This window comes from Nomascus leucogenys, chromosome 2 (genome assembly GCF_006542625.1).
Source record: "Nomascus leucogenys isolate Asia chromosome 2, Asia_NLE_v1, whole genome shotgun sequence".
In the NCBI taxonomy this organism is placed as follows: Eukaryota; Metazoa; Chordata; class Mammalia; order Primates; family Hylobatidae; genus Nomascus; species Nomascus leucogenys.
In genome coordinates this window covers 124047944-124336301 of record NC_044382.1, presented here as the reverse complement: position 1 = coordinate 124336301, position 288358 = coordinate 124047944, and the positions used below count along the sequence as shown (strand labels likewise).

Genomic DNA, 288358 nt, shown 5'->3' with positions numbered 1-288358 from the left:
ACACTTTCTTGTTACTTATCTACCACTTTCTTAGCTTCATTTTTTCTTTTGTTAGAAATTCTCGAGTCTATCTGCTTAGAAAGGGTCTGTGGTTGGTAATCTTTCCAGTCCTTGCATGTCAGTGATTTTATTTTGCCCTTCAACTTTAACGCTAGTTTGCCTCAGCATACAATAGTTTTCTTGAAACTGTTTTCTTTTCAGCAGTTGAAAACCAGTGAATTCCCCTAAATTGCTGTCATTTTTGTTCTGATGCTGCTTTTCCTTAGATTTCAGTTTAACAAATATTTGTTGAGCTCCCACTATAAGTTGCACACCTTCCTAGGTGCTGGGGATACAGGGATGAGTAAGACACTTGTCTGCGCTCTGTGTGCTGGGTTCACTCCCCACTTCTGCCCCAGTCTTGCTGTGCTTCTCTCAGATCCCTTTCTCCCCAAGGAGCCACCTTCCTCAAAGCAAGCCAATGGTTGGCTGTGCAGCAGCAAATGATGTGATCTTAAAATAAACAAACAAAAAAATCCCTGCACTGTGCTGACTTAATTCTCATTCTTATGCATTTGCATGGGGGAAATGCCCAAAGAATGAAGCTGTAAACATATTGCTACTTGTCCTTTGGCCATCCACCCACTGAGGCAAGACCTCAGGCCATCTGGTCTCTTCTGATAAATGCTCTGACCCAGCTGTGATGGACAAACTATGTCCTTCTCACTATCATTTTCTGAGTGACGACATTGGGAGTGAAAAGACTAGCTTCTTGGCAAGCAGTTTCCTGAAGGAAAAAAAAAGTGGGCTGAGGGTGGAGGGAGCATTTATTAAATTACCTGAAAAAGTTTTTTGAAATGTACTTTCTGGGTCCTTACTCCCAGAAAATGAAATTTGACCTATCGGGGGACCCCAAATACACATGTTTTGAAAAAGTGCTTTAGGAAATTATCATATATATTTGACACATGACCACCCTGCCACCTCCTACTGGACAATCACTGATGTTATCGAACTCTTTCCTTTTATACATGGCCCACAGAAGAAAGGTCATTGATTTGCCTAAGGCTACACAGCTAGTTAATAGTAGAGCCAGGAAGAGACTTGAGAACATTTTGATTCCCAAATGAGTGCTTCTTCTGACATTACCAATGCTTCCCCTTTAACTCTTGTTCTTCTGGCAATCATCATCATCTTCAGCAGACATTCTACTGGCCACATGACATAAAATTACCTCCCGTATTTGCAATAGTTCTATAAGGCAAGTATTATCTCCATTTCTCACTCCTTGTCAATGTTGCCAACCTTCACATACTATGCATTCTGAGACTCAGGATCTGCCATCACCAAGTTCCCCTACATCTTTTGTTCCTTTTCATAAAGTCTCTTTATGTCTTGCCTTAATGGAAATTTGGCTATCCTCTTCATCTGCAGCCTCTCAAATGAAGACAATTCCTGTCCCACCTTATTCTCCTTATATCAGACTGAAAGTGGAATAAATGTCACATTGTACTTTAAATTCAGTTATCTTCTCCCCTCCTTCAAAGCCCCTAGATCCTCTGAAATTCACGTCACCAAACGACCATCTGCCGTCCATACCTGCTAAACTGTCATCTACCAACTCACTCCCTTCATTCATTGATAACTTTAACACCTGTTCCTATCCCCTATTTCTATCACCATTCTTGGTGACTTTAACAACCTTGTAGAATAGTGACTCATGGAATATCTCGCCCTCTGAGTTCCCTGAACTCCTCACCTCCAGCAATCATTAATTTCTATTTCACCTCAGCCACACTCTTATGATTGTGTCCCTAACCCTGTCACCACCAGTTAAGGCACCACTTCCAAAATCTGTATTTCAGTACTCCCCATGCTCTGAAATCAATTCATTGACCCTACCATTTTTATGTCTCTATAAATATACAAAAAATACATTATATATATTCTTCTTTTAATCCTCACTTACCTTCTTGTTCTGCTTAATTCCTTGGTTCACCATTATAATTACTGCTTTGTGCATTCTGCTGTTTTTCTAACCTTTCCCTTTCTGTCAAACTCATCTGGTAAATGTGCATTCAAGATTAAGTCCATATCCACATATCTTGTGACTACACCTGAGGTGCTCAAAGTTCTGGCAGAAAACACAAAGATGCTAACAAGTTTCTCTTCATCACATTACTGCACACCCCAAATAGGCACTCAGCACACCTGGCAGTTTTATGACACTTCTTTAACGTGCCTACTTTGTGAAAATATTTTCTTCGCTTCTTCCCTTTGGTCCTTAAACTTTATAAATGGCTAGCTCAGCCTGGGTTCCCCTAAAAGCCATGCCTGAAACAAAGACTTACCTGAAGGTAGTTTTTATAAAAAGTGATCCTAGGGGTCCAGAGACAGGATCCGAGGAGTGAAACAGGGGAAAGGCAAAGATGCGTAAGTGAGCGGGGCTCCTCCTAGGACAACAGATGGTCAATTCCATGGGACCTTCTGAAGACCCTGATAGGATGCAGCTTGTATTTATCTGCTTGGGGAGTAAAATGGTTCAGCATTTATCCATAGGATCCTGCCTTCCATTGGTCAAAGGTGGCTCTCGACACTAACTTCCTCACATCTCCAGGCTGTCCATGGCTGAGTGCCCGCTGGATTCTACAGACATTCTACACAGCAGCTTCAGAGGGGTCCTGGGGCAGACATTGCCACACTGCTGCAGAGCAAAGCTGTGTTGACACCTGTGCAGAAATGGCCACTGTAATGGTCAGAAGAGTACGGAGTGACACTGGGAGGATTTGAAATAGGGCACAAGAGATATCCCTTATACTTCGCATATCTGTCATGGACCCTCTAAACCTAATCTGAGTCTTTTTCAAGGCTGCAGCCTTTACCAGGACTTAGTGCAAGAGTATGAGTGACACAAGCTCTGATTCCCCTGCCTCAGCTGATGTCAAGACCATACTTGGTATACACCACTTATTTCTACCACGCGTTCTCCACTTCCCTCATCCTTGGTCAGCATTTAGTTAGTGTAAGTTGCTTGTTTTGTGTAGTGACAGAGACCCTTATCCCCAACAGGTCGGATCCCTTACATACCCTTCCCATGCCATGGTTGTTGAATTGTGGGTCTGCCATAGTTATGGGGCAAGAGAACACTGAAAGTCACTCCTGTAGATATCCTGAGGTTCAGACAAAGACCCCCTGCCCTCACTGGCTAGCTAGCAGCAATCCAACCCCTCAAGCCAATGGAGTCTAGCACAGTGTGAGGACCATTTCGGTGCTGGCCTTGGGGAGAAGGTAAGAGAGACAGATGGAGCAAAAGTTATGCATAGGAGTAGTATGGGGGCCAGAGACCTTAACAAAGAAGGGCCTATCATTTCTTGAGGACCTACTATGTGCCAGGTAGTTTGGCTGACTTGTCATTTCCACACGAGAGCGCCACTGTTATCCTCATTTTCATAAGAGGAAAACAAGGTCAGAGCAGAGAACTAACTTGTTGAGCCAGAGTTCACACCCAGACTGCCCAAGGGGGTGAAGCCTACCAGGCAGGGCTCCTTTCAAGGCCCAACCTGACTAGATTTGCATGCAAAATACATAAGGAATCGTGTACCAAGACACTGCCAAGGAGTCAGATCATGACATGGCCAGCCACAGGGCACCTGCAGCCTCTCCCTCTGTCCTTCCTCCAGAACACCTCTTTGCTTCTTTTGGGTCTGAGGTGTCTTGAGCAGACCAGTAAAGTGTGATTCTTTCAAATCCATCCTGTAAACGCACCTTTCTCCTTTTTAAAGTCTCCCTGTGCATCTTCAGGAACAACACCCAAGCAGGGTGCCTGTCTGCAAGGGGTAGATCCAGTCCGCGAGGTGGCGGCGGCGTAGCGGGCCTGGGTCTGCCCCGGGCCAGCGAGAGCTGCAGCCGCCTGCTTTCTGTGGGAGCAGCGGCAGCGCCGTAATGACAGCGCGGGCAGGGTGCGGGGAGGACCCGAATTAGAAGCGCGGGCTCTCATCAGGAGATGCAGGGACCGTGGCCAAGTCCCGGGTGCGTGTCGGGCCCACTTGAAAGCACCAGGCGGCTGGGGAAGAGCAGTCAGACGGAGGAGCCCTAAATCTGGAGCTGTTTAGGGAAGACAGCAGCCGCCGCAAGGGCACGCAGGCAGGCAAGGCGCCGCCCGGGCTGGCTGCAGTCGCGCAAGGGCCACTTGGAAGCTGACGATGGATTTCAGGAGCGCCACCCGGAGGGGCCCCAGGACCTGCGGAGGGAGGGAGGGCGGCCTAGGCAGGCCTGGGCGCCGACCTCATTTCCCGCGTGCCCTTCTCCACCTCCTTGGGCTGCCCCCGCTGCCCTTACTTTTGTGAGAGCCTCAGCGCCTGCTGCGGCCTCCTCTCCTTGAGTCACTCTTGTTCTCTAGGGCTTGCTGGCCCCCAGGGCCATTGTTCTTCCAGACGGCGGCTGGAATAGGCTGCAGCTTCGGCATCCCTGGGGTGGTAAGTCAGGGCTGCTGTTGAGTGGGTGCCTCCTCTGTCCAGGCCCAGCGCTGGGAGCACCCAAGCTTTACAAAGGCAGCAGAGCAGGCTTTCCTGAGTGGGCTCTGGGCCAGACTCCCTGCCTGGACTCTGGCCACTTCTGCCACTTACTGGTTGTGAGACCACGGACAAGTCACTTAACATCTTTGTGCCTCAGTTTCCTCCTCCATAAAACAGAGATGCTGACGGTGATGACACTACTTTCCTTTTAGGGTTGAGTAGAGAGTCCTTAGAGAGGTGCAGAGCTGACTTGTGTTTTGAATCATGTCATTTACTCCTTGGAACAATGTGCGAATTGTCACATTTTATAGGGGGAAACTGAGGCTCCAAAGTGAATACGCACTTGCCGGATGACACATCTAGCAGGAGCTGAGATCTGAAACGTACACTTTGTGACTCAAGGGTCCATGCTCTTTTTGGTCTTTCAAAATCAGAGCAGAGAAGGAGACAGACCGATAGGTAGACAGGCAGAGAGAGCCCATGCAGTGCCTGGGCTGGCCCTGGACCCTTGCCAGAAGCAGGGATTCCAAGTGGTGCTGCTTCACTTTTACTTCTACTCAGTATCCTGGGAACCAGACCAAGATCTGGAGCCAAAATTCCCACTGCAGAATGAGAGGCTCCAAATTAGATGGGTACAGAAATAGACACAGACAGGTGATCTTTCCCACCTCTTTCTTTCTCCCCTTCCACAAACAGGGCTTAGTGATACCCTAGCCACCTACTGAGAAGCCATGGGCCCTGTGGGAGAAAGATGGGGCACTGCGGGGTTTATACTGAAACAGGAGTTGCAATCTAGTTTCAGAATCTGATCAAAGTCCTTCTCTTGCCCTTTTTGAGGTTCTGTTTCTAAACAGAAACCAAGTGGAGGAACAGAGATTGTAGAGTTTCAGGACTTTGCAAAGGCTCCAAGCATCAGAGCATTCTCTAAGCTCTCCCAGTTCTTGCCTTTCTTCTCAGTTTTCTTCTTGCAGCCCTGTGCCAAGCATTCAATTAACCACCCTGCTCCTGCCCCCACCTCAGCCAAATGGGTACCAGATGTACCATGTAGACATCGGACAAAGTGGGATAGAAAAACTTTACTCAGACAAATTGGCAGAGAAAACACAATTAGTCAAAGCAAACAGAGCTGAAGCAGTAGGCAAGCCAAGTGTCCAGGAGCTCACCTGCAACACATTTCCAGGAGCCCCTCAAAAACCATCCATTTCAAATGGGGGCCACATGAAAGCCCCTACCCAGCAATGACAGGCTCTGAGCATAGCAAATCAAGAGTCGCCATGCCAGGGGGTGGGGAAGTGAAAAGAGATGAATTTGCTTGTGTTCCACCCTGGGGTCTCCAGGAAGGATGTAGGGCCTGTGGCTGCTGTGAAAACACAAGAGCTTATTGCCAAGAAGCAACCAGAAAATTGGCCCAGCTCCTTCCTGATCTTGCAATCTAGACCTCCAGCTGGGGCCCAGAATTGCAATCACTGGAAGAGGAAGGAACAAAGGCCCAGTTTGAAATAACTCTTTCTTTGGGGGTTCTGCTTGGATCCCTCAGCTGAAAATAACAGCCATCACCTTGGGGGGCTCCCTAATGGCCTGCCTACTTGGAGCATCAGGCAGCCCAGGAGGAGCTTCTGCCAACAGCAAACACCCAGAGCCCTGGGTGGTTTGGTCCTGCCACTACCTGTGAGCAGCAGCTGAGAGGCAATACTCATTCACCCTCCACCAACATTACAGACTAAAGTGAGAATTGCAAGAATTGCCTCTTACCTCACAGAACAGCACAGTGCCAGGACGCAGGGCTGCAAGCTTGGCCTTATATCAGACAGATATAACCTCAAATTCCAGTTCCACCTCTTATGAGCTGTGCAAACTTGAGCAAGTTAGTGAACCTCTCTGGGCTTATTTCCTCATTTGTAAACTGGAGATAATACACATAGTACACTTAAAGTTGCAAGGAAGATTAAGAGAAATAGGCATATGTATGGTGTTGAACACATATCTGGCACACAGTCAGCACTCAACAAATTGCAGCAGCTTTGTGCTGAGCTCTTTGAAAGGACATAAACACCTATAGAAATAGGGAGGTAGGACAGAGAAGAGTGAATATGAGGGATAAATCTGTAGCTGAAAGGTGTGAGAAGATAAAAGAGCTACAGTTGGAAAAAAACATAGCAAAGTGTCAATAGAACTACGTCATCCACACCCACTTATAAAAAGAGGAACTGAGCTCTCTAGCTTATTAGCAGGGGAAATGTTCTATTTAAAAAACCAAACCAGCACAAAGTACACATCAACTATACTGCATCCACATAGTGGCAATGATCATCCATCTCTGCTCTTTTCCTCTTGCATAGCCTTGCATGATACCTGAGCTTGGCTCCCCTTGCATTTCACCAACAAGGCCCATCTTTGCTCTTTCCTACCTACCCTCTTTTTGTTACAGAAATGATTCCAGATGAAAAGTGGTGGGTGGATTCCAACTAGAAAGGAAGGTATCCCAGTGTTCTTTTGGAGGCTCAGTCCCTAGAGCTGGTCTTGGCCACCACCTCTGTCCATAGATCTGATATCACCACAACCCACCAGTGTGGCCCAGCATCTGCTGTGTTCTCTTCCCCAGAGCAAAGCAGGGGACCTCAGCACTCACAAGGAGAGCAGGAGGAGGAGCCACATGGCTGAAACCTGGGAAAACCAGGCCAACTACAATCAGTCCATGGCTTGTATTCGGGGATTTCGTTTAACAGAGCAACAGTGAATCTCAGTCTGGAAAATTTAGCTTTATTTTCTTCAAACTTAAAAGTCCAACTCTAAGCTGTCAGTTCAAGTGTCTGGTGAGAGATTCAGTCCAGTTGCTGTTGGGGCCCCTCCCTTCCTAGGCTGCACAGGAATCTGGAGAGGCTTATCTTGCTCAGAAGATAGTGAGCAAGAGTCTCCAATTGCCTGGATGTCAAGGTTGCCTCTCATCTCTTATGGCCAAACCCACAGCAATCCCCTGAAGTCTGATGGCTCTTCGCTGAGTGACAGATTCGCTGTCAGGCTGGGGGTTGAGGAGGCAGGGCCCTGGGCTCAGCCTGCTTATGTGTAGGTGTACCATGCTGCCTTTCCCTCCAAATTTCATCTCCTCCTTGGGATATGGCTACAAAATGGTAATGTGGTTTCACTCTCTCCCTCCCCATAGCTCCAAAATCATTTAGTCAAGAGAAAAATCTCTCCTTCTCACTCATCGACCACTTAGGCTCTATAGTGGTTCAATGGTATTCCCCTAAAAGTTGTGTCCACTTGGACCCTCAAAATGTGACTTTATTTGGAATAACATTTTTTTTCAGATGGAACTAAAGTATGGATCTCAATATGAGATCGTCTGGGATCAGGGTGGATCCCAAATCCAATGACAAGTGTCCTTATCAAAGAAAACACAGAGACACAGTGTGGAAGGCCATGTGAAGACAGAGCCAAGGAATGCCTAAAGTTGCCAACAGCCACCAGGAGCTGGGAGAGAGGCATGAAACAGATGCTTTCCCAGAGGCTCCAGAAGAAATCAATCCTGCTGATACTTAATTTTGGACTTCTGCACTCCAGAGCTATGAAAGAATAAATTTATGTTGTTTTAAGCCACCAAGTTTATGGGCAATTTCTTAGAGCAGCCCTTGGAAATGAACACAGGCCCTTAGTATTCTTTCTTTAATTACCTTAGGCTTTTTCAAAGGACAGCCTTTTATCTTCCATAGCTTTTGCTTTCTGCCTTGCAAAAACTTCTATGGCACAGAAATAACAAGACTCTAGATCCCTGCTAACAAGGACAAGGAAAAGATAAGCACAAAGGAACACATGCAAACTAAATTCTCAATAAATTATACTGACCCCAAACACTTATGGAACCTTTACTTGAAAAAAAGAACTGTGATGAGTTGTGTGAGAGAGGACACAGAGATTAAGCCATGGAGGACCCGGATTAAGTCTGGGCTTCCAAAGAGGTATATGGAGGTTGGAGGTTTGCAGGTTTGATCTAGTGACATGGTTAATGGTTCATTTCCCCAGGAAGTAAGTCTAACGCATCAAGCCAGGAAAATACACCTGCTTCTGAATTTGCTCATCATTCTCATAATATGCTGCTGTGAGGAAGTTGGATCTATCTGGAACCACTGGCCCTGGTGGGAGCTTTTGACCCAGGCAGATAGAGTAGATGTGAGGTACGAGAATAAAGGAGAACATAGCTAATCCCTGTCTCTCCTTCCTTTGGCTCCATTCCTGGGTATTGATGCCTGGGATTGATATTGCTCCCAAGTAGTGCAAAATTTTCAAAACATACCTAACTCTTTGTAACCACTATAGCATAAATTAGTACTAATTTTAATCCCTAAGCAGTGAGTTAACATGGCTATCTAGCAAAATTTAAAAACTAATAATTAATAGGTACAAATAAATGTTTCTGACTAATGTAAACTGTTTTTAACTTGTTTATGTTTATCCATGTATCATCTCAAAACCCTTCTATTTTTAAATCCAGGTCTCTTGGTTCTCCATAACTGTCCACAGATAACCTGTGACTTTAGTATCAAGAGTTCTAATCTGTGCACCAAACCCCTGTGACATGAATTTACCTATATAACAAATCTGCAAATATCCACTGAACCTAAAATAAAAGTTTTTAAAAGAGTTCTGTGCAACATCCAAAGGCTTCTTCAGTGTGTTTCTTCTGTCCCCATAAAATGCAGATAGCAAAAAAAGACACAAAAAACTCAGAAATGGGCCTCTAGCCAATTCTAAGCAGTTGTTTAATTGCTTTGATCCATCCCAATTAAGTGAGTCATCTGCCTCCATTCTCCTGGTCTCTGATCTGTTTCTGTGGTTTAGTTTTAATACCTTAAACTTATCCTCAAGCATGGTCATCAGCAATGCTCACCTCGCTTTGCGTTTCACAGAACAATTATGACTTGAACTGGCTTCGGTAAAAAGGTAAATATTTCGTAAGAGAAGGAACTATCCCCCAGAGCTAATGGAACAAAGGAGTTGAATGCTACCAAGTTTCTCTTCTTACGATTCCCTCTTTACTCCTCTCTGTTGTCCAGTTCAATTTCTAAGATCAACTTCCTTCACTTGGTTGGAAATTGACTATCAGCCACTCCCCTGACTCACATGCTTTCATCAGGGGGGGATTTATGTCATTTTATAGCACCAATTGAAAAAAAAAATCCTAGGGAAAAATGCTGATTGACTTGGCTTAGACTATATGCCCGCCCCCATGACTACTGGGATTTATGATTGACAGTATCAATAAAAACACAGGAATGGGGAACAAGTTTCCCCAAGGACAAGGAAGGTGTTATTCCAAGATTAAAGGAAGGTGATTACAGGAAAAACAAAACAAAACACCCCTTGATGTCCACTATCCTTTCCTTGACCACAATACGGTATTTCTCTCCAAATATGTAACTGCTTAAGACTGCTGTGGCTCAAGGAGTCTTTCAGACAACTTTCCTGTGCTTATTCTTCTTACACTGATAGGTGGCATTCTTACCAAATTCACCTAAGACTCAAGAGAAGAATGCTGTTAAATCTCCAGTTATTCATTATATATGTGTGTATGTGTATATACACACAATTTGTATTGTAAACACTTTATAAGATACTCTTATTTTTTATACAATCATAGCTCATTTAGGTTTACCTACATATTTTTCACTGTGTTTGTTCTTTATTCCTTCTTACATGTTAGACTTCCCATCTGGGATTACTATCTTTCTGTCTAAATTATATCCTTTAGAATTTTTTTTCGTGTAAGTCTGCCAGTGATAAACATCTCTCCACTTTTTTGCTTTGGTTTTAAATTTCATGTTTGTTCTCATTTCTTCTGTATTCTTGAAGAATATCTTAGTTTGGTATAGAATTCTAGGTCAGTAGATTTTTTTTTAACACTTTGACTCCATGTTCTTCTACTGCTCACTAATCATCCATGTGGCTGTTGAAAAGTCAACTGCCTGTGTAATTGTAGTGCCTTTCATGATAATTTGCATCTTCCTCTCTACATGTTTTAAAATATTTGCTCTTTGATTTTTTTTTTTTGTAGCTTCATTTTGATGGGGTGGATTTTTAAAAAATATACCATTTGACATGTGATACACTCCTTAAATCTGCAGGTTTCATTACAGAAAATTGTTAGCAATTATTTCTTTAAATTTGCATCTGCCCCATTTTTACTTGCCTCTCCTTCTGAGATTCATCTTAAATCTATTTTAGGTTTTCTTATTCTACCACATGTGTCTCTTATCCTCTCTTTTTTTTCTTTTTTATATTTTTTCATTTTTCTGTGCTGTTTTAGATAATTTCTTTGGATCTATTTTCCAATATACTAATCCTCTCCTCAGCTGGGTCTACTGTACTAGTTAACCCATTATTTAATTCTTAATTTAAGTTATATCATTTTTAGTTGTAGACATTCTGTTTCTTTTAAATATCTGCTATATCACTTTTTTATTACCTCCTGTTTTCTGCAGATCGGGTTGATTTTATGGCTTAGAAGTTTTATAGTCTGTGTTTGACAATTCCAATATTTTAAATTTATTTATATTATCATGTCTTTGAGCTGGTTATTGCTCAAGGTGTCTTATTTCCTTGTCTATCTGGTTATCTGTTGCATGCTGGTCATTGTGTCTGAACATATATGTGTGTGTGTATATACATATATGCAAGCTGGAGACCCAGGGAAGCCAGCAGTGTTGTTAAAAAGCCTCAGAATCAATAGTATAGATTCCCATCTAGGTCTGAAGGCCTGAGAACCAGGAGCACCAAGGACAGGAAAAGATCCATTTCCCAGCTCAGTCAATCAGGCAGAATTAATTCAACCTTCTTCTACCTTTCTGTTTTATTTAGGCCCTTTTGGATTGTTTGATGGCCACCCACATTGGAAAGGTCATCTGGTTTACTCAGTCTGCCAATTCAAATGCTAATTTCTTCCAGAAACACCCTCACAGACACACTCAGAAATGATGTTTAGCCAGCTACTTGGCATCTTATGGCCATCAAGTTGACACATAAAATTAACCATCACAAGTCCATCCATTGTCAACTTGGCACTTATACATGTCTCCTGAAGCCATACTTAATCTTCAAATAAAGACAATAATAAGGTCAAAATTCCACCTAATGTGATACAACTATCCTGCATACAATCAAAAATGCACTAGCCTCTGCCATAGAAGAAAAGGTAAAGTTCTTGAGTGATACTTACTTTTCTCCTTGATACTCATAACTTAAATACTCTCATATAAAATTAGCAATACTAAATACTATGATATAAAGTCAATATATCTTATGTTACATGATAAGGGAATGACAGAAGAAAGAAAACAAAGAGATACACACACATATTCTAACAAAATGAGAAAATATGTTTGACAATTATAGTCTTCATTTCTGTAACTGGTCGTGTAATTATAGCTGATATTTATAATTACTTTCTGCCACCCACTCTGTATTCCCTTTGCTTTCAGCAAGTGCCTTGGCTGGCTGTGGTTCTTTATCCAGTGGGGTGACCCAAACTTTTATTCTTGAAAGGTCTGGGCTATTAGTGGTCCTGCTTAGATTGGGTTGTAGTTTTCCACTGACTTTAATCACAGGGCATGGTAATATTAAGATGCCCTAAGGGATCGGCCATATTCCACATATATTTTTCCTTATCTGCATGGTAGAATAGCAGTCCAATTTCCCCTTTGTAGTCAGGATTAATCACCTCAGGCAGCACAGTAATTGACACCTTTTCTGTTCATTCAGAGGCACGAGGAGTCTAAAGTGTCTGAGTGGCAGTCTTCACTTCCAGTTCAGTGGAATTATTGCTGTATTTCCTTGTGGAAGTATTTCCTCCTTTGGAACTAAGACCTCTAAGCCTGGAGAGCATAAAGTCATGGGAACAGAAAGAACAATTTTTGCAAGTAGATCTTACTGGGCATAAGAGTAAGTGGTGCCACTCTCATTTTCACCCTTTGATTCAGCAATCCTGACTGTGGGAGAAACAACACCTTGTATTGCCGGATTCAGAACACATACAGCTTTCTAGAAAACCTTGCCTCAACCCTGCAAGGCACTGCCACCTAGCTGGTGCTGTAGTCTTCAAAAGGCCATTTCACCATTCCGTCAGACCACCTGCTTTAGGATGGTGGGGCACACACACTATCTAGTTGCCTCTTTAGTGCTTTAAGATTGTTATTTTTATATTGCATTAGAATTTTAGTTTTCCTCAGCAGAAAACTTGTTCTAAATGTCCTAGCTTGCCATTTTAGCAGTTATTATATGTCAGTAAAAAATATTATACTAGAAAATAAGAAAAAAAGAAAAATCTTCCAAAATCCCATCATCATCAGAGATATCCAGTATTAACATTTTAGTAAAACTATTTTCAGAACACTTTCTACACAAGCAATCACACATAAATTTTTCTATATAAATGGAAACCTGTATTATTAGCTCGCCTGTAACTTTTGCTCAACATGTTTATTTTCCATGTTAACTTAGATATTGTAACTTATAACGTTTGCATAATAATGCAGTTGATCCTCGATCAACATGAGTTTGAACTGCAGGGGTCCACTTACAGATGGATTTTTTTCAAAAGCTGTATTAGAAAATTTGTGGAAGATCTGCAACAATCTGAAAACTCACAGATGAACTGTGTAGCCTATAGATACTGAAAAAATTAAGAAAAAGGTATGTCATGAATTCATAAAATATATGTATATAATACTCTATCATTTATTTACTACCATAAGATATATACAAATCTATTACAAAAAGTTAACATTAATCAAAATCTACAAACACAGACCATGCATAGTGCCATTCACAGTCCAGGAAAATGTGAACAAACATAAAGATGCGGTATTAAATTATAACAACATAAAATTAACTGTGGTACCATACTCTACTATTGTAATAATTTTGTAGCTACCTCCTGTTGCTATTGTGGTAAGGTCAAGCATTGCAAGTATCCTTTTAAAATGCCATACAGTGCTAATCATCCTTGCCTGAGCACTTTGTCTCTCCAATAAATTGGGTATTGCCGTAAAAAGTGATCTCTCAAACAAGCCACTGTTGCAGCTATGCCAGCAGGCATGAAGACCTTGCACTTTTTGTAAAATACATTTTTATCTCATATTGAAAATGCAGCTTTTAGTGGCACCAGGATTGCTCTAAGAAAGGCATGCCCTGTAGTCCCAGCTGCTTGGGAGACTGAGGTGGAAGCATTGCTTGAATTCAGGTTGAGGCTGCAGTGAGCCATGATCACGCCACTGCACTCCAGCCTGGGTCCCTAAAAAAAGAGAAAGAAAACACAAAGACATGCCTATAGGCTGTAATATGATTCGAGAAAAAGCAAAGTCATCATATTAAAACTTTACACAAAAGGTGAAGAATCTAAAGCTGGAGAACTCAATGTCAGCAAAGGATGGTTTAATAATTTTAGAAAAAGGTTTGGATTTAAAAATGTCAGGATAACAGGAGAAGCAGTTTTTGCTGATCAAGAAGCAGCACATGAGTTCCCACACATCATTAAGAAAATCATTGAGGAGAAAAGATACTGCCCAAAAAGGTTTTTAATAGATTATTTTAGTAGACGAAAGTGCCCTATCCTGGAAAAAAATGCCACAAAGAAAATGTATTATTATAGTAAGGAAGAGAAGTGAGCACTAGGATTTAAGGCAGGAAGGGATAGGCTAACTCTATTACCGTGTGAAAACGTAGCCAGGTTTATGATCAGGATTGTCCTCACCTACAAATCTGCTAATTCCTTGCCTTGATGGAAAAGATAAACACAAGCTTCCAGTTTTAAGGTTGTACAATAAGAAGGCCTGAACAATAAGAACTATTTTTTTCTGAACTGGTTCCATCAGTGCTTTGTCTCTGAAGTCAGGAAGTACCTTGCCAGTAAAAGACTGCCTTTTATTAGACATGCCCCTGCCCACCCAGAATACCATGAGGTCAACACTTAAGGCATCAAAGTGGTCTACCTACCTCCAAACACGACATCTCTAATGCAGTCTCAAGATCAGAAGGTCATAAGGACTTTTAAGGCTCACTAAACACAGTACTCTATGAAAAAGATTATCAACACTATGGAAGAGAACCCGGATAGAAATAACATCATGAAAATTTAAAGGAATTATCTTCAATGGCATAATTCAATTGATGATGCCGTCATTATAGAAAAAGCCATGAATACCATTGAGCGAAATAAAAAATTCCTGCTGGAGAAAACTGTGTCTAGATATTGTACATGACTTCACATAATTTACAACAGAGCCAGTCAAGGAAATTATAAAAGAGACTATGGATATGGCAACAAAAAAATGTGGGAGGTGAAGGATTTCAAGATAAGAATCTTGGAGAAATTTAAGAGCCAACAGATACCATACCAGAGGAATTAACAGAAGACAACTTGATGGACAGGAGTGTTTCCAAATCAATGACAAATCGTGAGGAAGAAGACATAGAGGATGCAATGCCAGATAACAAACTGATGTTAGACAATCATGCAGAATGGTTCTGATTATTCAATACTGCGTTTGACATTAATGACATGGAATCTTTTATGATATGAAACTAAAGCAAACAGTGGTAGAAGGATTGGTACTATATAGAAACATTTTTTAGAGAAAAAATAGGAAAAAAAGTCAGATGTGTTTTCGTACAGTTATGCCAAGTGTGCCTGCCTCCCTTGCCTCCCCTTCCACCTTCCACATCTGCCACTCCTGAGACTGCAAGACCAATCCCTCCTCCTCTTCCTCCTCCTTAGCCTACTTGATGTGAAGATGAAGAATATGAAGACTTTTATGACAATCCACTTCCACTCAATGAATAGTAAATATATTTTCTCTTTCTTATGATTTTCCTAATAACATTTTCTTTTCTCTAGCACACTTTATTCTAAGAATACAGTATATAACACCAATAGCTTACAAAGTATGCGTTAATCGAATGTTTATGTTATTGTTAAGGCTTCTAGTCAACAGTAGGCTATTGGAAGTTAAGTTTTGGGAGAGTCTAAATTTATACAAGGATTTTTGACTGCACTGGGGTCAGCTCCCCAACCCCCATGTTGTTCAACTGTATTCATATCTAACACATATTGAGTACTTACCATGTACATGAATTTTCAATGTATTACCTCATCTAATCTTTGTAATAACTCTGTGAAGTAGATTTTATAGATTATGAAGTTACTTTATAGATTTTATAAAGTGTTTTATAGACTAGGAAATTTAAGCAAAGATAAATAACGTGACCAAAATCATACAAGTAGTAAGAGGTAGGACTAGATTTAAACTCAGACAGACTGACTCCAAAATCTATGCTTATAAGAGCTATGTCAGACAGTATGCCACTATCTAGATATATTTAATTTATTAAACTAAGCCCTCTACTGATAGTCAGTTTTATTATATATAAAATAACTTTTAAAAATTCTTGATACACATCTTTATGTACTTGTTTATTTACTTCCTCTGAGAAAATTCTTACAAAGAGAACTGCCATGTATATGCATTTAAAATTATAGATTTTGGTACAATTGCTAATCTGTCCTCCAAAAAAGTTTACCAATTCACAACCCCTCCATTATTTTATAAAAGTGCCTATTGACATCCTTTTTAGCACTGAGTTTTGTCAACATTTTCCTTTTCTAATACTTGAGCATTGAAAAATAGGATTCTCATTTTTTTTGCATTTGTTTTCAAATGGTGCTTATTGAGCTGTTAGTGTCTAATAAGCTGTCTGATTCCCAATTGCTGCATTTCCTCTGTTAAGCCTTGGCTTTGACCCTGCTTTTTCCTTTTCATCAGTTTGTCCCAAGGAGACAAGTTTTTCAGTTACACTTCCTTTCAGAACAGAAAGCATTCTTCAGGATACAGGATCACTCAGAATCTCTCCTAAACCACATGTTCTGATTAGGATGTGCTTACCTGAGTGACTAAGATACTAATTTCAGAGCTGTTATTCTTTCCCCTTTTTACACTCCAATATCTGCTTACTTCTTCTCTCCTTTCTAATCAATGAATTTTCTAATAAAGACACTGCATGACTGGCAGTAACCTACCATTTTTCCCAAGCCTACATAATCTTCTACTTAGAATGTGTGAGCTTCTAAGCTTGTTACACTATTAAAAGTGACTTGCATGGTCCATTTAAAAGCTGTGGGATGGTCAAAGAACTTCAGTCTAGAAACCACAACACAATTTTTAAGATAATACTGTCTTCCTTTCTTTTTTCTTTCCTACCTTCTCCTACCTTCCTTATTTCCTTCCCTTCTTCTATTCTCTTCTTCTTTCATTTTGAGACAGCCAGGTGGCAGGGGGGTCCCTGGAGAAACCCCAACCAGGTTGCCCACTGAGGTGGAGCCTCGGGAAGTTCATGACATTTGCAGCAGGAAGGAGCCTGTGTGGAACCTGGGATATGGGCGGGAAGCACCCTAGCAGGGACTCTGGCCTAGTCCCTGTTTTCCCCTTTTCTTCTTTTTCACCCAGTAAAACCCTACTTCGCACACCCTTCAAACCGTCTGTGATCCTAAATGTTCATGGCCGTGGGATGCAAAAGGACCCCATCTTTAGCTGAACTAAGGAAAAGCCTTGAAACATTTTTGGCACCCAATGTGGGGCTCAAAAAGTGGTGAGTCAAATGGGGACTCAAAACTTCTCACTGTTGCTTCTAAGCCTTTTCATACTCAGACTTCTGAGGGTGGGGGAAACCATGTCCCCACCCACCCTGTCACTCCCAGGATTTTTCATGACCTTTTCCTTCCTTTTTCAGGAGGGACCTGTAAGCAGCAGCAGCTCCCTACCACTCCCCACTCCCTGCTGGGGCTGGGACAAATGGCCCAAGGGTTCTGCACAGCCTGCAGGCTGGTTCCCAGCCAGGCGGAGACAGCCTTCCCCTTTACCAGCCAAGGTGTTTCAACTCTGTTGGACAGTAATTTAGCTTCATCTTTTCTCCTTGGTGGAGGAACCAGTTGCATAAGAATAAGAGGTTCTTCCCCAGGAATTAAAATTTTTTTTTCTTTCCTCTTCTCCACCCTGGCAGCAGTTAACTTTTAAAGTTTTTTTTCCCCCTTTACTAGACCAGGTCCCCCAACTATCACTGTTCATATTTTCCATAAAGTTTTAATTATGAAAAAGGATTTGTGGAGCTAGTCTTGGACTGTGGCCACTCTGGTGTGCTTTGCATGTCTGCATGGCTTGTACTGCAAGCCTCCATCTTGCTTTACATCCTTGGCGCATGGCCAGTAACCCCTTGGCAAGGCTTTGTTTAGCAATACTGCCTTAGAGGATGAGTCCCCTGTGGTTCATATCTGCATGTTTTCCTAGCTCTGTCTACTAGAGGACCCCACCCAGTGACTGGGTTTTCTTCTGCCTGTCTGTGTATGTACTGTGTGTGATGCCTGCAAAAACAGCTCTAATTAATTTGGCCTAAAGAAAGACAAGTGCTTGGATCTAACGTTTTTTAAAGGGAAGTTAAGAGCTGTGGAATCTTTCAGTTCATGTGGCTTTAATCTTTGAGAAATAAAAGCACCCTTAAAGATTATTGGTAAAATGTAGCTGTCATTAAAATGTAAACAGGTAAACTAAACTATGTAGGTCAGATGCAAGGTTTGCTGAATGTTTTAAGGTTACAAACTGCTTTTTGGGTTTTGAGAACTGTCTGTCTTGCCTGCTTTACAACTGTTTGGGCCTGGGGACAAATGGAACTAAACATGCCCTTAACTAAGAAGGCAAACCTTGGATGCACTTAGCACACAATTAAAGCAACTTACCGAATTTTATCTTAAAGTTAAAAGTTGATAGGAGTTATCATTATAACATGTAATTGAGACTACTGAAAATAGATTTATGTGCAAGGTGTGTAAGAACAGCAAAAAGTGTTTTTAAGTAAAAGGTTATAAGAAGGCATGGAAATGTAAACTTTTGCCTAGGGTTAAAGGATTGTTTTGAGTTAAATTAGGAAACAGCTGAAAGTTCAAAAAGTGGTGGCTAAATTGTGGAAATTAATCTTGCAGAAGAGGTTCTCTATGCGAACATACTGACTAAATTCAAAAGGGTTATAAAAAGTTTTTGCTTCTTTAAAATTTCTGAGTCATCATTTTAGCAAAATAAATAACTTATGGTGATCTGGAATACTATTTCACAACATTAAGTGCTTTAAACATATTTTAAAGCCTTCCCCCAATCAAACTTCAGTTTGAAAATTATCTTCCCTGACACCTGGCTTTTCAGATAGTCCAGAGAACCCCTGGAATGTTCAGAAAAGAGAGGTAAACAGGATTATTTGACATATTAGGTATATGAAATTGCCAAAATGATGTTCAATCTTCTTTAGGTTATATACTGGTGAATAATGCTAATATATGTTCCAAAATTGTATGGGATTTCTAGAATTTTAATGTCTGACTATATGCAAACAATCATAATTAAGGTTGTTATGTTATGTTATTGTAAACTACAGAGATAACCAAACGTATTTGTCAATTGTGTTTTTAAATGTGACTACCCAGGACATTTTGCTATTCACAGACAATTGTTTTGTTTTAATCCTTTTCAAAAGATGGTTTATAATAAGCTATAGAACTTTAACAGGTGCTTTCAAATACAGGCTTCTGATAACTTTGGAGACTGTGACATTGGAACAAAGGAAAATGTACAGGTCTCACGAAGAGCTGAAATTGCTCATGAATATCAAGCAAAACAAGAGTTCACGAATGAACTGAACTCAAAAAGCTGAAGCAACATTTTTGACTTTTACTTGGAATATTGCTGATCCATGTTTTGTTTTTCAGAGTCAAGGAAACTTATTTTGAACTATTTATGGCCTTTAATAATTAAGTAAGGTGTACACTCCTGTGATCAAAATTTAGAGCACGTTTGTTTCTCTTTGCCTGGCTCCCCTAGAATTTGGAAACTATCTGTGATTTTTCTTATGGCAATATAAATAGTTGCATCAGTGCAATGAGAATCCATTTTTCTCTTGCAACAGAACACAACTGGAGAAAACGGTTATTTTACCAAGGCTTTGACTGGAAGGATATGCTTCCCTTTAAGGAGTCAATCTCGACCTGCAGAGCCAGTAAAAGCCCACTGGAGAAACTGGCCTCATACCCTCATCTACACAGTCCATGTACATGACCTGTGGTTAGTAAAGAGTGTCACTTTCTAACAGGTCCAGGAGCTCCAAGTTTATTTTGCGACCTTAAGAGGAGAGGATCACCCAGGTCACAGGTATCTGAGGATACAAATCCATGGTTGGGCTCAGCTTTAAAATATTTTATCTGAGATTCCTTATGGAATAGAATTCCATCAAGGCCAATCCAAAAGGCCTATGTAGAAATAATTATTCTTGCTGCAATTTATGCAAATAATCAGGCCAATTATAAAACTTAAGTCTATTTTGCAAACCATTCAGTACTACAATGATTTGTTTTTTAACAAACATGAGGACTAGACAGAGATAAATCATGGTTCAAAACTTATCATACATTTGTCATTAAATTATAAACTCATTATTAGTTTTTAAGTTTTTGCCTACATTTTAGACTAACCCTGCTTGCTCCTGTGAATCAACCAGCAATCGCTGGCTGCAGTTCGGAAAGAACAAAAGGGATGGGTAATGTAGAAATCCAGATCAATATTCTAGTTCTGAGCAATTATCCTGCAAATACTGCCAGGTGACTGGAATAAACAGGATGCCGGTCACTCAGAGGTTTCCTTTTGGGAAAGTAAAACCAAAGGAGCTAACCAAAGCTAAGTACCATGCACCCGAATCCTAGCAAGCATAACTATAGCTACCAGTTACGAAAGGTATGTCACAAGACATCCTTTCCTCTCCCGTGGAGGAGGACTCAGTCCACAGTTTCACCTTAGCATTTGGCTTATGATAAGGAGTCCATGCAACCCCCCTCCCTCCAACCCCTGAGATACATTTTTGTCCCAGATGCAATTCCAAGCTTCGGGTCAAGGCCCTAGGAAGGAAAATTGGATCTGAGGGATCCAGAGGCAAACAACAACAGAGGTTAAAATGCATAGGACAGGTGAGCGTGGCTGATTCCTGCCAAATAAGCCAACACTAAGCTTCCTGTTTCATGGATAAAGGCCACGTTAATATGCATGGCATAAATGAGGTCTAGGGAATTCAAAGGCTAGTGACAGTAGGCAGGAAACAGACACAGGTGAGAATGGATAATTCCTATTCTCTAGGGCCCCGTTTCATGGATGCAAGTTGCTTTGACACCCATGGCGGCACCTGCCAAGGTCACCAGAACTTGGGGATGCAAGGATGGAAGAGGGAAATTAGACACTCTTCTCTCTCTCTCCCTCACTTACCGCTGGGTATCTGCTAGGAAGAGAAGGGAACCAGGGACGCCTGCTTCCGTCTTTCTAAATGGGTAGCCATTCATCTTCAGTCTGTACCCCTTTCGAATGCATCCTGAATCCTTGGGACACCTTTTAAAAATGCCTTCTTTTTCCTTTCTTCTTCTTGATTTTCTCTTCACTAATAGGTAATTGTGTCTCCTTACTATGGGACACTCCCCTCAGATACATCCTCCAAACTGGAAAGAGTTAATTTCCCAAACCTTAAACTGCTTGGGTTAGGACAGGGCCCAGTGGAAGGGAACCCAGAAGCCCAACACGCTGGCAAAAGGATAAGGTTTTTTTGCCAGTCGGGATTTTGGCTTCCCTCTCCTTGTGCAAACTGGTAAAAAACCTTGGAATTTTTCAGCTGTCCTTCCCCCAACCTTGTTTCATTTTGATACATGTTTTCTAATAACCTGGTTTGTCTGTTCTTGCCTTCAGGCCATCAAACTCCAAACGGTCATGCAACCAGAACCTCTGACGATGGGCCCTTCTTCTGGGGACCCTTAAATAGGCCTCTGAGGGAGCTCTGCCATTTCCCCAAAACAGCAGTGCCCCCTTTCAGCAGGAAGCAGTTAAGATTGGTGTTTGTCGTTAGCCTGAATCTAAGGGCAGCTAGATGTATTTCTTTGGAGGAGAGAATGAGACAGCCAGGTGGGAGGGCATCCCTGGAGAAACTCCAACCAGCCTGCCCAGTGAGGTGGAGCTTAGTGAAGTTCACGACGTTTGCAGCAGGAAGAAGCCTGGATCCTCCCCTTCCTGTGTGTAACCTGGGATTTGAAGAACTGCTGGGTAGAAGTACTCTAGCAGGGACTCTGGCCTAGCGAGAGTCCCTGTTTCCCCACTTTCTTCCTTTTCACCCAATAAAACCCTGTTCACTCACCTTCAAACCATCCACGAGCCTAAATTTTTGTGGCCATGGGACAGACAAGGACCCCGTCTTTAGCTGAACTAAGGAAAAGTCCTGCAACACTTCCTTCCACATTTCTTTCTGTATTATTTTTTAAACACTACAAGGACAATACGTGATCCACAGCAACAATTCTTAAAACTCCACTTTCTTCTACTGCTCTCAACTGTTTCCCCTTCTAGTTCTCTTCCGGTATTTTTCCTTGCAGCTTGCCTACCTCTACTTTTTCCCATTCTCCCAAATCTGCATTGTTAAAGCTCAAAGAATAAATGGAAGAGACTTCCTTGGAGGGCAAGGGAGAGAAAAAACTGAGCACAGGAAATTAAAAACCTGACCTGTCTTCTAAAGAAAGTGGAAATGGTGGAGATTCTCTTACACTAATAATTTTGGTCCCATCAGAAACACAGTTGCACAGTGTTTTAGTATATGTTCAAGTTTTTCTGATATGCTGATAGGTAGAAGTGATATTGTGCAGGTAAACCCTACTGGGGAAGGGAGAGTGGACATGGACAATAAAGGGATCAGGTGTGATATCTTGTCTTGGGGAAATCAGGAGAGAGTTAGGATAACCCTCACACTATGGTTGTCACTGAGGTTGCAGGGAGCCAGTGCCATAGAACCAGAAACAGAGATTAAACAGAGGGGTCTTAAAAGTTCCCAAGCTCATCATCTTCTTAACTATGTTCTTTGGAATATTAGGTATATTTAGATATTCAGAGAAGGGGAGAGAGAAAGAGAGAGAAACTTTAGGTTAAATGGTTAAACAATTTTCCTTAATGCAGGATCTGTCAAAAGCATTAATATGATAATATTAATTCATTATCTCTAAGAGGAGGAGGCTATGAAATGTAGCTTAATGTTTCTTTAACTTATTTGACCACAGAACTCTTCTCTTTCTGGAACCCCTACTTTTCATAACATGATTTGCTAAGAGTAAATATAATTTTATTTTTGTCTTTACTTTTATAAGTGATATGTTTTGTAACTCAAGATGTTTTATTTGTTAACAATGTACAGAATTATTGGGAGGAGAATGTACAATATGACCCAAGGTATTTCTTTATGTTTAAAATGTTGTAAAGCATTAAATATTTCAACCTTTTCTAAATATCCTTTAAGCTAACAAAAATAATACATTTTCATCATAGAAAACTTATAAAATATCAGTAATTTTCAAGATGATACTGAAAATCATATCTAGGAGATACTGAAATTCAGTGATATTGAATTAGCATCTGGAGATAATTATCTTAATATGTTGTGGGGTTTCTTTCCTATGTTTGTATGTGTATATAAGAGAAGAAGTATAGGAGAAAACTGATTTTTTTTGTTCTTTCATTGATGGATTCATGGTGAGATCCTTGTAACAAAAGACACATTTACAAGAGAAAAACACACAAATCTCTTTAAGTTTTACAGGACACAGCGGACTTCAGAAATGAAGACCCAGAGAAACAGTAAAAACTGTATTGTTATGCTTAGGTTTGATGAAGAGTTGTCAGTTGTGCAAAGGTCTGATTGGACAAAAGAGGATATGATCTAATGGTATTAAACTTGGGAAACCATTCAGATTGTTCTTTGTGTCTCTGTGTCTTGGAGGATAAGGATGTTCCTTTCCTCCGGATATATGGAGGACATCTCTGGAATGAAGGTTTTATGACTAATTCATAGGAAAGACAGAATCCTTGTATGTCCTGCCTCAGGTGAAAATAGGTGAAAGAGGTAAGAGTGAATGTCTTGTTCCTGCTGTTTCCTCTAAGCCAAGGTGTTATATTTTGGGGTAGCATATCCTGACCCACATCATAAACATGTGAGTATGTATATACATAACTTTTGGGGAAAATTAGGGTCATGCCATGTGTGAAACCTTGCACCTTACTTTTCTATTCACAATATTTTGAGCATGTTGTTAAATATTCATTCAAAATGGTTTTAAATAGCTGTATATTATTCTGTTTTATGACTACATCAAATTTATTTGTTCCAATTTCATTGGACATTTAGGTCATTTCTAATTTTTCATACTTATAACACCATGATAAACATTTTATCTCTGCATATTTTCTGAGGATAGATACCAGAAAGTATATTTCCTATGTTAAAAAGTGAAAGTACTTAAAGATTCTTCTTTCGTGTTATTAAATTGCTTTCAAAAAAGATTATTCCAACTCAGAATATCACCAGTGGTGTATCAAACAGCCTACCTCACAACATATTGGTGTTAGGACATTTAAATTTAAATTGCATTTACCTGTTGCATAAATAATACTGTATATAGTGCAAATTGTTTTAAAAATTCAAAAGCAGTGAAACTTTCCCTTCCACTTTGGTCCTTCAGGCATCACTCTCCGCAGAGGCAACTGATACTTCTCGTGAATACTTTCAAAGACATTTTGTGCATATATTAGCAAATATATGTAAATATATTCTCTTCTCCCCTTACAATCTTGCTTATTTAAATTAATAATATTGAATGGATCTCGTGCAGCATTAGAACATAACATTGTTTCTATATATTTTTGTTTTGTTTTAAAATACTGTATGTACCTTTGTTCATTTTTATTGACACATTGTAATTGTACATATTTATGGGGTAAAATTTGATGTTTGATACATATATATGTTGTATAATTATAAAATCAAGGCATTTAGCATATCTATCATTTCATATATTTATCATTTCTTTGTGGGGATAACACTCAAAGCTATTTTGTAATACAAAATATCTTACTATTAACCATAGTCACTGTACAGTGCAACAGAGCACCAGAACTTATTCCTTCTAATTGTAACTTTGTGCCTGTTGAGCAATCTTTCTCTGTCCTCCTCTTCCCCCTCCTTTCCAGTCTTTGGTAAACCCTGTTCTACTTTCTGCTTCTATAATAACAACTTTGTTTTTTTCACTTCCACATGTAACTGAGATCATGTGGTATTGATCTTTCTGTACCTGGTTTATTGCACTTAACATGATGTCCTCCAGGTCCCTCAATGTTTCAGATGACAAAATTTTATTCTTTTTTATGGATAAATAGTATTCCATTGTACATATACCACATTTTCTTTATCCATTCATTCGTTGTTGGACATGTAGGTTGATTCTATAGTTTAGCTATTGTAAATAGTGTTACAATAAACATAGAGTGCAGATATCTCTTCAACATTCTGATTTCATTTCCTTTGGAAATATACCAGGAATGACATTGCTGGATCACGTGGTAGTTCTATTTTTAGTTTTTTCAGGAATTGCCACACTGTTTTCTATAGTGGCAGTACTAATTTACAATTATGACCTTCTTTGTGTGTGTGTGTGTTTTTTTTTTTTAACAATTTTTGACTTAATTCCACCAACAGTGTATGAGTGCTCACTTTTCTTTAGATTCTCACTGGCACTTGTTTTCTGTTGTGTTTTTGATAATAGCCACTCTAATTGGAGTGAAGTGTTATCTCACTGTGTTTTTAATTTGTGTTTCTCTGGTGATTTGTGATGTGGAGCATTTTCTTTTTTCATGTACCTCCTGGCCATTTGTATGTCTTCACTGAGAAATGTTAATTAAGGTCTTTTTTTTTTTGCCCATTTTTAAATTGGGTTATTTTTTGTTGTTTGCTGTTAAGTTTCTTATATATTCTGGATATTAACTCCTTGTTAGATCATAGTATGCAGATATTTTCTCCTATTCTGTAGGTTGTCTCCTCACTCTGTTACTTGTTGGCTGTGCAAAAGCTTTTTAGTTTGATGTAATCACATTTGTCTATTTTTGCTTTTGTTGCCTGGGTTTTCAAGTCTTATTTTAAAAATCCTTGCATAGCCCAGTGTTATAAAGCATTTCCCGTATGTTTTCTTCTAGTAGTTTCATAGTTTCAGGTTTTACACTGAAGTCTTTAATCCATTTTGAATTGATTTTTGTATATGGTGAGAAGTGGGGGTCTAGTCTTATCCTTCTGCATGTGGATATCCAATTTTCCCAGCACCATTTATTGAAAAGACTGCCTTTTCTCCAAGGTGTGTTCTTGGCACTGTTGAAAATCAGTTGGCTATATGTGTGTCAATTCATTTCTGGGTTCTCTATTCTATTTCACTATTCTACAAGTCTGCCTTTATGCCAGTACCATGCTGTTTTTGTTACAATAGCTTTGCAATATATTGTGAAATCAGATAGTGTGACGCCTCCAGTTTTGTTCTTTTGCTTATGAATATTTTGGCTATTCAGGGCCTTTTCTGCTTTCATAATTTGAGGGTTGTTTTTCTATTTATGTGAAGAATGTCACTGATATTTTTATAGAGATTACATTAAATCTATAGATCACTTTGGGTAGTATGGCCATTTTAAAAATACGAGTTCTTCCAATCTGTGAGCATGGATTAGCTTTCCATTTATTTGTGTCTTCTTCAATTTATTTCATTAATGTTTTATAGTTTCAATGTCAACATCTTTCACCTTGTTAAGTTTATTCTTAGGTATCTTATTTGTTTGGTAGCTATAGTAAGTAAAATTGTTTTCTTGATTTCTTTTTCTGATAGTTTGCTATTAGCATGTAGAAATGCTAATTTTTACATGTTGATTTTTTTATCCTGTGACTTTACTGAATTTATTACTTCTAGAATTTTTTTTTTTTTTTTGGTGGAGTTAAAATGTAAGATTATGTTATCTGCAAGCACGAACAATTTGACTTCCTCCTTTCCAAATTAGATGGCATTTATTTCTTTCTTTTGGCTAATTGTACTGGCTAGGACTTTCAGTACTATGTTGAATAGGACTGGTGAAAGTGAGCATTCTAGTCTTTTTCCCTTGTTCAGTATGACGTTAGTGGTGGGTTTGTTATATATGGCCTTTATTAATAAGATGAAGTACCCAATTTGTTGAGAGTCTTCTATACCTAAATTGTTAAGAGGTTTTTTTTTTTTAATCACGAAAAGATGTTGAATTTTGTCAAATGTTTTTCTTCATCTATTGAAATGATCACATGGTTTTTCTCTTTCGGTGTTTCACATTTATTGATTTGCATATGTTGAGTCATCCTTGCATCTCTGGGATGAATCCTACTTGATTATAGTGAATTATCTTTTTAATCTACTGTTGAATTCAGTTTGCTAGTATCTTGCTGAGAATTTCTGCATCTATGTTCATCAGGAATATTGGCCTGTAGTTTTCTTTGTTGTTGTTGTTGTGTCCTTGTCTGGTTTTGAAATCAAAGTAATGCTGGCTTTATAAAATGAGTTTGTAAGTATTCCCTCCTTAATTTTCTGGAATAGTTTAAGGAGAATTGGTACTAGTGTTTAAATATTTAGGTGAATTCAGCAGTGAAACCATCAGGTCCTGGGCTGGTTTTTTGTTTGTTTGTTTTTTAATGGAAGATGACTCCTTACTACCGATTCAATATCCTCACTGCTTATTGGTCTTTTCAGAATTGATACATTTTCTATTTCTTCATAATTTAATCTTGGTAGGTTGTATGTATCCAGGAATTTATTCATTTCTCCTATATTCTCAAGTGTATTGGTGTACAGTTGTTGATAATGGTCTTTTACAATCTTTTGTATTACTGTGACATCATTTGTAATATCTCCTTTTTCATCTCTGATTTTACTGATTTGGATCTTTTTTCTTCTTAGTCTAGGTAAAGTTTTCTTATTTTGCTTATCTTTTCAAAAAAGCAACTCTTCCTTTTGTTGATCTTTTGAATTGTTTCTTTAGCTTCTGTTTGATCATTTCTGCTTTGAGCTTTACTATTGTTTTCCTTCTACCAATTTTGGTTTTACTTTGTTCTTGTCTTTTAGTTTCTTGAGGTGCGTGGTTAGGTTGTTCATTAGAAATTCTTTTTCTTTTCCATGTAGGCATTTACTGTTATAAACTGCCCTCTCTGAACAGCTTTTCTTTGTCTTATAGGGTTTGATATGATGTATTTCCATGTACATTTGTCTCAAAGAAAGGTTTAATTTTCCTTTTAATTTCTTCTTTGGCCTCTTGGTTATTTGGGAGCATCTTGTTTAATTTCCCATGTATTAGTAAGGTTACTGAAGTTTTTGTTTTTGTTATGATTGATTTCCAGTTCTATACCATTTTGGCCTAAAAAAAATACTTAAATTATCTCTGTCTTCTTCAATTTGTTAGGACTTATTTTGTGGCCTGAAATACAATTTATCCTGAAAAATGTTTCATGTGCAGTTGAGGAGAATGTGTATTCCATAGCTGTTGGGTGGAATCTTCTGTATATTTCTGCTAGGTTCATTTGGTGTATGTCATTGGAAGTCCAATATTTCTTTGTTGGTTTTCTATCTAGTTGATCTGTTCATTGTTGAAAGTGGGGTGTTAAAGTCCTCTACTCTTATTGCAGGATGTCTCTCCTTTTAGTTCTAATAATATATGCTTTATATTTTTGTGTACTCTGGTGTTGGGTGTATATATTTTTAGAATTGTTATATCCTCTAGTTGAATTGATTTATCATTATAAAATGACCTTCTTTGTCTTTTTTTTTTTTAAGAATTGTTGACTTAAAGTCCAATTTATCTGATATAAGTATGGCAACTCCTGCTTGCTTTTGGTTTCCATTTGCATGCGATATATTTCTCCATTTTTTCATTTTCAATCTATATTTGTCTTTAATAGTAAGGTGGTTCTCTTCTGGGCAACATATAGCTGGGTTTCATAATTGTTTAGTTTTTTTAGAGACAAGGCCTCACTGTGTTGCCCAGGCTGGAATGTAGTAGTTATCTGAAGGTCTCATCATAGTACCCTAAAACACCCTTGTACTCCTGGCCTCCAGTGATCCTCCCACCACAGCCTCATGAGTATTTGGACTACAGGTACATACTTACACATCTGGCCATGTTATCACTTGTGTACCTGCTCTTTTTCTTTGTCGCTACCCTGGGGCTAAAATAGTCTTGTAGGTAGAATATTTTAGGCTGATAACTTAACTTTGGCTGCATAAAAATACTCCAGACTTTTTCGTTTCCTCATCCCACAGTTTGTATTTTGGTTGTCTTAATTTTCTAAAGATATAAATTAAGGCAACCAAAATACAAACTGTGGGATGGGGAGAGAAAAAAGTCTAGGGTATTTTTAGCCACTCATTGTAGCAGCTGAGGTTTTTCACCTTTTTGACTTTAGACACTGATATAGGAGGACTGAAAGACTTACATAGCACCATTACTGCACTGGGATATTCTAATTATGGATTTACCTAGATGAGTATATTTTATACTTCCACATGCTTCCATGGTAGTAATTATCATCTTTTTATTCCCAGTGAGCAACCCCTGAAGCATTTCTTGTAAAGTCAGTTTAGCCTTGAGGAATTTACTCAGTTTTTGCTTGTCCGTAAAGGTCTGTATTTCTCCGTCATTTCTGAAGGGTAGCTTAAACGAATATAGTATTATTGGCTGACAGTTTTTTTATTTCAATGATTTGAATGTATTTTTGCACTCTCTCCTGGTCTGCAAGGTTTTTGCTGAGAAATTTATTGACAGTCTAATGGAGATTCCCTCAAATGTGACTCAATGTTTTTCTCTTGTAGCTTTTAGAATTCTCCATTTGTCAGTGACTTTTGACAGTCCTATTATAATGTGCCTCAGAGACAATTTGGGGGGTATTGAATCACACTAAGAATCTTTGAGCTTTCTGGATCTGAATGTCCACAGCTTTCTTCAGACTTCGGACGTTTTCGGCTATTATTTCATTAAATAGGTTTTCTGTGCCTTTCTCTATTCTTTTCCCTCTGACACTTCTATAATGCAAATATTTTTTTCACTAATGGTGTCCTGTAAGTCATGTAACCTTTCTTCATTCTTTTTATTCTTATTTTCTCTTTATCTCCGACTGGGTTATCTTAAAAAACCTATCTTCACTTTCAGGAAATTTTTTCTTCTTTATTCAGTCTGTTGTTGAAGTTCTCAATTGATTTTTAAATTTTATTCATTTCGTTCTTCAGCTTCAAGATTTCTGTTTGGTTCTTTGTGACATCTATCTCTTTGTTGAATTTCTAATTAAGATCATGGGTTATTTTATTAATTTCACTGAATTGTGTTCTTGTGTATTGCACTGAGTTTCTTTAAGATCATTATGTTGAATTCTTTTTCAGTCATTTTATAAATATCCTTTTTTGAGGGTCTGTTATGGGAGTCTTATTTAGTTCTTTGGAGATGTCATGTTTCCTTGCTTTTTCATATTTCTTGGGTTTCTACATTGACATCTGAACCTCTACTGGAATGGTCACCTTTTCCAATTTTACAAAGTAGCTTTTGAAACAAGTGGCTTTTTTTTTTTTTTTTTTTTTGGTAGATGGTTCTTAGAGTGTCTGTTGAGAATCATGCATTGGCTCTGGTTCTGGCTGGACTCAGTATTGTGGTCTTTGCAGATTCATTATCTGTAATTTGTCATCTGCAATACCTGCAATTATCTCAGTGGCCTAGGCTGTGGGAGTTTGTGACAGTGGTAGTGCAGTTTTGATGGTACAGGGGTGATGGGTTTGCTGTCATGCTGGGTGCATGTTGGGTGCCAGCAGGCTGTGTGGCAGGCTGTCTGGGAGGCCAGGGCTACCAATGAGCTGGCTGTCAGGCTAAGCATGGGTGCATGTGGACCAGGCAGCTACATGCACAGGACTCTCTCTGGTGGGGTGAAGCTGTCTCTGGGACAGCTGTATGGCTGGGGACAGGTGCATGTGGACTGGGCAGCTGCACAGGGATCACTCTAGGAGGGCAGGGTCAACTCTGGCTTGGTTGTTGGGTGGGGAGTGGGCCAACGGCTGCACAGGATCCTCTCCAGTGGGGCAAAGCTGCCTTCTGGCTGCCTATGATGATGACGGTGGGTACACATGTGCTTGACAGTTGCATGAGGCTTTCACACTGTGTAGGTCATCTTGTTTTCCTGGAGGTGGGGCACAAACCGAGCACCAGGTAAGTCTAGTTGCCATCTTGACGATGTCCCTTTGTTCTCATATACTTTAACAGCTGATTGGCATTCCTTGTGTAAAATGTTCTACAATTTTTCAAACCAATCTTCTATTGACAAACATTTGTGCTATTGCAAAACAAATGTATTATTATACATATATGCAAAAATATTAAGGCCACATTCCTAGAAGTAGATTTGTTACTACAAAAGATGTGTGTAGTCAGTAACTTTGTTAGGTATTAACAAAATGCTGTGCGGAGATTATGCTGCTTTATATTAAAAATAACAACAGAATGAGAGTGCCTATATTTCCACACTTTCATCCGCTGATGTATTGGTAAATAATTGACAACTGGCTTTCTGGGAGAGAGAAAGGGGGACTTGATTTGTAGCATTTGTCAATTTCCATGATATAAATACATTTACAATGGCTGATTTTTTTTTTTTTGAGACAAGAGTCTCACTCTGTTGCCCAGGCTGGAGTGCAGTGGCATGATCTCGGCTCACTGCAACCTCCACCTCCCAGGTTCAAGCAATTCTCCTGCCTCAGCCTCCCAAGTAGCTGGGACTACAGGTGAGCATCACTACGCCTGGTTAATTTCTGTATTTTTAGCAGAGACGGGGTTTTACCATGTTGACCAGGCTGGTCTCCAACTCCTGACCTCGTGATCCACCCGCCTCGGCCTCCTAAAGTGCTGGGATTACAGGCGTGAGCCACTGCATCTGGCCACCATGGCTGATTTTAAGATATCAACATGAAGCCATTGTATGGGGAGTTGGTAAGAGACATCCACAATCAGGTTTTACAATATCCTTATCTGTGCAGAATATTAGCAAACATTTTAATTGTCAGCAATCTGATTGGCAAAAATGATCTTGTGTATGAGACTGAGTATTCTTTCATATATTTAAAAACATTTCTTTTCTAGGAGCTATTTCTTTTGTTATTATTATTGTTCTTATACTTTAAGTTTTGGGGTACATGTGCACAACGTGCAGGTTTGTTATATATGTATACATGTGCCATGTTGGTGTGCTGCACCCATTAACTCGTCATTTAGCATTAGGTATATCTCCTAATGCTATCCCTCCCCCTTCCCCCAACCCCACAACAGTCCCCGGAGTGTGATGTTCCCCTTCCTGTGTCCATGTTTTCTCGTTGTTCAATTCCCACCTACGAGTGAGAACATGCACCGTTTGGTTTTTTGTCCTTGCAATAGTTTGCTGAGAATGATGGTTTCCAGCTTCATCTATGTCCCTACAAAGGACATGGACTCATCATTTTTTATGGCTGCATAGTATCCCATGGTGTATATGTGCCACATTTTCTTAATCCAGTCTATCATTGTTGGACATTTGGGTGGGTTCCAGGTCTTTGCTATTGTGAATAGTGCCACAATAAACATATGTGTGCCTGTGTCTTTATAGCAGCATGATTTATAATCCTTTGGGTATACACCCAGTAATGGGATGGCTGGGTCAAATGGTATTTCTACTTCTAGATCCCTGAGGAATCGCCACACTGACTTCCACAATGGCTAAACTAGTTTACAGTCCCACCAACAGTGTAAAAGTGTTCCTATTTCTCCACATCCTCTCCAGCACCTGTTGTTTCCTGACTTTTTAATGATGGCCATTCTAACTGGTGTGAGATGGTATCTCATTGTGGTTTTGATTTGCATTTCTCTGATGGCCAGTGATGATGGGCATTTTTTCATGTGTTTTTTGGCTGATGTGAAGGACCTCTTCACGGAGAACTACAAACCACTGCTCAATGAAATAAAACAGGATACAAACAAATGGAAGAACTTTCCATGCTCATGGGTAGGAAGAGTCAATATCGTGAAAATGGCCATACTGCCCAAGGTAATTTATAGATTCAATGCCATCCCCATCAAACTACCAATGACTTTCTTCACAGAAGTGGAAAAAACTACTTTAAAGTTCATATGGAACCAAAAAAGAGCCCACATTGCCAAGTCAATCCTGAGCCAAGAACAAAGCTGGAGGCCTCATGCTACCTGACTTCAAACTATACTACAAGGCTACAGTAACCAAAACAGCATGGTACTGGTACCAAAACAGAGATATAGACCAATGGAACAGAACAGAGCCCTCAGAAATAATGCCACATATCTACAACTATCTGATCTTTGACAAACCTGACAAAAACAAGCAATGGGGAAAGGATTCTCTATTTAATAAATGGTGCTGGGAAAACTGGCTAGCCATATGTAGAAAGCTGTAACTGGATCCCTTCCTTACACCTTATACAAAAATTAATTCAAGATGGATTAAAGACTTAAATGTGAGACCTAAAACCATAAAAACCCTAGAAGAAAACCTAGGCAATACCATTCAGGACATAGGCATGGGCAAGGATTTCATGTCTAAATCACCAAAAGCAATGGCGACAAAAGCCAAAATTGACAAATGGGATCTAATTAAACTAAAGAGCTTCTGCACAGCAAAAGAAACCACAATCAGAGTCAACAGGCAACCTACAGAATGGGAGAAAATTTTTCCAGGAGCTATTTCTTTATACCCCTGGTTTATTTCTCTTTTGAGCTAGAAGGCCATTTATTTATTTGTTGAATCACTTTATGTAATAAGATTATCTGTTTCATATATGATTGCAGTAGCAAACACTTCCCTTTTTAACTTATCTTTTGACTTTATGATTTTTGCTCTGAAGGAATTTTTAACTTCATATGGTTATATTTACATTATTTTATTATGTTCCTTAAGTTATGCAGTACAGTTAGATTTTCTCTAGTCTAAAATTTTAAAAATATAATTATTTTCACATGATTTCTTCTTGTAACTTTATAATTTTATTTTTTACACATAAAATATTGGAAACTTTTTTCTCCATGTTTCTAATTTTTGGTGGCACATTCTTTAAGGCAAATATATCAAGTTGGTTGACAATGTTGCTTGAATCTCCTATATACTGACAATTTTTTTTGGTATACTGGTTCTACTAAGTGAAATCTTCAACTCTATCTGCAGATTTGTCTTTTTTCTTTTCCATTCTATCAGTTTTTGCTTCATGTGTTTTGAAAGTCTGTATTAGGTGCATACATATGTAACAATGTTATTCTTTGTTAATATTTTGACTTCTTTATGATTATGTAGCTGCCTTCTTTATTCCTGTAAACATTTCTTGATCTGAAACTTATTTTGTATTACGTTAATATAGCCACCTGATATGGTTTGGCTGTGTCCCCACCCAAATCTCATCTTGAATTTTAGCTCCCATAATTACCATGTGTTGTGGGAGGAACCCAGTGGGAGGTAATTGAATCATGAGAGCAGGTCTTTCCCATGCTATTCTAGGGATAGTGACTAAGTCTCACAAGATCTGATTGTTTCATAAGGGGGAGTTCCCCTGCACACGTTTTTTTGCCTGTGCTGCCACCATGTAAGACATGATTTTGCTTCTCCTTCACTTTCTGCCATGATTATGAGGCCTCCCCAGCCATGTGGAACTGTGAGCCAATTAAACTGCTTTCCTTTATAAATTACCCAGTCTCAGGTATGTCTTTATTAGCAGTGTGAAAACAGACTAATATAGTAAATTGGTACCAGTAGAGTGGGGTGCTGCTATAAAGATAACTGAAAATGTGGAAGCTACTTTAGAACTGGGTAACAGGCAGAGGTTGGAACAGTTTGGAGGGCTCAGAAAAAGACAGGAAGATGTGGGAAAGTTTGAAACTTCCTAGAGACTTGGAGGACTCAGAAGAGAGGAAGATGTGGGAAAGTTTGGAACTTCCTAGAGACTTGTTGAACGGCTTTGACCAAAATGCTGATAGTGACATGGACAATAAAGTCCAGGCTGACGTGTTCTCAGACGGAGATGAGGAACTTGTTGGCAACTGAAGCAAAGGTGACTCTTGCTGTGCTTTAGCAAGGAGACTGGCAGCTTTTTGCCCTTGCCCTAGAGATATGTGGAACTCTGAACTTGAGAGAGACGATTTGACGTATCCGCCAGAAGAAATTTCTAATCAGCAAAGTATTCAAGAGGAAGCAGAGCATAAAAGTTTGGAAAATTTGCAGCCTGATGATGCTATAGAAAAGGAAACCCCATTTTCTGGGGATAAATTCAAGCTGTTACAGAAATTTGTATAAGTAACAAGGAGCCCACTGTTAATCACCAAGACAACGGGGAAAATGTCTCCAGGGCATGTTAGAGACCTTCATAGCAGCCCCTCCCATCACAGGCCTGGAGGTCTACGAGGAAAAAATGGTTTTGTGGTCTGGGCCCAGGATCCCCCTTCCCTATGCAGCCTTCAAACATTACCCTGCATCCCAGCTGTTTCAGCTGTAGCCACGGCTAGAAGGGGCCAACATACAGCTCAGGCTGTTGTTTCAGAGGGTGCAAGCCCCATGCCTTGGCAGCTTACACATGGTGTTAGACCTATGGGTACATAGAAGTCAATAAATAAGGTTTGGGAACCTCTACCTAGATTTCAGGGGATGTATGGAAATGCCTGTATGTCCAAGCAGAAGTTTACTGCAGGGGTGGGGTCCTCATGGAGAAACGCTGCTAGGACAGTGTGGAAGGGAAATGTGGGGTTGGCGTTCCCACACAAAGTCCCCACTCAGGCAATGCCTAGTGGAGCTGTGAGAAGAGGGCTACTGTCCTCCAGACTCCAGAATGGTAGATCCACTGAAAGCCTGCATCATGCACCTGGAAAAGCCACAGACACTCAATGCCAGCCCATGAAAGCAGCCAGGAGGGGGGCTTTACCCTGCAAAGTCACAGAGGTAGGACTGCCCAAGGCCATGGGTGCCCACCTCTTTCATCAGCATGACCTGGATGTGAGACATGGAGTCAAAGGAGATCATTTTGAAAATTTAAGGTTTAATGATGGCTCTATTGGATTTCAGACTTGCATGGGGACTATAGCCCCTTTGTTTTGGTCAATTTCTCCCATTTGGAATGGGTGTATTTACCCAATGCCTGTACCCCCACTGTATCTGGGAAGTAACTAATTTGCTTTTGATCTTACATGCTCACAGGCGGAAAGGACTTGCCTTGTCTCAGATGAGACTTTGAATAAGTTCAGACTTTAGGGGACTGCTGGAAAGACATGATTGGATTTGAAATGTGAGGACATGAGATTTGGGAGGGGATGGGGCAGAATATGGTATGGCTGTGTCCTCACCCAAATCTCATCTTGAATTGTAGTTCCCATAATTCCCATGTGTCATGAAGGGGAAACTGGTGGGAGGTAATTGAATCATGGGGGCGGGTCTTTCCCTTGACGTTCTCATGACAGTGACCAAGTCTCACAAGATGTGATGGTTTTATAAAGGGCAGTTACCCTGCACATGCTCTCCTGCCTGCTGCCATGTGAAACATGTCTTTACTCCTCCCTTACCTTCCACCATGACTGTGAGGCCTCCCCAGCCATGTGGAACTGTGAGTCAAGTAAGCGTCTTTCCTTTATAAATTACCCAGTCTTGGGTACGTCTTTATTAGTAGCATGAGAACAGACTAATACACCACGCTAAATTTCTCTTGGTTAGTGTTTATATGGTAAATATTTTCTCTTCCCTTGTTTTTAACCTATCTCTGCCTTTATACTGGAAAAGGGGTTTTTGTAAACTGTTACAGAGTTGGTTATTATTTTTATTTTATAAACTCCTTTTTAAAGAAAAGAAAATAGAGACAGTCTCACTCTGTCACCCAGGATGGGGTACAGTGGTGAGATTATGGCTCACTGCAGCCTCAAATTCTTGGACTCAAGTTATCCTCCCACCTTAGCCTCCCAATAGCTAGGACTATAGGCATGCCCTACCATGCCCAGCTTACAATCTCTGTTAATTGGCATGCTCAGACAACTTATATTTAATTATTATGAATGGGTTTATATATACCACATCTTTGTTTTCTACTTGTCATGTTTACTCTTTGCTTCTTCATCTACTTTCCTGCCTTTTTTGGTATTAATTGAATGTTTTTAGTATTCCATTTTATCTCTATTATTAGTTTATTAGCAATATCTCTTCTTATATTTATTTTTAATGGTTATGCCAAGGTTTAACATATATAGCTACAACTTATCACAGCCTACTGTCATATTATATTGTAAAGATTTATAAAAGTAGTATACTTCCATTTCCCTCCTCCCATTGTTTGTGCTATTATTTCCACACATTTACTATAACCTATACTGTAAGCTCCACAAAACACTATTATTTTGTTTAAAGTAGTTATATTTCCACGACAGTAAAAATTAGAGTATTTTAAAAATATTTACCCACACATTTTGCTATTTCCAGTTCTTTTCATTATTTTGGTGGAGGGAGGGAGAGAGAGAGAGAGAGAGAGAGAGAGTGTGTGTGTGTGTGTGTGTGTGTGTGTGTGTGTAGTGTGTGGTTTCAAATTTCCATCAGAAACCATTTCACTTCAGCCAAAAGAGCTCCCTTTAACACTGCTTCCTAGCATAGACCTGGTACCGATGAATTTTCTTCGAGTTTCCCTTCCCCCAGGTTACTTAGGCTCTAACTAAACTGTTCCCCATCTCACACTTGTACACATAGAGCTTCCGGCAATTTGTCAATTATAGCTTAGGTTTTCCTACCCTGGTACTGGTTCCAGCAGAGAGTTCTGCTTGCAGGTTTCTGCTCTGGTGAGTGGTGATTCTCTGTATTTGTTTGTCTGAAAGTCTTTATTGCCTTCATCTTGTGATGATGTTTTCATTAGGTTTAGAACTCTAGGTTGACAGATCTTTCAATCACCCCCCTCCATACACTCTGTAAAGATGTCATTTTTAAACGTGTTCTCAAAAAGTCTACTGTCATATTTATATGTATTTCTCCGTATATAATGTGTATTTTTACTCTGGATGCTTTTATTTTTACTGATTTCTTTTCTAATGCTCTTTCTTTCCTTATATACATCCAAGTTTCTGACAGGTATCACTTTCCTTCTTGCTGTAAAACTTCTAACATTTCTTGCAAAACAGGTCTACTGATAACAAATTCCCTCAATTTTTATTTGTCTGATAAAGCCTTTATTTCCTCTTCACTTTTTGTTGTGGACTGAATGTTTGGGTCCTCCCGAAATTCTTATGTTGAAATTCTAGCCTCAATGTAATAGTTTACAGAGATGGTGCTTTTGGGAGTTAATTAGGTCATGAGGGTGGAGCATTCATGGACAGGATTAGTGCCCTTATAAGAAAGGCCAGAGAGCTAGTTAACTCTCTTACTTCCCTGTGTAGATAAAAGAAGATAACCATCTACAACCTGGAAAAGGGCCCCTCACCAAAACATGACTATTCTGGCAACCTGATGTTGGACTTCCAGTCTCCAGAACTGTGAAAAATAAATTTCTGTTGTTTATAAACCAACTAGTCTATAATAATTTGTTTTAGCAGCCCAAACTGACTAAGGCACCTTTGAATGATAAAATCAGAAAATACAAAACTCCAGGTTGGTGGGTTTTCTTCTCATAGCAGTTTACATATTGCACTCTCTTCTCTTCTTGGTTGCAAGGCTTCTGAGGCAAAAGATGTAATTCTTATCTTTGCCCATCTATAGATAAGATGTTTTTATCCTCTTGCTTCTTCCAAGAATTCTTTTTTATTTTCAGTACTTTAAATATGATATGCCTAGGTGTCATTCCTTTGCTTGTTTGATTTTTGCATTTATCTTTGGCGTTCTCTGAGCTTTCTAGATCTGTGGTTTGGTATCTGACATTAATTTGTGGAAAGTTTCAGCCATTATTGCTTCAAATATTTCTTCTGTTCTTTCTCTTTCCTCCTTCTGGTATTTCCATTATACATATGCTACAGCTTTTGTAATTGTCCCAAAGTTCTTTGATACTCTGTTTCAAATTTGTTAGTCTTTTTCAGTTTTGGAAGTTTCTACTGATATAACCTCAAGCTCAGAGATTCTTCCCTCAGCTGTATCCAGTCTACTAATGAGCACACCAAAGACATGCTTCATTTCTATTAGTGTTTTTTATTTTTAGCATTTCTACTTTTTACATTAGAGTCCTCAGCATATTATAATTGTTTTAAATTCCAATAATTCCGACATCCTTGCCATACTTAAGTCTGGTTATGATGCTTGTTCTGTCTCCTTGAACTGTTTTTGCCTTTTAGTATGTCTCAAAATTTTTTGTTGAATGCCAAACATGCCATACTGGGTAGAAGAAATTCTCATAAATAGGCCTTTTATTATGTGACAATAAGGCATGAGAAAAGGGGAAGCATTCTACAGTTCTAGGATTAGGTCTCAGTCTCTTAGTGAGCCTTTGGGCTGTGAACTTGACAGGAGCGTCTCAGTTTTATCTCCAAGCTCAGGTGGGATAGAACATCTACAATATGCTGAAGTCGGTTTCCCTTCCCCCAGTTTACTTAGGCTCTGACTAAACTGTTACCCATCTCAGACTTGTGCACACCGAGCTTCCACCAATTTGTTAATTATAGCTTAGGTTTTCCTACCCTGGTACTGGTTCCAGCAGAGGGTTCTGCTTGCAGGATTCTGCTATGGTGAGTTGTGATTCTCCGCATTTGTCCTCTGTCTCTCCAGCTTTGGAGGCAGTGGTTTTCCCAGGATGTCATTCCTCTTGTTCAGCTTTGTACTTGTTAAGATGGAGTGATGACTTTCAAGCTGTTTACATGCTGAACCAGAAACTAGAAGTCTGAAGGCTTTTAAAGATGTTTCTCTTTATCACTAGTTGTCAGCAATTTGATTATGATGAACAAACCTGGTTTGTTTTTTTGTTATGTTTCTTTTTTTTTTCTTTAGACAGAGTTTCCCTCGTGATGTGATGGGACCATAGCTCATTGCAGCCTTGGCTTCCTAGGCTCAAGCAATCCTTTCACCTCAGCCTCCTAAGTAGCTAAGACTACAGGAACGAACTACCATGCACAGCTAATTAAAAAAAAAAATGAGGGCCAGGTGAGGTGGCTCACACCTGTAATTCTACCACTTTGGGAAGCCACCACAGAATTGCCTGAGCTCAGGAGCTTGAGACCCACCTGGGAAACATGGTGAAACCCCATCTCTACTAAAAATCCAAAAAGAAAAAAAATTAGCTGGGTGTGGTAGTGAATACCTGTAATCCAAGCTACTCAGGAGGCTGAGGCACAAGAATTGCTTGAATCCGGGAGGCAGGTGTTGCAGTGAGCTGAGATTGTGCTGCACACTCCAGCCTGGGTGCTGGGCAATAGAGTTAGACTTGGTGTCCGGGGGAAAAAAAAAATTATAGAGACAGAGTCTCCTTATTTTGCCCAAGACGGTCATGAACTCCGGGGCTCAAGAGATCCTACTCCTATGTTGGCCTCTCAAAGTGCTAGAATTACAGGCATGAGCCATTGTAACCCAGCCTTGTTATGTTTCTTTTGCTTGGGGTTTGCTGAATTTCTTGGATCTGTGGGTTTAAAGATTTTGTCAAGGAATAAAATGTTTTGGCTATTACTTCTTCAAATATCTTTTCTGATGCCCCTCACTTCCTCTCCTTCTAGTTGCAATTGCACATATGTTTGACTGTTTAATATTGTCCCATAACTCACTGATACTGTTACGTTTTCAAGTCTGTTTTTTTTTCTGTTTCATTTGGGGTCATTTACATTTGTATAACTTCAAGTTCACTGATCTTTCTTTTTTCAGTGTTTCATCTGCTCTTGAATTCAGTATATTTTTCATTTCAGCTACTGTATTTTTCATTGCTTGAAAAATTCATTCTTTATTTCTTCAATTTCTCCCCTCATTGTGTCCATATTTGAAAAATCATTTGAACAAATGTAGCATATTTATAATAGCTTTTTAAATACACTTTTCTGATAATTACATCATCTCTGTCATTTCCAGATTTATTTGTACTAATGGATTTTTCTCCCAGGTATGGATTGCATTTTTCAGATTTTTATTCTGTATAATTTTTTTGTATAAAAGAAAATTTTATATAAGTAAATAAAATTTCTGTATAAATTTTATTTTCTGTATAAAATATAAACTATTCTGTATAATAATTTTTATTCATACTCAGACATGGTGAATTTCACATTGTAGAGTGCTCAATTTTGTTGTATCCCTTTAGTGGTAAGCACTTTCTAGGAGGTAGTTATGTTACTTTCACATAAATTTATCCATTTTGAGGATTTTTTTTTTTTTATTACACTTTAGGTTTTAGGGTACATGTGCACAATGTGCAGGTTTGTTACATATGTATCCATGTGCCATGTTGATTTCCTGCTTTTTTTAAATTTTTAATCTATCTATTTATTTATTCTGAGACTGGGTTATGAGACTGGCTAATTTTTGTATTTTTGGTAGAGACAGGGTTTTACCATGTTGCCTAGGCTGGTTTCAAACTCCTAGGCTCAAGTAATCTGCCCACCTCAGCCTCCCAAAGTGCTGATCACAGGTGTGAGCCACTGTACCCAGCCACTTGAGGTGTTTTTTTAAAAGCTCTACTTAAGCGAAGGACATGAACAGACACTTCTCAAAAGAAGACATTTATGCAGCCAAAAAACACATGAAAAAATGCTCATCATCACTGGCCATCAGAGAAATGCAAATCAAAACCACAGTGAGATACCATCTCACACCAGTTAGAATGGCCATCATTAAAAAGTCAGGAAACAACAGGTGATGGAGAGGATGTGGAGAAATAGCAACACTTTTACACTGTTGGTGGGACTGTAAACTAGTTCAACCATTGTGGAAGTCAGTGTGGTGATTCCTCAGGGATCTAGAACTAGAAATACCATTTGACCCATCCATCCCATTACTGAGTATATACCCAAAGGACTATAAATCATGCTGCTATAAAGACACATGCACACGTATGTTTATTGCGGCACTATTCACAATAGCAAAGACTTGGAACCAACCCAAATGTCCAACAACGATAGACTGGATTAAGAAAATGTGGCACATATACACCATGGAATACTATGCAGCCATAAAATATGATGAGTTCATGTCCTGTGTAGGGACATGGATGAAACTGGAAATCATCATTCTCAGCAAACTATCGCAAGGACAAAAAACCAAACACCACATGTTCTCACTCATAGGTGGGAATTGAACAATGAGAACACATGGACAAAGGAACGGGAACATCACACTCCGGGGACTGTTGTGCAGTGGGGAGAGGTGGGAGGGACAGCATTAGGAGATATACCTAATGCTAAATGATGAGTTAATGGGTGCAGCACACCAACATGGCACATGGATACATATGTAACAAACCTGCACGTTGTGCACATGTACCCTAAAACTTAAAATATAACAATAAAAAAAAGATCACATAGAGAAGCCCTTGTTTTAGGGTGATTTTGCCCCATTTCTAAGGCTTGACCCTTCTCAAGTCTCTATTGAATGTCCTTGAATTAATTAATGTCTCTTCACTGTGACTGGGCAACATTAGTCAAACAATCCCAGTCCTGTGTGAGCTCTGGGAATTGTTTACTTTATGGTTTCCTTATAATTATTTTACTTTAGAAGTTGTTATTGCCGAACTTGGTGGTGTATCTTCCATTGCTCTCCTCATTATGTTTATCTTTTCCTTTAATTCCTTTAACAGAGTATGCACAGATTGATAATCAACCAAAGTTGCAAGGGACTCCATGAACACTTCTATAGCAGTTAATCCTATGTAAGCGGAAGGATAAGTCACTATATCTATGTTTAATGGAGATGGAAAGAGATGCAGAAATGTTGCATGATGTTTTTGCCCTCAAGTTTTCAAATCCCAAACTTAAATTACCTGCAGTTATTTTTAAGAAATATATTTGAAAATATTTATGTATTAAGCATTTTAATGTGGTTTGAATGTTTTTGTTCCCTCCAAAACTCATGTTGAAGTTTAATCCCCTAAAAAAAGTGTTGGAAGGTGGGGCACAGTGGGAGGTGTTTAGATCATAAGGTCTTTGCCTTCGTGAATAAACTAATGAAATCATAAAATGGGCTCACAGGAGTGGGTTTGCTCTTTTGAGCCCTTTCCCTTCTACCTCTTGCCATGTAATGATGCAGCAAGAAGGCCCTCACCAAATGCAGGTGCCTTGATCTTGGAGTTCCCAGCCTCTAGAACTATAAGCCAATAAATTTTTGGTCATTATAAATTACCCAGTCTTAGGTATTCTGTTACAGCAGCATAAAATTTACTAAGGCTAAAATATATTCTATTCTTAGAAATAAGCCATTCAGGATTATATCTAAGTTTTTTACAGCCAACAAAATTTCTGCTTGCTGGATCCTGTTCAACATAAAGCAAGAAATGCAAGATGAAAGGGGTTAGTACCTGAGTATAATAAATGGTCCAGCTTTATAAAGGTTAGGTAAAAATCTATTGTGCACTCTGTCCCTTGTGAATAGGGCTTAAAATTTAACTTCTATAACTTAATTGAGCCAATTCCCACTACCTCATGTTATTGAAAAAAATGTGGGATAACAAAACTATACTGTTCATTCTCTCTCCTTGTCTCCTAACACTCTGAACAGAGATGCACAGAGAAGCTATATTATTACAAAGACCCCTGACTATATCTACAAATATTCCCTAGGCTATCCAAGCTTTCTTATGTCAATAACCTAACACCCTACTTTTCTCTGACCTGTGAACAGCTCTGGCAGGAGTATAGCAGGATTTTGGGAAGAGAATACACTGATGGAGGGAGCTCAGCAGCAATTTTTGTGGTTATTTTTTCCAATAAATGGCACAGAGTTGAATCCTGATAGCATACCCAGTCCTGATCTCTTTTCCACTGAAGATAAATTGTGAAAACCATTATTTCCTAAGGAACTAGTGGAATGGAAACAGTCTATTCCTAATCACCTTAAATGTTGATATCAGCATAGCTGGAAAAATCCCCTGCCAAATCCCATGGTAAATATTCACTAATTTTGCAGGTATTAAATCAACTGAATAATTGTGGATGGGCAGATAATGGAAGTAGCCATTCTGACAGCTAAAATACTATAGGGAAGGAAACTTAATTTTTAAGTCTCTGAAAATAATTGCAACTAGAATTCTGTATTTTTAAAGCTATACAATTAGGATTGTTTATCAAGATAAAATGTACATTTCTGTAATCTCTGCATGCCAGTAATGTTAACCTTTTATTTAGATACAAATACACAGTTTAACTACCACTGTCTGAAAATCATTAGGGAGTAATCTCTCCATTTACCCTAACAAAAAGGACCCAGGTCTGATTGGATCAGGTTGATATAATAAACACAGTAAAAGGTTTTCTTTCCCATTTTCAACACAGTCTTAAAAGCTCTGAGAATATATTAATATACTGGGCAGAGTATAACAGCCTGTGGGGTTAGTTTCAGATGATGAGAAGCACAAAACTTTCACAATTCTCTTGCTTACAACTTTCTGCCTCGTCAGCTCTAAATGAAGAACTATAAAGTTGGCAGAAGGTACAGGAAGGAAGAAGAAAACAAAGAACATCTCATTGAGCATATTACTAAAATTCTTCCCTATTAGGTTCTCAATAATGTAGAAAAGAGCTGTGATAAAGAGTTGGGAACTTCTCTGGGGCAGAGATTTGTATTTTACTTCTGTGCCTTCAGTGCCTAGTATATTTCTGGACACAGTGCAGAGGAGTATTACACATATCTCTTCCTTCTATTGCTGCGGCTGTGGTGAAGACAAGGAAATTAACCCAGATGGGGCTCAGTCCTCCTCTTATCAAAGATATGCCTTCTCTGATGGACTCACACTTCACCTTTATAGCCAAAATGTGAGGTCTTACTGCCTGTCGTGTCTCAGGCTTGTGTGAGAATTTGTATATTTCCAGCAGAGGGAACAGCATGTGATAAGGTTGGGAGGCATAAGATTGTAGAGCATGTTTGTGAAGTCTCTGTCTCTGTTTTTTCTTTCCTATTTTGGCTGTGTAGAGCAAGTGCAGAGATTACAATGAGTCATACTCCTTCGTTCATGAAATGGTATCACAATTGATCTGCTCAGGTTCTATTTATATATCTATTACTTTTTCTTGTAGACAGGCTTCTGACTTGTGACAAATTAAGGCTCCCATTGATTATGTTTATAACAAAAAGTCATATGCATTTTTAATTGCTTTGTAAATTATTTGTAAAAAGACATCTGAGGGTCAAGATTCTGGAGAGAAACTGAAGGAAGAGAAGGAAACTGATTCCCTGTAGCTGCTTTTTCTCTGGAGGCATTTGTTGATTTGGGCCAAAGGCCAAGGGCCTGAGAATCAAGCTTTGACTGCGCAGAGGCAGAGAAACCAGCAGAACTTTTTGGAAGTATTGCAGAGCTGGAGACCAAAGGGCTCTCAACATACTTCCAGTTTTTCCCTAAAAACATTTGCCAAATTCTGAAGCTACATTAGTTGGGGGCCTAAAAAGCTTAAGCAGAATGCCTTATAAAAGCAGAATTGACACTGGGGAAGTCTCACTGTGTTAAGGAAACAAAGAAAGAGTTCACGATTTACCAAAATGGGGCTCACCATGGCCATACCAGGCTCTCAATGGAAAAATTTGAAGGGCTATACCCTAAGAGCAGGAATAAACAGTAGGTAGACTGAGACTTCTAAAAATTGCAACCAAACATTTTCTTAGCTCAGCTCCTGATCAGATTAAATAATCAGTTCTCACTTTATATGTCTAATAAAGGATGAGTCAACTCTGGTGAAAGATATGCATCATTTGAAGCCTCTAAAATTTTTTAAATGCACAATGTCCAGCATACAATACAATTAAACTAGAGTTAAGAAGCAGGAAAGTGACTGATAATAAAGAGATTAAACAGATAATGGAAGTAGACTGAGAAATGAACCAAATACCAGGCTTGCAAACAAAGACTTCAAAATAAGTAAGGTTAATAAACAAATAAAAATAGAAAAAAAAGATAGAACACAGGTATGGAAATATGAAATTTTGTTATAGGGAATCTATAATTTAAAAGAATTAAACTGACATTTTAGAACTATAAAATACAGTATCTGGGAGGCTCTGCTTCTAGTATAGAAGGGATGAGCTTCTCATACAACCAATCCTCTTTCAAACGGCAGCTATAAACCCTGTAAAACTACAAAACAAAGAGAAAAAATTATCTAAAGGCTCTGGAAATAGAAAAACACAGGCTGATTATGAAGGAGAGTTGAACTTTGAAAAGTGATCAGCAGAGTGAATCTCCCATTTTTATACTGCTTTGCCCTGAAGGCAGCAATAGACATACTGTCAACAGTGCTAGGTCTCCAAAATGCCAATAGAAAAACCTCCTTAAACTTATTTTCCAGAGGAAGCAGGGAAAAGATCCAGAGACAACCACAGCCACCGAAGAATGAAAGGAGAGCCTTGGAAAATAGAGGGCCAGCAGTGGAAAGAGCTCATGTCTATGGCTAGTCAATGAATATGCATGAATGGGAGAAACCAGAAGCAGCGTGCAGTTAAACTTTAGAGTACCAAGCCACCACACAACACAGACATGACAGTGTGCAATTTGAGTCTAACTCTTATTAAGTATGATCCTCCATGTTCCAGCTCTTCAGGTCAGAATGGGTTCAAAATGATGCCTCAAGTGGGGCTACCAGGAATATCACAGGAACAGATTAATTAGTAGGTGTCTGTTGGGACTGACTCTTACGGCATAGCTGCTACCAGTTATGGAAAGAGGGTTCAGGAGTATCATTTTTAGTCATTAATCCAACTATTATTTACCAGACTCCTACTGTGTTTCATGACAATCTGGCTCTCTGGACTCACCAACATGCCAGTCTCTTAGCTTAGTGATATATTAATATAAATCCGTAAGAGAGAACTAGCCTGGGATCCCAGAGAAATTTATTTTCATTTAAATTCCTAGACTATGGGAGGGAGATATTTCACTGAGTCTTGGATAGGTACCACGTTTTATGTGCTTCCATATCCCAAATACATAACACAGTGCCTGGCCCAGGGTAAATGCTTGCTCAATGAGTGTTTCTTGAACTGAATTGAACTTTGGAGAAAAATTTAGCTACTTTACCCCAACTATCCAAGGACATATTTTTCATTCTGTCTGTCACTATAACAGGAAAAACTTGTAAAACTTGGCTTGGAATCACTTAGGCTGATGTATGTAGATGGACAGGCACTGTGTGGTTGCCAGGGCCTTTATGTACTTCACACATTTAACTGTGAAAGTTCTAACTGATTTCAATCTTTGTGCAAGATTCAAATGCCTCTGGAATTAGCACAGACTGTGTTCCTGGGCTTAGGCCATCTCCACTTCCCAGCAAATGAACAACAATATGTATAGATCAAAGTTCTGACTACTGGGAAGATATTACCACTCTACTGTCCTTCTAGACACCTTGAGTGGGACCATAATACTATAGCTGACCATTTCCAGCATTTGCAGCTGCCAACATATGCAACATCTTCTGTAATCATCTAATCTAAGATTTCTACCCCTTGCTCTTGCTCACTTCATCTGAAACAGCAATAATTCATAGATTTGGGGGTTTTTTGTGGTAATTTCTGTTATTTTCCAGGTGGCTTTCATTTCTTTCTGTTCTTTTTTTTTTTTTTTTTTCTCATCTGTGTATTTTCAAATAGCCAATAGAAAAACCCACCAAAAACCCAGTCTTCGAGCTTACCAATTCTTTCCTCTGCCGGGTCCATTCTATTGTTGAGAGCCTCTAATGAATTCTTCGGTTCAGCAAATGTGTTTCTCATTTTCAAGATTTGTTTGATTTTTAAAATATTATTTCAGTTAAAAATTATGTTTATTTTATAACTTACTGTACAACTACAGTTATCAAGTAGTATGTGCATTTGGTATAGGAATAAACATATACAGTATATGGAACCAAAGAGACCTACATAATCAATGGCCAAATGATTTTGACAAAGGTGTTAAGATAACTCAGAGGGGAAAAAATGATCTGTTTAACAAATGATGCTGGAAAAATGGGATATCCGTTTAGAAAGAAGTGAACCTTGGCTCTCTCACATCATTTATCAAAATTATCTTAAAACAAATTACAGACTTTTGGTTCCAAAATGGTAACACAGAAGCAAGCTGGCTTCACTCCCCCTAATAGAAAACCACAAACAAATATACAGCACCAACGTTTTTACCAGCAACAATCCAGAACTCAAATACGAGGATAAGACAGCTCCCAGGGCCACAGAAGAGTGAAAGACTCTGAGCAAATGGTTAGAGAACTGGACTTTCACATATGTGATGTGTCCTCCACCTCTACCCAGCACTAAATGCATGGAAAATCTGCCCCAAACTCAGAATTTCCACTAGAAAAAGTAAGACTGAAGTTATCAATTAGCTTACCCACCATCTTGGGTGCCTTGGCAGGAGACCTGTCTTTGCCTTGACCCATGGGAAGCACTGTGACTCCTTGAAGGAAGAAATATCCCTGAGGACAGGCAGAGACAAAAGAGGGAGGCAAGACTGTCATCCACAGCCTGGAAACTCTGCTCTGTTACATGGCCAAAGGAGACACCATATGAAAGAGGTTGTTCAACAGCATCATGCTGTAGGAGGTATGTTCCACAGGTCTCCCGGGCACAAACCCCCTAGCCAGTCAGCCTTGACACATTGCTAGGATAATCCCTTTGGAGCCGCCCCTGTTCATGACAGGCAGAGCTCTGATCATTTATCAACGCAAGGTGAACCTGGGCTTAAGGTACCACTTAAAGCCAAAAAAGAGGCAGCAACTTAGCACTAAATATTTGCTAGCCAATATATCCAATAAAAAACAAAATAAGCTGAACAGAATAAAATGGAACAAATAACTAATCTTTCAATGCAAAGACATAAATCTGTATCCACAAGAAACAACAGCAAGCAAGGAACCATGACCTCCCCAAAAGGACAAAGCAATAATAAGCAGAATCTCTTTGCATATTGCAAAGACATTATGTACCCATGATGAACAAAATATTACTGAGGTTTTCATTTGCCTCAGGTTCCAATATGGCTCAGAATGGCACTGTTCCTGACCCAGTCTTTGTTTACAATTTTGATATTTTCTTCATTATTATTTTTTTGTTAATTTTTGTTTTTAAAAATATTACCTTAAAATATTATTTATATTGATTGCTGAACCTCCTTTAAATTTTGTGTCTGAGGTAAGTGCCTTACTTGCCTACCCTACTTCAGGTCTCCTGCTATGTCTTGAAGGTGAAAACATTGAAATTTTAATACAATTCAATTTAAATAAGTAACTCTATTAACAATTCAGAGGGAAGTTAGGATTAAAAACCTTCTACAAATTTCTGTTTTAGACAAAAGGCAGCAAAGCATATACTCCACCTGAGCACTGAGATTGAGGAAATGTATGTCTCACTGATTTCTCACAGAAAAGGCTTATGTGACTACACTCGTGACCTCACAAAGTTTTATTCCACTGTGTAATACTAAAGGGTCTCCCAGAATCTGTAAGTGAAGGCTCAGCTAAGTGCAGCTTAATGGTTTTAAAGATTAGCTATTAGCTCTCATTTGAATGCAGCAAAAAGTATCCTGGGGACTGTTCCCCATAGGAAAGAATACCTAGGACTTATGAGGCTCTACTGTTGGGGAGTAAGCAAACAAAAGAGCCGTACCCTGTGCCTACTTAATGGTGTCTGGGTCTGGAAAAAGTACCACTTCTGGAAAAAGTGCCGAGGGTAACCTTCACAGCTCCCCGCATTGAGAGGATCCAGGAAGAAGAGATGAGACTGAGGATGGCTCTTTGATGTTTCCCTGCTCTGAGCCTCACAAGGTAGCCCACCCCTACCTGTGGAAATCATGTCGAGTGGAGGAGGGGCCTGTGACTTTCCTAACACCTCAGGAGATCATGTTTTAAACCGGAACACGTGCGGCCACTTGTTATTTGTCTTTTTTGCTTTATCACTGGGAATCTCTCTGTGATCTTTCCTCCCTGTAATTCTTTAAATTAAAAAAGGCTCAAGGAGAAAAAAAAAAAAAAAACTTTTTATGTGTCAATGCTGGTGAGATTAACTGGAAAGATGAAACTGAAATCTCAACCACCTCCTTAGAGACCCAGGAGTCACCAGGACAAAAAAATATATATCTTTTTTGTGATCTGATCATGGATTCCACAAACCATTGTGGTTCCAGGCATCATTTTGGCAGTTAAGAGATAAAAGGACTCTTTCCACCCTCTGGCCATAGTCAAGTGAGTGATAAGATGTACCAGTCCAAAATACAGAGCAGGATAACCACAAGTATACAGTAGTATAGTTTTGGTAATATAGTTAAGATTTCCTTTCTCCTTAAGTGACATTCTCCATAATCGAAAGCTTTGAATTAGAGAACAAACTTTATAGAGCCTGAGGAACTGTTCCTATGCTCAAGAACTGAATTTAGGTGACTGTCTTCAGCTGCATGATGATCCCTGTGGTGGACAAATAGGCACAGGCCTTAGGTTTTCCTTAGGAATGAATTAGCTAATAGTAAGGCTTTTTAAAAACAAAGCTATAACTACTAAAGAAGAATGCATTTTTAGAAATATTTAATTTTCTCTGAGAATAGAATACCATACAGTTTAGAGAAAAATTCACCAGAGCCTCTAAGGAAATATTAAGAACTTTTTTTTACTAAATGTCAACATTATCTCATATTACTTACTTCAGTGCCTCCCAAACTTTTTCTCACATCATCCTACACACAAGAAATATTTCTCTATCATATTGGAGTAAACCTTGGAGGATTTCTGAGCCCTCAGCTAGGCTGCTTACGGCTTAAACAATTGAAAAGATATATGTGTCAACAGGAAAAAGCTATCGATACAGGAGTTAAAAAGAAACTACTTAGGCAGATAGTGAGGGCACAGGAGTCCTTGGTAAGGTTTTCCTTTTAACCTGAAAAGCAGCCCCCCTAATTATTTTCTTTTCTAACAAAGAGCAGCCTGTAAAATCGAGCTGCAAACATAGACAAACAAGCTAGAAGCTTGCACAGGTGAATGCCAGCGGTTGTGCCAATAGAAAGAAGCTACCTGGGAAAAGACACGTTCAAAACGGCAGCTCCATCTTCTCTTTGCCAGCCATGTGTACAGTATGGAATAGGCAAGATGTCCCCGGCCAAGTAGAAAGCCCGTTTGCATAAGATTAGGGTGGGGTGACCAGCCTCCCTTGTGCACCATGTAAACATCACACCTGATGGAACCAATCTGTGGGCCCTAGGTAAATCAGACACCACCTCCTCAAGCCTACCTATAAAATCTGGTGCAATCCGCTGCAGGCAGCCTTCCTCTTTCAGATGCCTCTCTCTCACAAGAGAGAGAGAACTGCTCTCCTCTCTTCTTTATTTTGCCTATTAAACTTTCCATTCCTTAACCCACTCTGTGTGTGTGTCCGTGACATTAATCTTCTTGGTGCATGACAACAAATCTCAGGTATTTCCCCAGACAAGGATGCTACTTCACTATATCCATGAAAATACAGGGAGCTTTCACCTCAGTTAAATACATGAGAACCTGACCAATGGTCACGTATATGCCAGACAAGTTGCTGAATCTTGTGCCCATTCCAAGATAGAAGAGGCATAATGCTTGGTGGACTTGTTTCGTTTCTGGAGGTAATACAGTTTTCAATGAGTGGCTGCTTTGGCTTATTCACCAAATATCTGATTAAGACCTTTTGCTGACGTTTAAGTACTGAAATGATTTTCTGCCCTACTATGTGATCCAAAATAAAATTTTAACTTATGAAAAGGCACAATATATGCGTTTGTTAAAATTAAACAATTTTCTTCTAGATTTCAAAAATCTAGATACATTCATAAAGATAAACTAGTCACTATCGCTCTGTCTGTCTTTCTTCTACTAAGCACGTACTTTTTCTACTTAGCCTTCATTTGACACATGCTTTTTAAAAAAAGCTGTAAGATTTGGGATTTCAGTAGGTCTTAAGGCAAGAAAAGGCTCTATTGGGCCTAGGCATCAGTGCTAGTGACCCAGTGAATTCCAAAAGAGCTTGTGGTATCTGCAGAAGCTGGGAGTATCATCTCAAGCCTGTGGTGAGGCCTTTAAGGTTTTGAAGCAAGGCCTTCTCCTTTGAGTCCTTACTGGGATCTGATGGATTTTGAACAGGGGGCACTGGGTGACCACATGATCCAAACTATTCACCATGAGTGCTCTCTGCTCTCCCTATCTATAAAGGTGAGCAGGCCAAGAAGCAATCCATTATTGGATGGAAGTGATGTTTATGAGACCAAGGCCTGCCACATCTATCAGGCCATATGGAAAGTTCTCTATGACTAGCTACCTGAGAGGGAAAAAAATTAAAATTTGGGATAAAGAAGTCTCAACTATATGCTGCCTTCAAGAAATGCATCTCAACTATAAAAGACCCACACAAACTGAAAGTGAAAGTGTAGAAAAAGCTATTTCTTGCAACTGGAAACCAAAGAATAGCAGGCGTAGCTATACTTAGATAAAATAGACTATGAACCTAAGATTGTAAAAAGAGATAAAGAAGGTCACTACATAGTGATAAAGGAATCAATTCAGCAAGAGGATATAGCAATTATAAATAGCAATGCAGCCAACATCAGAGCTGAGTGTATAAAGCAAACATTAATAGACTTAAAAGGAGAGATAGACTGCACCACAATAATAGTAGGGGACTTTAACGGCCCACTCTCAGTAATGGACATACTATCCGGACAGAAAATCAACAATGAACCAGCAGAGTTAAAGTGCACACCAAATCTAATAGGCCTCTCTGACATTTATAGAAATTTCACCCAAATTTCTATACAGGCAGAATACATGTTATTTTCATTAAAACACTGGACATTCTTCAAAATAGATGATATCTTAGGTCATAAAACAAGTCTGAGCACATTTTTAAAACAACAGTGGTCATGTCAGTAATCTTTTCTGAACATAATGAAATCAAACTAGAAATCAATAACAAAAGGAACCTCAGAGAATACATGCATACATGGAAATTAAACAAAATGCCCCCAAATTACCAACGGATCAATAAAGAAATTAAGAAGAATATCAAAAGTTTCCTAAAACACATGAAAATGGAAATACAAAACACCAAAATCTGTGAGATCCAGCAAAAGCAGTCCTAAGAGGGAAGTTTACAGTGATAAATGGCTGTATCATAAAAGCAGAAAGAGGCCGAGCACGGTGGCTCACACCTATAAATTCCAGTGCTTTGGGAGGACAAGGCAGGTGGATTGCCTGAGCCCAAAAATTTGAGACCAGCCTGGGCAATATGGCGAAACCCCAAATCTACAAAAAATACAAAAAATCAGCTGGGCATGGTAGGGCACACGTGTAGTCCCAGCTACTCAGGAGGCTGGGATGGGAGAATCATTTGAGCCTGGGAAGTTGAGGATGCAGTGAGATGTGATCATGACACTGCACTCCAGTCTGGGCAAAAAAAACAAAAACAAAAACAAGGCAGAAATACTTCAATAAACATTATAACAATGAATCTTCAGAAACTAGAAAAGCAAGAACAAACCACATTAAAAATCAGTAGAAGAAAAGAAATAATGAAGATCAGAGCAGAAATAAATGAAATAGAAATTTAAAAATACAGAAGATCAAAAAAAAAAGATGGGTTTTTAAAAAGAAACAAAACAGACAAACTTTACCCAGACTAAGAAAAAATGAGAGAAGATACAAATAAATAAAATCAGAAACTAAAAAGGAGACCTAACAATTGAGGCCTCAGAAACAGAAAGAAGGCTGGGCATGGTGGCTCATGCCTATAATCTCAGCACTTTGGGAGGTCGAGGTGGGTGGATCACCTGAGGTCAGGAGTTCAAGACAAGCCTGGTCAACATGTTGAAATCCCATCCCTAATAAAAAAAAAAAAATTAGCTGGGCATGGTGGCAGGCACCTGCAGGCCCAGGTACTTGGGAGGCTGAGGCAGGAGAATCACTTGAACCCAGGAGGCGGAGGCTGCAGTGAGCTGAGATCAAGCCACTGCACTCCAGCCTGGGTGGAGAGTAAGACTCCATCTCAAAAAAAAAAAAAAAAAGAAATAGAATCAGTAGAAACAATTATGAACAACTACATGCCAACAAATTGGAAAATCTACAAGATGGATAAACTACTCAACATATACAAACTACCAAGACTGAACCATTAAGGAATGTAAAATCTCAGCAAACCAATAATGAGTAATAAGATCAAAGCCATAGTAAAAAGTCTTTATTAAAGAAAGGCCCAGGACTTAACAGCTTCATTGTTGAATTTTACCAAACATTTAAAGAAGAACCAATACTAATTCTATTAAAGCCTTAAAAAAAAAAAAAAACTGAAGAGAAGGGAATACTTGCAAACTCATTCTATGAAAACCAGACAAGGACACAATGATAAAAGAACACTACATGCTCATGTAACTGAAAAACACAGATGTAAAAATTCTCAATGAAATACTGCATGTCCAAATTCAGCAACACATTAAAAAGATTATTCGCCATGATCAAGTGTGATGAATATTAGGGATGCAAGCATGGTTCAGCATACACAAATGCAGAAACATGATATATCACATTAACAGAATCAAGAATAAAAATCCAAATATTGGTATGGAGCCACAAAAGACCTCAAATAGCCAAAACAATCCTGAACAAGAGAACAAAGCTGGAAGGAGACATCATACTACTTGATATCAAAATGTACCACAAAGCTATAGTAACCAAAACAGCATGGTATTGGCATAAACACAGACACATAGACCAATGGAACAGAATAGAGAGCCCAGATATATGTCCATTCACCTACAGCCAACTCATCTCTGACAAAGGTGCCAAGAACATACAATAGGAAAAGGACGTCTCTTCAGTAAATGATGCTGAGAAAACTGAATAACTATGCGCAGAAGAATCAAACTAGACCCTATCTCTCACTATACATAAAAATAAAATCAAAACGGATAAAGGTATAAATCTAAGACCTGAAATTATAAAACTACTATAAGAAAACATAGGGGAAGTGCTCCAGGACATTGAGCTGAGTCAAAGATTTTTTTGTATAAGACCTCAAAAGCACAGACAACCAAAGTAAAAATAGATAAACGGCATTTCATTAAGCTAAAAAGTTTCTGCAAAGAAAACAATTAGCAAAGTGAAGAGACAACCCACAAAACGGGAGAAAACATTTTCAAACTCTCCCTTTGACAAGGGATTAATAACTGGAATATATAAAGAGCTCAAGAAACTCCAATAGCAAACAAAACAAAACAAAACCAACCAAACAAAAAAACCCAAAAAACAGTTAAAATGGGCAAAAGATCTGAACAGACATTTCTCAAGAAATACAAATGGCCAACCAGTATATGAAAAAATGCTGAAAATCACTAACATCAGAGAAATGCAAATCAAAACCACAATGAGATATCATTTCACCTGCTAAAATGCCTTGTATCAAAAAGACAGGCAGTAACAGATGTTGCCAAGGCTATGGAGAAATGGGGACCCTCTTACACGCTGTTGGTGGGAATGTAAATTAGTATAGTACAGCCACTATGGGGAACAGTATGAAGGTCCCTCAAAAAAACTAAAATAGAACTACTATGATCCAGCATTCCATAATGAACGAATGAATAAAAGAAGTGGCACACATTCACAATGGAATATCATTCATCCATAAAAAAGAATGAAATTCTGGCCAGATGAGGTGGGTCGTGCATGTAATCCCAGCAATTTGGGAGGCCAAGGCTGGAGAATCACTTAAGTCCAGGAATTTGACAGCAGCCTGGGCAACATAATGAGACACTGTCTCTACAAGAAATTTAAAAAAATTAGCCAGGCATAGTGGCTCATGCCTGTAGTCTCAGGTACTTGGGAGGCTAAGGTGGGAAAATTGCTTGAGCCTGAGAGGTCAAGGGTGCAGTGAGTCACGATTATGCCACTGCACTCTAGCTTGGGCAACAGAGTAAGACCCTGTCTCAGAAAAAGAATGAAATCCTATCATTTACAGTGACATGAATGGAACTGGAGGCCATTATGTTAACTGAAATAACCCAACCACAGAAAGACAAATACTGCATGTTCTCACTCACATGTGGGAGCTAAAAAAGTTTATATCATGAAAATAGAGAGTGGGATGGTAGTTTTCAGAGACTAGGAAGGGTAGCAGGGCTGGGAAGATAAAGGGAAATCAAAAGAATATGAATGTGTTTATTAGCACTGAACTGTACACTTAAATGTGGTAAAGATGGTAAATCTTATATGTATGTTTTACCTCAATAAAAAGGATAAAAAAGAATTTAAAAATCCAATTAGATTTAAACATAAAAGCTAAAACTATAACACTTAAACATTTGTGACATCAGAAAATGTAAATATATCTTAGAACACATAAAGCACAAGTCATAAAAGAAAAAATCAATAAGAGCATGCCTTTTAAAAAATAAAGCACTCTGTCTTTTGAAGGCAAGGCACTGATATAGAGAAAATATTGCAATAAATATATCTCACAAAGGAGTTATTTCCATATAATATAAATAATTCTTATAGAGCAACAATAGTTTTTAAAATGAGCAAAATATTTGAAAAGACAATTCTTAAAAGACATATGAATGAACAATAAGCATATGAAAAATTGTTAAATCATTAGTCATCATGGAAATGCAAATTAAAACACACATCTTCTAGAAAAGCTAAATTAGAAAGACTCACAATACCAAGTGTTGGTGAGGATATGGATCACTAAGAACCCTCATAAAAGCATGGCAGGAATGTGACATGGTACAATTATTTTGGAAAACAGTTTAGCAGTTTCTTATAGAGTTAAACACTTTCCATACGACTCACTCTACTCCTAGGCATTTCCATAACAGAAATGAAAATGTGTCTTCCAAAAGACAGAAATGAATTTTCATAGAAGCTTTATTCATAACAGCCCCAAACTGGAACGAATCCAAAAATCCACCAATAGATAAGACAGACAAATATTTTGTAGTATATTAATATAGCAGAACATTATTTGGCAATGAAAAAGAACACTCTTTGGATACGCACAACAATGTGGATATATTTCAAAAATACACTGAAGAAGCCAAACACAAAACAGTACATACTGGATGCTTCCCGTTAACATGAAGTTCTAGGACAGGCAAAGCTAATGTATGTGTACAATGACAGAAAGCACATCAGCTGTTGTCTGGGGATGGGGTAGAAGAGACTTACTACAAAGGAACACAGAGAATCTTTTGAGATGGTGGAAGTGTACTTTCTCAGTTTTGGTGGATGTTACATGAATCTGTATTTTTCAAAACTTAGTGAACTGCACAGTTAAAATTTTATTATATGTAAATTTTCAAAACTTACTGAACTGCACAGTTAAAATTTTATTATATGTAAATTAAATCTCAGCAAAGTTGACTAAATCTCAGTCTTTCATATTTAGTTTTCAGAGAGAGAGCTAGATTTTAACATCCAGGATGATGCATTGCAATGGAGCATGCTAAGCCATTCTAAGGACTGAGCCTTACTCAGCTGCTAGACCAGGGTCCTGGGACTGCCTTTCTCTTAAACTCAATGACATCCAAGGTCCGGAAGTCTACTATTCTGAATCTCTCTGTAACAGAATCCTATATTGGTTATTAAGAGAGGATGGCAAGATTTTGGCTAAAATAGAAGTCTCAGAAACGCTCATTCTATTTTATGGAATTAGGTGTTGCCCAATTTAAAAACAAACAAAAAGAAGTTGCATGGAGGGCTGCTGTATTCCCAAAGTTTAGCAGTGTCTCTTAAATGAATAAGACAAAAGTAAAAGAAGAGTATTCCTGGAGAAAACCTTAGATCTCTAGAACAGTATATGTGCAAGGAATGAGACACAGGGAAGAAGAGAGAAAGAAAAATAGTGGCTTTGTTGAAAACCATCAGGCCAGAAAGCATCTCAGGACTGGCTCTTAGAGCAAGCCCAGCCTATAAAGTGTATAGCCTAAGCAAGTATTTCCAAGTCCTGGAAGTTTGCTTCCTCACTGATTTAATAGAGCCATCCTCACTGTAGCAAATTCCCCAGTGAGGGAAATTTTATTTCCCATGCACCTGCAACTCCCAATTAGATATATTTAGCTAGAGGTGGTCTGAAAAGTATAGCTCTCATTTCACTGGAACTCCTTGCAGAGCATCTGGCCCCTGCTAACACACTCACAGGCTGGTCCATTTTCTCTGGACCCACGTGTCTCTTGCTTCCCAGCACAGAGGCGTACGCACATCTCAAATCAGTTAATCAGCATGCACTCCTTCCCAATGACAGCCAACAAAGACATTCTAAACATGGTTTGGCTTAGTTCACACAGACCTTGCTACATCTACATTCAGCTTTGGCTCATATGTGACCCATCTGTTGATGAAAAATTACAGTGTGTCACATATGCCCATACATTCACTGTAGGATTCAGGCTAGAAGTCATGCTTTTGGGGATGTGTCAGAGGAATATGTGGAACAAATTCTGTTGGTTCTTCCCCCACTTAATAAAGGATTCCATGCCTTGGCTGCCTGGAAAAACATCTGACCAGAAATAGGAAAACGTCCTCATAAGTAAACCAACATGATAAATGAAGATCATTAGCATAATTAAGGTACAGATTTTGGAAAGGAGTGCTAGAGAGGCTTTACATATGGGTGTGAGACTACATCAGAGAAATGATGGATACTTTGAGGGGGCGTAGGACAGGTAACATTTTGCTTTGCCTACAAGGCCTGGGATACTGTGGTTTAACAGGTCACTGATTACCTTGAGGGGCGTCAAACCCCAAATCTAGCATATTTGACAGACCGCTGGTTGTTTTCCAAAAGGTAATAGCATTGGCCGGGGAATTTCTTGGATCCCCAACATGGACTCCTTTAGAACTACTAGGTAAAGGATAACCACATTTTAAGGTATTTTTTTTAACCACTTCCCAAAATGGCAGTTTGCATTACCACCCGTTCCCGCCCCACTTGGAGAAGCAATGCAGTATGTAATGTCAAGAGTTTAGACTGAGGATTACAGAATCTGCTCTCTACTCTTGGCTCTGCCAAGAAGAGGGCTACCTGACATGGGACAAGTCATTTGTCCCCTCTGAGCCTCAGAAGTGGTTAGAGCACGTCATATTTCCCTAGTTCTTTCTGGGTCTTTCTGTGTTGTTTTCATTCTTTCCTTCTGAATGTTCCCTTCACTTGTCCTCTAACAGCAATCATTCACTCTGCCTCCCAGTTGGGGCCAATTCTGCTGCTTGACCTGCGATTGGAGCCAGTGCTGCTTATCCCAGTCAACATTATTGATCAACATTATTGAACAAATAAATGATCACATACATGAACAAATTTTTGACTCTTTCCTCTCAGCATGCTGGACCTCTCAGTAGGCTGTTATTACATCTTAACAAATAAGGGTGTTAAAATTAACTTAAATTGTGCTCAATTAATCAGAACTTATTCAAGACTTTCTATGCGTCAGGCATCAAAATAGGCAGGTGCTTGTAGTGATCTGAGATATATGATAGTCCCTGCCCATAGGAAATTTTACCTTGTCTGTGACTTCACACCAACATTTAGTGAGTGCATCAACTGGGGTCCAATCAGGAGACAGGAACCAAACAGTGATTTAAATAAGGGAAGCTTAATATAAAGAATGATTAAGCTGGCTATGCACGGTGGCTCACACCTGTAATCCCAGTGCTTTGGGAGGCCAAGTCAGACAGATCACCTGAGGTCAGGAGTTCAAAACCAGGCTAGCCAACATGGTGGCTATTAAAAATACAAAAATTAGCTGGGCACAGTGGCGCACACCTGTAATCCCAACTACTTGGGAGGCTGAGGCAGGAGAATCACTTGAACCTGGGAGGCAGAGGCTGCATTGAGCCAAGATCACGCCACTGCACTCCAGCCTGGGCAACAGAGTGACAACCTGTCTCAAAAAAAAAAAAAAAAAAGATTAAGCTATAATAAAACTAACTATAAGATGTAAGAGAACTTTATAATGTTCCATAGGGCTGAGGGAGAGTGCTCAAGGAAGGATGGAAGGGGATCTTTCCTCAAGGCTCAGGTTGTTATCTGGTTGCGGAAGGTCTAGTTGCAGTTCAGTGGATGGAAGAAAGGTTTGCTGGCTTGTTCATGCCAGAGCTGGTTCACAGTCACTGAGCAAGAAGAAAGCTACTCTCTAGGAAGTACATGAGCCACAGCCAGATTGGGTAAGCACAGATACATTGGGAATATCACTGTTGGGTAGAAGGCTTGGCACTCCTAGTGTCCATGTCAGGAGGGCAAATCTGAGGGGCAGGGTACAAGTGTGTCACAATTGGTGAGGCAGGTGAGTGGGCATACAGAGGGGCTGGAGGCACCGCTCTGGGCAAGAGGGCTAGAATTTCTAGTGTCTGTGTTGGGAGGGCTATGAGAAGGTGATCACTAGGATAGGTGAGGGCTGCAAGCTTACCAAGGGACTGTGTGCTCTGGCTGGGGCACAGTACCACCAGATGAACTCACACTCATACCAGTGACCAAGAGTGCAGGTGCTGGAGCCTACAAGAGAAGTCCCCTCCTCCTGCATTGTCCTTCCAGCACCCTCTACTTAGAAAGCTTAATATGGTGCTCACATAAAGGAGGAGAGCTTAAAGGGATTCCAAATATTAACGGCAGAGCAAGTACTCAAGGGAAAATTTGGAGGGACAAAAATTGATAATTGGCACAATGAAGTATCAAAAGAGCCTTAAACTAGGGGTTAGACATTCTGAGTTCTAGTCTGAGTTCAGCTGTGTAATCTTAGGCAAGTGACTACGGTGTCTTCGTTTTAGTTTGTTCATTTAGGAAATGGAAATAACACTTGTTCAATTAACTAAAGAATAATGCAAGGATCAAACGAGAACAAGCATATAAAAGGATTTTTATAAACTGTAAAGTGCTACACATTTCCAGTGGGTCATTGCTGTAGTAGTTGTATTCAGTATTACACTTACCATCAAGCTGAGTAATGTTTAGCCTAGAATTAAGGCCAAAGAGATGGGCCCCTATCTTATTTCGAATCCCTGGCACCTAGCACACTTACTTAAACAAAATAAATAGGTTTGTCTTTGTTACCAGAACTACAGTTTAAAAAACTTATTTCTTGATGGATAGTCTCATGAAGGTATTGCTGTGTCTACTCAATTATGACCAACCATAGTCACTCAAGGGTGGCCCACGCTAATCTTTCCCCATTTTTCATCTTACCAGAATGCTGCTGGCGGAGTCAGTAGGAAGAGCCTTTCTGCCCCCGATCAACCTCTACCTGAGGACCTAAGGCAATGCTTTTATTGTAGATCCTGATATGCAAGCAGAACTAGGGCACTCCAGAAGTAACCTCATTTGACTGGCCTATTAGTTAATGGGTAAATACATGTGTAAATGAATGAATGACTAAGCAAATAGAGTTAACCGACTAAGGCCGTGCTCAGCATCCTATTAGAATACAATAATTATAAGGCTATCAAAAACCATTGTTCTTTAAATATAATGCCTTTTCACACATACACACATGCATGCACGAACACACACACACCCCCACACACTCCCTCTGTCCATTTTTCTTCATTCCTTCCTCCTTCCTTTCAAATAAATGAAGAAACCCGAGTATACATACAAAATAACTGTTGATTTGTGTATCTGCAGCATGAAACTCACAGTAGAAAATACCAGAGTTCTGTCTTGGCATCTTGGGCACTGCTCTCTGAGATCTGGAGTCTCTCTCTGTGTGAAGGGTAAGTTCCTGATGGTCTCTGCCTGTCCTGGGCCTGCTGTTGATTGATGCAGGGACAGAGCTGAGAACAAGCTGTGGCTGAAGAGAGCAAAATATGAGGACATGCTAATTGGTTCGGGAAAGGAACCTCCTGCCATCTGGCTCTCTGCCCCCACACCAGTGGTCAGGAAGGAGAAGCAGAAAGAGGCAAATGAGCTTAATGGCTCTGCAACATATCATGGGACATTTCAGAGCCCCTTGCAGGGAACTGAAATGTTGCATGTTCTTTAAGGCTAACTATCACGAATTTAATTTAAATAAATTTTTTTGTACTGCCTATAACACATCTTGTGGATGAAGTTCAGCAAAAAAAAAAAAAAAAAACAAAAAAACAGACACATACAGATTCAGGTATGGTAAATTGTCCAAGGCAGAAACAACTTGGCATTGCAGAATCACTTTCTTCTGCTTTTGATACACAATGGGATAGGTTAAGTACTTCAGGGTGAAAATAACATACGGAAAAAGCCTTTAATTCATTCATTCCCCTGCCTCAAGCACATCTCATGGGTTTCATATGATGTAAATCAGTCCAACCTGCAGATGATCAAATACATTTAAAAAAGGAGGCACAAAGGTAGCCCTGAAGCCACTTGGACATCTGTTACTGGAGCACACAAGAGTAACTTGATCCATCAGTTAACATCTCATCCTCTCTTTTTCTTGGTTTCCTACTTAGCTATGTTGCACTGTAAATGCTTAGTCTCGAAAGAGAGAAGCAATGTTTTCTGTTGTTCTTTTCCTTCTACAAATGCAGCAAACAGCCAAAAGATAGAATCAAGCCAGGCTACTAAGGGCATATTCCATACCTCTTCACTTTCCTAGAGAGCTAGAGGGGGATGCTGAAGTTCAAGTGCCCACTCAGAAGTATATAGAGGAAGGTGAGTGTAAGGTCAATTTCCACCATGTCAGGAACTGGGAGCAGAGACTCTCAATGGTCTATTGTGGCAGGAAGGTAACCAACGAGCCTTTGAAACTGACCCAGCAATATCTTCCCTCTGCTTTCAGGGAGATGAAATTTTTGCTCATTTAGAATGGAGGGTTACAAGTGTCAAGCAGGTCTTCTTTGGGAGTCAGAGTAACTGATTTCAAAGCCTTCTCTTACTCGAGGCCTACTTGAGAATTGAAAGATATGAATGATACCTTTGATATTTTTGCCCGTAGCTCTCTCTGTTTATCACTGAAAAATAAGACAGATCTGCTAAGAAGACCTATAAAGGACAGAGGCTGAAATTGTGATTGCATTAATGGAACCTGACTAGAGAACTTCACAAATGCCCAAATCTTATCCTGCCATTCACTCCTGATGCTGACATTTCCAAAAGAGCTACACGTAGGAAGACTGATACCAACTGGGAACCAAAATGACAATTATCTTTCAGAGCTTGGTAAGGTTGGGTAAGAGCATATGGTTCATTCTTAAGGCCTAACAAAGACACTCCCTCCCTACCTGCCCCTCTTCCTCACACACCTCAGCTTCTCCTCAAAATCTGGACTATCTCTATTCCAACGAATGGAGTGGAAGCAAGAAATGCAAGAGGAGCACCATCCATGGGCATGGTCTTTTTACGGTTGATCTGGCCATCGATACACATGGCCAACCAATACTTTAACTGACCAAACAGAATGGCAAGCCATTCTTCCCTAAAGGATGTGGGAGACCCAGAGAGAGGACCAATAGGGAAGTAGGCAGAGAGGCAGAAGCATTTCTTCCTCTATAACATATTCACCCTATTTCCATAAAAATGTTCTATTTGAAATCCTATACAGAGAAATTTATGAAATTGATTTGGCTTCCTTTAGTAAACCCTGAAGTAAAAACCCTTAGAAAAATGATGAAATAAGGTTTAAATATTTAATTATAGGAGAGTTTTTAACATTTCAAAAAATACAGTCCTATGGAAAGAAAATTTGATCTGTTGTGGCTCTGTTTTTTCAAACAGACTCTTGTAAACCTGGATCTCCTTACATAGACTATAGAGCTAAATATAAACATTAATTAAAAGAATTTCCAAAGATTATCCTGGTTACAGATTTAACTGAAAGTGTAAACTAAAGAAAAGGGATCAAAGAGTAGAAATGCATTTACAGGAATGGCATTAACTTAAGGAAAATGATCCTGGAAAATCAGAGATGGGAAGGGTGCTTCATGGGAACCAGTACAGAACCACAGCACTGTAAAATCAGTGTATTTGGGTAAATGCTTATTGAGGGCCCGAAGAAATAACCTCACAGATGGTGGCCACACTCTACTGGTCCATCAGTTTAGGGCACCTATCAACACGTATGAGCCTGCCAAGCAGAACTTTACAAGATCACTGACCCAACCATATGAAGGAGGTTAATACCATATCTAGCAAAGGTGGCCACCCCCAGAGTCCTCCAAGCCTGCTGTGTGAGATATGCCTGCACTGGATAATTTGCAAGTCCAGAAAGCCGATGCATCCAAACTCACTGACTTTCTTTTTACTACTCTAGTTACTTTGTTTGGATGACATAAGGAAAGAACATACTTTGCAGTAAGAACCAAAACTCTGACAAAGAGGGCCTTGAGTTTCAAGGATTCACAGGGCATTCTGCCATAAGGTAGAAAAGTTAGATGTTATAAATATTACTCTATCATAAGAAACTGATCCCTCACATTGGGCTCTACATCTAAGGGCACAGTCTTAGTTGCATAAAATTAAACTAAACTGTTACTGAACAGCTTTCTGTGTGGCTCTGTTTATCTTGCCTGCTTTCTGTACTATCTATGTCAACTTTTTCTGATTTTTGTCCAGCTGGTACATTTGTGATAAGTTGGAACAATCTGTGCCATGTAAAGGGAGACTTAAAAAAACTTTGTCAGAACTGTCCCACATCAGTGAGGAAAGCCTGTTTGTAGGCAGTGTGTACAGGAGTGTGTGTGTTTGTGTGTGTGTGTGTGTGTGTGTGTATGTGTGTCTTTAATCAAGATACTCTTTTCAGCAGGAAATTAAAATCTTCTGGGTAAAGAGCTCAGAAAATCTATACACACTGAACATATATTTCAGTATAAGAATGTTGTTGATGTCTCTCTGGAGCACTTCATTTTGACCCTATCACATAAATCAACTCTGAAATTGCTAGGAATGTAACTGTTTTCAGTCTTTGCAGCATCAGTACCCAAAAGCATGTGTAGGTCAACTTCATGACTATCATAAATCTCTTCACAGCAATGGGAGAACTTGCTCTAGCCTTCTGGAGGGCAGAAATCTGGGTCTCTGGCTGGTTATAAGGCTTTTATTCTCATGTTTATCTCCTGGATGATGAACAAAAGGATCAGTGACCTCAGGAGATACTCCCTAGAAGGGATGTGGCTATTCCCTAATGGAATTACCAAATACCAGCATATTTGGCTAAATCAGTTTGAAAACTACTTTTGCACAACTTTAAGTTTACAATTATTTTAAGAATTTACATGCTACTGTGCAAATAAATGGAGAGGGCCAAAGGCAGAAAAAAACTATTTACGTACTCTATTAATTCATTCAGTCAGTATTTCTAAAGCACCCCAATGTTCATAGAACTACTTGCATCAGCATGAAAGAGAGTGAGAAGCTGGACTGCAAAGTAGAACACATGGTCTGGAATACACAAGTCACCTTTTCTCTGATCAGCTGGAAATTACTCTGCTCCTCTGTCAAACCATAAACACACTCTTGGGATGGAGAGGAATGCTGGAGCTTCCAAGGCTGATGTGTTAAAGCAGCCTTATCCAGGGGACAAAGCTTTTTCCTTTGTCCCCTTATGTAGTCTGACTGAAACTGCAGGAGAATTTGAAATGTGGACTAGAAATAGTGCACAAAGGAAAGTTAGAAATCTCAGAAGGAAGGAGAGATGAGGAAAAGCCTTGAGAAATCACTGCACTCCTTGCCTTACAGCAAGTCTATACTTATCATAGATTTAAAAAACTTTATTATTAACTTTTCCTTTAAAGTTTTGGGTAGATTGTACAGTGTTTTTAATTTTTATTTGCCAATTAAAAAATACAAACATAAGTCAGAAAAAAATAAATGCAGCTATTAAATTTACTATTAACTGCTTTCCTTTACCTAGATTTTTTGAAGGAAAAAAAATCTTTAAAAATCATTAAAAAATCAGGTTCTCATTAAAAGATGCTAAAAATGACTGAACTCTGGTTTCACTTAAAGAAGATTATTATATATTCATTATTTTTCCTGCCTCGGAGATTAAAACAGTCTCTCTAAGCCTGTAGCACCTTCTTCCTTACAGATTTATCGACTGGACTGGCTTCACCTTTCTTGTCTTTGCAGACTATTTCTTTTGAAATAAAAAACAGTAACTTTCCATTTCAAATAAAACAAAGTAGGCTATGAAAACTGCCATCACTTAGATTTGGATTGTAGGTCTCCATAACAGCTAGTACAACTTTATAATTCAGAGAAAAGCAAAAGAGCTTCAAAAATACTTCAAGAGTGTGCATATGGGGAGATGGGAGCAATGGTTAAAAATCCATAAAATTCTCCAAAATTAAAAATGCCATTAAGCTTTACTATAAAATACCTCGAATTAATGTGTTCCTAAATTTAGCATTAAATGAGGCTGGTCTATTGAGTAGGACTATTTGCATAATGGTGGCAAAAAAAATCAAAGTTTTAGGGAAGCAAAATTGATCAGAAATTTATATTATAATTCCTGAGTAGCTTCTGACTAATGCGTCTGAATAAATCAGAACCATCCCAGTCCTCTTACTCAACAGTAGAAAAAGAATTATGGAAAGACTCTGGGGGAAATTTACAATATACCCTTATGGTTTTTCAAAACTTTTATCTCAAAATAACCACATTGAAGGAGGGAAGTGAATATAGGTTCCCAGTAGCACTGAGAATTTAGCCTGAATTTGCAGGCTGCAAGCACAAAGGTTTTGTTCTGCTTTTTAAAGTTTCCCATTTCCTCTTTAAAATTTATATGCATTTTGCCATAAAATGTTAATCCCCATTTTAAAATATGTTTTTCATTACTGGCCAATTATAATAAAATTATGTTGCCACCATATTAGTTAGGCTACAGGCAAACCTGCTGTGTATAGCCGAAACTAACCCCAAATTTAACAACTCAAACAAGGTATTTTATTTCTGTCAAGGGCATGGAGACAGTTGTGTTCTGTAAGGATATTCAGGGACCCAGGTTCCTTCCATCTTGTTGCTCCCTACCTCTTAAAGCATTAGCATTCTTGTCTGCTCAAAGCTGACTCAGCTCCAAATCTGGGTTTCAATCACAGAAAGGGGAAGACAACTGGAGATGAATGCTCACTTCCATTCACAATTCATTAGCAACACTTAGTTCCATGGCTGCAGTAGCTGCAAAAAAGGATAGAAAATATAATTTCTTCTACCTCTGACAAAAAGTAGAAGTGATGCTATTGAAATATATACAACGTCCATCTTACGACTTTTTGTGTTCCCTACCAACTACTTTATTCCTCTAGGGATGATCCAGTTTAGAAAGCACAGTATAAAGCAGGGTTCTACATCCTTCTTTCCATAAAAGGCCAGGTTTTAGGCTTTGTGGGCCATATGGTCTCTGCTGCAACTACTCAACTCTGTTGTTGTGCAAAAGCAGCTACAGACTACATGTAAACAATTGAGGATGGCTGTTGTTTTAGTTATCTATTGCAGCATAACAGATTACTACAAAGTAAGAGGTTTAAAACAACAGAGTTATCATCTCACAATTACCATGGGTAGAGTTCAAGCACAGTTTAGTTGGGTCCTTTGTTTAAAATCTCACAAGGCTGCAGTAAGAGTCAGTTGGACTGTGTTCTCATCTACAAGCTTAACAGGGAAAAAAACAAAACAAAGCAAAACAAAACAACAACAACAAAAAAACCATTTCCAGGCTAATTCAAGGTTGTTTGCAGAATTTAGTTCCTTGAGGCTGTAAGGCTATGGGCCTCAATTTCTTGCTGGCTGTTCTCCCTCAGCCCCTAGAGGTCACCCTCAGTTCCTTGTCATGTAGCCCTATCCACAGCCTCTCTTATAACATGGTATTCAAAGCAAAGAAGGGAGAAAGTCTCAAGAGTGAGTTTAGTAGCAAGACAGCTGTGTTCCAATAAAACTTTATTTACAAAGACAAGTGGTAGGTCATGTCCATCATTTGCTGATCCTTGGTATAATGAATAAAGTGTACAAGACATTATTTAAGGTAAGAAGAAATCAAAGTTCATTGAGTAGAGAAAAAGTTAGATTTCTCAGAGCCAGAAGGGCCATGTGGGAAGGTGCTCAGAAAAAAATATTTTTTTCATTCTGGTCCCATAATACATGTATTACTTCATTTTTTAATAAAAAATAAAAGCAGAATTAGCATTGTGTTAGAATCTGTGATTATAAAATGGAGTTGTTATTAGAATGCCAAGTAAGTTTAAAGTGAAAGTGCTTCATAGCAAGCTTTCTACAATTTTGACTCTAATTTAAACTTCACCTGGAAAAATTTCAACAAAAAGCCGGCTTATTTTCTTAATGATTATAAAAATGTCAGCTAATGCTTATTATATGATTGAGATTCAAGGATTATGCTAAATGTTTAACATGAATTTCACTTAATCTTCAAAACACTCATGTTAGATTATTATTACAAAGATAAGAAAAGTGAACTTTCACAAATTAACTTGCTTAACGCACACAAAGTAGAAGAACTAGGAAATAACCTTTGCACTGTCCTGAGAAACCAGATCATTAAATTTTACTTAATGTGTAATAGGATCCTTTGAAGGGTTTTAGGCAGGGATATGGTATAATTAATAGGATCAATATCTTTTAAAAATTAGCTCTGTACAACAACTTGACTGGAGGAGGGCTAGAATGGAAGAAAGGTGGTCCAGGGCAAAGTTGATGGCAGCATGGATAGGGTAGTGCCCTGGAGATACATTTGCAATACATTTTGGTGGTAAAAAATGATAAAACTTAGTAAGAAAATGGCTCCCTGTCTACCTAATTGTAGTGCACTCCACTATGCCATTTGTTCACTACACTCTAGCCATACTGACCTTTTGGTTCCTGAAACGAGCTAAGCCTTTCCCATCCTCTGAGATTTTGCATGGGCCATTCTCTCTAGAGTGCCTGTCACTCTATTCTACTATTGGGCCATCTTAACTCATCATATTGGACTCAGCTCAAACCTCACTCCTCAAAGAATCCTTCCTTGATGCCCCAATCTAAGTTTGGTCCCATCATTAATTTTCTCTGAATAGAATCCAATTATATTATGTCCCATATTTGTTCATTTATTCCATATTTGTTTACTTTTGACTAACACGTTACATTTCAAGAGGCCAAGAACTAGGTTTGTCTATCACTGTTAACGTGGTACATAGCATACACAGTTCCTGCCACCATATCACCATACTCAGCAGTGATTACTTGTTGAATAAATAAATGCCTGACTTTGAAGCCCCTACACTTAAATACTGAGTTATTGGCTCTCATATTTGCTGATTTTTTAAGAGATTTCCTTTTCAATCCTTCTATGGTTATCAACATGACATATCTCAATACGTCCCATCACTCTTCCTAAACACTGATCTCAGGTTATAAATAATGTTGAGGGTGAAATGTATAGAAGGAAGAAGGGGCTGCTGAAGATGGCTTGAGGCAAGTGAGTTCTCATTCATTGTTTGTGGGAGTACAAATTAATATAATCCTTTGGAGAAACAATTCTGCAATATATATCAAAGGCCTTGAAATAAATATAAATGTATTTTTGAAAATACACAAGAGGTGTGCATATTTGTATTATAAGATGTCTGGTTTTTTGTGTGTTGAGATGGGGTTTTGCTCTGTTGCCCATGCTAAAGGGCAGTGGCATGATCACAGCTCACTACAGCCTCAACTGCCTGGGCTCAAGCAGTTCTCCCACCTCAGCCTCCCAAGTAGCTGGGACCACAGGTGTGTGCCACCACACCTGGCTAATTTATTATTATTATTACTATTTTTGTAGAGACAGGACTCACTATGTTGACTATGCTGGTCTCAATCTCCTGGGCTCATGCAATCTGCCCACCTCAGCCTCCCAGTGCTAGGATTACAGACATGAGCTACTGCACCCACCAAATGTTTGCAGTATTAGGTAGGTACTTCCAGGAAGTGAGATGGCAAAATGGTGCAACTTTGTTTTAATGGGCAACTATACACATATGTATGAGAAAAGGTCTCATTCTGTCACCTAGGCTGAAGTGCAGTGGGGTGATAGAATGACTCTGCAGCCTCAACCTCCTGGGCTCAGGTGATCCTCCCACCTCAGCCTCCTGAGTAGATGAAACTATAGGCATGCACCACCAAGCCTGGATAATTTTTCTATTTTTTTATAGAAATAAGGCTTTGCCATGTCGCATGGGCTGTTCTCAAACTCCTGGGCTCAGGTGATTCTCCTGCCTCGGCCTCCCAAAGTGTTGGGATTACACGCATGAGCCACCACACCTAGCCTTGTTTTTTATAATGAAAATCCTATTAAAATAAAAATAGAAAATAAATCTTCCTACTTTTGACATAGCAACTCTACTTCTAGAAATCTATACTAATAATATCACGAGAGATGTGGTCTAGGGTCTATGTATAATTATATTTATCATGAGTTCCTTATGTTCAAAAATTAGAACAATCTAAATGTGCCAAAATTTGGGTAATTTAATTATTTTGAGAAATATAAAGTATATAAAGTATAGATCATTCAAATGATGAACTATTTAATATACACTAAAATTATGTTTGGGCAATAAAGATATGAAAAATGCTCATGCTGTAAGGGTACATAAAGCAAAGTATGAAAGAGAATTTATGGCATTACTTCAATTTGTTAGGAAAGAAGAAAAAATGAACAAGAAAGATAAATGGATACAAAAAAACTGCAATAAATCTATCAAACTGTCATTAATGGCCATTTTTGGATGATAGGATTCTGTAAGTTTAGATTAGTTATGATTTTTTGGTATTTCCTAAATAAAAATAATCATGATAATTTATAATTAGGGAAGAATTACAAATATAATTTGTAATAGATATAAAAACTAGTTCCTCTTTCTAACAAGCAATCCTATGTCTATTCAATCCTCATGTCACACACTTGTGAAAGACATACAGTAACTTTATTTACCAAGATTGCAGTTCCAAGCCCCATTAATCTCCTCATTTATCTTATTTTTATAAAAAAGTAACATGCATTTAATACTCTTTGGAAATGCCACATTCTTTGACTTGCGCATCATAACAACAGTAATGTCTTAAGAAAGAAAGTTATCTTCAACTAAATATTTCAGAAATAATTATCTTTTTAGTTGGCATTAGATCTTCTACTTGCCCTTTCTTTAGTGTCTCTGAGTCAGACTTTGTTGAACTAGACCAATGGAAAGAATACTATTTGCCATATTTTTGCATAGGTTTAAAGATATTCTTAAGATAATATAAAGCTAATTCTTTTAGGCAGCATGTAACGAACTACTTTCAGAAAACTTCATTTCTAACCATCATATTTAACTTGGATACCTACATTGAGAATTCAGTTTGGCCACTAAACCAATGAAAACTTCTATTTATCTATACGGCTGCTGTCAGGAAGGCCTATCAAATTTAACTTGGGATGATGCATATTTATATGTATATGAGAAAAAGTCTCAAAGCATGTTTACCAAAATGTTTATAGTTCCTCTAGGACTTCAGGTATTTACCTTTGAGAACTGGCAAAACAGAGCATAAAAAAGTAGGAGAGATCCTACAAGCCACATTATATTGCAAACATGCCTTCCAGATATTCTACCAATGAAAGTTTGAGTTTAAAAACTTTTAAAATCAATCAACTATGGAAAACTGTAATAGTTGTATTCTGAAATAATCCAAACTCTCAATTCTTCTAAGCAACAGCTTGCAAACAGATATACAAACAAATGTGGGTATAAATTCCACATACTAAATATTTGAGAGATACTTAACAGTTGTATTTCCCAGATGCTTCAAATAAGAAATGTGCTTCAATTTCGATGGCTTTGCTTATTTAAATACAGGGCATTTCCGAAATCAAATTTCTTCATGTGAACAAAATCATGTTTGAATCTTTTTGGAAACAATACAGAAATTTCATTCACAAAAAAATTCAAGTTTTTTTTAAACAAATATATGTAAATGTATTCATTTACATACATTCATGGCATAAAATATACTATAAATATATAAAATAAAAAATGTACACTTCAACCAATCCTAAGACACAAAATTTTTATTGACAGAAATCAACATATTTATAGAAAGAGAATATAAAAGGTATCTGATTTGAATAATGGTGCGCATTTAGCACTCATTACGATTATTTTATTCAAGACCTGATTCTGTCTCCCAGACTATAAAGTGAATCATTATTAATTTGCAGTATGAAGAAAAACACACAAAAACCTGGACTATTATTAAATCATTAAACTCAGAGAGAAACTGAAGTTGACAGAGAAGCTCAGACTGGAATTAACTGCTACCATACTACTCACTATTTTATATTTCTTTCCTATATTATTTCCAAAGCAAAATATACTCATCATATTCAAATAAAAATGCCATAGTGTATTTGATTGTATATGGCTATTTTCTTAATTTTATTCATGTAATTACCAAAGCTCTGTATTCTTCCAAGGTACACATCTTAGCTTGTATCCATGGACCCTCCTTGATACATCATGGTATCATCAAGCAAGTAAAAACTAAGCAGCACAGGCAAGAAAGCAACACTATGACAGTAAAAACAATATGGTATTCACTTTTGTTTCCTTTAAAGAGAAAGTGTTCTTAATAATTACTGTTGGCTCACAGAACTAAAGAAAGTATATTAGAACTTCAGTACTCTTAACAATGATCTCTCTTGATCATTATTTGTCTAAGAAGTGATAAGCCATACAATTTACAGACAGCAAGCCACTGAATCCTTTAGAAAACACAACCTGGCAATGGATCTTCAATGCAAAATAATGAGGTGGCAGGAGGGTGATGAAAAAAACAGTCTTCGAAAACATCATGTAAGGGAATCCAGCTGTGCTTGTATAGTCTCTAGCTATTCACAAAGACAAAAAAAAGAAAAAAAAGACGTTAGTGAAGGGAACGAAACTCATATCAAGTGTTATTCAGACACATGCAAATAGAAGGGAAAAAATGGCATTGGTCACTATGAATATTAAATCCATTCACATAGCAATAAAATTACCACATAGAATATTTTTCTTTTTAGGTGAAGATATTAGAATTTGTGCTTGAAAATTTAAGTTTTCAAATTTTCAAAGAAAGAAGATTTTTTAATACTGTTGTTTTAAGTGTCTTCAGCTGTTTCATTTTAAATTATCACTACATAATTTTTTTTTAATGAGACATGGGGTTTTAGTGGAGGCTTACATACAAGGGAGTGGGTACAATGGTGATGGGCTGAACAGGATAACCACATGCATGGTCCAGTGGCAGTGGACTGGACAGAAGAATTACCTACTTGATAATATTTTAAAGTTGGGGGGTGGAGGGAGTATATTTTCCTGGATTACAAAATCAGTCTTCAGAAAGAAACATGAAATACACTCATAGATAAATCTCTAAAGGCATGTTTCCCTTTACCCTTGGGCCCAGAAATTAAAGTATTTCACATTATATATATTTAAAGTGTCAGTGTGGCTAGGAATCACAAAGTTCATTACTTAATGTTTTATATTAAAGCAACAATCCTATTGCTTTAATTAAAACTATTTTCCTTTTCTTCCTGATTTAGTTTTTCAGATTCTCTTCATTTCTGCTATACTTCCTCCTGTGAAACATAAGGTCTTTTATAAAGGAAGTTTAAACAACTTAGTTCCATAATAGGACATTTAAAAATAAGAATTCATAAAATGAAAACAAAATATTATGAAAAAAATCCTATATATTAGAAAATTATTTAAAAAATATAGACCTTGTTATAGAAATCAAACAACTCCTTGTGACTGAATTCCACAAGAACTTTCTCCAGGCTCTGTAAGGAAGAAAAAAAAAACAAAAAGAATGTAGTTGCACACAATTTACATCACATGTTTTCTCTCCAGCTAACCTTCGAATATGACATAAGATTGTCCTCTGAGTGGTTTTAAAAAATGCGACCTGCTCTACTCAACCCCATGATTCCTAGAACTCAAAAATGCACTTAATAACACTCTAGCAAAAGGCTTCAATTCTACAGAGACATCTGTCCTTTAAGTTGACTCTACGAAGGTTAATAAAACATATGCCAGTAAGAGAACAACTTCATTACCTAATTTTTTTCAAGAGAGATAATACATGAGATTATATTTCATCTTTCTCAGCAGTCTGTTTGAAATCTAGTAAATACCATTACACAAAGACACTGGAGGCAGGATATCTGATTGAACTCATCCAGCCATTAATGTCTCACATCAGCACAGCTACTGCCTCCAAGCACTAATCTAGCAGTTGTGATCTCAACATGCTGAGTGTTACCTTCTTTAATGTACAGACTCAGCAAAAGTTCACAATTAACACAACAGTTTCAAAACCAGGACTTAAACACTCTCTTTCCTTTTACTTCACATGCATTAGAGAATCCTTTATGGGTGCCACAGATGCTAAGTAATATTGTATATACATGTATGATGCTGTAGTAAAGTATGATATTAAACTAAACCCAACTCAACTCAATCCAACCTACTTTTGGTTGATTCTGTACACTGAGGAAACAATTCAAACAATTTGCTTAAGACTGCTCAAATGTGTTTATTTTACTCAAGGTCCTTCTGAAGAAGTGAAAGTTAATGAGGAGACAATGCCAAGAATATGCTAACTGCTCTGACGACACTGCTGTAATCAAATGACATAAAATGGGCATCATGAACTAAAGAAGTAGAAAACTGATGCAAAATTGAGCCACATAATTAATTGTTTATGGTCATTTCCAACATGCTATTTATTCTAGTTCCCAGTTTCTATGTTCACTTTTACCTGTTTTAATGATTTCCATTTCTATTTACAAAGCTGACATTTCAAACCAAATTATTTCCAACTAATTCCAGAAGAGTCAATGGGGCTATGTTCAGAAAATGCATCTCACTCTTCATGAAGCTAAGTGTACAGGATCAAATTTCCATACTTCTTCATTTTCTCTCATACATCTATCTAAGTACTTAAGCTTTAAAATGAATAAAGAAGTACATCTGCTTTAAAGCTTCTTCCTTTAAAAATGATATAAAATCATGAAGTTTTTATACTATATTAGAAAAATTTATTGGCTGTCACATATCATTAAAGCTCCAAAGATTTAATCAGCATCATCTATACATACTATATGTCCTCCTAGCAGTTAAGGAAGGATGATAAGCCTAGGTTTACCCTAAAGTTCTGAGAAAAGCAAGACAAGTTCATTACTCTCACCTCCATCCAAAAAGATAGGAGAGAATGAAGGCTGAATCAGTGTGTAAACAACTGATCTGATGTACCCCTAAAGGTAGCAGTCAAGCCAGGTTCTTGTTTTCTATATTTTGCTTTGTTTGTTTTAAGATGGTGTTTCCTAAAATGTTACACTGAGGAAAAAGAAGAAATGTAACTTCGAAAACATACTTCTTAAAAGAACAATAGCTATAGTAGTACACTAGGAAGCTAGAGGCCCTCTTTCCACCACTAAGATACCAAGTTAACAATATATGGATCAGAATACGCTTGTGAGAACTTGACAGACCAGTTGAGATGATACAGCACCCACGCCATTATAAAACCAAGAAGGAATTCCAATGAAAGTGATAGGAAATTAATTTCACAGTGTTCAGTGTATCCATGCATGCCCCTCTCCCATGTGGAATAGTGGAACAACCAAGAACCCACCACCCCCCATGCCAGAGCTCCTCCCTCAGGACAGAAACAAAAGAATGAACCATACATCCAACATTCTGGCTTTCTGGGGGATTCCCAAGAACTGGTTTCTGTATCACTTAAAGAAGGGCACTCACAGGCCCAGCACCAGCGTTTGGAAGGCACTGAAAACAGAGGTGAGAGGCATACTAGAGCTGCAGTTCCACCAGCAGGTGCCAGAGGGAGCAAGATACCAGAAAACATTTGAGAGGCCTTAGAACTCCGAGCTGGGGTATTAGTGAAGGTCTTCCCCTGCACAAAGCCAGTATGCAAAGACTAGGGGAGGTAGTTGTCTTTCAAAATGCCCAGCAAAAATCACAAAGCATAAAAAGCAATAGGGAAATATGGCCTAATCAAAGGAACAAAATAAAACTCCTGAAACTTACCCTGAAGAAACAAAGGTCTATCAGCTACCTGACTGGGAATTTAAAATAACTATTATAGGGATGTTTAATGAGCTAAAAGAGGGCTGGGAGCAGTAGCTCACATCTGTAATCCCAGTACTTTGGGAGGCTGAGGTGGGTAAATCACCTGAGGTCAGAAGTTCGAGACCAGCCTGGCCAACATGGTGAAACCCCATCTCTACTAAAAATATAAAAATTAGCCAGGCATGGTGGCATGCACCTTTAATCCCAGCTACTCAGGAGGCTGAGGCAGGAGAATTACTTGAACCAGGAGGCAGATGTTGCAGTGAGCCAAGATTGCACCACTGCACTCCAGCCTGGGTGGTAAAGTGAGACTGTCTCAAAAAAAAAAGAGAGAGACACAGACAATTGAAAACAATCAGGAAAATGATACATGAACAAAATGAGAACATCAAGAAAAACACAGCAACTATAAAAAAGAACCAAACAGAAATCCTGGAACTGAAAAATACAGTAACGGAACGGAAAAACTTATTAGAGGTATTCAACAACAGTTTTAGGCAGAATGAAGAATCAGTGAACTTGCAGACAAGTTATCTGAAATCACTGAGCAGAGGAGAAAAAAGAAAGAAGAAATGTGAAGAGATGCTAAGGGATTTAGGACAATATCAAGCAGGTCCATATATGCATGATGGGTATTCTAGAATGCAAAGAAAGACAGAAAAAAATAACACAGCTTATCTGAAGAAAAAACGGCTGAAAACTTCCCCAATCTGTGGACAGAAATGTACATACAGATCAAGAAATTCAAAGAACTCCAACTAGGAAAATCCAAAGATAACCATACTAAGAAATATTATAGTCAAATTGTGTAAAGTCAAAGACAGAAACTTAAGAGCGGCAAGAGAAAAGTAATTTATCACATATGAGGGAGCTTCCATAATATTATCAGCAAATTTCTCAGCAGAAACTTTGAAGGCCAGAAAGGAGTAGGATGATACATTCAAAGTGCTGAAAGGAAACAAAAACAAAAAAACTATTAATCAGGAATACTGTATCTGGCAAAACAGTTCTTCAAAAGTGAAGAAGAAATTAATATTTTCCCAGATAAAGAAAAGCCATGGGAGTTCATTACCTAGAGCTAATCTATACAAAATGCTAAAGGAAGTTCTTTAAGTTGCAATGAAAGGACAGCAGGCAAAAACACAAAGCTGTATAAAAATATAAGGTTCTCTAATAAAGGTAAATACATGGAAAAATATAGTAATAGGTACTACCATAAATTTAGTATGTGAAATTTAAATGAAAAACCCCCAAAACAAAACAAAACCCATAAATCTATGTTAATGCATATGTAATATATAGAATTTGTAATTTGTAACATCAGCAACAAATGGAGAAGTGGAGCAGTAAATGAGAAAGTTTTTATATGTGATTAGAGTTAGATTGTTACCAGTTTGAAATAGAATGCTATAACTTTGAGATGTTTTATGGATTTACAACGGTAACCACAAAGAAAATATCTGTAGAATACACACAAAAGGAAGTGAGAAGGGAATGAAAGCATACCACTAGAAAAAAAATCAATGAAACACAAAGAAAGGCAATGAGAGGGGAAAGGAACAAGACATAGACAGCAACTAACAAAATGGCAATAAGTCCTTGCCTATCAGTAATTACCTTAAATGTAAACAGATTAAACTCCCCAATCAAAAGACACAAGCTGGTTAACTGGATAAAATAACAGAATCCAACTATACCCTGTCTATAAGAGACATACTTTAGATTTAACAATACACATAGGCTGAAAGTGAAAGGATGGAAAAAGATATTCCATGTAAATGGTAACAAAAGAGAGCAGAAGTGGCTACACTAAAGTCAGACAAAATATACTTTAAATAAAAAACCATTACAAGACACAAAGAAAGACATTATATAATGATAAAAGGGTCAATTTACCAGGAAAATAAAACAATTATAAACATTTATGCACCAAACTTCATAGCTTTGGTGCATACATAGAGTAAGTTCTCAATGTTGTCACGGGTTTTTGAAAACTGCAGCTTTAAGTAAAAGGACAAACAACAAAACCATTTTTTCCCTCAGCATTATGATAAAAGGACACTGAACAAAATGACATTATTTAAAAGCCTGCTGTACACTGTTTTGCTTAAAGATGCAGTTTCCAAGAACCTATCACAATGTTATATGAGGACTTACTCTATTTATATGAATCTAAATATATGGAACAAACTTTGGCAGGATTGAAGAAATTTGACAACAACACAATAATAGTAGGAGACTTCAATATTCCACTTTCAACAATGAACAGAATTATACAGAAAATCAACAAGGAAACAAGATTTGAATAACCCTATAGACCAGTTAGACCTAACAGATATATACAGAACATTTCAATCAAAAATAGCAGAATATATTGTTGAGTACCCATGGAACACTCTCTGGGATAAGACCATGCATTGAACCACAAAACAAATCTTAAATTCCAGAAGACTGAAATCATACAAAGTATCTTTTCTGATTACAATGGAATAAAATTAGAAACCAGTAGCACAAGGAAAACTGGGAAATCTACAAATATGTGGAAATTAAACACATTCTCATACAGTCAATGGGCCAAATAAGTAATAAGGAGAACTAGAACTGGGAAATATCTTAAGACAAAAGAAAGTGAAAACACAACATGCCAAAATTTTGGGATGGAGTGAAACTCGTGTTAAAGGGTTAAGTTTATAGCTGCTAAGTGTATAATGTAAAATACATACATATCTCAAGTTAAGAACCTAACTTTAGATCCAAGGAACTAGGAAAAAAAAAAAAACCTAAGGTCAAAGTAAGCAGGAAGAAGAAAATAATATAGATTACAACAGAGATAAATGACATAGAAAATCAAAAAACAATACAAAAATTCAAAGACATTAATAGTTTTTTAAAAAGATCAACAAAATTGACAAATCCTTAGCTAGACTAATGAAGAAAAAAAGAGGGAAGACCCAAATAACTAACATTAAAGAGAGGACATTATAACAGATGCCATAGAAATAAAAGTGTTATAAAAGAATACTATGAACAACTGTTTGCTAACAAGTTGAATAACCTAAGACAAGATGGATAAATTCCTAGAAACAACCAAGACTAAATGATGAATAAATAGAAAATATGAACAGATGAATAATGAAAAAGGAGATTGAATCAGTAGTTAAAAACCCCTCAACAAAGAAATGCCCAGGACCAGATGGTTTCACTGGAGAATTCTACAAAACATTTAAAGAATTAACATCCACTGTCCTGAAACTCTTCCAAAAACTTGAAAAAGAGGAGATACGTCTAAGCTTATTCTAATGAGGCCAGTATTATCCTGGTTCCAAAGTCAGACAAAGACACTACAAGACAACTACAGAACAATATCCATAAGTATTGATGCAAAAATGCTCAACAAAACACTAGCAAACTAAAGTCAAGAGTACATTAAAAGGTTTATATACCATGGTATAATAAATATCATTACACAAGTAGTATTTATTTCTACAATGCAAGCATGGTTCAGCATATGAAAATTGATTAGTGTATTACACTGCATTAACAGAATAAAGGTGGAAAGACACATAATCATCTGAATTGATACAGAAAAGCATCTGACTTATGTCTATCATAATCACTGCCATTTCTCTTTCAATCCATAATGACTTAGAGAAGACCATGGGGAATACAGCAGTGGTAAGTGTTTCATGTCTATATGTAGACAGCATATACTCCACAGTCTTCCAAGGGGTGGCCCAGGGCAGTTGTTTTGTGGGGAAATAAGAAGGGAGCTTAGATGTGAAGGATAAAAAGGAAAGGGTGGCAGCCCAAGGGCCAACTCCCCACATTATCATGTTCTGACATGGAATCCCAAGGAGTCCAAAAATTTTAAATTTAAATCTGTCTTTCCAAGATATCATGAAGATATCTTAGCAAGTAAGGAGTATAGAGCACATTTAAGTAAAGAGTTCGGTAGCTTTTTAAATGACTTTTACATTTACATGTATGATATGGGTCTCCATTTTTACTCTTGCTTCAGGTCTTACAAATATTAGGGGTGGGTCTGATCAAAAGCTACCCAGGAGCCACTGCATTTTTAGGAGGAAAACACATTCAGTTTTCCTTAGGACTATAACTAGGAAGTCACAAGTTTGCTTATAAAACCAGAATCAACTAACTTCACTTTTTACCTGTCATAAAATGTATGGAAGGTTTTATCCATCAATTAAGTGTATTTTCAAACAATTTATCTTCAGTTTGAACACAAATCAGTGGCAGCCCCCACCCAACAAAGATATATGAAATGCATTAAGTTCAATGAAAGTTCAATTACTAGTATTAAAGGGTGCTTCTCTTTGGATTGTCTAGGCTCTACATATTTCATCCTTAATTTTATACACTTCTGGCCTTTGAGTCAACTCATAGTTCATTAGTATCTTTGTTAAGGGAGGAAGAAGAGAAAATAAAATGAAATTCAGACCTATCATCTTAGTCATCAGCAGCAACTCTAACAAACAGACTTCATGGTGGAAAATGGAGAAACTCCTGGTTAAAGTAGTTTTATAGGCTGAATCTGACAATGTATATAATTATCCCTGTGCTTCCTGCCTATCACTGTCATTAGATAATGGAACTTGACTATTTGGCCCTATTTTTTTCCTCAGAGTCAGAAAGATAGTCTGGATAATAAAATGTAGCATATTATGTCATACTGAATAAGAAGAAAAATACCCTAATGGCATAAACTACAGCTGTGAGTTATGAAAATGCATCCACGTCTTGTCATCCATAAACCAAATCTATCTTGAATTAAACCAAAGAAAGTATAACTATCTAAATACATATACACACACATACATACACACACACATACACCCCTTTAGATGATACTGTGCCTAGTTTTTAAAAATAGCTGTCTTTAGCATAAGAGTTAATGACATTACATATCCATTCTTCCAGAAACCAGACACAAGGATATTTTCATATAATGCAAAATTGGATTTTAGGTTAAAAGATTTTAAACAAATTAAATTTGCTGACTTTTTTTTTTTTTTTTTTTTGAGATGGGGTCTTGCTCTGTTGCTCAGGCTGGAGTCCAATGGTATAATCACAGCTCACTGCAGTCTCGAACTAACTCCTGGGTGTAAACGAACCTCCTGCCTCAGCCTGTGAGTAGCTGGGATTAGAAGTGCAATACCACACCCGGTAAGTTATTTTTATTGTTTGTAGAGGCAAGGTCTCACTATATTGCCCAAGCTGGTTTCAAACCCCTGAGCTCAAGTGATCCTCCCACCTTAGCCTCCCAAAGTGTTGGGATTACAGGCATGAGCCACTGCACCTGGCCTTTGCTGATAATTGTAACAGGAAGACTTTCAAAGGAATATAATAACTGGATATGTAATACAAATTATTTCTGGAAGAACTTTTTATTGGTTGTTTAACAGCAATATCAATGGATACTGCCATTATGCAGTAAGACTAATATGAAACATTTATCAGATTTGGTTAAAAAGTTGTTATTTTGAGGCCCGGCGCAGTGGTTTACGCCTGTAATACCAGCACTTTGGGAGGCCAAGACGGGAGGATCACCTGAGGTCAGGAGTTCGAGACCAGCCTGGACAACATGGTGAAACCCTGTCTCTACTAAAAATAAAAAATTAGCCGGGTGTGGTGGTGGGTGCCTGTAATCCCAGCTACTCGGGAGGATGAGGCAGGAGAATTGCTTGAACCCGGGAGGTGGAGGTTGCAGTGAGCCAAGACTGTGCCTCTGCACTCCAGCCTGGGTGAGAGAGGAAGACTCTGTCTTAAAAAATAAAAAAAAAAAAAAGTTATTTTGTGATAGCTAGATAGGCCAAGATATTGATATACATACAGACCCTTCCATACAAATGAACAAGTTTTAAAACATAAAGATGAAGTCAGTAAATAAGGTACAGTTTTTGTTTTATTTCTGTCATTGTTTTTGTTGTAGGTAGAATGGTTGTTTTTGTAGGAGAGGTGATGGATTTGTACTGAGTCATCTGCAGTATTGCATGATTCCTCTTGAGATAAAAGTATTTATATGTAAGATGTTTTGGAGGCCACTGCAAATGATACCTGCTCAAGGGAGAATAAAGCAGGATAACATTTTTCTTAGTCTTTCATTCTTGGTTCTACAGAATCTTCTCTAATCTAACTTGCTTAGTTCCCACAAAACCCACCAGAAGTCTCTGCTCCTATGTGTACATATTTATTCCTCGTCTATCAACTATGAGTTTAGGCTCTGCTATGGTATGAATTGTGTGTCCTCAAAATTTTTAAGTTGAAGTCCTAACTCCTAGTACCACAGGAGGTGACTTTACTTGGAGATAGAGCTTGGAGGTAATTAAGGTAAAATGTAGTCATGACGGTGGCCCCTAATCCAAATGAATGGTTTGCTTATTAAGAGACAAGGATACAGAAACACACAAAGGGAAGAACATGCAAAGACACCAAAGAAAGACAACCATTTACAAGCCAAGGAGAGAGGCTTTAGAAGAAACCAAATTGATTTTAGACTTCTAGCCGACAGAATTGTGATAAAATAATTTTCCGTTGTTTAAGCTACCTCGTTTGTGTTACTTTGTTATGGTCGCCCTAGGAAGCTAAAATAAAACCAATCACCTCTACTGGGATAGATAAAAGAGATCTTTATTATAAGAGCAATGTAAAAGCATTATAGAGTTTTAGACATGAGTGATATAATTATGTTTACATATTTAAGAACTTACTTTGGCTTTTATTTGGAAATGAATTAGAACTGGCCGAACTGTATGTGGAGAAACCACTTTGGAGGCTACTATATTAGCCCAGGCAAGACACAGTGGCTTGATCAAATGTGATGGCAGCAATGACAGAGAAAAGTGAAAAATTTTGAGGTAATGTTTAGAGGTAGATGAGACAGCACTTGATGACAGATTTGAATTGGGATGAAGGGTAGTCAAAAAAATAAAAGGAGTCAAAAATGACTCTCAGGTTTCTGGCAGAAGCTGGAAGGATGGAACTGAGATTAGAAACTCTTAGAGCTGCAGATCTGAAGAAGGGCAGAATCCAAAGTACAGTTTCAGACACAATTAGCTTGATATACCTGCAAGATTTCCTTGAAAATATATGTCTGGAGAGCCAAAAAAGAGATTCAAGTAAGGGATACACATTTGGGAGTCACTGATATATTGATGATATTTAAAACCACGAAAGTATATGAAAATTGCCCAGGAAAAGAATATATTTTCCAGATCATATGGGACCAAAAAAAAAAAAAAAATAGTAGTATGAAAACAGAGGTAGCCTGAGGCTGAGCCATAAGGAAATTCCAATATCCAGGGTATGTAGGTGTTCAACAAATGTTGAATATCATCAGCTTCATTAACAGTATTTTGAAATGTACAGTGGACAAGCATTACATGAATCAAAATAAATCAGTAAATGAGTATACAGGCAATACAACTGGATGGCTTACTTTTAAATCTTCCATTTTCCTGTAAAACCCATTGAAGTCACTAATATTGCTAACTAAATATAGAGAAACTGGAAGACTTACTCTCTCTCTTCTGCTTCTACATATAAGATTACAACTAAGAACTTAATAAATCCATTACTTATATTGTCTATGCTGATCTCATGCATTAGTACCAAACTTGGACTTTCTGCACCTAATCTAAAAACAATGCAAAGTGAAATGGAAGTGAAAATGAAAGTGCAAAGATTAATATTCTGTCAATTTCTTAAAAGAGAAGAAAGATGTGTTTGTTCACCCATTTCTTTTTATTTTTAATTTGTAATCCTATCTATGAGTACCTAGATAATGTTGCACATACCCATTAGCAAAATTCCCATGGAAATAGAATTCAGTAAGGTCTTCAGAAAGGTCTGACTTGATGAAAGCTGACACTAAAAATACCCTCTGTTTTCCCATTAGTTAGGAATTAGGAACACATATACATTTTTCAAGACAGAAATGCATTAACCTCTTCACAAATTACCCAAGCAGAAATATCCTCTAAATAATACAGATATAAACTAGATAAGAATTAAACCAAATTTACATTGCTTAGCTTTAAACCTTAAATTGGATATCAGAATTAGAAATGATACAATTACCTTTTCACCTAGAAAATCAAGATATAGAATATTTCAGTAAAAGAAATAGTACTAAACTCTTGTCCAAGTTGAATGTAAAAATACTTTCGTAGGTACTTAAAGACGAAGTTTTCTTTTTAGTTATAGAAATAAAAGGCACAGATAAAATGTAAGTAATATTTCAAGTCTTACTCAATGAGTTTATAAAACAAAACTCATTAGGCACCATTTATTAAGTATGTCTACAGATATATTCTCTATAACTATATAATTATAGATGACTGTAAACATATTCCAATATCTCTATTATTATTTGTTGACAATCTTTACTAAGCATCATTGTTCAAAAACCTAGAGATATAATTTCAGCTCCACCATAGGCTAAATAAACCATGAAACTCTACTTATATTTACAACTGTGAGTCATTTCTGTCATCCACTATATTCAGTCATTCAGTAAACATTTAAAGAGTAACATGTGCTGTCCGAGAAAAGTGCTCATGATACAAAGATGAATGTGCCATGGCAAGGAATAGACTCTTAACCAAAGAAAGATCCTTTTCTAGTTTGCAGGTTGCCCTTTATAACTAAGCTCCCAAATATGGGAAGAACTGTACATGGGGCAATGAGGGAGAACAGGATTCTCTTCCCATCTCTCCAATCCATGAAATCAATCTTGGCAACCAAAGGGGCAATAATTGATGTCACAACCAGCTCTGGCTCAAAGGGCACCAGCCTGAGAAGGTACAAGCAAAGCATCCTAGGCAGAGTGAATGAACAAATTTCCACTTTTCTGTGAGGCAGCCTGACTACCCAAGATTCTTTCCAATTCTATGATTCGAGAATGTTGAAAAGTACACCTATGTACGCAAGTTAAACTGTTGAATGGAAGTAGGTAGAACCACAAAATGTCAGTAAGAAAACACTTAAGCAGTATCCTTGCCCAATCCTCTTATTTAATAGATGAGGAAAATGGTGCCCATAAAGGTGAAATAACTCATAAAATACATAAAAGTGAAACATGTCATTGTTCTTTCCATTGCATTACTGTGGTAACTTGAGATTGTTATAGCACTTTCACCTGCATATCAAGATAATACATAGAACCTATGTCCTAATCAGTTTGCACAATTACTTCCATTCAGTAACTCATTCTACACAGAAATATTTAAAAGCTTTGCTGAGGGTAAGTATTTTGATAAATATAGCTGATGGGGTGTCACACTGTCTTAATAATAAGAGGTAATGCAAGGTTAAAGTCTTCAATTTCTCAAAAATGGTCTGAAAAAATATAATCAAATCTCTTTGTATCGGTTACACCAAATAGACCAAAAAAATTTTCACAGCCACTGTATTTTACAAACATCAATGCAATACCATTGCCAAGTTTAAAAAGTTAGGTTTCGTTAAGGTTAAAATTCTAATATCAAACAAATAAAAAAAGTTAGTCCAGTGAATATACTACATAATTATTATTTTCACCTGAATTTCAGCTGATCTCTGTTGCTACCTCAAGCCCTGTGATTCCAAAGACTTCATTAAAATATCATGCAGTCCAGCAGTTTCCAAAACCTCACAGGAATGTCCCCATTCTTTAAGAAGGGCACTGGGCAAACGGAAACTCCTGAGCTTACATCAAAGTTTGATAAAAGTTACAAAAGGACAACTGCAACAAATACATGGAATACACCACAAAAGGCATTTTCCCAGTTTTAAATCAATCAAATAACTTTTAATTTTTGAAAAGTACAGTTTAACAAAATGATTACCTATTTAAGAATGTAAGCAGCAAAAATTCTAAACTTGTTAGCATAGCGTTCGAGACCTCCAAACTCTGGCCCATGATTCCTACCGACTCATCTCTCAATATCCTCTTAATGCACTGCATGTCCAGGCAGTATGGAAGTACCAGTAGGGTTTTACATACTTCTCTCTGGGTCTTTTTTCATATTGTCTCTTGTGTTCTCCCAACAGTGCTTCCAATTGCATGCATGCACATCCTGGTGCACACATGCATACACCAGTGATTTCATTTAGCTAGATCTTTTAGTATAGTTCACTTGACATCACGTCATTTTTCCCCTGAAGGAAAAAAATATTGGATCAGAAAAAGCGGATTTTGTCTAAATGATTTCAGTATTTTCTAAATATATTGCAGTATTTGACCCCAATGATAGTAGACTTTCAGGTCTTATAAGTCTTGTTTACTCAAAAAATATATGGGCTAAATAGTACAGTAATTAAACTCTAAGTATTTATTCTGTAGTTAGCTTAAAAAGGTAGCACCTCACACTTGAAGGTCCCCACCTCAAGCTGGTTAAGGCAAATATTTCTGTGTTTTATACATGTTTAGCTAAAAAATACAACAGTTTTAGTTGTCAACATAACAAACTATCTTTGACCAGAAACCTTTATTCACTATAAAAATTGTATAAGAGTGTGCATGAAATATTTTCATGAAATGTTTAATTAGATATATTCATTTTGGTTATTAGGTCACTTGACTTGTTGTCTATATATTATATTTTGAAACTGGCTAAAATACTACTTTGCTCCAGTGTAAAGCAATATGCTTGGCAGTCATATCATCACCATATTTTCCTTCCTCTTAAAAATATAATGTGCTATGCATGAGCAGATCACAAACTTGGAGCCAATCAAAACACACCTTGTATAGTATTCCTTAACCATAATTTATTATGTGTGTGCTGATATGCCATTATGATTTTCAGCTTTGGCATTGCAATATTTAGCTATGGTTGCTGAATATAATCAGCAAGATAAGAGGTTTTGAATATGATTATTTGAAGCTTTTTAAACAGTGAGAAACTAGGTTGAAAACAGCATTGACAGCTAAAAACAATGCAGCTTTTTCTGTACTAAATACTATAGGTAATGATATATTTTTCTAAGTATTTATAATTTATTCTAAGGATAAGTACATATCTGATTACTGAAACATCATTTGTAATAGGTACATTATTTAACTTTTCAAGACATGTGTTAATATCTTGGCTGAGGGATTCTGGGTAAATTATAAATAATAAATTGAAATTCTATTGTTTCTAGTGTGCAGTTTTAAAGATTATGATCTCAACATTCAAATTTAGGTTTCTCTTTTCTTTATAAAATGACTGCATTAGATTCATAGACAGAAATTTAAATGATGCATGTGTACTTTCAAGAGCTACTATGTATTTGGCATCCTAAATTAAATAACCTAATGTAATTCACAGAGTAAGAAAAAGGTAATTGAAAACATGTGCAGGATTAATTTTTCTCTATCTTGTGCTGTCACATAAGTCTTCAAGGAAAAGAGAACCAATGTGCGCACCTAAATGAGTATTAATTTGACAATTTAGTTAAATTTACACTTCTTATCAGTGAATGGAAGCTCTGTTTCAACAAATTAAAAAGGGCAAGTTCAGCATTTACTTCAAGTTATGAAGAGGACTGAGTTTATCATACAACAGGCAACTGAAAATCCATTGTAAACTGTAGCATAATAATAGGAAACATCCTATTTTACCTCCAACACTTGTGGAACCAAATTCCTAAAGACAGGCAGGTACAATAACTAATTTGATAGGATATGTGGTTAATTTAAGGCAGTAACTATCCAGAAGAAAATTTAAACCTCTAATGATGCTCTTCCAAATACATATGACTGATAAAAACTGGAGTTCATTTTTCCATGCACATTAGTTCTCTGCTAACCTAATTACCTGATTATGATTCACAAAATCTTCTTGGAATCAAGTGAACAAATGATGCATATTCTAAAAAGTACATGGTTTAAATGAGTTGATATATTTCTATAATCCTTAGTATATCTGGAGCTAATAAATAAGGTTTTCATTTTATGTTTGAAATATGTCTATTGTGTACTACTGTGAATTCAATGCAGCAACAGCTGATAGTTCAGTTTATACAATGATACCTGAATAAAGGATGGAACATGGGTTTTATTTGTAACTTAGTGAAAATAACAACACTGGAGAATTTAACTTATATTTTTTGGTAACAGCTTTATGGAAATATTCATGTCCCACACAGTTCACCTACTTAAAGTGTGTAATCCAATGGTTTTTAGAATGTTCATACAGTTGTGCAACTATCACCACAATTAATTTTAGAACATTTTCCTCATCCCAAAAAGATACCCTATGCCCTTTAGTTATTATCCACCAACTCTCCTGTCTTACCCCCTGCTCCCCCTCTCCAGGTCCTAGGCAACCAGTAATCTACTTTGTTTTACCAGATTTGCTTACTCTGGAAACCCTATCAATTTTAAATGGGATCATATATGTGGTCTTTTGTGACCAGTTTCATTCATTTAGTATAGTATTTTCGAGATGTATCCATGTTGTAGCATGTATCAGTATAAATTCTGTTTAGCAAGTTTTTATCTTAATTTAAATAACTGAATTAAGGTTAGATTTTAAAATTTAGAATTAAAAAAATCATGTATGACACAAAAACATGCTTACACATAATATATGATAATGCTACTAACACACTTTGATTTTCCTTTCACAATTAAGAAGGCGGGGCATGGTGGCTCAGCCTGTAATCTCAGCACTGTGGGAGGCTAAGGTGGGTGGATCACCTGAAGTCAGGAGTTTGAGACCAACCTGGCAAAATGGTAAAACCCTGTCTCTACTAAAAATACAAAAATTAGCCAGGTGTAATCCCAACTACTTGGGAGGCTGGGGCAGGAGAATTTTGCTTGAACCCGGGAGGTGGAAGTTGCAGTAAGTTGAGATAGTGCCATTGCACTACAGCCTGGGTGACAAAAGCAAAAGTCAATCTCAAAAAAGAAAAAAGAAAAAAGAAGATATTTCTGAATCATGCTTCACATGCTTATATATATTTTATTTGAAATTAATTTTTATTTTTCTAACAATGTCTTACTCATAGTTTAAGATTCTTCTGAAGTGTTACCTCCTCTGCAAAACCTCGCCCGATTTCCTCTCCCCCTCCTATCCACCTGCTGCTTGCTTTGGTGCTGTACAGCACAGTAAGAATACCTGTGTTAGTACTTATGATCATTTTACAATGAAGGCTTCCAAAACATAGTGTGTTCCTTAAGGTCAAAGGTAGTACTATAAATATATATATATATATTTTTTTCAGTTTATTTCTTTACTTTCCCTCTAAAAGGAGCCAGGATTAAATAAGAATAGGGGACACATATTAGTTATAAGCACAGTGATTACTTGTATGCTCATTAACATATGGCAGAGCAAATCTGGCCATTAGCAGTTTATGCCTTATAATTTAGGATTTGATGTTCTACATAAAACAAAACAACTTTGTGAAGTATGACATCTTTATTTCATTAATTTATTCAACTTTCTAATTATATACTTACTTGGACTGCAAATTAAGCCATCAGATATGTTCTAGTGCTTTGATTTATACAGAACATGGTGTATTTTACGGATATTGAGACTAATTTCACTTGTTTTCAACATAGATTTATGAGCAACACGCTAGAGTGTTGGGGTTACAGCAATGATGAAGACAATGCATACAATCTTTGCTTTCCCTGAGCTTATGAGTCCAATAGAGACAAATAAACTGAGGTTACAAAATAATATACTTTGCCATAACAGGCAAAGTATAGGGCACAGAGAACAAACACTACACCTACATTCTGGAGTCAATAAAGGATTCCTAGTAGAACTGATATCTAATCTGATACCTGAAAGATAAATTATTGGGAATAAAGCAGGGTGGGGGATATTCCTACCAGCAAAAGAGAACATGAAAGGGAAAAGCAGACCAGTCTACTAGTAATTTAAATTTGTGATGATGGTGGCTTGAACTAGCATAGAAGCAACAGAATATAACAAATATATAGATTTAAGAGCTATTTTGGAGGTACATCCACAAATCTCTGATTCTTTCAAAGAAAAAAATGGGTGAGATGAAGAGTTAGAAATCAAAGATGAAGCACAAGTATCTGCCTTGGGCAACTGAAATGGTAGGGCCATTCACTGAGATAGAATGGGGGTTGAAGGAAGCAATCTTGGGGATGAGACAGAGGTTGGGAATTTTGAGTTCAGTTTAAGACATGTACTTCAAAGTATCTTTGGATAAGCATGTAGAAAATACCAGTAGGCCATTAGATATACAAACTCAGTATGTAAATTAGGAATCTGGGCTACAGATTAATACTTAAGAGTGTTCAGGAGGGAGAAAAACAGTCAGAAATTAGAGCTATAGTAACACAAAGTACTGCCTAAGGCAAATGTGTCAAGAACATCAATAATAAATCCTTAAGGCACACCAATAATTAAGAGACTGCCTTGAGAGGTGGGTTAAAAACTAGAGGTAGGTCAGGGACACTAAAGAAAGAAAAAAATTTTAAGGACAGACTGATTAGAATGTCAAATGCTCCCAAGAATCCAAATAAGACAAGGACTGGTAAGTTTTCATTTTAATTCAATGATGAGAACGTTACTGATATTGGCAAAAGAATTTTGGTGTAGTGATGGGGAAAAGCCAAGCCCAGCTGAATAGAGGAATGAGTATACAGTAAGGAAATCAAGCAAATGTAGCTCAGGGACTGATAGTCTGCAGGCCAAGTATGACCTGCTTTCAGCTTTTGGGAAAAATCTGACCTTTCAGTTTTTGTAAATAAAGGTTTATTGGAACACAGCTACACTCATTCTTTTATATACTGTCTAAGACTACTTTTGTGTTGTAACAGCAGAGCTGTATAGTCTGCAAATTTAAAGTATTTACTATTTGGTGCTTTACAGAAGAAAGTTTGCCAACCTCTATTGTAGACAAATGTCTCAAATTATTAGTTCTATTTACCAAAAGTGACCTAATAAGCATCCATATTTCTAATGTTTATCATGAGACTTGCCAGTCAGAAAGACCTGTTGTTGATAGAAAAGTGGAACTAAGTAAAAATCTGCTGTACTGAATACAGCGTAACTACTCATCTCAAGGCTGAAATTTCAGACCCTCTTCACTATCATCTAATATATTGCTGTTTTATAGGAAAGGTTGGTGACAGCTGCAGAGGCTGTTAGATCATATCTTTGGGTAAATAAAATACATCACTTAGCTCATATTTACATACATTTTATGACATTAGTAATGACTGATATCATCTGAAGTTCTCTAAGAGAAAATAAATCCAATTTTAAGATTGATACTTTAAAAAAAGTAAATTGTACCCTCAACTTTTCTCTCTTTTCTATAGTTTATTAATAATAAATGCCTTTTTTGAACGATGACTTTAATTCCAAGTATTTTATTTTAATGAATCATTTATTCATATGAAGTCAATAAAAAATTTGAGCGTCAGTTTTAAAACTCCAGTTCATCTACAAACAGAAGTCAAAGGCTTAGATCAGAAACATTTCAACTGGACTGTTCAGCTTTTGCTTGCTATTGGTCTTTGCCTGGAATGACTCATAGCATAACGAAGCTTCACAATTTGGTTTAATGTTTTGTATCTGTTAATGATTAGACAGGCTACATGCCTCTGTAGTCTAGTCATTAATATTAATGAGTTTTGTGACCTAGGCCAAGTTAATAAAACAAACTTTTAAATATCCTGTTTAAAAGTTCTCAATAAATAATTTTGAACTTGAAATTGTTTTATAGAATTCTTTTATAGGGCTGGAAAATATACAAAGGTTTCAAAGACATCTTCTATCTTGGATGAGGAAAAATGACAGAATGGTGAGAGCCTCTATCAAACATCACTTTTTGATTACAGGTCACATATGGCTGGTTCAAAATCTTAGATTTAATGGAATAGGGAATTAAGATAGATTACAAGGAGGGTTCTTCAAAAAGCTCATAGAAAACACATATTATGAAAAAACTACGCATGCATTTCAAAATTCTTTTGCACCAAAATATACTAACTTTTCACAGTATGTCTGAACAGGATCTAGTTTGAGGCACTAAGGATAGGACATCCATTTAAAAATAGCCCCTATCAGAGCAAAATGAATTCTTCTAAAAGTGAAGCAAGAACAAACATCACATTTATGATGAATCGTGGGTGAAATGTGGTGAAATCATTGATGTTTTATAAAGACTTGATGGAGACAACGCCCAAAAGAAATCGGCAGTTTCCAAATGGATAACTTGTTTTAAGAAGGGATGAGACAATGTTGAAGATGAAGCCCACAATGACAGACCATCCACAACCATTTGAGAGGAAAAAAATAATCTTGTTCCTGCCCTAAGAGAACCGAAATTAAGAGCAGAAACCAGTGCCAACACCACAGACATCTCAATTGGTTCAGCTTACACAATTGTGATTGAAAAATAAGTTCAGCAAACTGTCCACTAGATGGATGCCAAAACTCTTACAACACCCAGATCAACTGCAGACAAGAACAGATCTTTCAATGAAAATTTAAATGAGTAGGATAATGACTCTGAAGCATTTCTTCCAAGAATGGTAACAGGATATGTAATATGGCATTACCGGTATGATCCTGAAGACAAAGCACAGTCAGAACAATGGCTACCAAGAGATGAAAGTGGTCCAGTCACAAGCAAAGGTTATGGCAACAGTGTCCTGGGATGTTCAAGTCACTTTGCCTACTGACTTTCTGGGAGGCCAAAGAATGATAACATCTGCTTATTATGAAAGCGTTTTGAGAGCATTAGCCAAAACTTTGGCAGAAAAACACCTAAGAAAGCTTCACTAGAGTCCTCCTCCACTACAACACAGTTCCTGCTCATTCCTCTAATCACACAGAGCAATTTTACAAGAGTTTCAGTAGGAAGTCATTAAGCATCCACCTTACAGACCTGATTTGCCTCCTCTGACTTTTTATTTCCTGATCTTAAAAATATCCATAAAGAACACCCATTTTTCTTCAGTTAGTAATGTACAAAAAGACTGCACTGACATGGCTAAATTCCTCAATTCCAAAAGAACTGAGGGATGGACTAAATGGCTGGTATTATCGCTTACAAAAGTGTCTTGACCTTAATGGTGCCTATGTTGAGAAATAAAATTTGTATCTTTTATTTTTATATTTTAATTCAATTTTTCCTTGACCTTTTTGAAGTACCCTCATATTTCATAGATGACTGAATACAACATGGGAACAGGTTAAATCTGTGTAATCCCAAAGTGGTTATAAGTAATTTTTACTTTCTTTTTATTTTATTTTATTATTAATTTTTTTTTGCACACAAAACAATAAACATTTTCTAAAAGTACATACAAACAAAAAGATGTATATCAAACATATTAGGAAGGTTGCACATGGGAAGACGGGGAATAGAAATGGGGAGTGGGAATTAAAGAAAATAAATGAGAGAGGGACTTTGTATGGATCAATGATAATAACTCAATCCTTTATTTGACAAAGAAGAAGGAGAAGGAAGAGGAAGAAAAAGAAAGTGGGATAAAGGATCAGAAAGGGAGGAAAATAGAAAAAATTAGAGTATGACTCCAGGGTAGACCTGTTTTGTTGTCACTTGGTTGGTTAGTTGGTTTGTCTGTTGTATTTTTCGTATGTTTCACCATGTTGGCCAGGCTGGTCTCGAACTCCTAGCCTCAAGTGATCAACCCGCCTCCGCCTCCCAGAGTACTGGGACTACAGACGTGAGCCACCACGTCCAGCCCCCACATTGCTTCTGGCCTCTGTGGTAGACCTCCCAGACCCGGCGGCCGGGCAGAGGCGCTCCCCACATTCGAGACGGGGCAGCCAGGTAGAGGTGCTCCTCACTTCCCAGAAGGGGCGGCCACGCAGAGGCGCTCCTCACTTCCCAGACGGGGCGGCCGGCGAGGCGCTCCTCACTTCCCAGACGGGGCGGCCGGGCGGAGGCGCTCCTCACTTCCCAGACGGGGCGGCCGGGCGGAGGCGCTCCTCACTTCCCAGACGGGGCGGCCACGCAGAGGTGCTCCTCACTTCCCAGACGGGGCGGCCGGGCAGAGGCGCTCCTCACTTCTTCCAGATGGGCGGCCGGGCAGAGGCTCCTCACTTCCCAGATGGGCGGCCGGGCACAGGGGCTCCTCACTTCCCGGACGGGGCAGCCGGGCAGAGGCACTCCTCACATCCGAGACGATGGGTGGCCGGGCAGAGGCGCCCCTCACCTCCCAGACGCGGCGGCCAGGCGGAGGCGCTCCTCACTTCCCAGACGGGGTGGCCGGGCGGAGGCGCTCCTCACTTCCCAGATGGGGCAGCCGGGTAGAGGCGCTCCTCACTTGTTCCCAGATGGGGCAGCCGGGCAGAGACGCTCCTCACTTCCTAGACTGGGTGGCGGCCGGGCAGAGGGGCTCCTCACTTCCCGGACGGGGCGGCCGGGCAGAGGCGCTCCTCACATCCCAGACCATGGGTGGCCGGCAGAGGCGCTCCTCACTTCCCAGTCGGGCGGCCGGCAGAGGCGCTCCTCAATCCAGAAGGGGCCGGGCAGAGGCGCTCCTCACTTCCCAGACGGGGCGGCCGGGCGGAGGCGCTCCTCACTTCCCAGACGGGGCGGCCGGGCGGAGGCGCTGCTCACTTCCCAGACGGGGCGGCCGGGCGGAGGCACTCCTCACTTCTTCCCAGACAAAGCAGCAGCATCCCTTTTCTTTCTAGTCCCCATGCCACAACCTAATCTAAGCACTCATTTTTCAGAAACCAGAATGCTGAATTTGCTAAAATTCCTTTTCATCAGTATCTCCATTCTCTAGACCATTCTAAATACAGATGCCAAATTCAGTTTTTCGAAATGCCACTCTCTACAAAAGACAATCAGTATCTTCTCCCTAACCAACTGTAAAGTTCTACCTTTTTGCCTAGAAGTTAAAGCTTTCTATAAACTGGTCCCACTCTAATTCTTTCTTTTTCAGTTATGAAATATTTAAAGTGTTCAAATAACAGGAACTAATAAATGAATATACCAAATACCCCGTAACCCAACACCCAGAAATAACAATGTATAAACTTTTTTGCTTTTGAAAAGCCTAAATAAAGCATCCAGTTAAAGTCTGCCATTCATCCCATCTCCTTCCCTTTAGTAAAAGGATAAAACCTTGCTGTAAATAAAAATGTAAAGTAGGAAATAAGAAACAATGGACAAAATAATGAAAAACATAAAAACATAATTCATTACGTCAAGATAAGAATAATAATTTTTAAAAATGCTATCCATTTACTAACCTTAGATTAGAAGGCTTGAAAGTCAGAAAATAACAATAAAAATGGCAATTAATACATCTTTTCCCTTCCTTTCAAATTTGTGACAGAGGTGAAATTAACCTGGTTTCTGGAGATCGGATTAAAATACGCAGAATGGGGTAAAAAATATATATTAATTCTCTCATCCTCATCTCTTATTCCTCTAACAAAAGGTAGAGAACTAAGACTAGCAAGTCAGACTAGGAAGGGTGTTTTAATAACCTATATGTATGCAAACCAAGATGGCTTACAACCTCAGCAACCAAAATAATTGGCAAAATCAATGCTTTCTTTTGTGCACTTATGGAAAAGTTGGGGGGAAAGGGAAACTTAAGAAGAGGCTAAAATATTTCAGATGAATCAGTATGGTATTTTTTTAAAAAGATAAGGGAAAACCATACAATTTAAAACATATAATTATACAAATGTAATAAAAAGTAACATTAAAATGCCTGAAAAAAAAACACCAGGTAAAAATATGGCTTGGACTAATCCAATTTTTCTAACTTGAACTGCTTAAGATTTTTTTATATTAATACCTGAAATCTAAAAGTCAATAAAACCTATAAAGTAAAATGTGAAAGTCAAAAGGAGAAATCACACCATTTAACGATCTCATTATGACTTGGTTCATAAATTGGGGCAGGAAATCACAGGTTCGGTGGGTGGCCCAAAATTTCTCCAAGTGGATTAGCTTTCCCCTTAAAGGCTTGGGAGGGGGGGGGGGGGGGGGACAGCATTAGGAGATACATCTAATGCTAAATGACGAGTTAATGGGTGCAGGAAATTAACATGGCACATGGATACATATGTAACAAACCTGCACATTGTGCACATGTACCCTAAAACCCTAAAGTATAACAAAAAATAAATAAATAAATAAATAAATAAATTAAAAAAAAAAAAGGCTTGGGAGAAAATCTTCCCTCTAGAAATACTATGATCATAAAACACTATTTCAGTACTTTGAAATAAAATGTATAATAAAGACTACTTTTTGTACAGGTTTTATGTCAGTTTTTAATAGACAAACATGGGAAAAATTCACATGATAGTAAAAAAATTTTTTTTTCTGTTTAAGCATTTTTATCGTTTTAAATTTTTATTATTATACTTTAAGCTCTAGGGTACATGTGCACAACATGCAGGTTTGTTACATATGTATACATGTGCCATGTTGCTGTGCTGCACCCATTAACTCATCATTTACATTAGGTATATTCCCTAATGCTATCCCTCCCCCTTCCCCCCACCCCACAACAGGCCCCAGTTTGTGATGTTCCCCTCTCTGTGTTCAAGTGTTCTCATTGTTCAATTCCCACCTATGAGTGAGAATATGCAGTGTTTGGTTTTCTGTCCTTGTGATAGTTTCCTGAGAATGATGGATTCCAACTTCATCCATGTCCCTACAAAGAACATGAACTCATCCTTTTTTACGGCTGCACAGTATTCCATGGTGTATGTGTGCTACATTTTCTTAATCCAGTCTATCACTGACAGACATTTGAGTTGGTTCAAAGTCTTTGCTATTGTGAATAGTGCCGCAATAAACATACGTGTGCATGTGTCTTTATAGTAGCATGATTTATATTCCTTTGGGTATATACCCAGTAATGGGATGGCTGGGTCAAATGGTATTTCTAGTTCTAGATCCCTGAGGAATCGCCACACTGTCTTCCACAATGGTTGAACTAGTTTACAGTCTCACCAACAGTGTAAAAGTGTTCCTATTTCTCCACATCCTCTCCAGCACCTGTTGTTTCCTGACTTTTTAATGATGGCCATTCTAACTGGTGTGAGGTGGTATCTCATTGTGGTTTTGATTTGCAGTTCTCTGATGGCCAGTGATGATGAGCATTTTTTCATGTGTCTGTTGGCTACAAAAATGTCTTCTTTTGAGACGTCTCTGTTCATATCCTTCACCCACTTTTTGATGGGGTTGTTTGATTTTTTCTTGTAAATTTGTTTAAGTTCTTTGTAGATTCTGGATATTAGCCCTTTGTCAGATGGGTAGATTGCAAACATTTTCTCCCACTCTGTAGGCTGCCTGTTCACTCTAATGGTAGTTTCTTTTGCTGTGCAGAAGCTCTTTAGTTTAATTAGATCCCATTTGTCAATTTTGGCTTTTGTTGCCATTGCTTTTGGTGTTTCAAACATGAAGCCCTTGCCCATGCCTATGTCCTGAATGGTATTGCCTAGGTTTTCTTCTAGGGTTTTTATGGTTTTAGGTCTAACATTTAAGTCTTTAATCCATGTTGAATTAATTTTTGTATAAGGTGTAAGGAAGGGATCCAGTTTCAACTTTCTACATATGGCTAGCCAGTCTTCCCAGCACCATTTATAGAATAGGGAATCCTTTCCCCATTTCTTGTTTTTGTCAGGTTTGTCAAAGATCAGATGGTTGTAGATGTGTGGTATTATTTCTGAGGACTCTGTTCCATTCCATTGGTCTGCATCTCTGTTTTGGTACCAGTACCATGCTGTTTTGGTTACTGTAGCCTTGTAGTATAGTTTGAAGTCAGGTAACATGATACCTCTAGCTTTGTTCTTTTGGCTTAGGATTGTCTTCGCGATGCAGGCTCTTTTGTGGTTCCATATGAACTTTAAAGTAGTTTTTTCCAATTCTGTGAAGAAAGTCATTAGTAGCTTGATGGGGATAGCATTGAATCTATAAATTACCTTGGGCAGTATGGCCATTTTCATGATATTGATTCTTCCTATCCACGAACACGGAATGTTCTTCCATTTCTTTGTTTCCTCTTTCATTCCATTGAGCAGTGGTTTGTAGTTCTCCTTGAAGAGGTCCTTCACATCCCTTATAAGTTGGATTCCTAGGTATTTTATTCTCTTTGAAGCAATTGTGAATGGGAGTTCACTCATGATTTGGCTCTCTGTTTGTCTGTTATTGGCGTATAGGAATGCTTGTGATTTCTGCACATTGATTTTGTATCCTGAGACTTTGCTGAAGTTGCTTATCAGCTTAAGGAGATTTTGGGCTGAGACGATGATGTTTTCTAAATATACAATCGTGTCATCTGCAAACAGGGACAATTTGACTTCCTCTTTTCCTAATTGAACACCCTTTATTTCTTTCTCCTGCCTGCTTACCGTGGCCAGAACTTCCAACACTATGTTGAATAGGAGTGGTGAGAGAGGGCATCCTTGTCTTGCGCCAGTTTTCAGAGGGAATGCTTCCAGTTTTTGCCCATTCAGTATGATACTGGCTGTGGGTTTGTCATAAACAGCTCTTATTATTTTGAGATACATCCCATCAATACCTAATTTATTGAGAGCGTTTAGCATGAAGCGCTGTTGAATTTTGTCAAAGGCCTTTTCTGCATCTATTGAGATAACCATGTGGTTTTTGTCTTTGGTTTTGTTTATATGATGGATTACGTTCATTGATTTGCGTATGTTGAACCAGCCTTGCATCCCAGGGATGAAGCCCACTTGATCATGGTGGTTAAGCTTTTTGATGTGCTGCTGGATACGGTTTGCCAGTATTTTATTGAGGATTTTTGCATCGACGTTCATCAGAGATAATGTTCTAAAATTCTCTGTAAAAACAAATTTTTATTCTCAGTGCAACTATCTTTTGTTGTATTTTAAATATTGACAGGTTATGGAAAGAGATTTAAAGAGTGTAATAGAAGTAGTTCCTGTAGAAAGTAGGTTTACTACTGCTGCATCAACTCAGATCTATTAGTTTAGCTTACAGATAATGTTAAGATTAGATGTAAAAAATAATATCCATAAAATATTTTATAACATTTTCATATGAAATAAATGTTATTCCTTAGCATCGTTGCCGGACTGCAGTTTGGGTAACTCCTTTCCATTCAAATATACCCCTTTAGTTAAAAAGAAAAATATAACAGCTTAACCTTTAAAAAATCTATAATTTGGATCCATAATACCTCAAAAATTGTATAAATTTCTAATTTTAAATGAAAACATGCATTACATTCAAAGGTCTGAATAGGTATGAATATTTTTCTTTTTCATACAGTCAAATTAACTTTGGGCACTGCATTTTCCTGAAAACAATGCCTTTGTTCTCATTGTCCCCTTAAGGAGAAGGTCTTCCTCTAATTAATTTCACTTGACAAAATCCTGCCCCTTCTTTAAGGGTCAGCTAAAACACTTCTTCCAGGAGGCCTTCGCCTCCTCCCAAAAGGAATGCATCTCTTTCTGAGCACCAGTATCTTCCATATTTCAGCCAGTAATGTAGCACCTAACACATACTGATTTACTGTTGGTTTTTTTTTTTTTTTTTTTCCCTGAATTTGTATTACCACTTTTCTAGTAGGATGAAAGCCTCTTAAGGGAAGGATCTTGTCTTCACTTTAGTATAGCACAGTGGTTAAGAGTGTGATCTCTCGTGTCAAACTGCATGTGTTAAGCCAGTCTTCCCAAATCACTGGCTGTGTGACCTCGAGCAAATTATGAAATATTCTATGGCTCATCTGCTTCATTTGTAATACGGCATAATAACAGCACCTACTTGACAGCGTTATGAGGACTTATTGGAAGTGTTTGCAATCACTGTCATCATCATCATTTTTTATGTTCCACATGTACGTGGCCCAGGGCCTTGAATACAATAGATGTTTAATAAATGCTGATTAACTTGAATTTTTTTTTAAGTTTTCAAACTAAGTAGAAAATAAAGCCATATGGAAAGTGCTGAGTAAGGAAAACAAAAACTCTCATAGGAAATGTTTTAAGCAGTAAGTAGATAAATTTAAGTACATAGAGTTATGTAAATGTCCCAATAAATTACTTTTTGGGAAGTGTGTAACATCACTGCTTAAATATAACCTAAATATGATTAGCATTCTGAAAGCTATTCTCATACCTAAAAGTTGTCTGAGAGGACCTTTACATGAATAATCAAGGTCAATTTCAACAGTATTATCAGAACTTAATGAAAAATCCTGACTTTTGGGGATAGTGAAAAAAAAAGTCAATATGCAGAATATTATGCTCTAGCAGAAAGAGCACGTGGAGAGTTGGCCTCCTTTCCCACATCACATTGCTTAGTATTAAATTGCAATTTCTAGCTCTCTTTAGATGTAATGTCTCTTGAACACAGACCACCAATAATGCAAAATTGTGTTATTTTGTGAAGCAGACAAAATGTCTGTAATAGAATGAGGCTATGAAATACATTTCACTGGTGACCAAATCCAGAGATTAAGCCATAATAATATAAAAAACCTTTTCCCTACTCTTTTTAAAGAACACATGAAAACAAAATGAAATGTTAGCTACTCTGAATATAGGCAGTATCTGAGATTTTTAGGACATGAACGTATTCATGGTAAGCTATATGACTGCATGTCATTTACATGGAATGGACTTGCTATAAAAATCAAATAATGTCTTAGGCTAAAAGAACTGACCATACTTTGCATTTACATGACACCTATTTTTCAAGGAGCTCAAGACATTTTGCAAAATCTGACAGAAATGGTATATCTCTCCATCAAGCTCCTAAAGAAAAAAAATGTTAAGAAAAACATGTGAGAAATTAGCAATATGGGGCAGTGCTCAGACCTAACAGTCATACAAGAGACCACAATGCTGTGTCTGTTATGTAAACGGATGGGTCTCAGGCTTCTGTTTTCAAATTAAGCCTTGACTTGACCTTTACATGACTTTGTAGTTAATGCTCTCGTATCATCTGATAACAGAGGAGATTGAGAGTTGTAGAAAATATAATCTTTGCATGCTAAGTGCTACGGTGAATGTAACACTAATGTCAGGTGCTGTGAAATGAATTGTCAAATCACAGACCTAGATTTTGGCGAAGGGACATCCTGATGCTAAGCTTTCACTAAGCAGTAATTTTTGTAACTACTAAAGGGAATAAACTAAAATATTAAACACTTCTATGCCTTCATACCTATATTCAAAATTTGACCTGAATTACACTTTAACGAACCTGCAGAAGAAAACCCTCTTTCTTCCCCCAGCACCAAGGCCTGTACTTTAATCACTAAAATTCCTCTAAGAAGAATGTACACCTGGGAAAGCAGAGCCAGGTGGATCCTATACAGCAAAAGGTAGTTGGGAAACAGAAGAGTCTGACTTGATTTAGGGGCCACTCCTTTAGTTAAAGGCTCTAAAGGTCTTGCATTTTACATAATAGGTATATAGGTTCACACTCTGAATAAAGTCTAGCTCTCTAACTCTTTATCTTTTCAGGAAGTACGGTTTGCTCTGTTGACAAAAAGAGTCAAACTCTGTAAAATATTTGAAGAGATTTATTCCGAGCCAAATATGAGCAATTGTGGCTTGTGACACAGCCCTCAGGAGGTCCTGAGAACATGTGCCCAAGGTGGTCGGGGTACATTTTGGTTTTATATATTTTTAGGGCGGCATGAAATATCAATCAAATACATTTAAGAAATACACTGGTTTGGTTCAGAAAGGCAGGAGAACACAAAGTTGGCGGCGGTGGGGGGAGCTTCCAGGCTATAGATAAATTTAAACATTTTCTAGTTGACAATTGGTCGAGTTTATCTGAAGACCTGGGATCAAAGGAAAGGAATGTTCAGGTTAAGGTAAACGATTGTGGAGACCAAGTTTTATTGTGCAGAGGAATCTCTCAGACAGCAGACTTCAGAGAGAGAAAGCAGGTTGTAAAATGTTTCTTATCGGACCTAAATGGGTGCCTGGCTCTTAGTTGATTATCTCCTGGATCTGGAAAGAAAGGAAGGAAAACAAAAGGGAAAGGGGATTCTCTATAAGATGTGGATTTTTCCCACAAGACACTTTGCAGGGCAATTTCAAGGTATGGCAATGAAATATATTTTGGGGTTAAATAGTTTTTCCTTGTCTCGTAATGTTATGCCAGATTCCGGTTGAAAAGTAAGTCACGATACATAGGGTCAAATAAAACCCATCTGATGAGAATTTATGGTTTGTAGGGCATGACTCTCTAGATCCCTTACGTAGGAATTTGGGCAAGATAAAAAATCAGAGCTTAGTCCTCAGCTCCAATTCAGATGTATCTTAGTGTTTCAAAGATGTTTTTAAAAAGTCCTCCAACAGCAAAAATATAAACTATTCATTTTCTAAAATACATGTATGTTTAAGTAAAAACTGCTTATATATTCGTGAAGAACTTCTACACAACCATAGCATTTTAAATCATGACAACCAATATCAAACCAAATAAGCAAACTATTAAAAAAATGTTTAGCATGACAACCAATATAAACCAATTTCAAACAATTTTATGTTTTTCCTTTGTAAGGTTAACCATTTATATTACAGCCACTAAAGACATAATTTCCAAAGCACTGTTTTCAAATTTTATACTATTTTTTTAAAAAGGAACAATAGTGCCTGATAATACTTACAATGGCCATTTTAAATGCCAGATTGTAACATATTTGACATAGAAATATTGCCAGATATTGTGCAAATGGGCCTAAGTGGTACCTCAAATCATTTTGGGAATGAGTAATGAGGCTATAAAAAATGATTTTCATTTTGCTGGTACAAAATATAAAGGACAAAATGCTTAGGCATTGTATCTGCAGCTCACTTCAGACTGAAAAGACTTGGGAATACATAGACTTCATAACCAACACTTAAAAAATAATTCACTTTTATAATGAGTAGACTTACACATTTAAACATAATTAACATACTTGAAAAAACTGGCCCTAAATTCAATCTTCAACTCTAAGAAAATCATATTTTAATTGCTAATGATGAAATGCAGGCATTTGTCTTGGTATAGTATTGGTAATTAAGAAACTGAAGAATTATGGATAAAACAAAAACACATATATGCATCACCTGTAAATCCTCTCAGGTCTAACTTTGAGCCGTTAATGACTGTTCTCTTTAAAGTTAATTTCAAAAGGCAACACGAAGAAATTGGTATACAACATGTATTAAACTTCTATTCTGTTGAAAACTATATTATTAACTGATACTTCAGCAGTTTTGAGGGATGTAGAAATTTTCACCTAACAGGTAAGTGTAGGGCAAATGAAAATATACAAAACTAGATCCAAACAGAAAAAGATGAGAGGAGACACTGATCAGAATAGTATAGCATCTAAAGAGGAAAAGTACCAGCTCTTTTGTCAGACTGCCTGTGTCTGAATCTTGATTCTACCACTTACTAGTGTGGCCTCAAACAAAGTAATTAACTTCTCTGTGCCTTACTTTCTTTACCTGAAAGTGGAAAAAATAATACAAACTTATCTCTAAGGATTGTGTTAAAGATCATATGACATGTAAAGTGCTTAGAATAGTCAAAGATACAAAGTAAGTGCTCAAGAAAAATCAGCTAATTATTATTATAAAACTAAAGGGAAAAAATATTTCTGAAACCGAAACAGTTAAGAATGGCTAGCCAGTGGAACCAAAGGTTGAAGAGAGATCCAGAAGACAGAGAACAGAGACAGGAGCACTGAACCCACTGGTAAGATTTCAAAAAGAACAGTTTAAGTTGATAAGTGAAGATACAAGTTAGACCACTAAAAGTTATTCTGGTTGTTCATAGGAATGAAGAAGTCAGAAATCTGTGCATATGCAAAAATATGCAAAATAAGGACAACAAAATGGATAAAAAGAAAGAAGAGGCAGGAGTCAGGTGTTTTGGTCAATAATAACCAGAAAGATGTCAAATAAGTGCACTGAAATAAAAATTTCTAGTCATGGTAACATGTTTTCAGAAGTCCCCAGCTGCAGGCTGCACTGACCAATTTGATAAAAGAGTTTTACTAAGTTATGGTAAGAATATACATCTACATTACTCATAGCCTTACCAAAAAATAAATATAAAATAAGGAGGATCACCACCACCTGGAACAAGAAAATCCTCTAATACCCATAAAACTCAGTGATTACGTTAGGCAAGATTAGGAAACCTTAAAAGGAAACAGCAATGGTCACATCTACAATTTTCATCTCCATGAGTACACCTATGATTTCTGATTGCATCCAGTTTTTCTGTTCAATAAACAGTTGTGAACATTATAATTAACTTCTTTTTAACCAAAACTAGTTATATTGGCAAATGAGGTAGTACTGAGACATTTAATTAGTTAGTTTTCTTTGTGAAATATGTTTTTACTCAGTTTTGGATGCAGGTGCACTTTTCAAAGAAAAGCAACAAATTTCCATAGGCTACTGATGTCTCTCAAGTAGGACTTGGCTTTACTAGAAAAAAGTAAAAGAGAAAAATAAAATAAAATCTGGCAAGTCTTCACAAGGTATACAAAACCAATCGCACAGATTTGTTAGTGATTTTCAACATTCACAAAGAGAACATGTTGCCTCACAACTTTTTTCTATTTTTGAATAATGACAAAGATACAATACTTATTCCACAAATAAACCCTAACTATGTAAATGAAAATATTTTCTTACTCTCTTTTAAACACCTATTAGCAAACTTTGTTTCAAAATACCATTATAAAAAATATGACAAATTCAAGCCTGGGGTCTAATCTTAAATTCAACTCATTTTCCAAAAATGTAATTAATTAAAATGAAGTTATAAACAAATCTCTGGCCATTTTAGAAGACCGTTAATTTTCTTGTAGAGATGAGCTACTGCTTTGCAGGACCATTACTATAACACTTAATTTGCTCTTTTTACTAAATCTTGCATAGAACAAGACAGTGAAATTCTTTTGTAATCTCCATTAAAGTACGTGAGGGTTTACTTCTTTAATATTGGTAAGTTAGAATTTACAAGATACTGACATGCCATGGTACTTTTGAAAATAACATGCCTACTTTAAATGGGTGAATATTGAATATGTCAAAACAATCCATTTGCTACCATGAAATAAAAAGATCACCTTAAGCAAGGTGTTCTTAAACAGGATGACTAACAATAAACATTACCCAAGGAATTTCTCCAAAGTCAGTAGTTTCCACAGGGAAAAATAATAAATTGGTGACAGAGGCTAATGCTAAATAAATGTCCTCTGTAAATTCATTAAACACCAGCAATATTCAGCACATTTTCCTCCCTTTAAAACATGTTGATAAGTCTCCATTGAAATGGTTTCATCATCTCTTAGTTCTCTTAATTTCAAAATCTGTATTTTTACATTTTACTTTAAAAAAGAATGGATGGCAAATGAGGACACATTTACCTCTTTCCTTTCCCCTCAAATTCCATATAAAATATATTTCTAAAAAGAAGAAAGAATGATAGTGCAGGAAAATAATACCACTGCAGACCAAAAATTTTGAAGAAGTTCTATAAACAAACACAAATCAGAGGAGATGTGATTAGTTTAAAGGCAAAATCAGATTGGAGAAAACTGCAGCTAAAACAATAAAGTGTGAGTCTGCTATAGAGGCTCAGAGAAACTCAAAGCTCATGGTCAATAAATAACAAAAGCAGGAGTACATTTTCCCAAATGTGATTTCTTTTTTATTTTTATTTTTATTTTTTGAGACAGAGTCTCGCTCTGTCGCCCAGGCTGGGGTGCAGTGGCGGGATGTCGGCTCAGTGTAAGCGCCGCCTCCCAGGTTCACGCCATTCTCCTGCCTCAGCCTCTCGAGTAGCTGGGACTACAGGCAACCACCACCCCGCCCGGTTAGTTTTTTGTATTTTTAGTAGAGACGGGGTTTCACTGTGGTCTCGATCTCCTGACCTCGTGATCCGCTCGCCTCGGCCTCCCAAAGTGCTGGGATTACAGGCGTGACCAAATGTGATTTCTGACTGTGGAGAGTCCCGGATTAGAGAAACAGAACAAGGTGGCAGCCAATTTATGGAAAGGTAGTCCCAAACCCAAGTGAAAAACTTCTGCAACCAGGAATACCCTGCCCAGCCACACCCACTTCTTTTGCCCTGCCGTTATTGGATGAAGGCTTCTGTAATGAGAATCTACATAGCCCAAGAAGTAAAAAGGGATTCTCATTTGGGCTGATGAAATAAATACTCTCCAGCCACCAAGACTGTTCCGTCTAGGCTCTCAACTATTCAACCAACAACAAACAACCAAAAATCACCAAACACTTGACGAAAAATTAGCAAGAAAGTCACCAAACTTAACATATTGAAGAAATAACACTCAGCAGAGTAAAAGAAACAGAGGAAAATGTTAAATATAATTGTAATTCTCAGCGAGATTTGAAAAGATAGCACACTGACAAAAAAAAAAAACAATTATGGAAAAGACTGCTACAAAATTAAAAACGTGACTAACAAAATAATGACAATACAAAGCCTTAAAAAAGAAACTGAAAAATTAAAGGACCTTTGAGACCAGCCTGGCCAACATGGTGAGATCCCGCCTGTACTAAAAATACAAAAATTGGCCAGGCATGGTGGCATGCACCTGTAATCCCAGCTACTCTGGAGGCTGAGGTGGGAGAATCGCTTGAACCCAGGAAGCAGAGGTTGCAGTGAGCCAAGATTCCATCACTGCATTCCAGCCTGGGTGAAAGAGCGAGACCCTCAGGAAAAAAAAAAAAAAATTAAAGGACATAGCTAAAGATCAAATTATTGAACTAGAAGACAAACACAAAAGATTATTCAGAATCCCCTGCAAAATGAGGAAATATAAAGTAAGAGAAAAGGAGGATAGATCTAGAAGTTCTAGTAGCTACTCAATGAAAGAATAAAACAGACAGAACTGAGTGGAAAAAGTAATCACAGAAATAAAAGAAGAAAATTTCCCTTAGCTAAAGGTAGATTCAGATTTCAGACAAAAGCAGAGGTACAGGAGAGGCAGATGAGGCAAAGCATTAATAATATGGCATCCTAGAGTAATATCAAACCCTAAGGATAAAAATTCCAAAATCTTCCAAACAGAAAGAAAGAGGACGAAGGGATGATAAAGGGTCATCTACAGTGGTATGAAAATTATACTGATATCACAATTCTTTTTAGCAATATCAGAAAAGTCAATAGAATAGTATTTTCAAAGATCTAAGATAAAATTACTTAAACATAGAACTCTATGTCAAGTCTAATTAGCAATTAAGTGAGAATAAATATACATTTTCAGTCATGCAGACAGGCTAGTTTAATATCTTCAGATACAATCTACGAATTATTAAATGATCAATTCCAGTAAAACAAAAAAAATCAATCTAGAGAAAAAAAGATGTGGTGGTGTCCAACAGTAGTGTCCAAAAAGTAGTAAGCTAAATTTAAATAATTATTTATGCATAATTTTAAAAGGAAATAATCTAAAATTAAAATACAAAAGTATTCTAGGATAGTAACAGGGTGGAAGAGAGTAAGTGTGCTAGAGATCTTATCTAGGGGAGGAATAGATATACTACAAAATTCTAAGACATTGTTAGAAAAGAGTATTGACATTCAGTAAGAAAAAAGGTTTTGGATGTGTTCAAAATATAATTTTTATTCTTCATACAAGTAGATGTCCATGAATGGAAAAGAAATCCAATTTATATGCCTTTAAATTCAATATGAATTTGCTTTTCTTCAAATACACTCATATGTGTAGATCTGTATTGATATGTAAACATCATTCGCCATTATACCATTCCTGGAGCTGCTGAGCCCTCTTTAAAACAAATTGGACAAAAATGATTATAGTTAGCCTTGAACATTCTATATCGCACAGAACCAAATAATGAAATTGGGTACACAAAACTGTGATTCAAAAAGCTTCAGTATTAATTCTTGGAAAATTACCTCTCCCAAAATTCAGATGACCACAAAATCTTTACCTTGTAGGCACATTATACAAAGTGGTCCACATATAAGAATCTTAAAATTTTCTGTTGCTTATGTTTCAATTAAAATTGATCTGAACCCACCATAATATTCCTTTTATTTTATATATTATTTCTTTCTGAAAAATTAACCAAATTTTGAAAAGAGCTGATCACCTTAAATGTGTTTACAAAAAAGAACATGAAGTCTTAAACTAGTACCATGATTTCAGGTAAAGGGCCCCCTGCTAAGAAAAATTCTAAGGGTCTAAACGAGCCTTCCATTTACTGTGTACTCCTATGTACTCATTAATAGCAAACCAACTGTCAAAAGCTGTTTTGTCTTATTGTTTGCTAAAGTGCCCTCCTATGCATTTTCCTTTCATAAATTTCATATGAAAATTAAATATTTCTATACCATGGAACATCTGGAACTGGTTAGTATAGAAGCTGAAAATATTGTTAGGAGAAAAACAAAAGCAGCCCATCTTTCTACTCAGCAGACAACAAGCTATATATTTAAAATCTCTATAAAGGCCCTTTGTAAAGGTTGAGCATCCCTAATCTGAAAATCTGAAATCTGAAATGCTCCAAAATCTGAAAGTTTTTGAGCACTGACATGACACTACAAGCAGAAAATTCCATAAGTGACCCCATGTGATGGGTTGCAGTCAAAATGCAGGAACACAGGACAGAGTTTATTCAGAATGTCTCCTCATCCCTAGAGGACCCATTTCTTGATCTCTCAAATGTTTCCAATATTTCTTCTTATCTAAAAAAAAAAAAAATACAGTGTAGAGTAACCTTTTAACAAAAACAGCATTGTAGGTAAAGTTTGAAAGCCTGCCACTGTTTGATGTTATTATGCTGCTTAGTTACTCTGAACTCATTTTTTTCACTGTTAAGTACATATGTGTGAGTAAGTCTAATAAAAGAGTTGTTTATCAGTAGCATACAAATTCAGAGTCAGGAATGACAGTGATGCCAAACACCACAGAGTATCCACATGGCTGGCTGAGACAGGGATACCTTTGCTTTCTGATGATTCAATGTATGCAAACTTTAATGCACAAAATTATTTAAAACATTACATTAAATTACCTTCAAGCTATATGTTTATGATATACATAAAAAATAAATGAATTCACGTTGAGACTTGGGTCCCAGCCCAACATATCTCATTGTGTATGAAAACGTTACAAAATATGAAAAAATCCAAAATCTGAAACATTTCTGGTTCCAACCATTTTCGATAAGGAATACTCAACCTGTATATTGTTTCAAATGCCAAAGACGGAGATGAGAAAAATGCCCATCCTTTGATTTCTTTAAACATAAATCCAAGAACCATTAATCAAGATTCTTCAGATCTTAACTGTCACATACATGCAAAGGGAAAGGTAATTTCTATAGCATCCAAAATACAAGGTGTTACAGTCTATTATAGATTAAAACCAACACCTAAATTATACTTCACAATAATCATGTCAAAGCTACTGTCAGACACAGAAAAATAATATTCTTCATATACTCAATAACCCCAAAATGAACAGAAGTTGGATACTACCATTTGAAGTTTCCACTAGTCTCCAAGATCTGTCCCATTGGTGATTCAAAATCATTTTGGACAAAACATGGTTAACTCTCATTATATTGTAGATTCTTTTCTTCTTCTTAGATATCCATTCAGAAGCCAGGTACAGCATTTTAATAAAGTAAAATATTACAGACTTATCACCCGTGGGATATTTTTCAAATGCTTTTGGAATTTTTTATAGAAGGTAATTCCAGTCATACATATTTGGGCCAATTTATTTAGCTGAGATTGAATATGAAAATAGCTCAATATGCATATCCATGAAATTTAAGGAAATGAAAAAAATTAAGAGTGTATCTAACTGCAATGTTTCTGAACACTACATTCAATTTCCACTACTAAATGGTTTAAAGATAAGAATTATGTTCTTCTCTTCTACTTAATGAGACTAACATTTCTTAATGTTTTAATAAAATATTCTTTATGTCTTACAGGCAAAAAAGGTACAACTCGAAAAAGTAAGCACTCATGGGTTGTATCTTTTTTGCCTGTAAGATATAAAGAATAAGTAACTGAATACATATATTCAGTTAGCATTTATGTACACTATTAAATAAGTGTTAGCTTATGCTATTATTAAATTCAAACTAAAATGATAAAATATAAAGACTATCTAATTTTTCCTAAATTATATCCCATCAATATATTAGCAAATGTCTTCAGAGGAAAAAGTGATTTCTGCAGACTCCTAAGACTCAACTACTTCTCTTGAAAATAGAGTCTGCTTTAATTTGTGAAAAATCTGTGTAACAGGGAACAAACACTTAATGAACAATAAACTGAAGGTAAGAACATAATGGAAAAATCAAGCATTTGAAATGACAGCTTCAGAAAACAATGAAGAAGCATAATAATAAAAACAGGTTGCACCTATCTTCTTGCCTACTTGGTAGCATAACTAGGAGCTCTGTGCACATGGGTAGCTTTGGACATGGGCAAGCTTCACTTTAGGCAGGAACTTCACTTTAGGCAGGAACTGGTAGGAAAACTGCACCCCCCAACCCAAGCCAGAATAATGTAGGCTTATTTGCGGCGTGCCAAGAGGCACAACAGAAACGTCACCCTTTCCCATATGGTTCATTGCTCGGAAGAACTGAGATCAGACTGGTTTTTAATCTGGGTTGTAAAAGTGAAGTAGGGGAGCCAACTGTCCCAGTTGCAGATATGGTCCTTTAATTGAGTCTCCTGTTTTGAGCTCTGTATCTTCATCCTTGCAGGTTCTCAGACCAGAGACTCTCCAGGGTTCAGGCAGGCTGATCAGTTCCCTCCCATCTCCTCCTCTGCACTGCTTGTTCCATCAGTTAGCTCATTCCCATTTTTCCTTCTCCTAGTAATTTCTTGAAAACATACAAGTGCTAGTAAGTCTCTCTGATTTTCTTTGCTGCATGGATCTATTCCTTTATGTATATGCTTCTATGAGGTGAGGTGTCAGGAAGGATAAGAAGTCATCATGTATGCTCAGCCCTCTATCTTCAATCAAATAGAATTTTGTTTTCCTTTTTAGCCAGACTACTTCCATCTAGTATCTCCAATTATGTATAAAAATCTTCTCTCTGTTAACCCACAGAACAGCTACCCTTTCTAAGAACTAAACAAATAAAAACGCCACAGCATTTCAATATAAACTGTATATGAATTGAAAATTACACCTGAAAGATAACACATCATTATTACTACACCCAATGCATAATTAAGAAAACCAGTCCATCTAGTGAATCTCAAAAAGATTCAGTTTCGGCTGGGCACGGTGGCTCACGCTTGTAATCCCAGCACTTTGGGAGGCCGAGGCGGGCGGATCACGAGGTCAGGAGATCAAGATCACGGTGAAACCCCGTCTCTACTAAAAATACAAAAAAAAATTAGCCGGGCGTGGTGGCGGGCGCCTGTAGTCCCAGCTACAAGGAGAGGCTGAGGCAGGAGAATGGCGTGAACCCTGGAGGCGGAGCTTGCAGTGAGCCGAGATTGTGCCACTGAACTCCAGCCTGGGCGACGAAGCGAGACTCCGTCTCAAAAAAAAAAAAAAAAAAAAAAGATTCAGCTTCTGTTTCAGGTTCAAAAGTTTCCTTACAAACTAAAAGGTAAAAATGTAATTTTTTCCAGTTATCACAGTGATTGAATTAGCTCCAAGATAATGAAAACTAGATGTTCTAAAGTAAAGTCAGATTTCTTTCAAAACAGGGAATAAAAAAGATCAACTATGGTAATACATGGAAGTTTGAGGGAATATAAATTATCATTATTCATAAAATGAAATTTGAAAAATATGACAATATAAAACTTGAACATTCTGGAAACATATGATAAACATACCACTAAACAAATATAATTGTTAACTGACTTATGTGAATCACAGACAATTAAATCATTACGTTGACTTTATTACTTTACTGTCATTGTCGGTTCATTTCATAAAATCAGATGTGGACCTAATCTCTTGCCAAGAATTCCCCCCAAAACACAAATATAACAAGAAGCATAAGCCATATAAAGGCAGCTTAAAATCTGTACTACATTACACACTCTATTTTTCAGATTTTAATTGGCTATTGTAAGAGAAAACCATTTTATAAACTACAATATAGTTTATTTGATATAAATCCATTGACCATCACAGTCGTGCCAGCATTATCTTTCAGGATTCAAATGTCTGTAACCCAGAAGGTGTAGATGTGAATATGGGGGAATTTACCTTCACTTGTCTCTTCTCATTTTTAAATTCTCTAGTCAATTTCAAATTCTCAATACTTTATTAATACTTTAGTACTTTATTACCATTACAAATAAGAATTCTTTTTTATTTAATATCAAAGTAACTTCAAAATCATTGTGATGCAACAAATATGATTAATTAAAATCTTTCATTGAAACAAATGAGCTCTACAAAACTGGATTTTGTGGTTTGCCATGGCCAGGCCATTTGATTTATCCAGATATCCAACAGATAAAAGATCCAAATACTAATCCACAATAATCACTGAAATAATGTTTGAGGGCACACCTCAATCCTGTCATAAAACAAAATTAAAGAATATTTCAATAGAAAGTAAACACTTCTTTGCAATTATTTGTTACCTGAAATAGCCCCAACCATAGCAGTCCCAAATATACCAAGGTAATGAGAATGTATGATGAAAAATATGACTTTAAAGGAATATGGATGGTAACCATGCTCTGATGTGAATATATTTTTCTTTCACCAGAAACAAAAATTGCTGAAGACAACATCATTAACATTTAACATAAATTAAAACTATAATAATGGGCACAGTACCATTTACTGTTACTTATTATAACTTGATTTTAGAAATCTCCAAACAAGACGTTCAAACAAGATGTCAGTAACTTAAATTCTTTTTGTTTCAAATAATATGCATGGTGAGAAATTGCTTTTTTGTTTTTTTCTGTCTCTGGTCTTCCATTTCAATTTTGTCAGTATATTTCTGGATCCAAGAGATAGCAACATACATGAGTTGCTTCACATGACAGATTTTGTTTTTATTTTAGTGTTGTTTTTAAAGTTGATAGAAAAGGAAAACAAGAATATTTGCACAGCCGCGCCATAGTAACTCAACTTTGTCTCTAACAGAACCAACAGAGACCTGTATGAATAACTGCTATACGGAAGGCCACTCCCAGAAATTGTGCAAGTCTTTAGACCAGGACAAATGTATTAAAACAAAACAAAACAAAAATACGACAAAAACAGAACGGCACAGGCTATTTTGATGCCTAACTCGGGTCTGGCACATCTGGCACAGATCAGCACTAAGGGCTTTACTCTCTCCTATCTTCCTTTACCTTTCCCAAGTCTTTGTTGTAAATAACCTTAATTCTTTCTCTGTCAAACAGGTTACCTGCTTTACAAATGCCTAACTCTTAACATTATACTTTTTCTAATTATCCCTCACAGGGCTGCCTTGTAGTTCCATCTGTATCCATCTGTATCTGAAACTTTCAATGCTGTCCAAAAGCTACACTTTAGTCAATTTATACACTCCTAAATTGTAGTTAAGAGAAATTCAAGGTCATAGAAGGATGACTGTTTAATAAATATTCTGATGTGAGCACATGCTGGTATAGAGCTTAAAGAAAAATGCTCAATTATTTATTTTTTTTTTTGGCTTAGCACAATATTTTCTACTCACAGCAGTAAAAGTGGTATTCTTGGTCAGTGAATATGATTCTTTTGTTTGCTTAGGTCTTGAAATTTCTGTCAATAATTCTTCGTACAACTTTTATTAAATTTATAGCTATTGCATAATTTTGATATTGTAAGTGTTATCTTTTTAAGTTCAGGGGTACATGTGCGTATTTGTTACATACGTAAACTTGTGTCATGGGGATCTGTTGTACAGATTATTTCATCACCCAGATATTAAGCCTAGTATCCATTAGTTATTTTTCCTGATCCTCTCCTTCCTCCCACCCTCACCCTCCAATAGACCTCAGTGTGTGTTGCTCCCTGTATGTGTCCCTGTGTTCTCATCATTTAGCTCCCACTTATAAGGGAAAACATGTGGTTTCTGTTTTCTGTTCCTGCATTAATTTGCTAAGGATAATGGCTTCCAGCTCCATCCATGTCCTTGCAAAGGATATGATCTCGTTCTTTTTTATGGTTGCATAGTATTCCATGGTGTATATGTACCAAATTTTCTTTATCCAGTGACAGGCATTTAGCTTGATTCCCTGTCTTTGCTATTGTGAATAGTGCTGCAATGAACATACACATGTCTTTATAATAGAATGGCTTATTAATAAATTCCTTTGTATATACCCAGTAATGAGATTGCTGGGTTGAATGGTATTTCTGCTGTTAGGTCTTCAAGGAATCACCACACTGTCTTCCACAATGGTTCAACCAATTTACACTCCCACCAACAGTGTATAAGTGTTCTCTTTTCTCCACAACCTCACCAACATCTGTTATTTTTTGACTTTTTAATAATAACCTTTCTGACTGAGATGAATATTTCATTGTGGCTTTGATCTGCATTTCTCTAATGATCAGTGATGTTGAGCTTTTTTTCATATGACTATTGACCATATGCATGTCTTCTTTTGAAAAGTATCTGTTTATATCCTTTGCCCAGTTTTTAATGAGGTTGTTTGTTTTTTCTTTGGAAATTTAAGTGCTGTATAAATACTAGGTATTAGACCTTTGTTGGATGCATAGTTTGCAAAGATTTTCTCCCATTCTTTAGGCTCTCTGTTTACTCTGTTGATAGCTTCTTTTGCTGTACTGAAGCTCTTTAGTTTAATCAGATACCATTTATCAATTTTTGCTTTTGTTGCAATCGCTTTTGGTGTCTTCACCATGCAATATTTGTCTGTGCCATTGTCCTGCATGGTATTGCCTAGGTTGTCTTCCAGGGGTTTTATACTTTTGTGTTTTACATTTCAGTCTTTAATCCATTTTTGTTTATGTTGTAAGGAAAGGGTCCAGTTTCAACCTTTTGCATATGGCTAGCCAATTATCCCAACACTATTTATTTAATAGGAATCCTTTCCCCATTGCTTTTGTCAGGTTTATTGAAGATCAGATAGTTGTAGGTATGCGGCCTTATTTCTGGGTTCTCTGTTCTGTTCCATTAGGCTATGTGTCTGTTTTTGTACTAGTACCATGCTGTTTGGATTATCATAGCCCTGTAATATAGTTTGAAGTAATGGGATACCTCCACAGTGTGACAAATAGGAATCTGTATGTTTTATAATTTCTAACTATTTTCTTCAAAGTCATTATTTCAGAAATTAAAACATCTAAATTTTCACTTTTGGGGTGATATTTTCTGGCAGTGGATATTAAGACCTTCTCCAATTCAGTTCAAAAGAGTGAAATTTGAAGTTTCTGTCTTCCCTAACTAGGCTTTCCCTGAACACGTTTGTAACGCAAATTGAGTCAGTCTGATCTTGGCTTTCTTGTAACTGTAGTCTGGTGGTCTTAAAAAGAACTGAAATCATACAGAGGATTTTACATGGTACTGAATGTAGTGGTCACAACTGTACTTTTCTATATTCATAGTGCAGTCAGCATTTAATTTTGAAATATGACAAGTTGCCTATTTGTTCCATTAGTAGTACTTACTGGACATCATAATCACTTCAGGCCGTGCTCTTAATTCCTGTCCACGGTATTATTTAATAAAGAAAAATAGGATCAAAGGAAACATTTTAAAAATAAACATTTTAATTAACATTTGAAAATTTAAGCACTTTCATTAATGTTTCCCCAGATGGAGTCCTTCAACTAAATCAAGATTTTATCTGTTTGTCAAGGTCCATCTCAAATGCATTTCTTTTTTGAAGCCTATCCAACGAGAATTATTATTTACTGTTCTTATATTATCTTAATACCACTTTTACCCCTTCATTCTAGTAAAGCATAATACTGTGAGATCAGGCATTTTATGCTACGGAACCCTCTCCCCTCTAAAATCTTATCTGAAAAGCTCAATATATTAAAACAATGAACAGGCAACTTCTCTGGCTGAAGCAGAAGTAGGAGGGCTGGAATCCTACATACCTCTTTCCGCTCTCCCCTTTCATTCCCACTGGGTCAAAAGTACCTGTTAAGGACATAGTTCCAGAAACTGGCTGTTGTTCAAAATAATACAGCTTTGGAAGCAGGCCACTAGCTATTGAACCTTGAGAAAAAACTCAATCTAAACCCCAGTTCCCTTTCCTGTAAGATGATAATAATAATAATGTCAAACCCTTAGGGTTGCTGAGAGGATTTCCTAAGATAATTGTTAAAATGACTTGCACAGTGCCTGGTATGTAACCCTCTATAAGTATTTGTTAAAGTGACTGAAATTCTCAAAAACCCCATAGCTAATTAATGGCAGAGCCAAAATTAAAACCTGACAAAGGCAATTTGTCTACCACATCATCATACTAATAGGCAACAGATACGCATTTACATACCTTAACAAAACTTTCAAAACTGAAATGACTTTTTTTCCTAAATCTTACTGTACAATTAATTATCTGTTGTCTGTTATTAGATATGGTCAGAATCTTCATAATCATTGAGTCTCTCTGTGAAACATACAGCAGCTATCGGCATTCACCTTCATAGCTGTTAGCTTCAGAGTTAAGGAATGTACATTAGAGTTACCTTAGGAGATAACTCAGGGTCCTATGACTCCAGGTGACATAGGTCTGCCTTTTTGTTTCATGTAAGACAGAAACTATTAAGGATTTTTTCACGAGTTGAGGGATCCTCTGAGAGGTTAAATTTACTCAGGCTAACTAAAAGACAAATTGGCCAGGCACGGTGGCTCATGCCTGTAATCCCAGAACTTTGGGAGGCCAAGGTGGGCGGATCACCAGGTCAGGAGATTGAGAGCATCCTGGCTAACACGGTGAAATCCCGTCTCTACTAGAAAGAAAATACAAAAAATTAGCTGGGTGTGGTGGCGGGCGCCTGTAATCCCAGCTACTCAGGAGGCTGAGGCAGGAGAATGGCGAGAACCCGGGAGGCAGAGCATTCAGCGAGCCAAGATCGTGCCACTGCACTCCAGCCTGGGCAACGGAGCCAGACTCTGTCTCTAAATAAATTAATGAATTAATTAATTAAAGCAGAGTGTGACAGGATAGAGAGTTTTACCATATTAAGAACTAGACAGCTTGTACTTTATTTCTTCTCTAAATAAAAGTGTTCTTACATACAGTCTGTGGCACTTTTTAGTAAAGGTTGTGTCATTAAGTGACGTTTTTCACTTTGGCACAGAGTATGTAGATTTTATGGTGGCTGACAAAATTACAGATATGTAGGTATTTGCGGTTTGCCATTTACTTTAAAAAAGTTCTTACGCTGAAATAAGCTGTTTTGATTTTGTTCCATCGGCCAACCTAATCCTCTATCTTCAGTTTTACTTTTAATGGTAGAAACCATTTCAAAGAAATGTCCACCTACAATTAAACTAATTTTCAATATTATAAGGAAACAATGACTAGATCCTTTTTGCAAAAGATGATACTCAACTTCATGTTCTAATTTCTTTGGCTTATGTCTTTTTTCTGATGAACCTCAATTAGTAGTCCTGAAGTGACCTAGGAATGGAAACCTCTGCTTCATTCCTGTTCTACCCAAGGACCGTAAACTAGTCACTTAAATCTTACTGGGCCTCAGATTCCTCCTTCTTAATGTGAGGAATTTGACTAAATAAATATAAAAAGTCTGTTTTAACAAAAAATGGATCTACCTCAGGTTAAAGATGTGGAGGAAAATTCATCTTGTAGCCTGGAATAATTTTTCTTGATTTACATTTTGAGGAGGCAGCAGTTTATAAATAGTTCACCATTGCAGAAAGTGATTACCCATCATATTAGAACAATAGCTACAAGTTTGAAATCACCACTTGGCTTTTAAAATCTTAACCATTATTTTACCTTTATGTTGAATTACTCTAGTTGACCTAATACCCAGATTTACTGGAGTTTGATGTGTCAGTTGACACTAGTGATTCTTCTTTCTCATTCCTTTCTCCTGATTTCTTGCCTAGGATACTGAAGTGAGAGAAACTCTTAACGTGGAACTTCTCAGGTTCTCTATGAAGTTTTCACGCAACATGGCTAAAGAACAGCTGTGAACCCCTACCAACTGCATAAGGCTAGCTAGTTTTGGAGAATGATGACCCCCTGAATGTTTGACTAGAAAATATTTTAAATATTTGAGATATCACAATTTTGTAAGAATTATGTGTTCATGAAGTTTTCTCAGGAAAAGCTAATTTGTAATTAAAATATTACAATTAATCTTTATGCTTGGGATAGGCAGATTTTAGGAGGAGATTGCTGTATTCTCCTCCTCTTTCCTTTGCCTCCATTCTTTTCTCTCTTCTCCATTCTGCTTCTTTTGCCCTCCTTATCTCACCTTACCTCTCTTCCCATATTTTTCTTCATCTTTTTTCTTTTTTGTTACCTCTTCCATTTCTCCCATTTTTCATCATCTACCTGCGTACACTTATGTTCTTATATTTATGTATCTTATTCACTTGCCTTCTGTCTTTCCTTTGTTGAGCCTGAAAGAGGACTCACTCTGGCCTCACCTAGTGATCTACTATTTTCTGCCTGTCTGTCCTTGTGCTCACTTTTATGAAGCAAAGTCAAGGAGAAATAAATTCAAGGGCGTCGTTATCTTATGACACCTCAACTCTTCTACTCTGATACTACCACCGGCCATTCTGGACTCTATTCTCTTCGGGGGGAGTGAAAAATAAGCTAAGTTATAAGTTATAAGTAGATAGTGCCAATCAGTTGAAGAAAAGACAAAGTTTCTGCAATCATTTAAACATAGCAAATCTGGAGCAGTCCTCACGTAATGTATAGCTGTAAACTCTGTGAGAACAGGAGCACCCAATGTAGCACCCTGCTCTTATTGGTAGAATTCATTAATCTATGAAAGGTAATCATAAATCACCTTACATGCTTAAATAGTTATGACAGGGCTTTTAATTGGTTTGCACACAGATTCCGATCAAATGACAGCTGCTATTGTTTCCATTGTTTTGACCAGCACTTTATAAATCTTCTAAATGTCGTGGAAGTTGGCATTACCTGCAAAGGCCACTCCAATACAAAGCTAAATGCTACAATAGTCAGATTTTATCTTCTTCCTGACTTTTAAAATGTATTGCTCAAAGAGAGGTAAAGCTCATATAAGGCCCATGTGAGCTGCTTTTAGCTCCAGAATCATATGAGTTTTTTAAAAATTAAAAAAAAAAACCCTCTAATCTTCTCCCCTTTTCTTCAGTATCCATTGATTATGGCAATTCTAATAACTCTCACAAATGTGTGAATAAGTCTATGATGAGGCTTCTTTGAAGGGAAATCAAAGTTTTGATGGGAGAAATAGCAGCTCATTTAAAAAGAATTTGTTACTAATGCCAACAAATTTTGTGAGTTTTGCTGGTTAACCAAGAACATATAAAAAAATCCCCTATGATTCTTGTGTGAAATGAGTTATTCTAGTATATGAATTTTGATTAAAAGCCATGGTTTAAATTGAGCAGAAATTTGCAATTGGCAAAAAAACAAGCTTTGCTGTTCTGTTTAATTAAAGAGACAACAGTTAAGAACTTCACTGAGCTCTTCAATAGAAGACACACACTTTAAAAAAAATCAACTTGTTGATGCAGTATGCTGCTACTATGCTAGAATTGCTTTAATCTTGGAGAAAAACAAATTTTTGGAAACCTAAAAGTTTCAAAGAAATTTAGGATCATCCAAATCATTAGTCTAAACAACTGAAGACATTAAACAGATCCATATTTGTAAGTGACAGAAATTATTACTGGTTTATGTATTACCCAGTGATACTATGTCAAAGCCCAATCTCTCCTTCACAAACCTGGTTCTGTATTTTACTGGAATCATTCCCTGGGTGTTTACCCCATATAAGGCGTATGAGCTGGGGATTTTCATCTTGCTGCCAGTAGAAATAGATTTTTATGTCTTAAGTAGAATTGGTACTGTTAAATTGAATATGAACTCCTGGGAAGCCTACATATTTTTTAATTTTCAAAACCAACTGTAAAATGTTGAAGTATACTATTAGTCCTTCTATGGCACAGAGGGTACTTACTTATGAGGTTCTCAGAACAGAAGCTTTAGGCTTGTTGAATAAAACTTAATGGGAATTTAAGCTGGTTTCTAACTATTAACAGATGTAACATTTACGGGAACATTTCAAAATTATATTAAGCCAGTTAAAAGTGGTCAGGATGACATATAATAAAATCATCAAAGATTTGAGAATTGCCCAACTTAAGTTCATTCAAAACTCCTGCCTTTTAACCCAATAATCTTGAAAAATTCTGTTCTTAATTGTCATGCAGTCCAGTAAATATGAGCAGTTTTTCTGTCACCAGTGCCATGAACAATCTGTCAATTTCCTGATAATGTTTTATTATAGTGGCTAAAAATAATTCTGGAAATGGTATTTTAAGAAATATCTTGCTGAGAAGCATTGTTTCTTCCAGGAAGTAGCCTTTCATATTGGTCTAAACAGTTCAAGGAGATGGCCTCCTACTGGAACTCTAGGGCATTACTATTTTCAGATCTTGTTTGTGTGCAACATGAGCCATATTGATTTCCAGATAATATAAATTTATTCAAAACAAAATATTGTAACATTCTGGGAGCAGATTGCTTTTGTTATTAAATTTATCTTTATTACAACTAAGAAAATTGCTATGAAACAATGACATTCTGACCCTTCAGCTTTGTTGTCATTTAAAATCTTTCCCAAAGTTTCTACTGTTATTACAACTCTTCTCAGTAGGAGCTGATGATATTAGTACAGATCAGAGATGTAAGATTTAACACCACTGCTAACTTGCAAGAAATACAAAATGCATTTATTGCATTTTATGAGCTTTGCTCATAATTTAACCATGATAATAAAAAGCAGATTAAAGATAATACCTGCTCATGTGATTGAAATATTTCCTAAGAGTATTTCAGCTTACAAATCTTGCCTTTTTTTTTTTCTAGAAGCAGGGTCTCAATATGTTGCCCAGGCTAGCCTCAAACTTTTGTGCTCCGGCGATCCTCCCACCTCAGCCTCCCAAGTAGCTGGACTATAGCATGTGCCATTGTGCTTGGCATTTTTTTTTCTGTAACGTTTATCTGCATTTTTTAAAAAAAGCTTGATGTAGTATTTTTTTTCAAGTTTGTGAACTTATGATAGAACTAAATTGAAAATCATGTGATTTGTAAAACTGTAATGTTACGTCTGTTTTAATAAAACTACCAAAGAGAAAAATACTCAAATTTAACCATTACTATTCTACTCTGTAAACACTTCCCATCTCTGTCACACTAAGAAATGTTTACACTAGCCTACAAAGTCTAGACTAGTGATATAGCCCATTTCAATTTACCTCCCTGATCTTATTTCCCACCATTCTCTCTCCCTCACTCAATTCACTTGAGCCACATTAACCTGCTTGCTGTTCATCAAACATACCAGAGACATTCTGCTTTAGGGTCCTTGTACTAGTTATATTCTCTGCCCGTAACATTCTTCATTCAGATAGCCACAGTCTCTGCTCAGTGCTCACGTCAGCTTCTCAATGAGGCCTACCTTGATCACTCTATTCAATAATCACAATTTGCATACCCCCACCCCAATACATTAACCCCAAACTGCTCTACTTTTTAAAAAAATCTATTTTAGATCGGTTTTAGTTTCACAGCAAAATTGAGAGGAAGATATAAAAATTTTCCATATACCCCTACTATTATCAGTATCCCCCACCAGAGTAGTACATCTGTTATAGTCAATGAACTTATACTGACACATCATAATCACCCAACGTCCACAGTTTACATTAGGGTTCACTCTTGGTGTTGTAAATTCTGTGAGTTTGGATAAATTATAGTATCATACACGGGATTTATTGGAGCCCTAAAAATCATCTGTGTTCCATCTACTCATCTCCCACCCCTAACCCCTGATCTTTTTTACTCTCTTCACAGTTTTGCCTCTTCTAGAATGTCATATAGTTGGAATCATGCAGTATAAAGTCTTTTCACATTGGCTTGAGTTAGTAATGTGTATTTAAGGGGTCTCCATGTCCTTTCATGGCCCAATGGATCACTTCTTTTATTCTTTTCCTTTTTTTTTTTTTTTTTTTTTGAGACGGAGTCTTGCTCTTGTCACCCACGCTGGAGTGCAGTGTTGCCATCTCGGCTCACTGCAACCTCCACCTCCTGGGTCCAAGCTTTTCTCCTGCCTCAGCCTCCCTAGTAGCTGGGATTACAGGTGCCCGCCACCACACCCAGCTAATTTTTGTATTTTTAGTACAGACGGGGTTTCACCATGTTGGCCAGGCTGGTCTCAAACTCCTGAGCTCAGGTGATCCACCTGCCTCAGCCTCCCAAAGTGCTGGGATTACAGGTGTGAGCCACTGCGCCCAGACGAATCATTTTTTAGCACTGAATAATATTCCATTGTCTGGTTGTACCAAGTTTACTTATCCTCTGGAAGACATCTTGTATGCTTCCATACCCAAGGTTATCTACGTTTTCTCCTCCGCTCTACTTCTTCTGTTACAATAACATGTATCATTTTCTAACAAACTATATAATGTTTTTCTTTCTAAGGAACAGAATGTGGCAAATAAAACATATAAAAGAGTGTTCAAAGATAACCAAAGATAACAGGTGGGCACAAATAATGTATGTACGCTATAGAAAGAAAATCAGAGCAGTAATTTTTAAAAACCACCAGGCTTGAAGAAAACTATTCATTTTAAGATGGAAGGGCTGAGCAAGTATCAAGCAGACTGAATGAATAAAATACTCGAATCCAAATATATTCTCTTCAAGTTTTATCCACCGAAGATAAAGAACAAAACTTTAAGAGATTCCAAGGAGGGAAAAAGATGTTACCAACACAAGAATGTGAATCAAATTGGAATTCTATTTCTCATCAGCAACCCTAAATTCCAGGACACAATGGAGGAAATGTCTTCAAGGTTCTATAGGAGAATGATTTTGAAAACAGAATTCTATATACCCAAACTATCTATTAAATCCGAAAGCAAACAGAGATAATTCAGACCTTCAAGAACTCTGAAAATGTATCTCCAGTATGCCTTTTCTGTGGAAGATCTTTGAGGATATACCCCAATTAAATGAGGGAGAAAATTGTAATAGATGAAGAGGTGAGAGCTAAGTAACAGCAAATCTAACCCAGGATTGTAGTAGGAAATGAAATACCTGAAATGCTTAAATGACAGCTTTTCAACTGTTCATGAAAGCAACTGATTCAACTTGGAACTTGAAATGTAACAAGCAAGCAACATTCCTACAATTTGCAGCCAAACGGAATTACAGCTTTTATAATTCTGAATCCTATAGGACCAAAAACACTCCTAAAAAGAATTAAGTATTCATTATCAATCTGTTCTCTGTTTTTGACTATGTTTTGACTGATGAGCTTCTTATTAGTAGCCCACACTCTCTCTTCTCAATTGTATCAGTTTGTTAAAGTAGGTGTCAGCACATTTCACAAATGGAAAAAATTAGTGGTAAAAATATATATGAAAGGCACAGATCTGAAATTAGATTATACAAATGATTGATTTTTATGTCCTTTTACAAATACCTTTACATTTGAAGAAGTACACTGGTAAGATATAGACAGACTAGGTGAAGGTGTTCCAGTAAAATGAAAGGTGTCAGACTCTGAAGAGACTGCTGTTATCCAACTCTTTTCTAAGTGGCTGCTTAGCAGAGCTGTCGCCCTTTTTCCCTAGCACTCCTGCGGCTGCACGTGAGCTCTTCCCTGTGCTCTGCCACCATTATACTTTAAGGGATCTCTTCACAAAACAGACTCTGAGAACCTTTTAAAATCAGTACTCTTTAACCTTATAGGTGAAATTATCCAATTGGGTATGTTTTTATAATGAGTACTATTTTTTCAGAAGTTCCTAACTCGATCTCTGTGTAAATTATTTACAGATGAATGCAGATGCAGCCAAATTACCTTATTTAAATGCATCATTACTGGACACTTCAATGGTTTCTCCATTTGAACACTGAATTTTACTTTACTTCAGATATATTTGCACAAGCAGTCTACATCATTCATGATTTACCTGTTTTACTGTATTAAAGTAATAATTTTACCCATCTTCAAAGCCACATGCATTAGATTATTGCTACCATGAGAATTTATGTAAACAATGGGTAATTGTTCCTGCCCATGTGACCTTGTGCTAATAATTATTCTAAAATTGAAATTTTTTTCTTTAAAACAGGCAGCTTTCAATTGCCAGATTTAAGAGTGTGTTCATTAGCAAAGCTGCCCTAGTTGATTGACGTAGGTGTCCAATGGCTTTCTCCGTCTTTCCTTGATAGTATTTCTATGAGGAATTTCATTGTATTACTCTGATGCTGCTGAGAATTTCCCTGCCTGCCTTTGTTACTTTGGCCTCCACTGTCACCTGACTTCCATAGCAGATGTCCACTCAAACCCTATTCTTTCTACCTACAACGCCAGTGAAAATTTTAGCCTCCTTTCACTTTCTTCCTCTTCCTTCTCCTACTGGGGACCCTGACTCTTCAGACACATTAGCATCACTGACTGAAGATCTTCCTATTTTTGATTATTACTCTTTACCTCTTCTGTTAATGTAAAAACTTCACCTTTCCAGTTATCAAGGATTCTTCTAGAACCCTTCTCTCAACACTTTGAGGTTTGATTTTCTATGAAAATTCCTCAAATGGCTTCCCATCTGAAAACAATAGCTAAAATCCTAACAATGGCTTTACATCATCTGTCCTGCTACACCCCTCTCACCTCTCCTCTTCCAATCTCCCTCTTGCTTACTGTGCTTCAGTAAAACTCTCTCCTTGTTCATGAAGATACCAAGCTCACTTTCTTCTCAGGGACTTTGTCCTTGCTGATTTCTTTACCTGGAATGTTCTGCTTCCAGAACATTCCTCGTGGTTTATCCTCTCCCATGTTTCAAATCTTTACTCAAATGTCACCTTATCAGTGAGGCCTTCCTTGACCACCTTATGAAATTACAGTCCCCTTCATAGCTTCAATGTAAATATTTTATTAGACAACCTAGTTGTTTTACTTTTTTGTTTATTGTCTGTAAACCTCTACTAGAATACAGACTTCACAAGGGTCAAGGCCTTTCATAAACTGTTATGTATAGTTCCCCCTTATCTGTGGGAGGTATATTTCGAGTCCCCCAGAGGATGCCTGAAACTGCTGATAGCACTGACCCTTATATATACTGTGTTTTTTCCTAATATGCATACCTATGATAAAGTTTAATTTGCATATTAAGCACTGTAAAAGGTTAACAATAATAATAAAATAGAATAATTATAACTATATACTGTAATAAGAGTCATGAGAATGTAGTCTTTCTCTCTCACACATACATTATCTTATTGTACTGTACTCACCTATTTTCAGACCACAGTTAACCACAGGTAACTGTGAAAAGTAAAACCATGGATAAGTGGGGGAATATTATATCCTAAATACCTAGCATAGTGCCTGGCCCAATCGTAAGCATTCAATAAATACTTGTTGAACGAGTAAATATTATAAATGCCACCGTGCTCCACATTTTATTCAGGCACACCCTTTAGCTGGAATTGACCAATCCTTTTAAGGGTAAGAGCATAGAATTACAATCAGACTGCCTGGATTTAAATGTCATTTGTGTGACCTTATACATGTACTTAACTTCTCTTTGTCTTGTCCTGTATCTCATAGGTTGCTTGAGAATTAAACAAGTTAATATATGTAAAGCAATTAAAAGAGTACCCGACAAATGTAAGCACTCTGTAATTTTATGTCTAATGAATTATTCAACGTCAAATTTTATAACTTTTTCAGCTTATTGATTTTTGTTATTTTTGTTATTTTTTTGAGACGGAGTCTTGCTCTGTTGCCCAGGCTGGAGTGCAGTGGTGTGATCTTGGCTCACTGCAACCTCCGCCCCCCCGGGGTTTAAGCAATTCTCTTGTCTCAGCCTCCAGAGTAGCTGGGATTACAGGCTATGACATATTTTATATACTCCAATCAAGAGCAATCTGAAGATATCAACTAAAATAACCATAATATTAAAAAGGGCGGCCGAGCACAGTGGGTCACACTTGTAATCCCAGCACTTTGGAGGCTGAGGTGGGTGGATCACGAGGTCAGGCATTCACGACAAGCCTGATCAACATGGTGAAACCCTGTCCCTACTAAAAAATTAGCCAGGCATGGTGGCGTGTAACCATAGTCCCAGCTACTCGGGAGGCTGAGGTAGGAGAATCACCTAAACCTGGGAGGCAGAGGTAGCAGTGAGCTGAGATCGCACCACTGCATTCCAGCCTGGGCAACAGAGCAAGACTCCCTCTCAAAAAATAATAAATAAATAAATTAAATAAATAAATAAATAAATAAATAAATAGGCTAAATGTTGTTTTCTTTTGAATTCTAGCTCTTTTGTGAACAAAAGGCCAAAATGAAAAACTGAGATAATTTCTTGTAAGATTATCTTTCTGTCCAGCCTCACGTTGCTGAAAAGAACATTAAATTCCCTCATAAAACATTGTGTCAACTTTACAAATACAAGTCGACTTTATTCTACTTCTAAAAGCATATTCCCATTTAACTAGATGAGTCAATGAGTCAATTTAATATAATTTGAATATAAGAGTTTGATACTCTAATGGGTACAGAAACTATAATTGTTGACCAGAATAATTCTAATTCATATTAAAAGATTCCATGTTTTTACCAAAAGAGACTTCAGGATGAGTAGATTTCCAAATTAAAATATTAAAATTTAATTCCAATAGTCAAAACTAAGTTTTGTTAAGGTCCATATAGACTGCCTTACTATTTATTTTCTTCAACTCTTGAGAATATTTTCATGAGAATAGAGTAACAGATTTAAATTAGATTTAACTATCACTAAAGTGAGTAAGAAGTTACAATTCCATCTCAGCTATGCTCTGTGTCCTTCCCTAACTTCTTAACATCCCAAATAGCATTAACGTTCTTTTTCCTCCTATGACCACATCTCTATTTGGAACATATGCGCTTGTCAGTATTATCTGCTGCACCAAGGCTTACCCACATCCACTCCTGCTAACTAAAAAAGATGCGGATATTGACAGATTCAGTTCATCTTTTTCACAACCTGCTAAAACACAGTTTATTTTTTTCTGGTTGAACTGCCTGCCTATCTACCTTCCTCCCTTCCTATCTACCTATCTATGTTATGTTTTCTGTGGTAAGGAAAAATGTGGGAAAATAAGCAAAGGACTCCAAAAATCCATCTTTACTTTCCTCTTGACTTCCTACTCATTTAAATAAAGAATGGTGGCTAGAACAACTAAAGCATAATGTTCAAAAACAGAAGCTATCCTGCACCTTTCAAAAAGTAGTAATGCAACATTTCATCTGTGCATAGCCCAGAGTGAGGAGATGCAGGTATCTACACTTTTCCAAAGTCAAACAAAATAATTACTACTAAGACCTAAACCTAAGACCTTTTCTTCACAGCATTTCTAAGAGATCTTGAAAACACAGGCTCTCACAAGGGTTCTGTAACTAACTAGCAACGTAACCATGAATAACTATATAGCCAAGAGTAGCCTCAGTAATAAGATTAAGGGACTGGTGTTTAGATTCAAGACCAACAAATTTGTATGCCTGCTCTACAGTAACAGACCAATATACTGAGACAGCAGGGTTTGTAACACAGAAAGAATTTAATGACCACAGGGTGGCTGAGAAAGGAGATGGGAGGAGACCCTCAAATCCATCTCCCAGAGGAGTTCTGGGCTGGGGATTTTAAGGGGATAGTAGAGGGCAAGGGGCTGGAAAATTGGGGTAATTGATTGGCTGGAGTAAGGGAGATGAAATCATGATGATACCGAGTGCGTTCTTTGCTGAGTCAGCTCACTATCAGACCACCTGGTGTCTGTAGTTTCACTGGTATGCAGGACCTGAAAGAATATCTCAAAGGTGCCAATGTGCCTTTGGAACAGCTAAAAAAAATAAAAAAAGAATATCTCAAAGGAAAAACTTAATGTTTCATAATGTTCAAGTTGTTATCTATGGAGCAGTTTGTTTCTCCCCATCCCTTCCTTCCCTAATTTTATAAGTTTATAAGTTTATAGGGAGGGTTTCATTTAAAAGATGGTCCCTTTAAAATAATTTTTTTAAACCCACTTTACAGATTCCCATTGGGTAATAGGTATAAGGTGTTATTATTTGTTGTTTGAAAGCATTAACTAAAGGTGCCACAAATTTAGAAACATAATTTTTCAGTTGATGATTTAGATTTACGAAGTAATTAAGTACATTTGAAAATCTGGAATAACAGAAGTGTAAGTTATATTATTTTTCCAGTGTTTATACAACGCTTGGGTTGCATATGTATCCATGGATCCTTACAACTCTACTCTTCTTTCTCTCACAAAAAGTCCAAGGCTACCAACCTCAGAAACTCTGACCTATACAGATATGTTCCCTGCCATCCCCTAACATTCCCAAAGTTTATTATCTATGATGTTCACCTCTTCCAAAGGAAAAAAAAATGGAATAAAAGAATTACAGGGAAAAGATAAACATGATCACCTCTCAGTCATCTACTGTGACATTCTCTAGGGGCTTAGAATTCCTTTACTTCCTGATTAAATCCCCCAAAACTCAATTCATGTAGTCTTCACTCCTGAAGAACATGAATGAGGCAGAATGTGTTTGAAAAACTCAGAACCTAGATTGTTATCTGAGACTTTAATGCCTGATTTTGCTCTCTAGGTACCTACAACCAATTTTTGGATGTACTGTTATGTCTTATTATCTTAAAAAACACACTTTAATATGGTTTCTTCTACTTAAGAACCAAAATTATCTCCCAATCGTCTATCACAGAAAGCTTCAGCTTTGGTAACTGACTTTCAAGGTTAGAATAACCTGGGCTCCCACTATGTATCCAAAACAATTTAACATATAACCTTATGACCCAAACCTGACAAAGACAGTATAAAAAAGAAAAAGTAGAGACTATTTATTCCTTAATAAAAAACTCTATCAAAATGTTATCAAATCCATCAGTGTATGAAAAAAATACCAGCACGAGGTAGAGTTTACAAAAAAATAGAAAAGTAATCAACATAATTAATTTCTTCACAAATTAGAAAGCAAACATCATATGATTCAAAACCATAAGAAGTATTTGGTATTTTCAGCAGCTATTTGCATTAGTTACCTATGGCTGCTGAAAACAAATTACTACAAACTCAATAGCTTAAACGAAAAGAAATGTATTCCTTCACAGAGTCCAAAATAGTTTCACCGGGCAGAAAACAAGGAGTCAGGAGGGCTGCATTCCCTCTTGGGAATCTGCTTTTTGCCTCTTCCTCCTTCTGGCTGCCAGCATTTCTTGACTTGTGGCCATTATCCCAGTCTCTACCTTAGTGATCGTACCACCTTCTCTTATGTATGTCTGTGTCAAATCTCCCTCTGCCTCTCTCCTATAAGGACATTTATTATTGTGCTTATGGCCTACCTAGATAACCCAGGATAGTCTCCCAATCTTTTTTCCTTTTAAGGTAACGCTTACACAGTCCACAGAGTAGCAGCTTCTGTCTGTGGAGAGCTGTTATTCTGCCTACTGCACTACTACTAAAAGGGGAAGGGGAAGGGAGAAAACTGTATGTATTGGTTTGCTAGGGCTGCCATAACAAAACGCCACAGACTGGGTGGCTTAAACAATAGCCATCAACAATAGCCTCCAGATTTTCAACAACAGCCTCCAGACTTTCAGTTCTGGAAGCTGAAAGTCCAAGATCAAGTTGTCCGCAGGGCTGGTTTCTCCTGTGGCTTCTCTCCTTGGCTTTTAGATGGTCTTGTCTCATAGGTTTTCTCTATTAAAGCAGACACCTAGTAGCTAGTCTTTTTCTTACAAAGACACCAGTCATACTGGATTATAGCCCTATCCTTATGATCTCATTTAACCTTAATTACCTCATTAAAGGCTCTATCTCCAAACACAGACACACTGGGAGTGACAGCTTCAACATATAAATTTTGAGGAAGCACAATTCAATCTATAACACTCTCTAAAAATATTAATATGCAGGTAGAGTCAATGCCCTATTCAAAGCTAACTGGGATTTGCCAGTGACAAAAGAAGGAATGTAAGTTCGTTTGGAGCCCTTACTACTCTACTACTATTCAGGACTGTCCCTTAAATGTTCTCATAGTATTTATTCTTTCTTCTATTCTGCCTCACCAAGAGAATGCTTCTTGGGAATATGGTTCCACTTTCCTTGCTTCCAAGAAAATGTGTGTCAAACAGGGATTAGGGAAGCTCTTACAGCTAGCCCATATACCTGTCCTAAGTAAAGAACTCTTGGTTTTATCAAGTTGGATAAACTCCTTTAGAAAATTGCATTTTGCTCTCATTAGGAAGCATTCTTAGAAACTGTGTGAGGAAAAACTATTTTTAATAGTAAAAAATAAACAACTTAAATGTACACAATAGTCAATATTTATAAAGAATTTACTATTAAGAGTGGTTGATTTGGAGCAGTGTGAACGAAAGGCAAGAACGATCCCCGGACCGACCAAAGCCCACATGCTGCTGCATCCTACGCCCAGTGCCTCTGTCTCACCACCATCGCTGCCGCCACCATGCCCAAGAGAAAGGCTGAAGGGATGCTAAAGGAGATAAAGCCAAGGTAAAGGACAAACCACAGAGAAGATCTGCGAGGTTGTCTGCTAAACCTGCTCCTCCAAAGCCAGAGCCCAGGCCTAAAAAGGCCCCTGCAAAGAAGGGAGAGAAGGTACCCAAAGGGAAAAAGGGAAAAGCTGATGCTGGCAAGGAGGGGAATAACCCTGCAGAAAATGGAGATGTCAAAACAGATCAGGCACAGAAAGCTGAAGGTGCTGGAGATGCCAAGTGAAGTGTGTGCATTTTTGATAACTGTGTACTTCTGGTGACTGAACAGTTTGAAATACTATTTTTACCAAGTTTTATAAAAATGCAGAATTTTGTTTTACTTTTTTTTTTTTTTTGAGCTATGTTGTTAGCACACAGAACACTTCATTGTTGTTTTGCGGGGAAGGGGCATATGTCACTAATAGGGTGTCTTCGAAGCTGGATTGATGTGGGGAAAACACTTTTCCCTTCTAGTTTTAAGAGACTTCCTCTTGGCTCCCAGGAGGGATTCCTCAACTTTGACACACATGGCCACCTTGGCGCAAAAGCCTTGTGGTATGGAAAAACAAAATCGTTTTTATATCCTCTTCTCCCTATCCATCTTTCAGCATAGACTTAACTCCCTTAAGCCCAGACATCTGTTGGGACCTGACCTCCAATCATTGGTTACCAGTGTGTCAGGCAATCTGGACTTTCCCGTGATGCCACTGAGATGGCACCTGTCAAAAGAGCAGTGGTTCCGTTTCTAGATTGTGGATCTTCAGATAAATTCTGCCATTTTCATTTCACTTCCTGATAGTCAGGGTTGGCTTGTGAAAAGTTAAACAACATGCTAAATGTGACATGTCAACCCTCACTCTTAACTTAGCCTGTTCAGAGCATCAGATGAAGACTTCATTGGGTTTTATAGTGGCTTTCTGATTTTTGGTAGTCCACTGAAGAAGGTAGTTGAGTTTGAAAGTTGTTGCATACTGTTAATGACTGTCTGCCCATGTCCTGCCTGAAATACCATGACTGTTTATGGAAAGTATCTTTAATAAAGCTGGATACAGTTTGGCTTGGAAAAAAAAAAAAAGAGTGGTTGATTTGCACAGTGGGATTGGGGGAACTTTTTTTTTCTTCTTTATACTTGTTTGTATTTTCCAAATCTTCCCTAAGGTCATTTATTACTTTTAGAATTTAAAAATTCTTTTATAAAAATATGTAAAGCTCTGGCTTTTTAATGACTATGTAATGACTATGTCTACTCAAAAGTATCTTCAAAATGACCTATTTAAAAATCTATCCCCTCAAAATATCCTGATAAATCCTTTCATCTTTTTTTGGACTAAAAATATAGTGTAACAACTGAAGAACAGGTTAAAAAATGTTAACTAAATTGTAATTTAGAATTGATATGATTAATTCATACCCACTTTAGAAATTTCTATGCTAGGGCCAGGTGCAGTGGCTCACGCTTGTAATCCCAGCACTTTGGGAGCCTAAGGCAGGCAGACCATGAGGTCAAGAGATTGAGACCATCCTGGGCAACATGGTGATATTCCCCGTCTCTACTAAAAATACAAAAATAAGCTGGGCGTGGTGGCACACACCTGTAGTCCCAGCTACTCAGGAGGCTGTGGCAGGGGAATCGCTTGAACCTCCGGGAGGCAGAGGTTGCAGTGAGCCGAGATCACACCAGTGAACTCCAGCCTGGTGACACAGCAAGACTCCGCCTCAAACAAACAAACAACAACAACAACAAAAAGAAATTTCTATGCTAGACATGTGTAACATCTGATGACTGTAATGTTTGTAATAGTTCTGGTGAAAATATGGGACTTGTACAAAAACATAACCTATTATGAAACTATCTCTATGACAACATCAGATTTGTTTTGTTTCTACTGAAAGCACAAGAACAAACTTTCTAGTCCATATAAGTACTGTATACATGCTAAGTGTGATCAATTCTCCTACCTTTTGTTAACATACATTTAAAAACTCAATCTTCCTCAATGAGAAACCTTCTGATTAATTTGCGTCTGTTCTTTTTCCAATAATAAAGATCTTGTGTAATGGTTAAAAATAAAAATTAAAAAAAAGGATTTCCTTAATGTTAAAAATATAGGCAAAAATATTGGATACTGGAGTTCTTTTAGGATTAAACCTCTAATCTGTCTAACTGGAGAAAATTATCAGTGTGGTAATGGTCTGGATTGTTTTACTTCAGAACAACTGTTCCCTGATATCAAATTCTATAAATGATAAGGCCTTTCCTTTCCCACGAATGGCAACTTTAGAAATAGCTTTTCTATTTTGATCTCTATGTTAAGAAGGACAGAAAAATTATTTTCCTTCCAGGTGTTCAGTATATTTTCCAATATTCATCTGCAAATTTTCTTCACAACAGCAATGTTATTTTTTTTTTAAAAAGAAGACTCCACATTGATTACAAGTAAGTAGGACATATTAAAAGTATAAACAAATGAGAAGAGGAGAAAATGCTATTTATTTTTAAATAAAGTACTATATTTATATAAATTATATATATATATATATTTCTTTTTTTAGATGGAGTCTCAGTGTGTTGCCCAGGCTGGAGTGCAGTGGCCTGATCTCGGCTCACTGCAACCTCCGCCTCCTGGATTCAAGCGATTCTCCTGCCTCAGCCCCCTGAGTAGCTGGAACTACAGGCACACGCCACCATGCCCGGCTAATTTTTGTTATTTTTAGTAGAGACAGGGTTTCACCATGTTGGCCAGGATGATCTTGATCTCCTGACCTCATGATCCACCGGCCTTGGCCTCCCAAAGTGGTAAAATATTTAATACAATATTCATGAATTTTTCAAATTTTATAAAAGCTAGATGTAGCAGTAATGACTCCCTCACTCAATGAATTTGACCATACTGCATCAATACTAGCTATAATACTTAAAATATTTTGAAGCATTTTCTTTGATATAAACTTTATATACTTACATCTGTATAAAATGTTGACTATACAACTATTCATTTCTTTTTCTTATATTCCATAACCCCCAAATTTGATATCCATTTGTAGATTCAAACACTATTTAAAAATGAGGCTAATACCTTAAAATGAGAGATAGCAAAAGTATAATTATTATATATCAATAAAATATATTTTCTCTCAAAAGAAACTAAACCAATATGGGTAAAAACTATATTAAGGATTACTTTTTAGGAAAAACAACACAAACTATTAAGAAAAAATGAAAATCCTCTATTTGCAGAGAAGGCTGGGGAGAAAAGACCTCCAATATCTCAACTCATCTTCAGCCCCATAATTTGTGACTAATAAGTGGGAATGAAGGTATAGAAAATCTGCTTCACTTAGCTAACAGTTAGGATTATAAAACAGATCATATTTCTCCAAAATATTATGATAAAAGCTTGCTACACACTGCTTTGATTATAAAATGAAGAAACACTGCAGGAAACAATGTAGCAGACATTTAAATGGGTATATTTCCTATGTTATGTACACTGAGGCCTGGAGTCCCAAAATTGAGGCCATAATTTAACCGCAGATAAATGAGAAAATGAAAATACTAATGAAAAGATCAGAGTAAAAAGAGATTTCAAAGCAATTCAATTTAACAAATATTAAGCACCCATTAATTGTCTGGTTTTGAAGGTCACATAGAACACCTTGAAGAAACTTCTACATGTTTTAGTTTCCTCATCAAAATGGCAATATCATTTAATTCTTACAGTGGTTAAGATCGGGTAAGGTAATATGTAAAAGTGCCTGTAACAATTAAACATCCAATGAATTACTGTTTTTTCTATTATTTTTATTTATTAACATAACCAATGTGCTTCTTTCTTTGGTGACAGAAAAGTTTTGTTTTCAAAAATTTAATTTCCACATTAGCAAAACAGCTTCACATTTGCTCATTAATGTAGTTGGTAAATTTCATGAAAGTGGATACTGTAATTGTGAAATTACTCATTGTCTACTTTAAAAACATTAATGAAGATAAGACAGTAATTATATTTTCTATTTCTTCCCCTGTTCATTTACAACTTTATGGTTCTACTTTCCAAGAAGTTTGCATCCCTTAGGCAATACAAAGGTCCAGAAAGCAACAGCTAAAGGTTTAAAGACAAAGTTTGACTCTCAAGTCCAGTTCAGAGAGAATGAAATATACACAAACACAATAATCAACCATTGTTCAGGCTACCCTACATAATGTACTACTATTGTCTGTAAGCCACAGAGTGAGGGTTCTGTATTTTCATAAAAGCAGGATTTCTAAACATGATAATTAAAAATTCAAGCCAAAGTTGTTTTAAAATATTCTATTCCATGAAAAGGACTGAATGTAAAATACAAAAAAATGCCTTTTTGTCCCTTTTAACAACAAATTCGGGTATATAAGTAAGATTTCATAAATCATTCACATTTTATCAATCACATTAACATGGTATTTGTACTAAAATACGAATCACACAAAAAAGAACACTGTATTATGAAAAGGTCACAAATTTTCCGGAAAATTAAAATAAGACTAATAAAAAAATACACGGTATCTACGTTTTTCCAGAAGTATATGCAATGCAGTGAGGAAATGAGATGGCAAACGGTTACTCAATGTAAAAGACTTCTGAAGAGGTTATAAATCCGTTGTTCCTTAACCTTTCATGGGTTACAGACTTGAAAGTACTCATATATCCTTCACAGAAAAAATGTGTATGCACGTATACACAAAATGTGGCAGACAATTTCAGGAGTTTCACAGATCTTCTGAACACAGACTCTATACAGGTTAAGAGTCTTTACACAGATCCTTAATATTCAGTGATTATTTTTACCATGACCCAGAGGTCCAGTGTCTGTGCTAATTTATCATTTTGCTGAGACCCACATTTGACTCACACTAACAAAAAGCTGTAAGACTGATGTGAAGTAACAAGAACTCAACTAGCAAGGGAGCCTAGTATTCACATCTGTTTGAGTCTGGCATCTTTACAACTCATATTAGTGGAAAAATTATTAAGAACTGCTTTAGTAGTAATCATTAATATATTCAGAAGGTCTCTGAACTTCTCATAATTAAAAAGGGAAGACTGTTTTTCCATATTCTAGGGCTCCTTGGCAAGTTATATCATAATGGTATTCTAGCAGAAAGCAGGCCAATAAAATATGACAAACCAATCAAAAAATAAAGCATATTATCTTTAGAGATAGTCATTAACATACTTATTAAATCCCTAACATATTAACTTCCTATCATTGTGTAATTTACAGGGATAAAAGATACAGACCCAATCTTCTAAGAGCATTCACTGTTACACACCAGGCTTATACCTGAAAATACCGACCCAAAAAAACCACATGACATAAATTTTATTATGGATACCCCAGAACAAGTAATTATAAGTGTCAGATATATACAGGATATTCCACAGTTTCTATAATCATTAAAATTCTAACATAGATTTTCTGACAGCCTTCGATGTTTGTACTAAGTTATACATCACTATTAAGTTGAAACAAACCATTAAAAATCCAGCTAGTTTTCTTAAAGTTGGTCTCATAAAATGTGAGGAATTCATTATTTAATTTCAATAAAATGTCAATAGTAATTTCCTTAAATAGTATACAGCTTACATGCTTATTTTAAAATCAGAAGTTCTATACTTCTACCACCCTGGCCTATGTCTTCACTTTACACCCACATGAACCTATCCAATCCCCCTCACATTCTACACACACACACACACACACACACACACACGGCATTTCAGTACCTTCTGTCATTGGAACCTCATTTCTGATATTCATTCCCCTTGCAGGCCTGCTCTGCAAACAGCCCCAATCCTCTGCAAAAAGCCCCAATACAGAAGGACTACCACTGGCTTGGATATGTAGATATATTTACTTCTCTTCTTCAAAAGATAGAAGGATGCCTGGAGAGAGGATTACTGCTTCTACTTTTATAACTTCATGAGGGAAAAATACAGTTCCTGGCTTATCAAATTGTAGCTGTGACTGTATTTTCCCATCAAACCACTGCTACAGATGGTTGTTTCTATGGTATTATTTATATTACACTAAGTTACAGTACGAATTAAATCAACTTTTGAAAGGTGGAAAAGAAACCCAAAGGATATTTATCAAGTTGTGTTCAGGGGAAGGAATTAAGAATTAAAATACAGACGGTAATAGTTTACTGTGTATGATGTGTACAGGGCACCATGGCAAGTAGTTTACATATATTCTCATTTAATCAACACAAAGAAATAGGTATTATCATTACTTGACACATAAGAAAACCAAGGCTCAGAAAGTCAGAGCTGGAAGTCAAATGTCGTTCTATCTGATTCAAGTCTGTGCTCTTAGCTATCACACTTCATTGTTTTGTATGTATGTTTCAAGTTTTAAATATCATTGTAAAATATAATCTTATTAATATTTCATGAACAGTTGACTGCCTCTGTGAGAGACAGTGTGCATGTGCGTGTGTGTGTGTATGAATGTGTAATGTAGCTGCAAATAGACATTTATTAAATTTGTTTTGATCTTTGGAATCTACTTATTTAAAATTATCCATATATTTGAGAAGCAATTAAAAATGCAACCATGTATGTTATTTGAGCATTACTAGAAATTTCTTTATACAAATCCATATTAATGTGCTAATAAGTGACAAATATGTATACAGTCATGCACTGAATAATGATGTTTTGGTCAATGATGAACTGCACATACAATGGTGGCCCCATAAGATTAAAATAGAACCAAAATTTCCTATGGCCTAGTGATGCTGTAGCCATCATAATGTGGTAGTGCAATCCATTACCTTTTCTATGTTTAAATATGCAAATACTTACCACTGTTTTACAGTTGCCTATAGTATTCAGCACAGTAACGTGCTGTATAGGTTTATAGTCTTAGAGTAACAGGCTATATGATATAGCACAGTTGTGTAGTAGGCTATACCATCTAGGTTTGTGTAAGTATACTCTATGATGTTTGCACAGGGATCAGATTGCCTAACAACAATTTCTTAGAATGTATCCCTGTCATTAAGTGATGCACAACTGCATATACATACAAATATACATACATATGCATAAACACAAACATAAACATAATTATATAGAGATATAACCATCCCTTATTGGTTCAATTTCTCTGCAGAACTCTAATATAATGATTCCATTGTAATTTTCTCCAAAACTTTGCAATATTTAAATTATTAACAAAATATACCAAGCATTGATAAAAACCTAATATCAAATATAATAATTTCAAATATTAAGTCACCTTCCTCAAATCTGTTCTTGTAACTATGTATTATTATTACCTTTTCTAGAGGAATAATAATAATACTAGGCAAAGCAAAAATTTTTTTAAGACAATCACTTGCTTGCTTCTATTTTTAATGTACCATGTGAGAGAAAAATAAGTTCTTTACCTATGATGAATGATTGTGAAAAGAAAAATCTTAACACTATAAACACTTGGACAAGATCGTATAGTAAATAAGTAAAACCTGGTTTTGAAATAAGGTGGCAGTGATAAAGGTACTAAGAAGTGGTTGCATTTAGCATATATTCTGAAAGTACAGATGACAGGATTTGTTCATAGACTGCATGTGGAATATAAACACAGAGATCACCACAGACTATTCATAAATGCTAACTAGATAAACAACGTCTAATAGTAGTTTGTAATGTGATCTATTACTTGTCAACAAATACACCCTAATTTATTGAGCAGTTTTCAAAATACTGAACGTATTCTCTATAATATTACTTAGACTGTATTTCACAGCTTCCTCTGCTGTCATCCCTACCATCAATGACTTTTAAAATATAATTATTCATCTTCCTAGGAAAAAGATCTATAAACACACATATAAACACAAAAGCATGCCTGTATGTGTGCTTGCGTGTATATATGTGTATATATAAATATATACATAATTTTAATAGAATAAAATGCTTAAGTTTAACAAAATATGTAACTGTTACGGTTTGTCTCCTCAAAAACTCACGTTGAAATTTAATTGCCATTGCAAACGTATTGAGAGGTGGGACCTTTAGGAGGTGACTAGGTCATGTGGGTACCACCCTTGTGAATGGATTAAGACTGTTATTGCAGGAGTGAGTTAGTTATCAAGGAAGTAGGTTAGTTATAAAAAGAATAAGTTTGGCCCCGATTTTTTCTCTGTCTCCTAAGCACAACTCCTCTTCATGTGATGCCTTCTGCCACATAATGATGCAGCAAGAAGTCCCTTACCAGATGCCAGCATCCTGCTCTCAGATTTCTCAGCCTTCAGAACTATGGGTCAAATAAATCTCTTTTCTTTACAAATTACCCAGTGTGTAGTATTATTATTGCACCAGAATAAAGAGAATAACTATATAAAATGTTTTTTAAAATTAAGATGTCACCATTTTTGTGAATGAGTAGCTGACAATATCTTAAATAAGACTGCCAAATAGATCTGTCCAAAAAAACTGTAAATATATAAAAACATATGTTTAAGAGACGCACGGAGAAAGTTAATTGAAAATACTTTAACAAGCATGCTATGACTTCAGATAACACTCATTCCATGCTACTAACCGCTATTGAATTTTATATGTTGGCTTTTTTTCTTAGTGTTTTAAGACCATTTAACTAGGAGGCAGAAGCATGGGTTCAGTTCAGTAGTATCACACATACAAGCCATATGAATAAACAAATACGTCTTTTTAACGCTCCTGGTCTATTATTTCCGCTACAAAATGATACTAACAGTAATGTTTGAAAGGCACTTTAGAACTAAAAATCATACAGAATATTCTAAGCTTTTGGTTGTGATTTGCCAAGGAACACTATTTCGAAATCAGTATTAACTACAGATTTTGTGCACCAAACTAGCAACTATGTTGTTAGTGGTCAGTTAAGATAACCTTTTCTGTTCTAAAACAATGAAACTATTAAGTGCCAAATTTACAAAGCCTGATGCAGCAACTACAAAATATTACACTTAATCTCTTGTTTTTATAAAGGTCAGGGGAAAACAAAATTAAAATTAAAATCTCCACATGGAATTATAAGAAAAAAATTATTTATTAAATTAGTCAAAGTACAGCATATGACGTGCAAACTACAAACAAAAAGAAAAAACAGTTGATCTAAATGTATCACTTTAAAAGGCTTTAGGGTAAGACTTGGAAAAAGTGGAATAGCCATGGAAGAGGAATCAGATTAGTACACCAACAACAAAGAAAAGAGAGACAGAATCTCGCAAATAAATCAAAAAACGAAAGTAAAAATTTAGAAAATCACCATTCACAACAAAAGATCTTCCCAATGTTTGATCTAAAAAACGAACTATAATTACAATGGATAAACAGTACCTGCATCCCATAAATACACAGCAGTAACTGTGTAAAAGTTTAAGAGTAAAAGAAGTAACCCTTACAAAGCATTCAACAGAAATTTGTATGTATGCCTCTACATCCAAAAGATAAAATAACAGGAAACTGTTCAGACTTCCCTGTTTGTTCTCAATCACAGAGAAAACTTAGTGAAAACGCAAAACAAGAAAATATGTGTGGTCACCTCTATTTCTACTCACACAGTGAAAAAAGGAAGCTTGTGCTCACCTCCACTGAAATTACTTTTACATGTTTCAATTATTGAATACTAAAGGTACAAGTGTCACATAGACCAAGGTAGATTACTATGGTCCCTATCCTTCTAAGAACTTAAAATTATAAACAAAGGGATCCCAAAGAGTCAGAACTCAAATAAATAATACACATTACCAACATGTACAAAGAGGGAATAACTGTTCATTACTGCACAGTGCATACCGAGGAGTCATGGCTGCTTCATGTATAAGAATGGCTAGCCAGGGGATGTTAAATGAGGAAGCTTCCAAGAAGTGATGGACTTACAGGAGCCTTTTTGGTGGGAGGAGATGAACAGAGGGTATTCCAAAGGTTACACAGGACTTGGAAAAGGTTCCAAAAGTGCAATAAAATGTTTATAACTAAATACAGCTGGTCAAACCACTTTTACAACATGGTTAGAGATATTAACCTGTATGTTCCCTTTTCTAACATCAGTGCTAAATGTTTTACATGCATTGTTTAACCCACACATTATCTTATTTAAGGTAGAGTTATATTGATTCCAGCAAGAAGGAAACTGAAACAAATAATGAAGTGATTTCTTCAACTTCTCTAGTAAGCAGTACAACCACAACCAAGAATAGAACCCAGGCATTGCAATTCAGGAGCCCATGTTCTTACCTACCATCTCTACTAAACTGCAACTCCATAATAGCAGGAATATGAAGGTCTCTTATTCCCAGAGATTCACACAATGTCCCACCCATAGTAGACTCTCATTAAATAACAGCCAAAAGAAAGAACGGGAGGCAATGTTAAAGGTTGGGAGTGTGGTATAGAGAAAATACTGATTATTGGCAGGGCATGGTGGCTCACACCTGTAATCTCAGCACTTTGTGGGGCTGAGGCAGGTGGATCACTGGGAGTTAGAGACTAGCCTGGCCAACATGGTGAAACCTCATCTCTACTAAAAACACAAAAATTAGCTGGGTGTGGTGTTGCACGCCTGGGGTCCCAGCTACTTGGGAGGCTGAGGCATAAGAATCACTTGAACCCGGGAGGCAGAGGCTGCGGTGAGCCCGGATCATGCCACTGCACTCCAGCTTGGGTGACAGAGACTTTGTCTCAAGAAAAAAAAATACTGAAATACTGATTTTTTTCCCCTCTCTAATACTGCAATGTTCTGAAACCAGTTGACAGAAACTGATGAATAAAAGAGAACATCGATATTATCTTTGTACAACTTCTTGAAGGACCAAAAAGAAGAATCCAGAAAGTAAGAGATCTCTCGCTATATTCATGTCCTTCTCTAAGAAAGGGAATTATTCATTTCAGTGGTTCACAATTTGGATATACACATTCATCTAAACTATTAGTAATAAAACATAATGCAATTCTTATCAATATAAAACATAGCTATTGAACATTTATAACTCCTAAAAATTAAATGCCTACATGCTTATTTCAAAATCATGGGAGTAAAAAGAGCAAATATTCTAGACTGAACATAACACACACAGTGACACAGTGATATAATAATTATAATTATTAATAGAGAAATTTGCCAGATTCAAATAACTCAGTTCAAGGGCAAAAACATACGAAAAGTACTTCAGATTCTCTCACATGTTCACTAACCTCAGTTCTTAAAAAAGCCTATTAAAATAGCAAAAGAAAAAGATTGTATCTTTGAAGTTTTTTTCACACAACATTTCTATTTACAATTTTTTGAGGAGATGGAGAGAGAAGAGCTGTTGCTTCCTAATGCCTACCAATCCAACAGAATCGGGTTCTCAAAGGAAATTAGACTGAATATCCCACACTGGCTGGAATATATTTTTGATTTTAAAATCTGCCAAAGAGGTTTGCTTATTGCAGTTTATCTTCCATAGAGTACATATGAATTTTATTTTCATTTCACCAATTATATTCTCCAAGAACATTCTCCCTCCTTTAAATACGTGAACAACTGTCTCCAATTTTTTTTCTTTTTTCTTTTTTTTTTTGAGACAGAGTTTCACTCTTGCTGCCCAAGCTGGAGTACAACGGCACTATCTTGGCTCACTGCAATCTCTGCCTCCTGAATTCAAGCAATTCTCCTGCCTCAGCCTCCCAAGTAGCTGGGATTACAGGCATGCACCACCACACCCGGTTAATTTTTTTGTATTTTTAGTAGAAACGGGGTTTTACCATGTTAGCCAGGCTGGTCTCAAACTCCTGACCTCAGGTGATATGCCCACCTTGGCCTCCCAAAGTGCTGGGATTACAGTCATGAGCCACCACGCCCAACCACTGTCTCCAATGTCTATGCTTTTCCAGCGCTAGAAATCAATGATAAATGTGCATATGGGTTTATCTACCCATGAGAAAAACGGAAACTGCTGTTTCAACTCTAAGGCTACTCAATACAACAAATAGATTAGGAAGTTTAAACAGTTCCACTGGCCTAAAATCCATAATAAATTTGTCTAAATTTTCTTCATGAATTTTGTGAAATACACAATCATACCCCACCATAAACTAAATATGAAGCTCCTTGGGAGCTGAAGTTCTGAACGTTTGATTTGAATATATTTCAGCAATGAGCTAATAATTTCAGAAAACAATTTTCAGAATTAAGTATGATGAAATTTTATTCAACTTTGTTTCTAAAGTGCCCTTTTACTTCCAGACACTATCATACAAATGATACGTGTAAACTAACAAAGGAGGAAAAAGAATCAGTGGAAATGATTCAAAGTGTTTTAGGGGAAATAAGAAACCCTGAGAATAATGTAAAGCAAATATATATACCTGAAAGTATCAAGAAAATAAAGTAAAAATCAAATAGATGCTAAAATATATTTACATTAAAAATACTCAAGTGTTCTTAACACTTATGATGTGAAGCTGAAAGGAACTGTTAAAACAACTTATTTCTTAAAAGGCGCCATCTTGACCTCATTTTTTAATTTTATATTTTTCCAAGGTATGAAATAGAATGCTATTTAGAAAGGAACATACAGATACACATAAAAACATATACACACAAAAACATACACACACGTGTCTATATGTGTACATACACATAGATCTATAGGCATACATGTATTCACACATGTATATATACACATGCATATATGGGTATATGTGCATATGTATACAAGGTAGTTTTCAACAAATCCTGTAATTGAAAGGAAGGCTAGAAAAGTTTGCTAATAAAACAGAATTACTGGAATCTTTTCCTCCAGGTAAAGAATGATTACTGCTTTCAGAGGATGGTAAAAATTCAGTAACACCAGATGCTACTATAGGTAGTACACTAATTAAGATTTAATGTACTTTTCTCTTTCAACAACTAAATAGCGAGGGACTGCAGGCAATTGTTTTATATTGCTAGGAAAATCATATAATGGTCAGAAAAATGAAAATACATGTCCATGAAAAATTCTGTTTGCTTTCATTTGTTTAAGGAATGTTTTCACTTATGAAGAGACCCCTTCCTCTCTTTCGTTTAGAATTTAAAATTTATATTTATTATTGCTTTCAGAGTTAAGGTGGATTTGGACAAACCAGATCATGACCATCTAGGAAATCTATGTTTAAAGCCATAAAATAAAGAGTGGCTGGAGCTTGGCAGTCATTTTATTAGCCTGATTTAGCAGCATCTAACAGAGATGGCCAGTTTTATCATGCACCTGTAACTACCAAATTAAAAAAAAAAACAAAAAAACAGAAGGTTTACCATGGGATGTAGAGAGTGATCAGACTATATCCTTTAGTTACTCTTCCAGTAAAACAGCATGTGTTGTCTAAAATTGCGATGGGAACCTGGGAGCTCACCAGAAAAACTGAGCTCTAGTTGAGTGTCTTCTTTAATACCGTATACCACGACCTCCACAGTAAATAAAAGGTTGACATGCAGACATCCATTGTAAGATCAAATATTAATATCAAAATGGAGTATAATGTTAAACTTTGCAATTATGGTGCTGAATTTGTATTAAGCATATTAAGTGTCAATGAGTGATTTTTTGTTTGCATCTTATTATTGATTTTAACATATTCTGTAAATTAAAGGGGAAAGGTAGATTGGTGCTTCAGTTATACTTCTGCCTGTAACATAGAGGAAGAAGATTATACTATTAGATATTTCCTCCTCAAAAATGGCAGATAATCTTCTTAATATTCAGTACCATCAGGAACCAGAACTAAAAGGAAAATTATAAAGAAGGTAATTTAAAAAAAGGAGGGAGGAGGGAGAAAACATCTAAATGAATATGGTATTAGAAACAATAACTTAAGCCTCACTGTAATATTTCCCTATATGAACCATTCATACCACCTTTCAGAAAAGTGGAATTTAGTGAAATAGAAAGATAATTTAACTGGGAGTCCAAATATTTAGATTCTATTCCCACCTGTGTCACTTGCAGGGTGTGTAACTTTGGATAAATTAAAAACCTTACTTTGTTTCACAGACTTAAAACCCAACAACAACTTCTTATTCTCTTTAATGCTGCAGTGCAGTCCACGTCAGTCTGTGACATTAAGCTGGGATTTCTGGTTTCTGGTCTGGCATGTAAGAGCTTGAAGTCACCATTTCATCCTAACAACAAATACAAATCTCAACAAACTGAAAAATCAATGATTCTTCTTGGATCCATAAGACAAGTCAAGTCATAGGGTAAACAATTGCCCCCCAGATTGGAGAGACAGACGTAAATACAGAGAATTGTAACTTATGGGAGTAGAAACCCAGAAGCAGAAACCTCCATGGGAACTAGTGCCAATGTAAGAAAACTTCAACAGCAATTAGTTGCTGGAGTCAGTGTGGACAACTGTAAAAACTGAAAAATGCAGGGGCACCCGGCCATAAAGAGGCTCCCTCACTTCTGTTGAGTTTAACCTCCAGGAACTTGATCTGGTTCTCACAGTGAATACTGGAGAAAAATCCACTCATGCTTCCAGCAAAGGAAAGGACACGCCATTTTTAAAATATGCCAGATCATTCTGTTCTTCTTACCAAGGTCTGCCCACAGAGGAAACTATTTAAACAGAGCTTAACCTGTTGGAGTTCTATCAGAGCCTAACTGACTTACAGGAAGGAAAATATCCAACTCCAGTTGGCACTAGCCTTCCAGGTGAGAGAAAGAAAATACCCAACTCCAGCTCACTCTAGCCATCTGTCCAACTGGAGAAGGGATAAAAAAACTGAGAAGCATTTGTGAAGTTCACAGTCAAGAGGCACAGGCTTACTAAAAAACTGATACCTAATCATAGGACAATAGAACACTTCTCTTCTCCCAACATAAAAACAGAATTTGAAGAGGACAGAACAAGCATCAGAACCAAACACAGCTATGGCAGGGATGCTGGAATTATAAGATCAGGAATTTAAAACAACTGTGATTAATATGCTAAGGGCTCTAAGGGATAAGAAGACAGCAGTAACAGATGGGAAGTAGAAGCAGAGAGATCTAAGAAAGAACCAAAAGAAATGCTAGAGACCAAAAAAAAAAACAAAACACTGTAACAGAAATCAAGAATGCCGTTGAATGGACAAAACTCAGGAAAGAACCTTTGAGCTTGAAAATATCTCAACAGAAAACTTCAAAACTGAAAAGCAAAGACAAAAACAAAACAAAACAAAACAAAACAAAAACCCAGGAGGAAATGTGGGACAACTACAAAAGGTATAACATATGTGTGATAAAAATTCTAGAAGAAGAAAGAGAAAAGAACAGGAAAAAAATGTAAAGCAATAATGACTAAAAACGTCCTCAGATTAATGACAGATATGAAACCATAGATCCAGGAAGCTCACAGAGCACCAAACGAGATAAATGCCAAAGAAACTACACTTAAGGATACCATCTTCAAATTACAGAAAATCAAAGATAAAGACAAATCCTGAAAGATGCCGAAGGGGGGAAAAAAACACCTTACTTACAGAGGAGCAAAGATAATTACATCCAATTTTTCCTCAGAAACAGCGCAAGCAAAAAGGGTGGAGCGATGGGTACAAAAAAATATGTATGTAGAAAAAATGTATAAGACCTACTGTGTGATGGCACAACAAGGACACTACAGTCAATAATAATTTAATTGTACATTTTAAAGTAACTAAAATAATATAATTTGATTATTTGTAACACAAGGGATAAACGCTTGAGGGGATGGATATCCCATTCTCCGTGATGTGATTATTACACATGGTATGCCTGTATCAAAACATCACAAGTACCCCATAAATATATACACCTACTATGTATCCACAAAAATTAAAAATACAAAAAGAGTAGAGTAAAATATTTAGTGTTGAGGAAAAAACCCACCAACCTAAAATTCTGTGCCCTTTGAAATCACCCTTTAAAAGTGAAGAAGAAAGCCAGGCATGGTGCTTACATACGTGTAATCCCAGACACTCCAGAGGACTGCTTGAGCCCAGGAGTTGAAGACCAACCTGGGCCACATAGCGAGACCGTGTTTACTTTAAAAAGTGAAGAAGAAATAAGTATCTTCTGAGGCAAATAAAAATCAAGAAAATTTTAGGCTAGTGGACCTGCCTCACAAGAAATGTCTTTTAAAAAGTTCTTTAAAAGATGTTACAGGAGATAGGTCAGAAACTCAGATCTACATAAAGAGGGAGCATTAGGGAAAGAATACATAATGGTAAAATAACTTTGTTTCATTCTTAACTGATCTAACAGATCCAAATCATTATTATTTTGAACAAACAGACTTTTTAGATACAATATCAAACCTACAGTCCATAAAAGAAAGAAGTGACAAGCTGGACTTCATTAAATTAAAAACAAAAAATCTATACTGGGAAGACACTGTTAAGAGAATAAAAAGACAAGCCAAAGATGACTGGGAGAGAATATCTGCAAATGACATGTCTGATATAAAGGAATGTTATCCAAAATATACAAAGAACTCTTAAAACTCAACAATAAGAAAACACAGCTTAAAAGTGAGCCAAAGACCTAAACAGATACCTCATCAAAGAAGTTACACAGATGCCAAATAAATATATAAAAAGACGCTCCACACCGTATGTCAGTAGAGAAATCCAAATTAAAACAAAAATGAGAAACTACTACACACTTACTCAAATGGCCAAAATCTAGAACACTGACACCACCAAATGCTGGTGAGGATGTGGAGCAACAAGAACCCTCATTTCACTGTTAGTGGAAATGCAAAAAGATACAACCACCATGGAAGACAGTTTGGCAATTTCTCACAAAATTAAACATGCTGTTACCATACAATTCAGCAAACATGTTCCTTGGTATTCATCCAAAGGAGTTGAAGACTTACATGTATACAGAAATTTGCACATGGAAGGTACAGCAGCTTTATTTATACTTAGCAAAACTGGAAAGCAATCAAGATGTCTTCCAGTAGGTAAATGAATAAATAAACTGTGGTACCTTCAGACAAGAGATTATTTAGTACTAAAAATAAATGAGCTATCGATGTATGAAAAGACACGGAGAATTTAAACACATACTACTAAGTGAAAGAAGCAAACCTGAAAAGACTTCACACTGTATGATTCCAGCTATATGATACTTCTGAAAACGTAAAATAGGAGCGTAGAGGATTTTCAGTGTAGTAGAAATTATGCAATATGATACTACAGTGGTGGGTATATTGTCATTATACACTTGTCCAAATCCATGAAATGTATGACACCAAAAGTGAACCCTAACACTTCTTCAGTGATAATCATATAGGTTCATCTATTGTGACAAACATATCACTCTAATGGGGGATACTGATAATTGGATAGGCTATGCATGCATAGGGGAAGGGAATATAAGGGGGATCTCTATATCTTCCTATCAGTTTTACTGTGAACCTAACACTGCTCTAAAAAATACAGTCTATTATTTTTTAATAAATAAGGTATGGTCATTCTACTAAAAATGACTTCCATAACAACCAATTATGTCAATACAATGTTTGCTGTTCTTTATAGTATTAGGCAAAGTCAAGAGACTGGCTGCTAAAGGTGAACACCTATAAAAGGCATACAAAAAGGGAAAAACCAAAATGTACTTAAAAATTAAGCTCGCTCTTCAGCTGTAACTAATATTAAGGTCTTTCTCCTTAAGAGTATAAAGTACATTCCTGAGTATAACTTAAGGCTATAAACTGAGGTTTAAAAAAATGAAAATTATGTGTAAAGTGTGTATACATGTAGAAAAATTATCAAAATAATCAAGACTGCATTTGTGTAAGTGAGAGGAGAGAGCAGGGAGGGTACATCAGTGGTTGTAAAGCCTTCCAGGTAATAACCACAAGGAAAGCATCCATAGCTCTGGGCTAAACTCACTTGTGAATCTGCACTTAATATTTCTACTTCTCCTACTGACTCAGTATAAAACCTAGGCAACTCATGTAATCTCCCTGTACTTCTTTATGTGAACTGGATTCTACTTAAAGGGTAACTGGCTATTTCACAGGGAACTATACTTTAATCTGCAGTGTCAGAAAGGTGAATAAAGTGGCAGAATCCTTTCATGAATTTTCCATTTCAAAGAAAATAAAATTCTGGGGCCAGGCACGGTGGCCCACACCTGTAATCCCAGCATGTAGGGAGGCTGAGGCAGATGGATCACTTGTGCTCAGTTTGAGACCAGCCTGGGCAACATAGTGAGAACCTGTCTCTACAAAAAATAAAATAAAATAAAAATTAGCCAGGCTTGGTGGCACTCAAGTCCCAGCTACTCAGGAGGCTGAGGTGGGTGAATCACTTGAGCCCAGGAGGTAGAGTTTGCAGTGAGCCAAGATCACGCCACTGCATTCCGGCCTGGGCAACAGGGCGAGATCGTATCTCCAAAAAATAATTCTGTTTTCAACTCTACTTACAATTTGGCAAGAAACAGAAAAAAAGTACTGTAATTTCATGTATTGTTTGCATAAAATATTAATACAATGACATTTTGCAAAGTAAAAAATGTTATCCTAGGTGTTAATTTCTTACTAAGTCTTCAAAGCACACTACCACCAAATGGATGCTGAATGAATGAAATGAACTTTACGGTCTCTTCCAAAACTCAAGATTCTACGATTGTAATGTAGGCTATAAAAATTTGATGAGGCAACCCCACATTAAAAAATGCCAAAACGGTTTACTTTAGAAAAATATTTTAAATATTTATCGGACAGAAACACTAAACTTTCTTGATTATATACTTCTGATATAAATTACTGAAAATCTGTAATAAGAAAATACTTACAAAGTTGTTATTTGTAGGTAAGCACATATTGAAAGATAGGAATACATAGATTGCAATGCTCCTAAGCTTAATTTAGTAAATCATACATCACATTAAAACAATATCCATTATTTTTTAGGTTTTATTCAGTGTCTTCCTGATAAATTTGAAAATTAGCAATATGTCCTTTATATATGAAGATAAAGATTCATCATTTAGAATATACTATATTAGTTATTTTTCCAATTGTCATCTAGACTGTGAAAAGCCATTCATACATACATACGTATTTAGTATTTCTGTGACTAACAGCATAAGAGATGTTTGAACATAAGCACGTACTGCATACAGCCTTAAATAATAAACATTTTTCTTTTTTTAAAAAAAAGCACCAGTAAAACATCAACTCCATAATCCTGACTCTTTAATATCATGTGATAATCATCTAAATTAACCAAAGCAGGAATCATCACAGAGTTAACAGATTTGATTATTACTTTTGGTTAACATATTTATTTTTCCATAAGTTATTGGGGTACAGGTGATATTTGGTTACGTAAGTTCTTTAGTGGAGATTTGTGAGATTTTGGTGCACCCATCACCCAAGCAGTATACACTGCACCATATTTGAGGTCTTTTATCCCTCACCCCCCTCCTTCTCTTCACCCCAAGTCCTCAAAGTCCACTGTATCATTCTAACGCCTCTGTGTCCTCATAGCTTAGCTCCCACAAAACAGTGAGAACACACAATGGCTGGTTTTCCATTCTTGAGTTACTTCACTTACAATAATAGTTTCCACTCGTTGGTTGATGGGCATTCATTTGGGTTGGTTCCATGACTTTGCAATTGTGAATTGTGCTGCTATAAACATGTGTGTGTGCAATCATCTTTTTCAAAGACCTTGTCTTTGAGCTCTGAATTTCTTTCTTATAATTATTCAATTCTATTGTTGAGACTTTCCAGAGCATTTCACATTTCTCTAAGTTTTTCCAAAGTTTCCTGAATTTTTGACTGTTTTTTCTTTAAAGTATGTATTTCCTTGAGTATTTCTCCCTTCACTTCTTGTATTGTTTTTTGGATTTCCTTGCATTGGGCTTCACCTTTCTCTGGTTCCTCCCTGATTACCTAAATAACTCACCTCCTGAATTCTTTTTCAGGTAAATCAGGGATTTCTTCTTGGTTTGGATCCATTGCTGCTGAACTAGTGTGATTTTTTAGGGGGTGTTAAAGAGCCTAGTTTTGTCATATTACCAGAGTTGGTTTTCTGGTTCCTTCTCATTTAGGTAGGCTCTGTCAGAGGGAAGGTCTAGGGCTGAAGGCTGCTGTTCAGATTCTTTCGTCCCACAGGGTGTTCCCTTGATGTAGTAGTGCTCTCTCCAATTTCCTATGGACGTGGCTTCCTGTGAGCCGAACTGCAGTGATTACTGTCTCTCTTCCGGGTCTAGCCACCCATTGAGTCTACCCGGCTCCAGGCTGGTATTGGGGGTTGTCTGCACAATATCACATCCTGTGATGTGAACGATGTATGGATCTCTTCTCCATAGATATAAGCACCTGTTCCAGCAGAGGTAGCCGGGGGGTGGGGAGATGGGGGATTGTTCAACTGACTCTGTGAGGGTTCTTAGCTTTGGTGGTTTAATGCTCTATTTTAGTGCTGGTTGGCCTCCTGCCAGGAGGTGGCTCTTTCCAGAAAGCATCAGCTGTAGTAGTGCAGAGAAGGACCAGCAGTAGGCAGGGGCTTAGAACTCCCAAGATTATATGCCCTTTGTCTTCCGCTACTAGGGTGGGTAGGGAAGGACCATCAGGTGGGGGCAGGGCTAGGTATGTCTGAGCTCAGACTCTCCTTGGGTGGGTCTTGCTGTGGCTGCTGTTGGGGATTGGGGTAAGATTCCCAGGTCACTAGAGCTGTGTACCTAGGAGGATTATGGCTGCCTCTGCTGAGTCATGCAGGTTGTCAGGGAAGTGGGGGAAAGCTGGCAGTCACAGGCGTCACCCAGCTCTTATGCAAACCAAAGGGCCAGTCTCACTCCCACCCAGCCCCCCAAGGGCCCCAAGTCTGTTTCCAGGTGGTGGGTGAGACAGGCTTGAAAACTTGCCCCAGGCTATCTGCCGCCCAGATGCAAAAGAAAAGGGCTTCCTTCTTCTCCCACCTGTTGAGTGTGCACACCAGATTTGTGCGCTCCCCCGAGTTCTGGCCAGAAGGCTTCTCGCCCCATTCAAATTGTTACAAAGTTCAGCTAGAGATTTACTTCTCTCTGTGGAGTTTTGCCCCCTGCTCCTCTGGCCACCCTCCTGATGGATCACTGTGGTGTCATGCAGGAATGGCCTGCTAGGGGACCCAGCGAGCTCCAGGGCCTTTCTGCTGCTTCCTCTACCCCTATATTTCGTTCAGCCCTCTAAATGGACTCAGCTGTAGTTAAGGTCAGAAACTTCTCCCGCAGACAGACCTTCAGCTTCTCCAGTGGATGTGTGTTTGGGAGAGGAGGGTCTCCCTTTCCTATTTCTGCAGTTGGGGCACTCACAGTATTGGGGTGTCTCCTGGGTCCTGCAGGAGCAGTCTGCTTCCTTCAGAGGGTCTATGGGTCCTCTTGGATTGCTGGTTTGTTCTTAGAGTCAATCTGGAGCTAAAATTCACAATGCAAACAACCACACGCTGCTCTGTCCGGAGCTGCAACCTAGTCCTGCCTCCCATCTGCCATTATCTCGCAACAGCAAGTTTTTTAATACTAGAAAGTAATATTATAGCTCTGTATGTATAAGATTATTTATCCATGAACTTATTCTCCTTGATAACAGTTGCAAGTGGTAAATATTTTTTCAAATATGTATCAATACAATTATTCTAAATTCTCTGAATATGAATGCTTTTAAAATATTTATCTGTACTATATATTATTAATAAAAACGAGGACAATAGACTGACTTGCCCACCATCTATGTGGCTATGTACATTTATCCTGGCATATCTGTGTAGCTTTCACTGAGATCAGTTTTCGTAATGCATAGTCTCAAATTCAGGGGAATTCTTTGCTTTTTATAACATTTCCTAATATTGACTCAATAAGCCTACCACTCTAAAGGGCCACAAGTTATAATAGGACTTTTAAAGTGGAGTGCTAAGTATCCGAATACAAAAACAAAATGAAAATGCTTGAAATTGTATCTGTAGCTTAATTAGTCCAAGTTGGGCAGACTCCCCAAGCGAGCCACATGATCATGATGCAACTTTGTATTGCAGTCAGCAGCCCCTGCAAATATACTTTATTTTGACAGAATCTACTTTGATTCTGTTTATTATTAAACAGATTCTGACCCTCACTTACTTGACTGGCTGTCCCTCACAAGAAGAAGTATACATAATTTTTAACACACAGAGGCAAATCTCATTGAAAAATGCATTACGTTACAAAAATATATTTTCTTTAAGTTGAAAAAAATTTAAACCAATTTCCCCCACAGAACTAATGTTATGAGCAGTAGTAAGATTTCCAGACCAGTTTATAAAATTTAACGTGAGATTTTATTTAATGCGTTCTTAGCTGAACAACAGAACACTTTTGACCTCTTAATTCTAGGTAGCTGGGGACCATCAGGAACAGGCATAGCAAAAGGGCAGTGTTTAATATTACCATTAATAGTACCAGGGGCAATAATATCAGCCGCCACTTATGGAACACCCACCATGTCTTAAGGATTGTAATAAATGCTTTACCTACTTGGCTTCATTTAATTTCCATAACTACTCTATGAGATAGGTATTATTATTTTCATTTTACAGGTTAAAAAATGGGTTTTTGAAAAACTAAGTGATTTGGCTAAGGTGACATAGATTAGAAGTGGTAGGGTCCCAGGACTCACACTTAGGACCACATAACTTCCAAAGTCCATGCTGTCTACCACTTTGCTACACTGCCAGGCTTCAAAATACCCACCTTCCTTCCCACGGCCAAAATTCCCAATCCTTCAACAAAAGCAATCCCAGCTACATAATAGGAGAAACGATTCTGATCTAATTGACACGATATAAATGAATCTTGCCAGAAGTACTGTTTTCATCAAGTAAAAAAAGAAGGCAAGTTAACCAACTGAATTCAATTATGGTATATTAGGTAGTAAAATAAAAGGAGAGCAGTTTTCAATGGGAAACTTAAGTCCTACTTAAGAAGACATCTATACTGTCTGACTGCATTTTTTCTTTTTCAGAAATACCACTACGCCATTCAGTGTGATTCTGAGAGACTCATCAATCATGTGGCCTTCCTTCCACAAGCCCTAGTAGGCATGAGAACCAAGCAGGGCCAGTACTTTTTCCCTGCAAATTACTAATTACCATTGGGGAAAACAAGTCACTCATACTTATTTGATATCTGGAACTATAAGAATGATACACATCTGCACACGGGCAGTCCATGGAGAAGCCCTGTCAGAGAATAAAGCCAACACAGAGGAAAGCAAAACCGAAGCATGCAGAGACAAAATTGTGTGGTGCTGGAACCCCTGGATTCTGCCATGGCTGAGGCTAGAGATTCACCTCTTGTTTCACTGTAGCTATTTGAGCCAATCAATTTCCTATTTTGATTAAGTTAATCTGTGTTAAGTCTCTAGTACCAGCACTCAAAAGAGGCCTCACTTAGAAAACTCTTGAGGTCATGTTTTCTAGGCAGTGCTTTTGGAAGTTCTTTTCTTTACCCATTTCAACACCCACAGATATGGTACAAGCAAGAGGGAAAATGAAGACAATTTCAATTTCAGATCAAGAATGACTAGCGAATGCTAAATACAGACATTTACGAATGGTGTTGGGAAAGTTAAAGAAAGTATTGATAAATATATTTTCCTACTTGGAATATATACCAAAACCTGGAAATAGCATGATTCTATCATCCATAAACTCATATTTTCATTCATGTTTGACAGAAAATCACAATGTTATAATGTCAGAACTGTGGAAAGTTACATAAGGCAACAGGGTGTAAAATGTAGAAAAGTGCTTATTATAAATAAAATATATAGTTCCAGCAAATTTGGTAATATGTTTAATTTGACTTTTAAAAATACATATTTTACATGACTTAAATATTCACTTAAAGTGTGTTTCCCAACTTGTACTCTATCAATTTAAATCATTCTGAAAGTAAACATGTAGCTATCTCAAAGTTTTATAGAACCTAAGGTTTGAGTTTTCATTCTTATCTTTCAGGATTAGTATTTCAGCTTAAAGTTGTTAGTTGCTTTCCTTGTAAATAATATTTCAGGTACAAAAGTTATATGTAACTAAAATATAAATAAGAGGTATTCCTCAAAACATGGTAGCAATACTTTACAATCCCAACTCAAAATGATTCAGCATTAAACAGAGAACTCTTGGTTGCCAATGACAGAAAATCTAACCCAAACTGGCATAGGCAAAAAGGCAGTGTAATGGGCCATGGAACTGAAACTGTAGGATTAGAAATAGTTTTAGAAATAGCTGGATATTTATCAAACTATAAAATATGGTAGCGATTTCTGTACATACATGTACCACTTAGTTGTATTTAAATGCACATACAATTATTTTGTATATAAGTAGAATTCCACAACATAAATACACTGTCACTGTTATCTGTTCCTCCGTATATTAATTAATCATATATTTTAGCTGCATATTTAACTTTCAAACAGCTCCTAATTATAAAAGTTTCGTAACATTTTCTACTAGGTATATATTTAGGCCTCAAAATATACCATCAGGACTCAGTTTCTCTCCCTCCATCCTCTCAGTCCTACTTTCTGATACTTTGGTCTTCTCAGCTCCATGTGATGTGTGAGGCTGTGGTGCTTGAAGCTGCACTAGCTATCTTTCAGTGGAGGTACCCTGATATATACTCATCCAATCTCAACCAATCACTGTGTTGAAGGAGATAAAGCGTGCTGATTGCTTACGCATAGGTCACATACATCACTTCTGAAGTGGTGGAGGTAGCTCTACTCTAAGAGCAGGAAAGAGAAAGATTCTACACAGAAAAATGAAGGGAGGTTTTTCAGAAGGTCAGGAGTACATGCCTAGTGCAAATTATCTCCTTTCATCGTAAAGATAATATTAATAAACAGCAATAACTAAAAATATGCTTTGTTTTCATTTTGCTAAAATATATCAACAATTTCTTGAAAATAGTAGTTCGTTAGATTTTCATTACTGTTTTCTTCTGATGCCATGACTTAAATAAACTTTTATTTCCTCTTTCTTAAATTCCCATTAGAGTTAGCTGAAATTTAGGGTTTTGGCAGCCGTGGCTATAAAAAAGTAATCATAATAAGATATTGCCAAACAGCTAGGGATTAAGACCAATTTTTCCAAGAGAATTGCACTAGTCCATTTCTTGGTCACAAAGAATCGAAGTGATTTCTGGTTATTAAGTTAAGCAGGAAACAATTCAGATGGCACACAAAATGAAGCTGAAGAAACGGACTTGGGAAACAAGATGGCACCAAAGGAGGTTAGGAAGCCACAACTGCAACCAAAATCATGCTGAAAAAAAAGCCTAGGAAGCCTCTGCTGAGAATGTGGCACCACCACCGCTGCTGGTACCAGTATCTCCACTGGTATGAGACACTGGATGCTGCTCTAGCCACTAGAGGCTGAGGTGGGAGGACTGCTTGAGCCCAGGAGTTGGAAACCACTAGAAGAATAAATTCTAAACTGTCACTACTTCTTTGCATCACTTTTCCTAGATGTGAAGTCTCATGCAGAGATTTCCAACTGGTTGATGGAAACTCTAGCTGTCACAGGAGGTCATATGCCCCAAACTCTAGCTGTCACAGGAGTTAGGAGAGGAACTATCTGCCTCACTTTGGCTTCCACAGAGGGAAGTGGAACCTAAGGCACTCAGAATAAACCCTAACATACAATGAGCCATCAATAAATTTTTTATTCTTGTAAAACACTGTTTAAGGAATTACGTGGCAAATGTTGATTTCACAACGATATTATGGGTCTGACAGCACAATCTTCATTAATAACAAACATATGGGCTGGGTGCAGTGGCTCATGCCTATAATCCCAGAACTTTGGAAGGCCAAGGTGGGTGAATTGCTTGAGCTCACGAGTTCATGACTAGCCTGGGCAACACGGAGAAACCCCCTCTCTACAAAAAATACAAAGATTAGTCAAGTGTGGTGGGGTGCACCTGTAGTCTCAGCTACTTGGGAGGCTGAGGTGGGAGGATTGCTTGAGCTGGGAGGTGGAAGCTGAGCCAAGATCGTGCCACTGCACTCCAACCTGGAGGATGATAGAGCCAGACCTTGTCAAAAAAAAAAAAAAAAGAGAGAGAAAGAAACAGAAGGAAGGAAGGAAGGAAGGAGGAGGGAGGGAAGGAAGGAAGGAAGGAAGGAAGGAAGGAAGGAAGGAAGGAAGGAAGGAAGGAAGGGGAAAGAAGAAAGACAGACAAAAACCATGTGCTCACTTACTTCAATAGCATATATACTAAAATTGGAAAGACACAGGGAAGATTAGCATGGCCCCTGCACAAATTCGTGAAGTGCTCAATTTTTTAAAAAATAAAATAAAAACTATTAAAAAGAAACACAAGATATTCCTAATATCACACAATTTTTGGGAGAACACAGGCAAAAACTGATTACTCTAAATCAAACTTATTGGCTCTAATTCTAGCAAAAAAAAATTCCATGCCCGCCATCCCCCAGTGTATTCTGCCTGTAGAACATACTTTAAGTGGACTTGATAAGGCAGAAACAATAAACCTAACAGGTAATCAAAGCTTGTCCCTTAGGAGTTGATCATGACAGGTCATAGACAAGTTATTTTCCTCTCCATCATGAGTGCTTATTGGTCAAATAAAATCAGTTACTAACTGCAAAGTAGGTACCAATGTTCATCTAGGTTAGTTTCCATTATAGCTACTGGAAACTAACAGAGTAAACCTTCTGTTGTAAACTGACATAATGATGTTTTAGGTCACCCCTAAAGATTCCTGTCCAGATCTGAATCTATATACTTGAAAAAGAAAAGCTGTCACTTGGCTCTTATATTACCAAACTGCTTCTGTGATTACAGGGTAAAGTCCCTTATTATTCTCACAGAATTCTACCCAAGACACACGGCTATAACTTAAATAAAATAAAGTGTAAAGTATAAAGAAAGTATTTTTAAAAACACTGTTTACAACATAAAGTTATTTAAGTATAAATACTTGGAATTCAGCAATTTTATTTATAAAAATGTTTGGTTAAAAAAAGAATTTAATTACCATACTATGCTTTCTCAACTCAGTTAAACACAAACTATATTCATTTCCAAATTTCTGTTGGATATTTAAATTAGAATATACTACAAATATATTACATGTAAATGTTAATATATAAAGTAATTTAGAGAATGTTAATACATGAAGTAATTTAGAGATCATTTAACCTACTTTGTAGCAGTAGTCCAAATCACTCTTCTTTGTTACAGCCATATATAGATAGGTTGCTGGTTTTGTTTTTTACATCAATATCTTTACACTAAAATATCTTCAGAAATTAATACTATTTACCAATCCATCAAATATGGTAGCAATCTCTATACATATGTATACCATTCAATTATATTTAAATGCATATATAATTATTATTTTGCATATAAATAGAATTTACAAAACAAATACACTGCCACTGCTATCTATTCCTTTGTATGTTCATTAATTTATCATACATTTTAGCTAAACATTTAGCTTTCAGATAGTTCCTAATTATAAGTTTCATAACATTTCATTTATTCTACAGCATTAGGAGCTAAAAAGGGTCTAATATCTTCAGGAAGAAAACACTTTCTGGGGTCTCTTTTGAACACATGTATTCCTATAATGTTTTTAAAGTTTTTGTTTTGATTTTTAGAAACTTGACTCATTTGTCTATTATTATTATTATTATTATTATTATTTTTTTTTTTTTTCACTTTAGGATATACACTGAGTAGTACTCAATAAATAATGATTTGATTAAAAGTGCCATAAGAAACAAAATACTCAGCTTCCTAATATTTGAAATTATTACACATTTCTACTTATTTTTAAAGCAAAAAGGAGAGGACAATAATGGAAAAGTATATATGTTGTGCGCCTATGATGCATTACTGGTTACAGTGCTTAATAAGTCTAGTGGAATCACTAATAGTTTTTCCTCCACTTAAAATTCATTATGCTGCTAAGGAAGAGCAACTCTAATAAGGCCAAGGACACAACTGATGCACTGAACTGGGAAAAGCTACAGTTGTTAATTTATTCGGTCATTTCTTCAACAAATATTTCTTGAGCTCCCTTCTCCAGTCCTATAACCAGTGGGACCCCCTACTCTCTAGAAGCCAACATTAGAAGGCACAGGGAGAATGACAAATACATTATTACAAATGTGACAAGTGGTCTGAAGAGAAGGTATAAAGTAGGAGAACTCAGCCAGTTCAGGTCAAGGTAAACCTCCTTCAGAAGATTACATCTGATAACTGAACAGTTTAGGTGAGAGGAGTTGAGGAAGGCAGAGAGTGTTCGCTAGTTAAAGGACAGAACCTGCAAAAACCCAGAGAAGAAGGAGAATACTAACTGTATTTCATGAAATGAAAAAAGTGCTTATAGCTAGAAAGGAGAGGTAGAATTGTGTAAATATAATGTTAGGGATATGAGACTATCAGAAGGTAAGGGGAAAGCTGTTAAGTATGGAAGTGAAACAAATTTACAGCAGAAGCTGTATTGGAATGCGCTAAAGACAATGAAAATAAACAATTTGTTTAAAAAGTTTGACTGTGGGGTGAGAAACAGTTGCAGCTGAACCAACAAGTTGATTAATCTGTTACCTGCATTTGATGCTTGGATTTATTGGAACATGTTTAAAGGTTGACAGTAAAAAGTATACAGGGAGAAAGAAAATGAAGATAGAGGAAAGAAAAATTCCTCAGATGATTAAAAGGGGTGGAACCCAGACCTCAGGAAATCATAGGTAACCATTAGCCCAATGTGTTATTTTCTCCAAAAAGGCTTGATGGCAGTAAAGTCAGGTAACATTCATCCAGGGTCAGAGTTCTTGCTGGTTGGTACAGAGAAGACTAATGGGAAAAGAACTTGCAGACACTGAAATGAGAGTAAAGTGATTAGAGTCTAAGATAAGAAGATACTGAAAATAGTAAGGGTCTAATAAAGATATCTCAGTGTAGTCAGAGGAGGAAGTAATCAGAGGCAAGATGTCTGTATTTGTTATTTACCAGTTGTAAAATTTGTAATGAAGGCTCAAAACATGGCTCTTTGTTGATAGAGTTCAACGCAAGAGCTAAGGAGGTCAAGGAATTTTTCCACCAGAAATGCCCTCTTTGCATAGGACCCTTGTCCTTTTGCTATGTTCTGTTCTCAGAGAACTCCATGCAATAAGACAGAATGGAATTCCTCTCTACTTCCCCACCCTAACTCCCACCCATTCCCACAAACTTTAAAACACCAAGGAAAAAGCAGGGTGGGATCGGAGAAAATGGAAATCCAAAAAACAGACTGCTTGACCCTGCTTTTGTTTTTTCAAGCTTTTTTGTAATACACAGACTCCTTTGTTCAATCAGTATCTTACACAGAAATACAAATGGTAAAACAGAAAAGTATAGCTGCTCTGCTAGAAGTAGGACCTGAGGTTCTGTTAAATGCCCCTTGTCTTTGTCCTTCCCACATACTTATATCTAGAAGACACCCAGGACTCAGAGCACAACTGACCATTTTTGTTCAAACTGAACAAAAAGGTAAAAATTCTATGCTTTCTTAAGACACACATTCTAGTTTGGGTCATTGTGGATCAGATAGGTTAAGACAATATAAAGATCTATGTGCACAAAGCTCTAAGAAATAACGAAGAAACTTTACTTGTATCTCCCTTTCCATACTTAGCAGTAGGACTTGTTCATCTTTGGGAAGAAACCTGTATGTGCCAAAACCTTTATCACACATTTTGTATAACTGCCTTCTATTCTTTCAAAATTCTTGTCAGGAAGTTACATTATTCTCATTTTGCAAAATAGGAAGTTAAGGCCCAGAGAAGTCAAGTAACTTGCCTACAGTCACAAAGTTAATAAGTGAAGCAAAATAGGAAGTAAAGGCCCAGAGAAGTCAAGTAACTTGCCTACAGTCACAAAGTTAATTCAAAGCTGATTTAAAAGCCCCAAAATCGATTATATTACATTGCCTCCAAGATTCATGAATTTAACAACGTTCCTCTACCACCATTTATATATAAAATCTTCTGGCTAAAAGCCCATAAAATGTTTTCTCATATATACTATTAAAAACAGCTCAACCCTAGAGAATTATCCTGTAACTGTTTTAGATTAATAGGGCATAACATAGGCATTCTAACAGATCTCTCCTGAATCTGTTTTCTTTTGATAAATAACTCCACTGCTACTGGAGTACAAGTTGACACTGCTTTTTTAGGTTTGGTATTCATTATATCTTAATTCTACACCAACATTGATGATACTGTACCTTAGGAGTCAGTGTTAACCAATATTATCAACCCAGAAAGGCTGGGTGGAGGTGAAATTGCAACTATAAAAAATATGTCTATAAAGAAGTAACAAAAGTCATAGAAACAAATATTTGAAGAAAACAGTCACTAAATAATAGGATCATGAGAAAAAGAAGCCCAAATCAATTCAACTTATTGTAAAGCTGATTTTAATCAAGACCTTCAGAAAAAAAAAAAAAGGTCAGATATATAGTTAAGAAAAATAAAGAAAATGTAAATACATAATTAGGGAGTGAATACAAAGGACTGACATGCTGGATTAAAAAAAAAAGAGAGACAGAACTAAGGACCACATAGAAATGTCTGTCCTTTTTCTACATGTTACTATGGTAATAAATACATCTATTGGTCTTCCAGAAACGAAGTGGGATCCATAAAACTTCTTTCACTAGTCATTAATAGTATTTGTTCCCCAAAGCATCATGACCTCAGTAATTTAGTATTTGGAATTTGAGAACAACATAGTTAACTGGATTATTAACCCTTAATGGGAGACTGATTAAAATAATTAAAATCCACACAAAATCCAAAAGTTATTTATATTTTGTTTAAAATAACACCAGTATGCTCTGTAGTGCATGGAAACATATAATCTCAAAAACATCCTACCCCATTTCTAATAAGCACTAATTCTATTCATGTATAGCCTGCCACCATATATACTTGAATATGGTCACAGTAGAGACATTTCCTAAGGGCAACAAAGGAACTGCTTTGTTAATTATCAGCTATCTAGGTAACCCAAAACTAAATGTAAAATTTAGATTTATACATTCATTCAAAAAGTATTTATTAAATGGTTACTCTGGCAGTGTGCTAAGTGCAGTGAATATATTGGTGAACAAAACAGAAATGGTCTATTTCTTTAAAATATAAAGAAACGGCATTCTCTCAGAACACAAAGAAAGTTACAAGTTTAAATTAAATACTACTTCGAAGATTTTTATTAATTGCAAGGAGGCCTATAATTCACTTTCATAAGGATATGGGTTATTTAACTCCTCTTAACAGTCCCTTGGATACCTGAAAGATATGTTTAAAATAAAAACAAGATTGAATTTCATTTTAATGAGTCTATGTAGTCACTGAAATTCTAGGGCATGAGCTAGCTAAACCCAGATTTTCAAAACTACTTCAGGCATTTACATTTTTCTCAAGGAGTCTGCTAAGATCTTTAGGTTTTAGATCTTCTAGAAACATTTTTCTTTCAGTTCTGGCATCATCCTTGGTCTCCCCTATAAATATTAACATTTCATATTTTGACTAAGTCAATATAATATCAGATATTATATGCCCATGGTAATTTACTTCTAGGTTCTCTGGTGAGTCAATGGCCTCTCTCATCAACAATCTCTTTATGATCATTCTATTAGTCTGTACTCACATTGCTATGAAGAAATACCCAAGACTGGGTAATTTGCAAAGGAAAGCGGTTTCACTGACTCACAGTTCTGCATTGCTGGGGAGGCCTCAGGAAACTTAACAATCATGGCAGAAGGCAAAGGAGAAGCAAGCACCTTCTTCACAGGGGGGAAATGCCAGATGCTTAAAAACCCATCAGATCTCTTGAGACTCACTATCATAGGGACAGCATGGGGGAAACTGCCCCCATGATCCAATTACATTTACTTGGTCCCGCCCTTGACACGTGAGGATTATGGGGATTACAATTAAAGATGAGATTTTGGGTGAGGAGACACAGCCAAACCGTATCAATCATGTATTTATTATTTTCTGGACAATCTGATTTTTTCCACTTGGAGATAGAATTTTAATCCCTTTTTACTTGGCTTTCTAATTTCTTAATATTTGTATATGTCAACATTCCCTTAAACCTCCCCAAATAGATTGCTTTCCTCTTAATTGATAATCTTAGTGTTTTCTCTAGAATACTGTTTTGCTTCTCTAAATTTTATTAATATCTGAGAAATATTCTAAATTTCTCAGCAACAAAGTTTCTTCTTTGATTTCTCACTTTAATGTATCAATTTTTAATCACCTCAACTGACTTTTTTTTGCTCACTCTCTCAAAACAGCTGAGCTCCCCGACACCCACCCCCCACACCTCTTCCCCATTTCAGTAAACAATACTACCAATCATTACTTTACATAAACCGGAAACCTATTGTTCTTAATTTCTCTCCTCTTTCTCTTTCACCTCCGTCCCTGCCTTCCATCCATAACCTTAATATTAAATAGTAGCCTAGAGCTAGAGTGCTATCAGTTCTTAGACTAAAGAAACTTTTTGTTGTTGTTGTTGTTGTTGCCTCAGAGCCTGTATACATTCAATTGTCTGCTTGAATAACACGCCTCCCTCCTAACAGACCTAGTTGTTGCTCTTCTGTGGGTCTCAATTTCAATGTCATCTCCTCAGAGATCACTACACCTAAAATAGTTTGCTAATAGTATCAATCATCTCCTTGTTCTTGTCCTTCACATGACATATTTCAACTGGCAACTACATAATTTGTCTGTTTACCTGTTTTTGTTCATATATATGTCCCCTAAGAGAATATAAACTCCATGGGGCCCCGAGCTATGTCTATCCTACTCTTTATCTCCAGGTCGAAACATGCCTGGCACATATTAGATGTTTAGTAAATATTTACGAATAAATGAATATAGTAGAAAGTTTAAAGAAATGCTGAGATGTTGGCCAATTTTATAATATCCTACTACTGTGATAAGCAAGATCACAGTGCCAGAAGTTAAAGATCACTTTCTTAAATTAAAAAACCTTCCTTCTCATTTTCATCTTGATTAGGTCAATTGGTTCCACCATGATTTATAACAGTGATTCTCAAAGTACGGTCCTTGGACCAGAAGCATCCTGCACATTTCAAAATAATAGTTCTCTAAAAATATTTGTAGAATTCAACAAAACAGACTTCCTATTATTTCCTTCTTTATGTGGATTTTTCTGATTAACCATGTTTCACACTTTTTTAAAAAAATCTATGACTCAAAACTCAGCAGCAATAATGTAGACAGGTTTAAACTACTCTGATTTCTGCTAATTTCTTTCATACTAGATGTAAAACACTAGCTCAGCTTTAATTTACATTGCATCACTATTTCACACAACTTCAGAAGATAGAAGATATAAAGCATAATCTTGGTCAATAATAAGAACACTGGTAAACAAACACCCCAAAAGCATAAATGTCAGCATTCAGAATTCACATATTGAGTATCAACTGACCATACATTCACATACCACTTCCAGATATCTCAATGTAATCCAACAGAGAAGTACCCTAGTGAAATAAAATAGATTTCTAATTAAAATGAAAGTACAGCAAGAATGATAAAGACTTTTTTATTTTATATATTTTAGAAACAGGGTCTCACCCTGTCGCCCAGGCTGAAGTACAGTGGCACAATCTCAGCTCATTGCAGCTTCAACCTACCAGGCTCAAGTGATTCTCCCACCTCAGCCCACCAAGTAGCTGGAACTACAAGTGTGTGTCATCATGCCCGGGTAATTTTTGTAGAAACAGGGTTTCACCATGTTGTCCAGGCTGGTCTCGAACTACTAAGCTCAGGCAATCTGCCCGCCTCAGCCTCCCCAAGTGCTGGGATGAGAGACATGAGCCACCACACATGGCTAATAAAGACTTTTAAAACAAGCATTTCCTCATTTTCTCCTAAAAATTACAACAAAAAATTCATTAAAATGGTAAGAATTAAAATGTAGTCAATAGCTGATATACTATAATATATGTGGTCCCCCTAAATGATCCCAAGTCAAAACAATTGATTTTATAAAAATAGTTTTAAGAATACATTTTTTTAGTTAGGGAATTTATTTTTTTTAAATTTTGGTTTCACTAAATTCGTTTTGCAAATAAACTTTTAAGATTGAAGGTCACAAAAAGAGAAAAACGTATAATTTCTTAAACATTTAGAATGAATTGCTAATAGAAAATTTCACAATAAATTGTATTGCCTAGGCAACTATTATCAAAAATATGAGACACTAAAATTATGTATGAAAGACAAATCCATTATTCCAAGACTAATACAGGAAAAAAATCAAATTAGAAAAAATATCCACTTCTCTTATACTCCATTTCAGTGGCCTAGGACCTAAACAAAAGATAAATGAATAACTTAACTGAAAACAGAATGTAGTGAACATATTTCAAAACATATCCTAAGCAACGGATCAGTGACAATTACAAACTTAGACATACTATTGCTAATTTGTATTAAACCATATCCATCAAAGTTTCTATAAACCTGAATGTACATATTATTCCATTCAAAAATGTTTTATACATATAACTGAAAATGTACAGAGGTAATCTAAGTGTCTCTAAGTGTATACAACAGATACAATCAATTATTAACCCTAAATTCAAAAATTTCAGTATTGACTGTCCAAAGATATGGAAAGCTCTCAAAAACCTAAAACCCTATATTTTACAGTAAGCTTTAACACTGAGTAATAATCTTTTTAATATCAAGAATAACAACAACAAAAAACATCAATTCATCCCAGCCCTCCTTTCAAGTTATTTTATTTCTGTCCATGGAAATAGCATTCTGCTTGCTACACTCTTCTTCCCTTTATTTTCTATAGAAAACTGCCATCTCCTCCAATCATTTTCCCCAAGAAATGTCTTGTAGATTTGAGTTTTCTACCTCATTCCTCCTACTACTACCTTTTCCTGCCTCAATATTACTTCAATCTTTCATGGTTACCATCACACTGACCTTCCAGTTGATAAAACTGATATAATTTTTATCAAGTCATCCCGCTCAAGAAATCTATAAAAGCATTCTGGTGCCTATCCCATAAAAACTACCTGGTTTGCAAGGACCGCTTCAATCCAGGCCCAGGTTACTAACTGAAATTAATTCCTATTGTATACCTTCTACTCTCATTAGGCCGTTCCTTATGCTCTGTGCCAGGTCTTTTAAGCTTCCTTCTTGTTCCTTCCATTGTGGAACAGCTCTTCTGCCCACCACCTACCCATAACCTTCAAGGTCTCATTTCTTCTATATGCTTTGAATCAAGCCCATTCCACACAGGCTCATGGGTATTTACAAATGGAAAGAGTACCAGGCCAAAGTCAGGAAACCTGTGTTCTTAGTCTGGTTCTGACATTATCCAGTAGTGTAACTCTGGGCAGATTTTTGAGTTAAACAGCTAGTCCAGACTTTTGTTTCCTCATCAATAAAATGAGATATTAAATTAGATTATTTCTAAAATCTGCTTTAAAATTATTTAACTCCCGGAACACTTATAGTCTTAATACTTTATCACTTAGTTGTACATTAAAGGTTTTAAGTGTATTGAATGTTATTTATTAGTTTATAAACTTCCTGAAAAGTTACATATGGTACGTTTTATATTTTTGCAAACTCAGCAAGCATGACACAGTGTTTGATAACATAATGGTTCTCTTTCAGGTATTTTATCTATGGAATCATAAAATTACATGGGTAAACATGGGGCCAGAAGCATGATGTATTACATTTTAAAACAAACTTATTTTGTATTCCTTTAACAAAGAGCATCTGAAATCCCTAAGTCTCTGGTTCAGGTATATTATTAAATAACATGTATCTAATGTAATTGAATAATTAAGGTATACAATGTTATATTTTCTTAACATTTTGGAATGGAAGATATTTATATGAATACATTCTAGTGGCCATCTGCATCAACTACAGCTGACCACTTCTGAGAATAAATCAGGGCATTAACCTCTGCGCTAAAACCTTATTATAAACCAACTTTCCTTAATGCTACTAAGAAAAGCAGAGTCAACTAACTTCAAAAGGCCCATTTACGTTAGAAAGTAAACTTGGCCTGAGATGATATATCTCCTGACGCTGTAATATTAAGTGCTTCTTAGGAATTAGAATAGTGAATGTTTTTAGGGACAGGACGTCAAATAGGGGGCATCATCGCATTATAGTTATGCACACATTTTTAAAATTATAAATATTTACACATGTACATTTGCATAACCAAGATACATTTTTGGTGTCTTCAGGGGTTTTACTGTACTTTATTATGTGTTAATTTCATAGTCATTTTATAATAACTCCAAATATGTAATGTAATCATGTACTTTAGAACAATTTTATAAAGTAAGTTTTGTTTAAGGCTTAAATCTTACTAATTAATCACAGAATCTTAAGAAGTGGGAAAGAACCTAGAATCACAGGTCTAACACAATGTTTGTTACATAGCAGAGGCTCAATAAATAAACATTTATCTAAGCGATCTCATAATACTAATGAGAATAAAAGAAGACAATCCAAAATGAAGTGGTTTCTATCTCAACTCTATCGTTCATTTAAGCAGTTGGCTCATTTTCACCTTACTTTCCTTATGTCTAACTTGCTTTATCTATCATACAGCTATGTATCTAAACATTAGGAAAATGAAGTATTTATTTCTTTCAGAGGCAGAAAACACACAAGACCCCAAATAACTCTCGAGTATAGCGTGTACCATTCTGAACCCTATCTTTTTAAGTTAGGGTACATGCTCATATTATCTGAGTAAAAGAATATTAAAGGCATGTATGCAGGTTTATTTGTTCAGATAATAAACGTTTATTAAGCACCCACTATGTGCTGTGTAAATTCCAAAAGGAAAAATATGAATAAAGAAACAAAACTCAGTATGAAGTGGGATGAGAGATACATATACAAATGAAAGCATGTTCAAAGTGAAATGGCCACTTAGTACTGAGGAAGGTTTGGGCAAACAAGGTGGCATATAAGTTTTAAAGGATTGATGGATTTTTTCCAGATGCAAAGGTAAGGGAGAAGAGAAGGGACAAAATATGCAAAGGAGAAGAAAATGATGCTTGAAAACCTTTGAACAATTGAATACAGAAGGTTCCTAGGATGACTATGGGAAAGTGGGATGAAAAGAAACTAGCAGAGTAGGCAGAGATCTGATCCTACAAAGTCACATTATTCTGCAGTGGGGTGGGGGGGTCACTTAGACATTTTAAGCAGGAAAGTATATCAGAACGTTGTTTTAGAAAAATGACACTAGGTTGGAAGAGGAAGATTCTGAAAGCAGGAAGATAAATTAGGAGAATAATGCAGCCCCTTAGATGGAGATAATAAAAGCTTCCGTTAAAGCAATGAAGATGAAAAGATATTAATGCAAACAGCATTTACATTTACATGTATTTTAAACATACGAAGACGAGAGGAGAGAGAAAAATATAGCTGTCTCTTTCTTTCCTTTCTCAAAACCCATTCCAAATGTCCCAGCTTATTTCTGGTCCACCCAATACCATCAACCCCTCCCAAGTTTCCCATCTCTGTTAAGACCCTTTGTCCATTGGATCCCTGTCTTAATCACCACTCTGAGGCTCTTCCAACACAATAGTACATGTTCTAGAACATGCTACCAGTCAGTAGCACTGTGACTACCTTTGCAAGCCCATCCAGGAGCCTCAGCTTGACTGCACCCCCAAAAGATTGTTTCCTGCTTGCCCAGCAACTACAGACCAACTCTGGCCCCAGCAGATTGTACCTTCTCTAACAAGGTCTGAACTCTAACTCTGGGGAAGGACCCTCTTCCAAGTTGTTCTTCCCTTAAATACTCTCCTCCTTCAGGCCTAGTATGTTTGTTACAGTTCTATTTACACTTTTATAGTTACTCACATATCATAGCTTTGTAATTCTTTATATTAAACTTTCCCTGTTTAAAATTACTTTGTGATTTCTGTCTCATTATTAGATTTAGGGAGATAGTGACAACAATCATAAGAAATAACATGAGAACCAGTAACTAGGAAATTTTTAAAAAATAATAATTAAATGAGAAAATGAAAGCAAGCCACCCATTAAGAGTACAACCTTATACGACCCTCAACATCAGAAAACAGAATTTAAGACTTTAAAATATGAATTTTATATACATGATAAAGTAAAACATATAGGAAAATAACCATTAATAACATGAACTTAGGGACTTTAAAATGAAGACATACAAAATTAAAGGACTTGGAATAATAGTGGTAAACCCACATCTCAGATGTCAGGTTAAATGTTTTAGATTCTATTTGTAAAAGCCTAAAGCAGAACAGTGAATAAGTCCAGGCAAGGCACGGTGGCTCACACCTGTAATCCCAACACTTTGGGAGGCTGAGGAGAGTGGATCGGTTGAAGCCAGGAATTCCAGTCCAGCCTAGTCAGCCTGGCAAACCCCATCTCTACTAAAAATAGAAAAAAAAAATCAGCTGGGCATGGTGGCACATGCCTGTAATCCCAGCTACTCAGGAGGCTGAGGCATGAGAATTGCTTGAATCTTGTAGGTGGAGGTTGCAGAGAACCAAGATCACGCCACTGCACTCCAGCCTGGGAGACAGAGACAATCTATCTCAACAAACAAACAAACAGTGAATAAGTCCAAAAAGCCAACAAGGTGAATGTGAGATTCAAGCTCAGAACATTTTTTTCTTATTTTTTTCTAAATTGTGGTAAAATATACATAACATAAAATTTGCCAAATTAACCATTTTGAGTATACAGTTCTGTGGCAACAAGTACATTCATATTGTTGTGCAACCATCACCACCATCCATCTCCAGACCTTTTCATCTTCTTTAACTGAAGCTCTGTACCCATTAAACAATAACTCCCTGCTCCTGATTCCCCCTGGCCTCTAGCAACTACCATTCTACTTTGTCTCTATGAATTTGACTGCTCTATGTACCTCATAAAATAAAATCATACAACATTTTGTCCTTTTGTGACTGGCTTATTTTACTTAGGGGAATGCCTTCAAGTTTTATCCATGTTGCAGCATATGGCAGAATTTCATTCCTTTTTATGACTGAATAATATCCCATTGCATGTATATACCATATTTTGCTTATCCATGCATCTGCCAATAAATACTTGGGTTGCCTCCACCTTTTGGCTATTGTGAATTCTGCTGCTACAAACATGGGTGTATAAATATCTGAGTCCCTGCTATTCTTTTGAATATACACCCAGAAGTAGCAATGCTAGGTCATATGGTAATTCTGTGTATAATTTGTTATGAACTGCTATATTGTTTTCCAGAGTGGCTATACAATTTTACATTCATTCCCACCGGCAATGTACAAGGATACCCATTATTCTTTTCATGCTGCCATTTAATAAACACCCATTATGTGACATAAGGACATCTACTTAAAGCCATCTATTCATTCAATTCATTTATAGTAAGTTACTAACTACCTAGCCCACTGAGCTGCAGTTTTTTTTTAAAGCCACTGCCCTTACGAAATTTGTATTTTAGTGAGGTGATACAGACACAAAAATAAAAAACAAATATATATATCATATATTAAATATATTTGAGACAAATCAAACAAGGTAAGGAGATAGAAAGTAATGCGGGAGTGTTTTAAATGTGGTGGTGAGAAAAGTCCACTCTGAATGTGGCATTTACAAAGACGTTCAGGAAGTAAAGGAAATAGTTATGAGAGACCACAAAGAGCTCTGTTCCCCAGCAAACTGGTTCTCCACATGTGTTAGTCAGCAAGCTATATTATATCTGCCATAAGATGCAATTATTTAAAAGAAAGAAAAGTTAATCTGATGTTTTAAATTGCTTAAAGGAGTTTCAAACTTCGGTAAACATTTAGAAACTGACCATTTCTTTATAAAGAAGTTAAAATGGGACACATTAATAGACTTCGAGGACAACTGTTAGCTTTGACTAAAAATTGAGTAAGAGTAGCTACTACCTAGAGAAAATCCAAAATGGTTAGGAAAGGATTTCTGTAAAGACAACTATAGGCAAGTAAGAGAGACATAAGTTATCCAGGTAAATTTTGGAGTTATCTTTAATGACTCACTTTATCTCACACTTTGTATCTAACCAACAAATGCTACCATATTCACCTTCAAAGTATTTTGGAATTCCCCTTTCACTACCTCCACCATCATCATTCTGGTCTAAACCACTACCACCTCGTGACTGAATGGTTATTCTACTAATTGATTATCCATCAGTTATATCATTGCTCCCTTGCAATCTGTTTTCTGTGCAGTAGCTATAGTGATCCTTGTAGGCTGTAATTCAGAACATGTATCTTTTCTGCTCAACATCCTCCATTTTGAGGAAAATTCAAAGTCTTTACCAAGGCCTATAAGGCAATACAGAATTCCATGTCCTCCCATACCCATTATTACTCTCACCTTATCATCCAAACCTCTCTTCCCATATACTCTACTCCTGCCACAGTAGCCTCCTTCTGGGAATTTAGCAAGCACACTTCCATCTCAGGGCCTTTGCACTTGGTGTTCCTACTTACTGGATTGTTTTTCCTTAAGACATGCACATCTTTTTCAGGTATCCAGTTAGGTATTATCTTATCAGCAAGAAAAGCCTTCCCTAAAATAGTATCGTTATTGCTCTCCATCTCCATATCCTACTTAATTTTTCTTCATAGTGTTTATCACAACCTGATAGAGTATACACTTATTCAATCTATGTTCTTTTTCCACTTATTAGAATGAATGCTCTAAGAGAAAAGGACTTTGCTTTAGTTACTGTTGTATCTTCAATACCTGGAAGTATATGGCACATGGCATATTTTCAATAGATGTTTGTTGAATAAAAGAATTAAGGAATGAATTCATATTACTATATTATGACTGTCCTGGTTCCAAAAAAACCAAAAACAAAAAACAAAAACCCAAAAACAGTTGGAAAAAAACATAGATCAACAAGGAAGGTGATACCCAATGCTATGGCTTCTGCAGTTAGTATGTGCAATTCTATTTGTATCTCTACAGTGCATCTAGAGCAGGTGGATAATTTATGAAACTGTAACTCTCTACTGAAAACAAAGAACAGACCATAACTTTTGGAATGACTTCAGATCATAGCTGGAGAGGTAAAAATTAAAAGCTACCAAAAGTGAATGGCAAACAGTAAGTACTTCATTACAGAGGATGAAATAGTCTTTTTTAAAAAAAGCTATTCATAATGTGATGGCTGAAAATAAAATCTAGCTCTTTGTAAGTAAATTCATACTAACTGTACAAATTAAGGTGCATGATCCAGTTCACCAAAATAACATAGAAAGTAAAATGTTGAAAATCAGGAAATTCCAAAGTTTACACTTCTACTCTAATATTAACTTGCTTAAATTGGCTTATATAACATTTTAAAGGTGTATATATAACCGGAAAATTGAATATAACTAAACTCATAGAAATAATGTTGATCTATCACTGCTAGAGGAAGTATAACTTAGGAATTTCCTGATTTCCAAGAACTGCTGTTTAATGCCAAGGCATTCATACAATTTTTTTCATTTGTAAACTACTTCAAAAATGGAATAAATATGAAACAAGAGGCAGCTGTTAGACGAATTAAGATTAAATGACTTTGCCTTAATCTTAATATTTACTACCTAAATATTTTCATTATATATTAAAAGATAATATACAAACAGAAGAAAGGGTTATATGTGTTAATTTACATTATTATGAATCTCGGTAGTCTAATACTGCCATTATTTTAAGCAGTTTAAGTTTTACAAACTTTACACGAGCAAAAGTTAGAGATCTGATTGCGTTACATAAAATTATTAAAGACATCCTCTCATATTGTCAATTCTTGTATTACTCAAATTTTTGCAAGAACACTGAAATTTCATCGTATTTTTTTGTAATTAAAAAGCATGAAGAATTCAAGTTCCAAAATCTTACTATCTCAGATGAGTAAAGGTTAGTAATATTTTAATTTTAACCCACATCTATGCACAGCCAGGATTCAGAAGCCCTGTGCTGCTCTTCTCCATGCCTCCTAGCCTGGTTCAGCGCTGTGGCTCTAAAAGATACCCTGGAGTATGACTTCATAACACAAAACACTGTGAGCAAATCTTTTCAAATAGGAACTCAGTTCTGTTTTCTAAAGTATCAGACTAAAACTCTGTAGGACTGAAGAAAAAACACTTAAATATTTCCTACCTAGGGTAGATAACAGAAAGCAATAGTCTGAGCAAATGCTCCAGATTTGAGGGAGCTCCTAAGATTTTGTAGAATCAAAAAGCCAGAGGTAACTTGTAATTCAGGGTAGCACGTTTAGAGACAAAGAGGCAGCATCCATATTCCTACAAAACACAATTAGCATCATCATAGTATTTTTCTTTATATAATCGCTCGCTCCCTGTCTGAGTACTCCTTCCTTCCTATTTATCCCTGAAGCAGTGTAAATAATAGCTTTCCCACACCTTTAACAATCCAAAGCTTTTCTTTACTTTCCTCTCACACCTCCCTCCAACCTTACATATTAAATAAAATCTTGCTATAAAAATAGCAGCTGATAAGCCAATATGAGATGTTTCCTTAACATTCTACACAGTTTACCATATGTACTATATAAAGTTGCTGGGCTGAAAGATGTATTTTTCCAGTCTTTAGGTTATTCTTCTGTAAGCTCTGGACATACCACTAAGCAAAATCTTATTGTGGACATCAACCATGAGCAACTGAGTTTAAATATGATAATTCACAAAATAATGAACAGATTTTTTTTATTATAATTTAAGTTCTGGGATACATGTGCAGAACATGCAGATTTGTTACATAGGTATACACGCGCCATGGTGGTTTGCTGCACCCATCAACCCGTCATCTACATTAGGTATTTCTCCTAATGCTATCCCTCCCCTAGCCCCACAACCGCTGACAGGCCCTAGTGTGTGATGTTCCCCTCCCTGTGTCCATGTGTTCTCACTGTTCAACTCCCCCTTATGAGTGAGAGCATGCCAGTCTTTGCTTTTCTATTCCTGTGTTACTTTGCTGAGAATGATGGTTTCCAGCTTCATCCATGATGCTGCAAAGGACATAAACTCATCTTTTTTTATGGCTGAATAGTATTCCATGGTGTATATGTACCACATTTTCTTTATCCAGTATATCATCGATGGGCATTTGGGTTGGTTCCAGGTATTTGCTATTGTAAATTGTGCTGCAATAAACATACATGTGCATGTGTCTTTACAATAGAATGATTTATAATCATTTGCATATATACCCAGTAATGGGAATGCTGGATCAAATGGTATTTCTGGTTCTAGATCCCTGAGGAATCGCCACACTGTCTTCCACAATGGTTGAACTAATTTACACTCCCACCAACAGTGTAAAAGCATTTCTATTTCTCCGCATCTGGTGTTTCCTGACTTTTTAATGATCGCCATTCCAACTGGCGTGAGATGGTATCTCATTGTGGTGCTGATCTGCATTTCTCTAATGACCAGTGATGATGAGCTTTTTTTCATATGTCTGCTGGCTGCATAAATGTCTTCTTTTAAGAAGTGTCTCTTCATATCCTTTGCCCACTTTTTCATGGGGTTGTTTTCTTCATGTAAATTTATTTAAGTTATTTATAGATTCTGGATATTAGACCTTTCTCAGATGGACAGATTGCAAGATTTTTCTCATTCTATAGGTTGCCTGCTCACTCTGATGATAGTTTCTTTTGCTGTGAAGAAGCTCTTTAGTTGAATTAGATCCCATTTGTCAATTTTGGCTTTTGTTGCCATTGCTTTTGGTGTTTTAGCCATGAAATCTTTGCCCATGCCTATGTCTTGAATGGCATTGCCAAGGTATTTTTCTAGGGTTTTTATGGTTTTAGGTCTATATGTTTACGTCTTTAATCCATCTTGAGTTAATTTTTATATAAGGTGTAAGGAAGGGCTCCAGTTTCAGTTTTCTGCACATGGCTGGCCAGTTTTCCTAACATCATTTATTAAATAGAATACCCTTTCCCCATTCCTTGTTTTTGTCAGGTTTGTCAAAGATCAGATGGTTGTAGATGTGTGGCGTTATTTCTGAGGCCTCTGTTCTGTTCCACTGGTACGTATATATATGTACGTACATATATATATACGTATATACGTATATATATATATGTGTATGTATATATATATGTATATGTCTGTTGTGGTACCAGTACCATGCTGTTTTGGTTACAGTAGCCTTGTAGCATAGTTTGAAGTTAGGTAGTGTGATGCCTCCAGCTTTGTTCTTTTTGCTTAGGATTGTCTTGGCTGTACGAGTTCTTTTTTGGTTTCACATGAAATTTAAAGTAGTTTTCTCTAATTCTCTGAAGAAATTCAATGGTAGCTTGATGGGGATGGCATTGAATCTACAAATTACTTTGGGCAGTATTTTCATTTTCACGATATTGATTCTTCCTATCCATGAGCATAGAATGTTTTTCATTTGTTTGTGTTCTCTCTTATTTCCTTGAGCAGTCGTTTGTAGTTCCCCTTGAAGAGGTCTTTCACATCCCTTGTAAGTTGTATTTCTAGGTATTTTGTTCTCTCTGTAGCAACTGTGAATGGGAGTTCGCTCATGATTTGGCTCTCAGTTTGTCTATTATTGGTGTATAGGAATGCTTGTGATTTTTGCACATTGATTTTGTGTCCTGAGACTTAGCTGAAGTTGCTTATCAGCTTAAGGAGATTTTGGGCTGAGACAATGTGGTTTCTAAATATACAATCATGTCATCTGCAAAAAGAGACAATTTGACTTCCTCTCTTCCTATTTGAATACCCTTTACTTTTTTCTCTTCCCTGATTGCCCTGGCCAGGGCTTCCCATACTATGATGAACAGGGGTGGTGAGAGAGGGCATCCTTGTCTTTTGCTGGTTTTCAAAGAAAATACTTCCAGCTTTTGCCCATTCAGTACGATATTGGCTGTGGTTTTGTCATAAATAGCTCTTATTATTTTGAGATATGTTCCATCAATACCTAGTTTATTGAGTGTTTTTAGCATGAACAGGTGTTAAATTTTATTGAAGGCCTTTTCTACATCTATTGAGATAATCGTGTGGTTTTTGTCATTGGTTCTGTTTACGTGATGGATTACGTTTATTGATTTGCACATGTTGAACCAGCCTTGCATCCCAGGAATGAAGCTGACTTGATCATGGTGGATAAGCTATTTGATATGCTGCTGGATTCAGTTTGCCAGTATTTTATTGGGATGTTCGCATCAATGTTCATCAGGGATGTTGGCCTGACAGTTTCTTTTTTTTGTTGTGTCTCTGCCAGGTTTTGGTATCAGGATAATGCTGGCCTCTTAAATGAGTTAGGGAGGAGTCCCTCTTTTTCTATTGTTCAGAACAGTTTCCGAAGGCATGGTACCAGCTCCTCTTTGTACCTCTGGTAGAATTCGGCTATGAATCTGTGTGGTCCTGGGCTTTTTTTGGTTGGTAGGCCATTAATTACTGACTCAATTTCAGAACTTGTTATTGGTCTATTCAGAGATTCAACTTCTTCCTGGTTTAGTCTTGGGAGGTGTATGTGTACAGCAATGTATCCATTTCTTCCAGATTTTCTAGTTTATTTGTGTAGAGGTGTTTATAGTATTCTCTGATGGTAGTTTGTATTTCTGTGGGATCAGTGGTGATATCTCCTTTATCATTTTTTAATGTGTCTATTTAATTCTTCTCTCTTTTTTTCTTTATTAGTGTGGCTAGAGATCTATTTTGTTAATCTTTTCAGAAAAACAGTTCCTGGATTCATTGATTTTTTTTGAATGAATTTATTTTTTGAATTGGTTTTTCATGTCTCTATCTCCTTCAGTTCTGCTCTGATCTTAGTTATTTCTTGTCTTCTGCTAGCTTTTTAATTTGTTTGCTCCTGCTTCTCTAGTTCTTTTAACTGTGATGGTAGGCTGTCAATTTTAGATCTTTCCTGCTTTCTCCTGTGGGCAGTTAGTGCTATAAATTTCCCTCTACACACTGCTTTAGCTGTGTCCCAGAGATTCTGGTATGTTGTGTCTTTGTTCTCATTGGTTTCAAAGAACTTTTTATTTCTGCCTTCATTTCGTTATTTACCCAGTAGTCATTCAGCAGCAGGTTGTTCAGTTTCCATGTATTTGTGTGGTTTTGAGTGAGTTTCTTAATCCTGAGTTCTAATTTGATTGCACTGTGGTCTGAGAGTCTGTTATGATTTCCATTATTTTGCATTTGCTGAGGAGTGTTTTACTTCCAATTATATGGTCAATTTTAGAATAAGTGTGGGATGTGGTGCTGAGAAGAATATATACTCTGTTGATTGGGGTGGAGAGTTCTATAGATGTCTATTAGGTCTGCTTGGTCCAGCGCTGAGTTCAAGTCCTAAGTATCCTTATTAATTTTTTATCTCATTGATCTAATATTGAAAGTGTGGTGTTAAAGTCTCCCACTATTATTGTGTGTGAGTCTAAGTCTCTTCATAAGTCTCTAAGAACTTGCTTTATGAATCTGGGTGCTCCTGTATTGGGTGCATATATATTTAAGAAAGTTAGCTCTTCTTGTTGCATTGATCCCTTTATCATTATGTAATGCCCTTGTCTTTTTTTATCTTTGTTGCTTTAAAGTCTGTTTTATCTGACACTAGGACTGCAATCCCTGCTTTTTTTTTTCTTTCCATTTTGTTGGTAAAAATTCCTCCATCCCTTTATTTTGAGCCTATGTGTGTCTTTGCACGTGAGATGGGTGTCCTGAATACAGCACACCAATGTATCTTGACTCTATCCAATTTGCCAGTGTGTGTCCTTTAATTGGGGCATTTAGTCCATTTACATTTAAGGCTAATATTGTTACATGTGAATTTGATCCTGTTATTATGATAGTAGCTGGTTGTTTTGCCTGTTAGTTGATGCAGTTTCTTCATAGTGTCAATGGTCTTTACAATTTTGTATGTTTTTGCAGTGGCTGGTACCAGTTTTTCCTTTCCATATTTAGTGTCTCCTTCAGCAGCTCTTGTAAGGCAGCCCTGGTGGTGACAAAATCCCTTAGTATCTGGTTGTCTGTAAAGGATTGTATTTCTCCTTCACTTATGGAGCTTAGCTAGGCTGGACAGGAAATTCTGGGTTGAAAATTCTTTTCTTCGAGAGTGTTGAATATTGGCCCCCACTCTCTTCTGGCTTGTAGGGTTTCTGCAGAGAGATCCGCTGTTAGTCTGATGGGCTTCCCTGACCTGCCTATCTGGCTGCCCTTAACATTTTTTCTGTCATGTCCATCTTGGTGAATCTGACGATTATGTGTCTTGAGGTTGCTCTTCTCGAGGAGTATCTTTGTGGTGTTCTCTGTATTTCCTGAATTTGAATGTTACCCTGTCTTGCTAGGTTGGGGAAGTCCTCCCGGATAACATCCTGAAGAGTGTTTTCCAACTTGGTTCCAATCTCCCCATCACTTTCAGGTACACCAGTCAAACATAGGTTTGGTCTTTTCACGTAGTCCCATATTTCTTGGAGGCTTTGTTCACTCCTTTTCATTCTTTTTTCTCTACTCTTGTCTTCATGCTTTATTTCATTAAGTTGATATTCAGTCTGATATCCTTACTTCTACTTGATTCAGCTATTGATACTTGTGTATGCTTCACAAAGTTCTTGTGCTGTGTTTTTCAGCTCCATCAGGTCATTTATGTTCTTCTCTAAACTGGTTATTTTAGTTAGCAATTCCTGTAACCTTTTTTCAAGGTTCTTAGCTTCCTTGCATTGGATTAGAACTTGCTCCTTTAGCTCGAAGAAGTTTGTTATAACCCATTTTCTGAAGCCTACTTCTGTCAATTCGTCAAACTCATTCTCCAACCAGTTTTGTTCCCTTGCTGGTGAGGAACTGTGATCCTCTGGAGGAGAATGGGCATTCTGGTTTAGTGAATTTTCAGCCCTTCTGCATTGGTTTTTCCTCATCTTCATGGATTTATCTACCTTTGGTCTTTGAGGTTGGTGACCTTTGGATGGGGTTTTTCTGTGGATCTCCTTTTTGTTGATGTTGATTCTATTCCTTTCTGTTTGTTAGTTTTCTTTCTAACAGTCAGGCCCCTCTGCTGCAAGTCTGCTGCAGTTTGCTGGAGGTCCACTCCAGACCCTGTTTGCCTGGGTATCACCAGAGGAGGCTGCAGACAGCAAAGATTGCTGCCTGTTCCGTCCTCTGGAAGCTTCGTCTCAGAGGAGCACCCGCCAGATGTCAGCTGGAGCTCTCCTGTATGAGGTGCCTGTCAACCCCTCCTGGGAGGTGTCTCCCCATCAGGAGGCATGGGGGCCAGGGACCCACTTGAGGAGGCAGTCTGTCCCTTAACAGAGCTCCAGTGCTAGACGCACAGCATTTCAATTTATTAGATGGTACAATTTATTTCAATGCATTACAAGGTGCAAATAAAACTTGCCAGAACCTCCCCTAGAGTGCTTGTCTATGGAGAATTCCAATTATCCTGAAAAAAATGGGTATGTCTGGCTACTTAGAGTCTTATACTTGTAATTAGAAGATCTGGATTCAAGTCCTTAAGCTCTGCAAATAATAGAAAAAGGAATATTGTACATTTTTATAAAAAACAACTAATCTTTGCATCTTATACTTCAAAATATACTTTCCCTTAAACAATTATGACCAGTAACAACTTTGAGGAACAACTATTATTATCGCCATTTTACAGAGAAATGGACTCAAGTCCATGTGCCAAGGACTGAAACTATAGAAATATTTAAATATGCAAGCTCTTTCAGCCATAGAATGTCTAGGTATGCCACAAGTGATGCAGGATAGTTGAGGATGACACTCTTAGTGAGTCTGCCACCATAGCTGACCCACCTCAATTCATGTCACCAAATGTGATTTGACTAAAAAAGGGTAAGAAGAACCACCTCTCAGGGGCAGATAAAGGGTAATCAAGTATTGTTAACTGAATTCTTGTATACCCCAAAATTCATGTTATGGCCCTAAATACCATTGTGGTTGCATTTGGAGAGGCGGCATCTAAGGAAGTATTTAAGGTTAAATTAGGTCACAAGAGTACAGCACTGATCTGTTAGGATGAGTGCCTTTATAAGAAGAGACACCATCTCTCTGAAGACTAGATTAGAAAATAAGAAGGTAAGAAAAAATAAACAATTAAATAAGAGACACCAGAGATCTCACTCTCTACCAGCCTTGTGCGCGCGTGCGTGCACACACACACACACGCACACAAAAACACACACACACACCCCTAGGAAAGATCATGTGAGGACAAGGCAGGCAGGCATCTACAAGCTAGAAAGACAGCCCTCACCAGAAACCAAATTCGCCAAGACCTTGATTTTAAACTTTCTTCCAGAACTGTGAGAAATAAATGTCTGTTTTTCAAACTACCCACCCTGTGATATTTTGTTTTGGCAGCCCTAGCAGACTAATACACCAAGTACATAAGATGTATGTGAGTGGCTATTAATTTGTAATAAGAAATTACAATTACCAAAAATACTCCTTAAATACAATTACCAAAAATATGCATTATCAGAGCTGTGTTTCAAGCAAAGCATGAAAGCCAGGAGAACTCGATTAAGATGATATTTTAAATAGCCTGAGGTATGCTTTTCACCACAGGCACTCCCACCTCAATGGAACCAGATAATTCAGACTTTTTTCAATTTTAATTCCTTTTCATTGTTCACTGCCAATTCTCGTCTTAGTCTCAGAGATTCTCTTCAGGCCTCAACAGCATAAGGACATGTCAGAAACTTGAGAGGGATACACACTTTCCTTAAATGTGTTTAAAAAATTAGAAAAGCTGTAAGCTATAGACTGAGACCAATACTGACTTTATCACTGAGTTTTCATGTCTTGGCCATGATTCATTCTGTGTAGATCCAAGTCTTCATGGGTGCTTTAGTCTCCAAGGACTTCAGACAAATTACAGGGCTCAGGGTATACCTCCTCTTCATCCTCCTTTGCCAAGGGCACATTATAGCTTATTAAGTGGCAGTACATAAAATACCATATTTGAGCTGTACAACACAACCCCCCTAAGAACATTATAAATTTTTCCCCCCAAATTTTGCAACTAACTCTTAGTTAAGTGGTGAAACCCAGATCCACACTCTTTTTACTATTTCAGATATTATTATGAGTAAATACATGAAGTAACCCAGAATTTCCTTGAAATAAAGATATATGTGGTCATTTGTAAACTACAAGTTGGCTTTTATAATTAGTGTTTTAAAAAGCTAACTGAAAATAGTTACTAAAACAGACAGTTACTGTTTTTGCTTAACATTTTTATTTCATTAGCAGTAATGGCATGAACATTTGACAACATAAGCATGCTCACTGAGAAGACTTTTCTAAATCAATGAAAAATTAATTATAGAATTATCTAAACCTTTGTGTGAACAACTGTCAATTACCCCTACTTATTTGGAGGTAGGGAAACAATTAACCAGAAATACAAAATAGAAATTAATCCAGAGTGGTTTTTTATTTTATTTTTTTGAGATCGAGTCTCACTGTGTTGCCCAGGCTGGAGTGCAGTGGCCCAATCTCGGCTCACTGCAAACTCCTCCTCCCAGGTTCAAGCAGTTCTCCTGCCTCAGCCTCCTGGGTAGCTGGCATTACAGGCGTGTGCCACCATACCCAGCTGATCTTTTTTGTATTTTTAGTACAGGCGGGGTTTTAGCATGTTTGCAGAGCTAGTCTCGAACTCCTGACGTCAGGTGATCCGCCCTCCTTAGCCTCCCAAAGTGCTGGGATTACAGACGTGAGCCACCAGGCCTGGCCTCAGAGTGTTATACTGACTAAGGAAAATAGTTGCACAAAGTATTGCCATCACCCTTTTGTAGATAAACCTGTTACTTCAATGGGAAAGGGTAGAAAAAGGGTAGAAACTCTGCTTATTTACTCATATACAGGACAAAACCAAAAATATACATACATTTCACACAAATGGAAACTGGGTGGGTTTTCCCTTGAACATCATTCAATTTAAAAAATTAAGAGACATATAATTTCATCTTTACTCAAAAGCATAGAAAGTATTCTAAACAAAAAATGGTTTAAGAAGACATAACTTAGTGCTTTATATTATAATAAAAGAATAATCTCTTACTAATTCAATAATGCCATACCATAAAATTAATCCTATATACTATAAACTATTCACAAAATCATCAAGATAGTTTCATTGTGTTGATTTTTTGGTTTATTTTATTTTATTTTTATTTTTATTTTTTTGGAGACAGACTGTTGCTATTGTTGCCCAGGCTGGAATGCAATGGTGTGATCTTGGCTCACCGAAACCTCCACTTCCCAGGTGCAAGCGATTCCCTGCCTCAGCCTCCCGAGTAGCTGGGATTACAGGCATCCGCCACCAAGTCTTGCTAATTTTTTGTATTTGTTTTTTTTTTTTTTTTTTTTTTTTTTAGTAGAGGTGGGGTTTCACCATGTTGGCCAGGCTAGTCTCCAACTCCTGATCTCGGGTGATGCGCCTGCCTCGGCCTCCCAAAGTGCTAGAAGTACAGGAGTGAGCTACCATGCCTGGCCCTGGTTTATCTTTTTTTAAATTATAAGACATTTTCAAGAAGAAAACACCAATACTTTTTTTAATTACAAAGATGCTTTTAAAAATCTAAGATCCAGCTACTAGACACTAAGAAATACATTTTACTTTTTGATATTAAAAGTTATTTCTATGTATCTAATGCTGAATTATCTAAAAATTACTCACTCTGGTAAAATAATTAGTATTTCCTTTAGCTTAGTCTTTAAGTCAAGACTCTTCTTATCTGAACCTCTAAAGAAGTGGTAAGGAGCCCCACAGGTGGCAGAGAGGTTTCTAGAAACTGAGAGAGGAGTATAAGCAGGACAAATTCTTAATAATGCCTGGCTCCTTCACTCCCATTCACCCAACAAGAGTTGCTCCATTTTTGTCAGACACATATTAGGGCTCCGAATATCTGATAAATTTTTTAAAAAGGTATTGTATCTAAAATAGTTCCAAAACTACTACTCTGAAGTAGACCCTAGAAGGTGTTCTGTGCGATAACCAAACACTGATGGAGACATTTACCACTATGTCTCTAAAACACTTAGATTTCTCAACTTAATCTCACAAAATTGACCAAACGGTATACAAACTGTCCCTCTGGATAGAAAAGTACACACTTTTGTTGCTAATTATAGTGTTATCTACAATTTAATGTTTTCAACCAAATTATTTCTAAATTGGCAAGCTCAATTATAGAGAGTGATAAATGATAAAAAGAGAAAATCTATATATGTACATATATAGATATATCACTTATCTATATGTGCTACTATGTAGTAGCAGTCTTATTAAACAGTCACTGCCATGCCAATCTAAAATACCTGAGTGGGTAGCTATTATGCAACTTCAATGTGTAACTGGAAACAAAATACCCACACTCACAAAGCTATCTATAAATTATTGTACTCATCTGTTTATAGCAAAAAAGATTTCATAAATTTAAATAGGTCAATGAAACTACTTAAGGTGGATGCTTATAATTTTCATATCTTCTTGTACTTTAGAATCAAATGAGGTCAACATATATTACAATCAGTCAAAAAGTGGTGAAAATAACCAATTGAAATGGGATGAAAATTGGACCATCAATAATATGATGGAGAAAAAAAAAAAAGACCATGCTGTAACTAGCAGCATATTTTCAAAAGACGATTTAAAAGCCCACAGAACATAGGTGTGCACTGCAGGGGTCCACTTATACCTGAGTTTTTTTTTTTTCCATAAAAGTTATATGAAGTGCACCTGCCTCTCCTGCCTCTCCTTCCACCTCCTCCATCTATTCTGCCTCTGCCGCCCCTGAATGGCAAGAGCAACCCTTTCTCTTCCTCCTCCTATTCAACATGAAGATGATGAGGATGAACAGCTTTATGAAGATCTGCTTCCACTTCCACTTTATGAAGAAATAATGTATTTTCTCTTCCTTATGATTTTCTTAATAACATCTTCTTTTCTCTAACTTACTCTATTGCTAAAATATAGTACATAATACGTATAATATATAAAATATGTGTTGACTATTATTGGTAAGGCTTCTGGGTAACAGTAGGCAACTAGTAATAAAGGTCTTGGGGAGTCAAAAGTCATATGCTGATTTTTCACTGCACAGGGGCTGGTACCCCTAGCCCCGGTATTGTTCAAGGATCAACTGTACTTGTAACTTCACCTGAGATTCTCTCTATCCCCAACCACTTGTAAGAAAAAGGAAGAAATACATTTATTCAGCTTCTATTATACACCCGGCACTAAACCATTATATATACATTATCTTACTCAATTCTCACAACCACCCTAGGAGATAAGCATTCACATTCCCATTTTAAACATGACAAAGACAAGAACATAGCAGAGAAAGAACTTAAACCAGGTTTGCTGAATCCAAAGCCCGTGATCCTTCTACATAATCAGTAGTTTCCAGACATTTAGATTTCACAGACCAGTACAATACACAGATACACATGCACATATACACATATACCAAAAACAAACCAACCAACTGGCAGACTTCATGGGGCCATAAATACTTTATTTCCCAAGAAATGAGATATTTTTTCAAAGCCCTACTATTTACCATCAGTATTATTTTTTAAAAAATGATATTAACATCAAAAAATACCTGAAATTAAGAAACAAGCCTCCTGGGGAAAAAAGCCTTATACCAATATTTTCAACACAGAATAGCACAGGTTCACCAACTGGCAAGGGAGAACAATTGTACTGAATCACACTGCTTCCCGTAACAGAGAGGCAGAACACAGAACCTGAAACATCCTCCTACATCCTCTTCCTACTTTCATTACAGAGAATGCATGTTGCCTCAATTAAAGCCATGAGATTTCTGAAATTTTTATATGCCAAGGTTCTGATGACCAAGAAAATTACACAGGCTTTAAAAATAAAGAAGTTTCTAGTATCAGCAGATTGTTCATTTTCAATACAGGTATTACTTTGTACTTTCACAGATAGCAGTTCTTCCTCAGGCTTTTTCTTCAAATGAAATCTTCAGATCTGATGTAATCAAAACAGCTGTTAAAGAGTATAAATCTATTACCGTGTACCTAAGAGACTCATCCATCTTCAGTTGCATTCCTGTCTTTCTAGCTTTATCTATCACATTTAATTAAAAAGAGCATCTTGTCTTCTTCACGTTTTAATACAGCATCTGATATTAGGATGCTAAGTTACTATGAGAAGGTCAAAATACAATGGATTTAGCTCATTGCCAAATGCAGGAACAAATTCATTAACAAATGAATTTGAGCTAAATTTTCAGAGTAAATTTATATTTTTAAAAAACTCATAGTTTGTCCTCAAAACAGTAACCTGCAGCAAAAGTTGTAACAATTCTGTAACACGTATATCTAAATACTCACTACAGTCTCTCCCATATCTCTATTTCTAGTTTCATTTAGTTTTTAGGCAGAAAATAGGTTCAAGGGTCTGGTAAAGGAGGCAAATGGGCAGAAAACAACCTCTTGTTTGCTATCCCACTGCACTTGAAATGGACCTCTATAATTCACTACCATTTATAAGTGTCTAGCATATCAACATCACATTAGGTAATTTACTGCCTCCAATTCCTGGTCCATAACTATTCCATCCTGAAAAGTCATAATACAATGTTATTGGAACAATCTATTCATATTGTAAATAACATGTTTTCTAACGGTTTTTTTAAGCCACTAGGGAGGTGAATTAAGCATTTTTCCAGGCAATACATTTAAGTTTCAATCTTCATAAATTTAGTAATTGTGTATACTCTTCCTTTTACCCAGACCATGCATTCCTTTTTTCACTTACTTTTTAAGGCCTAATTCAAATGTGTTTTCCTCTGTGGAGTCTTCTCTATGGATCTAGACAATATCAACCCCATGCATCTGTGCACTCAGCCTGTACTTGGAATAAACCTCCACAGTTCATTATCATGTATAAGCATCTAGTGTTTGGGGCACACATTTCCCAATTAACTGCACTGCATACAAGCCTTTTTCTCTCACATCACTGAGTTTGTCCAGAGCAGGAACCTTAATATCCTTTTTATCTGCTGAGCACCTAGCTCATAACTTGGATAAAGAGTGACATGAGGGACACTGCAATTATCTGCAATGTATGTTCAGGGAAGGCCTCTCTCCGATGATACTTGAGTAGAGACCTAACAGAAGGGAAACAGCAATCCATGTGGATATCTAGGGAAGAAGCATTCTAGAGGAGGAAATGAAAAGTGCAAAGGCCATGAGGCAAGAGCATTTTGGAGTGTCAGGAAAAACAAGGCAACTTCTATGGTCATAACAGAGTGGAGGGGCTGGGGGAACAAGGTAAGAGGTGAAATCAAATAGGCAGCATGAGTTTAGATCATGTGGGTTCTTACAGGCCTTTGAGTTTTACTTTGAGTTATAAGGAAAGCCTGTAAAATATACAGAGCAAAGAAATAATCTGAATTATACTTTCGAAGTACGACTATTATGAGAACAACACACTACAGAAGACAAAGGTGGAAGCAGAGAGACTAGAGACACAGATGACAGATTCATATCAAATGCAAATGATTAGCCACAGGAGAAATAAAATTTCCTGGACTACATTAATGAACATGGTGACCTAGACACTCTAGTCCCTGGGACAAGACTGCAAAAGATGTTAGCACCTGTTACTTGTCAAGCACAACAAAACTGTCAATAAATTAGTCTGACCTCAGGGGAAAAAAAAAAAAAAAACCGTTTGCAAGGCAAATGACATTACATAATGTACATTAATTCTTAAAGTTTTAGATGTGGATCCTCCAATCCATCAGATTAATGAAAGTCAAAACTACAAAGATAGGAATGAATTAGTCTTTCGGTAATGGGAGACTTTCACACTAAGGATTAAGTAAAAACAGTTAAGAAAACATAATTTAAAATGAAAATTTTAAAACTTTTGCTGTCCAAGCATGGTGGCCCATTCCTATAATCCCAGCACTTTGAGAGGCTTAGGCCAGAGGATCGCTTGAGTCTAGGAGATCAAGGCTGCAGTTAGCTATGATCATGCCTTTGCACTTCAGCCTGGGGGAGAAACGGGTGGGGAGGGGAGGGGGAGAGAGGAGAGAGAGAGAGACAGGAGGGAAGAGAGGAGGGAAAGAGAGGAAGGAGGGAGGGAGGGAGTGAGGGGAAGGAAGGGAGGGAGGAAGGAATCTGCAGGCAAGCTCGCCGGCATCTGCTTGAAGGCCTTGGAGAGTTAACACCAAAGTCATGATTTACAGGCCAGGATCTAGAAGAAATGGCAGCCCACGAAGGTAACACAGAGTTTGGAGGCATACCTCCCCTTCCCTTTCACAAAAGGAGATATTCAAATGGTTAACTAAAAAAAAAAAAAAGGAAAGGAAAGCCATCTTAGCAATTGAGACTATTAAAACCGCAATAAAATACCACTAGACACCCACCAAAATAGCTAAAACTAAAAAGACCGTTACTAGCAAGTTCTGGAAATGATGTAGAACGATCACAACTTATATACACTGCTGGTGGGAGTATAAACTGTACAACTACTTTAAAATTAAACACATATATTTTGGTAAATTGCAAAAATGACTCCAATTCTTCACCTCTCACTATAAACATAACCTTTGAAGTGTGACTTTGCAGCATGTTCCATCAACAATTAGAATCTATTTCCCTATTCCTTAAATCTGGCCTATTCTTTCAAATTCCTTTGGCCAACAGAATATGATGAAAATAACAGTATGCCTGTTCTGTACTAGATCTCAAAAGGCCTATCCTACATCTTTTGTGCTGTCTCTGAACCAAGTGAACAGCCCAGGGTAACCTGCTAAATGATAACAGACATAAAGTCCACTCATCCCACTGATTAAAATCATCCCAAACCAGACCCAGCAAACTGCTGAAACATGAGCAAGTCAGCATTAGATCAGCCAAGCCTAGCCAGCCAACTACCTTGCCCACCTACAGACTTGTGAACAATAATGAATGGTTATTGTTTTAAACCACTAAATTTTGAAGTGGTATGTTATTAGCAATAGCTAACTGATGTTACCAAAGGTAAGGTCCTACCATAATTGAAAAAAAAAATATGTAGTATTGGTTTTGGAATTAAACAGTGGCCTTTGGCTTGAAAAACAGTGAGCAATCTATTAGGAAAAACTAGAAATTCATTAAAAAATTGTTATTGGTGGCTGAAAAAATAGGAACTTGTGATATGTAGTAACAAAAAATCGGCAAAATTGTGTTCACTATAAAACTCAGAGAATGAAATATTTACTTAATAAACATTTGGATTTGCCTGAGATCTCTAGGCAGAAAACTGAAAATCAACTGGTTGTTCCTAACTGTACATCATAAGGCAATATGGCAACAAAGAGACAAGCTAAACAAAAAACTGATGAGTTATAAGGAGAATTTAGAAAAAATAAAGGGGGGCAAGGACTGTGCGGGGTTGGAAAATACAACTGCTTCTCATCTCCAGTGTATAAGCTGGCAAAATAGTCTCCAAATACAGTATAGTCTGGGACAGATCAAAGCAGAAGAGTAACTACAAAACCCTTCGTTAATGTCTCTAAAAGAATTATAAAGAACTTCTTCTAACTTGAGGGGGTTATGGAATTAGATTAAAGAATGCCTACAAAAATTTTAAGAGTTGTACTGGCCAAAGTGATACCACCTAGACTAAAAGAGATGGAAAGTATTCAAAATCCAAAAGGCCTTCGGGCCCCCAACTTTCTATAGATATGAAGTAGCATGAAAATGTTGCTTAAAGGGCGTATTTTCCAGCTCAAATAAAGGTGTTATAAGAATCTGAGCATTTTAATTCTCCAGCCCTAATCTGGAAAGACCTCTTCAAGGAAATGAAGATATCAATGAATGAAACTGTACTGTAATAGATGCTTTTATATTTGCTATCATATTTAATTTCCAGAAAAACCTTATGAGGCAGCTACTGTTGTCCCAATTTTCAGATCAGAATTTGAGCCTCAATCAGTTAAGTAATCTGCTTGACATCCTGCAGCAACTTCCTAAGTGTCAAGACAGTGTGATAACAAAGCCTGTACTGTTTTTACTACATACCAGTGCCACCACTGGTCCTTCACCTTATTCCTATTATTTGTCAAAAATATAATACAGAGTTATTTTGGAACTGGATAGTAGAACAGCTTAACCCTTTATTTTGACATAAATGCAGGAAGGTCAGGGAGGTGAAATGCTTTGGTCTCAGGGCACACAGCTATTTAGTAACAAAGTCTAAGTACTCTCTACATTGGACTTATTAACATGAAGAAAAAAGAAACCAGAAATAGTAATCCTCAGCTAGACTTTTTAAAATACAATAAACTTATACTTCTCAAAAATTGTAGGACCTCAATTTGTTAAGATAACTGACTTCTATAATTTTTTCTTATATTAATAAATGTGATATATTAAATTTAATGGTTCTAAATGAAGAAAAATTAATAGATAATTAATGCTACTAATCTAAAAGTAAACCCCTATTGTTTAAAGCAGTGTAAGTAAAGCCTACAAGAGTAGAAACTGTGGGAGGCAGACATACCTGAATCTAAATCTAATTAAAATAATTTGGCTGAAAGCAATAGAATCACAATCAATATATCTGGAGCGGAAAAAACAACTATGTTAGAATTCTTCAAATTAGGCACTCATTAAACCAATAAAGTCACATTCCTCCCTTTGTCAATTTAAAAATTAGCAGCAATCATCCATACTATCCTCTCTTTTTCTCACCAGAATACACAGGATGTCTGTTTATCTACAAAATTTTTACAAAAATACATCTAACAAATATAGAATATATATTTAACAACCTTTTAGCTCCCCTAACAGCCTCTGATGCTATAAATCAGTACAAAATGGAAACAGACAAGAGACTTTCTTAATGAAAATAGTAGCGTTTTTAAATTCAAAGAAATGAGAATCTGAAGATTCTGATGGCATATATAAATAAAACGTAAGGACAATGCACAAACAACCCAAGTAATCAATCAGTTAATAGAAACTTCATATTTATGTGAATTTAACTATGATTCACTTATATTAATTCAACTATAAACTCTGCAACCAGAAATAGAGTAACTAAATAATGCAGACAATTAAGTCCACAATTCCACCGAAAAAGTGTAAGCCCCGGAGTGAGCGTGAGATGGAAAAGGTGAATCTGCTCTTTACTCAGTCAATGCGTGCCAAGGTCTCTTGTGTTTCCAGGATCTCATGTGTGCTAAAGATGATACCAATGTTAAAAGATACATAAATGTATTCTGAGTGCTTAACTAAAGAAACAGCAACAGTTCCAACAAAACTGCTACAGAAAAATAACACAGCTGTCATGGACTCATTTAGAAATGTTATACTGGGATCCAATGTGGTACTTTCCCAAGGCACTCCCGCTCCCTCTCAAGAACAGCCTTGTCTCTGAGATTATCACCTTTTGCACTCAAGTGAGACCCTAAATTCCACCCCTCCCTAAACGAGATCCCACTGAAAATTAAAAAAAAAAAAAAATGAAGGGCTATCACTCACTTTAAAATTTATGTGCAAAAAGAAAAAGAAAAGTAAGTTCTGTGGTCAAGGGTGGCAGAGATGAGGATTAAGGAAAACTATGTGTGACGAATAAAGGTGGCCTATGTATATAGCTTTGGGCCAACTTGCCATATAAAACACTTAATGTATAAGTCTTACCTAAACTATCTGAAAGAATTTTTATATCAGAGCTCCAAAGATTATCTGAAACTACTAGTAAACCAAACTTCTCCAAAAGGAGTATTCAAAATGAAAAGGACCCTGGTGAACAGCACTCTCAGAAAACAGATCATGTTTGCCCTTTCTCAACTAACACAACTGACTGGTGGCCACATACTGCATTGCTCAGGAAATGTTTACACTTTTATGCAAGTCACTGCTATTAACTTTTGAGATCACTGACAATAAACTACCCAGTATAAATTTTAAGTTTTAAACCCAATATGAATATTTATATATCTCATCATCAATTAAACAATGAGAGAGAGAACTAGGTTAAAAATAAAAGTAACAAAATAAAAGTTCTTCTTTCCATTTCTGAGTGAAATTATGCTTCCCAAGCCTAACTCACATTCTGGCACTGACAGAAAATGATAATGTTTACACTCTACAAAGCAGTTAAGTAATAACGCAGCTTGAGGCTGGGTGGCTGGGAACTCAGGTCCCCTCAGACACTGCCTGGCTGCCCCAAGGGCATATGAAGTCAATCAGTATCTCAGCTGACCTCTTGCCTACTTGTATTGTGGTTGAGTAGCTAAGCTCTAAAAAAAATCCAGTATGGATTCTATTTTATGCCCCTAAATTCTCTGATTCTCTAGTACTGTAAGTGCTCCATCACCCTTACAGCCCCACCAGAAAAAAAACAGGAACAATTCTCAACCCAACCCTTTATCAAGGTCATTCTCTCACTCTTCACATTTGGCAAATGGAAATAAATCACCTACCCTGAGGAGGGTTTCATGGCTATCAAAACAAAATGTTTAAGAGCAAGATAAAGATTATGAGAATAGGGTTTATTAGAGAAGCCATGGCCCACACTTAAAACAGGTGGCAAAGCAATCACTATGGAAGCAAAGTAGCTACTTTATTAAGCTGCAAATTATTTTCAGCCCTCTGGGCCAATAAAAGAAGTAACTCATTGCTTATTAATTGCAAAGCTCCAATGAGAAAAAAACATAAAAGCCCACAGAACAATACCTGGCACATATTAATTGGTCAATAAATGCTATTATCATTATTGTCTTGATCATTTCAATATGGTGGTATCAGGTATAGTGATTACTGTGTGCTCTGCAGCTATCAAGACTCTCAGCTTTGATCAGCCCCACCCATCCAGGCTGACTAGAATTCAAGGCACCAGGCCCTTAACCACAGAAGAAACAATGAGGTAGCTTAGCCACTTGCAAATTTTATATAATATTATGAAGAAATCAGATGTCCCCTCAGCCTCCAAATGAGCCCTGACCCACACTTACCTCTTGACAGAAAATGTCCTCATGAGAAAGGCTTATATTTTTTCAGGAATGACTATTAACTGGACTCCATTTTAATTTGTATTTTTAAACTTATCCTGTATCTTAACCTATATAAGATCTGTCCGTCTCCAAAGATTATCACTTTTAGGAAACATACAGCCAAAATATACAGAATTAGGTAGCACTATTTTATTCATAAAGGTCATTCATGTGTAGCGTTGAAAAGATGCACAAATATGCTATTATGTGGCAGCAGTCTTATTATTAAACAGTCACTACCATGCCAATCTAAAATACCTGAGTGGGTAGCTATTATGCAACTTCTGTATAGCTAGAAACAAAATCCCCACTCACAAAGCTATCTATAAATTATTGTACTCATCTGTTTATAGCAAAAAAAGATTTCATAAATTAAAATAGGTCAATGAAACTACTTAAGGTTTATGCTTATAATTTTCATATTTTCTTGTACTTTAGAATCAGATGAGGTCAACACATAATTACAATCAGTAAAAAAGTGGCAAAAATAACCAAAGTAAAATGGGGATGAAAATTGGACCATCCCTTAACATGAAGGAGAAAAACTTCTGGTTTCTCATTTTAAAAAAAGACCACGCTGTAACTAACAGCATATTTTTAAAAGATGATTTATTCTCTTATTCTAAAATTGACAGTTAAACAAAACCATTCACTTCCTCTTTTAACAAAAAATAATTATTACTTTATGCTTACCTCAATGGGCTGTTTTGAGGCTATTTGTAGACTTTTGAGTCCTATAGCTGAAAGCTACTAAGTAAATACAAAGTATTAAAATTGAGGATGATGATATAGAAGCCAGATTTTTGATCTACATTTACAGTTGGCACACTGCCCTGTGGATTTCTTCTTTCACAGCTCATACTCTCTGAAAGGTCACTGTGAAAAAAAATCCCACAGGGAGGGAGTTCAAGTAGCCTACAATAGAATATTAGTAATTAAGGAAGTGGTATTCTTCCTCTATATTCATTTAAGAATCATTTCTACTAAAGAGAAAAGAAACAGTGATTTGTTAAAAATGATGGCCACAGACAACTCAGTCTCAATTCTAATAGCCAGGTTACAAAGCAAATTACTGTACTACAGCACAGATTTTTTTTTTCAAAGAGCAAATTATTGTACAACCCACCAAACCAGTATTCAGCTATTCTTCAAGATAATATATTCATAAAAATTATTTTCAAGAGTAACTCATGTTCCTAATAATAAACTACAGCACTGCAAATTCAAATTCAACTAACATTAACATTAGTCGCTTACTATGTGAGAGCCATAATAGGCATTTCACAAACATTATTTCATTTAACTCTATCAACCCTATGAGGCAAGTATTACCAACACATTTTCAAATTGCGGTATGTGCCACAGAAAATTTCCCACAGTCTAAAAACTTAAATTCAGCTTTCTCACTTTAAGTCCAATGTTCCCTCCATTATATCAGATTAAGTTCTCATCTAGCTGTGCCAATAATCAACTTACACATCATTTAACCTCACTGGGACTGAGTTTTCTCATCAGTAAGCTTAAAGAGTTGATTTATTTCTAAGAGGGGTGTATGTGTGTGCCTTTTTATAAAATTTACCATTTTAATCATTTTAAAGTGTACAATTTAGTAGCTTCCAATACAACCACAATGCTATCTAATTCCAGAACACTTTTACTACACCAAGAAGAAACTCATACCCATTAAAGTCAACTCTCCATTCTTTCCTCCTCCCAGACCCTGCAACTACAAATCTGCTATTTTTATGGATTTGCCTAACCTGGATTTTTCATATAAATGGATTCATACAATAAGTGATCTTTTGTGTCTGGCTTCTATTACACAGCATAACATTTTCAAGGTTCATCCACATTATAGCACATATCAGTATGCCAATCCTTTTCACGGCTCAGTAATATCCCATTCTATGTATATAACACAGTTTGTTTATCCATTCACTCACTGATAGACACTTGGGTTTGCTATGATCTGAATGCATTTCTTAAAATTTATATGTTGAAACATAATCACCAACATAATAGTATCAAAAGATGGGGCCTTTCAGAGGTGATAAAGTTATAAGCGCAAAGCCATCATGGAAGGGATTAACGCACTTAAAAAAGCTTGAAGGAATGGGTGCACTCACTCTCTCTTGCTCTTCTGCTATGTAAAGATACAGCAAGAAGGCCCTCATCAGACACTGGATGCCAGTCCCTACATTTTGAACTTTTCAGCCTCTAGTATTTTAAGAGATAAATTTCTGTTCCTTATAAATTACCTAATCTCAGGTATTTTGTTATAGCAGCACAAATGGACTGAGACAGGGTTATTGCTACCTTTTAGCTATGAATAGTGCTGCTATAAATATCTGTGTACATGTTCATGTTTGAGCCTTTGTTTTTAATTCTTTTGGGTATATACCTAGGAGTGGAATTGCAGGGTCCTAGGGTAATTCTGTGTTTACGTTTCGGAGAAACCACCAAACTGTTTTCCACAGAAGTGTTTGTGTTCCCACCAGCAATTATGAGTGTCCCAATTTTTCCACATCCTTACCAATACTTATTTTCCTTATCAGAAAAAATTATAGCCATTCTAGTGGGTATGAAATGATGTATCATTGTGGTTTTGATTTTCATTGCCCTAATGACTAATGATGTTGAGTATCTTTTCATGTTTATTGGCCGTTTGCAAATCTTTGGAGAAATGTCTATTCAAGTCCTTTGCCCATTTTAAAAATTAGGTTGCTGGCCAGGCAAAGTGGCTCACACCTGTAATCCTAGCACTTAGAGAGGCCTAGGTAGGAAGATAGCTTGAGCCCAGGAGTTCAAGACCAGCCTGGGCAACAAAGTGAGTTCCTGTCTTTACAAAAAATAATTTATTTAATTAGTCAGGCATGGTGACAGGTGCCTGTAGTCCCAGCTACCTGGGAATACTGAGGCAGGAGGGTCACTTGAGTCTGGAAGGCTGGATGCTGCAGTGAGCTATGACCATGCCACTGCACTCCAGACTGGGTGACAGGGCAACTCTGTCTCAAAAAATATTAATAAATAAAATAAATAAAATTAGGGTTTTGTGGGGGGTTTTTGTTGTTATTGAGTTGTAAGAGTTCTTTATTCATTCAAATACAAATCCCATAATATATGTAATTTTAAAATGTTTTCTCCCATTCTCCAGGTTGTCCTTTCAATTTCTTGACAATGTTTTTTGATACACAAAAGTTTTCAATTTCAATGAAGTTCAATTTATCTTTTCTCTTTGGTTGCTCATGCTTTTGGTGTCATATTAAGAATCCATTGTCAGAAAAAAAAAAATCCATTGACAAATCCACTTAAGATCCCTTTTGGCTAGAAAATTCCACCAGCCTTTGCTGATTCCATAAATAAAGTTGTAACTGGACAATTCTGGTCATTTTACTGTTGAGAACAACAAAGGTGTTATGCTGGGATATTTATGGTACTGCTCTCACCAAGGAGGTAGCAGCACATTAAATATGGATAAAATTACCCCTTTATAATGGATAGGGTAGAACTTCTTTATGTCTGAAAGAAACTTCATATCTACTCTATTATAAAGAAGCCAAGAAGGGGAAAGAGAAAGAGAGGAAGAAAGGGAAGGAGCAAAATCTCATGGTTTGGAAACCTCAAGAATTAACAAACACACACATAGTTTTAAAAGACATTCTAAACTATATGTCTAAACATGTTAATCCCTGAAAAAGGAAGTCTCTCAGCAATAAAAATATAATATTTTAGCAATTACTAGAATTCCAACAGAATTTACATGAATAGAATTTCCAAAATCTTCTTCCATCACTTTAGTCAACACGTTAGTATACAGTATTTTAAATATGGCTTTAAAGGCAAATGTACTGCTGAAGGACTATTTGAATAAATAAATTATATTTACCAAAAAAAGAAATAAGAAATGGAACATACAAACAACAGAATCCTATGTGGTCATTTAAAATGATGTTGCTGAGTAGAAGCTCATTTACTGACAATAAAAGATGTTGTTTACAGTATAATGTTTTATGGGAAAAGACAACTAGTTTACAATGGACAGACTTGGAAAGATATATGTCAATTAAATATGTCACTCAAAGTGATTACCTCTAGGTAGGACTGTAGGTGAATTTTATTTTCTTACATTTTTAAATTTTTCCTCAATGTAAATTACTTGTGTAATTTTTAAAAAGTAAAAAAGAATTTTTTAAAAGACAAAATCAAGGTTCTTTAAACATGAAATTTATAAACAAGAATTTCTTTCGACACATTCATTTACTATTACATTTCACCTTCACCCATTATATATTATATATATATTTGTGAAATACACATTTTGGTTAACCAGCCACAACAATCACAACATACAGTTTCACTGATGTCATAATAGCAGTTATTGATTATAAGCAAAATTTACGTAAATTTCAGATAGTCAACCAATTTTTAAAAGCTTAAAATATGATATATTTTTAAAAATACTGTATAATTTGCTATTCATTGGCTATACTTAGGAATCAAACACTTATGAAACAAGCAAGTTAAAAAGAGTTTGTAAAAATTAGATTATATTAATCCTGTCTGTCTCTTCTTTGTGCTGGTAGCAAAGGGTAGGATAATTGGTGAGATAAAGAATAATACTGCTTCATCAACCCTATTTTTATCCCTTTGTTCATCAATGGCCCTAGTTACAGTATATTCCCACTGCTTTATGAATATCAATCTCCAGCATATGATAAAGTAACTAAAATTGACTGTTCCTTGTGCACTAACCGAACAGCTGTCTTCAGCAGATCCTCAAATGTATCATCCAGATACATACCAAAAACACAGAAGCGATGGTGTTGGGTTGATGCTAAATACCCAAAAAGAAAACACCCAAACCAGACTCATAATCATTAGGTATCTTGGGATGGCCACATTTCCAAATAAGTCCTGCGATATAAGACTCGAGGATCTGATTAAATCCTTAAAGCATTTTAGTTTTTTAAAATATGGACATGGCATTTCTGAAAGGTTGCAGTTTTGGATCATAAGTATTAAGGCCAGCTGAGAAACTTTGAAAAACAAAAATGAAGAGGTTTTATATGAAAACTTAATAGAAGAATCTTCCCTTTTCCCAATACCATCAAAACAGCCAAAAGTGTGCAATAATTTGTTCTGAGAAATATATAGTTACAATTATTCTTCCTCTTCATATAAGTTTAACTTCTTCTAAATAATTCTCATATAAAGGAAAGAAAAAATCTGAAAAGACTATAATCCGCACAATCCATTAAAGACAAATTTAAGTATTCACATAGTAACTAACACTGTAAACATGCTTAAAATCTTATTTAAACTATGCCAGGAAAAAAGAGTGTTTGTCAACTCCTTTTGTTGCCAAAATAATTGGGACTGTATTCAGTATCCAATAATGCAAATTACTCATAAGAAAACTTAATCTAGACATCTTTACTCTGTCTTGAAGTAAAATTTACAATAATACCCTCAAAATTAGAATACCAGATTCAGAAAAGCAATTAAAAAAATCACCACTGTTGTTCAAAAGCTAATATAATTCAAACAACATACAAAATTCTCACATTTTAATTTATTTCTGGATATAGTATCACTGGTGTAGTGGGCTCATTATGAAATTAATACTCTACTATTTCCAGCAGATGCTGGGTATATTATCAACCAAGGAAGCAAGAGATCAAGGAGTAGCCACTGGACACACATTGGGAACTCCTAGGATACAGAATAAATCTTCATATAATTAGACCACTTCAGTTGCCAAGCTGATGCAGGGTAAAGGTTCGGAAAAGACCAGCTTTCAAATTTTACATGTATCCACTTCTTTGTCTTAATGGATAAACTGTACACCAGGTCAAGCCACAGACATCTCAAGACACAAATTAAAAGTCACTGAGTGATCCTGGAAAATAATGCATCTATTTGAGGCTCCTCTATAAACCTCTAGGAAGGCTGTATTACTGCATTTTCACACTGCTATTAAGAACTGCCCAAGAAAGGGTAATTTATAAAAGAAAGAGGTTTAATTGACTCACAGTTCAGTTCAGCATGGCTGGGAAGGCCTCAAGAAACTTACAATCATGGCAGAAGGCGAAGAGGAAGCAAGACACCTTCTTCTTAAGCTGGCAGGAAGGAGAAGTGCTGAGTAAAGGGGTAAGAGCCCCTTATAAAACAATCACATCTCGTGAGAACTCACTCACTATCAGGGGAATAGCATGAGGGAACCACCCTCATGATTCAACTACCTTCACCTGGTCTCTCCCTTGACACACGGGGATTATGGGGATTGTGAGGATTACAATTCAAGATGAGATCTGGGTGCGGACACAAAGCCTAACCATATCAGAGAGTGTGGCTAGGTTCCAGCATATTTCTAGATAGTTTCTCCCTCTCATCACTTACCACCCTGCCCTGAACACACATACACAATATCCTCACTTTCCACCTGGCCCAATTTAGACTCCAGGGTCAGTTGCTAAAATTTGCTCTTTCGCAGACACAGGCACACCCTTTGTCCTTTTCACCCTCCATTGACAACACCCGGCAAAGATAAAAGCATGATTAAACCCAATTATCCACCTACTCCACATGTGCACCTGAGCAATTAAAAATAGATGAAGAAAAATATACAACCTGCCAACAGTTCTCTGATCTCAAATTCATGATCACAAATCACAATTGGGCAATCAGCACTGTGTAGTAACAGTAAAATACCCTAAAATACCCAGTTTGTTCAATTGTCCGATATCCAAAATAACCATTTCACACTTTGTCCTCTGTTCTCAAACCTACTAGGACCGCCCCATTCTCCCAATCTCATAACAGCGGCATTGAGAAAACAGAAGCAATCAGATCATTACAACTTTCTCTTTCCACCATCAAAACCACTCACCTGATCCATACTCTTCTTTCTCTATGAAGACAAGTGAAATGTTCCCACTCTGATTGAATCCTACCTTTCCGTTTGTGCTCTGAATCTCACATCTCACTTTCTCAAGAAATGTATTAATATATCCCTCTCCATTCTGCATCATTTTCTCCCCCAGTGGATCTGTGGCATCTGCATACAAACCTCCTCTAATATCTCCAGTTACTGAATCCACACTCCCCTACATCAACTGTCCTATTTCCAAAACAGTTAACCTGTATCACTACTTCCACTCTCACCTCATATTCTTTAGTGAGTTTATCCCAATTAGGTTTCTTTCTTCTTCTCTCAATTGTTATTGAAATCATAATTGTCTAGGTCATCAGAGAAGTCCATTTTACAAAATCCAACAGTCACATGTCTGTTCTTCTCTCTTCTGACCTCTCAAATAGCATTCAATACTGCCCTCCATCTTGAAATATTTCCTTCTCCTGTCCCACAAAGTAATCACCAATGATCTCCATGTCACTGAATTCATTTTTTAACACTATGTAGTGATTATAAGCTCAGACTATGGAGTCAGATAGACCTGGGTTCAAATTATGGCACCATCACTTTCTAGTATCCAATTTAGAGAAAGATACTTAACCACTGAGTCTGGGTTTCTTGATCTAGTTAATAGGAAAATACTAGCACCTACTTCGTGGCTGTGAGAATTATTATCTTCTCTCTCTGACCCTGCTTCCCTCTAAATTTACTTAGTAGCAACATGTGACATGACTCACCCCTAAGAAATGCTCCCTTCCTTTGGAATTTGGCTGCTCCTTCCCAATCACTGTCATAAGCTCCTTCAATTCTACTTGTCATTTAAATGTTAGTTCTAATATATCCTCTAAGTGATCTCTTCCATTCTCATGACTGAAATTATAATCTCAATGATTTCCAAATCTCAATTTCTAGTTTACAATTTTCTCCCATATCTCAGACTACAAACCTGACAATCTCCACCTGGATATCTCAGGTACCTCCATATTTGAAATGCTCACAAAATAAACCTCTGTCCTCTTTCAGGTGCTTTTTCCTCCATCTGAAAACTTCTCTGCCTGTCACCATTTCTAATTCCTTGCTATTGGTTTCCATGTACTTCCTCCTTTGTACTAGTCATCAAACTTATATTTACTGGCTTAACATATGTATTTCCTGCTAGCCCATAAGCTCTGTGACAGAAAATAAAACCTGTCTGTATCACGAATACCTTGCCTAGTAACTCACATGTAGTAAACGCTTAAAAAATATTTCTTGAACTGAATTCAAGATGTTTAAAAAGTTAGTGCATATTTACTTTATTGAATTTAGCATTTTACTTGTCCAGATGTCTAATTCATTGTTAATACTTTTATGTCAAAATATTTATATGATTCATTTACATTATTGTCATTTCTAATACATGAAAAGGTATCTAATGAAATTTAAAGGTACTTCAAAACAAATTCTGTTTTAAAAATTCTGTATTTATCAACTGCCTCTGGGTTTCAGAGACCACAGGATTCAGAAGCTAGAAAAGACAAGTGAAGATAGTATTTGTTTCCTTACTATGGAATCCCACAAAATATTTAAAAAGAATTTTAGTAAAACAATGATATTTTAATTCTAAATTGCCTAAAATGTTTGGAGTATTTTTAACAGATGATTTTCTCCTCCAAGTCTCTATTATCATTTTCTCCACATAAATACTAACCTTTAATGGTGTATTAATATCGTGTACTTTCACTCATCAAAGATAAGTAGCATCTGAAACAGTATTTTTGTTAGCTTATAAAATCTTATTACGGATAAACTCAGACTTTCCACTTGACAGCCTGAAATATGAAAAAAAAAATCTTACACACACACATATATGGAGGAAGTTTGCATTGCGTTCTGCAGAAATTATATACATATGATTTGTATCAATATACTCGACTACATAATATTGTCTTTTAAAAAGTCATGTTGACCACAAAACCAAAAAAAAAAAAAAAACCAAAAACACATTAAATTGAGGGAAAACATTTCTGTGTGGCTGTTATTTAGAAAACGTAAAACCTTGAAGGATGATTTCATTGAGAAATTGATCACAATGAAAAAGGATACAAAACAATCAGAAAACCAAAGTCACAAAGCCTTAAAAATATTTAAATAAATTTGATTCCAAAGAAGCTGGCTTTGTTTTCAAAGTATCTTGGCAATTATCTAACAAATAAGAGTTATTTCTATTTTCTCTAACAGCTTGAGTATTTAATCAGATTGCTTCTACATGTTCCATAATAAAACAAAATACACATAACAAAAGCTTGTTTAATTTGTGCACTAACGTAATACAAAAGTTTGAAAGAGGGGGCGCTATAATATTACAAAAATATCTGGGCTTTTTACGGGCCTCCTAAAATCCAAAGTAATTAATTACCTAGTTATTAAAGAACCTATTTTTGAAATAGTGTTACATCTTTCTTTAGACGCTAAGAAATCTTCTGAATGCAACGTTTGCGTTGCAATCTGTGTATTCCCCAAAATGATTTCAGAAAGCCATTTATCAAACTAAATAAGATGTTTTGTTTTATTTTGGTTTATACCCTTTCACCTAGTAATCATCCTCTTGAGGAATAACCCTAAATCCTAAGAAGGCTTCTTTAATTCATTCATAATGCATAAAGGTTTACTGAGCATCTAAGTACATATACACAAAGATGTTTATTACAATGTAACAGGAAAATACTAGAAACAAACCCAGTATTTGACTGGGGAAGAATTATTAAGAAATCCTAATATGTCTGTCACAGCCATAATATAATGCAGTCATTTAAAATATATTAATGATGAGTTTCAAATAATAAAAAAAATGATTTGTTACAGCATTAAGTGAAAAAAGAGACAGAATATAAAATCAAACAAGTCCTATGATCAGACTGGAGAAAAAGTTTGTGTCGAAAAAACACTGAAATAAAACAAATAGATTGCCTGCATCTTTGTGGTAAGTCTAACAGTTTTTCCTTTCACGTTTCTATAATTTCTAAGTTTTCTACAGTAAGCACATACAGCTTTGGTAACAGAAAAATGAATCCCGATTTTTAAAAAAAGGCAGGCAATATTAAAAAATCATTTGAGAGAGGACAATAAAATTATTCCTCTTTGCAGATGACACTAACCTACGTTTAAAGAAAAAGAACCCTTAAAATGCCACAAAAAAAGTTAAAATGAACAAATAAATTCAGTAAAGTAGCATACACCTTACAAAATCACCATACAAAAATCAGATGCATTTCTTCACACAAATAATGACCTAGCTTAAAAAGAAACCAAGAAAACAATCTTATTTATGTGCCCCCACTTTCCCAGCCACCACCCCTCTTCCCAGCCCCCTGCTACCATACCATTGCTAGGAGAGCAAAAAGAATAAAATGCCTATAAAGAAATATAGCTAAAGAAGTGAAAGCTCTGAAAACTATAACAAACTGATTAAAGAAATTGAAGACGACATAATTAAACAGCAAGATATCCCATGTTCACGAATTGGAAGAATTAATATTGTTAAAATGTCCATATTACCCATAGCAATATATGGATTCAGTGCAATTCTATCAAAATTCCAATGGCATTTTTTCACAGAAACAGAGAAAAAAAATTCTAAAATTCGCATGGAATCACAAAAGACCCTGAATAGGTGGAGCCAAGATGGCCGAATAGGAACAGCTCCGGTCTCCAGCTCCCAGCCCCAGCGACACAGAAGACGGATGATTTCTGCATTTCTGCTTGAGGTACCGGTTTCATCTCACTAGGGAGTGCCAAACAGTGGGTGCAGGACAGTCGGTGAAGCGCACTGTGCGCGAGCCGAAGCAGGGCGAGGCATTGCCTCACTCGGGAAGCGCAAGGGGTCAGGGAGTTCCCTTTCCTAGTCAACGAAAGGGGTAACAGACGGCACCTGGAATATTGGGTCAGTCCCACCCCAATACTGTGCTTTTCCAACGGGCCTGGAAAACGGCACACTAGGAGACTGTGTCCCACACCTGGCTCGGAGGGTCCTATGCCCACAGAGTCTTGCTGATTGCTAGCACAGCAGTCTGAGATCAAGCTGCAAGGCGGCAGCGAGGCTGGGGGAGGGGCGCCCACCATTGCCCAGGCTTGCTTAGGTAAACAAAGCAGCCAGGAAGCTCCAACTGGGTGGAGCCCACCACAGCTCAAGGAGGCCTGCCTGCCTCTGTAGGCTCCACCTCTGGGGGCAGGGCACAGACAAACAAAAAGTCAGCAGGAACCTCCTCAGAATTAAATGTCCCTGTCTGACTCACAGCGTTGAAGAGAGTAGTGGTTCTCCCAGCACGCAGCTGGAGATCTGAGAACGGACAGACTGCCTCCTAAAGTGGGTCCCTCACCCCTGAGCAGCCTAACTGGGAGGCACCCCCCCAGTAGGGACAGACTGACACCTCACTTGGCCGGGTACTCCTCTGAGACAAAACTTCCAGAGGAACTATCAGACAGCTGAATTTGTGGTCTCACGAAAATCCGCTGTTCTGCAGCCACCGCTGCTCATACCCAGCCAAACAGGGTCTGGAGTGGACCTCTAGTAAACTCCAACAGACCTGCAGCTGAGGGTCCTGTCTGGTAGAAGGAAAACTAACAAACAGAAAGGACATCCACACCAAAAACCCATCTGTACATCACCATCATCAAAGACCAAAAGTAGATAAAACCACAAAGATGGGGAAAAAACAGAGCAGAAAAACTGGAAACTCTAAAAAGCAGAGCACCTCTCCTCCTCCAAAGGAACGCAGTTCCTCACCAGCAACGGAACAAAGCTGGATGGAGGATGACTTTGACGAGTTGAGAGAAGAAGGCATCAGACGATCAAACTACTCTGAGCTACGAGAGGAAATTCAAAACAATAGCAAAGAAGTTAAAAACTTTGAAAAAAAAATTAGAAGAATGGAAATCTAGAATAACCAATGGAGAGAAGGGCTTAAAGGAGCTGATGGAGCTGAAAGCCAAGTTTTGAGAACTACGCGAAGATTGCAGAAGCCTCAGTAGCAGATGCGATCAACTGGAAGAAAGGGTATCGCTGATGGAAGATGAAATGAATGAAATGAAGCGAGAAGGGAAGTTTAGAGAAAAAAGAATAAAAAGAAATGAACAAAGCCTCCAAGAAATTTGGGACTGTGTGAAAAGACCAAACCTACGTCTGATTGGTGTACCTGAAAATGACGGGGAGAATGGAACCAAGTTGGAAAACACTCTGCAAGATATTATCCAGGAGAACTTCCCCAATCTAGCAAGGCAGGCCAGCATTCAGATTCAGGAAATACAGAGAACGCCGCAAAGATACTCCTCGAGAAGAGCAACTCCAAGACACATAATTGTCAGATTCACCAAAGTTGAAATGAAGGAAAAAATGTTAAGGGCAGCCAGAGAGAAAGGTCGGGTTACCCACAAAGGGAAGCCCATCAGACTAACAGCTGATCTCTCAGCAGAAACTCTACAAGCCAGAAGAGAGTGGGGGCCGATATTCAACATTCTTAAAGAAAAGAATTTTCAACCCAGAATTTCATATCCAGCCAAACTAAGCTTCATAAGTGAAGGAGAAATAAAATACTTTATAGACAACCAAACGCTGAGTGATTTTGTCACCACCAGGCCTGCCCTAAAAGAGCTCCTGAAGGAAGCACTAAACATGGAAAGGAACAACCGGTACCAGCCACTGCAAAAACATGCCAAATTGTAAAGACCATCAAGGCTAGGAAGAAACTGCATCAACTAATGACCAAAATGACCAACTAACATCATAATGACAGGATCAAATTCACACATAACAATATTAACTTTAAATGTAAATGGGCTAAATGCTCCAATTAAAAGACACAGACTGGCAAACTGGATAAGGAGTCAGGACCCATCAGTGTGCTGTATTCAGGAAACCCATCTCACGTGCAGAGACACACATAGACTCAAAATAAAGGGATGGAGGAAGATCTATCAAGCAAATGGAAAACAAAAAAAGGCAGGGGTTGCAATCCTAGTCTCTGATAAAATAGACTTTAAACCAACAAAGATCAAAAGAGACAAGGCCATTACATAATGGTAAAGGGATCAATTCAACAAGAAGAGCTAACTATCCTAAATATATATGCACCCAACACAGGAGCACCCAGATTCATAAAGCAAGTCCTCAGTGACCTACAAAGGGACTTAAACTCCCACACAATAATAATGGGAGATTTTAACACCCCACTGTCAACATTAGACAGATCAAGGAGACAGAAAGTTAACAAGGATATCCAGGAACTGAACTCAGCTCTACATAAAGTGGACCTAATAGACATCTACAGAACTCTCCACCCCAAGTCAACAGAATATACATTTTTTTCAGCACCACACCACACCTATTCCAAAATTGACCACATAGTTGGAAGTAAAGCTCTCCTCAGCAAATGTAAAAGAACAGAAATTATAACAAACTGTCTCTCAGACCACAGTGCAATCAAACTAGAACTCAGGATTAAGAAACTCACTCAAAACCGCTCAACTACATGGAAACTGAACAACCTGCTCCTGAATGACTACTGGGTACATAATGAAATGAAGGCAGAAATAAAGATGTTCTTTGAAACCAACGAGAACAAAGACACAACATACCAGAATCTCTGGGACACGTTCAAAGCAGTGTGTAGAGGGAAATTTATAGCACTAAATGCCCACAAGAGAAAGCAGGAAAGATCCAAAATTGACACCCTAACATCACAATTAAAAGAACTAGAAAAGCAAGAGCAAACACATTCAAAAGCTAGCAGAAGGCTAGAAATAACTAAAATCAGAGCAGAACTGAAGGAAATAGAGACACAAAAAACCCTTCAAAAAATTAATGAATCCAGGAGCTGGTTTTTTGAAAAGATCAACAAAATTGATAGACCGCTAGCAAGACTAATAAAGAAGAAAAGAGAGAAGAATCAAATAGACACAATAATAAATGAAAAAGGGGATATCACCACTGATCCCACAGAAATACAATCTACCATCAGCGAATACTACAAACACCTCTATGCAAATAAACTAGAAAATCTAGAAGAAATGGATAAATTCCTCGACAAATACACCCTCCCAAGACTAAATCAGGAAGAAGTTGAATCTCTGAATAGACCAATAACAGGTTCTGAAATTGTGGCAATAATCAATAGCTTACCAACCAAAGAGTCCAGGACCTGATGGATTCACAGCCGAATTCTACCAGAGGTACAAGGAGGAACTGGTACCATTCCTTCTGAAACTATTCCAATCGATAGAAAAAGAGGGAATCCTCCCTAACACATTCTATGAAGCCAGCATCGTCCTGATACCAAAGCCTGGCAGAGACACAACCAAAAAAGAAAATTTCAGACCAATATCCTTGATGAACATTGATGCAAAAATCCTCAATAAAATACTGGCAAACCAAATCCAGCAGCACATCAAAAAGCTTATACACCATGATCAAGTGGGCTTCATCCCTGGGATGCAAGGTTGGTTCAACATACGCAAATCAATAAATGTAATCCAGCATATAAACAGAACCAAAGACAAAAACCACGATTATCTCAATAGATGCAGAAAAGGCCTTTGACAAAATTCAACAACGCTTCATGCTAAAAACTCTCAATAAATTAGGTATTGATGGGACGTATCTCAAAATAATAAGAGCTATCTACGACAAACTCACAGCCAATATCATACTGAATGGGCAAAAACTGGAAGCATTCCCTCTGAAAACTGGCATAAGACAGGGATGCCCTCTCTCACCGCTCCTATTCAACATAGTGCTGGAAGTTCTGGCCAGAGCAATCAGGCAGGAGAAGAAAATAAAGGGTATTCAATTAGGAAAAGAGGAAGTCAAATTGTCCCTGTTTGCAGATGACATGATTGTATATCTAGAAAACCCCATTGTCTCAGCCCAAAATCTCCTTAAGCTGATTAGCAACTTCAGCAAAGTCTCAGGATACAAAATCAATGTACAAAAATCACAAGCATTCTTGTACACCAATAACAGACAAACAGAGAGCCAAATCATGAGTGAACTCCCATTCACAATTGCTTCAAAGAGAATAAAATACCTAGGAATCCAACTTACAAGGGATGTAAAGGACCTCTTTAAGGAGAACTACAAACCACTGCTCAATGAAATAAAAGAGGATACAAACAAATGGAAGAACATTCCATGCTCATGGGTAGGAAGAATCAATATCGTGAAAATGGCCATACTGCCCAAGGTAATTTATAGATTCAATGCCATCCCCATCAAGCTACCAATGACTTTCTTCACAGAATTGGAAAAAACTACTTTAAAGTTCATATGGAACCAAAAAAGAGCCTGCATCGCCAAGTCAATCCTAAGCCAAAAGAACAAAGCTGGAGGCATCACCCTACCTGACTTCAAACTATACTACAAGGCTACAGTAACCAAAACAGCATGGTACTGGTACCACAACAGAGACATAGATCAATGGAACAGAACAGAGCCCTCAGAAATGATGCCGCATATCTACAACTATCTGACCTTTGACAAACCTGACAAAAACAAGAAATGGGGAAAGGATTCCCTATTTAATAAATGGTGCTGGGAAAACTGGCTAGCCATATGTAGAAAGCTGAAACTGGATCCCTTCCTTACACCTTATACAAAAATTAATTCAAGATGGATTAAAGACTTAAATGTTAGACCTAAAACCATTAAAATCCTACAAGAAAACCTAGGCAATACCATTCAGGACATAGGCGTGGGCAAGGACTTCATGTCTAAAACACCAAAAGCAATGGCAACAAAAGCCAAAATTGACAAATGGGATCTAATTAAACTAAAGAGCTTCTGCACAGCAAAAGAAACTACCATCAGAGTGAACAGGCAACCTACAGAATGGGAGAAAATTTTTGCAACCTACTCATCTGACAAAGGGCTAATATCCAGAATCTACAATGAACTCAAACATATTTACAAGAAAAAAACAAACAACCCCATCAAAAAGTGGGCAAAGGACATGAACAGACACTTCTCAAAAGAAGACATTTATGCAGCCAAAAAACACATGAAGAAATGCTCATCATCACTGGCCATCAGAGAAATGCAAATCAAAACCACAGTGAGATACCATCTCACACCAGTTAGAATGGCCATCATTAAAAAATCAGGAAACAACAGGTGCTGGAGAGGATGTGGAGAAATAGGAACACTTTTACACTGTTGGTGGGACTGTAAACTAGTTCAACCATTGTGAAAGTCAGTGTGGCGATTCGTCAGGGATCTAGAACTAGAAATACCATTTGACCCAGCCATCCCATTACTGGGTATATACCCAAAGGATTATAAATCATGCTGCTATAAAGACACATGCACACGTATGTTTATTGAGGCACTATTCACAATAGCAAAGAGTTGGAACCAACCCAAATGTCCAACAACAATAGACTGGATTAAGAAAATGTGGCACATATACACCATGGAATACTATGCAGCCACAAAAAAGGATGAGTTCATATCCTTTGTAGGGACACGGATGAAACTGGAAAACATCATTCTCAGTAAACTATCGCAAGGACAAAAAACCAAACACCGCATGTTCTCACTCATAGGTGGGAATTGAACAATGAGAACTCATGGACACAGGAAGGGGAACATCACACTCTGGGGACTGTTGTGGGGTTGGGGGAGGGACAGCATTAGGAGATATACCTAATGGTAAATGACGAGTTAATGGGTGCAGGAAATCAATGTGGCACATGGATACATATGTAACAAACCTGCACATTGTGCACATGTACCCTAAAACCTAAAGTATAAAAAAAAAAAAAAGACCCTGAATAACCAAAATAACCTTGACAAAGTAAAACAAAGTTAGAGGTATCACACTTCCTAATTTTAAATTACATTATAAAGTTATAGTAACCAAAACAGTATGGTACTGGCATAAAGCCAGATACACAGACAAAAGGAATACTATAGAGAGCCCAGAAATAACCCAAGCATACATGTTCAATTAATTTTTGTCAAGGCCACCGAGAAGATGCAATAATGAAAGAATTGTCTCTTTAATAAATGGTGCTGGGAAAACTGAATATCCATGTGCAAAACAATGAAATTGGACCTTTACACCATACACAAAAATCAAACTCAAAAGAGATAAAAGACCTAAACATAAGATCTAAAACCATAAAACTCCTAGAAGAAAGCACAGAGGAAAAGCTCCTTCATGTTCATCTTAGTCTGATATTTTGAATTATCACACCAAAAGCTTGAGTAACAAAAGCAAAAAATAAACAAGTAGAACTACATCAAACTAAAAGCTCCTGTACAGAAAAGGAAACCATCAACAAAAAATACAGCCTATGGGCTGGAAAATTTGCAAACCATGTATCTGATAAGGGGTTAATATCCAACATGTATAAGGAACTCACACAATTCAATAGCAAAATAATAATAATGTACTAAGATTAACTGATTTTAAAAGGGGCAAAGAACCTAAATAGAAATTTCTCCAAAGAAGACATAAAAATGGCCAACAGATATATGAAAGGATATTCAATATCACTAACCATTAGGGAAATGCAAACAAAACCAAAATGAAATATTATCTCAAAACTGTTAGAATGACTATTATCAAATAGACAAGAGACAACAAATGCTGGTGAGAATGTGGAGAAAAGGGAACCCCTGTACACTGATGGTAGAAATGTAAATTGGTATAGCCATTAAGGACAACAGTTTGAAGGTTCCTCCAAAAATTCAAATTAGAACTAACAGGAATCTCTTGCTTGGTATATATTCAAAGAAGATGAATCCAGTATGTTAAAGAGATATCTGCACCCCCACGTTTGTTGCAGCATTATTCATAATAGCCAAGATATGGAAACAATGTAACTATCTATCAATGGATAAATTGTGATATGTATATGTGTCCATATGTGTACATATATATATGCATACATATACACATACACACACACACACACACACACACACACAGGAGTATGAGTCAGCCTTGAAAAAGGATACAGTTCCATTTGCAACAACATGGATGAATCTGGAGGACATTATGGTAAGTGAAATAAGCCAGACATAGAAAGAAAAATACTGCATGATCTCACTTATATGTGGAATTTAAAAAAAATACCTAGTAGAACAGAGATTATCAGAGACAAGGAGAGGGAAAAAATGGGGAGAAACAGGTCAAAGCATATAAACTTGCAGTTATGTAGGATAAATAAGTCTGGAGATCTGATGTACAGCATCAGGACTATAATTAATGATATTGTATTGTAAACTGAAATTTTGCTAGGAAAATAGATTTTAGGTGCTTTTACCACAAACACAAAAAAGGTAATTATGGCAGGTGATGGATGGGTTAATTTTCTTAATAGTAGCAATCATTTTACTATGTATATTTATATCAAAACAGCACGTTGTATACCTTAAATATATACATTTTAAAAATCCACTCAACAATGTTAAATATGTGAGAGAATGATTTTATTTACATTTGAATTATGTCCTATCAGTTGAATTATCTCGTTTGTATGTGTAATTAAGGGTGAGAAAGTATGTTTTAGTGTGATTTATTCTAATAAAGATATGATACGTGATACTTCAATAAAAAAAGGAAAATGCAGACGAACTCACATAAGTAGCTAAAAAATGTGAAGGTCATTCCAAATCAGTCAATACTAACACCACCTTTAAGAAGAAAAGATTTAAATTTCTATAACAAGAATTCATGATTTGAATAACATACATATTTTTCTCTGAGACATCGGTCCTAAATAGATCTGAGGACATCTTTTCTTTTTAACTGATACAGCTTATTTGCTCACAAGACATCAACATCATTGATGTCATGTAGCCCTTACAATAATATTTGTTAATAAAAGGCAGCCTCTGTTGAACTGACATCATTTATAACTTTACTTACTACGTAAGAATAAATGGTGTTTCTAATTGACTAAAAATGTAAAATTGTTTCAATTTAGTCAAATAAAGGGGAAAGAGAAAAATTAAATGTAGAATCCACATAACTATAATCCTATGAACAACCTTACATTTTAGAATAGCTTTCAACACCTTGAAACATATGCACATATTACAATTTCAACTGCTAAGTTATTAAATTAACAAGACGATACAGCCTCCTACTGATAAATTGGAACTCAAATAAAATTGCCTGGATTCAAATCCTAGGCCTACTGTTTACTATCTGTATAACATGGGAATATTATTTAACTTCTCTGTGCTTCCACATCTCCATTTATCAATAAAATAAGAATAATAAGAAATCATGCCTGGAAGAGAGGTTTTAACCACAAAAAGAGGTGATACCATGTGTAGCACAGAGTAAACACCATAAAAAAGAACTTTTGCCCATTTTCTCACACTAAACAGAATTTGTCATGTATTTTGGAAATAAGAATGAAGAGCTCTAAGTCAGAAAACTAGTATTAAGAGCCCCAAATTCATTCAAAATCATAATTACTTCTACATAAAGTATTTTCTGCAATCCGATTATAATCTAATTTAACATTAAGATAAATAAAAGTTCTACTGTCAGGGTGATTTTACCACAGTTATTGCAAAAGAAAAAAAAATGAAACACAAGGATCCTTCCTCAAAAGATGCACAAATAAAATTTAGAATCCCTGTATTAACAAAACAGGTTTGTCTTTAACAGGAAATTTACTGGGGGAAAAAATGTACTAATAGCAAAATTTAAGTATTTTAAGATATTCAAAGTTAAAGTGTTGGTGTCAGTCAAAATTATCAACATTTGTTACAAATGACATTACTCTCTAGAAATAAATAACTTTCAACTGACTACAATGGGCCTAGAACTAGTTACATCATAACCTAATAGAGCCATTCAATTATCTTATGGACTATTTTATTCTTTTTTCTCGTGAAGAAATTAATACAAGTGACAGAATGTAACAAAAAAGTCAATAATGTAGAAAGTTTTTAATATATTTCATTTTGGCAAATGATCATATACAAATTTCAAAAGCCAAATGATGATTTCATTTATTTGTTCTACACATATATGATTAATAAGCATTAACTTTGTTTATGGAAATAAATAAGAGAACTCTATTGTTCTATAAAGATTAGAAATGTAACCATTTAGCATTTCCTTCAACTACTGACTTCACCAATTATTTTGAATGTTATTTCAAATAACACTGTGAATGCCAGAAAAGGCTAGGTAAGCAAAGCACTCTACTGCCCCCTAACGAAAAAAACTTTAAGTCAGAAAACTCGATTTGAGGTATCTGTGGAACAGGAATATAATCTCACTTTGCTAAACACAGTAGACAAACACTAAGACAATTAACCAAAAACAACTAGAATACATATCAAAATACTGCAGGAAAGCTACAATCACCCAGTCTTTGTGATAAAATTAATAGCAAAACAGGAAAGCCTCGAGACAGAAGTGTTCTAAGAAAGGAGACCACAGTCAAACAGTGTTATCCAGTGTGACAGCAATTAAAACTTCACTGCAGGCTACATTTTTCATGTGTATGTTAGAAGTGAAAGAGAAGAAAACGAGCTCCTTATAAACCATACTCTTCAGTGAATTACAGTAAGTTTTCAGTTCAACAGCTCAAAAGTAAATACCACCAAAATACTCCCTCACAATTTACAGTGACTCTAATCCTCCCAGTAGTTTAACATATGCATATTTTCAAGATAACTACCCTATAAAATACACATTTACGAGAACTGTACCCAATGCTTTCTGTTTTAAACAAACACCAACTTCATAAGTATGACAGTTTTGTACTTTAAGATACTTTATATCATAAACTAAGCAGTGATAGCTTTTAATCTCCCTTTTTGTAAAAGCTTTCCTTTCCTTTAATAAACTTGTTTTTTAAAACATGCTCTATACCCTCATTCTTTTTTACTTAATATTCCAACCTGTGAAGAATTCTCATTTCATATTTGTAAATATTTGGGAGAAAAGCAGTTTGTGGTCCTTAATAACAGGAGTCACATAAAAATTAACATAAGGAATAAGATGAAGAGTACAAAGAATAGAATACCAAATCATGAAATCAAGGAGAAGGTAGACAAGAGAAAGAGCAGTAATTCCAGGCAGCAGTTCATTGAGGAAAAGAGGTATAGTAGTTAACTTCCTTTACAGCTAGGGCACACCATAACACTTGGAGATGGCATGTTTCTGCCTAGGTGATGGTAGCTCTATACCTCATTACGTGTCTGTTTATTGTTTAGGAGATATAAGACACAGGCACAAACTGTGCACAATGCCATAAAAGAGAAAGACAATACAAAGAAGTCACTTCAGTCTACATACAAGATGAAAGAGAAATATCTTTTATGTATGTGTGCTTCTGCTCTTCTTCCTCAGCATATTTGTTCATGAAAATGGTGCCCTAGCTCTGCAAGTTACAAATCAATGTGCATATATACATGTATTCAAAATTTCAAAATACAAACACACAGAAAAACATAAATGTACTCAAGCTCATATTTCAAATGAGTTAGATTTCACATCTAGATATTCACATCTTCCTGAATAATATGAATGTCTTATTAACATGGCTGTCTTACTAGAAGCATTACTCTTTTATTCCTACTACCTAAAAATATTAACAGACACATAGGCATACTTTGAAGATGTAACAAAGCTAGAACGATTTGAGAATCCCAAAGACAAGCATTGCTGAACTCATGATGCTTAAAGCATATCCAATGTATGTGGTCAAAATAGTACACTTCCAACATACAAAATGCTTTTAGCTATGCAGACTTAACATTAAGTAGTCATGAAAAACAAAACAGAGGAAGTATATAGCTACTTGGAATGTGCATGTATGTATGTATTTTCACTCATGGACTAGTTCCAGTCTATGCTAGTGAGTTCCAGATCATCATCCTACACCTAAAGGAATAACTTATTCAGTTCACAGAAGTAATAAAAGGGACTTTCCAGGCTCTTTTTCCCCTCCTAATTTCCAGTAAGGGTACATATGAAAAACATAATCAAGAAAAAAGGGAGAGGGAATGCAAGGAACAAGGGAAGAGGTAATAATTTCATCAGGACATAAATTTAGTGAGAACTCTGAATTAAAACAAATGGATTGATTTATTTTAGCCAAAAACAAAAAAGTTTTATTGATGATGATGGTAGTAGCCAGCATTTATTGAGCACATGCTGTAATACTGGGCACTTGACTAAACACTTTATATATAGTAGGTATTTAGTCTTCATAAAAACTGTGTAGATAGATACTATTACCTATATTTTACAGATAAAGAAACTGAGAATCAAAGATTAAGTAATTTGCCCAAGGTTACACTACACTAAACTGCAGAGCACACAGTAGTCCCCCTGCCCACTGTGGGGGGGATACATTCCAAAACTCCCAGGGGAGGCCTGAAACCATGGATAGTACTAAACCCAATATATACAGTTTTTTCCCACATATGCAAACCTATGATAAAGTTTAATTTATAAATTAGGTACCGTAAGATATTAACAACAGTCATAATAAAATAGAACAACTATAACAACATAGTGTAAAAAAGTTATGTGGACACTCTTTCTCTCATCTTACTGTACTGTACTCACCTATTTCAAACGGCAGTCGACCACTGGTAACAGAAATTACGGAAAGTGAAACTGCAGATAAAGGGAAACCACCAGACATACTCTAACAGCTTGACTCTAACCACTAAGTTCATATTACTTTCCAGTGAAAATGTGTGAAATAAAATGATACTTTTGAAACACTGTAATAAACTAATACATTATATGTAAGACTTAAGTCAATTCCACAGAATTTTATAGTCATATAACCTGGGCTAGGCATTTCTTAAAGAAGCCAGAAACGTGCATAATAGAATGAATAGTGAAACTTTTAACAAAAAAGTAATAATATTCCCTTCAATTCCTGTTATAAATAATAACATTTCTTCCATTATTCTATTATCACATTCAGTCACTGTAATCTCCTTCCTCAGATCTTCTCTAATATGTCATTCTCAATTCAATTTTGTCTTAAGATGAGATAGTCTTATCTACTTAGGAGGAAAAAGTCACTCCCCCTTTTCTATCTTAAAAGATAATCCATTACAATATAAAATATGATAAAAAGCTCTTGTCATATCTGAAAGATATATGTCCCTATATGCTGCAGTAACAAAAACTATTTCATAGCAATGCTTTCATCCTTAATAATCACGTTCAAGTTGTTCTGAAATTAATAATAAAGTAAAAATCATCCTGTGGTATAAAAAAATTATATTTCTCAAAATTGGGGATTTAAACACATGCAGGCATACTACACTACTACACACACAAAAATACAATTCAGGTCACCATCATATTTATTGTTCCAGGCACTAGCTGGACAACAAACAATATTCCCTCTACCACATATATTCAGCTTAAAACATGAAACACTCAGGAATATCTGCAAATACCTAAAACATTAAAATCATAATTTTATATGGTCTTCACCAATTTTTTTTCACTGCAGAATTTAAGACATTATGAAATGTTTTTGTAAGAAAGACACCTTGCAAGATTAGCTATTTCTGTCAAAAAAGATCCACTTATTAATAATTGTTTAACTGAATTATGTTTAAATTTTAAATCCAGAGAGCAAAGACTGCTAAGAATAAAAAGTTTAAGTCCTAACAAACAAAATACATCCTTTTAAGGGGATACCACTTCTTACCTTTGAATCTTCATTGTTCACTCCGAGTTGTAACACAGCTTGAGGAGATTTTAGTTTTGCTTGAGCAGAGTGAGCCATCTGAAGGTTAAGCTGCCATCCAACCGTCTCTAGCTATAAAAGACAGGTGCAGATTGGAATCAGATGGTACAGAAAGAAGAAAACAGTCAACTTTAAGCAAATCTCCACTCAGCAGGAATGTATATGGATAGCCTGGGCTTCACAGAAAGTCAGTTCCAGGGCTCCTTTAACCTGCATACTCTGTGAATTCTCCCTTTGGGCTTATTAGATTGGCCTCCTGCCACTCCTGTCAAATTTAACAGCAAAAGTCATCTTTAAATATACTCTATTCTAAAAATAAAAAATTCTAATACTAAGCAGTGAAATATATTAAAAGAGCCAATGGTTTTTAAATATTAAATAGTAAATTACTATTTTAAAATAGTATTTTTTAAAACTAATGATTTTTAAATAGTTACAAATTTCAACTAGTAAATAGCATAAATTGGTGAAAAGCACTTTAATGACTTCCCATTATCTTCCAAAATCTTTGCATTAGGTACTATACAGGAAAGATTTGCTTTTTGTCTTTTTAATTTAGAGAGAAACTAAAGTATCCGGATGGTAAGAGGTTCACACCTTTAGACACAATGAGATTGAACCAGAGTCAGGCAGAGAATTGATACCTACTACCCAGCAAGTGTTATGCAACAGACTATCATACTTTCCAAGGTACTCTTACTATCGTTCCCAGTTATGACAGAAACTAATCAGAACATTTCCTTTGAATTTATTAGTTAATACAACAGCAAAATTTTAATCAAGTAAGACAAAAATAATAAAGGAAGACTAAGGCAGAGTAACTTTTCTTATAAAGTATTAAGGAGCACAGATGTGGCTTTATACTGAACTTCACAGCTTTATGATGCCTCCAGCTTCAGAAGTGTAAGGTTTTAGATTTAATTTCCTGTAAATCTCAAGTATCAATATTTAGGGAAGTTTTGTGAAATGCAATTGTCATATGCCTCTGAGAAGAACATGACCCTAATAACAGATTTAGTAAAACTACCTTAGCAATACTGGGTAAGAATGGCAGGCTCACAACAACTTTTCCTTGACTAGAATACTAATCACTTAATTTGAAAGACTGTTCAAACAGCTAGAATCACAGCAGTGACTCAAAGCCAAGTTGGAAAGACAGCAATGAAAGTATTATCTATTTGAGAGAGGATGTGATGAGAAAATAAAGATACAGTTCTGTTCCTTCTGGCACTAAGCCTTTTAGAGGTTATGGGTAAAAAGAAGGAAGATGTTGTAGAGATATAATCTATAATATCTCCATAATAACTAATAAAAAAACAATTTAATGGTACATGTTAAATAAGGATTCTTTACATACTGATCTTTAACACTGATTACAGTAAGCATAGTCTCTGATACCAGCCTGCCACTATTATCAAGTCTCATGCAAGAGACTCTCCAATAAAATAGGAATGTCATAACCATTCTCATATATAAAAAAGCATTGGCATACATGTCGTCTTAATTGAAAAGCACATTCTAGTTATTTACATAGACCTGTAAAATGTTGTATTTACCTTATTTAATTGATCCTATCCCTCTCCATTAGGCACTTAACATAACTAATGAAGAGAGATATTAAGTGAATAAATTAAAATGCACACCCCACTGTGATCAGGCCTTGATATTAACTAATGTATGCTTAGGCACTGCATAGAGATGACGCAGACAAATTAAAAAGAACCCTATATTTAAAGGTTATGATTTGGTTCACGCTTAAACTATCACCAGCTATGGGACCGTGGCTAAGCCACAATCTTTCAAGATCTCAATTTCCTCATACAAAATGGAAATAAATCCATCTGAACTACCTACTTTTCTGGGTTACTGATAATATCCAACAACATGCACACCTAAAGGATTTTGGAAACTATAAAGTATTATAAATATAAGGCATTTTGGTCACCTAATTTGTTCTACAGTATCTTCTAAATACTTTTCAAATATTTTCCAAAATTCATGACTCATTTCAGATCCTCATCATCCACATATTCCCAGACTATCACAATAGTCTTCTAATTGGGCTACCTGCCTCCTATAGAACCTCGTCCCATCATCCCACTTCCCTTCTTAAAATTCTCCAATAGCTCCTTACTACCAACAAAATAAAATCCAAACTCTATATACAAAACCCCTCGGGATGTGATAACAACCTTTCCAGTCCTATGTTCTAAAACATATTACTAATTATCTATAATTTAGCCACAGTGAACCAAATAAGATTCCCAGAACATACTATGCTGTTTCACATGCCTCTTCTTTGACTCCAATGTCACCTCCTCTGTTATTTTTTCCTTTCCCTTCCCTCTGTAGTCTGCTACTCTGTTCCCTCAGCACTCTGCATCTTTCTCTATTAACATTTAGATCAGTGTATTGCAATAATTTGTCTACATGTCTATCTCCTCAGAGTAGAGTGTAATCTCCATTAGGAGACAGCTGGAGTCTTATTCACCTTTATATCCTTGTGACCTACAACAGCCTCTGACAGAGTCAACACTAAAGATTCCTCTCAGACAAGTGATCGATCACATAACATATACAAACTTTCAAGGAGAAGTATTCACATGAAAATGAATGCATGAAAGAGGAAGAAAAAAGTTGTAGTTCCACTTGGCTATGGCTTTGGTAGGATGCAGGATTGCAACCTATAGAGCTAATATTTGGTTGGTTCTTCACATACACATACATACATACATACATACATACACACACACACACACACACACACACACCCCTCCCACCTGTCACACATACAATATTATCTGCAGGCCAAAGCATGTCCAGAAATCCTTTTTATAATGAGTAAACATTACCCTAGCTTTCATTTGGTTTGCTAAGTAGCAGCTGAGTGTGGGCTGTGAAGTTCCATACTAATTGACCTTAAGCAAGTTACACATTCTATTCACCTCTTTGAACCTCGATTTTCTCATCTGCAAAATGGAGACAATAAGACCTGCCTCACTAAGTTCTAAAGGGTTAAATGGTGCATTGTCAAATATTGAGTTAGTGGCACCTCCTTTCCCAATTTCTCCAATTAGGTGTTCTGTCCAATCCATATATTCTTTCCCCAACTAGATATGTGTATATTTATAATATGGCCATGAGTTAGCCTTCTTTGTTGATATTATAAATTGTCTTTGGAAAATACGACTCAAAATATATATCATCACACAGGAAACTATCAAGTATTTTGATTTGAAAACAAACAAAATTGCATATTTTAAATATATTTACAATGTTATACTTATTATATTCCTTTTAGAAAATTATTAGAAAGCCATCTGACAAAAAGATACAACTCTAATTTTAAAAGTTACTAACTAGAGATAGGTACACAAAGGCTAGCCTGCAAACCTCATGTTAATCAAGACTGTGTTACTCATTCACAAAACTCCTTAGCCACGTGGCTAGAAGAAAGGACAAATTAGAGTCACCATTTAAATATTTTGGGTCACAGACTATTTGATAACTGAATGAAAAGTACAGAAATTTATCTCAGAAAAATGCATACACATTCACTAATTTTGGATAATTATATCAAATTTTGAAAGACTCATTTACTACCCACTCCCTAAGTAGAGGAGTAAATAACTTTTAGATTCGAGTTTCTCTGGCCTCAACTAACAGTAAGAATGACTGACATAACAAACATCCAAAAGACAGACAAGCAGGGTCAATAAATTAAACTGTATTCTCAGTCCCTGGATAACAGAAAACTAATAAGTGAACTGTGTCACTACTTGCCTAGCTTTATTTTCTTAGGGCTTTTTGCTATCTATCATAACATATAGTATTTATTTGCCTGCTGACTACCACCTAAGATTCTAAACTCCTTGAGAACAAAGGTTTTTGCCCTTTTTATCAGTGCTATAGCCGCAGAACTTAGAATAACGCCCAGCATGCAGCAGGCACATTCTACATCTATCTGTAGAACTAAATTGAAATAAATTAAAGAGTATGCACAAGGAAGGTAAATTTTAAAAGAGTCATGACTAAAAGTGTTCATGGATTGGCTTTCTTAATTTCCAGAGCCTTTTCTATTAAATTTTGTCATTGAAAAATATTTGTTCCATGGCCACATGACAGAGTAATAAAAAAAGTAAATAAAATTGCTGACCTCATATGTGTTTGTGCATGCAAACACCCACACATAAAGTTTCACAGAAAATAATCAGTATTCAGAAAGCTTAAATGAATAGAAAATATAGAAAGGATAACTATTATTACAAACTAACACTTTATAGCTATATAATACTATACTATATAGCATAGTATATACACTACACTATATATACACCATATATATTACATGGTATATATACTAATATATATATAAAATACTATACTATATAGCATATATATACCATACTATATATACTAATACTATAGAGCAATTTAAAAACCTCTCTTTTCAATGAAAAAAGAAGACAAAACTAACAACCCTGTGAGACAGGTAACAGTTATTATCCCCATTTTATAGATTAAAAACATAAAACAAATGTAAACAATTCATGAATCGGGATAAAGAATATATGGGGCTTCCTTACATCATTATGGCAACTTCCCTGTAAGTTTAAAATTATATCAAAATCAAAAGTTACAAGAAGTTCAGTCAAGTAAGAATCATCAGTAGATACTGAATCAAAGTGGAGAAAGTCTCATGTGGAATTGTATGTTTACATAGTCACAAAGTATGTACCCACGACTGCTCTTTATTTATAAAAGAAAAGAGTAGTAATACAGTGGAGAATCTCACCTTACCCAAGGGATCAAAATTAACACTAACAAAAAGTGATAATGAACATCAAGCACCTGTAGGTGTGATATTCTGCAAAAGTCACAATGTCACTTACACAGTATTCTAACCAAAAAATCACAGTCTAAATCTGATCATGAACAAACAACAGAAAAATAAAAATTGAGAGATATGCCATAAAATAAGTGGCATGTATACTTCAGAAATATCAATGTCCTAAAAGTTAAGGGAATAAGTAATTCCTTACATTGTTGAGAATATATTCTTATATTATTTGCCAGATCTATAGTAGGCACTGGTGACATAAACAAGATACAGTTACTATGCCAAGATGAAAAATCTTATACCATTTAATTATTCCTGAGACTCATAACTAAGCAAATAAGACAATCACCAATATTTTAGTTACATGTGAAATAAAATCCAGTATAGACTTTTGCCTTGTTAGCTAATTATATTTGCTTCTATTTAAAATAAAACTATCCTGTGTATATCATATCAATGAATTATATTAATGTAATTTCTTTATTATTTCATATTCAAATTTAAATCTGAGGGTCCTTACACTTTAATATCCTAGGTTTAAATATGATCAAAATAATATAAAACACAGGAAAATAAGCCACTAATATTTATAATGGTTTTCAACCCATGGCAAAACTGTTAACACAGTAGTTAGGCATCTCACTTACATTACCTTTCACCTGAGAATGTTACTAAAATGTCACCTCAAAATATTATAACTTCAATATAATCTTAAATTCTTACAATTACTCTGTAAACCAAACTTCTAAGCACATCTCAAATTAGACAAAATTGCTACATTAACTCTTTAAAACAAGAAAAGAAAATGTAAATTTACCAGCTAAATTTTTAGTAGTAGCTCTCTAAAAACAGCAGCATTGAAGTTTTTTAGACTATGTCCCACAGGAAGAATACTTTTTATGCTGCGAAATGACACACATACACAAAAGTTTCACAAAACAATTTTTACCAGAGCAGTGTTCTCTGACAATCTCTTATGTTTCCCATCTTTTTTTTATTATTATTATACTTTAAGTCCTAGGGTACATGTGCACAACGTGCAGGTTTGTGACATATGTATACATGTGCCATGTTGGTGTGCTGCACCCGTTAACACGTCATTTACACTAGGTATATCTCCTGCTATCCTTCCCCCATTCCCCCACCACACGACAGGCCCTGGTGTGTGATGTTCTCCACCCTGTGTCCAAATGTTCTCATTGTTCAATTCCCACCTATGAGTGAGAACATGTGGTGTTTGGTTTTCTGTCCTTGCGATAATTTGCTCAGAATGATGGTTTCTAGCTTCATCCATGTCTCTACAAAGGACATGAACTCATCCTTTTTTATGGCTGCATAGTATTCCATGGTGTATATATGCCACATTTTCTTAATCCAGTCTATCATTGACGGACATTTGGGTTGGTTCCAAGTCTTTGCTATTGAGAATAGTGCCACTATAAACACGTGTGTGCATGTGTCTTTATAGCAGCATGATTTATAATCCTTTGGGTATATACCCAGTAATGGGATGGCTGGGTCATATGGTATTTCTAGTTCTAGATCCTTGAGGAATCGCCACACTGTCTTCCACAATGGTTGAACTAGTTTACACTCCCACCAAAAGCGTAAAAGTGTTCCTATTTCTCCACATCCTCTCCAGCACCTGCTGTTTCCTGAATTTTTAATGACTGCCATTCTAACTGGTGTGAGGTGGTATCTCATTGTGGTTTTGATTTGCAATTGTCTGATGTCCAGTGATGATGAGCATTTTTTCATGTGTCTGTTGACTGCATAAATGTCTTCTTTTGAGAAGTGTCTGTTCATGTCCTTTGCCCGCTTTTTGATGGGGTTGTTTGATTTTCTCTTGTAAATTTGTTTAAGTTCTTTGTAGATTCTGGATATTAGCCCTTTGTCAGTTGGGTAGATTGTAAAAATTTTCTCCTATTCTGTAGGTTGCCTGTTCACTCTGATGGTTGCTTCTTTTGCTGTGCAGAAGCTGTTTCATTTCATTAGATCCCATTAGTCAATTTTGGCTTTTGCTGCCATTGCTTTTGCTGTTTTAGTCATGAAGTCCTTGCCCATGCCTATGTCCTGAATGGTACTGCCTAGGTTTTCTCCTATGGTTTTCATGGTTTTAAGTCTAATTTTTAAGTCTTTAATCAATCTTGAATTAATTTCTGTATAAGGTGTAAGGAAGGGATCCAGTTTTAGCTTTCTACGTATGGCTAGCCAGTTTTCCCAGCACCATTTATTAAATAGGGAATCCTTTCCCCATTTCTTGTTTTTGTCAGGTTTGTCAAAGATCAGATGGTTGTAGATGTGTGGTATTATTTCCGAGGGCTCTATTCTGCTCCATTGGTCTATATCTCTGTTTTGGTACCAGTACCATGCTGATTCGGTTACTGTAGCCTTGTAGTATAGTTTGAAGTCAGGTAGCATGATGCTTCCAGCTTTGTTCTTTTTGCTTAGGATTGACTTGGCAATGAGGGCTCTTTTGTGGTTCCACATGAACTTTAAAGTACTTTTTTCCAATTCTGTGAAGAAAGTCATTGGTAGTTTGATGGGGATGGCATTGAATCTATAAATTACCTTGGGCAGTATGGCCATTTTCATGATATTGATTCTTCCTATCCATGAGCATGGAATGTTCTTCCATTTGTTTGTGTCCCCTTTCATTGTGCTGAGCAGTGGTTTGTAGTTCTCCTTGAAGAGGTCCTTCACATCCCTTGTAAGTTGGATTCCTAGGTATTTTATTCTCTTTGAAGCAATTGTGAATGGGAGTTCACTCATGACTTGGCTCTCTGTTTGTCTGTTATTGGTGTATAGGAATGCTTGTGATTTTTGCACATTGATTTTGTATCCTGAGACTTTGCTGAAGTTGCTTATCAGCTTAAGGAGATTTTGGGCTGAGACGATGGGGTTTTCTACATATACAACCATGTCATCTGCAAACAGGGACAATTTGACTTCTTCTTTTCCTAACTGAATATCCTTTATTTCTTTCTCTTGCCTGCTTGCCCTGGCCAGAACTTCCAACACTTGTTGAATAGGAGTGGTGAGAGATGGCATCCCTGTCTTGTGCCAGTTTTCAAAGGGAATGCTTCCAGTTTTTGCACATTCAGTATGAAAGGGTATCGGTGATTGATGATCAAATGAATGAAATGAAGCGAGAAGAGAAGTTTAGAGAAAAAAGAGTAAAAAGAAACGAACAAAGCCTCCAAGAAATACGGGACTATGTGAAAAGACCAAATCTATGTCTCATTGGTGTACCTGAAAGTGATGGGGAGAATGGAACCAAGTTGGAAAACACTCTGCAGGATATTATCCAGGAGAACTTCCCCAACCTAGCAAGGCAGACCAACATTCAAATTCAGGTAATACAGAGCATGCCACAAAGATACTCCTAGAGAACAGCAACTCCAAGACACGTAATTGTCAGATTCACCAGAGTTGAAACAAAGGAAAAAATGTTAAGGGCAGCCAGAGACAAAGGTTGGGTTACCCAAAAAGGGAAACCCATCAGACTAACAGCTGATCTCTTAGCAGAAACTCTACAAGCCAGAAGAGAGTAGGGGCCAATGTTCAACATTCTTAAAGAAAAGAATTCTAAACCCAGAATTTCATATCCAGCCAAACTAAGCTTCCTATGTGAAGGAGAAATAAAATCATTTACAGACAAATGCTGACAGACTTTGTCACCACCAGGCCTGCCTTACAAGAGCTCCTGAAGGAAGCACTAAACATGGAAAGGAACAACCGCTACCAGCCACTGCAAAAACATGCCAGATTGTAAAGACCATCGATGCTAGGAAGAAACTGCATCAACTAACGAGGAAAATAACCAGGTAATATCATAATGACAGGATCAAATTCACACATAACAATATTAACGTTAAGTGTAAATGGGCTAAATGCCCCAATTAAAAGACACAGACTGACAAATTGGATAAAGAGTCAAGACTCAACAGTGTGCTGTATTCAGGAGAACCACCTCACGTGCACAGAGACACATAGGTTCAAAATGAAGGGATGGAGGGAGATCTACCAAGCAAATGGAAAGCAAAAATAAGGAGGGGTTGCAATCCTAGTCTCTGACAAAACAGACTTTAAACCAACAAAGATCAAAAGAGACAAAGAAGGCCATTGCATAATGGTAAAGGGATCAATTCAACAAGAAGAGCTAACTATCCTAAATATATATGCACCCAACACAGGAGCACCCAGATTAATAAAGCAAGTCCTTATAGACCCACAAAGAGACTTAGACTCCCACACAATAATAATGGGAGACTTTAACACCCCACTGTTAATATTAGAAGATCAACGAGACAGAAGGTTAACAAGGATATCCAGGACTTGAACTCAGCTCTGCACCAAGCAGACCTAATAGGCATCTACAGAACTCTCCACCCCAAATCAACAGAATATACATTCTTCTCAGCACCACATCGCAATTATTCCAGAATCGACCACATAGTTGGAAGTAAAGCACTTCTCAGCAAATGTAAAAGAACAGAAATCACAACAAACTGTCTCTCAGACCACAGTGCAATCAAATTAGAACTCAGCATTAAGAAACTCACTTAAAACTGCATAAGTACATGGAAACTGAACAACCTGCTCCTGAATGACTATTGGGTAAGTAACGAAATGAAGGCAGAAATAAAGATGTTCTTTGAAACCAATGAGAACAAAGACACAATGTACCAGAATCTCTGGGACACAATTATAGCAATATGTAGAAGGAAATTTATAGCACTAAATGCCCACAAGAGAAAGAAGGAAAGATCTAAAATCGACACCCTAACATCACAATTAAAGGAACTAGAGAAGCAAGAGCAAACACATTCAAAAGCTAGCAGAAGGCAAAAAATAACTAAGATCAGAGCAGAACTGAAGGAGATTGAGACAGAAAAAACCCTTCAAAAAAATCAGTGAATCCAGAAACCAGTTTTTTGAAAAGATCAACAAAATTGATAGACTGCTAGCAAGACTAATAAAGAAGAAAAGGGAGAAGAATCCAATAGATGCAAAAAAAAATGATAAAGGGGATATCACCACCAATCCCACAGAAATACAAACCACCATCAGAGAATACTATAAACACCTCTATGCAAATAAACTAGAAAATCTAGAAGAAATGGATAAATTCTTGGACACATACACCCTCCCAAGACTACAACAGAAAGAAGTTGAATCTCTGAATAGACCAATAACAGGCTCTGAAATTGAGGCAATAATTAATAGCCTACCAATCAAAAAAAGCCAAGGACCAGACGGATTCACAGCTGAAATCTACCAGAGGTACAAGGAGGAGCTGGTACCATTCCTTCTGAAACTATTCCAAACAACAGAAAAAGAGGGAATCCTCCCTAACTCATTTTATGAGGCCAGCATCATCCTGATACCAAACCCTGGCAGAGACACGACAAAAACAGAGAACTTTGGACTAATATCCCTGATGAACCATTGATGCAAAAATCCTCAATAAAATACTGGCAAACCGAATCCAGCAGCACATCAAAAAGCTTATCCACCATGATCAAGTCAGCTTCATCCCTGGGATACAAGGCTGGTTCAACATACGCCAATCAATAAACGTAATCCATCACATAAATAGAACCAACAACCACATGATTATCTCAGTAGATGCAGAAAAGGCCTTTGACAAAATTCAACAGCCCTTCATGCTAGAATCACTCAATAAACTAGGTACTGATGGTATTAGAGGTATTAGATTCCATTTGTGTATTTTGGCTTTTGTTGGAATAAACTAGGTATTGATGGTATTCCAATAAACTAAGTATTACCTCAAAATAATAACAGCTATTTATGACAAACCCACAGCCAATATCATACTGAATGGGCAAAAACTGGAAGCATTTGCTTCGAAAACTAGCACAAGACAGGGATGCCCTCTCTCACCACTCCTATTCAACACAGTGTTGGAAGATCTGGCCAGGGCAAGCAGGCAAAGAAATAAACGGTATTCAATTAGGAAAAGAGGAAGTCAAATTGTCCCTGTTTGCAGATGACATGATTGCATATTTAGAAAACCCCATCGTCTCAGCTCAAAATCTGCTTAAGCTGATAAGCAACTTCAGCAAAGTCTCAGGATACAAAATCAATGTGCAAAAATCACAACCATTCCTATACACCAATAACAGACAAACAGAGAGCCAAATCATGAGTGAACTCCCATTCACAATTGCTTCAAAGAGAATAAAATACCTAGGAATCCAACTTACAAGGGACGTGAAGGACCTCTTCAAGAACTATAAACCACTGCTCAACGAAATAAAAGAGAACACAAACAAATGGAAGAACATTCCATGCTCATGGATAGGAAGAATCAATATCATGAAAATGGCCATACTGCCCAAGGTAATTTATAGATTCAATGCCATTCCCATCAAACTACCAACAACTTTCTTCACAGAATTGGAAAAAAATACTTTAAAGTTCATATGGAATCAAAAAAGAGCCTGCACTGCCAAGTCAATCCTAAGCAAAAAGAACAAAGGTGAAGGCATCATGCTACCTGACTTCAAACTATACCACAAGGCCACAGTAACCAAAACAGCATGGTACTGGTACCAAAACAGACATATAGACACAATGGAACAGAACAGAGGCCTCAGAAATAACACCACACATCTACAACCATCTGATCTTTGACAAACCTGACAAAAACAAGAAATGGAGAAAGGATTCCCTATTTAATAAATGGTGCTGGGAAAACTGGCTAGCCATACGTAGAAAGCTAAAACTGGATCCCTTCCTTACACCTTATACACAAATTAATTCAAGGTGGCTTACAGACTTACATGTTAGACCTAAAACCATAAAAACCCTAGAAGAAAACCTAGGCAATACCATTCAGGACATAGGCATGGGCAAGGACTTCATGACTAAAACACCAAAAGCAATGGCAACAAAAGCCAAAATTGACAAATGGAATCTAATTAAACTAAAATGCTTCTGCACAGCAAAAGAAACTACCATCAGAGTGAACAGGCAACCTACAGAATGGGAGAAAATTTGTGCAATCTACCCGTTTGAAAAAGGGCTGGCATCCAGAATCTACAAAGAACTCTAACAAATTTACAAGAAAAAAAACAAATAATCCCATCAAAAAGTGGGCAAAGGATATGAACAGACACTTCTCAAAAGAAGACATTTATGCAGTCAACAGACACATGAAAACATGCTCATCATCACTGGTCATCAGAGAAATGCAAATCAAAACCACAATGAGATATCACCTCACACCAGTTAGAATGGCGATCATTAAAAAGTGAGGAAACAACAGATGCTGAAGAGGATGTGGAGCAATAGGAATGCTTTTACACTGTTGATGGGAGTCTAAATTAGTTCAACCATTGTGGAAGACAGTGTGGCGATTCCTCAAGGATCTAGAACTAGAAATACCATTTGACCTAGCGATCCCATTACTGGGTATATACCCAAAGGATTATAAATCATGCTACTATAAAGACACATGCACATATATGTTTATTGCGGCACTATTCACAATAGCAAATACTTGGAACCAACCCGAATGTCCGGCAATGATAGACTGGGTTTTGAAAATGTGGCACATATATGCCATGGACTACCATGTAGCCATAAAAAAGGATGAGTTCATGTCCTTTGCAGGAACATGAATGAAGCCGGAAACCATCATTCTCAGCAAACTATCACAAGGACAGAAAACCAAACACTGCATGTTCTCACTCATAGGTGGGAACTGAACAATGAGAACACTTGGACACAGCAGGGGGAACATCACACACGGGAGCCTGTCGTGGGGTGGGGGGCATGGGGAGGGAGAGCATTAGGAGAAACATCTAATATAAATGATGGGTTAATGGGTGCAACATTACAACACAGCACATGTATATCTATGTAACAAACCTGCACGTTGTGCATAGGTACCCTAGAACTTAAAGCATAATAAAAAAAAAAGAAACCATAGGCCCATACAAAAACATATACATACACACATACAAAACATATACATAAACATATACAAAAACATACAAAACATATACATAAATGTTAATCACAGATAAACATTAATTAGGTTTATTCATAATAGCCAAAACCTAGAAATAGCCCAGATATCCACAAACAGGTGAACAGATAAGCAAATTGAGGTATATCCATATGGTAGAATACTACTCTGTAATAAAAAAAACAAAGTACTAATACAAGCAACAAAATGATCAGTCTCAAAATCATTATAATCAGTGAATGAAGCCAGACACATACAAAAACTATATCTGTAATTCCATTTATATAAAATACTACAGAATGCCATCTATAGTGACAGAATGTAGAGCAAGGGTTGCTTGGGGCCAGCTTAGGGCGAGAAGAGACTGCAAAGGAAAATGAAACTTTTGAGGGTAATGAAAATACTCTGTATCTTTTTAAAAATTTTTTTTAAATTTTTTTTCAATAGTTTTGGGGGTACAGGTGGTATTTGCTTACATGGGTAAGTTCTGTAGCAGTGATTTCTGAGATTTTAGTGCAACCGTCACCCGAGCAGTGTACACTGTACCCAATGTGTAGTCTTTAATCCCTCATCCTCCTCCCAACCTTGCCCCACAAATCCCCAAAGTCTATTATATCATTCTCATGCCATCACAACCTCATAGCTTAGCTCCCAATAAGGGAGAACATAAGATATTTGGTTTTCCATTCCTGAATTACTTCATTTAGAATAATGGCCTCCAGTTCCACCCAAGTTGCTGCAAAAAACGCTACTTCATTCCTTTTTATGGCTGAGTAGTACTCCATAGTGTATATATACCATATTTTCTTTATTCATTTGTTGGTTGATGGACACTTAGGTTGGTTCCATATTGTTGCAATTGCAAATCGTGCTGCTATAAACATAACGCTCTGTATCTTGATCACCACGGTGATCTCACGGACATACATCTATCAAAATTCATGGAACCATACAATTCAAAAGAATACAGTGTATACTATATAAATTATAATTTTAAAACATTATTTTTTAAAGATACAAGGCAGGCACAGTGACTCACACCTGTAATCCTAGCACTTTGGGAGGCTGAGGCAGGAGGACCAATTGCTTGAGGCCAAGAGTTGAAGACCAGCCTGGGCAAAACGGCAAGATACTCTATGAAAAAGTTCTTTAAAACTTATCTAGGCATGACAGCATACACCTGTAGTCCTAGTTACTTGGGAAGCTGAGGCAGGAGGATCCCTTGAGCCTAGGAGTTTAAGACTGCAGTGAGCTATGATCACACCACAAGCCACTGCACACTTCAGCCTGAGTGACTGAGCAAAACCCTGTCTCTGGAAAAAAAATAATAAGATGCCAGGGCCAGGATATCAGAGATGACTGGTATACAATATACAACCTATATTACACAGAAATGAATATATTACCATATCTTACACCCAAGTGACTGCCTACTTTCATAAGACATACTGCACAAATCTTCAACAGGGCTACCCATTAGGCGGCCTCCAGAAGACCTCCGGAGTCTGTTGCCCTCCGTGAAACTCCAAAAGTGACTAAACCAACACATTCATTTTGGCATTCTGTACTTTTAATTTGGCTGCTACATCAAATCATAATAAGAAGTGCAAATGCCTTACTACAAACACAATTCAGGGATATTCCCCAACCAATATCTTCAAGTTTAGACACCACAAAAGTCAGCCTAGTCTCACTGTTAGGGTGACAAGGAACTTAATTATATCCCGTGACCCACAGACTTGACCAAAGTACCAAATCGTAAGACTGGCCTTCACAATCAAGTTGGAGGGAATTGAGGGGAATCATCAATGTATTTTTTTTTCAAATTGTTTGTCACCTCTGCATACCAAGAATATATGAAGATAACAGCACAAGTTTGAGGACACTGAAATGTCATTCAACAAATGTTCTCACAGTTGGCAACACTCTGAAAAAGCACATCAACTCTATTTAACAAATGCATATCTTTGAATACTGTGACATAATAAGAGTAATTTTGCTAACAGCACAGTTCCCTGACATTAATGAAATCTTCATTCAATTCGTTAATGGTTCTGGTTTCAGCCAATTACTTATGAAGTGGAGAAGTACATCCTGTTTCAAATAAGACTGATTAAGGGTCTCTTAGATCTAAAGCTTTTTAAATTGATTTCTGCATCAACAGCTAAGTCCATCACTTTTTTTTTTTGCTAGAGAATTTCCATCTGTTTCAAGCTAAAGCAATTCTTTCTACATTTTCAGTTTTAAAGAGAAAATTTTTTAAATGACTAGAATCTAGTACTCTAGCAAAATTCAAGAGCCATAAAATAAATGAATCACAAAAAGGCTTAAAGTACAACCAAAAATGAAAACACAAAAGAATATTAGGATATACAAAATGAAGTTCATCGCCTCCTCCTTTTATTGTCCTTTTCTCTGTCAATAAATAAAAATATCCCTCTCCAGAAGAAAACTGAATAAAGTGAACTTAAAAATAGCACAGTTTGTAAGGCTGGAATATTGCACATGTATTCATTCAACAAATATTTACTGACACTCTACTACCTCCCAAAGACCAAAAGTAGTGAAAATAACAGCAGTAAACAAACAGACAAAAATTATTGCCATTGAGGAGCTCATATTCTGGTGGTAGAGACAGACAAAAAAGTAAATAAGTAAAATATATAGTGGGCCACAAAAAAATAAATATTATGGAGAAAAATAAGATAATAAAATGCCACAGAGGAGGTGACACTATCAGGGAAAGATTCACTGATAAATGTCACATTTAAACAATCACCTGGAAAAAGGAATCAAGCCAGCCCTATGAACATCCAGTAGAACTTTTGAAGTAAAGAGATTAGAGGTATTCAATAAGCCAGATAGAGGATGTTAAAAGGAGATGGTCAACAATGTAGGTTGTAGGCGAGGAGACAAGAGAGCATGTAGTTCCTTAAAGACAATTGTAAGAACTCCAACTTCTACAATAAGTAACATGGAAACCCTAAAATGGAAATGGAGTGGGGCGGATAAAATAAGACACATTTTTAAAAAATCACTTTTGGAGTTCTTAGCCTAGTAATGGTTGGGAAATAGCCTATATCACACTAACCTCCTTGAAGATAAAAATTTATAATCTCTATACAAAATGTTTTTTTAAAACAACAATTTGAATGCATTAAGAATGACTAAAATCAGGCCAGGTGTGGTGGCTCACACCTGTAATCCTAGCATTTTGGGAGGCCAAGGGGGGCAGATCACTTAAGTTTAGGGGTTCAAGACCAGCCTGGCCGACATGGTGAAACCCCACCTCTACTAAAAATAAAAAAAATTAGCCAGGCGTGGTGGTGCGTGCCTGTAATCCCAACTACTCGGGAGGCTGAGACACAAGAATCACTTGAACCCAGGAGGCAGAGGTTGCAGTGAGCCGATATCGTGCCACTGCACACTCTAGCCTGGGCCACGGAGCAAAATCCCATCTCAAAAACAAACAAACAAAAAAGAATGACTAAAATCAGGCAAAAGTTAAAGGAAATTTGACTCTTAAAGGAAACCACTCAAGGTGAGATTCACACATATATGACTTTTCCCAATCCATGTAGCATGGAGAGACTAAAACTTAAATAGAAAGTCTCAGACTTTTTGGCTTGGGGGATCAGCAATCCCCATTACTAGATATTTACCCAAGGGAAAAAAAATATAATATCCATAAAATGACTTGAACACAAATGTTCATAGCAATCTTACTCATATTAGCCAGAAACTTTAAACAACCCAAACATACATGAACAGAAATATGGATAAACAAATAGTGATATTTTCATATAATGGAATGACACTTAGCAATAAAAGAATTACTAATAAATGTAATAATATGAATGAATCAAAAAAATTATTTTGAGTGACAGTCAAATACATATTATGAGTCCATTACGTTAAATCCAAGAGCAGACAAAACTAATCTGTGGTGACAGAAATAAAAAAGTGAGGATGAGGTTGAAAGTATCTGATGAAGAATTTCTATACTTTGTTATGTATCATAATTAAATGTGTGTATATAACTTCTGAAACCCATCAGACTGAACAATTAAATTAAAATCTCTGCATTTTACTGCAGATAAACATTTCAGTAAAAGTAAAGAGAATACATAGCAGCATTTAAAGCTCACAACCACGTATAGTCAGTTAATTTAAGCATACAGAAAACCTATGCCTTTTACATAACATACCGACACTAAAGTAACAAAAAAGGCAGTAATTTGAATTGCATGTGAATATAATTACAACAAAATACCCTTGCTATAAACAAAGACAATAATGTTCAGAAGCATTTAAATCTTGAAGAAGCTCTCAGATATGTATTCAGTTACATATTGTGTTTAAAGCTTTAGTTGCATAAAGTATGCTTTTTCTGTCCTCTTTAGGATAAAGCCATTCGGCCATCCATAGAAAGCCAAAAGAAATGAAATCAAATTAAGAAAATAATAAAACGAGAACGTAAGTTTTTAAAGTAACAATTTATAATTTCTTACACTCCATATAAAAGACAGATATTCAATAATTAATGAAACAACTAGTTGTTAACAATAAAGTAAATCTTACAATGGCTTAAAGGGGATTTTTTAATGTTATAGGAACATTATCATCTTAGGACTATTGTCTATCCATTTCTTAATGTAGATTTCTCAAGAACCTGTAAGAAAATACAAAGTTTCACTATATAATAGTTTATATTACAAAAATCTGCCAGGTACTTGGCGAAGTAAAGAACATTCTTAGCAGGAGAAAATCACATTAAACACATTTTAAACATTCAAACTAGACAGAACCGTTGAATTTATATTTTAAAACTCCCTGACAAAACCATAAGTGCATTTTAAGAAAAGGAGTCAATAAATGCATGCTTTAAAGAGCAAGCTACTCAGAAGTGCTTAAAATATTATTTACACATATGTCTCATAATCTTATTTGTAAAAATATTTTAGAAAATATATATAAAAGAACTCAAGTCGTTTCCTTTAGGTATCTCCCAGAAAAGATATACTGATGTCAAAAACATTTGACATGTCAGTTTTTAAATTTAGTATGGTAGGAATACATGTACAAGAGCTCCAAACAGAATTTCAGGAATAAAATTAAACACAGCATTCAATTTCTGTCTGAAAAGAATTCATGATTTAATAAATGTTATGAACACAGAGGTATTATAACAACAAAATGAAACAGAAAACCCTGTTAGAAGAACACTGCTAATGGTCAACACAGATTCAAGAGGGAAGAACACAAATTCTAATAAGTGGTAGTGACACTTTGGTCTCAAGTCTCCAAAGAGGTTAAGATAAAGTTTTAAAGTCACACTTATAATGTAAGTGTTCCAAGACAGAACACAGGCATTCAACAGAAAAGCAAACAGAAACTCCAAAAAGAGAGGAGAACAAACAGCTAATGTGGACAGGGCAGGCTGGCAACCAAAAGGGAGTCTGCAACGTGGGAGAAGGTAACTGAGTGTCTTTCTGTGGTTCACTTTCCTACTGGAGAATCAATTGTATAATCCAGGCCATGGGAGTGTTATCTTGACTCTCCCAAACCTTGAATTTGACTTGGGAAGCAACCAGGAGACTGTATAAAGGAAGTGCTATAGGGAAATAACACACCCTGGGTTCCATGCCTTCCCTGAGACCTAAGCAGCTACAGTAAGATGCCATTCTCAATCCTAGGGTTTAACAAATTGTGTGACCTGGGAACCTATAGCACCAGTCCTAAGTATCAGAGTAACTCAGTCTGTGGTTTGCTGAACTGGGGCCTGTGTAGGAAATGGGATTCTGCAACCAGGACTGAAAAGCAAGCATGACATAAACTCCAGGCCCCAGCTTGGGAGCTAGGCAACCCCCAAGATGTGAGCAGAATAAGAGCTGCCAAAGCAGTCTGGTCCTCACCTAGGCAGGGCTGTGTTATGAGATAGGTGACAACTACCCAGTCTGACTAAACTACAGGATCAGCTGCAAAGTGGGGATAAGGGAGGAAGCCCCACCAGGACTGAGACATGAGAGGGACACAGATTCCCCACTTGCCAGCCAAGGCTGAAACCACCAGGAGCAGTAGCCCCACTCTCCCATCATGGCAGTACTTTAGCAAAGATGTTGTCACCCCATGCAAGCATTTCATAGGATAAGCCCAGGCTTTCCCAATCCAGATCTACCCAGCTTTGCCCTACTCTCTGAGACACAATGCAGGATCTGGGCTTCTGGAGGTCCCACAGTCCAGCCCAGTGCCTGAGACACCCAAGCACTTCTCCCAGGGGACAGAGTTTGGGCATAAAAACTCTGCCGTTACTACCTCAGTTGGTTTCTATGTGCAAGTGCCACCCGGCCTGGAGGTCAGCCCACATAGCCAACTGCAATCACTCCCAACACAAGGGCACTGGGGAGAGCATCTCACCACCACTGCTGCCACCATTACTGAAGCCACCCAGCTACCCAAGAGCTCATGAGCCCACTCACCTGCCCAGTACACTGCTACCACAACTGGTATACAAAAGAGCCACCCAGAGCCCCCAATAATCAGCCTGCATGGAACTGCCAACACATGTGCCAGCACACACTGCCCCAGATACATACCTTCTTAGACAACCACTGCTACCACTGAAACCTGAAGAAGGACCTATCAAGCATTCCAGTCCTTAGCATAATTTCACCACATACTCCATCAAAACTCACACCCTAACACACAAAGGAATCCACAGATACCAATAACAATATATATAGCCAAGAATATCATAAAGTATTCACCAATGCGCACACCCAGAAATAAAAACAAGTGGCCCTACTCAACCAACATCAAAGTCACATATACAGCAGCAAAGTCTACTCCCAACAAAAGTTAAATTAAAAAAAAAGCAATGTTCCAGATGTGCTAGAATGAACATAAAAACACAAGAAACATGAAGACGCATGGCAGTATGACACCATGAAAGGAACACAATAATTCTCCAACAACAGAGCAGAACCAAAAAGAAAACCTTATGACCCCAGACAAAGAATTCAATATTTTGATTTCAATTAAGTTCAATGAGATACAAGAGAAATCTGAAAACTAATATAAAGAAATCAGAAAATCAATTCAGGATATGAATGAGAAATTTCCCAAGGAGATAGAAGTCTTTAAAAAATTCAGGAACTAAAAAATTCACTGAAGGAAATATAAAATACATGGAAACTCCAATAATAGACTAGGCCAAGCAGAAGAAAAGATTTCAGAACATGAAGACAGGTCTTTTCAAACAGTGCAGTCTGATAAAAATTTTAAAAATAAGAAAAAAATGAACAATGCTTTCCAGGTGTTTGGGACTACATAAAGCAATTGAACTTATGAATTACTAGTATTCCCAAAGGGACAGAAACATCAAAAATCTTTAACAAAATAATAGAATAATAGACTGAAAAACTCCCAAGGCTAGCAAGAGATACAGACATAACAGATACAGGAGGCTCCATGATCTGCAGGCAAATACAACATAAAAGGGACTTCAATACAACATATTGCAATGAGCGTCTAATGTCAAAGTGAAAGAACAAATTCTAAAATCAAGAGAAAAGTGTCATCTATAAAGGAAAGTCCACCAAACTAACAGCAGACTACCCAGCAAAAACCTTACAAGGCAGGAAAAAAATGGGATGACATAATCAAAGTGTGAAAGAAAACAACTGTCAGCCAAGAATTGTATATCCAGGTAGTATTAAGCTTCATAAAGAAAGGAGAAATAGTCTTTCCCAGACAATCAAATACTGAGGGAATTCATGAAAACTAGACCAGTCCCACAAGAAATGCTCAAAGAAGCCCTAAACTTGGAAGAGACAGGACAATATTTATCATTGTGAAAACACACAAAAATATAAAATACACTAGTAAAGATATACAAAGAAGGAAAAGAATCAAATGAAATCATTACAGAATTCCAAAAAACCATAAAGACAGACAAAAAAACCCAAAAGTTACAAAATGAAAAAACAATATGACAGGAACAAAATCTCATGTACCACCTCAAACATAAATGGATTAACTGTCCTACTAAAAAATATACATTGGCTGAAAGGATAAAAAAATCAACTATAGGCCATACGGCGGTGGCTCACACCCGTAATCCCACCACTTTGAGAGGCTGATGCAGGTGGATAATGAGGTGAAGAGATAGAGATCATTCTGGTCAACATGGTGAAACCCTGTCTCTACTTAAAGTACAAAAATTAGCTGTGCATGGTGGCACATACCTATATACAGTCACAGCTACTCAGGAGACTGAGGCAGGAGAATTGCTTGAACCTGGGAGATGGAGGTTGCAGTGAGCTGAGATCCCACCACTGCACTCTAGCTTGGTGACAGCACAAGACTCCATATCAAAAAAAAAAAAAAAAAAAAAAATCAACTATATGCTACTTACAAGAAACCCACCTTATCTGTGAAGACACATAGACTAAAAGTAAAGGGGTAGAAAAAGATATTGATTGATATTATGGGCCAACAAAAATCTAAAACAAGCAGAGATAGCTATATCTTTATCAGATAATGCATACTTTAAAATAAAAACAGTAAAAAATAATGAAGTCATTATCACCCAAGAGTTCTACATCCAGAAATATCAAGCTCCATAAATGAAGTAGAAACAATCTTCTTTCCCAGATAACAGAATACTAAGAGAATTTGTCAAAACTAGACCAGTTCTACAAGAAATGTTCAAAGGAGTCCTAAACTTGAAAGAGACAGGGCAACCCCATCAAGAAAACACAAAAGTATAAAACCTGATATTAAAGGTGTCAGTTCTACAAGAGGACATAACAGTTCTAAACATACATGCACTCAACATTTGAGCACCCAAATTCATAAAACAAATATTACTAGACCCAAAGAGAGATAGACAGAAAAACAATAATAGGGGACATCACCATCCCACTCACAGCATTAGACAGGTCACTGAGACACAAAATCAACAAATATCAGATTTAAATTGGACTTTAGACAAGATGCACCTAACACACATTTATAGAACATTCTATCCAACAACTGCAGAATAAATACTTTTCCAATCAACAGATGGGATATTGTCCAATATAGACTATATGTTATGCCACAAAACAAGCCTCAACAAATTTTTAAAAATCAAATCATATCAAGTATCTTCTCAGACCACAGTAGAATAAAACTAACACCAAGAAATCAATATCAAGAAAAACTCTGGAAACTATACAAATACAGAAAAATTAAACAATATGCTCCTGAATGACCTTTGGATCAATGAAAAAATTAAGACGAGAATTAACATTTTATGAAACAAATTAAATTGGAAATACAGCACACAAAAACCTGTAGGACACAGCAAAACCAGTGCTAAGAAGGAAGTTTGCAGCAATAAATACCCACATCAAAAAAGCAGAAAGATTGCAAATTAACAACCTAGCAATACACCTAAAGGAACTAGAAAAGCAAGAACAAACCAAACACAAAATTAGCAGAAGTAAAGAAGTAATATGGATCACAGCAAAACTAAATGAAATAGAGACCAAAAAAAATTTAAAAGTTAATGAAACAAAAACCTAGTTCTTTAAAAAGATAAGCATAATTGATCAACTGCTAGCAAGACTAACCAGAAGAAAGAAGATCCAAATATAATAAGAAATCAAAATGGAGATATTACAAATGATATGAGAAAAATTCAAAAGATCATCAGAGACTATTACGAACAACAATATGTTCATAAACTACAAAGCTTGGAGAAAATAGATAAATTTCTGGAAACACATAACCTGATATAGTTTGGATGTATGTTCCCATCCAAATCTCATATTGAAATGTTAATACACAATGTTGCAGGTGGGGCCTGATGGGAGGTGATTGGATGATGGAGGCAGGTTTCTCATGAATGATTTAGCACCACCCCTCTTGGTATTGTCCTCACCACAGTGAATTCTCTTAAGATCTGGTGGTTTAAAAGTGTGTAGCACCTCCCCCCTTCCTCTCTTGTTCCTGCTCCGGCCATGTGATGAGTTTGCTCCCCCTTCACCTTTTGCCATAATTGCTTGTTTCTCAAGGCCTCCCCAGGTACTAACATCATGCTTCCAGCACAGCCTGCAGAACCATAAGCTAATTAAACCTCTTTTCTTTATAAGTTGCCCAGTCACAGATATTTCTGTGTAGCAATGTAAAAACGGACTAATACACAACCTCCCAAGATTGAACAAAGAAGAAACAGAAAGCCTGAATAGACCAATAATGGGTAGTGAGATTAAATCAGTAATAAAATCTTCCCCAGAAACACGTAGGACCAGATGGATTCACAGCTGAATTCTGCCAAACATACAAAGAACTAATACCAATTCTTGTAGTTCCAAAAAGTTGGAACAGGGGAAAGGAATTCTCCCTAACTCATTCTCCAGTATCATCCCAATACCAAAACCAGACAAGGACACAACAAATAAAGAAAACTAAAGACCAATAACCCTGATGAACACAGACACAAAAGTCCTAAACAAAATACTAGGAAACAGAATCCAACAGCATACTAAAAAGATAATACACCACAATCAAGTGGGTTTTAGTCAAGGGATCTAAGAGTGGTTCAAAATACATAAGTCAATAAATGTGATTCATCACATAAAAAGAATGAAGGAGAAAAACTTTATGATCAAATCAATAGACTGAGAAATAGCATTTGATAAAATGCAGTACCCCTTCATGATACAAACTCTCAGCAAACTGGGCATAGAAGAAATATGCATCATAATAATAAATGCCATATATGACAAGCCCACAGACAACATCATACTGAATAGGGAAAAGTTAAAAACATTTCCTCTAAAACCTTGGACAAGACAAGGATGCCCATTTTCACTACTGCTATTTAACACAGTACTGGAAGTCCTAGCCACAGCCATCAGGCAAGAGATAAAAGGCTTCTAAATGGGAAAAGAGAAAGTAAAATTATTCCTGTTTGTTGAAGATATAACTTATATCTAGGAAAACCTAAAGATTCATGAAAAACTCTTAGATTTAATAAACGAATGCAGTAAAGTTGCACAACACAAAATCAACATGAAAAATCAGTAGTATTTCTTACACCAGTAACAATCTAGTTGAAAACAAAATCAAGAAAACAATCCCATTTACAACGGCTATAAGAAAAATACAATACATAGGAATTTTTTGTTTGCTTGTTTTTGAGACAGAGTCTCACTCTGTCGCCCAGGCTGGAGTGCAGTGGCACTATCTCAGCTCACTGCAACCTCCCCCTCCCAGGTTCAAGCAATTCTCAGGCCTCAGCCTCCCAAGTAGTTGCGATTACAGGCATTCACCAGCACACCCGGATAATTTTTGTATTTTTAGTAGAGATGGTGTTTCACCATATTGGCCAGGCTGGTCTCAAACTCTTGGTGATCACCCAGGAGTGGTGATCCACCCACCTCAGCCTCTCAAAGTGCTGAAATGACAGGCGTGAGCCCATAGTGCTCAGCCAAATACACAGGAATATTTTTTTTAACCAAGATGAACAATTTTCATAAGGAGAACTACAAAATACTGATGAAAGAAAACTGAACAGGACACAAACAAATGGAAAAACATCCTGTGCTCATGGGTCAAAAGAACTATTATGATGACATGCTGGCAAGATGGCCAAACAGAAACAGCTCCAGTCTGTGGCTCCCAGCAAAATCGACACAGAAGGCAGGTGATTTCTGCACTTCCAACTGAGGTATCCGATTCATCTCATTGGGACTGGTTGGACAGTGGATGCAGCCCACGGATGGTGAGTAGAAGCACGGTGGGGCGTCGCCTCACCTGGGAAGCACAAGGGGTCGGGAGATCTCCCTTCCCCAGCCAAGGGAAGCCGTGAGAGACTGTACCAAGAGGAACGGTGCACTCCGGCCCAGAAACTGTGCTTTTCCCGTGGTCTTCGCAACCTGCAGACCAGGAGATTCCCTCGGGTGACTATGCCACCTAGGCCCTGGGTTTCAAGCATAAAACTGGGTGGCCGTTTGGGCAGACACCAAGCTAGCTGCACAAGTTTTTTTCTTTTTTTTTTTTTCATACCCGAATGGCACCTGGAATGCCAGTGAATAACCGTTCACTCTCCTGGAAAGGGGGCTGAAGCCAGGGAGCCAAGTGGTCTGGCTCAGCGGGTCCCAACCCCACAGAGTACAGCAAGCTAAGATCCACCGACTTGAAATTCTTGCTGCTAGCACAGCAGTCTGAGTCGACCTAGGAAGCTCCAGCTTGGTGGAGGGAGGGGTGTCCGCCATTGCTGAGGCTTGAGTAGGCGGTTTTACCCTCACAGTGTAACAAAGCCATCAGGAAGTTCGAACTGGGCGGAGCCCACCACAGCTCAAAAAGCCACTGCAGCCAGACTGCCTGTCTAGATTCCTCCTCTCTGGGCAGGGCATCTCTGAAAAAAAGGCAGTAGCCTCAGTCAGGGACTTACAGATAAAACTCCCATCTCCCTGGGACAGAGCACCTGGGAAAAGGGGTAGCTGTGGGTGCAGCTTCAGCACACTTAAACGTCCCTGCCTGGCAGCTCTGGAGAGCGCAGTGGATCTCCCAGCATAGCATTCAAGCTCTGATCCAGTGACAGACTGCCTCCTCAAGAGGGTCCCTGAACCCTGTATATCCTAACTGGGAGAAACCTCACAGTAGGAGCCGAAAGACACCTCATACAGGAGAGCTCTGGCTGGCATTTTGTGGAAGCCCCTCTGGAAAGAAGCTTCAAGAAGGAAGAGGCAGGAATCTTTGCTGTTCTGCAGCCTCCACTGGTGATACCCAGGCAAACAGGGTCTGGAGTGGACATCCAACAAACTCCAGCAGAAGGGCCTGACAGTTAGAAGGAAAACTAATAAATGAAAAGGAATAGTATCAACATCAACAAAAAGGGTGGCCACTCAGAGATCTCTTCCGAAGGTCACCAACATCAAAGAACGAAGGTAGATAAATCCACGAAGATGGGGAGAAACCAGCGCAAAAAGGCTGAAAATTCCAAAAACCAGAACGGCTCTTCTCCTCCAAAGGATCACAACTCCTCGCCAGCAAGGGAACAAAACTGGATGGAGAATGAGTTTGACGAATTGACAGAAGCAGGCTTCAGAAGGTGGGTAATAACAAACTCCTCTGAGCTAAAGGGGCATGTTCTAACCCAATGCAAGGAAGTTAAGAACCTTGAAAAAAGGTAAGACAAACTGCTAATTAGAATAACCAGATTGGAGAAGAACATAAATGACCTCTTGGAGCTGAAAAACACAGCACGAGAACTTCATGAAGCATACACAAGCATCAATAGCTAAATCGATAAAGTGAAAGAAAGGATATCAGATATTAAAGATCAACTCAATGAAATAAAGTGAGAAGACAAGATTAGAGAAGAAAGAGTGAAAAGAAATGAACAAAGCCTCCAAGAAATATGGGACTATGTGAAAAGACCAAATCTATGTTTGATTGGTGTACCTGAAAGTGACGGGGAGAATGGAACCCAGTTGGAAAACACTCTTCAGGGTATTATCCAGGAGAACTTCCCCAACCTAGCAAGGCAGGCCAACATTCAAATTCAGGAAATACAGAGAACACCGCAAAGATACTCCTTGAGAAGAGCAACCCCAAGACACATAATCGTCAGATTCACCAAGGTGGAAATGAAGGAAAAAATGTTAAGGGCAGCCAGAGAGAAAGGTCAGGTTACCCACAGCAGATCACTCAGCAGAAACCCTAATGGGCAAAATAACCAGCTACCATCATAATGACAGGATCAAATTCACACATGACAATGTTAACCTTTAATGTGACCAAGCTAAATGCCCCAATTAAAAGACACAGACTGGCAAATTGGATAAAGAGTCAAGACTCATTGGTGTGCTATATTCAGGAGACCCATCTCACATGCAAAGACACACACAGGCTCAAAATAAAGGGATGGAGGAAGATCTACCAAGCAAATGGAAAGCAAAAAAAAGCAGAGGTTGCAATCCTAGTCTCTGATAAAACAGACTTTAAACCAACAAAGATCAAAAGAGACAAAGAAGGGCATTACATAATGGTAAGGGGATCAATGCAACAAGAGCTATCTATTCTAAATACATATGCACTTAATACAGGAGCACTCAGATTCATAAAGCAAGTTCTTAGAGACCTGCAAAGAGACTTAGACTACTACACAATAATAGTGAGAGACTTTTAACACCCCACTGTCAATATTAGACAGACCAAAAATACAGAAAATCAACAAGGATATCCAGGACTTGAACTCCGCTCTGGACCAAGTGGACCTAATAGACATCTAAAGGACTCCCCACACCAAATCAACAGAATATACATTCTTCTCAGCACCACAACACACTTATTCTAAAATTGACCACACAATTGGAAGTAAAACACTCCTTAGCAAATGCAAAAGAACAGAAATCATTAACAAACAGTCTGTCAGACCACACTGCAATCAAATTATACCCAAGATTAAGAAACTCACTCAAAACCTCACAATACATGGAAACTGAACAACCTGCTGCTGAATGACTACTGGGTAAAAAACGAAATAAAAGCAAAAATAAAGATGTCCTTAGAAACCAATGAGAACAAAGACACAACATACCAGAATCTCTGGGACACATTTAAAGCAGTGTGTAGAGGGAAATTTATAGCACTAAATGCCCACAAAACAAAATAAAACAAAACAAAACAAAACAAAAACAGGAAAGATCTAAAATCGACACCCTAACATCACAATTAAAACAACTAGAGAAGCAAGAGCAAACAAATTCAAAAGCTAGCAGAAGACAAGAAATAACTAAGATCAGAGCAGAACTGAAGGAGATAGAGACATGAAAAGTCCTTCAAAAAAAATCAATGAATCCAGGAGCTGTTTTTTTTTTAAAGGATCAACAAAATTGATAGACCGCTAGCAAGACTAATAAAGAAGAAAAGAGAGAAGAATCAAATAGACACAATAGAAAATGATAAAGGGGACATCACCACTGATCCCACAGAAATACAAACTACCATCAGATAATACTAGAAATACATCTATGCAAATAAATTAGAAAATCTAGAAGAAATGGATAAATTCCTGGACACATACACCCTCCCAACACTAAACCAGCAAGAATTTGAATCCCTGAATATAGCAATAAGAAGTTCTGAAACTGAGGCAGTAGTTAATAGCCTATCAACCAAAAAAAGTCCCAGACCAGATAGAATGACAGCCAAATTCTACCAGAGGTACAAAGAGAAGCTGGTACCATTCCTTCTAAAACTATTCCAAACAACAGAAAAAGAGGGAATCCTTCCCAATTCATTTTACAAGGCCAGCATCATCCTGATACCAAAACCTGGCAGAGACACAACAAAAAAGGAAAATTTCAGGCCAGTATGCCTGATGAACATCGATGCAAAAATCCTCAATAAAATACCAGCAAACCGAATCCAGCAGCACGTCAAATAGCTTATCCACCATGATCAAGTCGGCTTCACCCCTGAGACGCAAGGCTGGTTCAACATATGCAAATCAATAAAAGTAATGCATCACATAAACAGAATCAATGAAAAAACAACAAGATTATCTCAATAGATGCAGAAAAGCCCTTTGATAAACTTCAACAGCACTTCATCTAAAAAAAACTCTCAATAAACTAGGCATTGATGGAACATATCTCAAAATAATAAGAGCTATTCATGACAACCCACAACCAATATCATACTGAATGGGCAAAAACTGGAAGAATTCCCTTTGAAAACCAGCACAAGACAAGGATGCCCTCTCTCACCACTCATATTCAACACAGTATTGGAAGTTCTAGCCACGGCAATCAGGCAAGAGAAAGAAAGAAAGGATATTCAATTAGGAAAAGAGGAGGCTGGGTGTGGTGGCTCACACCTGTAATCCCAGCACTTTGGGAGGCCAAGGCGGACAGATCACGAGGTCAGGGGATCTAGACCATCCTAGCTAACACAGCGAAACCCCATCTCTACTAAAAATACAAAAAATTAGCTGGGCTTGGTGGCAAGCACCTGTAGTCCCAGCTACTCAGGAGGCTGAGGCAGGAGAATGGCGTGAACTTGGGAGGAGGAGCTTACGGTAAGCCGAGATCGCGCCACTGCACTCCAGCCTGGGTGACAGAGTGAGACGCCGTCTCAAAAAAAAGAAAAGAGGAAGTCAAATTGTCTGTGTTTACAGGTGACATGATAGTATATTTAGAAAACCCCATCATCTCAACCAAAAATCTCCTTACGCTGATGAGCAACTTCAGCAAAGTCTCAGGATACAAATTCAATGTGCAAAAATCACAAGCATTCCTAGACACCAATAACAGACAAACAGAGAGACAAATCATGAGTGAACTCCCATTCACAATTGCTACAAAAAGGATACAATACCTAGGAATCCAACTTACAAGGGATTTGAAGGTCCTCTTCAAGGAGAACCACAAACCACTGCTCAAGAAAATAAGAGAGGACACAAACAAATGGACAAACATTCCATGCTCATGGATAGGAAGAATCAATATCGTGAAAATGGCAATACTGCCCAAAGTAATTTATAGATTCAATGCTATCCCCATCAAGCTACCATTGACTTTCCTCACAGCATTGGAAAAAAACTACTTTAAATTTCACATGGAACCAAAGGGAGCCCACATAGCCAAGACAACCCTAAGCAAAACGAAAAAAGCTGGTGGCATCACGCTACCTGAATTCAAACTATACTACAAGGCTACAGTAACCAAAACAGTGTAGTACTGGTACCATACAGATATATAGACCAATGGAACAGAACAGAGGCCTCAGAAATAACACCACACATCTACAACCATCTGATCTTTGACAACCTGACAAAAACAAGAAATGGGGAAGGGATTCCTTATTTAATAAATGGTGCTGGGAAAACTGGCTAGCCCTATGTAGAAAACTGAAACTGGATGCCTTCCTTACGCCTTCTACAAAAATTAAGTCAAGACAGATTAAAGACTTAAACTTAAGACCTAAAATCATAAAAACCCAAGAAGAAAACCTATGCAATACCATTCAGGTCATAGGCATGGGCAAACACTTCATGACTAAAACACCAAAAGCAATGGTAACGAAAGCCAAAATGGACAAATGAGATCTAATTACACTGAAGGGCTTCTGCCCAGCAAAAGAAACTACCATCAGAGTGAACAGGCAACCTACAGAATGGGAGAAAATTTTTGCAATCTATCCATCTGACAAAGGGCTAATATCCAGAATCTACAAGGAACTTAAACAAATTTACAAGAAAAAACCCCATCGAAAAGTGGGCAAAGGATATGAACAGACACTTCTCAAAAGAAGACATTTATGCAGCCAAAAACACATGAAAAAAAGCTCATCATCACTGGTCATTAGAGAAATGCAAATCAAAATCACAATGAGATACCATCTCATGCCAGTTAGAATGATAATCATTAAAAAGTCAGGAAACAGGCCGGGCGCGGTGGCTCACGCTTGTAATCCCAGCACTTTGGGAGGCCGAGGCAGGCGGATCACAAGGTCAGGAGATCGAGACCACGGTGAAACCCCGTCTCTACTAAAAATACAAAAAAATTAGCTGGGCGTGGTGGCAGGCGCCTGTAGTCCCAGCTACTCGGAGAGGCTGAGGCAGGAGAACGGCGTGAACCCGGGAGGCAGAGCTTGCAGTGAGCCAAGATTGCGCCACTGCACTCCAGCCTGGGTGACAGAGCGAGACTCTGTCTCAAAAAAAAAAAAAAAAGTCAGGAAACAACAGATGCTGAAGAAGATGTGGAGAAATAGGAATGCTTTTACACTGTTGGTGGGAGTGTAAATTAGTTCAACCACTGTGGAAGACAGTGTGGCAATTCCTCAAGGATCTACAACTAGAAATACCATTTGACCCAGCAATCCCATTACTGGGTATATACCCAAAGGATTATAAATCATTCTACTATAAAGACACATGCAGACGTGTGTTTACTGCGGCACTGTTCACAACAGCAAAGACTTGGAACCAACCCAAATGCCCATCAATGAAAGACTGGATTAAAAAAAATGTGGCACATATACACGATGGAATACTATGCAGCCATAAAAAAGGATGAGTTCATGTCCTTTGCAGGGACATGGAAGAAGCTGGAAACCATCATTCTCAGCAAACTAACACAAGAACAGAAAACCAAACACTGCATGTTCTCACTCATAAGGTGTTGCTGAACAATGAGAACACATGGACATAAGGGGTGGGGACATCATACATTGGGGCCTGTCACGGTGTGGGGGGCTGGGGGAGGGATAGCATTAGGAGAAATACCTAATGTAGATGACGGGTTGATGGGTGCAGCAAACCACTATGGCACATGTATACCTATGTAACAAACCTGCACATTCTGCACATGTACCCCAGAACTTAAAATATAATAAAAAAAGAATTATTATTAAAATGACTATACTGCCCAATCTACAGATTCAATGCAAGACATCAAAATACCATGTCATTTTTCACTAAATTAGGAAAAACAATCCTAAAATTCATATGGAACCAATGAAGAACCTGAATGGCCAAAGCAGTCCTAAGCAAAAAGAACAAACCTGGAGGCCTTACACTCTCTGTCTTCAAATTAAACTGCAAGGCTATCATAAACAAAACAGCATGGTACTAGTATAAAGATAGACACAAAGATCAAGGGAACAGAATAGAAAACCCAGAAATAAAGCTACATATTTACATTTAAGTGTTCTTTGACAAAGTCAACAAGAACATAAATTGAGGAAAAGACAACCTTTTCAATAAATGGTGCTGAGAAAACTGGACTGCCATAAGCAGAAGAATGAGACTAGACCCCTGTCTCTGATCATATAAAAAAATCTCAAGATGAATTAAGAGACTTCAATGGAATACTTGAAATTTAAAATACTAGAAGAAACCTAGCGAAAACTCTTTTGGACATTGTTCTAGGCAAAGAATTCATGACTAAGATCTTAAAAGCACAGAAAACAAAATTAAAAATAGACAAATGGAACTGAGTTAAACTAAGAAGATTTGCCCAGGAAAAGAAATAATCAACATAGTATATAGAAAACCTGCAAAATGGGAGAAAATATTTGCAAACTATGCACCTGACAGGGGACTAATATCCAGAATGTACAAAGAATGCAAACAACTGAACAACAACAACAACAAAAATAATTCCATTAGAAAGTGGGCACAGGGCAAAGGACATGAATAGACATTTTTCCAAAGAAGACATAAAAATGGCCAACAGATACATTTAAAAATGCTCAGTATCACTAATCAGAGAAATGCAAATCAAAGCCACGATGAGAGATCATCTTACCCTAGTCAGAATGGCTATTAAAAAGTGAAAAAAGTCCAGGCACGCTGGCTCACGCCTGTAAGCCCACACTCTGGGAGGCTGAGGCAAGCAGATCACGAGGTCAGGAGTTCGAGACCAGCCTGACCAAGACGGTGAAACCCCATCTCTTCTAAAAATACAAAAATTAGCCGGGTGTGGTGGTGTGCACCTGTAATCCCAGCTACTCAGGAGGCTGAGGTGGGAGAATCTCTTGAACCCAGGAAGCAGAGGTTGCAGTGAGCCGAGATCACACCACTGCAGTTCAGCCTGGGTGACAGAGCAAGACTCCGTCTCAAAAAATAAAAATAAAAAAAAAAGTGAAAAAATAATAGATGTTAACAAGGATGTGGAGAAAAGAGAACTCCTATGGAAAATGGTATAGAAAAGGGAACTCTATGGAAAACAGTATAGAGATTTCTCAAATTACTAAAACTAGAACTAACATTCAATCTAGCAATCCCTCAATGGGGCATCTACCCAGAGGAAAAGCAATCAGTGTATCAAAAGGGTACTTGCACTCCTGTTTATCACAGTATTTACAATAATAACAATATGGGATCAACCTAAGTGTCCATCAATGGATGACTGGATAAAGAAAATATGGTGTGTATATATAGACAATGGAACACTATTCAGCCATAAAAAAGAACAGAATCATATCTTTTGCAGCAACATGGATGAAACTGGAGGCCATTATCTTAAGTGAAGCAAGTCAGACACAGAAAGAAAAATACTGCATATTCTTACTCATAAGTGGGAGCTAAATAATGTGTACACATGGATGTAAAAAGTGGAATGATAGACAATGGAGACTCAGAAAGGAAAGGAGGTGCTGCGAGGGTGGATAGTGAGAAATTACCTAAAAGTCCTGAATTCACCATTATGGAATCTATGCATGTAACAAAATTTCAGTTGTACACCATAAATTTATACAAAGAAAAATAAATAAATGGCAAAAAACAGACGTGTTAAAAAGTGAGATGAGATGAAATTTTAAAATCCCTTGAATCATATTCTGCAAAAAGCTATTAATATCAAGATTTTTTTTCAATCGGCCCTCTCATTTATTAGATCTAAACAATAAAAGACAAAAAGAAGTGTCTTTCAACTAATCTTTGACAAGGGCACCAAGGATACACCATGGGAAAAAGCCTTTTCAACTAATGGTACTGAGAAAACTGGAAATCTACACGCAAAAAAAAAAAAAAAAAAAAAAAAAAAATGGAACTGGACCTTTATCTTATACCATGCACAAAAATTAACAAAAAATGAATTAAAGACTTAAATGAAAGATCTGAGACTATAAAACTTCTAGAAAAAAATACAGGAAAAAAAGCTCCTTAACAATGGCCTTGGCAATGATTTTTTTGGATATGACACCAAAAGCATATCACTTTTTGGATAAGAAATATATATCAAAAGCAAAAACAAACAAGTGTGATTACATCAAACTAAAAAGCTTCTCAAAGGAAACTTGATAAAATGAAAAGGCAACCTACAGAATGTGAAAAAACAGAGGTTTGGTATCCCTAATCCAAAAATCCAAAATCTAAAATGCTCCAAAATCTGAAACTCTTTGAACTCCAACATGACACCATAAACAGAAAATTTCCCACCTGATCTCATATAACAGGTCACAGTCAAAACTTTGTTTCACACACAAAATTATTTAAAATATTGTATAAGATTACCTTCAGGCTATGTATATAAGGTGTATTTGAAACATAAATGAATTCAGTGTTTAGACTTGCTTACCATCCCCAAGACATTTCATTATGTATATGCAATATTCCAAAATCCAAAAAATCCAAAATCCAAAACACTTCTGGTCCCAAGCATTTCAGATATGTGATACCCAACCTGTATTTCTAAACCATGTATAAGGGGTTAACATACAAAATATATAAGGAACTCACAAACTCAATAGCAGGAAAACTAATAACCCATTTAAAAACTGGGCAAAGGAACTCAACAGACGTTCTCCCCACCAAAAAAAGGCATAAAAATGATCAACAGGTATATAAAAGAGTGGTCAATATTATTAATCATCAACGAAATGCAAATCAAAAGCATAATACAAGATGACGTTACATTGTTAAAATACCTATTATCAAAAAGACAAGAGACAGCAAGTGTTAGGAAGACAGCAGAGAAAAAGAAACCCTTGTACAGTGCTGGTGGGAATGTAAATTGGTACAGCCTTTATGAAACAGTATGGAGGTTCCTTAAAACATTAAAAATAAAACTATCATGCAATCCAACAATCCCATTTCTGGTATATATGCAAAGGAAATGAAATCAGTATCTTGAAGAGCTATCTGCACCCTCATGTTCACTGCAGTATTATTCACAATGGCCAAGATATGGAAACAACCTAAGTGTCTGTCAACAAATGAATAGATAATGAATGAAGTATTATTCAACCTTTAAAAAGGAAACACTGCCATTTGTGACAAAATGGATGAAACTGGAGGGCATTATGTTAAGTGAAATAAGCCAGGCACAGAAAGACAAAACACTGTATGAGCTAATTTTTATGCATACTCTAAAAGTTTAACTCACTGAAGCAGAGAGTAGAATGGCAGTTGCCAGGGGATGGGGTATGAGGGAAATGAGGAGATGCTGGTCAGAGGGTACAACTTTTAGCTACAAAACAAATTAAGTTCTGGGAATCTAATGTACGGCATGGTGACTATAGTTAATAATACCACGTTGTTTACTTTAAGTTTTCAAAGATAGTAGATCTTAAATGTCCTCACGCACACACTCACCCACACATAAAAGGCGGTAACTGTGTGGTGATAGATAATGTTGATTAATTCGATTATGGTAATCATCACACAATGTATACAGCTATCAAATCATCACATTGCAAACCCTGAATACACATAATTTTTGTTTAGCAATTATACCTCGATAAAGATTAAAAAAGAAGTTTTTAAAACGGAATAAAAAGAACACCTTTTGATTTTTTAACATTATTTCATTGATCTTACCCTCTTTGAATTCAGAATCACAGTCTTTCCTCAGTATCTAGGGAGGGCTGGTTCCAGGACCCCCTACAGATACCCAAAACTGCAGATACTCGAGTCCCTCATATAAAATAACACAGTATTTAAATATAACCTACACATACCCTCCTTTATACTTTAAATCATCTCTAGATTATTTATAATAACTAATACAATGACAACACATCATTTCTGTGGATTTAACATAGTACCCGGCATATGGAAAATTCAAGTTTCACTTTTTGGAATTTTTTGTTTCCCAAATATTCTTGATCTGCTACGAGTTTAATCCATGAATACGAAATCCAGGGATACAGGGGGCTGACTGTACTACCACCAGGTGTTCTGCTGCAAACACACACAGTTTATGTGGGTAAGACCCTAAGTTACCATAAAACAGTTAAAGACATTGCATGTACACTTTTTTTCATCATATAAGTCAGTGTAATATATTTTTGTTACAATTTAAACGGCATCATCTGTTTTCACATCTGGCTATTTTCGCCACAGTATCCTAAACAGTTCTCAGAATGAAAAAGAAAGATGGCATTATAGCTGCCAGAGGTAGCACGATAGAAAAGGAATAAGACTTAGAGAGAGACAGACCCAATCCTCATCTCAGTTTCATCATGGACCACTTGGGATAACATGATAAAGTGACTAATATTTTCTAAAGTTTTATTTCCTCACTTTTCAAAGATATGTGATATGGTTTGGATTTGTGACCACAACAAATCTCACGTGCAATTGTAATCTCCAGTGTTGGAGATGGGGCCTGGTGGGAGGTGACTGGATCATGGGGGCAGGCTTCTCATGAATGGTTTACCACCATCCCTTTAGTGCTATTCTTGTGATAGTTGAGTTCTTGCAAGACCTGCTTGTTTAAAAGTATGTAGCACCTCCCTCCTCCCGCTCTCTCTTGTTCCTGCTCCTGCCATGAAAGACACCTGCTCCCCATTCACCTTCCACCATGACTGTAAGTTTCCTGAGGCCTCCCCAGCAGCCAGGCAGATGCCAGCACATCATGCTTCCTGTACAGCCTGCAGAACCGTGGGCAAATTACACCTCTTTTCTTTATATAATTACCCTATTTCAGGTATTTATAGCAATGTGAGAATGGACTAATATGAAGTATATACAAACAACTACATAAATCACTCTCCATAATGCCTGACGCAGAAAAATTCCGCAGCGAACATCTATGTACTAGGATAGTATAATAGCTTAGGAATGTGACTATTCTTGTCAAATCCCAACTCAGCCACTTACTTAGCTATACAACCATGGCAACTTTTTAAACCTCTCTAAGCCTCAATGTTATAAGTACATGTATAAACTAGAACTATTAATGGGTTTTGTAAGATACAAAGAACTTAATATAACATATGACCCACAATAAGCACAATAAGTGCTTGTTATCATTATATTACCTTATTTAAGCATTTCAGACTTTAAAATAGTATATTAGTGATCCTGTGATATACCCAGAATTACCAAAAGATAATTTCCAGCATTCTCAATGGGACAATGTACAATTAATCAGATACTTCCAATTTCTTTATTCGCATATTTTATATGACAAATGATTAATTTATTTCTTAAACAGAAGCTTCTGTAATGCAACTATGGGAAAAATATAACTCTTAAAAAAACAAACTTTCATCATGAAGACACTAAAAAGTAACTTACTATCAGAAGCAGAAAACAAAAATATTTTTAATTGTTATGACAACTAACATGCAAGGAAAAAAACGGACTGTATAAAATATGGGAAAAATATAAACAGAGAACAGGCTACTATTAAAAGGCAAGAATTTTTTTAAAAATGAAAATGGCTTAAAAAAAGAATTGCAGGGAAACAAATGGAAAGCTTAAAATCCATACAGGATATAGGAAAAAGTAGAATTTAAAATGATAAAAAATGAAGCAATGACAGAGAAGACATGTGAGAGTAGTAAGAATGCAGAATTTTTAAAAAGGGAAGTAGAGAAGTGAAAACAATAAAGGGGCATTTTCTAACATCCGACTTAATGATAACAGCCTGAATGCTTTCACCCTAAAATTGGGAACAAGGCAAGAATATTCAGACTTACCACTCCTATTCAGCATCATGCTGGAAGTCCTTGTCAGTAAAATAAAGCAAGAAAAATAAAAACTGTACAGATTGAAAAGGAAGAAATAAAACTGTCTTTATTCACAGATAACGTGACTGCCTTCAAAGGAAATCACAAAAAACCTATAAGAAAGCTGCTAAAACTAATTAGTGAATTTACCGAGGTTATAGGATAGAGATCAGTATAGAAAAATCTATTGTTATTTCCATATACCAGCAATAAGCCATTGGAAAACAAAATTTGAAAAATACTACCAATAGTTCAACAACAAAAAAATAAAGAAAGAAAAAGTACTTTAGGTACAAACCTAACAAAATAAGTACAGGATTGATATGCTGAAAACAAAAGACACTGATAAAAGAAATCAAAGACCTAAATAAGTAGATATACTCAATACTTGATAAGAAGTCATTTCTCAATAAAGTTATTTACAAATTAAACACAACCCCAATCAAAACCCCAGGCAGGATTTTTTTTATAGACATACAAAAGCTGATTTTCAAATGTATACGAAAAGGCAAAGAAACTAGGATTGCCAAAACAATTACAAAAAAGAAGAAAAAAGTCAGTGGGTTCACAATACCTGATTTTAAGACTTACTATTAAGCTATAATAATTAAGGCACTGTGATATTGGCATAGACAAATAGGTCAATGAAATCAAAGAGAGATTCCAGAAAAAGACTCACACAAAAATATCAAATGATTTTTAGACAAACACATGGTAATTCAATGACAAAATGATAATTTTAACAACAAATCACACTGGAGGAAATGAACACCCATACGTAGAAAAAATGAACTTCGACCTGCACTTTATGTGTCATACAAATTAATGTTAAATGGACTTTAGATCTAAACATAAAGTATAAATATGTAAAACATTTAGAAGAAAACAAAAGAGAAAATATTTGTGTCATGATAAGGCTGCAAATTCCTAGAAAACCAAAAGCAGGATCATGAAAAGAGAAAAAAAAAATACAACAGATTTCATCAAAGTTAATGGTTTTCTTCTGGGAAAGATACTGTTAAGAGAATGAAAAGGAAAGCTACAGAGTAGGAGAAAATATGTGCAAATCATAAATCTCACAGAGGACTTCTAGAGAATATACAGATGCTCCTTGACTTACAATGGGCTTATGCCTCAATTAATCTATCGTAATTTAAAACACAATAATTCACAAATGTATTGAACACACTTAATCTACCAAACATCACAGCTTAGCTTAGCTGACCTTAGACATGTTCAGTATACTTACATTAGCCTATGGCTGAGCAAAATCATCTAACACAAAGCCTATTTGTTAATCAATACATAATATTTTTGCATATTTATGAGATATGTGTTGTATTTTCTTGTATGCACAGACTGTGTAATGATCATGTCAGGGTATTTAAGATATTCACCACCACGAGCATATATCATTTGTGTATGTTCCGAACATTTCACTTCCCCAATTCTAGCTATTTTGAAATGACCAATATATTGATGTCAACTATAGGCACCATACTAAATTATCAAACGTTATACTTATTACTTCTGATTATATGTTTGTACCCATTAACCAACTTCTACTCATCCACCCTCCGATCCCACATCCCATGCATCCTTCTCGGCCTCTGGTGACTACCATTCTACTCTCTACCTCCATGACATCAACTTGTTTAGCTCCCACATAGGAGTGAGGGCCTGTTATATTTGTCTGTGTCTAGCTTATTTAACGTAACATAATGACCTCTAGTTCTATCCATGTTGCTGCAAACAACATTTCATTCTCTTTTATGGTTGAATATTATTCCAGTGTGTAATTATCCCAAATTCCCTCTATTCATCCATCCACTGATGGACACTTAGGTTGATTTCTTATCTTTGCTATTGTGAACAGTGTTGCAACAAACACAGGGGTACAAATATTTCTTTAATATACTGATTTCCCTTCCTTTGAATATATACCAAGTAGTGGAATTACTGGACTGTGTGGTAGTTCTAATTTTAGTTTTTTGAGAAATCTCCACACTGCTTTTCCCTAATGGCTGTACTAATATACATTGCCACCAAAAGCCTACGATAGTTCCCTTTTCTCCACATCCTCATCTGTATCGATTATTCTTTTCTCTTTTTAATAATAGCCATTCTAACTGGGGTAAGATGATACAGCATGTTTGGTTTTGACTTGCATTTCTCTGATAATTAGTGATGTTAAGCATTTTTTCATATACCTGTTAGCCATTTATATATGGTCTTTCAAGAAGCATTTGTTTAGATCCTTTGTCCATATTAAATGGGATTAGTTACTTTGCAATTGAGGTGTTTGAGTTCCTTGTATATTCTGGATATTGGTCATTTGCTAAGTCAATAGTTTGTAAATATTTAATCCCATTTGTCAGGTTGTGTCTTCATTTTGTTGATTGTTTCCTCTAATGTACAGAAGATTTTTAGTTTAATATAGTTCCATTTGTCTATTTTGGGTTTTTTTGTCTATGTTTTAGGAATGTCAGCCATAAAATTTTTGCCTAGACAAATGTCCTGGAGTGTTTCTCCTGTTTTCTTCTAGTATTTTAATAATTGTGGATCTTATCTTTAAGTCTTTAATCAATTTTGAGTTGATTTTTTATATGGTGAGAGAGAAGGGCCATTTTATTCTTCTGCATAGTTATCCAGTTTTCCTAGCACCATTTATTAAAGGAGGTGTCCTTTCCCAGTGTATGCTCTTGGCACCTTTGTAATAAATCAGTTGGCTATAAATACATGGGTTTACTTCTGGGTATTTTATGCTGTTCCACTGGTATATATGTCTGCTTTTATACCAACACCATGCTGTTTTGGTTACTATAGCCTTGTAATATATGTTGAAATCAGGGAATACGATGCCTCCAGCTTTGTTCTTTTTGCTTAGCATTGCTTTGGCTATTTGGGTTCTCCTTTGGTTTCATACAAATTTTAAGATTATTCTGTTTCTAACAGGGACTGGACTCTTAAAATGGAGCCATGCTCCAGCTGCCTAAGACTCAGGGGGTACATGGAACCCAGCAAGAGCACCCTTCTGGAGCAATACCATTGCACAAACTTCAGGGAGCTCCCTATGCCAGTCTCGGGGCCCATGAGGTTCAAGAATTCTCCCACAGTTAGGATTACAGGAGTCTGCAGCAAGAATGTGGACAGCTAGGGATCTCTCACTTACCCTAACTTTTGCACTGAGGAGCCTCTCCAGGCTTCTGGTTGATCCTAGCAAGACTGTCCACCTCTCCTCCCTCTCCTCAGTTGTTTCCGGTCACTTCTCTGCTGAACTCTAGCATTCTCTTTCAGATGTTTTATTTACAGTGTGATTACCTACTCACTATTTTGGTTCTTCTTTGTGTGGAAGTGTCCTGTGCTTCTAGTCAGCCATCTTGAAAAGCCTCCAAAAAAGCAATATCTTATGTACCACACATCACTAGCCCAGGAAGAGATCAAAAGTAAAAGTATATCGAAATTGCGATAGTTTTGCACTACTGTAAAATCAAAACTTAAGTCAGGAACCATATTAGACAATTTTTTGACTTTATAATGGTGTGAAAGCAATATGTATTCAGTAAAAACTACACTTCATATTTTGAATTCTGTATTTTCCTGGGCTAGCAATATGTTCGATACTCTCTCATGATGCTGGGCAATGGCAGCGAGCTATAGCTTCCAGTCAGCCATGGATCACAAGGGTAAACAACTGATTCTCTAGAGTGTACTCTGTTTTTGACTTAGGATACTTTCAATTTGTGACACGTTTATCAGGATGTAAGGCCACTGTAAGTTAAGCATCTGTGTTTCTTTTGCCTGACTCTCTCAACAAAATATTATCACTTTAAAAACTTGTCAGGTATAATAATTTATGCCACACGTTATTGAAAAACATATTTAAGATAGTATGTTCTATACCTTATAGGGAGCCAGAATTCTCTGCCTGAACTTTTCAACTGTTTCTTGACCCATAGAAGACCACGTATTGACAAATGCTTCAGCTTTGTCTTGTCTAAGATGAATGTTCTCTAATTGCTGCTGCAACGCTGCTGGCTTCACATTGTGATATACTGCCTATTAAAAAGAAAAAAAAATTATATATGTCCCTCATCTTCACACAGAAACTTTAAACTATAATGAATACAAAATTATTTTTAAATGACTTAAGTCAAAAGAAAACTTCACAGTCCTATTACTGACATTTTTGGTTACTTTACAAATAATAAAATACACGACCAAGGGCTGGAAGACTCAGGATTAAATGGCCTAAATTATTCAAGATGAATTTTTTTTTCATTCTTGCCTATGCTTTAACTAATCCTAAATCCACTTAATAACCAAAAAACTTCTTCTTCGCTTTGGCTATGTAAATGGTACCCTAACTAAAATTTTATTTATTTCACTTAATCATTTCAAATAAGTATACAATAGTTTTGTTCCCCAACTAACAAATGTTTTCCCAGAAGCACTTTCTCAAAATTACCGTATCTACCAATTTCCTACATAACATATAATTAAAAGTTGTAAAAAATTTTAACAGTGATACCTGTTCTGTTTCTTACGTTATTCTGGAACACCATGCTATGCTGTCCTACTCAATGATCCTTTTCTTCTACTGAACACCCACCAAAAATTAGAACCACATTTATCTTGGTGATCTATAATGTATGTAAGGATGTAGTAGATAACTGGCAGCTTGTCCTCCTAATATGTTCATTAAAATGCTCATGAAGTTATAAAACTATTTAAACTTTTATTTCACAAGTATTATTTTTAATCCACAGGAATTTATGAGGATCTATTTTAAGCACACCAATGTGGTAGGCTTATATAAGATACACAAAAAATATGATCCTGCTCTCCACAAATTAGAATCTGGTGAAGGAGGCATAACTAACATACACAAACTGCTGAAAGACTAACAATGTGCTCTACTGTGATGAGCCAAGGATTTTTAAAAATCCAAATAAAGGAAGACTAAAAGTATAAGGGTCGCAGCTCAAGTAAAGGAAATGAGCCTTAAATAGGAGCTTAAATCATGAAGTGAATTTAGATGAGAAAAAGGGATGCAGAAGGCAGCTCAGAAGCACATAATATGACAATACTTCTTTTCTAAATGTCTTCCTTACCATCCTAGTCAATACATCCCCCAAATCATTTAATATCTTAAGTAAAATATGTCCATTTTTCCATTATACCAAGTACCAATGAATTAAAATCTTTTATAACTGTCTCAAATCAATGAAGTCCCAATTCATATTTTCAAATAATTTACAATATTCAAATATTTTTACATTGAAATTCTTAACTAAAATATATTCACAGCTTCCATCTTGCATACTTTTTAATTAAAAAAACAATGTCATAGATATCATAACAATACAAATATGTAGTAAAATCATGGCTAGAAAATTTGATGCAATAAAAATACCTGTTCTAAAATAAATGATATTGTTTCAAGAACTAAGTGAAGATCTTGTTTCTCTAGAGAAAATGCCACTTGAAGTTTTTCTTCCTCTTCTTCACTGAAACTGCTCTCAGCCTATAATACAAATAGCAATCTATTATATTAGCACATATTCAGGCATTCAAAATTCATACTTGACAGCAGATTCATTTATTCGTATATGAGATGAGAACTTTAAAGGAAAATACATGGTGAAAAGAAATTGATGTGCATGTAAATTTATAAAACGTATGATGCTCATTTCTAGGCCTTTGTAAACAAAATAAATTAAACAAATATCTTGTGGTGATGCAGGTCATAATTATGAGCATCAGAGCCCTGTGCTAACAAGCTCATGTATCCTAAAGAACTGCTGAGATACATGGATGATTTTTAACTAGAGCAAACAGAAATCTCAGACTTCTGTCCTTTTATGTTTCTTGGGTCTGATTTTCATAATTCTCCCATTTCATTTCATGATCAGCAGTCATTTGTTGAAGCTGCCTACATGCCCCATGACAGTACCTTCAACCCCCAGTTTGCTATTTTTAGTCTGCCATGGTCAGGAACCCAGAGAGCTGACCTCTCAAAACTAGATATACAGCACTGTTATCTCAACAGGCTTTGTGTGAGGGCCTCAAAGTCTCTCCTATGGAGCCAAGTACACGAGTTTTTTTATTGCATGAGTTGTGACAGTTATTTTTGAAGTGCAAAGGCCACAAATGTTTATTTCTAAGTTCTCAGCTATGGAAGTTCGCCTGACTTCCATCAGCATTTCCCAATGCAAACCACTGGCGTGCTGGATGAGACAAGTCTTTGTGCAGGACTGCCCTAAACACTGTAAAATATTTTTAAAGTCCCTGGACATTAAATACCAGCAGCACCCTCCACACATTGTAACAAACAAAGAAACAAAATCTCCATGTATTTGTATATGCCAGGATGAGCCAAGAAGATGGCCAAAGAGGACTCCCAGATCCATAATCTGGCATGCCCACATTCTATACCTAAGTTGTCTTAGTTCCCTCATATTGATTCCCACTCGGGACTCCAAGGAACCAGTCTGGACAAAAACATATCTTCTGCCCATAAACAGGTCAAACTTGGTAAAATAAAAGTACCAGTAGAGGGGCAACAAAATCCCTAAACCTCTTCACCAATCTGCCTGCCTCAGTTTCACTATTCTAAGAATTCTGTCTCAAGGTAAAGGCCAACTCAATGGAGTCAAGGTACATAAATGAAAGCAGGCAGATTCTGAAATGCGCTGCAAACTTGACTGAAGAGCCCTTATCAAAATAGGAGCCCCTCTAAAAGATGATCCCCTGAAACTGTACAGGAAAAAAACAATTACACCTTTCCTGACGTCTTCTTAGCAGGCAACTATTCACATACATATGTTTCTTTATTTAAAAGTCCCTGGACATTAAATTCCAGCAGGACCGGTAACTTCACTTTTCAACAAGCACCTCTTTTCCTCTCCACTCCCCTACCTCTGATGGCAAAGCATTCAAGCTCCTCCATGGAATGCTTTAGCCACTCAGTTAACTCTAAGATAGATACTAACTATTCTCAACTCCATACATGACTGAGAGTGTCAAAGACAAACTAAAGATCACAACTTTCTTTCCAAGTTCTCCACTCCCTCAGTGTGAAGAACAAAAGATGTGTATAAGAGTTTCTTGTCCCATATTGTTATACATAAGCAAGTACTCACCAGCTCAAGAAATAAAGCAGAATATCTGTATCGCCCACATCATTCACTTTGGGCCAATTTATGAAATGTTTCATACTCTTTCCTGAGGTTTCGTGTAATAAGGGAGAGAGTTACGGAGCCAAGCTGCCCTACTAGTTAGCTGTGTTACCTTGGGAAAGTTACTTAACTGATCTCTATCTCTATCTTGCTTACCTCATAGATAAAATGAAGATGACCAGAGATGACCACAGTACCTATTTTTTCAAGTTGCCGTAAGGATTAGATGAGTCAGTAACACAAAGCCATTAGCACCACACCAGTCAAAAACAAACCAATGTAACTTTATGAATAGCAAATACCACAGAATGTTGCCACTATCATTGCAGTTTCTCCTTTCTCTCCCTACACATCACAAATTCCTTAGAAAAAGGAATATATTACAGAAGACTTAGGTTTGTTTTGTGTTTTCCACAGCAAGGAAAATAATTAACTCCAAGAATATTTACTGAGTGCCAACTATACTAGTAGCAATGTATTATGAATGGGAAACATAAAGATGAGTAAGACATAATCCTCGAGATATTTAAAACCAGAGGAAGATATATTAATAGGTTTGGGGATTTGGTTGCCTGCTAATCATGAAACAAATACTTATGACACAGTACTAAAATCAGGTGAGAATGAATTAGGAGCACAGAAGAAAGAACAAACTGCTGAGACTGAGATTGTGAAATCCTTGAAGGATGAACAGGTTACTCAGTAAAGGGGAAGAAGGGCATTTATAAGCAAGAGAAAGAGTATAATAAGCATAGACACATTGCTGAAAAAGTTCATGGCAAGTTGTAGTAAACGAGTACCATCCAGTGTAACTGGAGCACTTACAAAACGAGGAGAATGTAGACTGCAGCCATACTACAATGGGACTTGCACACAATGTTAAGGATTTTTAACTTTTCTCCATGGGGCAATGGATAGTCACTGATGGCTTTGAACACTGTAAAAAATATAATCCACCTTTGTTTTAGGAAAAAAAATTTAGAAAGTAATTTACATAGTATTATGAAGCAGTAGAAAACAAGAAGACTATAGGCAGGGAAACCAGCTTGAAGGTAACTATTGTCACCTAAAAAAGAGGTAATAAGGATTTGACCTAGAATTGTGAGAACTTGGATTTGAAAGACACTTCAAAAGGGAAAGGCATGGTTTTGAGGCTGGCTCTTGGCCAAGAAAAACAAGAGGAAAGAGTAAGAGTCTTGGTTCTCAATGGATGGTGATACCTGGCACTGCACAGAGCAGTTAGTGGGTGTTCCATAAATATGTCAGATGGAATCAAATTTTTATAACCTGATAAAGAAATTAGCTTGGATTGGGCCAGATAGAGAATTATAAAGCATCCACATGTCCAAAACAACCATATCCTTAAAATAAAAGTGAAAGAGAAACAAAATTAAGTGAAAGATTAAATACCAGTTGATAGAAAATACCACAGAATTATTTTTAACGGGAAAAATAAAACCAAGACATCAGAATTTTTCCCTAAAGTGTATTTTTAGAACATTAGTCCCAAAATATATACCATAATGAAACAGATCCAAGGTCAAACACATTTGGAAAATGTTACCTGCCATAATCACCCTCACATACATACCACAAACACTAGCATATAAAATACTCTGAAAAGTTACATAATTTAAAACATTTAACTTTGTTGAGGACAGAGTTTCTCAAACTTCTGACCATGAAACATTACCAAATCTTCCACAGAACCAGTGTTTCTAAGAACATATTGGAGAACACTATGCTTTGCAAAACGTTCTCCAAATAATCGGACTTTCAATTAAATCAGAAGGATGATTACAAGGTATGGAAACACAAAAATACAAACCTTCAGGTGAAGTTTTTGAAGAATCCGAGTGAGCAACCGTGGAAATCTTCCTGTATCTATTGCATTTATCAGTGACACTGCTTTCTTCATGCTAAACAAAATTATAAAACAAGTTTTGAAATGAGTTTTCCAAGTTGAACTGTACTCTCTATAGTTGTCTATAAGTTTTCATTCCAACAACTCTGAATGCAATATGGTAAATCTGAGTGAAATAAAAACAGATGACAGCCAGCAAAAAAGGCAGGGCAACGTGAACATTTCTAAAAAGATGCCCCCAAAATTGCTTCTGCTGAAAACGTCCATTTGACAAATTTTCTCTTTCCTTTGGGCAAACCAAACTACTAGGGAAAGCTTGTACTCTGCAGGGAAGAGCCTTAATTTAGTAGAGCGTTTATATAACCACTTAACCCAACAATGGAACTCTGAGAAGGGGTGGGAGGAGAGGAATAGCAATTATGGCAATTACACCAAAAACATAAAAGAATACTGCAAGGCAAATAACTTTTCTAATGCTATGTACAAAATCATCTGGGGTCACTAAGCACACAGTTATTTTAAAACCCTGTTTCAATTGTAAAATCAACTTTATTATTACAATAATAACCAATTTTGAGATAGGGTCTTACTCTGTCACCCAGGCTGGAGTGCAGTGGCACGATCTCAGCTCACTACAGCCTCTGCCTCCTGGGTTCTAAGAATCCTCGTGCCTCAGCCTCCCAAGTAGCTAGAACTACATGCGTGGGCCACAACGCTGGCTAATTTTTGTATTTTTTGTAGAGACGGAGTTTTCGCCCTGTTGCCCAGGCTGGTCTCGAACTCCTGAGCTCAATCAGTCCTGCAGTGGCTCACGCCTATAATCCCAGCACTTTGCAAGGCCAGGGAGGACAGATCACCCAAAGCCAGGAATTCCAGACCAGCCTAGCCAACATGGTGAAACCCCATCTTTACTAAAAATACAAAAAATTAGCTGGGCGTGGTGGCGGGTGCCTGTAATCCCAGCTACTCTGGAGGCTCAGGGATGAGAATCGCTTGAACACAGGAGGCGGAGGCTGCAGTGAGCCGAGATGGCGACACTGCACTCCAGCCTGCGCAACAAGAGGGAAACGCCCTCTCAGGAAAAAAAAAAAAAGAGAGAGAGAGAGAGAGATCAGCCCGCCTCAGCCTCCCAAAGTACTGGGATTACAGGCATGAGCCACAGCACCTTTCCTGTAATAATCAACTTTAAATGATGCGATGAGAACAATTCTATACTGCACCATATTGGATAGTTTACTGATGTAGCGGTGTTCCCCAAGACATTGGTATGAGGAAAGAAACTGGTGATCAGAACCAAAGTGAGGCAGGAAAACAGGGCCAGGAGGCTGGGAAACATAAGGCTGATTCACACTTCAGCTATGACAAGAAATACCCTCTCCACAGGGCATAGGCAGAGAAAATGACTTTGTAACTTTACTTCATCCTCTTCATTTACATAAGGAGTACACCAAATAACCAATGGAATCCTCTAGAGGGTATTTAAATTCCCAAAAATTCTGTAGGGGCCCTTCAGACCCTATGATCAGACAACTACCACACTGTGGAGTGTAGTTTCATTTTCAATAAATGTCTTCATTCTCTCCTCGCTTTGTGCGTCTTCTCCAATTCTTTGTTCAAGACGCCAAGAACCTGGACACCCTCCACTGGTAACAAACGGAATCCAGGAAGAAGGAAAAACTTTAAAATAACTTTTCTTCTGGAAGACTTCTGCCCAATCCAAACACAAAGAAATTACTTCCGAACACTATTTAGCCTATATACTTCAGTACTTTTTCTGTATCCACACACTACCTGCACTATTACTTATTTTTTCAAAAATTGAGTCTTTTTTTACTTAAATAATGTTAAAGGGGAACTTTATATCACTACCATGGACAACCAACTTTATCTACCGTAAGTAGAAATTTAACTAAAAATTTGTTTAAAATGCAAATAAAAGCAAATGCTACCAAAGCCAGGCTAGATTCTGCTACCAACCAAAAATTCGGTCCCCTATTCGATCCTGATTTAAAAGGGGGTATTAACACATGTTGGCTATTAAAGACCCTCCAGCACCAGCGTGAGCCTTTCTCACCAGAAGGTCTGAACCGGAACTGAAATCGGAAACGGAATACCGTTCCACGTGATTCGGCAGCACTGAAGGCAGCACCCGGGAACTTCTGATACCAAATTCCGCGAAAAGTGACGCAGACCCCACGCTTACAGACCACACGCTTCCGTATAGACCTCAGCTGCCAGGCGCACTGTGAGCCCCACAGGGGGACCACAGTGACTGTAGAGGCACTACACCGCCCCAAACACTCCGCAGACCCAGCTTCGCGACCTCTGCAGCCCACCCCACCCCACCGCGCCCGCCGCGGCGCCCAAGCGGCAGGTAGCAAGAACAGCCTTGTGCGAGCCCGATTCGCGCTTCCTGGGCGCGGCTACCGCAAGAGCTTAACGGATCAGCTACCTGGGGCTCTCCCGTAGGATCAGCGCCGCCGGCACCGCCATCCTCGGCTTTCTCGCACTGCCGCCGTCTGTTAGCTGCGCCGAGCCCAGCCAATGGCGGCCGCGGCGGACGGAAAGCCGGAAGGCCCAAGCCGCGCAGGGGCCGCTTTAGGGCTCCGGGGCTCCTGCGATCCGGGCACCGGGAGATCTGTCCCGCAGTCCTGGGGGCGGCCCAGTTGCTCTCCCGACACTCCAATCGTGTTGGACTTAAGTCTGTGCATATATATGTCTTTATATTTCTATATTATATATGTATGTACAAACCTGGATAGGGGTGTGTGTGTGTGTGTGTGTGTGTATTTAATAGGGCAGGTTTAAGCAAGTCTATGTACAGACCTGGATAGATATATGTGTGTATGTGTGTGCATATATATATATATTATTATTATTGTTAATAGGACAGGTTTAAGCAAGCCCGTGTGTACATACTTGGATAAATGGTGTGTGCGTGTGTGTGTATATTTTTTTTAATAGGGCAGGTTTAAGTGAGCCTGTGTGTACATACTTGGATAGGTGATTTGTGTGTATTTTTTTTTCCAGCTTTTGGTCTACAGAGAGGCAGGCAGTTGAGCGAGCTCCCCCAAGCCTGCCCAGGAAGCGGCGCATCACCCCTCAGGAGAGGTGGTGCCTCCAGTTCCACCCTAAGCACTGTGCCATCCACCCCTCCTGTATCTGCATCTGCAGGGCTTGTAGTATGTACGTTCAATTCCTTCAGCAGCGTTCAATGAATGAGCGCCTACTGTGTACCAAGCGCTGTTCTAGGCACTGGACATACAAAAGGCCAAAATTCCTGCTCAGGGTTTGCCAGCAGTCTAAATGGACAAGTATTTGTTTTACCCTTCTTTAGAGTCTGACACTGCAGAGTAGGGGAGATGAATCGCTGCAGTGACTGATGTTAAGGACCTCATCCAAGACTAGGGAGACACCACGTTTGCATAAATACCTTGGTCTGCCTTTGAGAAAAACATGGAGTGAGTTAAAGGAATTCAGATGTGGGAGCAGTGAAACGCATCGGAGGTAAGATCAGGAAAAGCTCCCTAGGGCAGGTGGCAAATGCGGTGGGTCTGCAGAGATGTGGAGGGTGAGGCGGTGTGTTTCAGGTCAGTAGAGTAGAAGGGCGGTTTGACGTTTGAAGAACAGGGATTTAGACTAGAAAAAGCCTTTAATGACTGGTTGTGGCATGTGCACTTAATCTGGTGAGAAATGGGTAGCCATTAAATGTTTCTTCTATCCATTAAATGTTTTGAAGCAAAGACATTTTGCAGTGGGAGTTGGATTTTTGAAGGTTGCTGTCAGCAGAATGATGATTGAAATGGAAAGAGGTAAGCAGGAGAGCTACCTGGCAACTACTGCAATAATCTATAGAAAGCAATAAAATCCTGTGGTACTAAAAAGGCATTGGTGAATTAAAAGATAGTGCATGGATTAGTTACGTTTCAGCAGTAGAATATTCAAGAGCTGCCAAAAAATTGAATTTAATTTTCCTTCCTAATTATGTTTTACTTAAATTATTATTTAAATTAGTTGGAGTTCCTGGAGCAGCCCAAGAACAACCTAACTGAAAGGAGAAACCAGATTGTAAATTAAATGTGAATAATCTCCACATGGATAATTGAGTCAATTATACAGTGTGTTGAACACATACAAATACATTTAGTTCCACAACGCTCTACAGTCCCCAATATATGCATATCTGAAAAAGATGTGTGTGAATCTATATGAATTATAGGTCTCTGATCCAAACACAGATGACCTCATCTACAACTTAAAACGGTCCCAGTTCCCTCATTCTTTGAATCATTTCCCTTTTGTCTTGATTCCTTAACTGAAGTAGAACCACTAACCAACTAAAACTGTTTCAAATCCCTAATGAAGTTCACCTTCTGATTGCCTTAAAAATATATAGCCAGAATTTTGAGCAAAAGAGCATCAAGATAGCTCAAATCCCAAATTCATGTAACCTTGGACAAAGTACTTAACCTCAACAAGTTTCTCATTCCCAATCTGTAATGGGGATGAGAATAATGTCTGCTCCCTTGGATCTTAATGAGATTCAAATAATGTGATATATATGTAAAAGAAACATTCTACCCTCCTTACAAAACAAAACCCAGACCTCTTAAGGTTTTCACAAAAGCAAGTCTCCAGTAGACACAGAGGCCACTCACTCTAATGCTCTTCATTTGCAATGATAGGCTGATTACTTCTTATTACATGTTTCTATAAAGGCGTGATGCTGTGAATAGTTTCACACCTCAAATGAGAACCTCACCCAAGATATTTCTGCATTCTCTGGAATATAGACATCTATGTCCATGAAAAGTCATTTTAGTTGTCTACTATTATAGTGTGGGAGTCTTAAGTCTCTTTGTAGGTCTCTAAGAACTTGCTTTAGAATCTGGGTGCTCCTGTTTTGGGTGCATATATATTTAGGATAGTTAGCTCTTCTTGTTGCATTGATCTCTTTACCATTATGTAATGCCCTTCTTTGTCTTTTTTGATCTTTATTGGTTTAAAGTCTGTTTTACTAGAGACTAGGATTGCAACCCTGGCTTCTTTTTGCTTTCCATTTGCGTGGTAAATATTTCTCCCTTTATTTTGAGCCTATGTGTGTTTTTGCACACAAGATGGGTCTCCTGAATACAGCACACCAATGGGTCTTGATTCTTTATCCAGTTTGCCAGTCTGTGTGTTTTAATTGGGGCATTTAGCCCATTTACATTTATGGTTAATATTATGTGTGAATTTGATCCTGTCATATGATACTAGGTAGCTATTTTGCCCATTAGTTGATGCAGTTTCTTCATAGTGTCAATGGTCTTTATATTTTGGTATGTTTTTGCAATGGCTGATACTGGTTTTTCCTTTCCGTATTTAGTGCTTCCTTCAGGAGCTCTTGTAAGGCAGGCCTGGTGGTGACCACATCCCTCAGCATTTGCTTGTCTGTAAAGGATTTTATTTCTCCTTCGCTTAGGAAGCTTAGTGTGGCTAGATATGAAATTCTGGGTTGAAAATTCTTTTCTTTAAGAATGTTGAATATTGGCCCCCACTCTCTTCTGGTTTGTAGGGTTTCTGCAGAGAGAGCTGCTGTTAGTCTGATGGGTTTCCCTTTGTGGGTAACCTGACCTTTCTCTCTGGCTGTCCTTAACATTTTTTCCTTCATTTCCACCTTGGTGAATCTGACGATTATGTGTCTTGGGGTTGCTCTTCTCGAGGAGTATCTTTGAGGTGTTCTCTGTATTTCCTGAATTTGAATGTTGCCCTGTCTTGCTAGGTTGGGGAAGTTCTCCTGGATAATATCCTGAAGAGTGTTTTCCAACTTGGTTCCATTCTCCCCGTCACTTTCAGGTACACCAATCAAACGTAGGTTTGGTCTTTTCACATACTCCTGTATTTCTTGGAGGCTTTGTTCATTCCTTTTCATTCTTTTTTCTCTAATCTTGTCTTCATGCTTTATTTCATTAAGTTGATCTCCAATCTCTGATATCCTTTCTCCCACTTGATTGATTCAGCTATTTATACTTGTATATGCTTCACAAAGTTCTCGTGCTGTGTGTTTCAGCTCCATTAGGTCATTTATGTTCTTCTATAAACTGGTTATTCTAGTTAGCAGTTCCTGTAACCTTTTATCAAGGTTCTTAGCTTCTTTGCATTAGGTAGAATATGCTCCTTTAGCTCAGAGGAGTTTGTTATTACCCACCTTCTGAAGTCCACTTCTGTCAATTCGTCAGACTCATTCTCCATCCAGTTTTGTTCCCTTGCTGGTGAGGAGTTGTGATCCTTTGGATGAGAAGAGGCATTCTGGTTTTTGGAATTTTCAGCCTTTTTGCACTAGTTTTTTCTCATCTTCATGGATTTATCTACCTTTGGTCTTTGATGTTGGTGACCTTTGGATGGGGTTTTTATGTGGGCGTCCTTTTTGTTGATGTTGATGCTATTGTTTTTTGTTTGTTAGTTTTCCTTATAACAGTCAGGCCCCTCTTCTGCAGTTCTGCTGGAGTTTTCTGGAGGTCCACTCCAGATGCTGTTTGCCTGGGTATCACCAGCAGAGGCTGCATAACAGCAAAGATTGCTGCCTGCCCCTTCCTCTGGAAGCTTTGTCCCAGAGGGTACCCACCAGATGCCAGCTGGAGCTCTCCTGTATGAGGTGTCCGTCCACCGCTGCTGGGAGGTATCTCCCAGTCAGGAGGCATGGGGATCAGGGACCCACTTGAGGAGGCAGTCTGTCCCTTAGCAGAGCTCAAGTGCTGTGCTGGGAGATCCGCTTCTCTCTTCAGAGCTAGCAGGCAGGAATGTTTAAGTCTGCTGAAGCTGCGCCCACAGCCACCCCTTCCCCCAGGTGCTCTGTCCCAGGCAGATGGGGGTTTTATCTATAAGCCCCTGACTGGGGCTGCTGCCTTTCTTTCAGAGATGCCCTGCCCAGAAAGGAGGAATCTAGAAAGGCTGTCTGGCTACAGTGGCTTTGCCGAGCTGCGGTGGGTCTGCACCCAGTTGGAACTTCCCAACGGCTTTGTTTACACTGAGGGGAAAACTGCCTACTCAAGCCTCAGTAATGGCAGATGCCCCTCCACCTATCAAGCTCAAGCATCCCAGGTCGACTTCAGACTGCTATTCTGGTAGTGAGAATTTCAAGCCAGTGGATCTTAGCTTGCTGGGTTCCATGGGGGTGGGACCCACTGAGCTAGACCACTTGGCTCCCTGGCTTCAGCCCCCTCTCCCGGGGAGAAAACAGTTCTGTCTCGCTGGCATTCCAGGCACCACTGGAGTAAAAAAAAACTCCTGCAGCTAGCGCGGTGTCTGGCCAAACGGCCTCCCAGTTTTGTGCTTGAAACCCAGGGTCCTGGTGGTGTAGGCACCTGAGGGAATCTCCTAGTCTGCGGGTTGTGAAGACCCTGGGAAAAGCGGAGTATCTGGGCTGGATGGCACCTTCCCTCAAGGCTTCACTTGGCTAGGGAAGGGAGTTTCCTGACCCCTTGCACTTCCCCGGGTGAGACAATGCCCCACCCTGCTTCTGCTCACCCTCTGTGGGCTGCACCCACTGTCTAACCAGTCCCAATGAGATGAACTGGGTACCTCAGTTGGAAATGCAGAAACCACCTGCTTTCTGCGTTGGTCTGGCTGGGAGCTGCATGCTGGAGCTGTTCTTATTCGGCCATCTTGCCAGCCAAGTAAAATATCTATTGCAAACTTTTATGAAGTCCACCTTTTATTACATTCTGTATTAGCCTAACTTTTATAGAAAACAAGCCTAGTTATTATATATGCTTCGTTGGGAACTATAATTGCAAGGGAGTAGGAATGCAGGCAAAAGGAAACTCAGGAAAGGTAGGGAGAAAGCAAATACAGGGTGGCATGTTATCGAACTGGTTACAGCTTCAAAACCTAGCTTATTTCTCAGTACTGTGGGATATTTCCAGAGAGGCTATTCAGAATCACTGTGTCTTGGAACAACGTGGGGTGGGAGTGGAAGAAAGAAATTGTCTGTGAACTCTTTCCAATTTTTTCTTTCTTTGTCAAAATTTGTCCTATAACTCATGCTCCTGCATTTCTAGGATATGTCACCTGGTGCCTCTAGGTAGCCCCACTGGAAAATTCAGAGCTTCCATGGGTCCAGTAGAATAGGAACTGAGTCCTGAAGCTATAGCAGAAGAGGAACCCATGGTCCAATCCCTGCCCATAGCCCCTTCTTGATCCCCCTCCCTCTGCCCTGCCAAGGGTGGCAGTGAGTGACAGGGGCTTTAAACCATGGGAACTGTCAGAGTTTCCAGGGACCATTTTGTCAGGAAAGTAGAGCAACATGCTGAAGCCTTGGAAGCAAGTGGGGCTGAACTTACCTGGGGAGGGGCATAACTTGGAGACAGTTATAGCCTTTAATGGAGTCTCAAAACAAGAGTTGCTTGGGCCCTAACTGCTTCAGTCTTTATTGTGCAGCTTTTTCAATTCATATTCACCTAGTTTGCCCAAAGTACATCATGGCACAACTTGGAGTAAGGTCTGGTGTCAGCCCTCCCTCTATCCTGGAAGCTAACACTTCCCTCTGAGTGTGAGCTTTGTCGTGTTTGGAAGGGCTCCTTTGTGGCCTCTACTTACAGCCCCACTGTACACTCACCCTCCCCTCCATTAGGCGTGATTTATATTTTTGACACCCAGTGAAGTAAAGCCAAGATCTGGGATGTTTTTCTCCCAGAAGTCTTCCCCCAACCCTAAAGGAACTCTGAAGACACCAGGGAGCCTCACCCAAATCTGTCCTTCGACATTCCAGTCCCAAATGGCAAATGATTATCTTTGGAGGAAGAGTAACACCTACTCACCCACCAGAATAGTGTCCCCAGAAACCTAGTCCTGCTGAAATGATCTTTTAAGTAATTTTTTGATATATATTCTCAAATAGGAGGATGCAGGCATTTTATTATGTACCTCAGATTGTTCTGGCAAAGGGTTGGCCAACTATGTGACCCAGTTCCTTAACATTTTGAAAGTCTGAAGTCCTACAACGTATCCTGAGTTCATCAAATGCATCTAGCAAAGAGACATATAAAAGCAGGAGACTAAAACTATCTGCTACCCATGCCTGACTGCCAGACTGACTATAAAACACAAACTTCATATTGAACAGCTTCGTCACATTCACCTGCAGACGCTGTTGGCCCAGTTTTCCTCTTTCCCACCCCGCACTGCACACTCTCTTCTCCCTCTCCCTACCATCACACACATGCAGTTTCTAGCCCTGTTTTTAGCTCTGCAGTCAGCACTTGCCTCATAGGTGTGAGAGAATCAATTGAAGTGGAATTGAAGAGCAGCCTTCTAGATGGTAAACACGTAGTTGTTCATTTCACATTGCCTTCCCAGAGTCCTAGGGGGATAAAGTTTTAAAATTACATATTTTTATTTATGAGTTACTTTTGTGAATATTCTTGTTTAATGTGATACACATAGGGAATAAAGAATGCTTGAACACAATCTATTCTCTGAATATTTGCACAACAGGCTGTGCTGTAGAAAGAAGCAAGAAACAGCCAGGTGCAGTGGCTCACGCCTGTAATCTCAGCACTTTGGGAGACCGAGGAGGGCAGATCACGAGGTCAAGAGATCAAGACCATACTGGCCAACATGGTGAAACCCCTTCTCTACTAAAAATACAAAAATTAGCTGGGTATGGTGGTACGCACCTGTAGTCCCAGCTACTCAGGAGGCTAAGGCAGGAGAATCGCTTGAATCCGGGAGGCGGAGGTTGCAGTGAGCCGAGATGGTGCCACTGCACTCCAGCCTGGTGCCAGAGTGAGACTCTGTCTCAAAAAAAAAAAAAAAAAAAAAAAAACACAGAAGCAAGAAACAGAATAGTATCCAGGTTGTAGGCCACATTTTCCCATAAAAAACAATATTTATGTTCACCCACCCATAACTAAATGGAGGGTGAGGAAGAGGATGAGAGGGAAATATTTATTAAAATGTAGCAAAAATACACTTTATAATTTATGAACAGATCCCCTTCTAATGTATTCTCAAACTTAAAAGTTGAAAACTATCTCAAATTATCACTCGTCCATTTTCATTTGCACCTAGTTTTCCACGTCCTACCTCCCAGAGGCCTGTACCATTAACAGGACCGATATTTACACATATGATGTGTGAAAGACAAGAGTGTTTCTTCAGTAATTTTCACCTGTGAACACCATTTGAAAAGAATCGGTGGACATGTCAGAGTGAGGCAAGATTACAGACTGTGTTTTACCCCACAGCTAGTAAAAAAAAGCAAAAAAGAGTAAGCACCATAAATAGACAACAGGAAAAAGAAATCAACTCATTAATAGCAAACAAACGAAGCATAAGTTAATACTACACTTGAAAAATGATCTGACGAGAAAAGAAACAGAACTTCTGCCTTAGCTAAGCTGGATCCTAAAAGTGGTCCCCAACTTGCTGAAACTGTGCTAGGAAAAGAAGGGTTCCACAAAACCATGAGAGTTCTCTTTATATCCCCAAACTTGGGGAGGAGCAGAACTGGAGGTATATAGTCAGCCAAGAAGAAATCATGGAAAATCCCTGAAGAATATAAATGCCTGAGGCTGATGCAGGACTAGCGGAGTCCAGAGGAAGCTCCAGAGGTCACTCTTTTGATGTATCTGAGTGAGGGAAAAAGTAGAGCAAAAAAGCAGAAAAAAAAATACATCTAATTATCTCAAATGATGAATAGGAAGCTATGAAATTTGAAGATAAAAGAGAAAATAAAGACACCCGTGCAAAAAGCCAGTGGAAAAGATTACGTTGAAGCTATAGTGAAAATAGCCTTCCCTCACCCTGCCTGCCTTAACGTTTACACTGGCTGAAACCCACAGGCACCCTGATTCTTTCTCTATACTAAGTGGAAATGAAAGAATGAAATGGGGAAGTAAAAACCAGGGCTGACTCAGGAAGAATCAGAGGTTTCAGGACTCCACAATTAAAGGAGGACTGATCTGAAGCCTGGGGGATACCCCCTCAGCTACTGGACATGCCCATACCAGTCAAGTGAATCTTGATACAGGACAGTTGACAAAATCTCAGAGCTAAGAAAGTAAAAACTAAAGCCACTAACAAATGCTACCCTCAACCCTAAGCTTTTATTAAAAAGTAGAATGGAATATTGAGCCATCAAGCTAGCATAGATGGAAAGACAAATTGATCCCACGTTAAAAAGAACCAAGAAGACATATCAGAGAAAATAGAGGTCTGGGCAGAGCTGTTCATGCTAAACACAAGTAGGATAGGAAGAAATGCCATGACAGTTGTGTAATAATTTTAGAGGAAAATACATAAAAGGTATAGAGTATGCAAAAAACAAAAATTCCACTTGAATGCTTCTTGAGATAGAACTAAAGAAGAAAATTAATTCAGTGAAACGAGCTAAAAGACAACTTGACAAAATATCAAAATTAGATGTAAAACACAGAAATCAAAGAAAGAAAGGATTAAAAACACCATTTCTTATGATGTAAATTAGAAACTGCAAGGAAAAGACTACACACAATTTTAAATTGAATTGTGGACAGAGCAGAGGGGCTATTCATAGTGAATGCAAAGAATGAGACAAACACAAAGTAGATACTAATAACAAAAACCAACCTAAAGATTACTGTGTCTCCAAGGCAAAGAACCCAACAAATAGACACAAAAATACTTTCAAATATGATAATAAGGAGTCTGACTCCATTTTTTATGTTGGCTGACAGATTTCAAGCCCCACTACTCCCTCTTCCCCTTCTGCCTCACAGCTGAGCAAAGTGTTAAGCCCAGCTGTTTCCTTTTCTGGGACTGATGAGAAATTCAAACCACATAAGCCCCTGACTGCATCGGGGAACCCTCATCCTGGCCCGACCCCCAACCACCATAAAGCCCCAGGCCAATTGGCCTTCCCTGCTGTCTTAAGCCATTTTTGGTTTTGCTTGAGAGTCTGCTCTGCTCTCCCCAGAAAACCTCATTATGTAAGTAAGAAATCTTGTTACATACCTCCCTGCTGCATGAATGGCATCATCAGTCTAGACACCTGTATCAGTCTGTTTTCACGCTGCTAATAGAGACATACCCAAGACTGGGCAATTTACAAAAGAAGGAGGTTTATTGGACTCATAGTTCCACGTGGCTGGGGAGGCCTCACAATCATGGCAGAAGGCAAAAGGCATGTATCACATGGCAGCAGACAAGAATGAGCCAAGTGAAAGTGGTTTCCCCTTATAAAAGCATCAGATCTCGTGAGGCTTATTCACTACCACAAGAACAGTGTGGGGGAACCGCCCCCATGATTTAATTATCTCCCACTGAGTCCTTCCCACAACATGAGGGAATTATGGGAGCTACAATTCAAGGTGAGCCGTGAGTGGGGACACAGCCAAACCATATCAACACCTAACCAAACTTGGTGTACAAAATCCATTTTGCCTCTGTAGGATGATCAAAACAAATATTTAATAGAAGACGATTTCTCTATAATGTTAGAAAAACTGAATATACAGTCTAATGAAAGAGCAAATTATTTTTTGGAAAAACTGATAGAGTATGATGATTATGGGACAGATTCTGGTAAAATTAGCAAATTCCAAGGATAAAGAAAAATTTATTCAAGCGACATGGTGAAAAAAAGCATGTCACTTACAAGACTAAAATAATCAACTTTCAGACTTCTTCATAGCAATGTCCACAAAGGGTCGAGAAAAGCGTATCATGCCCAGCCAACATGCTATTCAATATTAAAGCAAAAGTCAGATCTTACGAAACGTGGTTGCATTCATAGTTTTCATGGGCTCTTTTTATAAAAACTAATAGTTGAGAATAAGCCAACCAAGAGATTAATGAAAATAAAGAACTCAGGAGCAGAGATGCTGTGGCATGTAGTGAACATTAAATCCATATAAAACTAAAATTTTGTTAATTTATGAAATTAAGTAGAAATGTTATAATGTTTGATAATATAGAATCATCATATAGCTTGGAGAACTAATTTTTAAATGGACAAAATTGGGTGGAATAAAGTTTTAAGAGTACTTATTTCTTTATCTTTCAAAGCAAATGCTATGAATCAAACATTCTCTTAAAGAAATACAACAGTGCCCCATAAATATCTATACCTACTATGTCCCAACAAAATTTTAAAAAATTAAAATGAAATACATTATTTAAAAAATAAATTGATTATAACTTCTTAAAATGTTTCCATAATCTTTTCTTTTTTTTTTTTTTGAGTTGGAGACTCGCTCTGTCACCCACTGCAAACTCCGCCTCCTGGGTTCACACCATTCTCCTGCCTCAGCCTCCTAAGTAGCTGGGACTACAGGCGCCTGCCACCACACGTGGCTAATTTTTTGTATTTTTAGTTGAGACGTGGTTTCACTATGTTAGCCAGGATGGTCTCAATCTCCTGACCTCGTGATCTGCCCCCCTCAGCCTTCCGAAGTGCTGGGATTACAGGCATGAGCCACCACGCCAGGCCCCAAATGTTTCCATAATCTCTTTAAAACTTTGCAGAGAAGGCAATCTAGAGAACTCTAGTCCGAATATGGCTCATGGGCTATAGAAATATTGTGCTTGCTTATTTTGTTTAACCTACTCAGTGATGACATAGACAATGTAACCAGGGAGTTTCTTATTTTGAAAACAATAGAAGCAACTTAATTTTTATAGTTTGCTGCATGAGTCGTATAGTCCCTATGCCTAAAGGCATTTAAGTTTGTGACCCCCATCTTAGCGGAATATTTTACGGACAAACATCTCTTTGTTAAGGAAACAACTCTTTAATATATAGCAATTTCTATAGTTTCTTTTTCTTCTCTTTTCCACATTAATAAAATCATTTCTATGTATCTGTATCACATAGATATATAGCATATAGATTGAGATCTAGATATAAATATGCATAGAGTGATTACTAAAATTAGGTTTGGTTAATGTCCACAATTATTTCAGGCTGGTGAGATTTTCTGTAAGTGTTTACCTTCTCTGTATTACTTAAATTTCCAATGATGAGAATTAATTATTTTTACCATCAGTTACTATTCAAAAGATCATGAAGACCAAGATAATCAGTTATGTGCCTAGGATATTTTATATTAGGTACTAAAATAGTTTACACGCCAAGAAAAATTCTTTGTGGGACCTAACATTAACATCATTCTTATGGTAATTTTTAAATAATATTAATGTATTATTATCAAAATATACTTAAGATTTTTGTGTGTTAAAGGTCTAAAGTAAATTATTAATATTATTGCATTTGGGAAAAAGGCAAATATATCTCTTCAGTGTAACTGCCTAGTTTTTATTTACACAATATTTTAAAAGGTTTTTTCTTTACAGTTTGCTTAGATTAGTAAATTAACAAGATGGGTGCAGTTACCTTCCTTCAGGATCAGAGTCGGCGTGGCATTGCTAAAGACAAAGTGGTGCTTCTAACAAGCCAAAGAGCTCGAGAGATTCCAATCTGCCCCTTAGAGCCATAGGTAAATACAGATTATTTGAAGGACTCTACCCAGTCTCCTCATTGTTCCAGCATGCCATACCCATTCTCAGTTCTGTGTCTAGTTTTATAGTCTCTTCTTTGTAATATACTCTCCCCACAGTTCTTACCTCTCCAGAAGGGAACATGTGGAGGTTATTTGGGTTGTTCCAATGCCTTACAAATGTTACTGATACATAGCAGGAATCACAGTCTCACACAATGATGAATTATCCACCCAAGGTGCCAACAGCATCTGTGTGGAGAAACCAAACCTTCAAGACTTCAAGACCCAAATCAGTTCGCACTTTCTAAAATGTACACCACCTACTCACCTTCTTCTCTGGACTTTGACAGGGTTTCTTATATGAAGCAAACATTTTAGCAAGGAATTCTATATGATTGCCTTTCTTCATTAGCCAACGGTTGTAAAGGTATAGATCCATCCTTAGATTTCTTCAGAGACCTCATCATATGCAGTATCATATGGGTGCCTGGGATAGATAAAATAAAACTATATCAGACCCTTTTACAGTGAAGATTTAAGTTCTCAGTTGGACAGCAAATTTAGTTAAATGGTATGTCTGAGGATGCAGAAATCTGTGAACACTATATTCAAAGAGAAATAGTGTTTCACTAAGCCCATAACTTTATTTGATTCCTTGATTTATTCTACTTTGAAGTTAGTAAGTTTTACTGAGATCTTGAAAAATGAGTTGAAATACTGTATTTTCATAGCTGTCTTTCCAGAATTCAAGACACTTCACAATGCTTTCATGTTTCGACAAACTAATGTTAAAATACTCTATTCCAAATGTGTCAGCAAAATTTTTTTTTGATTCCCTCATCACTTTTCCTTATTTTTGTATGACAGAATTTGTTCATCAAGGTCAACTTGGTAAATATATAATTGTGGAACATTTGATTTGAGGTTTAACTTTAGTGTGAAAGCCTATTAACTCAATCATAACTAGTGCCCTAATCTTGATTTCTAATATTCTCCAATAAAAAGAACCTGGACTTGCTGGAGAAATGGCTGATTCTAGGACTGGGGCAGTAAGTACAAAATGAGCCTGTGATATCTTGTAGTGCAGGGAGTAAGGAAGTTCCAAAAATTTAAAATAAAATTTTAAAACTCACAATGATTCAGATATGTTAAAGGACCATAGAATGCAACTGAAAAAAAATCCTAATAGCTTAAAACCAAATAATAAAATGAATATCCACAAGTCCATAGTGATATAAACAAATAATTTAATAAATTGTTCCATTCTTTAAATAATTGAATAATTATTGAGTAAATAGAAGGGAGAGAAGACAAAATTTCCTCCATAAAATTACAAATAATTTATATAAATACCCATCCCTAAAAAGAGGGAAGCATAACTCTCTACTCCTTAATTATAGGCTACACATAGTGACTTCTTTCCAAACAGTGCAGTTTGTAAGGGTGGTAGGGATAGAGTCACTTTACAGTGAAGAATCCTGACAAACACCACTTCAACCAGATGATCAAGGCCAACATTATCAGTGATGAATCATGTTGGTAGTAAGTACTCTTGGTATGGTATCATGAAAATGGCAATTGGTCTTTGTGTCGTCTTCCAGAAACCCATAACTCTGGTTTCATTATGAGAAAAACATCAGACAAATTCCAGTTTGGGGACATTCTACAAAATACTTGACTAGGACTCCTCAAAACTGTCAAGGTCATCAAAAACAAGAAAAGCCCAAGAAACTGTCACAGTCTAGAAGAGCCTAAAAAGACATGATGACTAAATGTAATGTGGTATTGTCAGTGGGATCCTGGAACATGAAAAGGACATTGGGCAATAACTAAGATATACGGATAAAGCATGGACTTTGGTTAACAATAATTTCTTATTATTGGTTCCTTCATTGTAACAAATATGCCACAATCATTTGTCGGTAATATGGGAAATTGGGTGTGGGGTATATGGTCATTTTTAAGTCTTCACAATTTTTCTGTTTCTGAAACAGTTGTAGAAGATAAAGTTTATTTATTTTAAACCTATTAACTATTTTCAACTTTTTGAATTATGAAAGGAGTACTACTGTCAAAATGACACTTATAAAACTTAGAAACATTATCACCATTACACTTTCCATAGCAGCACAAATAGGTCACAGGCACCATTGTGAGTGCTATGCGGTGCCACCCAAATCCTCCCTTTGGAGGAAGGATGTATTCCCACAGCTACAGTGAAGGGTACTGGCTGACACTGCTGAGCTGTCAGTTCTCCTCAGGAATTGCCTCACCTAAGGAGTACCACTTAGCCCAAGGCCACGTCCACATCTCAGTGCAGTCTGTATCTGACTGGTGATATTTAACAACCAGATCTCTGAAGAGAGAAAAACAAATGCCCTAATTTGTAGCATTTAACCAGTTTCTGTAGTGTTGATGTTTCTACTACAGCCCATGTCAAGTACCAAAATGTGATCAATGAATAGCCATTGGGGAACAGATGCATACAATCACCTCCCAAGCTGGAATGAGTCCGCTCTAGCATACCACTGTGTCCTTTCGATATCAACTTGGGACAACACTGAAGAGCCATTTCAAATTCATTTCAAATTCACAGCCCCTAAGGGGCCAGCTGAGGGCTTATTGTGACTGCATTGCAGCCCAATCTCTCCCTCTACCTAACCCTGCTTCCTTTCTATCCCTACTAAGCATTCAACTCAACAACACTCAACTTCCTGCATGTGAATCTCATCTCAGATTCTGCTTCCTAGGAATCTAACGTGCAACAGGGATTTCTTGCTGGACAAACTAACCAAGAAGATTATTATTCAATGATTGCTTAAAGTACTTGAAGACAATTGTGTTGGCGATGATGATGCTGGTGGTGGTGATCATAGGACAACAAAGGAAAGGAAAAGTTTTTGTCTGACAAACTCTGGAATTCTATTTGAGAGTCAGTATGTGAAACTGACAAGGAGTCAGTATATGGAAAAGTAAAAATGATAACCAAGATGAGATGGTTGAGATGGGGGCCTGACTATGTTGCCCAGGCCGGTCTCAAACTCCTAGGCTCAGGGAGTCTGCCTGCCTAAGCCTCCCCAGTAGCTGGGATTACAGGCATGCACCTCCATGCCTGTTAATAATCAAATATTTTTATGTAAATAATTTATGCTACTATTTAGGATGCCCAGAGGACCTTTTGTAACCACGCCTATTTTACTTTACTTGCATATGCCCTTAACATGTAATCCATGTTGGCTCTTACCATTATCCAGCATGCATTTATTGAATATCTACCTTGTGCCAAGCTCTGTGCTAGGGATCTTGCGCTTAAAAAACACAATCCCTTCTTCTAAGCTTCTAAGGAACTTACACATCAGTATGAGGCCACAAAACAAAAGTGAAGTGAAAAAGTGTCATGATTCATCTGAGTACAGGGCACTGTGGATGCTCTGAATACATAATGATAGCCATCATTTATCAAGTTATGTTTGCTGTGTACCCAGGATTGTTTCTGATGCTTTACAAGCATTATCTCATTAAATCTCACAGCAATCTCCTTTTAGATTCTTGCATATACCATCACAGTAAGTGATTACACCCTTACCTCTTTCATATTTGGCTTGTTTTAACTAGTCTGACATCTGACAGTTCAGCTCTCTCCCCCAGCTCAGCAAAGTTTCTGATGGTTGGTCCCTGGTTCATGATGTGTGGCTACCCAGCTCATAAAACTGGCCTGGTGCCTTTTCTTCCCGAGGCCAACCTTTTCTGCATTTTCTTAGATCTAGTGGCCCCCTCCCTTTTTTTTTTTGCTTAAATTAGCCAGAGCTGCTTGCAGTTGAAAGATCCCAGCTGACATAAACAATAAGTGTATGATCAAATGATCATTAAAAGCCAACAAAGATATAGAAAAGAGAGAGATGATAATGTTTGATACAGTGCTGTTTCTAAAGAACTCAGGGAAAAGGAATCCATCCCAACTGACTGTCCTTTAACAGGAGAGAAACTTGTTTCACTGAAACTACAAGAGTGGAGGCAAAAAAGAGGTATGGATGAGATTCTTACTAGGATTGATGGCAGGAGAAAGAATCAGAATGTCAAAGTTTTGAATTGGATGGTCTCTATCATTTCCAAGAAAACAGCAACATTGAGGAGAGGATAAAGAAGTCGGGAGTTAAAGAGGCCAAACGTTTAAACAGCTGCTTTGGAGAATGACCAAGGAATTGACTGGACTGAAGGAGGAATTGTTATGGTAATATGGAATGGCATCAGTCTGTATAACTGGGTACCTTCACCACAGACAGCTTGAGAAAGAGACATAGCAGGAGTCAGGCCTTTTATGTGAAACATTTTCTAAACTTTATTTATTGTGCCAAATGTATCCTTTTTTAAAGTTATAATGTTATAACAGTTATAATGTTAAAGTTTTTTAAAGTACAAATTTGAAAAATTAAATTGAAAAGTTTAAATAGTGCCAGGCGTGGTGGCTCACACCTGTAATCCCAGGGCTTTGGGAGACTGAGGCAGGAGGATCACTTGTGGCCAGGCATTACAGACCAGCCTGGGCAACATAGCGCTCAAGCCCTGATCTTAAAAAGTTAAATAAAAGTAAAAGGTAACCGGGCGTGGTTGCTCTCACCTGTAGTCCCAGCTACTGAGCAGGCTAAAGCGGGAGGATCATTTGAGCCCAGGAATTTGAGGTTACAGTGAGCTGATTGTGCATTCCAGCCTGGGCAACAAAGTGAGACCCTGACTTTTTAAAAAAGCAACAAAAACTTGAGAAAATCATCTATTATTCCAAAGAAAAGATAAAAATCTTATGGTACCCAGCCTTAAATAATCTTTTTGAAAAAATTCCAAATCCATTTGAAAAATAGTGGTTTTGATTTTGTTCCGTGTAAAACCTAAAGTACATATAAATGACCAGCAGAGGGAGCCAAAACCATGCATGTATTTCTTTTGTAGCTCGCTTTTAGGAAAATGGATGATTAAAAATTACAAAATGCAAATAACCCTCATCATTCAAGAATACATGCAAAAATCATAGAAGTCACATATTTAGTGCTACTATATGCCAAGTACTGTTTGGAAAATTCAAAGCTAGAATGGGATTCTAAATGTGAAGCGACTGAAAAAGCGTTCCTTCCTCTCAATCTCTAGGAATTTTTTGGGTTTTTATTTTTGTTTTTTCTTTTTTCTTTCTCTAGGACTTTTTGTAGTAACTCTTGAAAAGCAAAGTAATTTCTGTTCTATTGAAGTGGGAACATTTTATGAGTTGTATGGACACTTTTCAGTTCCTATTGCTGCGAACACAATTGTTAGCAGCGTGTCGAAAAGAAACGGGAGGGCCTTACCTTACACCTCTTAAATCAGGCTCTAGGTATCTCTCAGAAAGCAGAAGGAATAGATTTTTTGTGGAAATTTATTGAAAAGCAATTTGCTGCAACTACACTATACATGTCTCTCCATTTTCTGGACAATAAATGCATTAGCTAGGGTGTTTTGTTTATAAATAAGAGAATCCAACTCTGACCAACTCTGGCTAACTAAGGGGGGAAAATAATTTACTGAAAGAATGCTGGTTAGTACTGTCCTTTCCATAACTTATAAATAAAATTTGGGGAAAACGGTTGATATTTAAAAATGACAATGTATATATTTTCTACAACTTTATGTTCACAAATTTGAAAACTTATATAAAAAAGATAACTTATAGAAACATATATATGTAATACGTAATACATAAGAAAAACAGAAGAAAACAGAATATAACTGCTTTAAAAACGAATATATTATTGAAAACCTTCCTATTAAAAAAAAGAGAGAGAGAGAAAGAAAACAACAACAACAAAAAATCCCTTCAGGTCCAACTGGCCTCACCGGCAAGTTCCAATAAGCATGTGAGGATGAATAGTTTCACCTGAAACAAAGACTTGTAGAGAAAAGAAAATGGTCACCATCTCCTTTTATGTGGCAAGCATCACCTTGACATTAAAGCCCAACAAGGACTTTCATTTGCAGAAAAATGGAGTAGACATGCTTTTTTTCTATTCTTCTCACTACATACAGTTACAAACTCTGGACATTAAGAATAAAACAAATATAAGATGACTCTGAAAGGCAGAGAGGAGGCAGACTGGCTAGGGACCTGGGACATGAGGAAGGACAGAGCAGTAAGTACCCTGGGTTTCTTTTTACTTTCTTTTACTTCATACATTTCTGGGTGTATGAAGACTGGGTAATGGAGATGTCAGCAATCCAGAAATGCCACTGGGCACAGATGGAAAAAGCTCCCAAAACCTTTGTCTCTGTAGCCAAAGAACCAAGAAATAGGCAGCCCAGCAAGACAGAAAGGTTTTAAACAATAACCCCTCTATTCCACCAACAATCACAGAAGAAAACTGTGCCCTCACTCCCACCAGCAAAAGCTGAATAGGGAACCTGGACTTCCACCTTGGCCAGGCTGTAAGGAGGTACCCCAACAACGGAACACATACTCACCAACACACATCATAACTCAACCTCTGAAAGCTGAAAAGCAAATTTTTTAAAGCAACCAGAGAGAAACAATGCATTACTTCTGGGAAAAAAACAATTCAAAGGACAGGTTTCTCTTCAGAAACACTGGATGCTAGAAGAAAGTAGCAAAAAATGTTTTAAATGAGATCCCTAAGATCAAGAACAAGGTAAGGCCGTTTGCTCTCACTACTGCTATGAGAGTAATGGGAGGTCTCGCCAGAGTAATAATGAAAGAAATGGACAGAAAATGCATACACATTAGAAAGGAAGAAATAAAACCGTCCCTATTTGCAGATGACAAATTCCATCTACATAGAAAATTCCAAAACAATTTATGAAGATTTTTTTTTAAATCTATGAACAGCCTTCTAAAACTAATAAGAGACTTCAACAAAGACTCAAGGTAATAGAAATGTCAATTCTTCTCAAATTGATACGCAGATTTAACACGTTCCTATTAAAATGCTAGCAAGATTTTTTTGTGGGTATAGACAAGATTAATCTAAAATGTATATGGAAAAGTAAATGAACTGTAGTAGTTAAAATGATGTTTAAAAGAAAAACAAAATGGGGGGAATTATTTGGTTTGAACTGCCTGGGTCCACATATACTCAGATTTCCTTCTGCCTCAGCCGTCCCTGAGACAGCAAAACCAACCCCTTCTCTTCATCCTCCTTCTCAGCCTACTCAGTGTGAAGAAGACAAGGATGAAGATCGTTATGATGATCCACTTCCATTTAATGAATAGTAAATATATTTCCCCTTCATGATGATTTTCTTAACATTTTCTTTTCTTTAGCTTACTTTATTGTAAGAATGCAGTCTGTAAATATATAACATACAAAATATGCATTGGTATCCCTCACCTGTGTACTGTTCAAGAGACAACTGTTTTATATATCTGCCATCACAAAGACTATGTGGTATTGTCAGATGAATAGATGCATAGATCAGTGTAACAGCCTAGAGAACCCAGAAATAGCCCAGCACAAGTATGGGCAACAGACTTCTTACAACAGTGCAAAAGCAATTCAGTGGAGGAAGGATAGTCTTTTCAACAAATGGTGCCGAAAAACAGTTGGATATCCACAGGCAAAAAGGAAACTCGACCTAAACCTCACATCTCACATGTCATACAAAAATTAACTCAAAATGGATCACATAAAACCTTTAGAAGATAATATAGGAGAAAATCTTTGGTAAAAAGCGGTTGGATAAGAGTTCTTAGACATAACACCAAAAGCACAATCTGTAAAAGACAAAAATTTATAAATTGAACTTCACTAGAATTAAAACTATCGCTCTGTGAAAGACCTTATTAGGAGGATGAAAACAAGCTGTAGAGAGAAAAATATTTGCAAACACGTATCTGACAAAGAACTTACAGCTAGAATATATAAAAAATTCTCAGAACACAGTATTAAAAAATCAAATAATCTGGTTAGAAAATAGGCAAAAGATATGAAGAAACATTTCTTTAGGATTACATACAGATAGCAAATAAACACATGAAAATATCAGCCATTAGGGAAATGCAAATTAAGAACACAATGAGATATCGTGACTTACCCATCTAAATGGTTAAAATAAAAAATAGTAACACTACTAATTGCTGGTGAGGATTAGACAAAGTGGATCCCTCATACATTGCTGGTGGGAATGCAAAAGGCTACAGACACTCTGGAAAACATTTTGGCAGTTTCCTACAAAACTAAACATATAACATATGAACCAGCAATTGCACACATGAACATTCCTCAACCCTAGTCCTTTTCCAGTGTTCCCTGTTCCAGTATTCAGTGATTGGCCATACCATCTGTTTGTCGATGGAAACCAAGAAAGTGGGAGACTCCTGTGGCTTCCGTCTTCCTCACCCCACGTATCTCTTCCATCACAAAGTCCTTTTGTTTGTTTTCCTCACTGCAGCCAGTGTGGTCTTTTATAAATGCAGGTATGATTGTGTCATCCACTCCCACCCCCCTGGCTTCAAGCACTTCAACGGTTTCATGTTGTTTTTTGGACATCTAACAAATTTCTTTTCTTTTCTTTTTTATTTTTTACACCAGTTGTCACTCTGTTGCCCAGGCTGGGGTACAGTGGCACAAACATGACACACTGCAGCCTTGACCTCCTGGGCTCAAGCGATCTTCCCAACTCAGCCTCCCGAGCACCTGGGACTACAGGCACGTACCACCAGGCCCAGTCATTTTTTTTAGTTTTATTTTTAGTACAGACAAGGTCTTGCTATGTTGCCCCGAATGGTCTCAAAATTCTGGGCTCAAGTGATCCTCCCACCTCGGCATCCCAAAGTGCTGGGATTACAGGTGTGAGCCACCACGCTTGGCTTCAACTTCTTTAATGTGCCTAAAAGGCCTCCCCTGATATGAATACTCTCTGCTCTGCAGAGGCTTCTCATGCTTTCCCCTCCACCCATCCAGGCTTCTTTTACTGTCTGGAACATGCTCTACCCTTTCCTGCCACAGACCCTTCAACATGCTCTTTACTCTGCCAAAAACATTCTCCCCCAACCGCATCTTCTTCTCTGCGATTTTTTTCTCACTTTTCAAGCCCCAGAACTGTGATCACTCCTTTAGGGAAGACTTCTGTGACCACCCAGACGATGTAAAGATGTCCTTAATAACTCCTCTCACCCATTACTCTTTTCACACTCATTTGTGTCGTGACATTATTATTCCATCTCTCTCTCCCCCCATGACTATTCTGTAAAGTCCATAAGAGCAGAGACCGTGTTTGAGTGTGGTCTCTTACCCATTGTATCCTTAGCACCTAGTAAAGTGTCTGGGATATAAGAGGTGCTTGGTAAATGAATGAATAAATGAATAATGGGTCACTAAGTAGTGTATCTATTAAGTGCACTATGCTATTGAATGCACTATTGAAGGAAAAGCAATTAAACTCAGTCACTGATCTCGCTGAATTTATTGTATCTGACATAAGCTTTGGCCAACTTAAAAACAATACACAAACAACCATACAATACTGAGGAAAAAATAACCTGTTAAAACTGCAGATTATAAACACAAAAGAAACATTTTTCAAATTGCATATGCATCTTAAGTAATACATTGTTTATTAGACATAAATAGTAATGAGAGTCATTTCCCTTCCACAGAGTAAAGAAAAATACAGAATTTTAGGAACCTATGAACTTTAAAAAGAATATTCTAAGTCCAGGATTAAAATATAGGTTCTGAAAAGGAAAAAGTAGTACAAAAACTGTGTATGTTAAATCATACATATGGACTATTGTCCTAAGTAACCTCAAACTATCTTCTGCTGTTGCAGACATCAGAGAGAATGAAGGAAAAAAGAAAAAGTAGACAGAAGAGAGAGGACACATAGGGATTTTTAAAAAGTATTTTATACAATAATATGAACCAACCTAAAGCACACGATGTCTAACACATAGGAAATGTCAATAAATGCTGGAAAAGAAATCCGCACATCCAATGGCAACTTTCTGCAGGACCATTTTGCTGTACAACTCTAGGGGGCATAATTGGCTTTGTACAGCTGTCCATGTAAAAGTCACCTTCTGGACTTAAGTAATAAACGTCCCTGTATGGCCAAACATTGAAGCCTTGCATGTGTAAATGTTTAAAAATGTCCAAAGCATTCATTACATAACTACCATCTATGACATCCACAGACTATCCAAAATGGCATTGTTCACTTTTATAAAAACAGAGGTTAAATGATTTTTCTGTGAGTTAGCATCCCAATGTCTATACCTGCAATGGATCCAAGATGTTGTGTCTTGGATAGTGGTAGCTGGAAGGGGAGGTACAGAAGGATTATCTAAGACAGTGTACAGATATTCTTTAACTCTTACAAATTACACTCAAAGTTGTCACACAAATTGACGTGATATGGCATTCTAGACCAAAATCCTTGCATAAATGGGCACAGGATAATTTGTCTAAATCCTTCAGTATGTACTGGTTTAATTTAAATAACCTTTTGTAAAATAGGTTTCCTTCCATTTTATACATATTCATGAAGACATGCTATCAGCATTGAAAGATAGCCAAGCAGAAAAAAGTCCTATCACACTGACAAGACAATTTCCTTGGGTAATGTAATCAGATAGTACAGCTGCATTCCTTATTAATCTGAATTTAGTTCAAATAGCTAAAGAGCTTTATTCACTTTGTAATAAAAATTAGACACTTGCAAAATAAGTTTCGGACAACTCACATAAATTTATTTTCGTAATAATTATTTATTGCAAGAGACTTTTTAAAAATACATTGAAATGGCATTACATCAAGATGAAATAACCTGATTTCTAAAAGTGTACTTCATCAAATGCTTTACTAGGCTTCCATAATAGGAGTATTAGGTGTCTGCTTAGTTAATTATGCAGATTTTTACTTTATTTTTTGTCTTACTTGGAAAATTTACCAATATAATTTTTCAACACACTTTTTAAGCCAGATCATTTTAAACCAGATTCCTTAAGACTGAGTGACAAGAGGAGACAGAAAGGAAGGAGGCTTTAATGCTAATTTGCCTAGGATTATTTTTTAGCAGGAAAATTGGACAACTGATGATATAGGGCAGTGTTTCTCAGATGTATCAGATCATGAGACTTAACTGCCATGCTTGTTTAAAATTATGGAATCCCAGGTCTCATTCCTATAGGTTCTGATTCCTGAGGTTTGGGATGGGTCTTAGGAATGTTTATTATATTAAAAGCACTTAATGAGCGCAGTATAGGAAACATGTGGCATCACTGAAAGAACTCTGACCTAGCCTTAGTGTTCAAAACACCAGGGCTGCTAGTTCTTCTGTGTGTCCTTACCTGAGTCATTTAATCTCACTGGGTCTAAATCTCCTCAGTTGCAAAGGTACAAAAACAACAAAAAACAAAAAGAGTTTGGCCTTAGTCCATAAACCCCATGAAGACAGGAGCCCGGCAGATTTTGTTCACTTCCTGATCCCCTGCACCTAGCCTGCTGCCTGTCACAGAGCAGCCTCTCTGTTAGTATTTTTCGACTGATTCACTATATGGATGAGCTGCAAGGCTCTTTTTGGCTCTAAGATTGTATGATTCTAAAACGAAGAAGTAATAAATGCATTTGGTCTGCCAATTACAAAATAATAATTATTCTCAAAAATAAAACAAGATATAAATTGAAAAAGGCCCTGCTTGTTTTTACTGGTTTCCGGGCTGCACATTCCTGGTGAGCATTTCAAAGAATGTGATTTGGGTAATTTGATTTTACGTCTTCCTTACTGGGCTGTGATGGTTAAAGGAAATGCAATTCATTACCATGTTAACACAATGTTTAGTTCACGGTGTATGCTCAACAAAAGTAAGTGAAATCTGGAAATCCCAGTAAATTCTATGGAGAATGATGCAGAAGAATGTAAGTTCTCTTGCTCTGTGGACAGGCATACTGTAGTCACACCATTACTTTTAGGACTTTTCTTATTTTAGTCCTAAAACATACGTCAAGCACCAAATCCAGAATTGTCAGAAACGTTCCCTGGCACAAGTAGATTGTGCAGAAGTGATTGTTAAAAACTGATTATGAAGGAAAAATAAATCCTGAAAACTCTATTTATAAAAGGCCGGTCATGGTTGCTCACACCTCTAATCCCAGCAATTTGAGAGGTGAGGCAGGCTGATCACTTGAGGTCAGGAGTTTGAGACCAGCCTGGCAAACATGGTGAAACTCCATCTCTAATAAAAATACAAAAATTAACCGGGCGTGGTGGTGCAAGCCTATAATCCCAGCCACTTGAGAGGCTGAGGCACGAGAATGGCTTGAGCCACAGAGGAGGGGGTTGTGGTGAACCGATATTGTGCTACTGCACTGCAGCCTGGGTGACACAGGGAA

The 288358-nt window shown here is 37.2% G+C and overlaps 1 protein-coding gene and 2 pseudogenes across 2 annotated transcripts; 2 read left to right on the top strand and 1 right to left on the bottom strand.

The window, feature by feature from the left end:
• Positions 1 to 61236: 61236 nt before the first annotated feature.
• COMMD10 (COMM domain containing 10) lies at positions 61237 to 265261 on the bottom strand. Of its 2 annotated transcripts, XR_004031450.1 has the most exons (9): positions 263984 to 265261; positions 261496 to 261586; positions 257903 to 258013; positions 256390 to 256545; positions 215147 to 215257; positions 73291 to 73350; positions 72302 to 72411; positions 66543 to 66689; positions 61237 to 61386 (listed from the first exon to the last, which is right to left on the bottom strand). XR_004031450.1 is itself a non-coding variant. In XM_003259862.4 (7 exons), exons 1-7 carry the CDS (start codon positions 264022 to 264024, stop codon positions 72373 to 72375), a joined length of 609 nt encoding a protein of 202 aa, XP_003259910.1. In that variant the 5' UTR covers positions 264025 to 265261; the 3' UTR covers positions 71575 to 72372. The 2 variants fall into 2 exon arrangements, 1 of the variants encoding a protein (XP_003259910.1); XM_003259862.4 differs by lacking the exons at positions 61237 to 61386; positions 66543 to 66689 and having other exon boundaries at positions 71575 to 72411.
• LOC100597163 lies at positions 130350 to 130774 on the top strand (annotated as a pseudogene).
• On the top strand, positions 156618 to 156715 carry LOC115831826 (annotated as a pseudogene).
• Positions 265262 to 288358: the final 23097 nt, after the last annotated feature.

Bases quoted from the DNA above. Each gene is read 5' to 3' on its own strand.
- COMMD10 (XM_003259862.4), bottom strand. From the start codon at position 264,024: ATGGCGGTGCCGGCGGCGCTGATCCTACGGGAGAGCCCCAG. The intron at 215,258-256,389 runs GTATAGAACATA...TGTCTTTTATAG, and splicing joins GAATTCTGGCTCCCTATAAG to CTAGAGACGGTTGGATGGCA. The intron at 73,351-215,146 runs GTAAGAAGTGGT...TCTTCCTTACAG, and splicing joins TGAACAATGAAGATTCAAAG to AGCCTGGAGAAAGTTCTTGT.